The sequence below is a fragment of the Dysidea avara genome, chromosome 3 (genome assembly GCF_963678975.1).
Source record: "Dysidea avara chromosome 3, odDysAvar1.4, whole genome shotgun sequence".
Taxonomy (NCBI): Eukaryota; Metazoa; Porifera; class Demospongiae; order Dictyoceratida; family Dysideidae; genus Dysidea; species Dysidea avara.
Window position 1 is genome coordinate 47,249,647 of NC_089274.1, and position 288,358 is coordinate 47,538,004.

The window sequence follows — 288,358 nt, forward strand, 5'->3', positions numbered from 1 at the left end:
GGTCACCCCTCACTAAAGTCCTAGAACAGCCAGTATCCAATACAATGTCATTAACAAACTGACCTCCAACCAATCCCTCACAGCAAAACGGCTGCCTGGCTGGTTTCCTTCAACACATACACAGTAGCTAATAGTAGGCATTCCAGTATCCGAGATTTTTAAATTAAAAAATTCTCCGTATATTCCCCAATAGAACCCTGGCACAAAATAATAACTCACGTTTAACTTGGGATTGCCCCGTAGTGCGAGCTCCAATGAAGATGAAAATTGCTATGGGGTTTGTCCACACGCTGATAATCATGAAAATCTTAGTTTTGTCATGTGCGTTACATATAAGTAAGTTTTATGTTGTTTTGTAATCTTTTCATGCCTTGTAATATATGTAGAATACTTTAAAACTTTTAAAAACGTACTGTCGGATGGAAGGTAGTCACTGGTTGCTTACTTTAAAGTGCGTGGTTACTTCGCTCGGGTTAGCGATTTTCAGCTCCAGAACAATTTTCTGATGGTTGTGTCATCAGCTCAAAAATACAAACTACTTCAAAGTCAGCATAACAATGCCGTAATTGAAACCACAACTCCACCTTAGGTATTGTTGCATCATTGTGGCACCTCCACTTCAGTTGTTTACCTTTATAAGTTGTTAACTTGATGTTTTTTACTTACTTGAGATAGTCACTTGCCTATGGATATGCACCACTGTGTTGAGAAGTGTGCAGTAGGTGAAACGTATTTGCTCACCACAAAGCATGCAAAAATCAATAAGATCTGAAGTTACTCTCATTACATGTACAAATTTGCAGCTAGAAGCAACTGCAGTTTCAAGACAGTCCAAATTGCTAGATGGCTTCCTGATTCAATTGTGCCATTTTTCCCTTTAAAATGTATGGGAGCCCTGGAGAAAAAATGTACCTTTTTTCAGTTTTTAGGCACTGTACATGCCAAAGTAGCTAATTCCAACCAACAAACTATATATTTCTGAGATCAGCAATCTATGCTCTATCTATTAAGCATATAAAAATCCATTTTTCCAAAATTTAAAAATCAGCTGGAATGCCTACTAATAGATTTCCTTGTCTCACAGAAGAAAGCATCACTTGGGCATTGCCTTGAAGTATGCCCACGACCACCACAATTATAACACATTAACGGCTTTTCATCTTTCTTCAGTCTCTTCTCTACCTTAACTACATCTTCTCCCTTCAAGGAAGTAGAAGAACTCACCTTCTTACCACCACCACTACTGCAGTCCTTCGCCATGTGTCCCAACTGACCACAGGAATAATAGTCCCTCTGTATTCCTCTCCTGGCACTAGTCTTCAGAGCCGGTGTCCACAACTCCGTCTTACGAGCCTGTCGGTAGTTCTCTGCCAGTCTACCCGCATCTTCACTAGTTCTAGGCTTCCTTTCCTTCACCCAGACCCTTACTTCCTCTGGTAGCACTTCCACAAACTGCTCCGGCCTTCACTAACGCATCCATTACATCTTGCCTGTTTGGACAGTCCTTCATCCATTTCTCTGCCAGATCTCTGACTCTTATAACCAGTTCCACCAGTGTGTCATTCTCCAGTGGCTTCACTGTACGACATCGACGCCGGTAGGTCTCCTCATTGATATCATATTGCTGAAAAAATGGCCGCCTTCGCCCTGTCATAGTCTCTAGCGTCAGCATCAGTCATTGCTGCGTAGGCCAGATGTGCTTTCCCAGTCAGTTGAGGTGCCAGAATAGCCACACACTTGTCTCTGTCCACCCCATGAGCCTCAACTACTCTCTCAAAGGTCGTCAGGAAAGCTTTGATATTGTCACCTTCAGTTAGCTTCGTCAATTTCAGTGACTCTGGCCCTACTTCAACTCGACATGGCCTTCCCTCTGTAAGCCCTCTAATGAGTTCTTCATACCTCTGTCCTCAGCTCGCTCTTGTGCATGTCGTCTCTTCTCTTCCTCTTGCTCTTCCTTCCAGGCCTTCAGCAACTCTGCCACTCTGGATGATAGTGTTTTCCAGAGCATAGCATACACCACACAGGTCTCTCCTGTCAACTGCAACGGGAGAAATATCCCACTCCTGTCACCAGCTGTGAAAGCCTGGCCACGACAGCTGAGAGGGTGCACGAGCTCGAGGTAGTTCACTGGATAGGTTGACAGTACCCCATTCAACATTTGAGGGCAAATAGAAGGCACATACTGAAATTGCAACAGCTTATTTATACAAAAATTAAAGGAATGTTCTGGAAAAGGCCAGATACAGAAAAATTAAGTGCCACAAAAATCATTAAAACAAATAACAATGTTCAGATCAGGTGACCCCTTTGGATGGCTTCTGGTGGCCTGTTCAATCATGTTTTTCCGAGTCTGCTCTCTCACACTGTAACATTGTTGCAGAAGTAAAGAGCAATAATGTGTAATATAACAATTACCAAGTAACTTGCAATTGCCCAACTCTGGAGAAGTCATTTAGCTTATTTCTTCACAACTTTAATTTCATCATAACATCATGACATATATCACTCTGTACACCTAGCCAACCATGCTTACATTGGTTCTTCACATTCCCTGTGAAGCTTATTAATCGAGTTTATGAACTTGTTTATCACATTTTATAGTTTGTGATAAAGTCACAAATTACCAGAAAAACAAACTCCCTGAAATACCCTTGGTGTTTACAATACGCACTTTATATTCTAACTCTACCCTGGTCACCTCAGGTTATTAAATACTAACACACCTATCATTACATGTGCCAACTATTACAAATGCAAAAATCATGCATGCATTCCACTTATCATAAGAAGCGCCAAAATAGAGCATGACATCTGTGACTTGTAACAAAGTAGCCCACTAACATCCTTGTTTACAACAACAGTTATCACAACCACACATATTTACATGTGCTTTGAGGTTGTTTATTGAAGTAATTTATGGTTAACCATGAGGGTGGGTTTGACCAGTCACATGACTCCTTGGTCAGCAACCAATCATACTACTGCTCTACATAAAGAACTCAAGTTATGTCCTAACATAATGGGGAAAGAGTTGCAGGAGGTACATACACTATGTACTTCACAGGTAGCATTAAAACTGGATTGAGCCATGGCAGTGGCCTACTGCATCGTACAGGATGTGATTCAGACCTTATACTAGTAAACTACACCCTACCTCAATCTATTCACAAAATAAATGCCTCAGCTTATCAACAGTTCTCTATCACCAGTAAAGGTATTAATTTGATTAAAGGTTAAGCGTGTTTACACAGACAAGTTGAGATTCTTTTCTCTATAGATGTGTATAATAACTATATAAACTGTTGATGGCTCTCCTCTAGCTCTCCCATCCACTAGTGAGCTCAAAGTTGCATGGTTATCTCATTTAGTCAATTACTATCAAAAACACAACACAGTTGACTGAACCAATACCTTGTACAGTTACTCCTCAGCATAATACACATGTATCCCCTACATCTAACCATGTCTAGTGTAAAAATTTGTTCATTGACATGTATTATGTTGTACACATGTTAACAGCCTACTCCTGTCCCACCACAAAAGGTTGTACTGGGTTTGCTTTTCATGCATCTACTAGAACAGCTATCTTCAAATTTCAGCACTAATTTTTTTTTTTAATTGTTTCCTTATGTACTACATAATAAGTATAAATTATGGTCCTTTTAAATGTGTCCGTAATCTCAGTATGTTGACAACTACCAGTACACAAGAAACAAGTCACCACCACTTTATTATATTATAAAGGGCTGCAGCTGCAACACAGCTAATGGCCCATTAAAAAGTTATACACAACAAATTGTTTTCCCAGCCTAGTAACATGATGAACAAAACATCAGGATGATCTAGAACCAGCTGTGTGAATTGAAAATCCGTTTATTGACAAGGTAGCTAAAGGAATGTATCCTCAATTAGTGTAGCACCTGAGACCCTCTAATTGAAATAATCATTCTCTTAATATCAGAGTATATACTAAACTCGTGACAACAAGGTACCTCTACAATACCAATTAGATTTGATCAATATTGCAGAGATAATTGCTTGAGTTATGTATATACAGAGGGATTTTTATATCTTATGTCCATTTTGTTTACTGCCAGGCTGAGAAAACAATTTGTTTCATGTGGCATTTTAATGGGCCATCATGTTGCAGCTGCAGGCTTTGTACTAGTCCAATACTAGATCCAGCCTTTAAACTTGTTTTCCATGTAAACCTCGATGTAAACAAATAGTTTTGTTGTCAAGGTCCAAAAAGTAGGGTTCCAAAGGACTTTTTACATGCCTCCCCTTCTAAAATCACTTAGTACACGTGCTACAAACCCCATAAGAAATTTGGTGCTTTTATCAAAAAGTGAACGGTTTTGTGGCTTAGGCGTTGGACTAAATACTCAGCTAGTAGCTACACATGCTACTAGCCGCTTTTATCAAAAATGAACAGTTTGACGGCTTGGAACAATTAACGGCCCAGTTCACTGAATCGAATCCCAGAGATTAAATGATCAATCAATAACTGAGATAGTAGCTACAGTATTATGATCACATACCTGCAAGGTACAAGACGGGAGTTCTCCAGAAACTATCGAACACAACCTCGAGTCCCTTAGTGAACCACACAATCCGGTAGAGTAGGTTAATTACTGCAGCTTCAGTCGCGTGAGGCTTTATAACTAATTCAGTGTCTTCAGCCGCAAGCACTCTATTAACGCGAGCCCGAGGTGTTCGCGCTATATTGCACGAGGAATCAGAAGCATTTTTCGCCTTTACATGCACTTTAATCGAAAGGGGTGCAAAGGATCTATATGTGTCACCCATGAGGAATGGGAATGAGTGAAAATCTAGTTGGATGTGCCACATAGTACGGTCAGTGGCGGATCTAGATGGCCGGGTTTCTGGGGTTTGGACAGAAACCTCCTTTTAAATTTTAATAGCTCAGTGGCAGTCTAAATACATAAACATTGTTGTACTGATAGCAAACAACTATATGCCACTGTAGCATGCATGCAGTTGTACTTAACTAACACCATTCATAGCTATTAAACCCTCAGCAACACTTCACTTTTCATCTCCCACTGCATTAAAAACGATCGAACTGAATACTCTAATAGAGCAGTCAAGTAACTACTCTAATAGAGCGATCAAAGCCACAGCTTATAGTTACCATCTTTGCCCTATAGTTAGCTATAGTATTTAGAGTTTAAAGCATTGGATTTATTGTAATTGCTAACTACAAGTAGCCCAAAATCCAATTTCAGAGCTTCTAAAATCTCAAAAATTTCTGGGGAAATGTTATCAGATTCCTCATTCAGCTATACCAACTTTCAGAAACTCCCTTTTAAAAATCCTAGATCCGCCACTGCATAGCCGCAAAATGAAACACTATAGAGATACTCCTAGAGCAGTCATGCAGCCAATACCTACTCTCATAGGGCAGTCATACCTATAACTTATACTATTATAGCAATATTAACGCACAGAAGGTTGAGGTGAGAGCAAAAGGCACTGAAAAGCCTATATACTGAGGGGATTAGGGGTAGCTATCACCTCAGTATACAAAAAAATACAAGATACAAAAACTGGAGGCCATTTGCACAACGTTAACTTTAATTTGCAGGGACCATGCATACACTTTATTATATGGTACATCTGCTGTAGTGTCTGTGTGATTAATTTCCTGCACCCTCACATGCAGCTTCCAGTCACTTAACAGCTATTATAATTTGTGATCACTCAACATGTAGACCCAACCTTTCAGTATAGAACTAGAGTTGACATTACTGAGCAACTGACTTTACTGAAAATCATTAAGCCAATGAGAAAGTTGGTAGTATTTTCAGTGAAGGGCTATGCAGATCTAGCTATGCCACATTGATTTCTAGCTACCTCAGAAGAGATCCATGAGTTTTGTCTGAAGTTGATTCAAACCAAGAGAAATTGGCTTGTTGCTTAAACCATGTAAATGTTTTTCGGTATTATAATTATGATGGTTCAAAGTTTTTGTCACATGACATTTCAGTCGGTTCCTCCTGGTAGGTGCAACTAAGTCAATTGTTGAGGGTCCAACTAAAGCTTTTAGGGAAGCTGATAATAAAAAAATAGTATCAGTACTAGTCCTTTTCACCAAGGTTGCAACTGGTAAGGCAATGGTTTGATAGATTCACTACCCTTCTGGGCAAAATTGATACCGTAATTTTCGTAGTAAAATAATTTTCGTATGTAAAATTGTACGAAAATTTCTTACACTTAAATAAGATCGAACTACTCTAATAGAGCAGTCATTCACGTAAATTATAATTATTTTACACGAAATTTTTTTTTTTGCACGAAAATAAACTGAATTACGGTACATGTGTTAGGCCACTCCAAATAAATTCTCTGTTTTCCGTCCACCGCCCGCATCTAGTTACTGTCAGCTCTAAATATTCCATTATTCCGTGTTCTTCCATTATTTTCCGGTTATTCTTGCATACTGACAGGCTCAGTAAAAGCCATCTTGAAAACTAGTATAGTGCCCAGCCGGGCTCGCGCTAATGCGCGCAAACACCGTCTGGTGACAATGCTCGAGTTTCTTGGGCCCGGAAGTGCGATCCAGCCAAAATATTGGCTGGCCAATCAGAATCGACGAGTTGCATAATCACATGAATGTATTGAAAGTAGACGAAAAAGCAGACTATTTAAAGCCATTTTATCAGAAGTTACTCACCTAGGTTGTTCAAAATGTTTGTTGTCAAGTTGTTTTTTCCTATCTCACCTTATGAATCGTGACTCGATGTTTCACCAGAAATGAAACGCTTCCTCTACTAATACAATGAATGAAGAGATCGCATCTAGTAAACGCCCAATTTTGAGTTTTACCTTATTCCTAGTCATTTTCGAATGGTTTTTCACTGTTTTAAAACGATTATGCAACTCCTCGATTCTGATTGGCCAGCCAATATTTTGGCTGGATAGCACTTCCGGGCCCAAGAAACTCGAGCATTGTCACCAGACGGTGTGTTTGCGCATTAGCGCGAGCCAGGCTGGGAACGAGACTACTTGAAAACAGGGTAAGTTCACGTGTCAGCAGTGCTATCAAGTCGGCACAATATTCACGTTTGTGCTATTTTTGCAACTTAAAAGGGAAGGAACAAGCTTAAGCATGCTTTTGTGCAGCTTTTTATGGTTGTGCCAGGCAAATAATGGCTTGAAAAGATTCCAATCTGATGATGAAATAATGGAAATGGACCGCCCGCCCGCATGCAAATATGCTTGAGTCCAGGACGGGAAACAGAGAATTTATTTGGAGTGGCCTTAATCGGCATAATGATCGTCATTCATTTCGCTGCGTATAAACATTTCTGTTGTACTTTCTAAGTGTAATTGTTGTTATATTGTTTTTGTGTAACGTTGCATGTGTTTGAGTAGTTGCTTTTGTACTTTGGACGGTACCTTGTACAGGCTCGCCTTTTGTACTGTTTCTTCCCTTGTGGTAAATTGATACTAATAACGACCAGAATACAAAGTGTGGATTTATCGGAATTACATTCTTTCTATTATTCGTTTTCATCTTGCCAGAGGTTGTGTTGGTCCATCTGCTATCACTAAGATTTTTTTTTCGTTACTTTGGCCCCTTTTCTGTTACACCTTTTCAGCTATAAGCCACTAAGTCTAAGTCGCTCCTTGAAATTAGGTTAGGTAATCTTAAGGCTGCAGCACATGTTGCTGCAGACCTTCAGTGCTGGTCACTGTAAAGCATTAATACAATACAATACAAGATGGAGAATTTGGCAACCAAATACCTTAAACAGTACAGTGGCTCCATTTACCTCGAAGTGCTACCAGAGTCATCCTGTACTACCATATCCTGGAGTGTGCTCTCCCAGTATATTTCCTTAACAGTAAAACATTGCAAGCTAAGCCTTTTGGCCAATGTTACACAACCATCTGATCCATTGCATCAAGAATTAGCTCTACAACTTGACATTGGTTCTGGATTGCTTCAGATTAATGATAATCATCATGAAATTCTTATATACCTTGCCAGGAAGCAGTTAGTTGCCATCCCCTCTGCTAAGACTATTACAGCTCAGTGTACTATAAGCTTGAGTCCCTGAGTGTACAGTGTAAACTTAAAGATGCAACCGGCATCAAGCCATTTGGTAACTGACTTTTACTTGGTTTTCATCCTGGCCAACTATCATTCATATTGTGTGCCTCCTCTGATACTCTTCCAACTCCTATGAGTTAACATCGTTGGCAAATTCAAGCTAGTTTTGTTTGTCGCCTTTGTAAATCCCCCGACCTACAACTGCACATATATAATTTATTTTGAATGGCTGTTCTATGGCACTTCAACAAGGCAGATAGACCTACCAGCATGGTGACGTTCTGATGTGTTTGTTGTCAGATATTCAGTTATACTGTGGAGATGCTGTAGTTTATGCTGATATCAATGGTTACAGAGCTACTATTGCCCCTTTCCTTTGGCTACTATCCCACCATCTATAGTAACCAAATTTATCATCCTGACATTGTTATTTACAATGAGCAACTTCATAAGACTCAACTGCCGGAGCTAACATGCCCATTCAACAAAACTGAAATGAAGCCAAATATCACTTTCTTCAATAGTTTTTGTTTGTAAAAAAAACTGCCATTCAACACCATTCAACACCTACAAGCCGCTCGTGAACGTAAATCTAGCAAACCTGAATATCAATTATTAATTTCAGAGCTGGGTGGTACAGTACTCTATATTAAACAATTGAAATTGGCTGCTTGAACCATTTTCTTTCTCCCTAAAACAGAGCTCTGCAAGCTACAATTGAACAATCTGTAGCAACTTGTAACAGCGTTGAAACCGGGTCGGGTCAACCGGGTCACATTTTCTTGGATCACGTGAGAAACGAAATTGATCGTTTGACGACGTGGAACCTATAAACGCTAGTCGCGTAGCTCTTTCATGAGCCACGCCCACTTATCTCGTTACAAACATACGCTCAGCCACGCCCATTTATTAGTAAGTGCAGTCTGTAGCATGAAACTGTGTCCGTTTCTGTCAGCAAGCTTACGTGGAGCCACGCCCACTAATCGATTAATGTATGAGTTGAATATAGTCTTGGTCTAGTCTTGCAGCAGGATATTAAGTACTTTTGTGAGCCACACCCATTTTAATATATTGGGAAATTGCAATACTAAGTATGTATGAAGCCACACCCAATTGCTGTCTGTAAACTCACAGTAGCTATGTGGAACCAAACCCACTGACTGATTTTAAATTCTAAACTTACCGGCTTAGTTATCACATAACTACTCGTTTACTCAACACGAATCGAACGCTCAAAACGTAGTCTCGCTTGCTCGCTCGAGAATACCCGAAACATAGCTCTTATCGCGCGCCTCGGCTTAATTTAATCCGGGTCAATCCGGGTCACATCCGGATTGCTATCCGGGTCAGTGGGTCATCCGGGTCAGCAGTAGTGACCCGGTTTCAACGCTGACTTGTAAATCCACCTTGAGCAAAGCTGCTCAGAAAGCTATCTCTTCATCGCAACATATATTTTTAGCATATGATTGTCCTGAATGGAACACTTCATTTAGTTAGTCATTCTTAATGTTTATATGTTAGTCTTGTATGTTATGGTTTATTTTGTACTCTCCCTTGCCATATTTGTACTGTATATTTTGCAAGTATAGTCACATGTGTCTGAGGTATTTGTAATTGTGTATTTTGAACATCTTAAAAAAATAATCATGTTATGGAGAGAAGGTTCTATTCAGTTCAATTTCAGAACATATAACATGCAGTTATTTATTAAACAACAACATGAAGTTTCTGCAGGTCTTCATAAAGTTGTTCTCCAAAAGACAGTGGTTTACCCAGTATAGTAGCTTCATTAGCTACCATCTTATCTTCATCTGACCAATGTAACAACAACCTGTCTGATTTTAGTAACATCCTTACTAAAGCTTCAGAAGATGGTCGAGCTTTGGGATGCAGGGATCACTCCGCCATCCAAATACTATATCTATGCAAAGCATAAAACTTTAGCGCTTGGCGCGCTGCGCGCGCCAAGCGCTAAAGTTTTATGCTTTGCATAGATATAGTATTTGGAAGTTGGAATTAATGAATTCCAATTTGCAAAGTTTATATTTTTAAGTGCTTCCAGCTTTTAATGCGATGGTTACGGTGGTTGCTGTGGCTTATAGGCGATAATTGAAGCCATTGTATACAGACCTTACTGTAAGATTTTCTAGGTTTTCTGTGTGGGTATTGTTTAAAGGAAGCATGCTAAATGCATTATCTACATTACACAGCTACAAGATACAGGCTTTGAGCTGCAGCACTAGCTCCTGCTAAACGTCGAACTATCCTAATAGAACAGTCAGTACAATTATTCATAAAAATGAAGTCATTGTGATTAATGATTTGGCTATAGCTATAACCACAAAATAATATGTTTGGAAGCATGATCATGAAGGCTTGCAATTGCAAGATGTGAAGACAGAGACTAATCATCTAATCAGCGCTACATTGCTTGCAGTAGCCCAACACTTGCAGCTTCCTGTCAGGATAACTATGCAATTTAAGCGAGGTGGTTTTCAGTGTACATGTAGGACTGTTCAATTTATTGGACCATGTCTTCTCACTGACCAAAGATATATACTGCTGCTCCTGTGTCAAGTTCCATCACTAGGTGATTGCCATTCAGTTATTAAACAGGCACTTTGTAGCTTTCAGGAACTGTTGATGAGACTGAATGTACGTGGATTATGTCGGCAGTGGAATCTTCATCTGAAGGCTCAGTGTTCAGCGGTCGGAGGTCATCATTGTTAATGTGATCCACTCCATCCATTGCATTTGCCAGACTTTGTTTCTGAGGACTCTTTCTTATGACTGTTGTGACTCTGCTGTGTCCTCCTCTTTCCAGGAGCTTTGCTTCTGCCAGCTTTAGCAATGTGGTCTGTGCGAAAGCGCTTGCAATTGTTGCAAACCAACTAAACTACTCCTCGCCATTTGTTACATTTTAAGTTAACGAACAAGATGTATGAATAGATAGTTAACACAGAGCCATAACATGTACAAATTCTAAATATTATATTACAAGCACACATACAGAATATATTGTAAATCAGTTACACACACTTACATCAATAGAAGATTACATCATATGCAATTACAACATTTAAATGTATACAATCACATTGACTATCCTAATGTGTGTGTTACTTTAATTTTAGTTGTCAGTGAAAATCTGGTTTTCCATCTTTTAAACCTAAATGTTAAGATCAGAATACACATAAAACTTGTTTTATGTTGCTTACCCACATACCAGTTGGTCAGATGTAAGGCATAACTACTTGTGGTGTCTCCTCTTCATTGACCTCTCCTTCTCTTATTGACCCCTGCCTCGCACTTGCCTTTTATTTGTCACTTGACATACTAGCAGAGAGTTGATGACGAATAGCGGGCATGTCATCCTACAAATGTTTCAGCAGAGTGACTTTGACTGTTCGTCTAGAGTATTTATGATAGCAAGTGTTTCACAAAATTAATAGTCACTGTATGTGTTACCTCCTTTTTATCCATACTGCTGTCCTGAGATCGACACCATAACCATGAAAATCTTGTTTGAACTTTCTTTGGGCATAAGGTTCTTGTACAAACTAAATGCAGTAAAGACATTACCACAAAGTGCATACTGACACAATGCTATAACATACCGATGGAAGTGGTTGTTGAAATAGTAAAATAGATTGGTGTAGCCAAATGCCAACTGTAATACCTAACACGAAACAGAATTTTTCATACTGTATGTGGCAAGATGTTATACATACATAATATAAAGAACTTCGTGTGGGAGGATCATGCTCATGCACATTACGGGATACTAAGTATTGCAAGATCTAGAGGCTCCCTGCTATCAGACACCCTGCTATCAGACATCCAGAATGTACCCAGGTATCTTGGGATACTAAGTATTATAGGATCTAGAAGCTTCCCACTATCAGACATCCTGGGATGTACTCAGGTATCTCGGCATACTTAGTATTGTAGGATCTAGTGGATCCATGCTATGAGACGTCCTGGGATATACTCAGGTATCTCGGGATACTAAGTATAATGACTTCAGACACACTGATATGAATATTTAAAGTATCCTTTTAGAACTTCATGAGGTGACAAAGTTGCACTAGTTCAAAAGCAGCTCTCAAGATGCATGCTCAACCTCCTCTGGTCCCAGGTCATTGACCATCCCTTCATATTCCCATGCTCACCTGAGCGGTGACCTTCAACTCCTTCACTTTAGTTTAAAAGTATTAGTGTAACTCCTTCACAAAAGTGCACTCTTGTAAGATAGGGTATAGCTACTGTAGATAATGTATATAGGTTTCATCACTTTTGCAGGATTTTATCACTAAAAGCTTGATATATCGGTCATTATGTGATGTATAAGGGTCATTTGTCAATTTAAATATAATGTACCTTGAATAACACCTTCTATGAAATTTTTGAGCCTGGTGGGTGGGTCCTCGCGAAAATAGGTTTTACGTCAATTTTTACAGTAATTCCCCTTTGAAGCATTGTTTTCATGTTTAAATGGTGTGAGATGTCGTAAATGTCACAAAGGAGCTTTAAAATGTGTAACAGAACATGTGGGTGTGTCTTGTGGTCAGAATATGGACTTGAAATTGGGAGCAGATTTCACAGCTATTATTTCCGACTGGATATCAGTTCTGATGTTTGAAACTTATTTAATGGGTAAAGGTACTGTGTGTCTACGCATGCGTGAAAAATTGTGGTCAAGGAGGAGTTTCATTTTGAGATATCGATTTCCGTAAAAATTGCTAGATCTTCCATTCTATCAAGTTACCTTTCAATAGAACACTCCCACAACACATCAAATATGTACACCATACACCGACCAACTACCTGACAACATGTTACTATGTGGTTCTGGTCACAAAACATAACCATCGGCATTTCCAAGTACTGCAAGTACTGATGTTCTATTTGGTTATGAGCAGAGCAGAACTTGGTCTCCTGTCCACCTTATTTGGATGCTATGGGAAGCCATATGAGGCAACTACACAATTTTTTTACAACTTTCACATATATATACAGAAACGAATGTTGTGTGGTGCACTTAATGATAGCTTAATTTACCCAAGCATATTGTATGTTACAAAGGTATGTTTCTTATGTGAAGTCATATAGTTTCATTTGATTAACCATCGTGATTATTATATATACAAGTAGATCGATCACTATTAAGTATTATAATGCACATCGTACTGTTTTTTTTTTTAATCACTTAATATTATAAGAAGTACGTACGAATGTATTATGCATCACTACACTATTATGTCACAATATTGATAATGAACAGATCTGGTGATGACAAACTTGGCACGACCACTGCATCAATACACCTCCATCGAAGAGACACTACTTCAAAGTTATTTAGTGTGCAACGGATTAGGTAAAACAAGTAAGTGTAAAAGAGGGACTCACTATGTACGATAGCACATCCACTCAATAGCACACTCAATCATTGTGTCATGGAGAAGTGGTAGATACAAAAAAGGCTTGGTTGATACCAACATTTCGTTGCTACGTATATGGAATACGTTCAGAAGCAACGACATGCTTGTAACAAGCAACCCTAAGTGATGAATCTCATCTGTAAGTAAAAGAGATATAAATAATATAGTCCACTGGAGTGTATGCATGTGTGTGTTGTGTGTGTGTAGATATGTGTGCGCATGTGTGTAGTGTGTGTGTGCATGCGTGAATGTAGTGTGGTATGTGTAGTGCATGTGTGTGTGTGTGTGTGTGTGTGTGTGTGTGTGTGTGTGTGTGTGTGTGTGTGTGTGTGTGTGTGTGTGTGTGTAGTGTGTATGTGTACATGTACATGTATAGTGTACGTGTGTGTAATATGTGTGTCTTTCTAGTTGGGTGTGTGTTATGTGCGTGTGATGTGGTGTGGTGTGTGTTGGGTCATGTAAGTGTGTATACAGTATGTATGCATGAATTTGTGTCTGTAGTATGTGTACATGCAAGTGTCTCTAGATATTAATGTGTACCAAAAATTAAATTTTACAATAGCTCATACACTGTATTCTAACATGTATGTTATATGTTACAATAATATATGTACCTTTCAATATAGTTGCTGCTTGAAATCATTGTAGCACTGTCAGACATACACATATTTATCAGATAATTTTTTTTTACAGCAATGAATCTGTAATAAGGAGTGACAAAGCCACGTGAAATCCTGACACACAATAACACAATAGTGTGATATAGTGAGGGGAAGGGCATCACGACACACAATAACATAGTGAGGGTAGGGGCATCACAACACACAATATTACAATAGTGTAACATAGTAAGGGGAGGGGCATCACAACACACAGTAATACAGTAGTGTAACATAGTGAGGGTAGGGGCATCACAACACATAATAATACAATATTGTAACATAGTGAGGGTAGGGGCATCACGACACACAATAATACAATAGTGTAACATAGTGAGGGCAGGGGCATCACGACACACAATAATACAATAGTGTAACATAGTGAGGGTAGGGGCATCACGACACACAATAATACAATAGTGTAACATAGTGAGGGCAGGGGCATCACGACACACAATAATACAATAGTGTAACATAGTGAGGGTAGGGGCATCACGACACACAATAATACAATAGTGTAACATAGTGAGGGTAGGGGCATCACGACAGACAATAATACAATGGTGTAACATAGTGAGGGTAGGGGCATCACAAAACACAATAATACAATAGTATAACATAGTGAGGGCAGGGGCATCATGACACACAATAATACAATATTGTAACATAGTGAGGGTAGGGGCATCACGACACACAATAATACAATAGTGTAACATAGTGAGGGTAGGGGCATCACGACACACAATAATACAATAGTGTAACATAGTGAGGGCAGGGGCATCACAACACAAAATAATACAATAGTGTAACATAGTGAGGGTAGGGGCATCACAAAACACAATAATACAATAGTATAACATAGTGAGGGCAGGGGCATCATGACACACAATAATACAATAGTGTAACATAGTGAGGGCAGGGGCATCACGACACACAATAATACAATAGTGTAACATAGTGAGGGTAGGGGCATCACGACACACAATAATACAATAGTGTAACATAGTGAGGGCGGGGGCATCACGACACACAATAATACAATAGTGTAACATAGTGAGGGTAGGGGCATCACGACACACAATAATACAATAGTGTAACATAGTGAGGGTAGGGGCATCACGACAGACAATAATACAATGGTGTAACATAGTGAGGGTAGGGGCATCACGACACATAATAATACAATAGTATAACATAGTGAGGGCAGGGGCATCATGACACACAATAATACAATAGTGTAACATAGTGAGGGCAGGGGCATCATGACACACAATAATACAATATTGTAACATAGTGAGGGTAGGGGCATCACGACACACAATAATACAATAGTGTAACATAGTGAGGGCAGGGGCATCACAACACAAAATAATACAATAGTGTAACATAGTGAGGGTAGGGGCATCACAAAACACAATAATACAATAGTATAACATAGTGAGGGCAGGGGCATCATGACACACAATAATACAATAGTGTAACATAGTGAGGGCAGGGGCATCACGACACACAATAATACAATAGTGTAACATAGTGAGGGTAGGGGCATCACGACACACAATAATACAATAGTGTAACATAGTGAGGGCGGGGGCATCACGACACACAATAATACAATAGTGTAACATAGTGAGGGTAGGGGCATCACGACACACAATAATACAATAGTGTAACATAGTGAGGGCAGGGGCATCATGACACACAATAATACAATATTGTAACATAGTGAGGGTAGGGGCATCACGACACACAATAATACAATAGTGTAACATAGTGAGGGCAGGGGCATCACGACACACAATAATACAATAGTGTAACATAGTGAGGGTAGGGGCATCACGACACACAATAATACAATAGTGTAACATAGTGAGGGTAGGGGCATCACGACAGACAATAATACAATGGTGTAACATAGTGAGGGTAGGGGCATCACAAAACACAATAATACAATAGTATAACATAGTGAGGGCAGGGGCATCATGACACACAATAATACAATAGTGTAACATAGTGAGGGCAGGGGCATCATGACACACAATAATACAATATTGTAACATAGTGAGGGTAGGGGCATCACGACACACAATAATACAATAGTGTAACATAGTGAGGGCAGGGGCATCACGACACACAATAATACAATAGTGTAACATAGTGAGGGTAGGGGCATCACGACACACAATAATACAATAGTGTAACATAGTGAGGGTAGGGGCATCACGACAGACAATAATACAATGGTGTAACATAGTGAGGGTAGGGGCATCACAAAACACAATAATACAATAGTATAACATAGTGAGGGCAGGGGCATCATGACACACAATAATACAATATTGTAACATAGTGAGGGTAGGGGCATCACGACACACAATAATACAATAGTGTAACATAGTGAGGGTAGGGGCATCACGACACACAATAATACAATAGTGTAACATAGTGAGGGCAGGGGCATCACAACACAAAATAATACAATAGTGTAACATAGTGAGGGTAGGGGCATCACAAAACACAATAATACAATAGTGTAACATAGTGAGGGCAGGGGCATCACAACACAAAATAATACAATAGTGTAACATAGTGAGGGTAGGGGCATCACAAAACACAATAATACAATAGTATAACATAGTGAGGGCAGGGGCATCATGACACACAATAATACAATAGTGTAACATAGTGAGGGCAGGGGCATCACGACACACAATAATACAATAGTGTAACATAGTGAGGGTAGGGGCATCACGACACACAATAATACAATAGTGTAACATAGTGAGGGTAGGGGCATCACGACAGACAATAATACAATGGTGTAACATAGTGAGGGTAGGGGCATCACAAAACACAATAATACAATAGTATAACATAGTGAGGGCAGGGGCATCACAACACACAATAATACAATATTGTAACATAGTGAGGGTAGGGGCATCACGACACACAATAATACAATAGTGTAACATAGTGAGGGCAGGGGCATCACAACACAAAATAATACAATAGTGTAACATAGTGAGGGTAGGGGCATCACAACACACAAAAGTACAATAGCGTAACATAGTGAGGGGAGGGGCATCACGACGCACAATAATACAATAGCGTAACATAGTGAGGGGAGGGGTATCATAGCTTCACAACTTAGGGGTGGGAGACATATACACAAAATCATATGGTACTACTGTGTTTTATTGAGTACTTTATGGTTGCATGCATGTCCACTAGGCCAAGCCGTAGAAAATTTCTATGATGTATTATGTGGCCATTGCAAAGTGGCATTAATTTAGTGCAGTGTGAAACGTGTCTATTTTAACAAGTAGTGTTACATAAAAAATCTGACTGGTTATTGGCAAACCATATATCGTCCGCATTTTTGCATATCGCTATCAGATCGTCACCAAAACAGACATGTTTAAGTGCAACAAATAATGTTTGCAAATGCATTTTCTGCAATGCAATTATCTTTGGCTGATTGCAAAATTCTAGCTTCACTTTGATTTTCGCCTTGACCAAGGATGAACACTAGAGTACAGGATATATTGGAGTGCCACCTTGATATAGGCCTGTCAAGGCTAAAATTAATTTATTGCTAAAGCTATAGAACTTTGTTACGATCAAGGGTGTAGGCAGTGGGGGGTTCGGATGAACCCCCCTTTCAGAAGCAGAATTTCTTAAAAATTAAAAATCACACCAAATCTTACAGCCCTGTAGCTCTCCGGTAGCTATTTGCCCACTGGTGCTCCTTTGTACTACTCTTGAGGGTCACATCACATTAATGCTGAACCATATCTATTGCATCACATGATCAATTGTGTACGTGATGCATGGTTGAAATGGCGTTAGTGAAATGGCGAAGGACTGTTCTATGGTTTATTACAAGGCAGAACTTGAGTGGTCGTGTTATACATGTGTCAGGTTAGCACAAACTGTGAATTGTTGATGTATATTTACCTGATGAATGATTTGTTTATTTGGTAAATGTTGTGGGCACATGATGTCTCCAACATACTGGAGTACAAGCCATGTCTGAAGTTATTGACCATCAACAGCTGGATCAGCTGAGAGCTGAGAATAATGTTTAGCTGGAAAAAAGTATTGCCAACTAAGGGACTCGAGTGTGGAGGGCTTCCGTGCACTAGGAAATTGAAGTTGGCTGTCAGTATGCTGTCTGGAAGTAAAGATAAGTTAGTTTTACAATAGGGTCATTCCATACCAAATCAACAAAAAAAAAACCGGACCCCTTTCAATTTTCATGAAATTTGGCACAAACGTGGCCCCTTTCAAGAAACTTTCTCACACCAAAATCTGGCTCATTTCATAGGTCTCCCTTTAAGTTATGACCACTCAAAGTTTCTGCTGAAAATTTTATTTTGCTTACATGTCTTCAATAAAATGACCATAACTTTGCTTGTGATTGATGTAGAAACATCTGGTTTAGATTTTTGAAATGCTTATTAAATTCACTTTCAGGTGATATATAATGTTTTATAATTGCTCGAAGGAAAAAGTCGAACCACAAAAATGTAGCTTTTTCCTTTGATCTTAATTTTCAAAAATATATATTCTTTGATTAAATTTATTTTTGGTTTACATGTTGCTTTAATACCCATCATTCACCACTGTGAGTTTAAAGTTGGGACCAATAGTAGATCATGAGTTATAAGTGTTAATGTGTAGCCTTGTAATCACTGCTGTTTGTATGGTATTTTTTGGTGTAATTTCCAATACCAATTGCAAGTTACCTTATATTAGTATGTCAAAAATCATTTTATGCATTAAAATAGTTAGGGTTTGTATTGACAAGGGCTCACTACACTGAAACCATACTAACAGAGCCACTTTTAAAGCTAAGAAAGTTGGAGCAATAATAAGGCTGCCTAATAAAAGAATCACTGATTATGTTATTGCTGTAAGTTCAGTGTCCTATAAAATAGAGGTGGTCTTATTATAGAGGTAGCTATATTTATAAAGGATTTACTGTATAACTAATGATATTCCAATGTATTCTTTCAATTTTACTTACTGTACAATAATATTCGGCCACAGATTATGATGATAGTTTCCAATCTTATACGCGTGTATAATGGATGCAAACGACAGTTATTCATACATATGTACATGTAAAGTGGAATCGAAATGTCATGTCTTAGTGATATCCAAAGCTTCGTGGTCTTAATACCTAGATAGCTGCTTCGTATAGTTGCATTAGAGTAGAAATATTCTATTTTAAGCTGGCCTTTATAAAATGGTGGCATTTAAGGTAGCTGCTAAGATATGTTACACTGTATATCACTCTGAATCATACTCTGAAAGTGAATGCCTACTACTGCATGGCCACTTTAAAGGCCACCTTTATATGTTTGAACCTATAAATAATGCCTTTGCTGGAAAAATGTACACTTCTAAAACCACAATGCATTGTCTTACTCTTCAAATTAAAAATTTGATGGAATAGAGTGGAAAGTGGCCACCTGTATAGAAAGGCCACCACTCCAATAAGGCCAATTTTAAATTGTTACTGTACACTTATGCAAATGTATTAAGCAGCTACCTGCACATTAAGGCCCATAAATTTTGGCCCTAAGGTAACTGGCTTAAACTCCATACATCAACTGTATCATGGTATAAATAGCAATGTAGCTCATAATTTGATTCTGTAATTGAGAATCATAGAGTCATAGAAATGTTCCATAGAAATTACATTGTAGAAAGGTTCACTACAGCAATTGCACACTGATACATATCTATAGCTTTAAGTGAAATACATCAACAATCGATTAAAGAAAGGGTCAAGGCAACTAACTTCAAAGTTAAATCAAAGTGTTATAGTAAACGTTAAGACTGAAACTGGTGTATATTGCATGACAGTCTCTACAATCATTCACATGGAAACTTGATACATTGATATCAGTACACAATTGAATTTTTGAAGGTATAAGTTGAAAAGACTGTTAATACTACATCAGTCGTTCATTACTACTTGTTAGAAAAGCTCTAGTAGATTACAATATTGAAACATTCATGCCTGTGTGACTGCAGCTACATAACATTGTTTTATTTGTAAGTGTTTCAAATTACAGTGGAACTTGTCTTAGCAGCCACCTGTAATGAAAGGCCACCTTTCTATAAAGGGCCAACTTTAAATTGTTCAAGTAAGAGATTTGTGCACATCAAACTATATAAATAGCCACTACATTATTAAGGCCAAAAAAAATTGGCCTTACTGGCTTAGACAGTTTCCACTATAGCTACATTTGTGTATCAAAATACGTACTTGCATATCAACAATCAGCATTAAATGCTAACAGTAGCAGTAGCAGTTACTGTAGCTAGTGAAAATGTCAAGTTCAATATTTCACTACTATACAATAGACTTGGTGTCATAATCAGAAACAATATATACAAGCTTGATAAGGGGTAAATTACTTGAGTATATGTATTTAATTACAAGCTTTTACTGGGTTTTCTTACAAAACATAAACAAATTAACTTTACTTACAAACCAACAATGTATAAAATAATTGTGACGTACTATTATATAAAGTTACTTGCAATTGGTATTGCATCTTAGCGTATTTGAACCATACAAACAGCAGTGATTACAAGGCTACACATTAACACTTATAACTCATGATTTACTATTGGTCCCAACTTTAAACTCACAGTGATGAATGGTAGGTATTAGAGCAACATGTAAACCAAAAATAAATTTAATTAAAGAATATATATTTTAGAAAATTAAGATCAAAGGAAAAGGCTACATTTTTGTGGTTTGACCTTTTCCTTTGAGCAATTATAACACATTATATATCACCTGAAAGAGAATTTAATAAGCATTTCAAAACTCTAAACCAGATGTTTCTACGTCAATCACAAGCAAAGTTATGGCCATTTTATTGAAGACATGTAAGCAATATAAAATTTTCAGCAGAAACTTTAAGTGGTCATAACTTAAAGGGAGGCCTATGAAATGAGCCAAATTTTGGTGTGAGAAAGTTTCTTGAAATGGTCCATTTTTGTGCCAAATTTCACGAAAATCAAAAAGGGGTCCGGATTTTTTTTTGTTGATTTGGTATGGAATGACCCAATAGGCTTATAGTTTCTATAGCTGCATAAACAGCAGTGTGTAGGTTTTAGCTAGTTAGATGCACAAACAGCACCTTTTAATGTTACTGCCTAAGGGCATATTTTGTGTATGCACTATTTTAGTAACATGGTCTAGGGGAAGCACCCAGGCCTTCCTCTTAAGACATTCCACTTTAAATCCGAACCTCCTTCAAAAAAATCCTGGCTACGCCCCTGATGATGCTTACAATAAAACCTAATAGTACACATTTAAACAGTATGCTTAGTAAGGACAAGCTCTCAGCTCAAAAGTTATATACAATTATTGATACATTTAGAACAATTTAAATGTACTTTACAAAAATGTACTAAATTTAAGAGTCAAGCGCAACTTTTAGTGAAAGTCAGAAGTCAAAGCATATTTTTTGAGGTTGACCACTTTGACTGAGTATGAACATAGGAGTACAGGATATGTTGGTGTGGCACCCCCTCACTGTTTATATATATATAACTAGGCACTAAGGTGTTTTAGTGTTACGAAAACACTCTCCAACAAATCTGTGTGACACTATCTTTCAAGTTAAGCGCAAGAGTGCTGTCTTAAAACATCATATTGCATCTTAGCTACCTGTCACTTGATGCAGTGATTATTCAAACATTTATAAGTATTCTCCACTAATTTGCAGTGGTGTTTTAGTAGATCAAAATATCAAGGTAGTGTTACTTGTAATATTGTAGAATGAATAGACCGTATTCCAAATGATGTCACACGGATTTTCTATTTGGGGGATTCTTATATTTTCGAGTATTATCACCAATGGCGATCGAGATTTCAAAGATTGATATAGAAGCTAACAAACTAGATATCGAGGCGAAATTACCAGGTTTGGTTATTACAGCAAAGAAACAATAGTTTTTCTTCTAAACTTTGAAAACCAGCTGAAAATTTTTAACCTGGCATTAGAGAATAGATTTTATACCCTTATAATTGTACCTGTTAGTTTTAGGTCAATATCTTCTTCCAGGGTTGAACAGCGATTTGAATATTATTAAGCCCCATTGGAACTCTCACTCGAAATTGTTAGAATACCCCAAATAGCTACAGCCATTTTATTTTGTGACGTCATTTGGAATACGGTCTATTGTGGCACTGTTCAAGTGTGATGGTACAGCATTTAATCAAGAAAAAATTTCCTGACCTTATACTTTATGTATAATTGACACATTTAATTCAGCAGGTGGCTACATTAGGCAGGTCACAATTGACATTCTTCATAAGAATGGTCAGCTAGACATATTCTGGGACCATCACATAGTGTTATGTGCCATCCCTCCCCATTGTTAAATAGACTACCGACTACCCAGCTTGCCAGTGCTAGGACAGCCGTGTATCATCCCCATACCTTTCGCGTTCCAGTCAAAATGTAGCACGCGCTTCTTTTCTCCCGTTAGCATACGCAAATACATGTCTTATCACCATTCGCCACTATATACTCCTCTGACAGCAACCTCTCGTCCACTGTTGTCACAAAGTACACCCCAATGTAAGCGCCTGGCATGAAAAAAGGGCGGATTGTCGTTTGATAAAACATTTTAAATCGATCGATGGAACAAAAATAAGATGGCGTTGAGAGAATGCTGAAACTTTACTAAGGAAAAGCCAGTCGTGTTTCATTGTCAGCTGAAAGTAAATCACCGATAAACACCTCTGCTGTGATAATGATTTGTTTAAACCCAGACTCGAATAGATTTGACGTCACCAGGTGGATCTACCAGCAACTTCAAGCCAAAATGGTATGTTTTTTTTAAAATTCATAGCCAGGTGTTAACCCCTCGTAATCGCTACACTTTATGCAGAAGTATGGTATATACGGTGTGCTTTAGGTCCTACACCCAGACCCAAAGGTGTAACCCTCGCGTATGGAAAGTTCCCCAATGGGTGCCTATACTTTGGCCATCGATTTTTTTAAATAGCTCATGACCTAGGATTTCCGGTAGCGCCCTCTGCAGGGTAATTCGATCGGATTCAGTAGCCCTATCAGCCATATGGTTAAGCAAATGCAGTTTATCTGATGCCTGTCACAGCACGTAGGCTATTTATACCTTGTGTGCAGTAGCTAATAGACCTCTACTAGACCTCAAACCATACTCATATCAAAACTCGTGTCAAATTAACCCATACATTACAATTTTCCGTAAAATATTATTATGCGTAAAATCAATGTACAGCAGCCTATGGAGATAAGTTAGTTTTAAGTTACATTATTCATCATAACTCTGGTTCTGAAGGCGGTATCAAAATTGTTCGGCCGCCATTACACACGCATAACACTCCTCTATCCGATGATAACAAAATTTATTCGAAGCTAAAGTGTTTACAGCTTGCAAATTTACAACAAATGATGGTAAGTAGCAACTTACGCAATACAAAATCCATTGGAGAGCAAATCACGAATTTCGCGTTCTAATTAAATAGCGGCATAACGCCATCACCATGGCGATTACGAATTTTGTTCGGCCGGAATCGGATAGAGCAATTCATAAGGAAATGAATGATATCAAGTTTTATGGTATTCGATCGTGTCTAGTGCTTGCAATTATTGAATATACAAAATGATGTAAAATGTATGGAGTTTGTATTGGAGAAATTGAAAAAGTGATCCATCCATCCTGAGACCTTTGAAAAAATCAGTGTTTAATCAGTCCATTTCATGATCTAAGGGCAGAAAACAAACAAAGGACACTGTTAATGTACAATATTGCTGATAAAATGATTATTGGCTGTAAATTTGATTTAGTCATTTTTGCCATTCTGACTTTACAAATCCCAATAGCATGTTTTGATATGTTTCAAATACAATACACATTATGCTCCTTCTTTGTTCAACCTGTAACATTCTTTGTTAGTTACTGGATTTGACACTTAAGTATGCTTAGCTATATATTCCGGCACAGTATAGAAACTTGTGGTTAGTGGGTACTAGAAGAAAGAACTAAACTGGCAAGCAGCCATATAGTTCTTAATTACCTAGCTAAACCTCTATGTCAGAGTAGCTAGCTAACTACGTGTCAAATCTAGTATCTAATAAAGAATGCTACAGGTCGAACAAAGAAGGAGCATAATGTGTATTGTATTTGAAAGTATGGTTTGAGGTCTAGTAGAGGTAGCTAGTAGCTACTGCACACAAGGTATAAATAGCCTACGTGCTGTGACAGGCATCAGATAAACTGCATTTGCGTAACCATATGGCTGATAGGGCTACTCAATCTGATCGAATTACCCTGCAGAAGGGAGAACAGCAAGCTGATGTGTTCATGCATCAAGTGACTACTGAAAATCTCCGCCGCTTGTTTCAGGTTAGCTATAGCTAGCTAACAGAGGGACGTGGATCTACCTTGCAGGATTGCTATGGCTAGCTATATCATAGCTATACGTACAGTGTATAATGGTGTTTTTTATTTTTTATATATATTTTTTGTTTTAAACTAGCTATAGCTAAGTACTTCATAGATTGCATTTTTTTCCTTTCACATACAGGTTGACCCTTCAGTCGTCTTCTTGAAGGACAGTATTGACGAATCGATGTATTTTCCAAGTGAGAATGGGACCTTTAACCTGTCTCAAGAAGGTGTGATGCCCTTTTCAACTCTACTGGTGGAAGGCAGGAACTTGACAGAGGGCCGTACCAGGACCCCAACTGGGACCCCATCTTCCCATGTCCAGTCTTTAAACAGCAGCAACAGCAGTATACCCGGGACCAATCCACCTGTACATGTACTTGCATCGTCCACTCCCTACCAGGGGTCATCTAACTCTATGTTCAGATCGGTGGTGGCAAGGCGTCCTCCACCATCTTCCACTGTGAAACTGGTGCAAGCCAAGCTAACAAAGAACGGCAGGACAATAAGGTTTCATGATAAAGCCCAGATATTTGTGAATATCACAGAATCTACAGCTCACACTGAGTTTATATTGGCTGCGATACAACAAAAGTGGGGATCGGATCACGTTATTGTGACAAATAATGGCCTAAAAATTGAAAATTCATCTGCCACTCAAGGTAGCTAGCTGTATGTAAAAGCAATGTGCATATACTGTACACAGTAACAATACAGGACTTGTGGTTTACCGTATGTATAACTTTATCATTTTCAGGGTTAGCTTTCTGGACGGCACCCAGAAGGAAATTATATGCCATGACACAGAGGGATCTCAATATGATTCAAGATGATGCTGACGATGACATTGACGAAGAGCTGGCACCTCGTGCTGCCAAAAGGATCAAAAATGAACTGAGGGATATGAGGGATGAGTTTAGAGGCTTAAGATCAATCATTGAAAGGACATTGCCAATCTCATTAAGGGACAAATTGAAAGATATATTAAAATGTTGTATATGTCAGGTGGTCCCGATAAGGCCACCGATGGTTGTATCAATGTGCTGCAAGTCAATCGTAGGATGTGAACAATGTGTTCAGCAGTTGCTGGCAACCAGTCGTTCAGCAAATTGCCCGCTGTGCAGGGACACGGACTTTGAGACTGTCAAAGTTCTCGGTCTTGATGGCTTGATTACTGCTGTAAGCAGTTACTTAGAAGATGAGACTGACACTGCTGGAGATGAGAGTTGACCAAAGTTAAACTGTATAGCTAGCTAGTAGTTTGTTGTAACCTTCTTCATTATTATAATTACAGGTATATTTCACTTGAATTAATATTTGTTATTGTAGTCATTGTAGCTATCTAGCTACATTGCTCATATTATTTATTATTTGTATTGTAAGTGATCACATGCAATCTTTAAATTGACATTAAATTTAAAACAAACAAGTTGAAAGTCAAGGAGAGGATGGGGATGGGGTTTAGAGAAACTAAAATAAAACTAGATGATATCTGGCTGTATATGACTGTTGACATGAAAGTGCTTATAATACAGGTTACGTAGCAACGCGCATGATCAACCAAGTCTCACGATCACGTGACAAATTCAAAATTATAGCGGTTTTCACGAGTGATCCGGCATGACTGGAGAAGAAGCAGTGAAGATTTGCAACAGACATGGACCATGGGCTATGAAATACACTAGTAAGTGTTCCGTATTCTACAGTATATGCATATACATGCACGCATGTTCCCAAGCTACGTAGCTAGCTAACCAACCAGGACTGAAGGCTGCAGAGCTCAGTTGCCGTGTCATGTGTATCTATAGCTAGCTAGCTAAGTACAAATGTGAATTTATTTGTCAAATCCCCTAGTGTCAAGGGAGAAAGGCTACGTAAAGTAAAAAACAAGTGGAAAAAAAATTTTAGATGGAAGACATTCAAAACAATTAGACCAGACCTCAAACAATGGAAGTGACCAGTGCTAATTATAACCAGTGCTACCACATTGGCTTCTAAAATAAATTGCCAGAACAACAACAACAACAACAAAAAACCACTCCTTTTTCTATTATGCAATCCATGTGGTACATAAATATAACTTCTATTGTTCAACCAACCATTGTACCATTTAACCAGTGTGGTTTTGTTTCATTTGGGATTACCATATGTGTGCATCGAACCACTGGACTGAACTATACTATGACCACCCTTCTATTTCCATTCTGCAATCCATGTGGTACATATATATTTTATTTAATTTCGATTGTTTAACAATTGCAGTGTGATTGTGCCATGTATCATGTGTGTGTGTGTGTGTGTGTGCGTGCAAGTACGGCAAACATGTGGAGAGTGTGTGAAAAAGGGGGGGGGGGGGGGGGGGAATCATGACTAGCACAAGTAAAGTACCGGTGGAGGAGAGGGATATATAGTTTGTGCAGTACATCAAAAGGTGCATACAACCACTTTATGGCTATAATTATATGATCGTTTTACAATCATATCGCTTCATACGTCCAAACAATTTCAAATCTAGCCAGGCTTGTAGTCAGTGTAGCTATACGGCCAGACCATATGACAATTATATGATATTTTTATTAATTAATTTAAAAATAATTTTCCTTTGTCTTCCCCAGCATATCATCTGCTATATAGTTATTAGCCAGTTGATTTATTTTTGTTTATTCATTTTTTTGTTTAAAAAAAAAAATTATCGATTTGACAGTTATGGTACAGCTACAAGCTAACAATACATGCAGTTGATATATAGATGGCTAGATTGTGGTGTAGATGAAATGTACAAGTCGTGCATGTTGTCTCAGTCGAAATTAAAGCAGGCAGGATACTTTTTTTTTTTAGATGGAAGACATGCAAAACAATTAGACCAAGCCTCAAACAATGGAAGTGACCAGTGCTAATTATAACCATTGCTACCACATTGGCTTCTAAATTAAACAGCCAGACACACACACAAAAAAAACCACTCCTTTTTCTATTATGCAATCCATGTGGTACATAAATATAACTTCTATTGTTCAACCAACCATTGTACCATTTAACCAGTGTGGTTTTGTTTCATTTGGGATTACCATATGTGTGCATCGAACCACTGGACTGAACTATACTATGACCACCCTTCTATTTCCATTCTGCAATCCATGTGGTACATATATATTTTATTTAATTTCGATTGTTTAACAATTGCAGTGTGATTGTGCCATGTATCATGTGTGTGTGTGTGTGTGTGTGTGTGTGTGTGTGTGTGTGTGTGTGTGTGTGTGCATGCGTGCGTGTGTGTGTATGTGTGTGTGTGTGTGTGTGCATGTGTGTGTGTGTGTGTGTGTGTGTGTGTGTGTGTGTGTGTGTGTGTGTGTGTGTGTGTGTGTGTGTATCATGATCATGTAGCTGCTAGACAAATAATAGGGGCACATGACACCTCACTAGCCAATATGACTATAACCCTGGGCATTGGGGAGGAGGCATTGGTAGTTTATGTAACATGACCCAGGCACTCAGTATTCCCAGAGTGCCTTTGCACTGATACTCTATAGCACCATGTAACTATAGATTCCCTGTAGACATAATTAAACATTACATTATATTTGTTTTATTCTTCTAGATGAATTAACAATATTACTTTATTTTTTTTATAGATAGCTAATTAACCATAAGATTACAACCTGCTCATGGATTGCTTTACATTGTATCAAGAGAAAATTAAAGTGTAGCTGTACAGAAGGAGACCAAAGTGAGTAGTAGTGATTAGCATACGAGCTGTGTTTTATTTGCTTATGCTTGCTGTTGTTACAGGCTACTGGCCTAAAACACATGGATACAATTAACTCACATGGATGCAATTAACTGTAGTTATAATTATATATAGCTAATGATGTTAAAAATATTACCATTTTTTTGTTGTGTGTGTATGTGTACATATGTGTGTGTACAGATGTATACAGTTTCACTGTAGCTACATAAGAAGCTAATTGAAGTGTATTTTTTGTTGCACCTATAAATGTCAAGCCCCACCCCCAGTAGGGTGGATATAGTGGGGATTTGATGAAGTGGAAAGTCAAATTCCCCTACCTAGCTGGGACGAATTATATAATTATTAGATCAAATCCCACATATAGTCCCATGCACCATGTGACGAAGGGGATTTGACACAAAAAAGTACTTGTGCTGCCCAACCCCCACATATCAAAGCTGTGGGTGTATGTGTACATTACACCCACAGCTTTGATATGTGGGGGAATACTGAGTGCCTGGGTCATGTTACATAAACTACCAATGCCTCCTCCCCAATGCCCAGGGTTATAGTCATATTGGCTAGTGAGGTGTCCGGTCTATCAAAAATCTTTCTGCTATCCTTTAAAAGGAAATCTCCAACATCTTACAATATCGGCACCTCCCAGATTTCTTGTGTTGATACATACAAAGATCTAGGAATTATGTTATCAAGCGACCTGTCATGGGATGCTCACTATAACCACATTATCTCCAAATCCTATCAGGTACTTGGACTTCTAAGAAGATCTTTCTCCCTACAAAATTATGTCCAAGCCAAATCTCGACTATATACCTCTCTTGTTAGATCCCAATTTTTCTACTGCTCGGTCATCTGGAAACCCCACCTAATTAAGCACATTCAGCAACTCGAACGTGTTCAGAGGCGTGCAACTAAATACATTCTAAATGATTACTCTACTGACTACAAGTCTCGTCTTATTAATCTCCATATGCTACCCCTGATGTACATTCTTGATGTAAATGATGTGATGTTCTTTCTTAAAAATCTCCACAACCCCCACAATGGATTTGACATCAATAATTTCATTAAATTTGCAACTGGTCACACACGTCTAGCTTCTGGAAACAAGCTACTCCAAACAAGATCACCTGACAATTCCACTAGTAACTTTTATTTTAACCGGCTTCCTCGCATCTGGAATGCCCTTCCCATTATCAACTACCAGGACAATCCACTCAAGATAAAGGCCAAACTTTTAGATTATCTGTGGAATCATTTCACTGCCAATTTCACCTCCAACAACACCTGCTCTTTTTCATTTCTATGTCCATGCTCAAAGTGTTCAAAGATCCCTCACCAACCTAACTTCAACTCCCTTTAACTGTTAACTTCCCCCCCTTTTAAGTAATCTTAGACTAGTAAGTAAACTTTGTAGCTAATCACTGCTACAATTTAGCTTCCGGCCACTGACACAGGATGTCAGTGGACCATCAGTGTGCTGCCATATGTCCCAATTGTATCATACCAACATCTGCAACTTGTATGTATGTAGGTATATGTACACTGTAAAGTTTATTATTATTATTATTATTATTATCCCGTACTGGCTTGGTGGGAGTGGGGTTGACATTGATAGGTCAGTGCATGATTACGTGATTCAGTACTGATGTAGCAAGTATTGAAATGCTCAGTGCAGGCCTCCAGTAGCAATATAATTATACTAACTGCAATTAGCTACTTAGCTCTATTGTTATGTGAAGATTAGATCTTATCTAGCTAGCTATCATTGCTTGTTAATTAATCTCAACTAGAGGGGATGCGCTAATTATAATGTACAGATAGTTAGGCCAATGAAACTTGATTACTATAGTTTCTCGCTCAGATTTTTGAAATTTTGATGCGGGCGGGCGGTTTTTATTCATTATTCATTATTGCCTACTCAGGGTGTGCTGAGATCAGAAACCTTCATATTGTCACTAAAGTGTTGTAAAATTGCATGGATAACACTTCTCATTTGAATAAAAAGAATATTAGTACTCCTGGCATGCCTATAATAAAGTGACTTCTTTATTAGAGTAAAAGTGACTGCTCTATTAGAGTATTTCGATCTAAATTGCCAATAATGAAATTCCATGCGGGTGCTAGTGAAGGGATGTGGGCGGTGACGCGAAACTGCTAATCAAGTTTCATTGGCCTTAGTTAGCCTCAGGGCCAGCCGCTTACATTTATTGTATAGACGCGAGAGGCGCAGTTCAACAATAGCTAATTGGTTGGCACCATGCAAATAAGTAGCTACAGGTATATAGCCTCGAATATATAGCCATGGCTGGGATACGCTTGCTGGATGAGTTGGAAGAGTTCATAAGGGAGAAAATAGAGAAGGAGCGATGGACCCACAAACGTATGAGTCTTCACCTGCAATACAAATATCCTAGCAGGAAAGGACTGAGTGTTCGCTCATTGGAGAGGTTTGTATACATATAGCTAGCTAAGTAGCTTGGTACATGAACCTACTGTATATAGCTACAAACAGCTGCAAGCCCGTTGCAGAGTCAGAACTGTATTATATATATAGTTACTTACAGTTGCAAAAAGAGCTCACTAGTGCTGCATACGTAGGTAATAGCTATGGGTATATAACTATAGATAATATAACTAGCTATATAAAGGGTCCGTGCTGCTGCATTCAGTTTTCAACAATAATTAATTGCATCATGTTTGATTGAGACGGGCTAACAAGCTAGATTACCGCGTAAGTAGCTAGTAATTTTTTTTCACCTACTTGTCCACATGTGTTTGTGTAGCTTGTATGTATACATGCATGCATGCTCTACAGTGAATATCACCAGTCTAGCCCCACATTGAAGCGCAAACATTAGGTACTATATTGTATACCAGACCAGACGATCACCATTATTATGATCATGAATAGTCTAACTAATACATGCACTGATTCCAATTATTACTGGCTAAGTAATTTAAGACTGAGAATCATATATGTGTAGTAATTCACTACCAGTTTATTTAATAGTATAGCTACATTGCTATATAATGCATGGCAAAATTTTAGAGACTCAAATGTAGGCTTCATTCAATGTACACTGTAGCTATATATAGGGTTTGCATATATGTTTATGAATAATCAGCATACAAAAGTAATATAGTCCTTAGATTGGTTCATCCTATATATAGGTTCTGCCGTGAAAGGAACATTCACAAAACAAGCCGGCTGACAAAACCTGAGTTAGATGAGGTCGTAGCCGCTGCTGTCAGTGAGGTACAACATGATATAACCATTTATTTAAAACCATACTATGTGTTATATACATATAGGTGGGTCCTGTGTATGGACGCAGAACATTTACAGGGGTATTGGCATCAAGGGGAATCAGAACAGGAGAAAAGAGAGTTGGCGAATCATTGAGATATGTCTCACCTGTGTACTGCCATGCCCGTACAAACTCCACTGCCAGGATGACAAATCCTACAACATACAGGGCAGATTATTTTGGTCACAAACTACACATCGACCAAAATGAAAAAAATGTTATGTTTGGTGTGACCCACATATGTGCAGTGGATGGCTTTAGCCGGAAAATTGTGGCATTTAGCACTATGCCTATTAAAAACAACAGTGTGATTTATGATACAGTGTACAGGTACTTCATTACTTGTAGCAACTACACTAGCACTGCATTACTACCCACACATTCATCCATAACGTTAACAGTGATTATTAAAATTCTATGAAGTATTGTTAGAATCACATTTCTTTTAATTATTAGCATTTGAATTGTTTAGGCAAACCATATGCCAGTATGGTATGTGGGATCAGATCAGGGTTGACCATGGAAGGGAGTGGTATCTTATGTTGTACATCCAAGAACACCTGGCAGGATATAGACGAAACCCTTCTGGACCACCTCACCTGCAGACATCCTCTACTCAAGTGAGATTGTATTTGTCACATTATCATGATGTAACAAGAATAACCTATAGTGGACTACTGATGTTTAGCAGCAGCTATTGTAGTTGGATAAGCAGGGTAAACCCCCAAATTAAAAAACAAAACAATATATTAATGCTGACTAGATGACATTCTAAAACAATGATATAAGAGTGGGACACACATACAATAACTGTTGTTTCATTTCATGTGATGTTCATACTGATTTGCTTTGGTGTCTTGTAATAGAATCATGTGATCGAAAGGATATGGGTAGAGGTCAACGGAAGGGTCAACTACCCCATAAAGGCCGCTCTAATAGAAATGCAAGAAAATGGCGATTTCAACCTGGAAGACAATCACATTAAACATTGCGTCTCCTGGTACACTTTACACGTCAGCCAAGTTGGGACTACAATGTTTGTGACAGCCTGGAACGAGCATCGCATATCAGGTATATTTCACTATAGATAGCTAGCTACTTTATGAAATTTTTATCACCGTTACTTTAGGTACAAACAAAGGCATCCCGAATGTGATGATGGCACGAAATAATCAGACCAAGCAAATTGATAACACTCTGGTTCCAGCAGCAGATGAAGCTGTTAGAATGTACAAAGAAAACGGAGGACATATAACTATATTCAATGAGTTTGGACAAGACCCTTTAAGAGGAAGACAAGAGTTAATAACCATTAGAAAGGAACGATTTGCTGAGCAATGGCCAAGCTTTGGCAATATTTTTCATTCACTTGTAAATGGTGACAATACAATGTTCCATGATGGACTGCTATGTTTTATTAATATAAGCATGCAACTAACAGCACAGCTGTGAGAGAGTTTTACATGCAATTGTATTTTATTGTTAACTTTATTTACTTCATTTCTATTTATCTGTTGCTAAGATATATCATGTTATGGTTATTGACACTTGTATTTTGCATGTTTGATGCTTGCATAAATGGTTTCTTCTCTGTATAGTAGGCTAGTTATCAGTTTTTTTTTGCATAAAAACAACACTTGAAGTGATATACCAATATTCTGTTGTAGAGATTAAACCTCAAAATAATGTTGGTGAAGAGCATAACAAAGTTTCCACAATAAATCCTATTACTTCTGGGTTCCCAACTATACAACATTATGGTGTATAATTTCATTTATATAATGAGAAGTTACTGTACAAGACTTAGAATTGAGCATAAAAGTACAAATTTAATTTAATTATCGCTTAAACTGTTCTTATAAATGGGAGGGATGTTTATGATACTGTATTGCCGCTTGATTTGGTAACTGGCTATTCCACGTAAGAATGGTTGAAAGAGAGAATCAATATTAATATTTGTATCAGTCTATAGCCTGGTAGCTGGCTAAATGAATCTGCATGAATGGCGTCGAGAGATGTTATTATGGTTTAATGGTAAATTGTGCTGACTATATGCAAGTATATGGATGATTCTGTACAACATTATCAGTTTCATCTTATCTCTTCTTCAATATAAAATGGGCCAAATGCAATCTAGCTGTTGTAAGATGCTTGTAACACACTCGTATATCTAGTAGCAGTTAACAGTAAACCTAGCTGATCTTCTCTGGATATTATTTAGATAGTCTGGTGACCAGACAGTGCTGGTGTACTCTAAAGTCTGTTGTGGGAGTGGGTGGAGGGTGTGTACTGATTTTAAGCAATATGAGATGAGCTATTGTCACAGTTACATTTAAATGTGTTGTGAATTGATTGACGGTTGATAGCTAACTGCTAAAGCATAACCCCTGCTGTGAACTCACCAACATTGACAAAATAACAAATTGTATATACAGTGTAGAACGCGACAAAATAAATATTGTATTGGAATGATTTTATTGGAGTGGTTGGGGGCATATTAAATAAAGGTATAGGCACATATATATGGGATATTTTGTTATAGTGTGCGCCCCCTTTTTTTATTACATGAACATCAGACCATCCATCTGTGCATGTCTGTCACTCTGTTATGTAATGTGTTTATCTTCACTATTAAGGGGGAGGCTATAGCTAGTGATTTGAAATGACAAATCCTTGGATATCAAACTCTAGTTTAGATCTAGAAGAGCTAAAGTGAAAACTACCTTCGTGAATGTGAGAATATGTATTTACGCATAATATTGCCTATACACTATAGGGAATATTGTTGCTAATGGGGTATGCAAAACTTGTCCAACATTAACGTACAGTAGTATGTTAAAGCAGCATGCCATGACTATACATGGATTTTAAAGAACAGTATACACAGGCATATAATTAATTTTTTTTTGGAAAGTTTGGGGTTTTAACAGCTTGACCACAAACCACACCAACATAACATACATAAAGTGGAATGCAGAGGGTAATGATGATACACTCAATAACACATGCAGCTAATGGATTTGCCAGTAAAGTGTGGGAATTAATTCAGCTAGGGTGACACGAGTGATGTGATTCATAATCTGATCAACAAGCCTCCATGCAATTCCTCACTGCATGCAGTCTGCAGTTACAAGGACGTATTAAGACACTTGGTACTTGGTAGCTGCCCGCTGTACAGTGCACTGCTATAGCAGAGTTCTATGATTCCTCCTGAAGCAGTGACAAATTGGTAGTTCCACAAAAGTTGCGATGTCTACTCTTCCTCCACAAACTGCGACCACAAGGACGTATTAAGACACACTCACACACACACACACATACTGATTGTTACCGAACAAATGTCACAGAAATTAACATCTAGTGATAATTGTATTAAAAGTGACATCATCTGTAAGAATGTTGTATTAGAGAGTATATACCTGTATTTACCTTAATGGAGTATACGTATATGTGGAGTACCAAACTAACGTATGTATATAACGTATAGTGAACATAACGTATAGTGAACATAACGTATAGTGAAATACTATAATTGTGATGGTGACAACCCACAGCCTTAATAGTAATGCCTGCAGGAGTGATCTTAATTGAAACTGTACGTGTGCTTTATAATGACATGAATATGGTTATGCAGGGCTGTGTGATTAATACATACATATGTACAATACAATAGTGATATTGACGTTATTCACACCTTTAAAAACTTTAGATAAATATTGACCCCCTGTACATGTGATTTAATAAATTTGACGTCCGCCATATATGGGGTTTTAAGGAGGGAATCATGAACTGCCAACATCCAACTGCAAGGTGTACATGCATAATTCAAAGACGATTGCTGGTCCAATATCACAACAATGTCATTTTATTAAGTTCTGTGATTACAAGTGTATGAACGACATTACCCTGCTTGCAGCATCATGTAAGAACGACACAGAGCATATCAATGAATCATGTGAAAGTACATACAATATGAATACGTTTACAAATGTGTGTGCATCTATGATTTTCATTGTTCATGTTCTAATTACAGAGTTCCTACAACTAGTATTGCAAATGTTGAGTGTAGTTTGGTTACATTGTGCATACTATTACATGGAGCTTGTAAAGTTTAACACGGTTTGTATATACATGGTGGGCCGGGAAAAAAATTACATAAAAGTGCTGATATCTACATTCTTGTAAACATTAAATGGCATTCTAAATTATCACCTGTTGTTAGAACTATTTAGGAATCAATGCTTCTTATCAAACTGCATGCATGGTTCCATTCATACTTAAACAACACACCCCAGTGTGTTTCTATGGACTATACGCGTCTGCCTTTAATTCTGGTGTACTATATATATGGAAGCATATAATGGACGGTAATGATTTACCATCTGTCATTACCTTACAATTGCATCTAATTGCAGAAGATACAGAGTACTTCAGACAAATTAATTCTCTGGGTGCATGGTGTGGAGATTTGGTTGGTTTTTTTACACCCCTTCTGAGATATTTGTCCCTTTTCACTTAAAGTGATTTAGCTCTAAGATTTTCACTTAGGCGCCTGGGCTATGGGTAAATACTTCGTACAGGCTCTACCTTCTGTGTACTCCCTCCAGAAAACAAAATTTGTTTGTTAGTATACTTTACATTGGCCAGCACTGAAGGTCTGACTGCAAAATATTCTACATCCTTAGCTACATAACGTAACCTAAACTGTACTTGGGACACTGAACTACTTTTAGACCGAAAATAACTGGGAAAACAATGGACGATTGGTATTATAAAAATAACAATAGAACACTGTGCACTTGGGGCCCACTACTCAGGGGATTAGGTTATAAAAAAAGAATAATTATAGAAATGCATTTAATCTTTGCATCTTTATTAGAATTTAGTAGGCCTAACAGGCTTCGAATCCATATCTCATCATCTCAAAAGTAGCCGTGACCCATACTTATACAGAGCCTAGTTCAATTATTGTAGACAAAATAATAGAATAGAGAGAGTTAGATTAGCAAGTATTTGTCATCATCAGCACTTCGGCAGGGGTTCTGTACTGTCCATTCAGCTATCTCTTCAAGTCCTCTTATCATTGCCACATTCATAGATACAATTTTGCCTTCTATAGTGATTTAAGGATGTTCAGGATGTTCGTATGGTCCATGGATTATACCAACAGTTGGTCATACAATGTGATAATTACATCCGTGAATAGTTTATAAAAAGTCATAGTCCCTAACTTATACATGTAGCTACTTTAATATAATAATATATGTTAAAAAATGAATGACCTGTTGGATTGTTCTTGGTCTCCATTGTACGATATGGAAGTCAAGCTGGTCTTCATCCCAGAATTCGGAATGAATAAGTTACTGTGTTCAAATGAGGTGACGGACTTGTCTTGGTCCAAGGAATGTCCCAAGAATATCACTTGCTTTTACTAGAAACTTTTATCACTTGTATCCTACATACTACCAAAATACTACTTCAATTTCTTTACTTTCTTTATATAGCTATATGGTGAGTGTTCTATTAGGATACTATGCATGCTTGACTGTTGCAATTGGGTAAATAGGGTGACTGATTGTCAGTGTATTTCAAGTGGACCTTACACAACTGATCTGTACATCATTACATGGAGTGGGGTTTCTCTGTGTCTCTTTATTCTTACCAGTCACCAATGCCAAGGAGATGAGGTCAACTTGTGATTGTGCTGCGTAAGCATTAATTGATTATCAAAAGATGTGGTCATCTTGCTCCTAGCTGGTTGATACAAGATTCACAAGTTCTGATGCATACTGCGTGTGCATAAATAATGTAGTGGCAATCTTAATATTGAACACAGTAAGGCTTTGTTACCGAAGCTAAATATTCAGCATTATAAATATATATATGCAGGGCTGGAAGGTATATCCCACAGGCAGAATACGGTGACCATATACTGTGTTGTTTAAATTCTAGCCTTGTTGTGATCATATAGAGGCTTGTAGATAAAAATTTTGTAAGATGCTTCTATGGTGTAGTTTTAAGGGGATGTCCATTTGGAAGGGGGGTGGTGGGGTGTTACTTTAGGGAGTCACTACTATACAGTACACTGAGACCTCATTTAGTGACCACTTCTGCAATTAGATCATGCAAGTTATAGTTAAATCATTAAACTCAGTGACTGGTCATTTACGAATATACCGACTGTTCTATTAGGGTAGTTCGATCTTTAGCAAGGGCTACCTGTATAATATAGATATATAATGTAGATAATACATTTAGCATGCTTCCTTAAAGCAATAGCCACAAGGAAACCATATCGTAGAGAGTAAATCTTACAGTAATGTCTGTATACAATGGCTTCAATTATCGCCTATAAGCCACAGCAACCACCGTAACCATCGCATTAAAAGCTGGAAGCACTTAAAAATATAAACTTTGCAAATTGGAATTCATTAATTCCAACTTCCAAATACTATATCTATGCAAAGCATAAAACTTTAGCGCTTGGCGCGCGCAGCGCGCCAAACGCTAAAGTTTTATGCTTTGCATAGATATAGTATTTGGATGGCGGAAAGATCCCTGCATCCTTTGGGATCAGGATTCCTGTCAAACATCAATTCATATACTATCCATCATTGATCAGTAAGGTAACTAACCAACATTGTACCATGATATGATAGATCTCCCTAGGACAACCTGGAGGTGGTGGCAGTCTATAACCATCCATCATCTTCTCTAGATACTGTAATACATATTGGAGAAAGGAATTAAAAGTTTGGTGATCTTTTGCTCACAGCATGGTTTGTAATGTAATAAATTTTAGTTTAACTACTCAATCACATACACATGGATTGTTACTACATTTTTATTTGTTTTCATTGGTTCTGACCTGAGTAACATTTATTTCCTCAAATGGTCTATGTCCAATACTCCATATCTCATACAGTACACACCCATAGCTCCAAACATCACTTTGGACTGAATACTTGCGAAAATACAATGCCTATAAGTTATACACAAATTTGCATAACTTTGACTATGGTCAGCACAGATTGATGACATTGTACCTCAGGGGCTGTCCACTTCACTGGTACCTTCCCTCCTGATGTATAGTAGTTGTCACCAGTCACATCTCGTGCCATCTCAAAGTCAGCAATCTGACATGATAGCATTACGCAAAGAATTAATAGATTAAGTAAATATACACCTATAATATGTACTTAACCCTATACCATGCATAGGCTTTAGCTAATAGGCATATGAGCTTAAGATATTACTTGAATAGTATACTTGTTAAGAGCATATCATACAGTACAATAGTAACTGTATAGTAGGGACTGCAAAGGAGTAGGCGTGGCCCACGGAATAATATCACCCAAAAACAGCCTCAATTTTCCCTGACGACGATGAGGCAGTATTGGTTAGGCCACTCCAACAAAATTCCTTGTTTCCCATTTCATTGACCTTAAAAATACATGCGGGCGGGCGGTTCATTATTCATTATAGATATTTCCACTAATTTTCCAAATTATTAACTAACTTACAGGTAAGAATACAGTAGAAATATTTAAACTATAAGAACCTTAACCATGAAAAGCTAGCTAAAAGGGCTTTCTGAATGCTAAACTAGTTACTGTTTTGCTGCCTATGCAGTCACAGGATAAATAATGAATATTGACAGCAATAATGAAAGACCATGCGGGAAGAGAATCTGCATGCGGGTGGGAAATGGGAAACAATGAATTTTCTAGGAGTGGCCTTAGGTAAAACTAAGCCCAAAAAAGTGTTCAGATCGACCCGAAACGCTTTCAACAAGTTGCTACGGAATTTTACAAAATTATTTATTTAATGGAATTTTCTACTGACTGACTGAGTAACTGACTGACTGATACTTTCAGACAAGTGTAACTCGATAACGGCTAAGGCTACAGGCTTAATTTTTCCACTGTTCGATGTCGCTTCGGCCTGACTGGTGCCTTTTGGCATACCACAGTATGTACAATGCATTCTTCATGGACTTACCAGTGTCCTCCTTTGTGTCCCATTCATCTTTGCTGACAGCGAAAAGTGTAGATTTTGTGGTAGCATGTGATGGCTTCCCTTCGTAACGGAAATCGTCCGTATTTTTCGTAGTGGCTATTTTGATTGCAGAGGAGCTTTTCGAACAGTTCTTGATTTGTACTGCTATGTAACGGGTTGAACATAGCAGACAACAAAGTGTAATGGATACTTCACTTTTCAGACGATAATTAATATAACTGGGGAGCGCGGCACCATTTATTTCGGTGTGCATGGATTGCAGAGGTGCTCTTCTTGATCCAAAATGCTGCATAATGGGTTGAACATAGTTGACAACGAAGCGTAATGGATACTTCACTTTTCAGACGATAACTAACATAGCTGGGGCACGCGGTGCCATTCAGATGCGGTATAGTCTGGTGCCGCCGACCCTATTTAGGCGTTTATAAGCACCCTGAAAAGTGCCTAAATAGGGTTGGCGGTGCCAGACTAGATGCGGTATGAGTGGGTTCACCAGTCATAATAATTATTTACAAAAAAAAAAGTTAACAAATAAGTACACAGAAAAATTTGGAATTTTCAACTAGAGTAGGGACCATACCACATTGATAAAAAGTACTGAAACAAGTTGGAGTATAGTGCACGATATTAAATCACAAGCAGTAAACAATAAGAAGTGTTTTATCCCTACTGTGCATTTCCATTATGCCCAAAGTCTTGAGCACAGTAGGGATATAACACTTCTTATTGTTTTACTGTGATTTAACATCGTGCACTAAACTCCAACTTGTTTCAGTACTTTTTATCGATGTGCTATGGTCCCTACTCTAGTTGAAAATTCCAAATTTTTCTGTGTACTTGTACTTATAGAGATGACTACTAGGGACTTCTGTTGGGAGAGCATTATTTATTTTTATTATTATTATTATATACTAGGCCCGGGCACATACAACCAAGTACAATCACCAACGGGACAACCTACCAATAAGGCAGTGCATGACCATGCAGTACAGTGTGTGTGTGTGTGTGTGTGTGTGTGTGTGTGTGTGTGTGTGTGTGTGTGTGTGTGTGTGTGTGTGTGTGTGTGTGTGTGTGTGTGTGTGTGTGTTGGCACATAAATGCAATTATAATCAGATGCTAGCTTAAGCTTTGGGTATAATCAAGACTACAGCCACGTGCACTCTAATATAATTATATACATATATAGCAGGTCCTCAGAATTCATACTTAATTAAGTCTAGAATATTAATTTATGTATCTGTACACAATTTGTGTCCTCCTCGTGTGATACCAGTTGTTTAAATGAGGATGGATCATGGTGATGGATTAAGACATGGCTGGAGTTGCCAAGGGCAGACTACAGTGATATCTGGGACAAAAGAAGCCGAGTATTTCCACTATGTGTCACACGCAACCATTATCTTACCAGTGGTGTAGCCAGGAAAAAATTTTTACTGAGGCAAAGTTTATAATTGAGAAGGTCTGCTTCTGACTCAACTGATTCACAGATACTTTCAAGAATAGGTGGTGCAGCATTTGGAGGTTGACTATCTGGTTGGATGGCAGAAAGCGTTTCAAAAGACTTAGTGTTTTTCTATGTGTCATAAGTAATCCTCCAACTTAGTTAATGCTACAGTTTACCATGCTACAATTATTTAGATTAGTTTAATTGCACTCAACACAACTTACTCTGGAGATATTTTAATGCAATGGAGGTCATAATCATGCACACTAAACTTTTTATTGATCTAATGTGATGTTTAAGTGAAAGATTATCTTTTTCATGTGATGCTTAACTGCATGTGCTAAGCATGTCAAGCTAGGGAGTCTGGGGGCATTCTCCCTCAAGGAAAGTTTTAAAAACATAGCTATGCTTTGAAATGGCATGTGGAGGTTTTTTTATTGTAACTGATATTAATGCATGATATGCATGATCAATTAGCTCAGTGCAATGCCATGCAGTTGACTAATTGGAACTTTTGAAAAGACCATTAACATAAATGTAAATGATTTAGACCAAGCAGTGTAATGAGAATGGTGGCTATAATCTGTAAACTGAATGCTCTATTAGAGTATATTACGATGACTGCTCTATTAGAGTAACTCAATCTTTTTACAAATTCAAGTAGCTGTAAAGTGGTCCAGCACCGTATCACCATGGGTTCTAGCTCTGCTTAGTACTACAGCCATAGATTCTATTATGTGTGGTACAGTAATGCTGTCTAGTGACGTTTTGAGTAAAAAAATCTGGGGTGCCAAAACTCAGGCCTGCTCAGCCTGTTGTTGAGCATTTTTACCGAGGCAGCTTCCTCGGTTGCCTCAATGGTAGCTACGCCACTGCTTAATCATCCGTTTAGTTACATTTTTAAGTATGAGTTGGGCCGATATGTCAAAAAACGGTCAGATGGTGTCTTGGATACATTACTAGATGAAATAAAATGTGTAGCAGATCGCTGTGAAAGGTGGCAGTGCCTTCAAAGGAATACTTATGGATATGACACATCATCAGTGGTGTGCAGACACTGAATGGCAGCTACAGTAGTGCCGGATTGGCACTTCACAGCAACAGGAGATAATATTTTATTTATTGTTACTGGGTAGTACAAACACAGTGCAAACAAACAATGTAAACAGTACTACAAATGAAAACATATAGTCTACCTCTGTTAATAATCCACCTGAACGTGATGCATGTACTGGCAGCTGGCATGACACTTGGGATGGCTTACAGTAGCACCTGGCACTTGTCTGAACACTTAGAAAACAAAGATCTGGGCACAAACAATTAGTAGACAAGTTAGTAGTAGGTCGCTCATGGTTGCTAATCTTCTCCTGGCCTTTGGAATCATGGGCGTGGTGTTGGGTGTTATATAGAATTACATGTTCATTCAAGTCCTCAGCACGAACAGGCATAATTATTATACGTTTGTGCCTTTGTTCACCGGCAAGCCGAACCCCAGTTAGTGCAAGTTCATAGGCCTTGTAGTTTTGCCAAACATTAATTAATTTATTTCATTATTATTATTTATGATGTAATTTTAACTGCATTTTGTATTATTCTTAGTACTTGGTTGTAGTACTTGGTTGTATAACATATACCAATGTGACAACCTAACCATAGGGTATGTATAAGCAATGCCATAGCCAGCACTCAGAGCAGTGGGTGTGCTGGCAGAAATGATACGCATGCATACACAGCAAAGAGTTTAATTGACGTCAGAAAATCACAATAATAAAATCAGTGTAGCTTATACAAAAAATGAGTGAACTATAGTGGCATTAACTGATTTGTATATATGATAGATGTGAGATATCTCTGAAGGTGACTCAATCAAAAGTAAGGCCACTATGCATGAAAAGGTGGTGAAGGCCAGCACAATCAGCATATGATCCCAATATGGCACAGACTAAAGGAAACTGGTAGCTAATTGCCAGTACATCAGTGGTGTGGCTGACATGTATACACTGTGTGTATACACAACATTCTGAGCCGTAGATGACATACTGGAGATAAACATTAAAGCAGTAGTGTATGCAGCAATGTATTATTGGCAACATTGATGGTGGAAAATCATTTTGTTAGCAAGCCAGGTGAAGGATAAAGCTGTCCTGCAGCAACTTGGGACTCACTGTGCCACCTGGAAACAATTGTAAAACAAAGAGACACCAGTCATGAACAATCATAATAAACTCTGTTGTAACTAGAAGCCACCGGTATGTGCCAGTAGTGTTGCATTGACACAGTGATCACAGTCTATAATATTAATGCATTCACGTTACACAACATATAGTAGATAGTTACACATTAATTGTATATGCAACAATGCATCTTATAGATCATAGACCATTGGCAACTGCAGAAAATAATTCCAGCTAGCAAGCCAGGTGAAGTACAAAGCACAGTAAAAATGTACAAAACATTGAACCAAGTACATGCACCAACTTTGCAACCTACCCATTGGGCATGTATAAACAGTGCCATAGCCAGCACTCAGAGCAGTGTGTATGCCTATGGAAATGATACGTATGCATACGTACACAGGCAAGGGAGTTTAACTGGCATCAGAAAATCACAATACTAAAAATAATTAATGCAACTTGCACAAAAAAAGTTTAGCTATCAGAGTTGGGGATAACGTGTTACAAATGTAACATGTTACGTAATAATATTATTACTTTTACAGTAACGAGTAATATAACGCGTTACATGACAAAGTAGTGAGTAATATATAATGGATATTACATCCGGAAATTGTAACGAATGAAACGTGTTACTTCCTTTTAAGGTGCATTGTATCCAGGCACGTGATTGATTGCATTTTGGGTCCAGACAAGACTGGAGATAGCATTATAGGCATGGACAAAGAATGATAGTTTATGGGGAGTGCCCTTGAGGCCAAGATACACAAAGTATGCATTTGTGGCTGAACTACACCAGAGAAACATGTGTCTCGCTCGTGTCACTTGTAGTTGTAGGCTGGTAGTTTGTATTTAGAAGATTGGACTTACTTTATAGTTTGTAACGAACAAATGTAATATGTAATATTATTACTAGTTACAGCCCTCAGAGTAGCGAGTAATATGTAATTTGGTACTTTTTTCGGTAAGTAATATGTAATTGTAGCACGCTACATCACGTAAAAGTAACAAGTAATGTGTAACTAGTTACATTTTTAGTGTAACGACCCCAACTCTGTTAGCTATAGTGGTATAATTGTTTGTTTATATTGTAGGTGTGATGTGTCTCTGAAGATTAGTCAGTAATGAAGCGACACAACAAGGTGGTGAAGGCACAACTGGAAAATGCTCCCAATCAAGCCAATATGGCACAATAGACTCTGTTGTAACTAGAGGCCACTGGTGATGTGCCAGTAAATCAACTAAAGTGGCCTCTGGCTCTCCTGCAATCACTCGCAGACGTTCACTAATCTTCTCCTTACGAATTCTGAAATTAAAGCATGGGTATGATACTGGGCGTTATATAGAATTATGCATATGTTAAAGTCATCAGTACAAACACGCATAATTATTATACGGTTGTGTCTTCGTTCACAGGTGAATCTATCCCCGGTTAGTTTATGTATCTAGGCCTCATAATTTATTATTATTATTATTTATGATGTAATTTTAACCACATTTCTTATTATCTTTAGTACTTGGTTGTATAATAAGCTACCATTATTGTGAAACTTTACTCAGTGCAGGTTATACACAGATGTAAAGTCCAACAAGATTACATAATTAGTTTTGGCAGTTACTATTAAAGTAATTATCTAAATTATGTTTAAAATTATCTAGTGTGTCACAGTCAATCATGGTGCTGGGTAATTTGTTCCAGATAGGGATTGTTCTTGGGATGAAGGATTATTTGCAAGGGTTTTTTTCTACAGGACAACTGGATCAGTTTGCAGTGGTGGTGGCCTCTCATTGATGTTGTTATTGGTGGTAGAGTATGTTGGTGGTATGGGATTTCTGCAAGATTGCAAACATTTTGTAAAACATGTGTAAGCTAGCTTTTGTTCTATGGACTTCTAAGATCTTGGAATAAGGATGTTACACTGTGTATAAGATTGTAGACATGACATACACTGTACATATCGAGCAGCACTCTGTGAATTTCTCAAGATTGCTTATAAGATATCATTGCCAAGGTGACCAGACAGTGCAGGCATTATTTGTGCCCACCATAGTTTTTTCAAGTGTTTTTTCAGTGAAATGCTTGTTTCAGTAAAATTATCACTATTACAAGTGATAGTATCAGTTGGTGTGCCTAGTAAGGCATTGAGTGTAGTGTGATACTTCTGACAGATTTATGGCTTCCATTCTTTAAACTATTTCTAAACAAGCAGGGATCTAAATGAACCACTTCTCAGCTCGCAACACAAGTTTATAACTATATGCACATCACACTGTATGTACCTTGCAAACACAATCATAAGATAGCAAAATATTTCTTGCAGCTAAATCTCTGTGTACAAAAAGTTTTCGAGACAAGTATTCCAATCCTTCTGCAACTTGTCGGCAATAGCTCAGTAGTTCATGACTCATCTCAGGAACAGCACTAAATCAAAGATAATACACCAAGATCATTTTTCTGCTTAGCTAGTTACTTTTATATTTACGTATTACATATATAAGCTTACTTTAATGGAAATTCTTGTAAATGATTCTGCAGGTCTCCCTTAGCCATATACTCCAGTACAATCATCATGTTCTCCTCTTCAGTCACTACTCCATGTAACTGTACTACATTGTTGTGTTGAAACTGACCCATAATGGCTGCCTCCCTCAGAAACTTCACCCTGTCTGACTCTGAACATTTTGAATTGAGTGTCTTCACTGCAACTTGTATAGGATCAGCAGAACCATCAGTCCATGTGCCCAAATGGACTACTCCAAATTCACCTGATCCAATCACATCAAACAATCTATGTGAGGTCTAGTAATTAAGGTATTGTACATATGGATAGACCTACTTTATCTGATGTGGCCTAAGCTTGGTAATTTTTCCACCTTTAAACCAATTGTAAATTTTGTCTTCTTCACAGCCTGGATCCTCATATAATGGCTCATCAGTGCTAAAAACTGGTTGGCTAATAGTTTTAGTACTGCGATCAGACAAGTGACTTGAGTCATCATTAATTAATGGAGATGGCTCCATCTTAACATTTGGCAATGACTCTTCATTGTTTGAACTACACAATGATGATGTTGTGGCAGTACTTTCCTGCAGTGTTGACTGATACCAAGATTTTAACTTCTTACAACGATCACTTGTGTTAGCTTCAGAGAGTGTAAACATTTCAACTGTCTCATAATCACTGCTGTTGTGTGGCTATACAAAGTGCAGCAGATATTACTTTACATACACATCAAAGTAGATATACCTGGTTAAGTGCAGTAGCTTGTAGTGGTTCAGTGTCATACTTGATTACTACTGCTCCTCTGAACAAAGACTCATCAAAATAATAATCATTTTCATTATTTTCCATTTCTGTAATACATGTATGCCCAGTTTTACAAATACTGAAATAATATAGCTATAGTCTGCATGACATATATAGCAGTGTTGATAATCCTTTCACATAGTTGCATGTGTACCAAGTCACATGGTGTATGTGTGGTCAAAACAGCTGGCACACCACACCAGCAACAGGAACAACAAAAACAGTATTTGTACTAAGCACACCTTTCTTGAATTATAACACAACAAATATATATGTCAGACCCCATATTTATGTTTGAACAAAGCTGCCTTAAATATTTGTGACACACTAGCCCTCACAATTCAGCTTGATTTTTTTCCTTTTATATTCTTTTTGCATACAGTACAAAACTATTATAATACAAATGCATAGCTTGACCATCTGAATATTTGGTGTACATTAAGGACATATTACAATAAAGTACAATTATTTGCATCAAGAGTAATTTTATTATTTACTCTTGTTTGCATAGTAATTCACAATTTTTGTTATATCTACAGGGTAAAACACTTATGAGAATTGGTCTATATACATAGGTTGTTCATGGTAGCTAAAAACTTTTACGGTTTAGAAGAATTACTGGAATAATGAACCCCTAATAGTATACAGGGAATCACGCTATTGAGTACTGGTTAAATGCAGTCAGATCATCCCATGGATATCAGAGAGTGGGAACTTGCCTGTATAGACCTGTTTCCTCATTCTACCTACAGTGTTTTGGTAATACGTTTTTAACTTCCTGCTACACAGGCTTTCAACAAGGCATAATCTAATTCTATTTTTCATTGTACATGTCTTGTATGTTTGGTTCTGTCACTATGTTTTGTAGTTGTAACTGTGTAATTATATGACTGTTTGTTTGTAATATTGCACTAGGAAGAATGGCTGTGCCGATTAATATCATTTTTGTTACTTTTTTTAAAGCAATGAAAGTTCTAGAACATTCCATGTGAGTTGTATTAAAAGTACAAAAAGTGCTAGCTCCATTATGCTGCTACAAAATTCAATGTAGTAAATGATTATAGACTGAAACAAATACAATATTGTAGCCTTCATCATTGTTTCTATAATATTACAGAGAAGAAAGGTGATTAAAAGCAGCCTCAAAGTTGGCCATATATAGGGGCTTGTAAAATATAAAATGAATGTCTCCAAGATAAACAAAAAGAGTGTGGTATCCATAAACCAGAGTGAAAAATTGTGAAATCAAATGTTGTGACCTAGAAGAAATGACGCATGTAATGGTGTTAATGCCAATAATGACATAGAAGGCGATTACTGAGATTATCATCATTATAGCCCTTTCTTGGACACCACCTTTACTTCACAACTTTAGCTTTTTTGAAAGCCACATTGTTTGTACACAGCTTAGACTGTGTTTTGCAACAGATAGCATATAGTTTTAACAATAAGAATTAGAGGTGTACCGATAATCGGATCGGCTACAATATCGGCCACCGATATGGCATTTTAAAACCAATATCGGTATTGGTACAGAACAGCGGAGGACCGATATCGCTACCGATATTTATACAGCAGCAATAGTTTGTACATAAATGGATTATGCATTGGTTTTCTACGTTATTCATGTGGCTCATTAGTGCCAGTGGCTTATTGTTCACTCTGCAACAAGCGCTACGCTACGAGGAGCCATATAAATACACACGATTCTAGTGTTTGTTGCTGCAAAGCCTATCACAGTCTTTACAAATGAAGCAGTTATAGAGTACCTTTGTAATAAAAGAAGGGTCAGAGTAACTAAAGAAACTTGCTGTACAAGCCATTAGAATTCGCAGTAATGCAGAAATATCCGTTTTAGGTTCATGGGAGTGTACATAAAAACGTTTGTGGGTGCCTAATTGTCTGGATTACACAATAGAAACCCAAGCAGTGTACCACCACAGGCAGAGTATAGCAATGAATACATGTACATGTTGTTGTAGGGTAGGTAAAAAAATGTACACTTAAAATATTAATACAAATATCGGATTGACTATCGGTTATCGGCTTCTTTGGTTGCATCAATATCGGATATTGGTACATGCCAAAAACCCATATCGGTACACCTCTAATAAGAATACAATAATTATAATCACATGTGCATAAGCACACTCAATGTAAGTCTTTATGTGGAAAGTAGAAAAGTAGACAAGAAGCAAAATGGCCTTTATCAACTACACAATATCTACCAACTATACATTACCAGGCTGACAGTAAAAGATACACTCTAGTTTCAACTGTTAAATTGTCATGTATTAAACATGATAACGTTTTTGGATGAACAAAACTCAAGTACTCTTACAATGCACCTTTTGGCTATTACTTTTAGTATATAGTATATACTCAATTTAGTACACTGTTATACTTTTAGCTTCACAACTAAAACTGTATAAACTACATAAGTGAGATTTTAATAACTAGACTGAGATGGCTTTGACCTATCCAATTAATTATAAGTTAAACTAAAAAATGTTATTATGTAACTAATAATTATAAATTTTGAGATTTTTAGTATCAAAATGCAAGAAAAGTGGATGCGATAGGCTAGGGATCATTATTTGCTACCTGTCTCTGTATTGCCCAGAAGATGAGTGGAAGATGATGAGTTTTTTCTTCTTCTATACACCACAACTGCACACACTATCACTACAATTAGTATCAGTAACAATATGAGGACACCTCCTACTACTGCTCCTACTAATGAGATTGAAACATCACTACCAGCTGGTGTAGTTTGAGTTGTTGTAATTGATAATGCAATGGTGGTAGGACCGAGAGATAACATTGGGGTGAAAGTGTCCATAATATTAGATGCTACTAGAGTTTGGCTACTTTGTTGTGCCGTAGGCAATATTAATGCAGTAGTTGATGTAACAATCACAGTAGAAGATGGTAATGATGTTGATGACAACAATTTTGGTCTCGTTGGTGTAGTTTGTGTAATTTGTTGAACTGAAGAATAAACTGATTCAGTAATTACAGTAGAAAATGATGACAGTTGTACTGTTGACAACAATGTCATTAATGAGAATGATGATGATACCAGAACAGAGCCTGATGGAAATGGCTTACGTGATGTTGATGGAAACACTGTCATGGATGGCATTGATGATGATGAAGTTGTTAATGGTGAGAAAAATGATGTTTGTGATGATAAAAAAATAGTGAGTGATGGTGAATGTACATGTATAAAAGATGACAACATCATTGATGATGATGATGATGATGTTACCAATGATGATGATGATGTTACCAATGATGATGACAACGTCAGTGATGGTAGATGAGTTGACATAATGGTGGTATTAAGTCTATTACTGGTAGTAGTGGTAGTAGTAGTAGTAGTAATATTACTAGTAATAATACTTGTTGTCATTTTCATTGTGGAAGTGATGATTGTAGAGGTGATACTGTTACTAGTGTTTCTATTACTAATGGTAGCAGTTGAAACAGTTGAAGTAGAAACAATACTACCTACATAAACAGGTACAATACATATTTGTGGTTACATGTGGAGGGAAGTACAAATACTGTATGATAATAGCCACCAATAGCATTATAGGTACTGGGTATGCATAAGCCACACATAATGTTACTCACTTTATAATATCTACTGATGGTGATGTCATCAAGGATGATGATGTCAATGATGGTAGATGAGTGGTACTTGATATAATAGGTTTACTACTGGTAGTGATAATACTTGCTGTCATTTTCATCGTGGAAGTGATGATTGTAGAGGTGACGCTGTTACTAGTGTTCCTGTTACTAATGGTAGTAGTTGAAACAGTTGAAGTAGAAACAATACTACCTACATAAACAGGTACAATACATATTTGTGGTTATATGTACAGATAATGTGAGGGAGGTACAAATTACAATTACTGTTAGTAGTCACCAATAGGTATACAAGCCACAGATAATGTTACTCACTTATAATAGCTACAATGGCCACTTGAAAATGTTTTTGATTTACTCCACTTCCAGTTGGATCAATAATACTGTGATTACCTGCCACACTGTATGTAAGTTTATTGTCATCTGTAGTCACAGTAGTTAATATTAGTGAGTTTTTAGTAATGTACAAGCCAATAGTATCATTTATATGAACACTAAATTGTTCATCAGCAGGGAGATCGTATGGGGCACAGATGATACTCAAATCACTTGATCCAGCTTGTGGCACATAATTCACAGTACTAACATGTACAAGTGTATAATTATTATTCACATTCCACCTCCACACACTAGGATAAAATGTCACTGATGGAACATTCACAATCTGATAACAAAACTGCCACCCAACCACAACTCCATCACATGGAATCCTGTAGGATGGTATAATATAAGTTGTGGATTGGTCCACTATTGATCCATTATGAAAACTCAGTGATCCTGTATCCCTGCATGTTTGAGCACTAACAAGTACTACACCTGTTAGATGAAACACACCTCATTAATTGTCAATAACATTAGCTACCAAATACTGGTGAGCTATATTTAAACAGCCAAAATCTCATTATGATAACCACACCAAAACTACTACACAATACAGTTTAAAATTGGTGCAGCCTGCAATCATGCCTTCTCAGTAAAGAATAATTTTATTGAACGATTCATAGCAGTGGCCATCAACTACCTGAAGCCTAATTGCTTACCTTATGAAGCTCTTCAAGTTTATTATGCAATCAGATATAACACAACACCCTTATATGTACATGCAGCCAAATTTGCAAAAGGTACTTTCACACATTGCACAAAGTGGTTTGAAGTAATTAATTTCCCTAAGACTAAAGTTATTTACGATGGGAGGAGCTAATCATATAGGTACCTGTTTGGTACAGTATAGTAATACCACTCAAAATTTGGACACTTCTTAAGGTATTATATCCACACGAAAATGGCCAAGCTGTGAAAACAATGGTGCGGCCTTAAAAAGCCTGGGTGAAAAAAGTTGTGAAATCAAAGGTAGCGGCCAAGAAATGGCTGAAATGACGTTAATACCGATAAATTTTAATAATGCACACAGCTATTATTAAAATTTATTAGCCTTAACATCACTGCAGCCATTTCTTAGCCATCACCTTTGATTTCACAACTTTTCTCACCCAGGCTTTTTAAAGCCGCATCATTTTTCATAGCTTAACTATTTTTGTGTGGATTTCACTTCTTTTTGTACTTTATAAGGCCACAAAACCAGCTAACCTATGGCTGACTTTGAGGTTTGTTTTTACTCACATTTCTTCTTTTCTATGCAGATTATTTAAGACAGACTTCTAAATGTATTGTATTGCATGATTACTCCAATATTTGGTAATATTATTGTAATACTATAATAGAGTGCACATTTTTTTAGTACTTCTAATAGAACATATTTAGAATGTTCTAGAACAATCTAGTACTTCTATTGGTAGATCTATAAAATTACAAAAGTTTATTTATAAGCAGATTTAAACTAGAATTTTCATTTATAAAGCAGAAATTAATCAGCCAAGATAGCAGTGGTTCAGTGGTTAAGGATGTGAGTGTTAGGTGTGGAGGTTTCTGGTTCAAACTCTGGTAAGTTTTTTTTCAAAAGTTTTTGTGCACTTTTTACACTGCGGTGACTGCTCTATCAGAGTATCTTGATGCCACAATTTTACATTTGTTTGATTTTTGCTTTATAACTTTGTAGCTGTTACTCTATTGCTATTCAAACTATCAAAAGGCACTGCTACAATGATCAGTCTATGTACACACCAGCTTTCAAGTTATTCCCATACTCGGTTTACCCTATAGCCGTGACAGAATTTTACTTTTTTTTACATAAATAAATGCTCAGAACACCCTGAATATTTATCGTATTCACAGCAAGCTTAGTAAGTGACTTCACCTTTATACACTCTTTATTTGTCGCAAAGATCGAGACAATCAAATCACACATTTACGCTTTATAGCAATTTTTGCAAAGTGTGCAAAAATAAACTGAAGCCCCCATAGCCTCCATACGGCATAAGAAGAGAAATTAAAATGAAATTTTGTATGCCCATATCTCGCAAATGGCTGTTGAGAATTTAATCAAATTTGCTGTGTGGCCTACTTTACCTGGGGGACAGCTATAATCCAAAAATGGTGTGCTTTGGAGAAGGGGCCATGGATGGAGCTATGCACATGTGAAAATGCTGTTTTCTTCTTCCTGTCAATATACTCATGGTGTGGCGCGCAGGCTTTCTTGGCCACACAACACGTACACTACCGTGTGTCTTGATCTGGTATATCAAGACCACTATGTCATGTAGATAAGAAAACTGGTGTGCCACAAGCATACTGACAGGAAGTAAGGAAACTTGATTTCACACTTATGTACATAGCTAGCTCCATGCTCCCTTCTCAAATTGGAATCATTTTTGTACTGCAAACGCCCTCCACCATCATACAAAATTTGAGCAAGATTGCCTAATGCAATCATGAAATACAACCCATCAAATTTAAACTTACTTTATCTCATTTAGAGGGCTTAGGGGAGTTTAGATTATTATTTTCACACACCTCACAACAACTATTATAAAATACAAATACTTATGTGCGCTTTAAAGACATATTGCAGTGAAATAGGGTACCACGTTTAGTGTAAATCTGATAAACAGTCATAGAGCTATGGATGATTATTTGCATTAAAAAGGCTGACATTTTACAGGGTAAAATACTTATGTAAAATGGGGTATGCATATATATATAATTATACCACTTTCACACTCCACTTCAAAGGGAAGAGAAGGTGTATAAGTGGTATAATAGCACTGCTATCAGTGCTCAGGAATGCATTAACAAGAATAGGAGGTAGTATATACAAGCTATATCCCTCCTAGGAGGGATATAACTTGTATATACTATTTCCATTTCTTGTAAATGCATTCCAAGCATTCCCAGAAATTGTCTGATTTCTTTGATGAAACCTTGTGATCTCCTGTGCTTTGATATAGTGACACTTCACAGGATCAATAGTGGGTTTTAGTTTTGTAAAGTGAACCAAAGCATAGATCACGGACTTTGGGAAGAAGATAGTTCGTTGTTTTACTGAATGAAGAAGGTCACAGGTTAGTTTATATTGCTGTTTTGATTGCATTGATGTGGCGATGTCCATGCAGACACTGGGAGTAATGCTAATTGATTTGGCCATTAGTGTTAGCTAACATTTTCACTACTTTAGTTTATTCATGGCTAGTAAAGTAAGTATTTTAGTGCACTTGAATCATCTTTATATTGCTGTTTTGACACCTGGTGTGATGTCACACATGCGTAGCACAGGAAAAGGCATACTCAAATTATACATAAATATTCTACAATAGGTTTATTGCTCTGTAGAATTATTGCTGAATTGAACAGATTATGGCTGAAGAATTATACATACTAGATTATTCCTGTTATTATAGTTTGTTCAATTTGGCATTAATTTTACAGAGCAACTAAACATATTGTAGAATTGTGTGTATTATTCTACTGTAACTTTACTTGTGTAGTGACTGGGCATGGTGCTTAATTCACTAGGCCATTATAGCACTGTAAACATATTCACTGCTTCAGTTTATTCATGGCTAGTATAATATAGTGCACTTAAGCTTCATTGTGAGTTGTTCAGCTCGCATTTGGGCTTCCTGTGTTTAATTGTGTACCCACAACCGAAGCAATCTGCACGCTCGTAGTGTCGATACACTTACATTCGGCCTCTCAGTAGCGTCTTGTCATTGCTCTTACGACATTATCCACAATCAAAATTCACATGGTCCCATATAAATATACTCACATTAAGCATTCCTGCAGTTTCCCACACTTGCAGGTGAGTCACCCAAGTGGAATATATTAGTTGTAACATGTATATACGCACTCATGCTCATGCGTATATTTCAGGCAAATCACTCGTGCCCATGTTACAACTACTACATATTATGTTAACCACCATAGCTCAAAACTTTTGTAGATTAAAGGAATCACATTGGCAGTTATAGAGTTACAAGGCAAAAACCAAACAACTGTAAATTGCAGGGTTGAGATACTCTAATAAAACAGGCACTACACAGTAAAATAAGTGCATGAAAATGCTGAAAAATTTACCTGCCTTCAAACCATACTAAACACTCAGATCCTTAACCACTGAGCCCCTGCTATCACAGATGTTCATGTTACTTAATTACTAATTTGTAACCAAAAATCTACTTAATAGTAAAAGTTTTATAATGCTATAGATCTACCAATGAAAAATCTGGATTGTTCTAGAACATTCTGTGTGTTCTATTAGAAGTACTCGAAAATGTGCACTCTATTAGAGTATTATAAAAGTTTGTAACGAAATAAACTCTGAAATACTATTTTAACATCAAATCAGAGCCGATATAGCCATTTTGGTATCAATTGATATTGATAGATTCAAGACCTACTTGTACCAATCGTCATCATCATAGTCATCATAATAAGTGCTATGCTAGCAAAACTTGTGATACAACAGGTTTGAAAACGTATTCTAGCACAAAGGGCACATTACCAGATTTACTTGGCTAAACACTGCACCTTCAATAGTAGTTGTGCAATGATTGATGTTGAAAATAAGGGCTGCTACATTGTTTTTGAGCATCAAGTGATGGTCAAATTCGAATAGTTGTCATCTCGATTTTAGAACTAAGGTAATAAATGGCACGATGTTTAACACAGTATTTGCTTTGTTAAAAGTTTAGCAACTGCAACTAGTCATGTTTGCATGAAAAATCAAGATACTCATATAACAGTCACTGCCAATAAAATATCCTAGTAACAGGGCCGCCCAGAGAAATTAAGGGGCCCAGGGCAAAGAGTTAAAGTGGGGCCCTTCACCCAAGTTGTAAGGTGAAGACCAAAAAAAAAAAAAAAAAAAAAAAAAGGTCACAACCTGCTGGCAATGACAATAACTACCCTTCACCAACCATATCTCCTTATCTATAAGCTTGCTACACTGCTCCTCTGAAGAATACTGTGACTGCTCTATTAGAGTATTTAGATCTGACTGCTCTATTAGAGTATATCGATCTTTTAAACAGGTATTCAGGGGGCCCTTCATGGGGCCTCCTGGGGCCCCTTTCAGGCTGGGGCCCGAGGCAAAATGCCCCAGTTGCCCCCCCCCCCCCTGTGGGCGGCCCTGCCTAGTAATACAATCATGCAAACCTAATTTGGAATTTACTTTGTTATCAAACACTAAATACAAGCACCTTTATATAGTGAACAAGCACAAAACTTATTTGGTTATTGCATTGGATTGGTAGATATTTTTCTCCATTGCTACTTTGTTTTTAGCACAGAAAAATTTGGAATTTTCAACTAGAGTAGGGACCATAGCACATCGATAAAAAGTACTGAAACAAGCTGGAGTAGTGCACGACATTAAACCACAGTAAAACAATAAGAAGTGTTATATCCCTACTGTGCATTTCCATTATGGTATCTTGAACACAGTAGGGATATAACACTTCTTATTGTTTTACTGTGATTTAATATCATGCACTACTCCAGCTGGTTTCGGTACTTTTTATCGATGTGCTATGGTCCCTACTCTAGTTGAAAATTCTAAATTTTTTCTGTGTAGTTGTCTGTTAACTTTTTTTTGTAAATAATTATTATGACTGGTGAACCTACGCATACTGCATCTGAAATGGTGCCACGCCCCCCAGCTATATCAATTATCATCTGAAAAGTAAAGTATCCATTGCACTTCGTTGTTGGCTATGTTCAATCCGTTACACAGCAGTACGAATCAAGAACTGTTCAATAAGCACCTCTGTAATCAAAATAGCCACTATGAAAAATACGGATGATTTTTGTTAATACAAAGGGAAGCCATCATGTGCTACCGCCAAATCGACACTTTTTGCTGTCAGCAAAGATGAATGGGACACAAAGGAGGACACTGGTAAGTCCATGAAGAATGCATTGTACATACTGCGGTATGCCAAAAGGCACCTCTCGGGCCAAAGCAATGCTGAACAGTAAAAAAATCAAACCCATAGCCTTAGCCGCTAACAAGTTACGGTTGTCTGAAGGTATCAGTCAGTCAGTCGGTCGGTCGGTCGGTCGGTCGGTCGGTCGGTCGGTCGGTCGGTCGGTCGGTCGGTCAGTCAGTCACTAGAAAATTCTGTTAAATAAATATTTTAAAAATTCCGTAGCAACTTGTTGAAAGCGTTTCGGGTCAATCTGAAAGCTTGTTTGGGCCTAACCAATACTGCCTCATTGTCCTCAGGGAAAATTGAGGCTGGTTTCTGGGTGATGTTATTTCATGGGCCACGTCTACTCCTTTGTGGTCCCTACTATATAGTACTATCATACTGTATGATATGATCATTATTTTATTTGTAGATAAGGAGAAATTGTGTAAAAACAAGTCTCAAAGCCAGTTTATGGTTAGGTTTGGGATATTTAAAATAAAAAGAAGTGAAATCTATGCAAAACAGCTAAGCTGCATAAGAAATGGCCACCACCTTTGATTTTACAACTTTTTCACCCAGGCTGCACCCTTTTATACAGATTGGCTGTTGTTTTCAAGGGTAGTGCTGAATAGTTAACAATGTCAAAAAGTTACAGAGGATAAAAACTTGAGGTACAGTAATAACAAACCAGCACTATATGATAAGATGTTTGTATATTTATAGGTTGCACACACAATAATTGAGGTTAACTTTCACTGTTTATTGTCTTTGTAGAGGTGAGTGCTTGTTCACATGACAATGCATGAAGCCAGCCTACAACCAGTCAGTTTATTTTAATTGTTGATGACAAAAATTATTAGCACATAAAGCCAATTGTTGTGCTACACAAACTTACACCTTGCACTGTCAGCAAAATAAAATGGGACATGAAGAAGTACAAAAGATAAGTCCATGATGTCATATTGTATGTACTGTGGCAAAGGCACCTGTCAAGCTGAAGCAATGTGATATTCTATAGTGAAAAGACATAATTGTGTAAATATACGTAAATCGTAGTTAACTTTGCTTGCTGCTTTTCCCAAGCTCTGAGCAGAGATCTGGCCTACTTGGGGATGGCTGAATGTGGCTGGCTGTACAGTCTGTGGGGTTGGTTACCAACCTGGGCTGCAAATTTCTTATTTTTTAGCCATTTGTGAACCCTGAATAACAAATAACTTGGCTTATCTCTACATGTTTCTATTTCATTTTGTAAGCAACCTTTGCCCTCTCCGTCACCTCCCAGCTCTCCATGAAGATCAACTAATGTGGTCAACCTCATCATCTAAAATGGTGGGAAACTTGGGTGTTAGCTACTTGTAAGTGGATACTCTTGAAGTAGCAAATTAGTGTAAAATATGCAGAAATGTTGGTACACATAACCTCAACCATCAGCAAGCTACAACACTTAAATTTGATACTTGGGAACAGGAGTTAAGACCACTTTTTCACAGAGACAGTCACATAATTTCAATACTGTAACTTCTCACACCAATACACTGCATAGTCTTATATCATACAATACAAAACAACTAGTCTACATACCTGTTAATATAATATGCAGATGAATCAGAATAGTAGTAATTGACATCACTCAGATCTATAACATTAAGATAGCATATATTTAAACGTTTGCTCAAAATTCCAGATCTGTTTTGCGGAGGGCTGTACACATACACTAATAGGTACATTAGCTATAGAATCACATTTTAGTACAGATTGTTCAGTGTTTATGATGTAATAGTGTAGTGTCATATGTAGTACACAAGTACAAGGATTTTAAGTTCGATTTGGGAAAAAAAGAAATAAAAAGTAATGAAACAAGGGAGGTCGCCTACACCTGAAGATATAGTAGTGAACATTTAATCCCTAACTCAGTCTTGGATTTCATTGTATTTGTTTGTTTACCTTTTTTATGACTGGTGAACCCATACCTACTGTATTAGAAGAAAGAATAAAGTCAGCAGGGGTGGATTTAGGGGCTAAGGGGGCTGTAACCCCCCCCCCACCACTTCCCTTTCTTTTCTATATTAGTCTATGTGTACTTATTTCAGGAACTATGCATCACTACCAACACAAATGATGTCTATGTAACTATACCTATTGTTCACTCTGTTCCAGGACAGTATAGCTTACTTTTCCTCAAGAGTGCTTCTAAAAACATGTTTCGATTGTGGGTTACATCTCCAGTTACAAAAACTTTAATTGTGGGTTTTGCTTTATTCAAAATATTATTAGCAGTATTTTTGATTAGTGTGGTTTTTATATTTTAAAAGTGTTAGTTGGTTTAATTGTTATCAGCTTCAGTATAATATGTAGCTACCAAGTTATCCATTTAGCAAACTGTAGTCTTGGTAATTTACAGTCTCATAAGGTAGCTATAGCATATTCACCCACTTTAATCTATGAATGTAAATCTGTATCATTTATCTTATGATATTACCCCATGCTGTGGGTTATGGTGCTGACATTTGTAGCTAGCTATAGATCAGTCTTCATAACCCAGAAGATCTAGTAATAAGTTGACTATCACAACAGCAAATTCAGAAAGCCTATAAATGCAAATATAGTTGTACTTTGCTAAGGATTGCCAGTGGACTAGCTAATAGCTACTAGTATCCTTCACTGCATTTTACTTTTCAGTACATTTTATACGTAGGTGTTAAGGCTAACAAAGTGTCACTGGGCTAAGGAGCATGCATACTAATTGTGACGTTCAACGCCACTACTACTTAGCTATACATGTTTCTGCCTCACGATTTAGCTGATTAGACTGAGCATGGCTAAGAGGAGCTGATGCATTATGGCATATAGCTAGCTATATCTAAATGCTTGGTAACTACAAATGAAAAGATTATCATGCATGCATGCATGCATGATAGCTACTCAATGCATATTGCAATCAGTCTTGATTTAATGGAAAAGTAAAATTTAATGATATAAACTGAAATTCCATTATTTTCTACTGAAAAACTGCTAAAACATTCTCAGATTCACCTTTAGAGGGCTTAATTTTCAAAATTTCCTGGGCATCCCCAGACCCCCCTAGATTGGCATGCTTCACATGCTAGTGAGCTTCACACACTAATCTAGTCATTATTCCAAATAGCTAATTTGACGATGGATACTACATAAATCTTACCACTGGAGAAGTCTTGGTATCTTTTAATGTATGGCTAGTTACCTATGTCCCTGTCCAGCTTAGCCCCCCCCTTTCAAAAAGTCCTAGATCCGCCCCTGGTCAGGTTTATTGCTTTCATCTGAACACATGCCCCCAACTATCAATTACTGAAATAGCAGCCATAACGTGATGAAGGTATTGTGAGGCTGGTTTCTGGTCAATATTTTTTGTGAAAAAGTGCAATCCTCCATGATCACTAATATACAGACTGTATGATATCATGGTTAAATAAAATTGAACCATTTGCAGGGGCGGATCTAGGGGGGTTTCTGAGGTTTCCAGAAACTGGTTAAGTGTATTCAGGTAATCAAAATTATATTTTACAGTGATTTGTAATGGTACAAAAGTTAGATCAAAATACTCTAATAGAGCAGTCAACCACTCTAATAGAACAGCCACATTTTGTATTTCTCTTAAGAACAGTAAGTAGCTAACTAGCTACTTTATTTACCTGTGCCAACACAGTAAAAAAATAGTGTTAAAATCTGAAAATCTTCCTGGGGGCATGCCCCAAGACCCCCAGAACAACATCCATGTCTGCTGTATGCTTCAAATGTCAAATTTGCTCTGTCCCTTAACTCTTTAGTCTACACCTGATACTGTACCAGAAAAAAGCACAATTAAGCAGCCTACATTATACCTAACATAATTATATTTTTAAACTGTCAATATTGCTACCAGTTTTAATTTCAAATGACACAATTTTCTGGAAAATCTTGCCCCCATACCCCTCTAGGTTTAAATTTGCGTATAGCAAAAGTTTGGAAACCAGTCACCAAGATTCCTTGGGCCAACCTTGATTTGCTCACAGTCTATAATCATACAGTATGATTGTACCGTATATTATTAGGGATCATGGAGGTTTGCACCTTCTCACAAAAATAATATATTATATAGACTGGAAATCAGCCTCACAATACCTTCACACACATTCAGATAAAATAAGCTTGGCACCATTCATTCTTCTAGTGCGGTATGTGCGGGTTCACTAGTCATAATATTCTTACAAAAAATTAATAGTAAACAAACAAGTACAAGGAATTTTAAGTTCGATTAGGAATTAAGAATATTTAGGGATCAAAGAAATAAAAAATGGTGAAACAAGGGAGGTTGCCTACACCTGAAGATGTACTAGTGGACATTAATGACTAATTCAGTCATGGGTATAGACTGAAGTAGGGATTAAATATGTCCACTAGTATACCTTCAGATGTAGGTGACCTCCTTTGTTTCACTACTTTTAGAACTTAAAATTCCTAATTTTTCCTTTGACTTGTATAAATACAGTTCACAAACTTATAATAAGCACCCCTTTGAATAAACTGTCCTAGTATGTAAGACTGAGTGGATGGACAATGTGTTGAAATTCTGGACAGGTATACAACCTCTGGTTTTTTTGTGACAGTATATGCAGGGCCGCCCAGAGAAATTAAGGGGCCCAGGGCAAAGAGTTAAAGTGGGGCCCTTCACCCAAGTTGTAAGGTGAAGACCAAAAAAAAAAAAAAGGTCACAACCTGCTGGCAATGACAATAACTACCCATCACCAACCATATCTCCTTATCTATAAGCTTGCTACACTGCTCCTCTGAAGAATACTGTGACTGCTCTATTAGAGTATTTAGATCTGACTGCTCTATTAGGGTATATCGATGTTTTAAACAGGTATTCAGGAGGCCCTTCATGGGGCCTCCTGGAGCCCCTTCATGGGGCCTCCTGGGGCCCCTTTCAGGCTGGGGCCCGGGGCAAAATGCCCCAGTTGCCCCCCCCCTGTGGGCGACCCTGAGTATATGGAAGGCGTTTATGTGGTGAATACCATTCCTAATGAGCTATTATGGACATAATGGTTCGATAATAGATTAATTTTGTAGTAAGGTATTATTACACATAAGAATAGCTGGTTGCCCTTAGCAACCTGAAGTTTACATTTTTTGTAAGTGTCAGTGTCTACATAACTTCTTCAATTTTTAAAGGATAGCATACCAGGGGCAGATCCAGGAGCCAGCAAGGGGAGGGGCACAAACAGGCTAAGTGGTTGGGGAGATCCAGATTCTCTTGCTAGTTGTGCATTTTTGAAGCAGCAAACAATCACCTTTTAGTAGTGCCTTACTGATGATTTTTGCCATTTTGGCCTTTGAAGATGGTTGTGAAGTATTAAAAGCTGTTAAAAGGCTCCAAACATCTTAAACAACAGCAACACGATAATTAATTTTAGAGGCGCTTAGTACGCACGAAGGTGCTGGGTAACAATTTAACAGTTAGTTTGACATTAGTTTGCTTCGGTTTCAGGTGAAACTGTAATAAGTACTAGTAAAATGTGCATATTTTCATGACTTGTATAGCTAAACTGATCTTGGCCTGACATAAAGTTTAGTATTTTAATCACAAGTATGGCTGACTCTTCCACAAGGTGAGATGGGGGGGGGCATTTGGGACAAATGCCCCATCCTGGATCCGCCATTGCATACGTATATAGGTCATGAGATTTGACATTTTTAAGTTGGTACATAGTTTTCCCATACACTATGTATGTATGTGAGGAGCAACAGTTGCCCCTTCTGGGTAATCACATTATAGACAATGTATGGAAAATCAAAAATTCAAAAATACTTATAGCAACATTATTTGTAGGTGTGAATGACAAAATGTGACCAGTTGAACAAAAACCGATCATTTCTATTGAAATAACCAGGCAAAATTACATGTGCTACATAAAAGTTCAAAAATATTTTATTGCTTCGAAACAAAGCTAAAATTAATAAAACCTACATATGTACCATCGGCTTTGTCTGTTCAGTAAAAAAAGTTTTTATTTCATCAATAGGTACATGAATTATGGGTGCTAATGGGCTGTGTGTTAGAAATTAAGTTTACTACTATCATTTCATTGTTGGAATGGCCTTCTTCTTTGTCCACAAGGAAGAGTACAGGAAAAGTACTATATCTTGATGGATTTTCTTCATGGTAAACAGGTTAAGACAAGTCCCATCTATGTAGCTTGTTTCAGTCATGAGTTATGATTACACCTGTAATATATTTACTGGATCATTGATGTACAAATCACATTTATTGCTATTCCAACTGTCAAGCGCTTTAACTGCAAGGCTATTTATCATAAAAAGCTGAAACTTTACTCCTTTGTTACTATATAACAAACAGAGAAACTGCAAAAATGGAATTTGAGAAACTGCAAAAACGGATTTTTTTTTTGCTCAGCCAGTCTCAAATCATCTTTCCAAGTTTTAAATGGATAGTGTTTATAAAGGTCATCAGATTTGACATGTTTAAATTTCATACAGTTGTCTTCAAAATGTTATATCTTATGATGTTATCCTTTTAAAAATCGGAGAAGTTACCTAGCAGATTGACACCTACAAATAATGTAAAATTCAGGTTGGCAGGGGAAACAGTTAAGTAACAGTTAATGTTTCCTTATTATGAAATTTGTCCATTAAAAAAACATTATATTGGCCTCTTAGGGTACTGAAAATAGCAAATTCCTTGTCTGCTTATACATATACAAAAATGAAGCTTACTGAGAAGTTATTTCTGTACAGAGAGAACACAATAAATCTCAACAAGATACATAATTCTGTCAATGTAATTATAGCAATTGGACATATGGTTTTATAGAAGTAGCATAACTTCAACTTGTTATTAAGAATCACATCAATAATTTTATCAATTCAAGTTGATAATTTTAGCATTTAGTTTCTCACTTTCAATTGCATGCATAATCCTAGGATAAAACTTGTTTACCAAAAAACAAAAACAATGTCTAAAATTTGTCACTGCTTATAACAGCTCATAACAAAGATATAGCCTCCAATTCACACTTTTAAAAAAGCACTAATGAAGTTTGAATGACGTAAATGGTAAACAGTGAGTGGTAGGTCCATTCAATGACAGCTTGTTGTTTATTGTACTAGATAATCAGAAACTAAGTGTGTACATGTTTGAAAGGAAAAACATTGTCCAGCATTCTTGTTGTAACAAGTATAAGAAAAAATTAGGAATTTTAAATTAGAGTAGGGAAAGTGTATAGTGCTGCAATAAAAAGTACTGAAACAAGTTGGATTGGAGTAGTACACAATGTCCAAATGCTGTAAAACTGAATATCCTTACTGTGCAAATTACTAATTTTTTCTTATACTTGTTTGTGAACGTTTATTGCAAGCTCATGACCACTAAATAGCCTGCTTTTCACAAAACCAGTCACAATATTTGATCACAGCACGATATACTAGATTCTGACCCATACAATAACAACTGATTAGTGGGCGTGGCTCTACATAAGTCTGCAGACAATAATGGACCTGGATTCATGCATACATACAGACTGATAAATGGGTGTGGCTCCATATACCTAGACAGTAATTTACATAAGTGGTTGTGGCTCACGAATGAAGCAGGGCTATGCTATGATGTGTTAATATATGTCCACATTGTTACACTAATTAATTTAACACGTGATCCAATCCCGGATAATCTGGATGACCCAACTTGGTTGTAATGCTGTTACTAAACTATATTTATTGATTTACACGTGGCTAGTTCACCACGAGTTTCTCTCACTGATTGATATAAACTACCAACTTCGAAAACCACTGAGGCACATATATTCAAATAGTTTGATGCAATATACACCCATAGATGGAAGCCCTACTTTAGTCTATCACGGATTGCACATCTGTTGTCAGCAGAATTTCAGTTTTGGAAAATCAAAAACTAGCCAATCAAATTTCTTGATATCACGAGATCTAGATATCACAAGATCTACTGAGCTTTGGCAGCAAAATGTCTGGAGATGACATGTGCACAACAGTGACTTCGTGTTGGACTGTCAGTGCCCCAAGTAAGGTGATTGTAAATGCAGTGAACCACGACAGTTCGAGAAACAAAGTGACGTCAAGTGAAAGTGGGATGGCGGTATCCTCGAATATGAATTTGGTGCCAGGAAAGTCTTCAACTACTAGTAGGGCGTCTGCTACTTCTGTACAGGTTTTGCCACAAGATACTGTGTTAGCCAAGATACTGTGTCAGCATTGCAATTATATTAGTAGTCAGCTACTGCAAGCTTCTAGAAGTCAACCCTCTGGTGTATCACACAGTGTAGTATCTATACCAGACACAGCCATCACACTTGCTAGTCGCAGCAGTTCTAATTCACCAGGTACTACAGTTACCGGTAGTGTGTCTCGTGGTACACAAAATCAGTCTTTGAATTTTAATGTCAAAATATTTAATCCTGTTAAGAAGAATACATTTTGATGGAAGTCAGAAAAGACTCTATTGCAACATCAGCATTGCTAAGGAAAGAAATGATCCAACAGTTTGGAGTAAATGTTTCTACAGAACTTGATTTTACAATTGAGTATATTACAAGTGGGTGCAAACTGACCATCTGCTTTTCAGCAGACAAGGAGGAAGTGCAGAAGAGTGGGACAAAATGAGATAATGTCACCCACTGGTGTTATGGACCCAAGCATAAGAACGATTCCGATGAGAGTGACAGAGATGAAGGTACAAGTAGATCATCCAGCAAAAAGAAGCGCCAAAGGATAACAGCACTTAAAGAGAAAAGTAAGAGGATTGAGTCAACAGTATCATCTCTATAAGAAAAAATATGGTAACAAATTTACAAGAATTCAGTACAGATTATGGGGAGAAATTATTGACGTTGGGACTCATAAGTATGCACAGAGGAACCTGTCTATAATGGTCACCTTGGGACCAGATATATCTGGCCTTTATATACAGGTGGATGTTATAGAGAAAACCTGTATAAGGTGGTCAGCAGCATTTTAGTGGCTATGGCCGTTATAAATGAGTGATTATTATTAAGAGGCTCACGCCAACCGCAATGCAGTAATATTTTAGTACAGAAAGGACAAGGTGAGCTTGTTATGAATGTTGGTTATAGCTATTGAATACGTTTAAGCAATGAAGCCTGATAGGTTATATAGTATTCATTGAAAGGCAGGAAGCATGATAATTGTGCATTAATTGAAATGGTGCCGTGGTGCCAGACAGTTGGCTTAACAAGCCACCATAAAAGGTAGCGACCGCTATATGAAGGAGAAAGTTATGTATACAGTGATTCATAGGCGAATTCTTGGTTGGCCGTTATACGTGTTAGACAGGTGACCGCTTAATGCAGACAACAATGCATACATTTGTATGGGAAAATATTTGGGACCTCGTATCCATGGCCGTTATGCAGAGGTGACCGCTTAATCCAGGTGACCGTAACACAGGTTCCACTGTTTTTAAATATGATGTTTTTAACTATGCACTCAACAGGTCTCTGGATGAGCCCCCTGGTATACCAGCCTTCTCTGGTAGGCAGAAGCCACCAAGTTCTGTTCAAGTTCTTACTACTGCCATGTCAAAAATGGCAAAGAACATAGCGTCGATTAGTGCTATGGTCCAACAAACCTGATTTAGTAGTACCGGGTGATGTCACTACATCCATTTCACCTGTGAAGGTGGCAAATTTGAGGGCCAGCTATTTACAGCAACTCAGAGACCTGTATCAGTTGTTTGACTGTGGTGCTATTACACAGTCAGAGTTTGCTGATCAAAAGAAACCCATCTTGGAACAACTAACAAAATTGAAACCTATGTGAACGAACATGTGTTGGGATACTTTAAAACTGTTTGTGATTTAGGAAACAAATCAAGTAGCTAACAAAGTTTCTTCTGTTGTCATGTTGTAATGTGAACCTTTACAAAATCTAACATTGATGCATATAATTTGTGTGTGTGTGTGTGTGTGTGTGTGTGTGTGTGTGTGTGTGTGTGTGTGTGTGTGTGTGTGTGTGTGTGTGTGTGTGTGTGTGTGTGTGTGTGTGTGTGTGTGTGTGTGTGTGTGTGTGTGTGTGTGTGTGTGTGTGTGTGTGTGTGTGTGTGTGTGTGTGTGTGTGTGTGTGTGTGTGTGTGTGTGTGTGTGTGTGTGTGTGTGTGTGTGTGTGTGTGTGTGTGTGTGTGTGTGTGTGTGTGTGTGTGTGTGTGTGTGTGTGTGTGTGTGTGTGTGTGTGTGTGTGTGTGTGTGTGTGTGTGTGTGTGTGCATTTCCTTTATTTGACATTGAATATGACTACATGAGAGACACTGGAATGCCCACAATTACTCCCACTAAGTACTGTCAACAATGTTATTATATATAGACTACATGGCTAGGCTTTCAGCTGGCTTGATTTTTGACTTGGCTGTATACCTATCATTATGAGTTATTATAGTTGTTTATATCTGCCATTAATAACAAGCTCTGTACCACTGCATGAATAACCATTGCAAACAATGACATAAGGAGATTGTCCTTTTTCAAATGAAAAATTGTAGCTATTGGTCTAGGGATCTTCAGAAGCTACAGTAGATGTATACTGGTATAGGGTTAAGTTAAACTCAGTACATGAATTCTTCCTGGTTCAAATACAAACTAGAGAGGCTCCACCATCGCAAACATTTTAGATACTAATAGCCCACAACATAATAGTTGAGACTAAAACGGCTCCACTTAACAGCTACCTCTTTAGTAAGACCACCCTATTATTAGGTCCCAAACATTGCTAAAATATGTAAGACTACTTTGTTACCTGTAAAGTGGTAAGTGGGTGTGCATCTGGTTTAAAAACTGACAATAATATACACTTCATATAAGTTTTCTGTATGTTATGTAGTAAACTTCTGACAACCAGTGCATCTGTAATCAGACATATCCAGCATACTTAATGTACTCTCTACAGTTTGCAGTTGTGGTTGACTGAAATGCCATAAGTAATATACTCGGTATCGAAAGTGACATTTCCAGCAATAAGTTATTTGCTTGTATATATACTGTTTTACTAAAAACAGATTCAATAGGATTCAAGTCTGGTGAATAAAGTGGTAAAAATCTGACCAATGCTCCCACACCACAGATAGCATTCACAGTAGCATCAATATGATAAATGAAACATTGTCCATCACAACAATTGAATTTGGATTGCTTTTATTGAATGGACTTAGGATAGGAAGTAGCTGAGTATACAAAAAATCCAAAAATACTTCTCTATTAACAGTGTCTTCTGTGATGTATATGTCTTGCACGCCATCCACAGATAGAATACCAACAGCAGAATAATGTATCCCTCTGAGCTGAAGCTGGTGATCATGAGGAGGCAAACCTCTGATTCCATATCCATAATGGCGTAATGTGTTCCTGCGATCACAGCCCGTTTCATCCATCCACAGAATTATGGCTGGATCAAATGCTGCCATTTCAGCAATGAACTCTGCACGGAGAAACTCTGACTGTTGCAAAGCTACATGTGTGATTTTCTGGTGACTAAGATCCATTTTCTTGATTGTGCAGCAGATGGTTGACATATCAACTAAACTTCCTCCTTTTTGCATTTCAACCTGCAGTTCTCTTAGATATATACCAGGGTTGGATAATATGAGGTCAACCAACAGATATTTATCAGTTTCACTGAGCTTTGAACAGCAACCATTACACCTTACAGATTTCTCTGCCTGACCAGTAACACGAAACCCCTCTGCATAAGACACTTTTGGGCTTGATTTTACCCAACCAATACTGTCATGTTGTTGTGAGGAAAAATCAAGGCAGGTTTTTGGGTTATATTATATTATGGGCCACGCCCACACCTTCCCTGTCCCTACTATACAGCATTATTGTACTGTATGATAGATAGACTACAGAACAATCTTGGAGCACCAAATATTAATGGTGCTAAGAAATGAACTTGCAATGTAAAGATTAGACTAAACACCAGCAAAAGAAGACTCACCTGCATTGTATTGGGTCATGTTGTCTAACATACAGAATGATAACATTTTATTACTGGGAAGCCTGGGATACTGACAACAATTCTTCAGTAGAAGAATCACCCCGGTCACTCTGTGCAAGTGTCATGTGGTGTTGTCAAGATCTGCATGATGTTTGACCCAACTACTGCCTATAAATCTGTACCAACCCTAGCTATACTAAAAATATTCTTATGTAATCTGGCTGTAGACCATAGCTATAGAGTTTTATTGGCTATTGCAGTGTAGATTACCTATGTACATATGATACAAGTAATAGATCCAGTTTGGTTACTGCTGTAACATCATTAAATCGTGGATATATTGATATTCTGTACAGAGTGAATGATTGCTTGTGGAGCATGTGGTCACTTGACAATCTATAAAAAAGCAATTTGTTATTTAGTTCTCCCATTTACCAACAGGAAAACTTTGTACAAAAACAATTCATGATGAAAATGTTAATCATGACTGAGGTATGTTTTGGAACCACTTTTGGTAATTTTAATATGCCTAAGTTACTATTTCTGGAATCAAGTAATTACCATAATTAACAACTTCTTAACTATGGTACTGCCCAAGCGCAATGTTGCACTCGCTTGCACACGCAACTTTGCTTGAAGTTTAAAAAATCATTAATTAAGAGGCATGGCTACTGTTTCGCTTGCGAGACAATGTGGCAGCTGTTTCGTTCACGAGAATTGTGAGCGATACAGCTGCCACGCCCCTTAATTAGTGATTTTTAAAATCTCGAACACAGTTGCACGTGTGAGCAAGTGCGACATTATGCTTGGGCAGTATCGTATTACCAAAATTGGCAACAATCATTAGAAGTCACCATATTGCCAAATTTGGCAACCCAAAGATCTACTTCAATTGTCACTAATTTAAGCAACTCAAATGTGGCCTTGCCAATTTAGAAGCATGTGCACTTTTATATATAGACCTTTTGTTGATTGTGGGTTAAAGTTTCTACTTTTGGCAATAATTTATATGGAAGTACTTTTGCTTTGGTTTCTTCACAGTTCATTGTATCTAACCCAAACCTTACACCTACCCTATACTAACAAATTTTCTAACACTACTAGTAGTTTTCCTAATTCTAACAACAAATCTCCTAACTAACTGTAATGGAAAATTTCCTAAGTACTAATTTCCTACTAGCAATTTCCTAGCTATAATAATGAATTTCCTAACCCTACTAGTAAATTTGCTAACTCTGCTAACAAATTTTTTTTAATGTTAATAGTTCATTAACACATTTCTACCACTACTACTGCAGATTTCCTAATCCATTCATGCAACAGAAGATCCAGTACTGCAAACTAATACCCACAATTTTACACTTGTTTGGTTTTCGCTTTATAACTTTGTCACTGCAACTCATTGCTATTCAAACTATCAAAAGGCACTGCTACGATGATCAGCCTCTCTACACACCAATATTCGTAGCAGTGCCTTTTGATAGATTGAATAGCAATAGAGTTATAATCATATTCCTCAGATTCACAGCAAACTTGGTAGGCGAATCCAACGTTACACACTCTTCATTTGTGCCAAAGATTGAGGCAATCAAGTTACACATTTGCATTTTTTATAGCAATTTGTGCAAAGTGTGCGAAAAGAAATTGAAGCCCCTGTATGGCATAAGAAGAAAAAAACGAAGAAATCATAACAAAATTTTGAATACCCATATTTTGCAAATGGCTGTTGCGAACTTAATCAAATTTGCTGTGTAGCATACCCTATCTGGTGGACAGCTATAATGCAAAAAACCGCGTGCTTTGGAGAAGGGGCCATGGAGCTATGCACGCGTGAAAAAGCTGTTTTCTTTCTTCCTGTCAATATACTCATGGTGTGGTGTGCCGACTTTCTTGGCCACACAACACACCTTGATTCCAAAATTAGCCAAATTAATACTTTCCAAAATTGATATTTAATTGGTATCAATTGGCACACTGAAATTGCCAAATGTGGCAACTCGGTATACCTGCATGACCACATGCACTTCCATTAAAGTCAGCGTGCCACACTGTGAGTACGTATATTTGCAGGAAGAAAGAAAACGTGATTTTCACATACACAGCTCTGTGCTCCTTTCTCAAATTGGAATCATTTTTGTACTACTGCAAATATCCTCCACCTTCATCACCCTACAAACAAAATATGAGCAAGATTGCCTAACACAATGGTGAAATACGAACCCTCAAAATTCAGCTTAATTTCTTTGTTTTTTTCTCTTCATTAGAAAATGGTATGCATAATATGCTTTGATCTTTGGAGGATAATGAGGTTTTTAAAATCCACTAAGAGACCTGCTAGCAGAAAAGACCTCAAGCATCACAAATCTCACTTTCGATCATTGATTTGCAATGCTCCCCCCAAGCATAATCAGGCTGATAGCCTGCAGTGGGTGACCAGTCACCCAGGCCAACATGTGGTTAACCACTCTATTCATTTTATAGGCATACCTAAAAGAATTTGATTATGGGAGATACAATCTAACGTTGTATGTACGTTTGTCACGATGAATGGAGAAGTCCAAAAATATCACTGAAAATTCTGTTTAGCGCCCATCTGTTTCTAGAGTATTTTATGACTGTTTTTGTCGTCTATTAAACTATGGATGGACTTTACCAAGACCTAACTAGGTAGGCTTCCTTGTAGAACATTATTTTTCGTTACGTGTAATGTGGGTGTGGTCCATATTAGAAACTGTGCCTGTTCTTCATGCTACTGTGGCACCACTGAAGGCACAACTTGTGACAACTCGTTCCCATCGTATAAATCCACACAAAGTTGCTTCTTCGACACACGTGTTCTTTACACTGCTGTGACGCCATAGGCACTGGCTACCGCTAACCCGGCTCGACATTATTGATCACTGCCGTTTCCCAGCTGTGTCAGATCCAATTAGTCTAACTTGTGAAAGGAAACGGTGCAAGCTTCGATTTTTTTCAACACTTCAACAAAAACATGTTCAGTATTCCGTGATTATTTTAACATTACATGACGATTTCAGTACGACATATAACCCAATCCCACAATGACTCCACCTATATGCCCATATATAATGCATACATTTTCTAAGTCGGTTAGAGACCACGCCCTTGGATCTTCGTACTAGGTCTCTAACCTACACTGAGGGGGCATAGATTACTCCTGTCATACACTTTACAAAAAACATTATAACATGCAAATGTGTACCTCAATTTTCTTGAACTTTAAGAACTTATTGCAGGAAAAATCATGCACTAAATCTGATAAATAGTCATAGAGCTACCAATGATTGTTTGCTTTAAAAAGGTTATTGTCAAGCCTACAGGATAAACCACTTATGGGAATGGCATAAAGTTGGAATGTGCATAGGTTATCCACCAAAGCTCAAAACTTTTGCGATTTAGAAGAAATCGATAGCCAGAGTAGGTGTGACCAGTGAGGCCACCACTTTTTGGCTGAAATATATGCAAAAACATAAAACTGAAAGTAGTGAATACGCAATACTTGGCATTTATTTAATGGCAACAGGTGACAGAAACAACACTTACTTAACCTGTCTTTAACTCAGAATAGCTTTAAATGTTTAGCTTTCGCTTTGTTTCTTTCTGTAGCTACTCTCCTAACAGTTATCTCTTAATTAACACTCAAATGGTAAGGTGTAATTATTATGGAGGTGCTTTTTGATCAGTGACCCAGTCCAATTTTATTAAGCCATCATTATTAAATTCCTTGTTTCCTGTTACTGCCCGCATCAATTTTTAGGTACCTGCACCAAATTTTAATTATTATCAAGTGAATGCACTATTATGATGGAAGGGACAAAGTTTTGAGGTAAATGCACTAGCTGTACATACGTATAAACATAACAGAAGAGTGGAAGTCCCTCCACTATGGCTGCATGGGTATACAATTCTGACAGCCTTCAAATCAAGATACTCTAATAGAGCAGTCAGAAACTGAGTCAAGTGTATAACTAATAATCAATAATCATCTTCTGCCCACATCAGGTTTTGTTTCATTGGGTGATAGGGAACAAGCAATATAACAATGATGGCCTTATTGAACACTTGCCAGGTAGCTTGCTAACAGTAGCGCCTTGCACATCAAGACACACGGTAGTGTGTCATGTGGTCAAGAAAGCCAGCACGCCACACAGTGAGTATATTGACAGGAAGAAAGAAAACAGCATTTTCACACCTACATAGCTCCATGGCCCCTTCTCAAAGCACACCATTTTTTTGCATTATAGGTGTCCCCGCCAGGTAGAGTGGGCCACACAGCAAATTTGATTAAATTCGCACCAGCCATTTACGAGATATGGCCATTCAAAGTTTTGTTTTAATTACTTTGTTTTTTTACTCTTCTTAAGCTGTAGGGGGCTATGGGGACTTCGATTTATTTTTGCACACTTTGCAAAAATTGCTATAAAATGCAAATGTGTAACTTGAATGCTTCGATCTTTGACAGAAATGAAGAGCGTATAAAGGTGCATTTACGTATCAGATGTCCTAGGAGTTATGAGCATTTATTCACGTAAAAAAAGATCGAACTTCTGTCACAGCTATAGGGTAAACCGAGTTGGGAATAACTTGAAAATTGGTGTGTAGATAGGCTGATAATCGTAGCAGTGCCTTTTGATAGTTTAATAGCAATAGAATTACAGCTATGAAGCTACAATACAAAAACCAAACAAATGTAAAATTTCGGGATCAAGATACTCTAATGAGCAGTCACCGCAAGGAAAAACAGGTGCACAAAAATTGTCAAAAAAGAAAAAAACCTACCAGGGTTCGAACCAGGGACCTCCACAACTAACACCTGCATCCTTAACCACTGAGCCACTGCTATCTTGGCTGATCACCTCACTTAATTTCTGCTTTATAAATGAAAATTCTGCTTATAGTAAATGTTTATAATTTTCATAGATCTACCAATAGAAGTACTAGATTGTTCTAGAACATTCTGTGTATGTTCTAATAAAAATCCTCAAAAAATGTGCACTCTATTAGAGTAGTACAATAATATGATCTACCAATGAAAGTTCTATATTGTTCTAGAACATTCTATGTTTGTTCTATTAACAATGTGCACAGTATTAAAATAATATTACCAAATATTGAAGTAAAGCAATGCAATAGATTTACCAATAGAAGCACTAGATTGTTCTAGAACATTCTATGTATGTTCTATTAGAAGTCCTCAAAAAATGTGCACTCTATTAGAGTAGTACAATAATATGATCTACCAATGAAAGTTTTATATTGTTCTAGAACATTCTATGTTTGTTCTATTAACAATGTGCACAGTATTAAAATAATATTACCAAATATTGAAGTAAAGCAATGCAATACATTTACCAATAGAAGTACTAGATTGTTCTAGAACATTCTATGTATGTTCTATTAGAAGTTCTCAAAAAAATGTGCACTCTATTAGAGTATTACAATAATATTGCCAAATATTGAACTAAGGCCATAATTATTAGTTTCTCATCCTCCTGTACTCAAAATAGCAGTGTGGGAGGGTGGATTTTTATTTTATTTTTTACTAATTAGATAGCTGAATTAGCTAGCTAAAATGACTCAAAATGCAATTTTCTTAGAGACTGGGATGAGAAACTGGCCTAAAGCATGCATTTATAAAGTCTGTCTTCGGTAATCATCATTGTGTCTGTATAGTAAGAAGAAATGTGAGTAAAAACAAAAAAGCCAGCCATAGACAAAAAGAAGTGAAACCCACACAAAAACAGCCAAGCTGTGAAAAAATGGTGTGGCTTCAAAAGTTAGCATTAACATCGCTGCCACCTTTGATTTTACAACTTTTTCACCCAGGATTTTTAAAGTTGCACCATTTTTTCACAGCTTGGCTGTTTTTGTGCAGGTAATTATCCCAAATAGCATCTCAAAAATCACATTTTTTAATGAGGTCATGCCCTCAGACCCTCCTAGACTGACTTTCTGACTCCCCTGGATAGCATTAATATCCAGTGAAGCGAATAGGTCTGCGTCAAATATGCCAGCATAATAAAAAAAGCATAGTACACTGGAATGCTATGCCAGCATAATGTTAGCATATTAGGTGGATATTTCAAACTATGGAGCTTAATTCCTTGAAATAGATCGATACTCCCTAGTAGAGCAGTCAGTAGAAAATGCAAACTGCAATAGAGCACTCAAATGCAGTTCCTTAGATCAATACTCTCTAATAGAACAGTCACTTTGTAGTGAAATATTCTAATAGAGCATTCATGGATTAAAATGTTCCAAGCTTATGGTAAGAAATGTAGTTAACCTAGGAGCATAATGGGGGGAGGGAACTGAAGAGCATAATAGGTAAGAATTTTGGGAAATTCCTGAAAGCATTTTGGGAAAAATTTTGAGCATATTTGACTCAGGCCTAGAAGGGAATGATAAGATTAGTGAGTCCTCCAATCAACTCAGTGAGTTCTTACAGTTTTCCAGAGGAACAGTTCAGTAATGCATCTCTTCAACCCATAATACTTTATTAAAGAGATGAAAGTTTATCAACAGACACTAGCTCTGCTAGAAAGATGGTTGCCGAGTCCTCACTGTACACATTGGCTGATGGGACATCATTCATCTTGTGATCTCAAAGAAAGGGTTGAACTAATTCAACCTTCACACCTCTTAATAGTCTAAAAGACAGATTTATATCCATACCAGAATGTCCCAGCATCCTTACAAACCTTCTCAGTACAATGCGCTGCTTTCTTAACTGCTAAACAAGTCTTAACACCTAGAACAATGTTTGGTTGCATAATTTTACATCATAGGCTTATGACACGTGACCAACCTCCTCTGATCTTGCCCCACCCTGGAGCTTTTGATGGCGGCAGTTTGCTGAACCAAAAATTTATTTTAATAGATTAATAAAATCCCCTATAGAAACCCCTCTATCGAGGTGGGGACATAGTGGGGTTTTGACAAACTTCTTAGCCCCAGTACTGGAGAATTTGACACTAGACTTTGTCAAATCTTCTGTATTCCCGGGGGGTGGGGCATGACATTGATAGGTGCATGTGCATAATACTATTCTCCTACTGTACAGTAGCTACAAAGTTTAATCTTCTCATAGCAAGGAAAACATAGGTATTTTATAGCACACACAAAGTGTACTTTGATCCGAAACGTATTTCCTGATTGAAAGTTGGGCAACCGTCGGGAAATCCCCTAACCTATGACTATTCGTTATCATGATCACAGTGATTTTAGCATAATTAACGGGGTTATACGTGTAGTACATTAGGCATAGTCACATATAGTACCTTGATATCTAGTTGCTCGGTAGAAATCGGAAGTATTCCAGGTTAATATAGTTGTGGTCGGTCAGATCGTTGGACATGAGTTGACTGAACGGATCCGAACTGAGCACTGCTAAGTTGATTGCGCGACTCTGTGACTAGCTACGAAACATTTATTGAACTAACATCTCATGAAGGCAAATTTGATCGCTGCTTTGTCTCTGTCTGATCGAGTCACTATTGCATTGTATTTGATCACGTGAGCACACTGTCAAAGTTTATATGGAAAGTGAAACTCTAAGAGTTAAATATAGCACTCATCAAAATTGAGTTATGCAACAAGTTATCAGCAACTAGAGAAGAAATCAATATATTAATAAGGCTGCAGCACACGTTGCTGCATGTCAGCATACCTTCAGTGCTGGTCACTGTAAACTGTTAATAATATGGGCCACCCCCCATAAGCCTTACCTTGATGTACAATTCTACCTGTTCAATTATCATGACCAAAGCTATGTAGCTATGGAGGCCAAGCAGGCAAGCACGTTGTGTATTCACATATTTACTCCCATTTTGCTAAATATAATCTTCTGTGTGATCAACAACATGGATTTAGACAAGGTTGCTCATGTGAAACTCAGCTACTATTGACAATCAGTGACTTTGCTGAAAGCTTAAATAACAATGATCAAACCGATGTCGTACTACTAGATTCTTCAAAAGCATTCGACAAAGTGTCCCATCAACACCTGTTCCATAAACTCCACCATTACAGTATCCGAGGTAATTTACTTGACTGGATTAAAGACTTTGTACTGCAGAGATCTCAGTGTGTGGTGGTTGAAGGTCAACAAAGCCACTTAACAGCAGTTACCTCTGGTGTACCTCAAGGTACTGTCCTTGCTCCACTTTTGTTTCTCTGTTTCATAAATGATTTACCAAATAACATATCATCCAAAATCAAGTTATACGCTGACGATGTGTTACTTTATGCCACCATTCGCACAGAACAGGACTGCAATCAGTTGCAGAAGGATTTAGACTCACTGGGAAAATGGGCAGACGATTGGAAAATGGTGTTTAACCCACAAAAAAGCGAATTTCTTAGGATAGCTAACAAGAAACACACAATACTAGCTCAGTATAATATTCAAAATAAACCAATCAAGGAAGTCAACCATGCCAAATACTTGGGTGTAACAATAAGCCAAAATCTATCCTGGTCAGAACACATAAAACAAATAACTTCCGAGGCTAACAGAACTATAGGTTTTCTTCAGTGTAACCTCCACGATTGTACACCAACAATTAAAGATAGGCTGTACAAAGCAATGGTTAAGCCAATTATAGAGTATGCAACTGTTGTCTGGGTACCTCATACTAAGAGGGATATTGATATGATTGAGAGAACACAATGACAAGCAGCTAGATTTGTGACCAGCAACTACTCCCGTTACGCTAGTGTCACACAAATGCTTACAGACCTTAATTGACGTACACTTGCACGATGCAGAGATGAACTGAAAGCCATAATGATGTTTAAAATAATTAACCACCTTGTTGATATCCCAGCAAATCCATTTCTGACACCCATAACCACTGTACATGGTACCAGAGGTCATAATATGAGATTTATGCAACCAATGACACAGATTGATTCTTATATGTACTCCTTTTTCCCTTCGGCAATCAAAATCTGGAATGATCTACCCCAAAATGTGATTGACTCCAATGATATTGATCAGTTCAAACAAATTTAAAACTAGCAATTATTTAATTTGTATACTTGTATGTATGTTGTGACCTGTGCACTATACTCTAGTAGAGGTCTGCACAGTATTACCAATAATAATAATAATAATAAGTACACTTCATATTCTTGTCAAAAATTATTAAAGCCACATAGTAACTGATATATCCGTATAGAGGGAAACTTTTGCGGGGGAAAACTTTGGCGATTCGCTACACATTCGCCAAAGTTTAACCCGCCAATTACTAGTAGCGCCTGAGAATAGCATCTATATAGCTACAGATTAAGTTTGAATCCGCCAAAGTTTAGCTTGCTATTCGCCAAAGTTTACCCCCGCCAAAGTTTCCCTCTATACGGTACATGATTCATGTGCACAAGCTATAACATCATTAGGGGCCATACAATTTCCATCATTTGGAAACTGTAAGGCTTGCAGCACTTCAATACAAGAGTCCACTAAGGTAAATGCCTTACTTTATTCTTACTTTAATTAATTAACTGTATTATGCTTAGCTTGAAAAAATACTAGCTGTGAGATGGCAGGCACCTAGGCAGCAAAATGCAAGTTTCTGCACAATACGCAAAATGCCAGAACGGAAACTTGAGTTTTCTTCATTTTTGATTGAGCATTTAATATATTTTATTTAGTAAACAATATTTTCAACATAGCTACAATTGTAGCTAACCACAAAGATTCACAAAAGCAGTTTTATTAATTACGTTACAACATGAAGTTTCTGCAGGTCTTCATAAAGTTGTTCTCCAAAAGACAGTGGTTTACCCAGTATAGTAGCTTCACTAGCTACCATCTTATCTTCATCTGACCAATGTAACAACAACCTGTCTGATTTTAGTAACATTCTTACTAAAGCTTCAGAAGATGGTCTAGCTTTGGGATCAGGATGCCTGTCAAACAACAATTCATATATTTTCCATCATTGATCAGTAAGGTAACTAACCAACATTGTATCATGATATGATAGATCTCCCTAGGACAACCTGGAGGTGGTGGAAGTCTATAACCATCCATTATCTTCTCTAGACACTGCAAGTGGTACAGAATTATATTAGTAAAAAATTGGAGGAAACGTTTGGTGACCTTTCACTCACTGGTTTGTAATGTAATGAATGAGAATTTTACAATACAATTTAACTACTCAATCACATATACACAAGTACACAAAAATTTTTGGAATTTTCAACTAGAGTAGGGACCATAGCATATCGATAAAAGTACTGAAACAAGTTGGAGTAGTGCATGATATTAAATCACAGTAAAACAATAAGAAGTGCTATATCCCTACTGTGCTCAAGATACCATAACGGAAATCCACAGTAGGGATATAACACTTCTTATTGTTTAATGTGATTTAATGTCATGCATACTCCAGCTTGTTTCAGTACTGTTTATCAATGTGCTATATATATGGTCCCTACTCTAGTTGAAAATTTCATTTATTGTGTATATACTTGTTTGTTAACTTTTTTTGTAAAATAAAATTATTTATGACTGGTGAACCCACGCATACTACATCAAAAGAAATGGAAAATGAAAAATACGGATAATTTCCATTATGAAGGGAAGCCATCACGTGCTACCGCCAAATTCACAACACAAAATACAATTAATTGTTAAAGTAATACACACACAAAGAAATACACTACAAATAATTAGCTATTCAGGTTCTAAACTGTTAGAGTAGGCCAAGTCAGTTGCTGGATCATGCAAATTCTGATGTCTACGATGGTGAGACCTTGACCCACGTAAACACATTATGGCAGAACGAAGTAAGGAATAAGACAATTACACCTGATTCAAAATAGTGTCTAAACGACATCTTTCGCTGTCTCACTGCTTGAAGTATCTTAGTTTACTACAGTGGTATATCCCCAGTATATGGAACAGTTAATTGTTTGTTATTTTAGTAGTTTTTCAGTAAACCCGCATTCACTGATGTTTTACTGAGAGTTTAAAACTTAGTAAAATAATTATGTTCCATATACTTAAGTTTACTGACACTTTACTATCAGTATAACTACAGTAAGGCATCTTAACATTAGTAAACTAAGAACCTTCAAGCAGTGTCTATGAATGGGACACAAAGGAAGACACTGATTAGTCCATGAAGAATGCATTGTATGCACTGCTGTGTGCCAAAAGGCACCCCTCAGGCGGAAGTGATGTCAAACAGTGAAAAAATCAAGCCCGTAGTCTTAGCCATTATCAAGTTACACTTGTCTGAAAGAATCAGTCAGGCAGTTGGTCAGTAGAAAATTCCATTTAATAATTTTTAAAAAATCCATAGCAACTTATTGAAAGTGTTTCGGGTCAATCTGAAAGCTTGTTTTTGGCTTAGTTTTACCTAACCAATACTCCTCATCATCATCAGGGAAAATGAGGCTGGTTTTTGGGTAATGTTTTTTGTGGGCCACGCCTACACCTTTGTGGTCCCTACTTACCTGGATATGTAATTAATATTATGTTACTACAGTTTTTATTTGTTTTCATTGATTCAGACCTGAGTAACATTTATTTCCTCAAATGGTTTATGTCCAATACTCCATATCTCATACAATACACATCCATAGCTCCAAACATCACTTTGGACTGAATATTTGTGAAAATACAATGCCTATAAGTTATAACACAAATTTGCATAAATTTCATTGTGATCAGCACCGATTGATGACATTATACCTCAGGAGCTGTCCACTTCACTGGTACCTTCCCTCCTGATGTGTAGTAGTTGTCACCAGTTACATCTCGTGCCATCTCAAAATCAGCAATCTGACATGATAACATCATGTAGAGAATAGATTAAGTAATCATAAGTATATGTTACTGGATCTGCGAAAAGGGGTCTTGTAGCCTTTCCAATTGCATGTACTTGGCAATCCATAACTTGACTTGTGAGTATGGTACTAACTTGACATTTGATCACTTTACTCTCCTAACATACCACTATTTCTGAAGACAATAGGTTAAACACATGGTGAGTTATGACTCATCAAACTTGGAAAGATTATTATAATAAGACCCCTTTTTGCAGATATATGCTTATAATCCTAAATTCATTGATAGAAACATTAATCCTATACCATAGACTTTGGCTAATAGGCATGCATGCTTATAATTTTATGATAATGAACAGTTAGTATACTTGTTGAGAACATATGCTTAGAGATGACCATGAGGGACTTCTGTTGGGAGAGCGTTATTCTGTGCCCACTGCAATGTTTTGTGATTATACCGCTTATCAGTGAAATACTTCATTTCAGTCCACTTATCACTACTACAGATAGTATCAGTTGATGTGCCTGATGAGGCATTGAGTGTAGTGTGATACCTTCGACACTTTATGGCTTCCATTATATGTAGCATAATACTTGGAGAAGCAGTTTAAACTATGTGCTTAAACAGGTATCTAATACTTAACAGGTAATATAAACTTATTAACCACGTATGTCTAATAACCAGAGTCTATGATATACAAACAATGGTGTATCAACACAAGTAAAACTATGCATATCATATGTACCTTGCAAACATAATCATTTGATAGCAAAATATTTCTTGCAGCTAAATCTTTGTGTACAAAGAGTTTTCGAGACAGGTATTCCAATCCTTCTACAACTTGTCGGCAATAGCTCAGTAGTTCATGACCCATCTCAGGAACAGCACTAAATTAAAGATAAATACACCAAGCAGAGGTGTAGAGAAGGGATCTGCAAGGGCTTCAGGAAATTTCACTTAGATTCCTAAGTTTTCAGCAAGAATTAACACACTAAGTTTGGCAGCACAAAAGTGATCAAGTAACATCATAATTATATACAGTACAGCACAACAATATAAAACTTGCATTCATCTGGATATACAAACAGGACATGAACCCTCTTGAAAGTTGCTATATATTTGAAAGATTGAGATACTCTAATAGAGCATTCATATATAAATATCAATGTGAGGAGGAACTCTATATACAACCATTTTGTAAATGTTGTAGAGTGCTGAATTTCAGGTAAGGGGTATCCCTAGACTAGTTGTAGCATTATAAAAATTAACGAGGGTGATGTAAAACTGAGTATGCGCTTATAATATACTGCTATAGTGTGCAGTTTTGATCATGCATGGGAATAGAATAATCTGTTGAGTTTTGGACCATTACAATATTCAGAGTCTCTCAGTGCTTGCATGGGATCTATTCCCCCAGACTCCCACTACTACTAAACTTAGTGATGCTGTTGGAAACCCCTCTGGAAAAATCCTGGCTACGTCACTTCCAAAATTATCTATCTGCTTAGCTAGCTACTTTAATGTTTGCGTACGTTATAAAGTTTACTTTAATGGAAATTCTTGTAAATGATTCTGCAGGTCTCCCCTAGCCATATACTCCAGTACAATCATCATGTTCTCCTCTTTAGTCACTACTCCATGTAACTGTACTACATTGTTGTGTTGAAACTGACCCATAATGGCTGCCTCCCTCAGAAATGTCACCCTGTCTGACTCTGAACTTTCTGAATTGAGTGTCTTCACTGCTACTTGTATAGGATCAGCAGAACCATCAGTCCATGTGCCCAAATGGACTACTCCAAATTCACCAGATCCAATTGTATCATACAATCTATGTGAGGTCTAATCCCTAAGTTATACATATAAATAGACCTACTTTATCTGATGTGGCCTAAGCTTGGAAATTTTTCTGCCTTTAAACCAATTGTAAATTTCATCTTCCTCACAGCCTGGATCCTCATACAATGGCTCATCAGTACTAAAAACTGTAGTTTTAGCATTTCCATCAGACATGTGACCTGAGTCATCAGTTATTAATGGTGATCGTTCTGTGTTGACAATATCTGGCAATGACTCATCTTTGTTGTTTGAACTACACAATGATGATGTTTTGGCAGCACTTTCCTGCAGTGTTGACTGATACCAAGATTTTAACTTCTTACAACGATCACTTGTGTTAGCTTCAGAGAGTGTAAACATTTCAACTGTCTCATAATCACCTCTACTGTGTGGCTATACAAAGTGCAGCAAATATTATTCACATACACATCAAGTAGATAATATACCTGGTTTAGTGCAGTAGCTTGTAGTGATTCTGTGTCATACTTGATGGCAACTGTTCCTCTCAACAAAGACTCATCAAAATAATAATCATTTTCATTTTCTGTAATTACATGCATGCCCAATTTTAGACATATAGACTGACATGGCAATGTTTAGTTATATACCACATCACACGGTGTATTGTGTGGTCAAGACAGCTGGCATGCTACACTAGTGACAGGAAAAACGAAAACACATTTTCAAGTATTTGTACTAAGCATACCCTTCTTAAATTAGAACAACTTTCACAATACAAATTAATACTCTCTGACTCCAAATTCCATATCTACAAAACTGCCTTAAATGTTTGTGTCTTTTCTTTTATAATTCTTTTTGCATACACTATACAAAACTATGCAAAAATGCATATCCTGACTGTCTAAAAATGTGGTGCACATTAAGGACATGTTAGCATAGTAATTGTCATATCTACGGGGTAAAAATTGGCCCGTATACAGGTTGTTCATGGTAGCTCAAAACTTTTATGGTTTAGAAGAGTTATTGGAGTAACGAACTCCTAATAATATACAGGGAATCATGCTATTGAGTATTGGTTAAATGCAGTGAAGATCCCATGCACAGATATCAGAGTGTGTGGCTGCTTGGGAACTTGCCTGTAGACTATATTTATGGATCAAGCCACTACCTAAAGGTAATATCTATGGAGCAGCTGACAAAACCAAACATACAAGACATGCACAAAAACTGGAAGTACATTTACTAATCATAAAGCAACAGGCATTGGCTGGGAAGTGAAAATATTTTTATGTTCTTGTAGTTGTAACTATATGTAATTAATTAATTAATTGTTTGTTTGTAATATTGTACTCTGATGCAAGGAAGAATTGGCTATGCTAATTATTTTTTTCTTATAAGCAATGGAAGTTCTAGAACATTTCATGTGAGTTGTATTAGAGGTACAAAAAGCGTTCACTCTGTTATACTGCTACAAAATTCAAAGTAGTAAACGATTAAAAAAATAAATACAATATTGTAGCCTTCATCGTCATGCCTCTAGAGAAGAAGAAAGACGACTAAAAGCGGCCTCAAAGTTAGGCATATAAAATAGCTTGTAAATGTAAAACAAATCATCCATGAATGCTAAAATAGCATAAAACCAGAATTTAAAAAATATGAAATCAAATGTGGTGGTCTAGTAGAAATGATGCATGCAATGATGTCAATGCCAATAATGAGACAGAAGGCTGTGATTATTGAAATTATCATCATTACAACCATTTGTGTTTTGTTATAGATAGCATATTATAGTTCTATCAACAACAGTAAGAATACAATTATAATCACATGCATGTAGACACCTAATGTAAGTGTCTTTATGTGCATTAGGAAAGTAGACAAGGAGCAGAATGGCTTTTAAATATAGAAATATAGACACTACCAGGGCCATAAAAGTGAGAGCAAAAGTACCTTTTGGCTTAGTAAACTAAACTAATACTAACTTAGTACACTATTGTATTTTTAGTTGCACAACTACAGCTGTATAAACTAAGTGAGATTTAATAAAACCTAAATCAAGGCACTAATAACTAGACTGAGATGGCTTTGACACTCCAATTCTATTTATAAAAGTAAAAATTTAAAGTAGTATCAAATGCAAGAAAAGGACATTATTTGCTACCTGTCTCTGTATTGCTCAGAAGATTAGTGGAAGATGATGAGTTTTTTCTTCTTCTATACACCACAACTACACACACTATCACTACAGTTAGTATCATGAGGACACTTCCTCCTACTACTGTTCCCACTACAGTACCAGTATTGACTGAACCATCACTACCAGCTGGTGTTGTACGAGTTGTCGTAGTTGGTAATGTACTGGTGATATGACTGAGAGATAGCATCAGAGAGGAGGTGTCAATAATAAAGAAAATTTCTGATTCTGTAGGTGCTACTAGAGTTAGGCTACTTTGTGGTGTTGTAGGCAATATTAATGCAGTAGTTGATCTAATAATCATAGTAGAGTATGGCAATGAAATTGATGACAACAATTTTACTATTGATGGTCTCTTTGTTGCAGTTTGTGGTACTAAAGAATAAACTGGTTTAGTATTTGCAGTAGAAAATGATGACAGTCGTACTGTTGACAACAATGCCACCAAGGAGAACGATGATGATATCAGAGCAAAGCTTGATGGAAAAGGTTTACGTGATGTTGATGGAAACACTGTTATGGATGGCATTGATGATGATGATGATGTTACCAAGAATGATGATGACAATGTCAGTGATGGTAAGTGAGTTGTACTTGATATAATAGTACTTTTGCTGGTAGTTTTAACACTTGTTATTATTTTCATTGTGGAAGTGATGATTGTAGAGGTGACACTGTTACTAGTGTTTCTATTACTAATGGTAGTAGTTGAAACAGTTGAAGTAGAAACAATACTACCTACATAAACAGGTACAATACATATTTTTGTGGTTACATGTGGAGGGAAGTACAAATACTGTATGATAATAGCCACCAATAGCATTATAGGTACTGGGTATGCATAAGCCACACATAATGTTACTCACTTATAATATCTACTGATGGTGATGTCATCAAGGATGATGATGTCAATGATGGTAGATGAGTGGTACTTGATACAATAGGTTTACTACTGGTAGTGATAATACTTGTTGTCATTTTCATTGTGGAAGTGATGATTGTAGAGGTGACACTGTTACTAGTGTTCCTGTTACTAATGGTAGTAGTTGAAACAGTTGAAGTAGAAACAATACTACCTACATAAACAGGTACAATACATATTTGTGGTTACATGTACAGATAATGTGAGGGAAGTAGAAATTACAATTACTGTTAGTAACCACCAATAGGTATACAAGCTACAGATAATGTTACTCACTTATAATAGCTACAATGGCCACTTGAAAATGTCTTTGGTTTACTCCACTTCCAGTTGGATCAATAATACTGTGATTACCTGCCACACTGTATGTAAGTTTACTGTCACCTGTAGTCACAGTAGTTAATATTAGTGAGTTAGTGGTAGTGTATAAGCCAATAACATCATTTATATGAACACTAAATTGTTCATCAGCAGGGAGTTTGTATTGGGCACAGATGCTACTCAAACCACTTGATCCAGCTTGTGGCACATAATTCACAGTACTAACATGTACAAGTGTATAATAATTATTCACATTCCACCTCCACACACTAGGATAAAATGTCACTGATGGAACATTCACAATCTGATAACAAAATTCCCACCCAACCACAACTCCATCACATGGAATCCTGTATGATGGTATAATATAAGTTGTGGATTGGTCCACTATTGATCCTTCTTGAAAACTCAGTGATCCTGTATCCCTGCATGTTTGAGCACTAACAAGTACTACACCTGTTAGATGAAACACACCTCATTAATTGATTATCAATAATGTTAGCTACCATTACAAATACACACAACCTGTTTATTTTTTCAATAGCTAGAATCTCATCATGATAACCCACACCAAAACTACTACACAATATAGTTTTAAAATAGGTAAAACCTGCAAGAACAAACATAATGATTTCTAACTAACAAGCACACTTTACTCTATAGTGAAATTTATTTCTCGATTGATTTCTTCTAGATTTGTTCTATTGCATAAATGTGTTAGTGTCTACCATGCCTTGTCCAAAATAAAAAAAAGCATTACTAAATTGCTTTTACATTGTTTTCAGCTGTTTCTACAATGTACATATAATGAAGTCTTGATTGTCATGTAATAGTTTTCACCTGGAACAGTTTGCATTATAAAATTAATATTCTGAATCAGTTGCCCATGAAGACTGAGTCCAATTGAATGAATTGAAATGGGACTCCTTTAAAGGTGTCCACTTGAACTCAGGTGCATCATGCTGCAAACCATAAAAAAGAGTTTGCAGTGAAGATAAAATTATATGATGTGATTGATTTGTGACACCATGACACTAGGGGAATGGGAGCTGGAGCTGGGTGACAGAACAACATGGAAAGTGTCTAGATGTTACTAAATATTATGGCGTTTCCACACAGTTAATAATTCAGTTTAATACACTTGTGCATAAGCCTCAAATATGCAAACTCATGAAACAGAATTTTCTTGACACCTTGCAGCAGTTTAAAAATATAATGCAAAACTCATGGAACAGAGTTTTCTGCAGTAAATATCACAGGTGAAAAAGTGAGAGCTATCTCAAACTATCCCAACAGTGTACGTAAGAATACAAGATCTGGTCCCAGATCGATTTACTCTAATAAAACAGTCAAATAAAGTACATGTAGCTATACTCTACTGTTATAGAACAATAATAATTTTCAAGATAATCTGTTGTCATATTATTAATCTACTAACCTCCAGCATTTAAGAGCTAAAGTTAGACTGCTAGTTATGGCCAAAATACTGACTTTAGGCATAGGGAATATATAATCTTTCCTTCAGATGTTGAGACCACCATTCAAACTGATGACTTTAAACTCTGATGGTTAGAATTACAACCCTTGAAATGACAACTAATTTATCCTCACCCCCCCCCTTCCCACGAGGTCTTCATACTGAGAAATTAGTATACTGTACTTTCATGTTATTTTACAATTAGAGCACTGACTGTTGCACAATTATTAACCAACTCAATATTACTAGCTACTATGCAACAATAATTATCATCACTCTCGTCTCAGTACAGAATAATTTATCATCAAACAGTTCACAGCAGTGGCCATCAACAGCAGTGCTATGAAACCATATTGATCACAATACAAAGCCCTTCAAGTTTATTATGTAATCTGACTTATATAATACAACACCCACATATCTACATGAGACCTGATTTGTGAAAAGGTACTTCTTACACATTGTGCAATATGGATTATATTGATTTGTAGCATTTAATCAATCATAGCTTGCCAAAGGCTATAAAGCTGTGACCACCAAATGAGTGGAGCCAATCACAGACATCTACTGTATTATTGGAGGTAAATAATACTACTCAAATTCAGGCACGTTTCATAGGTTTCTTTCAATCTAGTATAAAGTATCAAGACACACAGTAGTGTGTTGTGCGGCCAAGAAAGCCAATGTGCTACACTGTGAGAATAGGAAGAAGAAAACACATTAATTTTTTTCTCGCATGCATAGCTCCATGGTCCTTTCTCAAAAAGCAAACAATTTTTGCATTATACATATAGCTGCCCTCTACCTGGCATCCCAAATGAAGGAGAGAAAAAAGTAAGAAATTAATTGCATAAGGTACATTTTGCTTAAAGTTGGTATGTGCCTTCTTCGTCTTTTTGCACACTTTACAAAAGCCAATATAAAATGCACATGCTTCATTAAACTGCCATGAAATGTGGCATACATTTACATATTGAGGTGAATTCATGTACCAAGTCTGGTGTGAATTTGATAAATATTCATGGAATTATTTGCACAATAAAGACTTATATTTTGTCATTCCTGCAGTGTAAAATCAGTCTGTGTATATATAGATCATAGCTCAAACCTATCATAGTTTAAAAACTGACTACTATAGAGCTAGAAATACCAATTAACAGTGTAGAATCACAGGTCAAAATACTCTAATAGAGCAGTCACCGAGTAGCAAAAAGTTGTCCAGAGTTCAAAACAGGAACCTCCATACCTACCTACCCAAGCCTTCACCCACTGAATTGCTGTAGTCAGCTGGTCATTTCACTTAATTTCTAGGTCTAACAATAGAATATCTTTATTGTTCTAGAACATTCTCTATTGTTACAGAAATGTGCACTCTGTTGGAGTGATATATACAAAAATTAGTAACAGATGGTCAAACCAAATCTGCAATATAATACTATGTAACTTCTGCTTTCCATAACATCATTGTGCTTGTAAATAACAAGAAATTGGATAAAAACAAGTCCCAAAGCCAGATTATGGCTAACATTTGGGTATTTGAAATACAAAAAAAAAATGAAATCCATGCAAAACAGCTAAGCTGGTACAGCCTTCAAAAGTCTGGGCAATAAAAGTTGTGAAATCAAAGGTAGAAGCTGAGAAATGGCTATTGATGCAATCAGTTTTACACATTATTAAATTCATTGGCATTAATATCATTGCAGCTATTTCTTGGCCGCCACCTTTGATTCACAACTTTTTCATCCAGGATTTTGAAGGTTGCACCTTTTTTACAGCTTAGCTTTTTTCATGGATTGATAGTACAGGTGGAATGGTGAGTGGGCAACTTATAGGAGCAAGAAATTGAAGGAAAGGCAAGTGAAGTTGTTTGAGGCTAGTAGACGCTCTCTGTGTACTGGGAGCACTCGTGACAGCCCCACATGAGCATCCAACCAACTGCTGCTAGACCATACAAACTGTTCCAACAAAACCAGAGTGGTACATGTCAGGTCCCTAAGATAATTACATGTAGATTTACTTGTGATCATAAAAGCTTTTTTGTGTGGCAAGGCACCTTTTTGAAAATCTGGTCACATATGCAATGAATACATGCATGTTCCATTAAAAATAGAATCCTCAAATTATAATCTTAATATGTCTCTACTAATCAATGATTGCAAATGACATACAACACTCCTCCTACTACTAACCAAGTATGTACCAATTGATAGCTATTACTCATATATACCTAATTTTGGTGGTAAAATGTCAAAGAGTATGAGATAATATGCAAACCTTCTTTCTTTATTTGTATATTTTAAACATTGTATGAGCGGAAAGGAAATAATGGCATGCTATGCTTTTATTTATTGCTATAACTTCAAAACAGTTCATAATGATACATTGTATGTGCTGCAGCATGCCAAAAAGCACCTGTCAAGATGATATTTAACAGTGAAAAATCAAGACAGTAACCTTTATCATTATTGAGTTGTACTTCCTTGAAGGAATCAGTCAGATAGTCAGTCATTAGAAAATTTTAATCAATAAGAAACTAAAATTGTATGATACACCACCAACTTTCACTGTCTAAAATCAGAATTAAATGGGTATACTTTGGTCCGCTTCTTTTCCAAAGTTCTACAGTAGGAGATCTGGATGTAGTCATACCATAGGCATAGCAATAGGAGGTTATGGGGGATAGAGCTCCCCTGCTATTATTTGAGAGGGGGTTTACCCTCCTCTTTTAGAGATTGATATACTCTAATAGAGCAGTCATGTAATTAATAAAGCAAAGTTTAGTCAAAATTGTTATGAAATTTAATTTCAAAAGGCTAATTTTTCAAACATTTCCTGTGGGGGCATGCCCCCAGACTCCTAGAAAGTGCATGTTCTGCATGCTGAGTAAGCTTTACACATTGTATAAATTACATCAACCAGTCACCACTCTGCTTTATAGCCACTAAAATTTTGTTGCTACGCCTCTGAATCATATACACATAACCTGAACCATTGGTGAGCTACAACATTTAAAACTGACACTTGGGAATACCAGTATTTCACAGAGACAGTCACATATTTAGTCTTTGAGCAGGCTGTAGGGGTCCTACAGACCTTCAGCACTTGTGCTGTAAAGCATTAATAAATAAACTAGTGTCCATTTGGTTCTACTTGGGGTACTTAGAGATAATGAGTTACTTTCTAGAATTCCTATGGATATGATTACATGAAAATAACAAGGAGAAAATATCCTGACCACCTGGTAGACTCCTGTAAGCATTCGAGCGTAAATCGGATGGCTGCAGGTTCGAGGCCACCTAGGTCCAGTCATGGATTTTTTCTCCTTCCTCCAACTTTTCAAACACACCTTAAGTAGCTAAAGTCTTTGAGCAGGCTGTAGGACCAGGTGTCCTACAGACCTTCAGCACTTGTGTTGTAAAGCATTAATAAAATAAAAAATTTAAAAAATAAAATAAAATATTCAATACTGTAACTTCTCATACCAATACACTGTAGAGCCTTAAACCATACAATACAAAATAAGTAGTCTACATACCTGTTAATATAATATGTAGATGAATCAAAAAAGTAGCAATTGACATCACTCAGATCTATAATATTATTAGACATTAAAACAAGTATACTAAAATATTAAACATTCACTCAATATTTTAGATCTGTTTTGCAGAGACAAACATATAGCTGTAGACATGCATCAATATGTATTAACTATATAATCACATTTTAGTACAGATTGTTGTTTATGATATAATAGTGTAATATCAAAGTACACAATTACAAGGAAAAATTAGGAAAATTAAGTTCGATTTGGGATTAAAGAAATAAAAAGTAGTGATCGCCTACACCTGAGATATACTAGTGGACATTTATTCCCTAACTCAGTCTCGTAATTGTTGTTTTAATTGGGCCGCATGACACACTACTGTGTGTCTTGATATTATTATGACAGGTGAACCCACACCTACTGCCTTAGAAGAAAAAATAGAGTCAGGTTTATTGCTTTTATCTGAATGCTTGCTCCAACTATTAATTACTGAAATAGCAGCTATTACACTTCATTTTCAGCTATGTACATTCATGAATCATGCATTGTATGTACTGCGGTATGTATGCCAAAGGCACCTGAGGATTGAAGTAACATTGAACAGCAAAAAACATCAAGCCTGTATGTAGCCTTAGCTGCTGTCACGCTATGCTTGTCTAAAAGCATCAGTCAGTCAGCCAGTCGGTAGAAAAATCCACTGATTATTATTTGTAAAAGTTTTGAAGCAACCTACTGGAAAAGTTTCAGGTCATACTGAAGGCACTTTTGGGCTTGGTTATATCTAACCAATATTTCCAAGGCACCATGAAGGTACCAATGAGCCTGGTTTCTGGTCAATATTTTTTGTGAGAAAGTGCAAACCTCCATGATCCCTAATATACAGTACTACCATACTGTATGATATCATAGTTAAATAAAATTGAAGTGATTCATTAGCACAGTCACAGTCTATAATCATACAGTATATGTATAATAAGGATTATGGAGGTTTGCACTTTCTCACAAAACTTACAATAGTACCTTGGCAGTATTGGCTAGATATAGCCAAACCCAAAAGTGCCTTTAATATGACCTGAAATGTTTCCAACAGGTTGCTACAAAACTGTTTAAAAACTTATTTAGTGGAATTTTCTACTAACTGACTGTCTGATGCCTTTAAACAAGCAAAACTCAACAACAGCTAAGACTACAGACTTCATTGTTTCACTGTTCAATGATGCTTCAGCCTGGCAGGTGCTTTTTGGCTTACTGCAGTACATACAATGCATGCTTTGTGGACTTACCTATGTCCTCCCTTTGTGTCCCATTTATCATTGCTGATGACATGCCAAATGTAGGGACTTTCCCACAGGGCTATGTTGCAAAACCATCATTCATATCTCTTGTTTCACTGATTTTTATCACTTGGATCCCTACTTTATTTTAAATTAGAGCAATCTCAAACCTTTCTAACAAGCTTTTTTATGATGACTGACTGACTAATTGATGCCTCCAGCCAAGCATAATTCTAGCATGGATTAAGCAACGGGCTTGATTTCTTCACTGTTTGACATCGCTTTAGCCCAAGACATGCCTTTTTGCTAACTGCAGCAGCTACAATGCATGCATCATGGAGCTACCCTTGTCCTCCCATTTCTTTCTCTACTATCATGTAGGTGGGACGGCATGGCTTCAGTGTTTTATTTTCCATGTGACTACTGTAGATTGATTGCAGAGGCACTTCTTGTGCTTCATTTGTAACAGGTGGAACATAGCTGGAAAAAAAGCAGAACGGCCATTACACTTCACATTTCAGTAATTGATAATCGAGGCATGTGTTTAGCCATGCAATTAAAATGTGACTGCACGGTGCCATTCGTTCTCCTTTGATGCTGTATGTTGTGATGGTTCACCAGTAATGAATTCTGCTATTACAAAATGTTAACAAAAAGTGAAAGGAAAAATTACGTTTGAGTAGAGATCATAGAAATAAAAGACAATGAAACAAGGGAGGTCATCTACACCTGCAGCTAACACTAGTATAGGTAAGACATGTGGTACTAGGATTCTTCAGTGGACCCAAAGGAAAGGCGGAGCCAAGGTGATTATTATATCACTCCTGAGGGGTGTTTGTCCACTAAAAATCCTAACAATGCGTGTCTTAGTAATTTAGATAATGGCCCCTGTATCTGGTAGTGACCCACAAGTATGCAATTTGTTTGTCAAAGTTTGTGGCTGGGTGTCTTACTGGTACAGGTCTCTTACCACAATAAAAGCCCTGCATCCTTTGCAAATATCAAAGCATTCTCCAAATACCATTGTCTATGACATTTAATCCCTACTTCAGTCATGGCTTTGCTATTGGCAGGCTGAAGTAGGAATTAAATGTCAACTAAGATGACCACTGCTTGAAGGTTCTTAGTTTACTAATTTGTTAAGATGCCTTACTGTAGTTATACTGATAGTAAAGTGTCAGTAAACTTAAGTATATGGAACATAATTATTTTACTAAGTTTTAAACTCTCAGTAAAACATCAGTGAATGCGGGTTTACTGAAAAAACTACTAAAATAACAAACAATTAACTGTTCCATATACTGGGGATATACCACTGTAGTAAACTAAGATACTTCAAGCAGTGGACCTCCCTTATTTCATTTCTATTTAAATGTAAAATATCTAATTTTCCTTACACTTGTATTATGCAAAAAGGCAACCAAATTACTAGCCAATTAGAGTTAAAAAGGAATTAATTAGGTATGAATGTAGAACACGAATCAATGATTAAGGTATAACATTAAAACTTTTTTTGTAATTCTTGGCTGCTCCAGATATCAGCTCTTTCTGCTGCCAGTTACTTTTACTTTCATAGACACACCCTTTTGTACAGCCAAGCTGTTTCTGCATGGAAGATTTCACTTGTTTTTGTGAATCACATGCATTGATATACACTCTGCAAACTTTATAGTAATCTGGCACACATGTCAGCTGCCTTCTGCACACCAGCCAGGCTCTAGGCACTATATCCAGTAGTCAAATAAATTTGCAATTGTGGAGAAGTATCACCCATTCCACAAACAGTAACTTTGGATGATACTACCTGGATACAATTGATATTGTTGCATGAATGTACTGCTTTAAATAATGTAGAAGGATTTCAAATCACCAACTTCACGGAAAATCTGCCAAAATGCCTGGTACCACTTATACTGTTTTCTGATCTAAATAAACAATTACTGTAGTGCTATGATGAAAGCAACAGGAGGGAGTGAGAATAGAGAAGTTAAGAGAACATATACTGAAAAGTTGTTTGCCAAGAATGAGTAACTCCTTATGGAAATAAAAATTGCAAGAACAGCTCACCTCCAAGGAGAGTCTAGAATTGCAGTGAGCATAAAACAGGGCGAAGGAGTTATGGAAGGAGGTGTGTGACTAATATAAGAATTTGACTTGTCTGAATGAGAGAAGGATAATGGGTTAGAATTTTTAAAGCAGCAGTTTGAAGATAAAAAGGTTTGTGCAGTCACCTATTGTTGAAGAGTCCAGTTGAGCCTCTCATGTTCAGTGTCCCTTAACTGCTAATGCTACAACAGTAAAATCTAATAATTCCAGTGCTGCTAGACAACAGTCTAACAACACCTCTCCTGTTGGGCTCCCACATGTTGAATCCTCAAGTGTTACAATGATTACAACTTCTCACATGGTAACTGCATCAGGACACACTAACTTACCTTACACTCGGCCAACAGGAAGTTCAACAGACAGGTACCCACACTAATTACTTTACCTACTGCATCTTCCCTTACAGGAATACCTACTGTCCACCAGCAGGAAATGCAGTTAGCTTGTGGACGCCTCATACGTAATCATTAGCATCTCCACCTTGTGTTAGCTCACTATAGTGACAGCTGTGAGATCTAATCCCTCAGTAATGAAGACAGCTCCTTTGATGGCTGAACCTGTGGTGCAGTGCCAAGGTAAAGTCCTACCTAATGATTTACTCACAGGAGAGAAGGTTGCAGTCCGCTTTGATGACTGGATTCCTGCATTGGAAAGGGCAGCTACTTGGAACAACTGGACAGAAATAAAACACTGATACAGTTAGCTGGTCACATATGAGGTAGAGCATTACGGGAATGGAACCTAATGAGCCAATCCAAATGTGGTACCTACAGAAGTGCTGTAACCGCTTTAAGAAGTTATTTGGACCCTGGCAGCAGCCATGGATTTCAGGCACATTACCTGAGGGAGTCTGAGAATGTTTCTGATCTTAAAAGAAGGCTTGAATATACCTTTCAGATACGTAGCATTTGGTCAAGGCCAAATATCAGCAGAGACTTGTGATGTATATATTGCTTTGTGGAAAATTTCAAGATAGTCTTTCTATTGATCTTGTTAGCAAGGCCCCCACCATTTCAGGGAGCTAGGCCTCCACCATTTCAGATCTTGTTAGCATACAACCATCAAGATCTGAGTATTGCTGCAAAGAATGAAGAAAGGCAATTAGCTGAATTAAAATGAATGACACTGTACACAAGGAGTGAAGCCCCACAACATCAAGTTACTGAGCCAAGTAAATTCTCAACCTACGTAATGAGCTACATTTGTGACAGCCCTTACCACTTAGCCTAAGATTGCCGTGCACCTAAGACTGGAATCAAAGGTGGTAAATCAAGATTGGCTAGTACTAACAGAGAATCTGATAGGCTTTCCAATACATTTTCTGATGTTGTTGAATCCTTATTTCCATCTGCTACACCAACAGAAGCCATTTCCTGTGCTGTATTGACTGAATATACTACTTCAAATTATGTTGAGGTACTTATTGAAGGTATACCGATTTGGGGAATTATAGATACTGGTTCTGACATTCCTATCCTAAGTGGATCTATTTTTCAAAAGCTGGCTAACTTAAGAAAGAGCAGCTAAAACCAGCTGATAGGAAAGCACATACCCTATGGTCACCACCCACTAACGATGAGTTGACAGATTGATTTAAATTTATAATTTGGTAATGAATCTATTTGTTGGACTGTGTATATCAAATTGTATAATGAAGATGATACTCTGTTACTGTCCAAGGATATCTGTTGTAAGCTAAACATTATGAATTACCACCCTGATGTTCAGTCAACCACCAGATTAGTGTCTGCAAACACAGAAGGTAAGGAGAAGCAGAGGTAAAGTCTATATGCTTATCTGCTGACAGCTCAGCCCTTCTTCAAGTAAGAGTTACTGATACAGTGTGCTCTTAAGTTGAAGCCTGATAAGTCTCAGCAGAACACAGTCACAGTGGAAGACTGTGTATTGAAGAATATACTGCATCTATCATTGTATATAATCCTAGTCACTCTACACTGGTCCTAAAATGGGGCACCTATGTTGAAAGAGGTGCTGGAGTAAATATAACTACTGCCCAAGATGACAATAAAAGTTAATAAATCACAATTGGCATGTTTTCAGTGCTTACAAAATAGATCCATTCGTATCACGATGTGTTTGAGAAAATATGATCATGTCTCCTCACATTGCCTTCGATTCAATTGGCCTACCAATTTCCCATCAGATAATGTTTAAATCATCATGTACCATGCATGTATTGCTACTACCATTACAATAACACACATTGTTTACTTTTTAATCTACCCATCATGTTTGGACCCCAATACATGCTGTAAAGACAATCTAATCCAAAACAGCCAAGCTGTAAAAAAAGAGTGCGGCCCTGAGAAAGGCTATAGTGAAAAAAGATGTGAAATCCAAGGTGGCGGCCAAGAAATGGCTGTGATGGTAGGTTAATGGTAAAAATTTTAATAACGACAATTCAGGTGAATTTTGTGCCAAGACCAAGCGGCACCAAATTCACTGAATTGTTGTTATTAAAATTTTTACCATTAACCTACCATCACAGCCATTTCTTGGCCGCCACCTTGGATTTCACATCTTTTTTCACTATAGCCTTTCTCAGGGCCGCACTCTTTTTTTACAGTTTGGCTGTTTTGGATTAGATTTCACTTCTTTTTGTATTTGTATACCCCAAAGCTGGCCTATGGCCAGCTTTAGGGCTTTTTAACCTGTCATTTTTTTCTTTACTACAGGAAGAAGAAAAGATGAAGCAGGGTGATTTCTTTGTAGCTGACTCTGCAAGGTGATCCTTCCAGCTGATCTCTCTACCGGATGACTTGTTTGCAGCTGAACTCTCTACAGGGTGATTTGTTTGTAGCTGAACTCTCTACCAGGTAACTTCTTCTAGCTGATCTTTCTACAGGGTGATTTGTTTGTAGCTGAATTCTCTACAGGGCGATTTGTTTGCAGCTAAACTGCTGAACTCTCTACAATGTAACTTCTTCTAGCTGAACTCTCTACGGGTGGCTTGTTTCTAGCTGATCTCTCTACAGGGTGACTTGTTTCTAGCTGAACTCTCTACAGGGTGATTTGTTTCTAGCTGAACTCTCTACAAGGTAACTTCTTCTAGCTGATCTTTCTACAGGGTGATTTGTTTGTAGCTGAATTCTCTACAGGGCAATTTGTTTGCAGCTAAACTCTCTACATGGTAGTTTCTTTTAGCTGAACTCTCTACAATGTGACTTCTTCTAGCTGAACTCTCTACAGGGTGACTTGTTTCTAGCTGATCTCTCTACAGTGTAACTTGTTTCTAGCTGAACGTTCTACAGGGTGATTTGTTTGTAGCTGAATTCTCTACAAGGTAACTTCTTCTAGCTGATCTTTCTACAGGGTGATTTGTTTGTAGCTGAATTCTCTACAGGGCAATTTGTTTGCAGCTGAACTCTCTACATGGTGTAGCTGAACTCTCTACAATGTAACTTCTTCTAGCTGAACTCTCTACAGGGTGACATGTTTCTAGCTGAACTCTCTACAGGGTGATTTGTTTGTAGCTGAACTCTCTACAAGGTAACTTCTTCTAGATGATCTTTCTACAGGGTGATTTGTTTGTAGCTGAATTCTCTACAAGGTAACTTCTTCTAACTGATCTTTCTACAGGGTGATTTGTTTGTAGCTGAATTCTCTACAGGGCAATTTGTTTGCAGCTAAACTCTCTACATGGTAGTTTCTTTTAGCTGAACTCTCTACAATGTGACTTCTTCTAGCTGAACTCTCTACAGGGTGACTTGTTTCTAGCTGATCTCTCTACAGTGTAACTTGTTTCTAGCTGAACGCTCTACAGGGTGATTTGTTTGTAGCTGAATTCTCTACAAGGTAACTTCTTCTAGCTGATCTTTCTACAGGGTGATTTGTTTGTAGCTGAATTCTCTACAGGGCAATTTGTTTGCAGCTGAACTCTCTACATGGTGTAGCTGAACTCTCTACAATGTAACTTCTTCTAGCTGAACTCTCTACAGGGTGACATGTTTCTAGCTGAACTCTCTACAGGGTGATTTGTTTGTAGCTGAACTCTCTACAAGGTAACTTCTTCTAGATGATCTTTCTATAGGGTGATTTGTTTGTAGCTGAATTCTCTACAGGGCAATTTGTTTGCAGCTGAACTCTCTACATGGTAGTTTCTTTGTAGCTGAACTCTCTACAATGTAACTTCTTCTTGCTGAACTCTCTACAGGGTGACTTTTTTGTAGTTGAACCCTCTACAGGGTGATTTGTTTGTAGCTGAACTCTCTACAAGGTAACTTCTTCTAGCTGATCTTTCTACAGGGTGATGTGTTTGTCTCTACAGGGCAATTTGTTTGCAGCTGAACTCTCTACATGGTAGTTTCTTTGTAGCTGAACTCTCTACAATGTAACTTCTTCTAGCTGAACTCTCTACAGGGTGACTTGTTTCTAGCTGAACTCTCTACAGGGTGACTTGTTTGTAGCTGAACCCTCTACAGGGTGATTTGTTTGTAGCTGAACTCTCTACAAGGTAACTTCTTCTAGCTGATCTTTCTACAAGGTGATTTGTCTGTAGCAGCTGAATTCTCTACAGGGCAATTTGTTTGCAGCTGAACTCTCTACATGGTAGTTTCTTTGTAGCTGAACTCTCTACAATGTAACTTCTTCTAGCTGAACTCTCTACAGGGTGACTTGTTTCTAGCTGATCTCTCTACAGGGTGACTTGTTTCTAGCTGAACTCTCTACAGGGTGATTTGTTTGTAGCTGAACTCTCTACAAGGTAACTTCTTCTAGCTGATCTTTCTACAAGGTGATTTGTCTGTAGCTGAATTCTCTACAGGGCAATTTGTTTGCTGCTGAACTCTCTACATGGTAGTTTCTTTGTAGCTGAACTCTCTACAATGTAACTTCTTCTAGCTGAACTCTCTACAGGGTGACTTGTTTGTAGCTGAATCCTCTACAGGGTGATTTGCTTGTAGCTGAATCCTCTACAGGGTGATTTGCTTGTAGCTGAACTCTCTACAAGGTAACTTCTTCTAGCTGATCTTTCTACAGGGTGATTTGTTTGTAGCTGAATTCTCTACAGGACGATTTGTTTGCTGTTGAACTGTCTACATGGTAGTTTCTTTGTAGCTGAACTCTCTACAATGTAACTTCTTCTAGCTGAACTCTCTACAGGGTGACTTGTTTCTAACTAATCTCTCTACAGGGTGACTTGTTTCTAGCTGAACTCTCTACAGGGTGATTTGTTTGTAGCTGAACTCTCTACAAGGTAACTTCTTCTAGCTGATCTTTCTACAGGGTGATTTGTTTGTAGCTGAATTCTCTACAGGGCAATTTGTTTGCAGCTGAACTCTGTACATGGTAGTTTCTTTGTAGCTGAACTCTCTACAATGTAACTTCTTCTAGCTGAACTCTCTACAGGGTGACTTGTTTCTAGCTGATCTCTCTACAGGGTGACTTGTTTCTAGCTGAACTCTCTACAGGGTGATTTGTTTGTAGCTGAACTCTCTACAAGGTAACTTCTTCTAGCTGATCTTTCTACAAGGTGATTTGTCTGTAGCAGCTGAATTCTCTACAGGGCAATTTGTTTGCAGCTGAACTCTCTACATGGTAGTTTCTTTGTAGCTAAACTCTCTACAATGTAACTTCTTCTAGCTGAACTCTCTACAGGGTGACTTGTTTCTAGCTGATCTCTCTACAGGGTGACTTGTTTCTAGCTGAACTCTCTACAGGGTGATTTGTTTCTAGCTGAACTCTCTACAAGGTAACTTCTTCTAGCTGATCTTTCTACAAGGTGATTTGTCTGTAGCAGCTGAATTCTCTACAGGGCAATTTGTTTGCTGCTGAACTCTCTACATGGTAGTTTCTTTTTAGCTGAACTCTCTACAGGGTGACTTGTTTGTAGCTGAATCCTCTACAGGGTGATTTGCTTGTAGCTGAATCCTCTACAGGGTGATTTGCTTGTAGCTGAACTCTCTACAAGGTAACTTCTTCTAGCTGATATTTCTACAGGGTGATTTGTTTGTAGCTGAATTCTCTACAGGACGATTTGTTTGCTGTTGAACTGTCTACATGGTAGTTTCTTTGTAGCTGAACTCTCTACAATGTAACTTCTTCTAGCTGAACTCTCTACGGGTGACTTGTTCCTAACTGATCTCTCTACAGGGTGACTTGTTTCTAGCTGAACTCTCTACAGGTGATTTGTTTGTAGCTGAACTCTCTACAAGGTAACTTCTTCTAGCTGATCTTTCTACAGGGTGATTTGTTTGTAGCTGAATTCTCTACAGGGCGATTTGTTTGCAGCTGAACTCTCTACATGGTAGTTTCTTTGTAGCTGAACTCTCTACAATGTAACTTCTTCTAGCTGAACTCTCTACAGGATGACTTGTTTCTAGCTGATCTCTCTACAGGGTGATTTGTTCCTAGCTGAACTTTCTACAGGTGATTTGTTTGCAGCTAAACTCTCTTACATGGTGGTTTCTTTATAGCTGAACTCTCTACAATGTAACTTCTTCTAGCTGAACTCTCTACAGGATGACTTGTTTCTAGCTGATCTCTCTACAGGGTGATCTGTTCGTAGCTGAACTCTGTACAGAGTGGTTTGTTTGCAGCTGAACTCTCTTACATGGTGGTTTCTTTGTAGCTGAACTCTCTACAAAGTGACTTGTTCTAGCTGATCTATCTACAGGATGACTTGTTTCTAACTGAACTCTTTACAGTGTGATCTGTTCATAGCGGAACTTTCTACTGGGTGATTTGTTTGCAGCTAAACTCTTTGCATGATTGTTTCTTTGTAACTGAACTCTCTACAAGGTAACTTCTTCTAGCTGATCTCTCTACAGGATGACTTGTTTCTAACTGAACTCTCTACAGTGTGATCTGTTCATAGCGGAACTTTCTACTGGGTGATTTGTTTGCAGCTAAACTCTTTGCATGATTGTTTCTTTGTAACTGAACTCTCTACAATGTGACTTCTTCTAGCTGATCTCTCTACAGGATGACTTGTTTCTAACTGAACTCTCTATAGTGTGATCTGTTCATAGCGGAACTTTCTACTGGGTGATTTGTTTGCAGCTAAACTCTTTGCATGATTGTTTCTTTGTAACTAAACTCTCTACAATGTGACTTCTTCTAGCTGATCTCTCTACAGGATGACTTGTTTCTAACTGAACTCTCTATAGTGTGATCTGTTCATAGTGGAACTTTCTACTGGGTGATTTGTTTGCAGCTAAACTCTCTACATGATGGCTTCTTTGTAGCTGAACTCTCTATGAGGTACCTTCTTCTAGCTGATCTGACTACAGGGTGACATGTTTGTAGCTGAATTCCCTACAGAATAACTTGCATTGACTGCAATGTATACATGCAGCTGAATGCTTTATTAGGGTGACTGTTCTATTAGAGTATCTCGATCTCGCATTTGCTGCACGTAGTTGCCTTTCGAATCATAACTCAGTGGTTTGTAATCCGATTCTTCTGTACTACTGCAAGAACTTTCTATGATGATTATTCCAGCTACATACTGATTTTCAGCTTGTTGCTCTAAGCGGTTTGCCTGGTAGACACGAAAACTAACAGTTTTTTTATTCATAAAAATCGATCGCGTAATTTTGACACAGGTTGGGTTTTGTGTCATATCTCCATGGTCTTTATCTCGATTCCTTTCAAACCACAAAAAGGCACTCCTACAATGGTTGCTCCATCTACATATCAATTTTCAACTGATTCCTCCAAGGCGTTTACCCTGTAGGCGTGACAGACCTTCGACCTTATTTTACGCAAATAATCGGTCATAACTCCGTGAATGTTCATCGGATTCCTACCAAAGTTGGTACGGAGATCCGCCTTAATGAGCCCTTTAAGTGTGCCAAATTTCAGCCCAATCCAAGCACGCATTCGTGTTTTATAGCGAATTTTTCGAAGTGTGCGAAATGAAGAAGATGAAGAAGAAAAAAACGAAGAAATTAAAACGAAATGTTGTTCGCTCGTATCTCGGAAATGGCTGGAGCGATTTTCTTCAAATTTGGTATGTAGATTCCCCTAACTGGGCGGCACGTCTCTAGCAAATTTGGTTCCAATCGGATAAGGGATCACAGAGCTACATAGGTGTGAAAATTGCGTTTTCTTTCTTCCTGTTAATATACTCACGGTGTGGCGCGCCGGCTTCTTGGACCGCACGACACACTATCGTGTGTCTTGATTTTGCCAACCTGATAAATTGCCATCTATCAAGCACCAAGAAGTACTTCCAGTCATCTGCTTCTGCTTAGTAATTACCACTGTCCCAGTGAATTGTAACTATAACTCTTTTCTATTATCCGCAAAAAAAGACTTTTATCTTAAGGAATCGATGTAACTTTTTTGTCATTACCTCCTTTTTTGTGTTTGTTTTTGTGTGATATTGTATGATATTGTTTTTTGTTGTTGTACATATGTGTGCTCCAGTAGGAAAGAATGGCTCTGTTGACTACTGTGAGACAAGTCAAATCAAACTGAAAACATATTAGCATTAGAGACTCAGGCCTACTCCACATATGAGTATGTTTGTTGGCAGAAGAAAGAATTAGGAATACAAGTACAGAGTCCTACTTCCCAATTACTATTACTGAACAAATAAATAAACTACTTTACCACCCTTGAGCAGTACTATAATATATCTTAATTGAAAGATAGATCGGGGAGAGACTAACTTTGTAGAGTTAAATATTGACACTGGTGACTTGACTCCCATAAAACAAACCACTTGACTCCCATATACCATAGGCAAGAAAATGCCACACAGCTAGGAAAGATGCAACAGAGTGGAATAATACAAGAGCCCATGTGCAAGCCCCGTGGTGTTGGTAAAGAAGCTCTTCTTCAATTCTGTGTTGACTGTACAGAGCCCTTAATGAAGTCACAAAGCCAGATGTTTTTCCATTGCCAAGAATAGATGACCTATTGGACATACTGGGCCATTTACTTCAACACACTAGATTTAAAATGTGGATATATATTGACACACCAAAGTGGAACTTCAAGTAGAGAGAAGACAGCATTTATGACTCACTGTAGACTGTATGAGTTGCCTTTTGGGGTCAACAGTGCACCAGCTGTTTTCCAGAGATTGATGCAGTCCTTGCTGAGAGGCCTAATGACAGATGAAAGGGAGGAATTTGTGGATGCTTTTTATTGTTTTCTCCAAATCTTTTATGCTTACTTGCAGCAGGTGTTTAGATGTGCAAACTTTAAACAGAATTTACAGAAGTGTAGATTTTGCTGTTCTGATCCAATTATGCCCAGTTGTGTTCCATTATGTTCCGAATAATGCTCTATTGTGCCTTGATTGCTCTATTAGAGTATCTAATGCATCTGTGAATGTTCTGCTAGGTTTCCACATGCTCTGACTGTTTTGTTCAAGTACATTGATCTTTAACTAGACTTTCCTTCACAAGTAGCTGTAGATTTTTACTGTGTTTGCACACTATCCCATTTATCATGCAAAATATGCTGAGTTGCAGCTTCTCTGATAACCAATGTACAAAAACTGTGCCTATTGTGCTGGCATTATGCTCAATGCTTTGGCTACCTATTATGCCCCAAATTATGCTGTCCCAACTACCTTGAAAGAGCTCAGACAGTTTTCTGATTCAGCATCCAATTACCGAAGATAAAAGGATTTGCCTCAATTGCACAAACATCATTATGCTCTGACAAAGAATACACCACTTCAATGGACTGTAGAATGGGAGTGTGCCTTTGACCAAATGAGGGTATGGTTGATGACCACACCTGTGCTTGCATATCCAATTTTGATCAATGCTCATATTAGAGACTGTACTGATGCCAGTGTTCTAGTATAGAGAGCAATATTGTCTCAGTTTCAATGGATGGAAAATTACACTCAATAGCATAGGCCAGTTGTTCACTTTTTAAATCTGAGAGGAATTATGCAGTTACTGATTTTGAATCTTTGGCTGTTGTTGGATAGTAACTCATTTCCATGATTATCCATATGGTCACCAAGTTACAATCTATACAGATCATGCTGCTGTTTTGGGACTCCCAGTCTTTCAGGAAAGCACGCTTGTTGGTGGAGTAAAACTCATGGCAGCGGTATTGCAAAGTTAGATATTATCATACCTTGTGCAGGGAAGACTAATTCTCATGTTGATGCTTTGTCTAGGTAACCTGTGCAACCACCTACAGAAAACGACACTGTTGAGGAAGTACCAGATAGCATTAATATAAAGGATGGTTATATAAGATTAGTGATGTGTTGTCAAGTCCCCCAACCAACACAGTCAGTTCTTACAGTTTTCCAGAGGAGCAGTTTAGTGGTGCATGTCTTCAGCACATAATACTCTACTATGTGAGCACAAAATCTGTAGAGATGTCCCAAGCAGTGATCCCTACAACATTTACTGAGCAATTAATGGCAGGATATCATTGGGGAAGCCTGGCTAATCAACTTCTCTGGGCCTATAAAAGACAATAACGTGTACATGGTGCTGGAAGAATATGTACCATGATGCTACTAAAAATTTCTCACACAGTGCTCATTGTTAAACGCACTGGGAGAAAGCAAAAAACTGCTGTTGCAACCAATCCCTACACAACACCCATTTCAAATTGTTGAAATAGATACAATGGACCTGCCAATGACACTGATATGTAATGGTATTCCAAGATCTTTTCACAAAGTAGCCAGTGGTCTACCCAACACCTGACCAGAAAGCAGAAGGATGCTTGATTGTTGGTTGAGGAAACAGTACCACCTTGTTCACAGTCCTTTCCTACTCCAGGTGTTTATTGGTATGGCAACAGGAGACTTAGACCTGGATCACCAAATATGCAGAAGAGTTGAACAGATAGCTGCTACAATGAATGAACTGCCAAATTGCAATAATAATAAAGAAAATTTTACTAAGGTACATGGAAGAACATTTTGCAAGACAACAATCAATGTCTAAGAACAACAGAAACCAGGAAACAATCAACAGCTATTACCGACAATAAAGTTCTGAAGGGTGCCAGCACCATTAGTGATTGACCACATGATTTCAGATGAACAATAAACAAATTAGTTAAGGTCACTTATTCATTTTGTATAAATATGGTGATTTTACTACTGTATAGTGAGTTGCTTGAAATTTAATATGAGTTGTTGCTTGTTGTCAAACTGTGAGCAATATTATTAATTACACTTTGAGTTATTACTACCAAATATATCAGTTGTTTGAATCGCAGGTAAAACAGCCCATAAATTTGGGTCATTTGTATACCCATAATTGTAAGATCACTACGCTTATATCACAAAATACAACAACTGCTATCATCCTATCAGCATAACCTCCATTGTTGTTAAGGCAATGTATAAATTGTTCACGATCAACTTATAGAGTTAAACAAACTTATTAGTGAGTCACAATATGGCTTTTGCAATAAACATTTCATTGTTATCCTCCTTGTCTCTACTGTTGATGACTGGGAAACTTGCTTCAAAAGACGCAACTCGAGTAGATCTGTTCATTGCCTCTTGCTATGGCTTTGATTCTGTCCCACATCAGCGACTGTTATTTTGACTCGAGACATTCATGGCAATCTTTTACTCTTCCGATATCAGAGGGTTGTAAATAATGAAAATTTTTCCAAATGTCTACCTGTCAAATCTGGGGTGCCCCAAGGATCAGTTTTAGGTCCCCTGACATTTTTATTGTATGTTAATGAGCTGCATGAAATTATTTCACAGTGACATCAAACTTTTTGCTGATGATATAGCACTTTAAATTTTGTCCCCTTGCGCTCATGAAGTTTTCCAAGATGATCTAACCAAGATATATTATATTTCAGAAGGCTCAGTCTCGCATATCAATGGGGTTTCCTAGAGTTACAGCTAGTTCGTCGATAAATAGAACCGGATACGAAGCACGTGCGCTTCTGCGCATGCGCAAAGAATCCGTATAAATAATTGCCATGCTTTGACACCTCTGGCCTTTTTTCTAGCTCGCTAGTGTTAATCGTTTGTATTATCTACGTTACTCAAGTCACCGTCGCGATGTCCGGAGACGATCAAAACCAGTTCGCTCTACTTCAGAGCTCGTTACGGAGAATGGAGGAACAGCTGTTAACGGTCTGCGCTGATGTGGAGCAGCTGAAGCGTAGCCAACCCCCTGATAGGGAAGCACAGCTCCCTGGGGATCCACAACTACCCGGCACGGTACAAAGTACCTTTTCTACGCCGGTCACCGGTGTCGATGATGACGACGGCATCGTTAGCACGAGGCTGTCTTGGGACGAACAGATGGAGTTGCTCGAGGACGAGCAGAACAGAAGCCCAGTCGACACCACGGGAAATCGCCCAAAGGGTGAAAAACTTCCCCTAACTAAAGTCGAGAAGGAAACGGAAGATTTCCTCCGCGAGGCGTTTACCGCTTTGGATAATGAGGACCGGAAGAGTGTCCGTAAACGATTCATCGTACCGGACACACCCTTTACCATGGCGCCTCACCTCGACAAAGTAATGGCAGCGGAGTGCTCAAAGAGCACAAAGGCCGCTGATCAGGCACACTCCCGGATCCAGGCACTCTTCCTCGACGCAGTCGGGCCACTGAGTTACTGGATGGGATTAACAAGGGCCAAGAGTTGGCCATTGACGACGTGGAGGTTGCGGTAAAGGCTGCACTTAACCTCATGGGAAGTGCCTCCTCTCACTGTACTGCACTGAGGAGAACATCTGTGCTGGAGGAGTACAACAAGGATTTGGTGGCTTTTTCCCAGGGCCCTGACCTTTTTAACTCAGCCACAACAATGCTGTTTGGCCCTTCCTTCCCGGAAAAGGCAGTGGAGCATCTGAAACAGCTTCACACTCTAAGACAAGCTCGAAGTACTCCCAGGAGTGGCACCAGTCAGGGTTTTTCCAAGGCCCCCTCGCAGTACACACAGCGAGGGGGCAGAGCCGGCTATCTACGGAGACGCCAGAACAGCTACCCTTACTCAAGAGGGGGATACAACAACTCACTAGGCAGGGGAGAAACGTCATCTCAACAAACAAAGGGAAAATGACTAGAAGTCAGTACACACACTATTTTACCAACACCAAAAGAATGTGTAAATCATATGATTGCTCACCTCACAAAAAAAGGGTTTGTAAAGCCACAGACAGCACAGCTGTCTCTCAATGTGGCAGGGAGGTTAAGTCAATTCCTGTACAACTGGAAAGTACTAACGACAGACAAGTGGGTACTAGACACTGTGCAGGGGCTTCAAATCCCCTTTCTCAGCCTTCCGGTACAGGAATGCTGTCCAAACCCGCCTATATACTCCAAGGAGCAAAGCCTCTTGATACAGGAGGAGGTAGGGTCCCTTCTAGAGAAGGGAGCAGTGGTAAAAGTACTTAACCCTCAACAACAAGGAAGTTTTTACTCGACTCCCTTCCTTGTTCCCAAGAAGGGAGGTCAGATGAGACCGGTAATCAACCTCAAGAGGTTGAATGAATGGGTGGAGCCCCAGCACTTCAAAATGGAGGGAATGGGGACACTCAAAGAGTTGTTGAGAGTGAACGACTGGATGGTGAAGGTGGATCTCAAAGATGCATACCCAATACACCCAGACCACCAACCTCTCCTACGTTTCCAGGTGGGCCCTGCTCACTTCCAGTTTACATGTCTACCCTTCGGCCTATCTTGTGCACCATGGGTATTTACCAAAGCGATGAAGCCACTCACAATATTCCTTCAGAGTATGGGGGTTCGCATGATCATCTATATAGACGACATTCTATTGATGGCGGAGTCAGTAGACCAAGCAAGACTCCACCTGAACACCCTGGTGCACCTACTGGACGGCCTGGGATTCATTATCAATCAGGCCAAATCAATAACCTCTCCTGCTCAGCAGATAGAGTTTCTGGGTCTCCAGGTAGACTCAACCACATTACACCTAAGTCTGCCAGGAGAGAAGCTTCACCACATAAGGCTGGAGGTGGGGCAGTTATTGCAGAAAGTGCAAGTAACAGCACGATATCTAGCCCAGATAATAGGGAAACTGCATGCAACATCTCAGGCAGTTCTCCCAGCCCCTCTGTTCTACCGATCCCTACAGGGGGACCTACAGAGGGCACTGAACAACAATAATCAGGACTACAATGTAGTACTTTCCCTCTCCCCTCCAGCCCGGGAAGAATTAATGTGGTGGCAGGAGAGGCTTGCCCAATGGAATGGCAAGGCTCTGGTTCGCCAACAGGAAGTTATAGTGATTCAGTCAGATGCATCCCTACATGGTTGGGGAGCTGTGTGCAATGGCACCAGAACTGGGGGGCCTTGGACTCAGGAGGAACAGGGAATGCACATAAACTGCCTGGAGTTGTTGGCAGCAACCCTAGCAGTACAGTCCTTCCTGAAAAATCAAGCAGGAGTATCCATACGGCTGCAACTCGACAATCAAACAGCCGTAGCGTACATCAACAATCTAGGGGGGACAGTCTCTCCCCAGTTGACAAGGCTGGCAAAGGACCTGTGGATGTGGGCACTATCCAGGGATGTCGTCCTGGCTGCCGAACACATTCCAGGGATAACCAACTGTGTGGCAGATGCCGAGTCCAGATCTCAGATGGACCGAACAGACTGGAAACTCCACACCCAGCTGTTCAACCAGATCAACGAGGAATGGGGCCCACTGGAAGTGGACCTGTTTGCCTCTCGTCTGTCCAGTCAACTTCCGAGGTTCTTCAGCTGGAGACCAGACCAACTGGCAGAAGCTACACATGCCTTCAGCCAGAAGTGGAGTCACCTGAAGGGTTATGCAAATCCTCCGTGGTGCCTAGTGGGCAGAGTCCTCAACCACGTGAGGAATCAACAAGCTCAAGTTATTCTTGTAGCTCCAGTTTGGAAGGGGCAGCCATGGTACCCAGCCTTGCTGGAGACGTTGTTCGACTTCCCCAGACAACTCCCTCGCACCCACAACCTTATTCAATGGAAGCCCGACCACAGTCAGTGGGATCTACTGCCCCAGTTGGCCGTGTGGCCTATCTCCGGGAAAAGTTTGGACGTGCAAACCTTTCAAGCAAAGCTAAGGAACTCATCCTCTCATCATGGAGAAGCAAAACATCTCGCTCATACGATTCCCACTTCAAGAAGTGGCTGGGCTGGTGTACTGAACGGGGTTGTGATCCCATTTCAGGACCCGCTTCAGATGTAGCTAACTTCTTGGCTGACTTGCATTCACAAGGTTATCAGACTTCCTCACTGAATGCTTACAGATCAGCAATTTCCAGTGTACATGACAAAGTGGATGATGTGGAGGTAGGAAAGCACCCATTGGTAGCTAGACTTTTGAAAGGGCCTTTCACACAAGACCCCCCCCTTCCTCATTATTCAGGCACTTGGAATGTCCAGGTGGTACTTGATACTGTACAGCAATGGGGTGGTACGAATACGCTATCTTTAAAGTTACTGACATTGAAGTTAGTGATGCTTATGTCATTGACCAGACCATCTCGGTCTGCTGATCTTGTGTCATTGAACATAGATAACTGCCAGTACAAGCCTGAAGGGGCGGTTTTCCTACCCTCTTCTCTGGCTAAACAATCTAGGCAGGGTAAACCCTTGGCAGAGTACTACTTTGCAAGTTTTCCTGGTAACACACAGCTTTGCCCGGTGGAGACCCTACATCAGTATCTTCAGGTTACAGCACCACTAAGGAGGGGACACACCCAACTCTTCTTGGCCATTGTCAAACCACATAACCCAGTGGCTTCATGCACCATTTCACGGTGGTTGAAGGAGGTCCTGAAGATGTCAGGTATTGATGTTACCTTGTTTACAGCACATTCTACTAGAGGTGCCTCTTCTTCTGCTGCTGCCGATTCAGGAGTTACTACTACTGATATTCTAAAGGCAGCTGATTGGAGCACAGAGTCTGTGTTTGGGAAGTTTTACTACAGACCTAGTCGTGATCCTTCTTATGGCCGTGCTGTACTGTCTAGTAGGAGTGGTGAGACCTAACCCATATGGAAGCAAGTATCTTGTGTTACATAATTGCTATTGTTACTTGACTCCACCTTCTTAACATGAGGGTTGTGAGCTACAAACAACACCATTGATATGCGAGACTGAGCCTTCTGAAATATAATTTCCAAATGGCTCAGATCACGCAGTGATTGCATGCTATTTGGGATTATATGAAGAAGGTGAAGTCGAGCATATCAATGGTCCCACCCACCCATGCCCAATCCTACACCTTGCTCGCTGTACAAAGGCCAGAGGTGTCAAAGCATGGCAATTATTTATACGGATTCTTTGCGCATGCGCAGAAGCGCACGTGCTTCGTATCCGGTTCTATTTATCGACGAACTAGCTGTAACTCTAGGAAACCAGGCCTAACACCATTGATATGCTCGACTTCACCTTCTTCATATAATCCCAAATAGCATGTAATCACTGCGTGATCTGAGCCATTTGGTAATAAATGGTGTAAAAAATGGCTATTGAAGTTGAATCCTCTGAAGTGTGAAAGCATTTGTATCTCATACAAGCATTTTCCTCCCTTAAGTAGCTATTTTCTGGGTGGCCTACTGATTCCACTAAAATCAGTAGTCAGATACTTGGGAGTTTTCATCAATTGAAAACTTAAATGGGTAACCATGTAAAGCATTTAGCAGCTAAAGCATCCTGTTCACTGAACTACTTGCGTCACACACTATTTTAATGGTCTCCATCAGTTAAGGCAACCACATACAAAGCTATAGTCAGACTAATTCCAGAGTATACTTCCCAGGTTTGGTGCCTACATTCCACAAAAGATGTGTTTCAACTAGACTTGATCCAGCACTGTGCTACATGTTGGTTGTGCGGTAGTAGATAGAACTCTGCCAGCCATAACTGGTCTAAGCCTTCAGACATTTGCCTACAAGGACTTAATTTGTCATCACTCCAAACCAGAAGATCTTTCTTATCTATCATCCTGGTCCATGATATTCTACACAACAGAGTAGCCATTCTGCTTTCCCGATAATTCAATTTTCTTCCACTATTACTAGATTAGATGAAATGACATTATGCATCCCATCTTTGACTATCATTCCTTATTGCTACTCTTTCTTCATCAACGCTTCCTTTCTATGGAACACTATCCGCATCCTACAGCTATCTAATCCTAATGCATTTTGGACTGCACTTCATCGTTTTCTTTTTGTGTAAAGTTTATATTAAACTGTTCTGTTGTAATTGTTTGTGTTGTGTGTGTATCTTGGCTTTGTATGTTTTGTATGGAGAGCACCTTTGCAGGCATTGTACCCATGTCTTTGGCAAAAATTGATAAAGAGAGAATTATTGATGTAAAAGGCATGAACTATACACTTATAAATAATTGTGATGTGTCCACAGACTCACGCAGCCACATATGGCAAATGCCAAAAATGGGCGTGGTAAGGAAAATTACAATAAAAATTAATTGTTGGTTTATTTTTGATGTTGAGATTGCAATCCCTGCAACTTTGTCAACACCTTGATCAGTTAATCTCCAGTGTGACTTTGAGATTAACTGATCAAGGTGTTGTTATACAGTGTTGTCAATGATGATGGTAAATAGTGTCTATAAATTAAACAATTCAAATTCAGCTTTAGACAAACAGCACCTATTCCACTGTATACTGAGTAGCTACAAAGTTTGATCTTCTTATACCAGGAAAATTCCGAGGAAAATAAAGCTTTATAGCACACATGAAGTGTACTTAGTGCCGAAATGCATTGCCTAATGAATATGCCTAATGGGAACTGTACGTCGGGAAATCCCCTGACCTATAATAATATTCATTGTGGCGTGATAATATTATAGTGATTTAGTATAATTAACGGGGTTACGCGTGTAGTTACATTAGCTATGGTCACATATAGTACCTTGATATCTAGTTGCTCGGTAGAAATCGGAAATATTCCAGTTACGGTCAGATCTTTGAACATGAGTTGACTGAACGGAATTGAGCGGTACGAACTGCTAAGTTGATTGCGCGAAACTGTGACTAGCTGCGAAACGTTTATTGACTGATTTCTGATGGAACTAACATTTTATGAAGGCAAATTTGATCGTTGCTTTGTCTCCCTCTGATCGAGCCACTTGTCACAATCCTGCGATTGTCATTGTGGTTGATCACGTGGGCACACTTTAAATGGAAACTGAAAGTGAAACCTCAAGAGTTAGACCCCAACTATGTGTGGTATTCATCAAAACTGTATTGCTACTAGGTTATGCACTAGTTACAGTCAGCAAGTAGCAGAATCTTATAGGATAGCTAACTTAAGAAATCAATATTAGCCTCATCCCCCCCACCCACTTCCTCCTATAAGCCTTACCTTGATGTACAATTCTACATGTTCAATTATTATGTACATTTATGTCAATAGCTATGTAGTTATGGAGGCCAAGCAGGCAAACACACTTCATATTTTTGTCCAAATAGAGTTGGGCAATAAATCAATATTTCAATATGATTAAGGTATAATAAACACCAAATACCAAGAGTAATTGCAGGATACCGTTGGCATATACATTACATGTGAGCCATTCCAAAGCACTTTATTAATGTCAGACTGATTTGTAACATCAAAGTCAGTGTACTACAGTTTTTCAGTGAATATTGATATCCTAGTTTTACATACCTCCTTGCTTCAGTTTAATGTCCATTATATGTACATATAATCACAAATACCAATTACTAAAAGTATTGAATAACTTCAAATGTTTCATTAATACCATATTGATTCTTAGAAATCTCAATAGCTACTACCCATCACTAGTCAATAATAATTAAAGATACAGTATCAAGTCATAATATCATTAGGGACCAGCTGTACTCATACCTTTTCCATCATTTGGAAACCATAAAGCTTATACAACACTTCAATACAAGAGTTCACTAAGGTAAATGTCTTATCTTACTTTAACTATTTTGTTTAAAATACTAGTTATGAGATAGTAATATACATATGTAGGTGGCAAAATGCAAGTTTCACAAGTACTGGGGGATGCTGTGTGTACACTAGATATCACAGGAACTTCATTTTAATATGCAGCAAACAATAACCACGCAGATACACAAAAGCAGTTTTAGTGATTATGTATCAACGTGAAGTTTCTGCAGGTCTTCATAAAGTTGTTCTCCAAAAGACAGTGGTTTACCCAGTATAGTAGCTTCACTAGCTACCATCTTATCTTCATCTGACCAATGTAACAAAAATCTGTCTGATTTTAGTAACATCCTTACTAAAGCTTCAGAAGATGGTCGAGCTTTGGGATCAGGATGCCTGTCAAACAACAATTCATATACTTTCCATCATTGATCAATATACTTTCCATCATTGATCATTAAGGTAACTAACCAACATTGTATCATGATATGATAGATCTCCCTAGGACAACCTGGAGGTGGTGGAAGCCTGTAGCCAACCATAATCTTCTCCAGATACTGTAATAGTGACAATAATTAACTATCGTAATCAAAATAGCTACAACCTCAGTGCCAGTAAATTCTTCAAATGGTCTATGTCCAATAGTCCATATCTCATACAGTACACACCCGTAGCTCCAAACATCACTTTGGACTGAATACTTGCGAAAGTACAATGCCTATATATATACATATACCTATATCCTAAAGTGTGGAGAGTATTCTAATTGTCACTAACCTCAGGAGCTGTCCACTTTATAGGTATCTGGGATCCTGATGTGATGTAGTAATCTTCAGACACATCTCGTGCCATTCCAAAATCAGCAATCTAACAATATACACAAGTAAAGTTATGGTACACAATGATGCATTTTACTTCATTTGCTTTCATGATTGAAACTGATTACTCAGCTTTCATTGCACAAGCTAGATATTAGCAACAACTGGATTAACTACATAGGTACTCAATTATGAGAAAGTATATTCCCACAATGGAGACTCTGGATTGTAGCAATTAATTTGGGTGGAAAACTGAGCAGAAACTTTAATCCTCTAAGATGCTGTCTGCATAAACATGTATGCTATCATGTAACATGACCTCTAGGGTCTAAGAAAGCATGTAACATTTGCCTTGGTTACACACAGTTATGAAATTTAAACATACTATACATGTACATTATAAGGTTTCAAATGATATATGATAATTCAGTTGAATTTACACCGTGATTATTCTTACAGCCACTACATGCATATATGCAGCAGCTGTTGAGCTACTGTACTTTCTTCATTACCTTGCAAATGTAATCATCTGATAACAATATGTTTCTTGCAGCCAGATCTCTGTGTACAAAATGCTTTTTAGACAAATATTCTAATCCTGATGCAATTTGTCTGCAATAACTCAGTAATTCATGTCCCATCTCAGGAACAACACTAAAAGTTAGAATAATTACAACATGGACAAGATGTTGACGTACATACTTTTGTTGCAAATTAAGCAAATTATTTTGCAGGTCTCCTTTAGGCAAATACTCCAGTACAATCATCATGTTCTCCTCTTCAGTCACTACTCCATGTAGCTGTACTATATTGTTGTGTTGAAACTGACCCATAATGGCTGCTTCCCTCAGAAACTTCACCCTGTTTGACTCTGAACATTTTGAATTGAGTGTCTTCACTGCTACTTGCACAGGATCAGCAGAACCATCAGTCCATGTGCCCAAATTGACTACTCCAAAGTGACCAGAACCCAATACATTATCCACACTATGTGAAAGCATAATTATTGTAACCGTTTAATAAATACGCTCACTTGATGTGATGTGGTTTCATTGTAGTAATATTTCTACATTTTAACCAACTGTAAATGTTGTCTTCCTTGTGGCCTGGGTCCTCATACAATGGCTCCTCATATAGTTGATTGGTGTTCGCACTGTTAGTAGAGTGGTTGTAGTATAAAATATGGCTACTAGTGACCTCATGTGATCGACTTATACTAGCAGAGTCTGTCATTGGTGTATCATATATCTCATTGTCTAGAGATGACGGCTCAACAATTCTACCCAATGTTGAGTAATACTGAGACTTCAGTGTTTTGCATTGATTACTTGTGTGTTTTTCACAAAAAATGAACATTTCAATTGTTTCATAATCTCCTGAACGTTTTGGCTGCGTTATTAACCAACAACAGAAAGTCATCTACGTGTACAATAACATGTTTATATATTACCTGTTTGTGTGCATTTTTTTGTAGATGTTTAGGATTGTCAATAGTTTGAGGTTTAATTGCAACTGCTCCTGGCAAGGCAGACCCAGCATACATGACATTCTTTGCATCAGCATCTATAAACAAATTATGGTTATCACATGAACACCAATAAACCACAAAGTATATTTAGGTTACCCTCAACCTTTAATTATTGCACATCACATGTGTATACAGTGTAACTTTTCTTTTGGACTACCAATTTAATCAGTGAGACCATCATATAACTCAAGTACATACATCCCTAAGATGGTTATTATGAATGTGAGTAGCTATATACCTCCACTCATTAGTTGTGGTCTCATGGGTGATGTACTATTAATAGTCACTATATCACATACACTTATGATATCATTAAACCTTAATGCATGATTAATCCACATACTTACAGTATTCTATTGCATAGGAAGCTGATGTTGATGTTCTCCTTTTGTACACCACAACCACGAACACTAACACTATAATAAGTGCCACTAGTATTGCTACAGCTACTCCAACTGCAGCTCCTATTATTACACTAGTGTTGTTACTATCACTGGTACCACCAGCTGCTCCAGCTGGAGTCATCGAGGTAGATGGTGTAGTGCGATTAATACTGGTAATTAGAACAGACTCAGCAGAAGTACTAACAGTGGATGTAGATATTACTAGTGGCAATGGTGTTGAAGTTGTTGATGTAGTTATCAAATTGAGTAATGTTGATGTAGTTATCAAATTGAGTAATGTTGATGTTGAAGACATTGACGTTGATGTCATTGACATTGTTGTTGATAATACTTGAATTGTACTTGTAGAAGTTGCAGTACTACTAGTGCTACTGGTGGTAATAATAGATGCTGTTTGTAGGATAGCAGTTGTCCTGCTATTTGAAGTAGTAACAGTACTTCCTGTGTACAAATAAATGATTATACAACAGCAATACTATTATTGCTGAGACCTGCAAAAAGATATCCATTAATGCTCTTTGAAATTACCAACAAAAAGTAACAGAATTGTGGAAAATCAATCATATGGGCAAATTTGGATTTCTAACGATTTGCTAGTTTGCTAACATTTAGCAAACTAGCAAATAACACACACTATGATGTAGGAAATGATGATTGCAGACTCACTGTGTGTCTTCATGTAATACTGTCAATGTGGCCCTGCTTTAGTGGCAGTACCACAAATACCCCATAACTTTGTTTGGGTTTTGAATAGAAACACTGCTGGAACTAACATGGATCTCTGGTAAACTGTGAACATGAGCATAATAGTTTGTGTGGAGTTTCTAATGTCTTGGGTTCAATATCAATTTGTCATTTTACGTTGCAGAAAATGATCAACTGTGTGCAGGAAGTGTACCTTGGACAGGATATCCATATAACTTTTGAGCTGGAGAGATCCTTTGAAAATAGTTCACTGTGAATAGAGCTCTGCTGAACTTGTCATCATCAGTAAGCCAATCAGTCCTTGATCCACGTATGATTATTTTCATTGCTTTAACTGTGGCCTCAATTTTTCATGGATATTTTGGAGTGGAGGTTCTATGCTCAAATCCCCATTGTTGCACAAAATCTTGGGAGCTTCTTGAGGTTATTATCCACACAAAAACAGTCAAGTTGTGAAAAAAGGCTGCTGCCTTCAAAGGCCTGGGTGAAAAAGTTGCAAAATCAAATGTGGCAGTCAAGAAATGGCTGAAATGCTACTTAATAATGCTTGTACATTGCATAGTTATTAGCATTGCAGTCATTTCTTGGCCGCCACTGTTTCCACATTTAATTTCACAACTTAGGCCTTTGAAGGCCACACCTTTTTCACACTTTGGCTGTTTTGTATGAATTTTGTATCTTTTTGTGCTCTATATTGTCCCAACCCATGGCTAAAGTCAGCCATAGGCTGGATTTGGAGTTTGTTTGTACCCACATACAAAAATAATGATGATTATTTGAAGATAGAACTTACAATTGCATTGTATTGCATGTTTAATTGGCTTTGATTGATAGAGCACTTTTTTTTGAGGAATTCTAATAAAATACACATAGAATGTCCTAGAATTTCCATTGGTAGATCTACGAGATTATAAACTTTTGCTACTAATTAGATTTTAGCTAGAATTTTTATTTACAAAGCAAAAATTAAGTGAGGTGTACAGCTGTGATAGCAGTGACTTAGTGGTTAAGGATTTGGGTGTTCGGTATGGAGGTACCTAGTTCAAACTCTGGTAAGTTTAAAAATCTATGGTGACTGTTTCTATCAGAGAATCTGGACCCCGTGATTTACAGTTGGTTTTTGCCTCTGTAGCTTCTACTCCTTTGCTTTTCAAACCAACAAAGGGTACTGCTACAATGGCATGCCTATGTACACACACACATGCGCACACACACACACACACACACACACACACACACATGTGCACACACACACACATGTGCACACACACACACATGTGCACACACACACACACACATGTGCGCACACACACACATGTGCACACGCACACACATGTGCACACACACACACACACACACGTGCACACACCAAATTTTAAGGTATTCCCATAAGTCTATAGTCATGACAGAAGTTTGGTCTTTTTTACATGATTAAAAGTTCATAGACTGTGGATATTTATGAGATTCCTTGAAAACTTTATTCATGAAATCTGTAACAAAATTTCAAGGTAATCGAATCACACGTTTGCATTTATAACAGTTTTTGCAAAGTGTGTGAAAAGAATAATCAGGCCCCTGTAGACCCCCTAAAACAAAGAAACAAATGGAACTTTGGCCGCCCTTATCTCATGAATAGGTGAAGCGAATTTAATCAAATTTGCTACCCTACCTATGTTTTAATAAATACATCACTTAACAACTCAATCCTAGAATTAAAGCTTTACAATCATCAAAACAATTGTACTGTAAACCTCACTGTTTTCTTAAGGTAATTAAATAGTTTGCTCAATGGTTCAAATAAGAATTCTTTATTAATATATGTAGTGTATGTAGATTGTGCACATTATGCTTAGCAGTTCTGCTTAATATAATGCTAGCATTATGCTTGATGTTTTCACCATCCTATATTTTATATATTATACATACGTCAGAATTTATGCTGGCTTACGTAGTTAAAGTCTTGTAACCATGTAGCCTACATAGTCTGCAAAATATAGAACTTAGTTTCACTCACTTATTCCTGCTAAAATAGCCAAATGGAAACATCGCTGAGTAACAAATCCATCATCTCCAGTGATAATAATACTGCTTTGATTTCCTTCTGCACTGTAAGCAAGTGTATCATTTGATTCACTGGTAGTCAATATATGTGATCTTGTAGTAGTGTACAAACCAATAGTATCATTTGTAAGAACACTTATTTGTTGATCAGCAGGGAGTGTGTAGTTGTCACAAATGAAAGCAGCACCACCTAACTGTGGCACATAAGTCACAGTACTAGCATGTACAAGTGTATAACGATCATTTCCATTCCACCTCCACACACTAGGATAAAATGTCACTGATGGAACATTTAAAATCTGATAACAAAATTCCCACCCAACCACAACTCCATCACATGGAATCCTGTATGATGGTATAATATAAGTTGTGGCAAAGACAATTAGCGTCCCATCTTGGTAATCCAGTGATCCTGTGTTTCTACATGTTTGAGTAGTAGTGAGAGCTACACCTGTATGAGTTGATAAATAATGCATGTGAAACTTCTATTGTAGTATAATATAAGACGAATTCTAGTACAATATTTTTGCATTCCAAACTCTAGTTTACATGTGGCCTCAGTGGGTCATCAGATGCCTCACTGTGTGTCTTGCCATGCTTACAAGTGCACTTAAATGCTAACATTTAAAAAATTTTATTTTATAATAATTAGTGAAAATACGCACACATAATACATACTCCAGTGTAGTTTGCACTGATTAATTAGTGAATAATCTGAAATTGGTTTATCGGCTAAATTTCAGAAATATCGGTATCAGTAATTATTAGCCAATTAATTTCACTGACCATGATGTCATCATAACAATAAGAAAAAAAATGTTTAAAATGGTAATTTTATATAATATATATATAGGAATTTTGGTAAACATAAACATGGGATCAATTATCAGTATTGGCCATTTCAGTATCAGATAATCAGATAATCAGCAAAATCTCTTATCAGTGCATTACTACTTCAGCGGTAGTGAGATCACAACATACAAACTTATTATACTGGAGTAGTGGGCCAGAATAAAGTTTCTTACAACTAGGCCTACTCACAACAGTATATAGCTGGTTTCCACTGCATTGAACTTGAAACCTGTATCAGGCTAATGCCTTACTGTTGGACTACACCGAGATGAAATTCTTTTTGTCATGCACCTCAAACAATGCTGATTTCATTTTGTAAAAGTGCTTTGTCATGTACGACAAGGACTATTCTTGCCAAGTTAAAGTGGTTATGAGTAGATGAATTGATACATTAATACCATATATGTAGATGAAGCATATAGTTAGTTTGATTATGTATTTACTGTAAGTGGCCAGTGACAAACCTGCTACTCAATGAGTCAGTAGTCAGCTATAATAGCTAACCTGATTGTCGCCCAGCAGGGTTAATCAAACCGCCCCTCATGCTATAGCATATTATTATGATCTCAGTGATAGCTACTAGTAAAGTGCTGATTAGAATTACATGAATGTAGCTACAAGCGTATTAAATTTCACTGACATCTAACTACAAGCAAAATCGAATGAAATGGAATGAAATTTTTCATGCTAACTGCAAAGAAATTGATTTATAGAGTATGAAGATATGAATTAAGCTACTAAATGGGAAAATAAATAAATAATGCATGCAGATATTTAATTACAGAGAATTCTCTATTATTTGTGTAGTCTTGGTAAAATGCATATGGAACGTTTAGTGCATCCTTAACATTTTGAATTAAGAAGCCATATTATAGCAACTTGTAGTGCTTTGAAATTACTAACTGCAAACTTGTACATGTACTGAGAGTAACTTTAGGGTTTGTTTGTCATCGTATGCCTTGTGGTGAGCAAGTATATGTTTCACCTACATACTGCACACTTATCAGGATAATGTGTATACCCATGGCCATAGGCAAGTACTATCTCAAGCAGTTAATTGAAAACTAGCAACTTATAAAGATAAACAATTGGGGAGGTATCAACAGTACCTAAGGTAGTTATTATTATGCTGACTCTATACTTTTGAATTGGTAACACGACCATCAGAAAATTGTTGTGTAGCTGAAAATCACTAACCCAGGCGAAGTAACTACATACTTTAAACTAGTAAGCAGCACTTAAATGTCTTTCATCTGACAGTATTTTTTATTCAAGTAAGGTGTTCAACATAGTAATGCTACTAGTCATAAAAAATGGCACAAAACTTACTTACACAAGTATAAGAGAAAATTAGGAATTTTAAACTTGGGATGCTATGATAGTCGTGACATACGACATGTACAGGGGCGGATCCAGACTTTTAAAAAGGGGGGTTCCACTTTGGAATTATAACTTCAGCCTAGCTGTAAGTTGAAGACCCAATAAAAAAAGGTCATCACCTACTGACAATAGCTGTCCCTCACCAACTACATTTCCTATTTATAACTGTATACATAGCTTGCTACACTACTCCTCAAAAGACTACTGTGACTGATCTATTGGAGTATATCGATTTGAACTGCTCTATTATAGTATCTCGAGTAAGAGAGGCTCTTTCAAAAGGGGGGTTCCATGGAACCCTTTGAATCCCCCCTGGATCCGTCCCTGATGTCGTGACATAAAGTTCCATGATATGATATGACATAGGCTTCTTTATGTTGTGACATAAATATCTCCTAATAATGCACACTTTTCCACTCAATTTGATCAAATTTGATGCAATAAATACTGATCAGAAAAATTGACAAATAAGTATGAGCAATGTTGGTTGTTGAGTCATAGTTAGAGTTGTATCGATTCCCACTTTTTAGGGAAAACCGATATCCGATATATTTTTACCCTGTTTTACCGATAGTTAACCGATACCCGATTGTAGGTCTCTACAATTATACTTGTGCATACTCCATTAAAAGTAGAGCTATATAGTAAAGCCAATTCTGTGAAATTGTACACTTATCTCAATCAAAGTTGCTAGTCAGACAAGTGGGCTAGGGCCTGAACCACCACTGTTTATCTTTGTGGCTACCACAAAACATAAACAAATTACCCAAGTACATACCAGAGCTTTTGACACCAGCCCTCCAGTGGTACTGCAGCTGCTGAAGTTGAATAGACTAAGCCACAGCCCATTACAACCGATTTCTGATTATGGTAAAAACAGCTAATTATCGGCTTCTACCGATTACCGATCCGATTATCGGTACAACTCTAGTCATAGTTAATATTGCTGGTGTTTAAGTTGATATTTTTGCATGTTTGAATCAAAATAGCTATACAGTTTCATAAGTAACAGCTTCAGTTGTGAAACTTTAAAAATTGCTTATGCCGTGACATACGACATGTCGTGACATAAACCTCTATAACATGTGACATAAAATTTCTATGTTATGGCATCCCTATTTTAAACTAGAGTAGGGATCAACTAGAATATAGTGCACCAATAAAAAGTACTGAAACAAGCTTGAGTTGGTATATTATGACAGCAAATTACTTTAACACAAGAAGAAATGAATATCCCCAGTGTGCATTTCAATTAAGGAAACTCCACAGCACAGTATGGATATTTATTTCTTTTTGTGTTACAGTAATAGACAAATTCCACAATAAGGCTTTATAGTGTATAGTAATAACCATTACCCCTAGCAACCTGGATTACCCATGACGTTTAGGTGATAATGTCTAAAGTAACGTCTCCAAATTTTGAAAGGATAGCATATATATGTCATAAGATATGACATTTTGAAATTTGTGGTTTTCCCATACATATCTATGTATGTGAGAGGGCTACAGTTGCCCCTTCTGGACAATCACAAAATTGAGGTATTTCAACGTATGCAAAAACCAAAAATTCAAAAGTACATATATCTCAATTGTACATAATTTGTAGGTGTGAATGTTAACAATAATCGCTCCAAGTTTTAAATGGATAGTGTATATAGGTCATAAGATATCACATTCTTTGAATCCCATGATTTAAGTGATTTCTGAGAAGGGGCAACTGTTGCCCCTCTCATTGACAATGTATGGGAAAATTGCAACTTCAAAATGTCATATCGCATGACTTATATGTGCTATCCTTTTAAAACTTGGAGAGGTGACTTAAGACATCTACAAATAATGTAAATTTTAGGTTGCTAGGGGCATTGGTTGATTTTTTTGTGATTAGAATATTATGTCAATGACTATCATTTAGATATACTGTACAACTAGATAGCTACATCAGTAAATGAAGGCATTTCAGATGGACTCATGCTCTTGAATATATGTGTTAATGGAGACAAATCGAATTAATTGCATAGCAGGACCAACTTATGATGATATTGCTGAATGTTCTATTAGAGTAGTTCGGACTGCTACCTGATGATCAGAAATTTAATCATAGATATCTTCAGTAAACTATTCAGTCCTACCCAGAACTATTCTCCAATGGAATGGCCTATGTATCCCTAACAAACATTTAAACAATTAACAACTCCTACTTTGTAATTGTAACTTAACACTTATTGTAACTTAGTTACTGTAACTTAGCACTGATTTTATCTTAACACTTATTGTAACTTAGCACTTATAGCTTACTGTATCTTAACACTGATTGTAACTTAGTACTTATTGTAACTTAAACTTAGCACTCATGTGTACGTGTACATTAGCATTAGAGCTCTGTTGGGTGATTGCTAATTAATAAATAAAATAATAAATGGGTGACTGCTCTATTAGAGTATCTTGATCTCGTGCACTCCCAGCATTGATTTATGCAGTATTCCATTCTTGCATAACTTTTAGCACAAATCCCAGTAAACCAAGGCAGTGGCATAGCCAGGAAAATTTTTTTTCCGAGGCAAAGTTTATACATTTTTTGACCTAATTGAGAGTGTTCATTATCTGGCTGCATGCCCTGCGAACTACTGATTTTAGGGGTACACAAAATGAATGGAGAAATTTCTACAATGTGCAAAGCACACTCTGAAATGCAAAGCATGAGGGATCTATACAGGGACATACTCCCCCAAACAAATTTTGAAAATTCAGTTTCCTAAGAATGAATTTGGTGTTAAATTTGACAGAAATTTTCAAGTACTGTAAAATGATTACAAAAATAAGTTTTTAATTGCATTTTGATTTGCTGGATAGGGAGAGAAGTATTTTGAAAAGTAACTTTAAAGACAATTAAAATAGATGTAAATGTGGTGCCAAAACTCAGGCTGAATTGTTGGAAAAGTGAGGGGGCACCACCCCTTCACTATTCAAAGTGTGCATGTGTGTGAGGGGGGCAGTTCTACTTTGCTAAGAACAAGTTTTTATCCACCTATCATATGGAACAGTCAGTTGAACTCAAGCACATGAGAAACAAACAATTAACAGTGTTCATAGAATGAAATAGCTACCTTAGTACAACTTATGGTAAAGCAGCGCATTAAGAAATGCAAACGAATAAACCGTGCCAATTAATCCCCGAAATAATCAGCACGTGCCTGTTCTACTTTGCTAAAAATGAGCTGTTATCCTACACCCATTGTCTGAAACAATCAGTTCTGTTGAACTCAAACACACGAGAAACAAACGTACCAGCCGGCACAGAAAGTTGAGCAGCACGTACTAAATAAATTATTAGCAGGAAGCCACTAATGTGCTATTGCAAATAAATGAACACCTTGCATTGTCAGCGAAAAGAACTGGGTACAAAGGAAAGTCCATTATGCATGCATTTTACATACTGCAGTTGGTGAAAAGGCACATCTCAGGATGAAGCGATGTGGAACAGTGAAGAAATCAAGTTCATAGCTATATCCATTGTTGAGTTATGCTTGGCTGAAGGCATCAGTTAGTCAGAATAAAATAGGAAAGTTTTAAAATTACATAGAAACTTTAATGGAAGGGTTTGGGATGGTCTGAAGATAGTGTTGGGCTTGGCTGTGCCTAACCAAAACCACCAGGTTGTCATGATGGAAAATTAAGGCTGGTTTTAGGGTGATATTTTTGGCTGGAAAAGCCCAGTTCTGCATGATCCCTACTACGCAGTACTACCATACTGTATGATACCATACTGTTGATAGATGGAATGCACATGTTAAAAGTTCAATTCCATGATCAACATACACTGTATGGGCAAACTCCATATAAAGTTTTATCTTCAAAAGCTTTTTGTACATCCAAATAAAGTACACTTTCCCATAATAGACATCTAGTATCCAAGATTTTTAAATTGAAAAAATTTTCTGTAGCTAAATTCCTCTATAGAACCCTGGCACAAAATACACATGTTCAACTTGTGATTGTTCCATCATATGAGCTCTTATGATGTACTGTGCTGCATATACATTATATTATTTTACTGTACAAGATGAAGATCAAACAATATGGAATTTCAGGTAACCGTTATAAATGGGAAAAATCTGGTTGACAAGATGTTATGAGTGGCATTCCACTAGGACTTCTTCTCTTCCTTATTTATGTGAATGATTTACTAGAGTTAATCTCAAGTCAAGTATTTTATTTGCTGACAATACTAAGCATATGCGAACTATTTATACTGATAGATCATGAACAGCTTCAAACTGATTCAAACAAGCCGGCTAAATGGTGCAAAGTGTGGCAACTCAATTTCTATGCTTCTAAATGCAAAGTAGTCCACTTTGGTCAAGCCATGCATAGCTAGTTATGGAGGTTACTATCTCAAAGGTGTTCTATCGGGCTTCTCTTAGCCTCAACCCTTAATTACTTAACAGTGATACTGGACTTATAAACATTCCATTCCACTATTCCAGTATACCCTAGTCCCTATAGTCTGTTGCTGCCTGCCCCTTTGCAAAAAGTAAGCCTAGCTACTTTTTGTGGAGGTAAGGTTTCCACTCAAATAGGAAGATGCTTCTTTTTGTTGTTTTTGGTGAGTTTAACTGACCTTTCAGATAAAGCAAGCAAGCACTAATTTATTGTTTGATTGTTTGTAACATTCGATATCAGCATAATTTTAACACAGGTAAATGTCCAAAAGTGACCAAAACTCCCATAATGGCTACATTAGTCCTGTGGAATAGGAATATGCCTTCTTTCATTGTTTCTGGAGATTTTCACACAGACTGACCTATTTGTTTGATAAAGCAAACAAGTGCTAATTTATTATAACGCTATCTATTGCTTTCAATATCAGTGTAGTTTTAACTAGCGCAAATATCCAAAAAGTGGTCACATGACCAACAATCCCATAACAGCTATATATATTGGATGTGCTCGTGCATGCTATAATATACAAGATGTAAATAAGTCTTCATTTAATAGGTAAGAAAATACAATAATTGTGTCTTACCCTAATATACAATGATGTGTGAATAGGCTGTCAAATGTAGCTATGGCTGATAGGATTTTTGGTCATGTGACACATCTATGTGTGTTAAAATTATGTTGATATTCAATGCTACATGCAATATAATAATAAATTAGCACTTGTTTGTATGGTGTGAAAATCTCCAGAAACAAAAGAAGTATCTTCCTATTTTGAGTGGAAACCCTAGTGAAGCCGGCAGGCAGTACCAGACTATTTACTGAGTCTACATTAGGCCTAAATTCTCTGTTTCCCGTCCTGGACTCAAGCATATTTGCATTCGGGCGGTCGGTTCATTTCCATTATTTCATTATAAGACTGGCAGCTTTTCAAGCCATTATGTTCCTGACACAACCAAGAAAAGCTGCATAAAAGCATGCTTAAGTTTATACCTTCCTTTTCAAGTTGCAATAATAGCACAAAATGAAGTTAGTGCTGACTTGAAAGCACTGCTGACACGTGAGCTTGTTGACACTGTTTCAAGATGGCTTTTACTGAGCCTGTCAGTATGCAAGAATAACCAGAAAATATTGGAAGAATACGGGATAATGGAATACGTGACAATGTCTAAATTTTTAGACATTGTCACTCTGGAGTAAGCTTGTCCTTTATGGAAGAGATTGATGTACGGCCTCCCTGAGAAACAGCTGTCCTTCTTGCTACGTGCTGGTTGTGATACTTTGCCAACTCCTATGAACCTGGCTAGGTGGAACATCATTACTAGCCCTAAATGTGCCCTTTGCCTAGCTACCCAGTCCACAACAAACTATATCTTGACTGGATGTCTTGATCAAGGCAGGTATACCTGGAGATATGATTCAGTCCTACAGATTCTCGTTCATGGACTCCAACAGCACTTACCTAGATGACAGTTTTAAACTCTATGCTGACCTTCCAGGATATCTTGCTAGTGTCTGCTCTCCCAGCACTATTCCAACCAATCTTTCCTCCACCCTTAGCAGACCTGATTTGGTTTTAGTTTCCAATAATTCCATCTGTTTGTTTGAACTAACTATTCCCACCAATACCCAGCAACATATTTTGGCTGCTAGAGCTAGGAAGGAAGACCGGTGTAGCTGTTTACAATGCAACCTTCAGCTTTCTGGCTTATCTGTCAATCTTATTTCCATTGAGATTGGTTGTTTAGACCATTTTATACCAGACACAATTGCCCAAGTAACCAATGCTGATGAAGTGGCAAAGAAGACCATAAGATCCCTGTTTGAGCAGGCTGCTTGCATTGCTGTCTCCTGCTCATACAGAATTTTTAATTCTAGAGCCCCCCCGGCCCGGACTGGGATCTATCGGTTTGCCTATAACTGAACTCTTCTGCATGCTATAATTATCATTTTTGTAATTTAATAGTGTAAGTTTTGCCAGGGCTCCTGTACTGCTTGGTACCCCTGAGTCTAGACCCCTGTAATTATGTAGCATTTTGTCTTAACAAAACAAAACGTCTCTCTCTTTATGGAGCTGACAGTAACTAGCTAGATGCGGGCGGTGGACGGCAACAGAAAATTTATTTGGAGTGGCCTTAAATATCGCATCTAGCTACATTGAACACACCTGCTAAAAGAACGTAGAAGTAAATCAGCAGGGCTTTAATCCAAGTCATCCTTCTGACGCGACCTCGTCCGCTTCACTTATCATGAGCTTCACTATAGTACCTGGTAGCTATTACTGATACGACAGGACTTCTCTCGTTGCACAAGCCGGACGAATTTCAGTCTGGTTGCTTTATTAAACAACAAACACAGGTCCAGAGAAAAATACAGCCACACCCATATATTCACTCCGGCAAAATAACAATATACCCTTATTAGGGAGTGTTTATTTTACGGACTGGACCGTCGGACCGGAAGTTCCTGGTTAGCAGGATGTAAGTGTTAATTAGCAGGCCTATTTTACGGACCAGACTGGTTGGATATGTATAGCTACGCGTCATAAGGACCATCGGACTGTTCAGCACACTACTTGAAGTGTTTAGTACAGCTGGCCCATGCACACACGCTTGCATTGAACTGATCAGACATTGGCTCCGACTGGATGATTTGCTTGGTCGTGTGATAACTAGTCCACAGCGGCTAAGACTATAATCAGCTGGCGTACGTCAGTAGCTTGCATGGCTAGACCTGGTTGCGTGATTAGCTATCTTGTGAATGGCACCTTATACCCTTATTTTATATATAAACAGCTGCAGATTTAGTAGCTTGTTCAGAAGATGCTAACAGACTTCAGCTATATTGCAAAAAAAAGTTCATACTAAGCAGCTAGAAAGCTTTTCATATAAAAATTAAAGTCTAATAATGACTGGAGAAAAAAGCTATTGGGCAGAAGCACAGTTTATACAATACCAAGGTACGCGTCTGTCCCAAGCATCTTCAAGAATTGGAGTAGTGCAGGTGTTGCCATGGTACCACTTTTCACATTTTGAGCGACAGATCATATCTGGTTGGCTTGGAATGTCTGGCATTCTACAATCACAATAAATTCTGACTGCTTCACTGTCTTTCCTTTGATTGGAAACATTGAAAAGCTTTGATTTTGAGGACACTCCACTAAATGTCCAGGCATCAGTTGCTGGTCAAAGAGGAATGATCCGGGTTTCTCACCAAGGCATAAAGTAACAGAATAGGCAATGCTAAATATGCCACAGTCATTACTTCCATACTGCTTACGCATGTCTACAAACTTAAGGACAAAACTAGGACTGTTTGTCTGCAGCAAACAAGCCACTTGAGCTCTAACAGAGGAGCTGCTGCACGAAAAGATGCTATCGTAAACGTACACAGTGTCTGGTTGGTCCGTACCCAGGTTACTGACAGTAAGCCAATGATGTCAGTCACTGTCATGAAGAATTTGGATAAAACCAGGTCCATCTATTGAGTAGTTCATTGTAAGTCCATAGAGAGCATCTTGGAAGGAAAAGTGTGGTAATGAAAATTGTTTATGCAGGGTAAACTGGCTGGCATTGATAATACTGCAATTCATCCATGCTCCAGAGGTTATCACTGCCTTGTCAGAATCCATAAGATCTAAGTCTTGTACCCACCATGAACTGGTGTCACGTTCTGGAAAATCAGACTCTTCACATACAGTCAAGTCTATTGCTATCTTGTCTTGTTTTTGGTTACTAGCTTGTCGCTTTGATCTTATTGCTGAGTACAGCTTCTTGGCTTGTGGATTTCCTGTAGTTGAACATTCAATTTCATCTGGGTCTACTCCATCTTGGTTATCTATAGGACAACAGAAGTAATCAATTAATAACCACACTGTAAAACTAACATGCATATGTGTTCTAATTAAACAGCCATGCATGTATTTGATAGAATATACTTATAATTACATTGCCCAACACAAACCTTTGGAACACCTAAAATGTTATGTGCCCAATCACATAGGTCATCAAACCTAGAACTGGGAAAGTTAGTAACAAAATCTAATTCAAATTTGTTACAGTATTTTATTTCAATCCTCCCACACTCTTCTTCCATAAACTTTACTAGCAAATCTGTTTTCAGTAGTGGCCGCTCCTTGTAAAAGTCTGAGTCTCTGAACTTATCAAAATCTCTTCGGTCTGCGGATGATGCTAAAACATAATTTCCAATTCTGGTCAAGTCCACCCTGCCACATTGTTTTCTGGTCTGTAGCCAAGTATGCATATCTAATGTGACATACATCAGAATCTGTCCAGGTTTCAGCTAAAAATAGCTAATGTAATTATAGTGAAGAAATAAATTAAATAAATACCGGTGATTCCATCTCTTGTTCAACCTCATCCATAGAATAGTCTATCTTAGCATAAGGATTAGTTTCTACCCACAGTCTTAGCATCTCAATATGAAAGCATTTATCTTGCAACTCAGGCTCATCAGAATGTCGTTCCATCGTGTTACCTATGTTAGTAAAATAACAGTAATATTAATAACAATTTAAAGTAACTGTTCAACATGTAAGATACCAAGAGAAAGCTCCTCATCTTGATTTCTTGGAATTGGGCTGAAACTATCAGACTTAATGGATTCTACCTCTCTACCTTCTCCTCCAGCTACAGAAATCAATATTAAACCTTTACTGCTTAACCAATCAAAATTTTGAAAATATACCTTTGGGTGTCATACTTGAAACTTTTGGAGTTTTGTTCCGTGTGATTAGAGTTGTTGAGTTGCTAGGGTCAACACTTGATACAGATGGGTCAAGCTGAAAAATGATATATATATATAATTTAATATCAGCTCTTGTTAGTATATAGTTATGCTTACATGATTACTAATGGATGCATTGATTGAGTCTGGAGCAGCAACGATATCAATATCTCCTGGACGAGGCCTCTTGCGTCCAGATGTCTTGTCCTTTCTGGTCCTTGAGTTTCGGCGAAGTTGGGTCAACTTTATTTTCAGTTGAGCATTTCCAACTTCTAAACCAATACTGATCTGTGCTGCTATTATGTGGTAGCAAAGTCCACTTGATGGGCATGAACAGGATTGTTTAGGAAATAAACGCACAACATGTGGAGTGCCAGTTGAACCAAGTACAGTAAAGACACCCAGTTTCTCATTATGGGTTATTTCTCCTCGATCAATTATCGCCCTATAGATATTCATAAATATAAAGATGTAATATTTAATTTCACAGATCAGTATACAACATAATGAACCTTTATAACCATATATCATAAAGGCAGGAATTTCAAAGGACGATAATTTTGTGAATGTGTTTAAAAAGCTAATTTCATTTCCAAAAGCAAGCTTATAGGATTATGTACACTCGATGCAAAATTTTTAATCTTATACAATATAAAATTAACCCTGGATTACTTTTACAAAGTCAACAAAAGCACCTATAGTCTAGTTTACATTAAGTTATAAATGTGACTAGATTTGACAAAACCCGGCTGTGACACACAAAGTAACATTCTGAGATACGGCGATTTTAAGTAAATATTGCATTATAGTTTCCTGGTGTGTTATGCTGCACAAATAAAATTCACAGTGAATACTCGTCCGTTTATTAGCAATAACTGTGTGGATGTATAGATTTCATTTCTACGGAGTTGTTTATCCACTGAAGAAGCCTACCACTCCATCCCTTACCTATATTAATAGTTAGGAGTATTTTACCTTGGTCGTGAATACTGAGTCGACATGGTATCAACTGCTACTGGCTCAACAAGTGGTGTATCATCAACGACTGCTTCTGCACTTGATAATGCTTTTGATCGAATGTTTGCAACTATGGAAGCAGGTGGTATGGCCTTTAAGATCTTAAGTTCATCTATTTCACATTTTAAGCATGAAAAATTAGGCAATAGTGTGTGTATGTGCCAATTCCACAGAACCATCTTTGGATCTCATTATAGTAGTAAACCTGCAGGTAATAGAAGCTAAGGACAGCAGAGTCTACTGGAGCTTCTTTCCATTTTTCAAAATCTTTGAGAACAGCATTGAAGCTTTCTGATTGATTAGACGTCACTCCACTAAATCCATTGTATACACCCAGCGGTTCCAGAATCCATCTTCCAAGGGATGTTGTGACCTAGAATAAAACAAAAGTTTATGTGTGGTACAGTAAAAAAATGCGCTAATATTACTACCCTTACTTGAGGATCGATATATTGGTTGTAGTATTCACGGAAAGGCACACTCCAGTAACCCATTAAACTGTCCAGTTTTGATCTATAGCTCTCTTCATTCGGCTGATGAAACAGATCTCAGAGGTGACAAACATAAACTGAAATCTCAAGAGATTTAGGGTTTTCAGAAGAAATGCCCTTCAAATGGTCTTGTAACCACCTCTTAGCAGCATTTATCACATGATTCCAGCACTTCACCACCTTCACCCCTGGCAAATTGTTCTCAATAGTCTTGCCCAATGCAGTTTCACTGTCCACCACAATCGGTATTGGTGATTGCAATTTCTGCAAGGATGGTAACTGTGTTTTCATATGGCTCAACATAATTTCATGTGCAGATTGGTACTTCCTTTCATGGATAAGGAATGCTGCTGGGATAACTGGACTTGACTGAAACAAGACATGCCGAAACAAAAATGCAGAGACATAAAAATCCCCTAGTTGAAACGTTGCATCGTATGACAATAGGACTGGCTTAGGACAATAGTTTAATGAAATCAAGTTGTCCAGTTGCTGAAAAAGATCTTTGAACCCACATACTACAACCAAATCAGGAAACGTGTCTATTTTTAACACATAGTCTTCAAGGTCTGCAGCCAGTGCATGCAAATTAACTATTGCATCGTGGCTTAATCTGGTTAACTGCCTCTCCTTCGCTTGAGCATTCCTGATTTGTTTTATATTCCTTGGGACCAACACTGGTTGATGAAGACTGGAGCAACTAGCCTTTGAAACCAACTCTTTGTATGCATTTGCAGGTGATTCATTGATTTTACCCTCCTCTAGCAACAAAGATGGGCATGTTCTGTAGTACACTTTTGACTGCTTTGAGTTTCCATGTGGAAACTGAACTGCAATGCTGTGATCACCCAGGTAATGGACCAAAGTTAGATTGTTGGTGTTATCTAACAATGAGTACGCTAAGCGTTTAAAAGACTTGTCTTTACCATGTAGTGTAACACACACATAGTGAACCTTCTTAACAACTGGACCTCCATCAGGAAGTTTCTTTGTGCCATTCTGATACCAGCGATATTGGTCAGATTTCCAGTCCTCTGTGTATGTACAAACCACCATGATAAAGAACATAAAATAGCTAACTGCTATGTACTATTACACTAAGGGCTCTTATGTACGTTCAGCCATTTTCATTAGTCTATCTGGTTAACTACTTTTGGCATGCTATATGTAGCTAGCTAACACATATTTGCTAGTATAGTGACCAGCTAAGCATAAAAAAAGAAAGTTGGCTTGATCTCTACAAGATAAAAGAAAACGTGTTAATTGGATCAGTACTCATTGAAACGCCTATACTGAACAGAAGCTTACTTTCCTGGATCATACTTGTAGGCTTGAAAATATATACCTCCCCTCCCTTAGGCTGAACTGGAGGAAATGAAGTCACACGCGTCTTGACGGCACTATCAGTATCTGGCCCTGGACACGTATCAGCAGAAAGTTTTAACCATCTAATGACTTACTGTATTGGCAAATCTTCATTCTTGTCCACTGCGAAACACACAATCTCGTCCATCTTCGGTCGCCCTCACTCAGCAATCCGAGGAAGCAATTGCTCTTTGGTTGCACGTGGAATGCATAATGTAAAGCACGTGCGCCTGCCATCGGTCTGGTCCGTAAAATAGACTCCTAAACACTTGTATTGCTAATCAGGAACTTCCGGTCCGACGGTCCGGTCTGTAAAATAGACACACCCCACAGTGCAGCCTGCTGGGACACTAGTAAGCCAATCACAATTACATCTGTAACAAGGCAAATTGACTCCTTGGATTCTTAAAAAGAAATCTTCACAGTGCACCATCAGAAATTAAAGAACACGTCTACAAACAATTGCTATTACCATCATTAGAATACTGCTCAACCATCTGGGACCCCTATCATCACACTAGTATTAGTAAACTAGAAATGATTCAACACCGTGCTGCTCGTTTCGTTTTGAACAAACCCTGGCACAGATCTAACCAAAACCATGATAGCATCACAGACATGTTAACCAGTCTTGAATGGCCTACACTTCAAAACAGAAGAGCAATTGCTAGACTCACCTTCCTATTCAAGATTGTCAGGAACTTACTAGCAATACCTGATCATTGCTTACCATCACCAACTCCAGTGTCCTCCACCCATGCTCAACATCCTCTCAAGCTAACTCAATTGCAAACAAGAGTTGATGTGTACAAATACTCCTTCCTCCCTCGAACAATTATTCAATGGAACTCCCTTCAAATTCCTAACGTCGACACAATAGATCTTGAAACATTTAAGAATGCTGTAAGTAATATAATATAATATGTGATTGTAATGCTCATTAGCGTGTTGCTCCTAGTGGGCTTTGCTAATTAACAATAATAGTACAATAATAGTAAGGTTTTCAAAATCTCGATAATTATTAAGAATAAATCAAGGAATGCTGAAATAACCGTCAGCTATCTGTGATCAGAGTTTTTAATAGCTCCACCTCACACATAATTAGGAACGTGTAACATGGGTAAAAATATTTAAAATCAACATTAGACCTAAGGCCCTTATTCGGTGATCATTAGTTTCTCATCCAGCCTTTCTAATTATTATGATGCGGGCGGGAGGGTATTACCATTATGCCATTATTTTATAATATTAACACACTGATGTACAGACCTTGTCCAAATTGTCTTTCTTTCTTACTACAAACATTTCCTTCACCAGCTGATTCTACTTTTCGTGGTCGCCAACTGTTTTTCGACAGTCAACTGAAAGCCTGCTTTGATGAAGTTGATAGAGCACGATTGCAACTGGCACTGCAGCAATTTGCTAAGGAAAACAACAGTTCTCCTGGTGATATATAGCGCATTGTAGCGTTCATCAACAAAAATTATGGCTGTGGACACCAGTTGCCCACAGACCATTAATGCAGGCCTTGCCTGCATTAAAAAGCAGTTAAAATAATTATAACAGTTTGGTATCACGTGTTCTTCCGAGCATGCGCAGAGTAAATAATGGCTTACCATGCGGTAGCTTACAGAAAATTGCATTGTCTTTGCAACTACCGGCCATGCGCGGTTTGAGCATGCGCGTGTTTTGAATAATAAAATGCGTACAGCGAATTGCGGAGTTCTTGCAATGTTTAAATTTAAGCGCATGCGTACAATCGTCAGAATGGCTACTTTAAATAGTCTACAACTTCTCAGTTTTGTTTCTTCTGATGTCCTGAAGAACGGCCACTATCTAAAATAGATGTCTGATTACTTGGAGTGCTCGAAAAGTAAGCAAACTTTAATAATTAATTGTTTTCTTGATCCAAGTGCGCATGCGCTTAAATTTTAATATTGCAAGAACTCCGCAATTCGCTGTACTGCGGTTTTCCAAGTTCTTGCAATGCAAAGCGTCATGCGCTATACAAGCATGTACGTGCGCAGCTGTTCAACAGTGGATTTTCAGTGACAACTACTGACTCACAGGACTTCAAGGATGCCTACGCATACAACTTGACAGCCACAGAATATTACAGGAGTTTTTAAAGAACTGCGCATACTGACACATTATTAGCGCATGACGCTTTCCATTGCAAGAACTTGGAAAACCGCAATACAATACAGGGTTTTGGTATTTGCTAACTAGTGATGATCCTACCATTCCTGGTATACTTGCCGTAAAGGTGTGTATAATTCCGGTTATGCAATGATTTAACTGACGCGGAATTGAACGGCTTCGATACCTGCGTACTGTTACAGAAAATTGCATTGTCTTTGCAACAACCGGCCATGCGCGGTTTGAGCATGCGCGTGTTTTGAATAATAAAACGCGCGCAATACCGGGTATAACAGTACGCAGGTATCGAAGCCGTTCAATTCCGCGTCAGTTAAATCATTGCATAACCGGAATTATACACACCTTTACGGCAAGTATACCAGGAATGGTAGGATCATCACTATAGTTAGCAAATACCAAAACCCTGTATTGTACGTATTTTATTATTCAAAACACGCGCATGCTCAAACCGCGCATGGCCGGTAGTTGCAAAGACAATGCAATTTTCTGTAAGAAGGATGCGGGCGGTGGATGAGAAACTAATAATCACCAAATAGGGGCCTAATAGTCCGGTGCAGTTTGGTACGTACCAGTGGCGGATCCAGGATGGGGCATTTGGGGCAAATGCCCCCCCTTCAAGAAATTGCATACAAGATCGAGATACTCTAACAGAGCAGTCAATTACTCTAATAAAGCAGTCACAATGTTCATGAGGCAGTGTAGCTTACCTATGAAGCTACAAATAGGATTTTATTTTACATAACAGACGTGATATAGTTGGTAAGGATAACTAGCTATTATTGTTGTGACCTTTTTTTTTTTTTTTTGGTCTTCAACTGGTTTTCAGCAAGTTTTTTTGGTCTTCAACTGTTTTTCAGAAAGGTGCCCCCCCCTCTTTCGAAACTCTGGATCCGCCCCTGCGTACCTGTTAAAATCATGATGGCATAAATGGATTTCATCCCCGTTGTCTTGTCTGACTTCATTTCCGAGAATATGAACGCACCTTTGGCTCTCCACAAGACGAATCTCTGATTGTATATACTATTTACCTGATAACGTTAACGGTCGCGAAGAAGAAAATCACACACTCTTTTACTATTATTATTATTATTATATTATTATACAGGGGCGGATCCAGAGTTTCGAAAGAGGGGGGGCACCTTTCTGAAAAACAGTTGAAGACCAAAAAAACTTGCTGAAAACCAGTTGAAGACCAAAAAAAAAAAAAAAAAAAAAAAAAAGGTCACAACAATAATAGCTAGTTATCCTTACCTACTATATCACGTCTGTTATGTAAAATAAAATCCTATTTGTAGCTTCATAGGTAAGCTACACTGCCTCATGAACATTGTGACTGCTTTATTAGAGTAATTGACTGCTCTATTAGAGTATATCGATCTTGTATGCAATTTCTTGAAAGGGGGGGGGGCATTTGCCCCAAATGCCCCATCCTGGATCCGCCACTGATTATACACTCTTTTACTATGATAGGGTCCGCAACGTGAAAAACGAAGTTGCAAGAAACAAATCCCCGACTATCGTAGTATGTTACCCTTAGTGCGGTATTGGTAAAACCGGGAGGGGAGCGGGAGCGGGAGCGGGAGATTGCTTGGTAAAATCAGGAACCGGGAATCGGGAGATCACGTGTCAATCTTTGCTGTCACAAGTAACACACATACGTAGCTAGAGCGCCTGCAGTGCTGTGACGAAGAAACTAATATAAACTAGTAAATTATGAGCTTGAGGGGAAAAATAGCTATAGCTAGATAAAGTTTGCATGATGGCCGTATATTAAAGGCTTTCATTAGAGCTTTATAGTTATTAGCAGTGAATGCATAAAATTGTATTGTGTGGGTTTTTAGCACAGTAATTCACAAAGTGGCTATTTTAGTGGACATAAAATTTCTGAAAGGTAATTTCAGTGAATACATGCAGCAGTTATTTGGCATATTGGATTGTCTTACAATAATGAATGATGAGCAACAGGCCTCCAGTCCTAGCTACATGGTTCTGACCCAGTCTATACTAAAGTTCATGCACCCTACCAATCTAAAATCCATTCAACTAAACGTGATTAGACTTCCCATCAGACTTTGAATGCCAGCAGACTTTCAATGGATAGACTGAAGTACAGTACACCAAGCATAATTATTCTCTGAGTATACAAAACACATTAATAAATCATAAAGTGTTAATTAGCTACAACATACAGTATGTAAAATCAAAGCTGCCTAAAGTAATATGCATATGACCCAGTTTTGTTCTGGAAATCATTAAGTTTAAAAGGTTGAATCCTGTGGCTTCTCATGCCATCATAATATAATGTATGACCATACCAGAAGCAAACTGCAGTAAAATGATTGTCACTACAAACAGTGCAGCCAGCTAGTTGATATCCATGACCATATATAGTTAAAACTTTTGGAATTGTCAATATTGATCTACCAGTCAAGGACTGGATATCAATTGGGATCATCCAAGGCACTCGATTAAGAAATGACGATGCCATTACCTGTGGTACACCACGGCACTCATAAAATGTTTCTCTGTTTCTGCCAGTTAAATTTAATCGGTCAGTAACTGCATGGAGAGATTCATTTGGTGGTTGGCAATGAAATTCTGCACCACAGTAACCAACCATATCTCCAGCTATAGGAAAAATTTCATTAAAGTTATCTAATCCAGAGCTGAAGGAAAACGTAGAAGGGTATTTTGTTACCTCCGTGTTATGATTAGGGCAATGCTCAGAGGTACATTTAAGTTTAATTACCAGTTTCCAGATATGTGTGAACAAGCAAAGACACCTATTATTCTCACCACCAAAACAATCATATTTCAAATTATTCTCCTGAGAAATTGTAAGATTTAATCTTGATTGAAGCAAATGCAAAAATGGTGTTTTTCCTTCATCCAGCTTTCCTTTATTCATCAATACAATTGCTGCTTTGAGAGAGTTCTCAGCTTCACTGTCACCAAAGGTATCCAAGAAAGATTTGTACTGTTTGCAGTGGAGTGACAATATTGTCAGGAAGTTATCAGAAGTGCAAGTGTTGGTGTATTCATTGTGCATCCATGGAAGAGATTCTGGTACAGTACATGCACTGCAAAAAAAAATTGGCATTCCGTTTGGGTATGGTAATGTCACATGCACTCAAACAATACTTATGGAACCAGTTGTCACACTTTGAACAGTTGTACATGTTGAAGTCTCGCTGTGAATTGCCATATAACGCGGCAGATGTTGATCCATCAACCCATGGTGTTTGGCAGTAGCAAAACAGCTGAACCATCTCTTCTGCTTTCCCGCGATAGTCCTTTTTAACTTGTGAAATGCCATTGACTGTTCCAGTATCATCTTGTTGCAATACTGAAAATAACTGTGGCAAACCTTTAACCAAATCAATGCGCAGTTTTCCCAAATCCGTATCCGGTTGTTTGCAAATGTGCAGGAGCAAAACTGCAGTTATAATCTCGGCTTTTGCATTCTCTTTACTGCTTTGCACTCCAACATGAATGGTATTCACAACTCCAATGTTTGAACGAGTGGCAGTTCCTGCATGATAGTAAATTTATGTGTCATAAAAGGTAGGCAAATTTTATATGTCCATGTTGCCTCCTTTATAGGTTTGGTAACATATACATGTTTATTTTAAATTCAGAGAGATTTTAGCCAAGCTTAACTAAAAGGCATAGTGTTGCTTTGAGCAATTACTTTTAAAAGATACGAGTGTAGTAGTGTAATATGATAAAGAGCAAAATGAAGCGCCTCAAGAGCAGAGCAAAATTAGCAGTTTTGCTCTTGAGGTACAGTGCATCCGAGCTATATACAACATATGTGACCGGATTTGCGAAAAGGTACCTTTTTCACACATAAAATTTGACCCATTTTTTCAACTTTCAAACTTTGTAACTTTTGTACCATTGGAAGCACATGTCTGTAATTTTCCATGAGTATGCCTACAGTATGTGCCTACATTTTGATACAAAAAGAAAGTCGATCAGTGCAAGGAGTCAACAGTTATGACATTTTGTTTGCTGGTATGTCAAATGTGTGAAAAGGTACCTTTTCACAAATCCGGTCACATATACACAATGCACATGCACATGCTATAATGTAAACACAAACAAAAGCAATATAGCTATATACCTTATCAATTATACTATGCACATTACACTCAGACGGTCTTTACAATGCAAACTACTATAGCTTATAAATGTGAGTTGATTCACAAGACTTTTTTTGCTCACCTTATCCTTCACATGTGGTGCTGATCTCACAAAAGACTTGGAATTATTCTTACTGTTCCGATGGCTAAATCCTTGATATAAGGTGTCATCCCCAACGTAGTGTAGCATAAAATGTTGCCCGATACCCCAGAACTCAAATCTTCTGAATTGGTTATCACCCTTTTTATCCACAGAATCAAGATCAATGGTACCACTTTTTTTCTTGAATTCACATCCTCCATGTTTGACACTGTAAGATCCTACATGTACCCATCTGTATTGATCGCACCTATAATAATTGCAATGTACAATTTATTTAATTACTGTATGACTCTAGAAATATAGTTATGTAAACTTGTTTTGTTAAACTGAGACAAGCTAGCTATCTAGCTATATTGTAACTATACTCTTTAATATCTAGACCTAACCTTAGCTTTTTCTTCTCTTGTTCCCATTTGTCCGAATCAGGCCCGAGGTTGTAGATATACAAGCTGCCGCCTTTTGGCTGAACAGGAGGATCTACACTAATCTGTAGCTTTCCACTGATAGCTTTCGAGAAGTAATTATGCGCCTCCGCAGATGTCAAGTTATTGACAGCGTCTTCTACTGCAGGAACACATAGCACATCTTCCTCCATTGTGCATGCGCGGCCGCACTATAGCTACGTGCAACTCTATACTTGCAACGCTATACTTGCAAAATCACGCCTGCCGTTCGTAGCAAGTGAGAGATTTAGTTTGCACGTGATTACAAGTGAGATATTTAGGATAAGTCGCACGTGATCTCCCGATTCCCGGTTCCTGATTTTACCAAGCAATCTCCCGCTCCCGCTCCCGCTCCCCTCCCGGTTTTACCAATTCCCCCCTTAGTGCCCCATCACTGCTACCACCCTTGCTTTGGAACTGAGTTCCCTTGTTGGAGCAACACGCAGATTTTAATATCTCACGTGATTGATCTTTATTCCGTGCGCTCCAAAGAAGACGTCCAGAGCTCCCAGATTCTGAATGTGACATCAGGTGTTGTTGGCCTACCAAACCATGTATAGAAGTGAGTAAAACTTTGCCTGTGTTTTCCACGGAGGCTGATTTTCTGCGGATGGGTTGAGAAAATTTTTCGTTCGAGGTACTCTACCAGCCAAGAGAAGCCAATCCTATCACATAAGATGGTAATGAAGTTGGATGTATAAGTGTTCTACATACCAAGTTTGAAAGAACTGCGACCTTTCTAACCATCTGGCTGGCAGAGATGAAATTTTCAGTGCAATGATCTTCAATGATTTTGGTGGGTTGCTCCTTCCTACTGTTACAAACTGTCTTCCTAGGAGCTTTAAATCAGAAGAAGATCCAGAAGAACATCTGAGGTTTCTAAGAAGTGGTCAAATCCTTGACTTAAAGTTAAAAGGCGAGATGGCCATTGCAAGCTACAACTCTAATAGAACATTCACTCTATTAGAACAACCATGACATTTGCCATCTACTATTGATTGTGTTAACTGAACAGCTATAGAAAAGTTATAAAAGTTGCACAGTCATTATAATATTACTGTATAAATAATATAGATACAGATCAAAGGCCTTGTGTATGTATGTATGTATTTATTTATTATTGGTACTGTACAGACCTCCATTAGGGAGAATAAAACAGATACACACAAGAAAATATACATAAGCACAAAGCATACAACATTTTAGTCTATAGCTGGGATGTATGTGCGTGTGTGACTATATGCATGTATGTATGTCAATAATCCTGCATAACCTAGCTAGCAACTTCTTCAATGAATGTTTAGGGCAAAGGCTATAGCTTTAAATCACACTGAAGAACACAACTATAATATAATCTGCAATGTTTGAGGTGCATATTGCACTTTGACATCCTCATGCAGTGTGGTTGGGAGATTTTTGTACAAGTAAAGCAGTCTTCCAGAGATGGCATCCCAGACATCCAGCAATGTACATGATAGAATCACTGCTAGTTTTCACTAATTGTTGACATGTGTAGTTAGTTATATACGCACTTATTTGTAATTGTAGGAGTGCATCTAGCTATAATTTCATTTGGTATATACTTTTAAAAGATACACAGTGTTAATTTATAGCATTAAAATTTCCATTTTGCCATTAGCACTCTCAATCAAGGTGTTAAATCACAAAAGTCTTCTAGGATGGAATTCCAGACCCCTGCGATTTCATGCTAGGACCAGCACACTCGTAGTGTTGCACTTCCCTGTTGCACACTCATCATCTCACTCACATTACTTTGGAAAGCACCAAAACTGAACTGTCCTTGACAGCTGTGAATCTAACGATAGTTCATGGAATGATTGGCAGTATGATTTTAATGCAGGAATAGTAAGGGTGGACGAGACACCTTTATTTAGGGGGGTGAGGGGGATGGGGCCTAGGTTGATGATGCCATGGTCTAGCTGTAAGTTGAAGACCAAAAAAAGGTCACTTCCTGCTGGCAATAGTTGCCCTTCAGCAACTAGATTATATCTCCTTATTTATAACTACATATGTAGCTTGCTACATTGCTCCTCTAATGGTTCTAAGAATACTATGACTGCTCTATTAGAATATCTCATCACAGTTACAGATAATTTTAGGGGGAAACCCCCAATAATTTTTTTTACAGGGACTACAGCTCCCCCTTGCCCTTGACTGGAATAGACTGTTTTACCATAAAGTTGTGTTAACAACTTTCAAGTGTAGCACAATAAGCACATACTAAGCTTGTAAGTATGAGCATAAGTAAGCACATTTATCACTGCAAAGACTCCTTCATAATTAACTCTATAATAACTATCTACATTCAGTAGTTGCATTGTGCTCAAAAAGTAGACAAACTGCCAGATCTTTCATTCCTTATTCCAGCTCCTGCATCCATTTTCCACATTCTATAAAGCTATACAGTGAGGCATACCGTACATTAATCTACCCACATGCTGTAGGTCACTTCTAGGGACCCGCCGATTATGCTCATAATTTTACCTATTATGCTATGTTGCACTGCTCAAAAATTTACCTATTATGCTTAAATATATGCTCAATACTTACCCATTATGCTCAAATTATGCCCAATCATTTATGCTTCAGTTCCCATCCTCTAGTAATAATTTCCAATTTATGGATAAATAATAAGTGGCTGAAGCACAAACTTACTTGTCAAAATTTATATCACAGAAAAGATCGATATACTCTAATAGAACAGTCAGTTATATGATTGTTCTATTAGAGTTACTGACTGTTCTATTAGAGTATATCGATCGTTTTGTGATGATAAGCATGAATTCATACTATTACACAAATATTCTACCTATTATGTGCTCAATGCTTTCAGACACCTATTATGCTCATAATTATGCCAGCATAATCGGCGGGTCCCTAGTCACTTCAAGAACAAATTGTGTGATTAGTCTATTACATTACACACATGTAGTTTACAGTACAATATCCATGGTGCAGACAATAAACAAATCATACATGTGTATGACCATACGCTTAAATAAATAAACATGTTCACCAGTTTCTTATCCATCAATATGCTAAATATTGTGCAAGCTTAAATAGCCAATTATTTCTTTACAAACTAGTTAGCTGAAATGATATCCCAAATGATTTGCATGCTTTTTAGTCTGCTCTAGCCATGTATTTATTAACTTTGATGACAGCTTCTTAATTACAGCTACACTCAACAGTCTTTGGAACAAAAAATCATTGATATGATAAGGGAAACATTGACATAGCTATAGGCAGAGATACAAAATTAATAGATCTAGATGAACAGAAATTTGGTTTCATTAAGGCAGATAACATCGCAGATTGATGAGTATTTTCAAGATAAGTTCATTATTTTGAACGGGTGTTGTTACACAGAGCAGTCCAATGTATATGGATTTGTGACAAGCAGAAATCATTCAAATCAATACAACAGGTTATATGTATTCTTTGGACAATAAAGTACACTAACGTGTTCAAGGAAGTATTCAACCATGCACATCTCCTTACATTTAACTATCAAGTGTTTGCAATTGAATGTAAAAAGTTCCACTTTAATTAGCCCATACATACACAGATTCCATCTGGATGCATGCGCCAGGGCTCTGAGACAGTACTTTAGGTGGCCATTTTAACTTTAAAAATTAAGCAGCTACTAACAGTTGTGATTAATCTTTCGCTACAAGAATTGACCACCAAAACTGGGGGACCATGGCCTTGTGGTTCCCTGCCATATTTTCACTACCTGTGCAAAACATGATAAAGGGACACTGTAAAAACATGTGTAATCTACTGGTCTACTACACCTATAAAGTAATAGACTATACTCCCATTGACAAATAAAACTGTGAAGCTCTGCTTTACCTCTATCTCAGTCATGAATCAATAATTTCACAAACTCATAGGCCATACACACAGCAGCATTAAGGTATTGTGGCTATACCTACATTACTGAGTTGTTATTTGCTTAGGCAGTTGCACGAGATACATAATTATTATTGTTAATTTTTGTATAGAAAACCAGGTATATGTAAAATGTGAGAATACCTGAGCTGGTTCTGCAACAGAGTGCTCCAGCTGATACAAAATGATTACTTCATAGCAAATGAATGGCATGGATTTCAAAATTCAATACTACAGTAGTAGACTCTCCAGCAACTGCATCTTAAGATTTAAATGTCCATAAAATGCACACTTTCCAAGCAATCTGTACAGCTGTTCAATTGACACAATCCAAAAGCAGATGCATGGTAATTGTACACTGAACTACATGGTTTTTCTTATAGGATACTGAATGTTCTATTAGAGTAGTAGCTTCCAATGACCTTTTAACTTTAAAAGTCAAGGATTTGACCACTTCTTAGAAATCTCAGATGTTCTTCTGGATCTTCCCCTGATTTAAAGCTCCTAGGAAGACAGTTTGTAACAGTAGGAAGGAGGCAACCCACCAAAATCATTGCACTGAAAATTTCATCTCTGCCAGCCAGATGGTTAGAAAGGTTGCAGTTCTTTTAAACTTGGTGTGTAGAATACTTATACATCCAACTTCATTAAATATCTTATGTGATAGGATTGACTTCTCTTCTCTTGGCTGGTAGAGCACCTCGAACGAAAATTTTTCTCAACCCATCCGCAGAAAACAGCCTCCGTGGAAAACACAGGCAAAGTTTTACTTACTTCTATACATGGTTTGGTAGGCCAACAACACTTGATATCACACTCAGAATCTGGGAGCTCTGGACGTCTTCTTTGGAGCGCACGGAATAAAGATCAATCACGTGAGATATTAAAATCTGCGTGTTGCTCCAACAAGGGAACTCAGTTCCAAACCAAGGGTGGCATTAGTGATGGGGCACTAAAGGTAACATACTACGATAGTCGGGGATTTGTTTCTTGCAACTTCATTATTCACGTTGCGGACCCTAACTATGAGTGTTACTCTTTATAAAGCACATCAATACAGCCACACCCACTTATTTACAGTATAAATATAATTAATAGTTAGCATAAATTTCAACACATATGTACAAATATATCATTTTGGTACATAAGTATTCTGGAGTATAGTGAAGAGGTGAGTGCTTGTATCAAGTGATGCTCCCAATTTTGTGGATGACTCTTCTGAATCACTGGGTGTCAGTAACGTCACATTCGATTCCTCTAGTGTCCTTGATATTTCACGTGGATTGATACGTTTATTTGGTAGTGGATTCCTGTAACAAAATAATTATAAAGGCATCATAAATTAATCAATTCTTATCAAAACTTCTGTATTATAGGACACCTGTACATACATATGTAGTGAAGTTCTACAGCTCATTTAAATGCTGTAAGTATGTTACTATATATTTGGAGACAACAATGAAATAAAGCAATAATATTTCTTTATGGGATGTTGATAAGGTAATAACATAAATGGATCGATAATATGCTTGATCCATAACAAAGTTATAAATTGCAACTGCAACGGAGAATATAATTTAAGGAAGTTACTATGTTGACTGTTGATGCACCTTTGAAACTAACAAGGCTACAGCAAGACCTGATTCCAGAATACTAATCAAGATCCTTACACAACTCAGTTTTCCTATTTTTACCAACTTCACAAAAATGTGGGAAAGAATGCATGACAAAAATGAAGCACTTTTGAAATGCAATTACTCCCCTGCTATTTGTAGTGTGGCTATGTATACAGTTATGTTGGAATGGACCACTATACACATATACCACCACCTTCATGGAGCTACCTACCTACCTATGTCACTTGGCCAATCAACAGTCAACGTGGGATAAGTAACCACATTACAAACTGGATCACATCAAATGTGTGCACCTCATCCTACAAATTGAATCTCAACAAAACAGCAAGTGGTTCCAACATAATTGTATGCATCACATAAAATCAAATACATCTGTGTGCAGTTTCAGCATCTTGCAGAAGGAATTACAAATATTTGGAAAAGTATTAAACTAAGGTTGAGAGATTATATCGATTATGGGATTATTTCTGAACATCATGACGTTGAGATGTATAATATAAATCCCATTCGAAACAGCTTATAGCTGTAAAAAAATTGTGTATCCAAGTAAAGCAGAGTTAACTGCAACAAAACGTAGTGATATACCAGGGTGTGGCCATGTGTGAGGTGGATAATCAGATAGTATAATTGTAAAAGTATTAAGTGATGCTGCTAGCTTTTATATTATATAATTATACAATGGGCACAAGTGCTCTGCCTGATATAAACGCACGAGCCTGAGGACCATTAGGCCCGAAGGCAAGTGCATTTATACAGGCAGAACACGAGTGCATGTTGTATAACTGTTATGTACCACTCACCTAATAGGTGGGGAGAGTCTCACAAGACAGCTGTAACACTTATAAAGGCCAGGTTTCTAACATTGATTGTGGGTAACCAAGCCGAACGTTGTGATGACGTTCCCTCTACAGTACTGCAGCCACCTGAGATATTGAAAGTTAGTACGTTATGGTTTATATCACTAACCTGCATTCGCTGTTCGACTCTCATCATGTAGTGTTCAGCATGCCAGCGTGATCACTCAGTCACCATATAGACTAAGCGCCAGACTAATCGCCATAGTGATTTTCTTGAGCGAAAAAATGCAGCTAATAGACAATTTAAGTAAACAAAACCAAACCACTAAACGATACTAGTCTAATTCTTACTATTCACACTGGCTAAACTCGAATCTGGTGGCATGACAAAAACTGGTTACCACAATCAAACGTAAAGGTGAGTATTTAATAGTTTTATTGAGTCATTGTCGAAGTGGACTACAGTTTAATTTGGGCTCAGATGGCACCAGATTAGTAAGGTGTATAAGTATGTTTATATATATATGTAGACTAGAGTTGTGGCCACCCGCGTTAGCTTTTTTGATCGCCATTGGCTGCTTGGTAAACATTATACGTATTGGTGATGTTATGGCCCACAATCGACCTTTACATGTCAGGCTATGAAAGAATTCGAGTGATCTGTGAGGTGTCTTTCCACCTTTTAGGTGAGGTGTCGTAGTGGTCTTGGCTGCCGTCACTTATGCAATGCTGCACAAAACCGCAGCCAGTGCAATATCTATATTGCACTGCGGTCGGTGCATTATAACTTATAATGCACTTGTTGCAGTCTGCAAAACTGCAGCCAGTGCATTGTAAGTTATAATGTACTTGCTGCAGTCAGCAAGAGTGCCATATACAAATTATGGCACTGGCGGGGCCTTTGAACTTCCCACACAGAGTGGTACATATCTTCATAAATGCCACTCAAATTTGATTCTCAAAGTGTATAGATTCTCTGATAGTAATAAATAGTTTGAGTTTGGCCGCCTTTCCGTGGCATTGATGAAGATATATCACTCTGGTATATCACTACTTTTTGTTGCAGTTAACCCTGCTTTACTTGAACATGAAATTTTTGTACAACTATAAGCTGTTTTTGGATGGGATTTCAACCATTTTGTTAGAATAAGCAAACTCTAAAACCGTACCAGATCTAGGTGGGTTTCCATGGTTTTGACAGAAACCTCTAAGATTACAGTGACAGAATATTGCTGCATTGACAATTTATCATAGCACTTTTAGTGGCATGCAACTGCAGTCAGCTAACATCCATATTAGCTATTAAACCCTTAGTAACACTTTAATTTCCATCTCACACTGCAATAAACGATCAAGATACTTTAATAGAGCAGTCACAAAGCAGCTCTAATAAAGCAATCAACATTACAGCTAAGTTGCTAGCTACTTACGGACTTTACACAGCACTTGTAGAAACGTGACTGTTCTATTAGAGTGATTGACTGCTCTAATAGAGTGTCTTGATCTACTTCAAGCATTGACTAATTGAAGCAGAGGAACCATGCCACTGCCCATACTACAGTACGAGCCCTTTTGAAGAATTGAAAGATAGAGAAAATAGAGAGTACATCCAGAGGTAGCGGTAATAGAGGGACATGTAATTATCTGTCTTCGATTAATGCCTATAAATGGACATTTATAGTTGATTCCACCACCATATATGGCGGTTACAATGGTCAGTGGGTTAATGAAGACAGTGAGAATACTAACAAGCAAATCATCATTATAAGATACTTGCCATGCCTCTAACAAATCACTGCCTTATTTTTTTTCAACTACTCAACCTTCTTCAGAGAGAATAACAGTATAGTTGTCATGTCCTTACCAACACCGTATCATCAGTTGATATATAGCTCTGGAACAACCAGGAGGTGGTGGGAGTCTGTATCCTCTAGTCACTTTGTTCATGTACTATATTTGTTAACAGAATGTCAATACAAATAATAATACTCCACTACACCTCTTTTGCACTGCAATCTTCAAATGGCTTGTGACCCAAACTCCATATCTCATACATTACACATCCAAAACTCCACACATCACTTTGTGTTGAGTACTTCTTGTAGAATATTGCCTACATGAAAAAAATTTCAAACAGCTGATGCACATAAAAATCTAACAATAGTACAAGTTAGAATACACCTTGTATGCTGTATACATACAGTATGGACTTTTAAAACCTTTTGCACTAAGGAAACTGCACTGTCATTTTTAACCTTCTTCCTACTACCTATTTACATACGAATGCTATTTATACACTGTAAAAAAATGGTGTGGTCTTAAAAATCCTGGGTGAAAAAAGTTGTGAAATCAAAAGTGGCGGCCAAAAAATGGCTACAATGATAATAAATTTTAACAATGGCTGTGTGCATTGTTAGCATTAACATTATTGCAGCCATTTCTTGACTGCCACATTTGATTTCACAACTTTTTTCACCCAGGCACCATCTTTTCACAGCTTGGCTGTTTCTGAGTTGTATGGTATATGTAGCTGGATATAAGTTACAATAGTTTTGGGGTTTGTGGAGTGGCGTGGTAGGGCTAAAAGACTGGCAAGTGGCAAGTATTAGTGCGAGATATGTAGAACGATGGAACTAGAGTGAAGATGGTTCACCATGGTGACTGCTGGGACTGATTTCCAGAGTGAAAATCATCATAGACTGTTTCTTGACATTTGTTTAGACCATTGCATTGGTATAGTGTTACTTGTGTAAAGGATTAACACATTTTATTGTAAGATTTGCAAGTGTAAGTACTGTACTAGTGTGTTGTTTGTAATAGCATTCCCATACTTGCTCCTTTTGCAGTTGTTGGGATGTCACAAATCAGTCTGAGTGGTTCTGCTACAGAATGATAAGGTAATTATCACTGGGTTATAACTAACTTATTGCCTACAGAAGCAAAGCTGTCCTGTCTAACTGTATGGCAGTTATCACTCAGCGCAGCAATTTGACACTCCCTGCACTGCAGTGGAGACTGTGGGAGCATATTTACCTAGTTGAAACAAAATTGTGGCAAGATTGAATCTAGAAACAATTTGAGATAAGTGACTGAGATCTGGAACTAGAAAATAGCAAACAAACTTACAGTGACGTACAAGCCAATTCTTTATTGTTTTATAACATTTTAAGGTATTTTTTTAATATCAATAGTGGACTGTGAAAATCACCAAAACTATAAAATGCACAGCTCGTGTATGTAATTCTGTGGTGCAGCTAGTTATTATTCTGACTTTTACATCTAGCCAAATCACCAACTAGTCAAAAGTCATTTACAACTAACTTTTTGGCCACAACCAACCCCTTTTTAAGCCCCTTCCGCACTGGGATTTAAGGGTATATATACCACTTTAGCATGGACATTCAGAGATGCTGCTCAGGATCGCATATTTACCAGGCAATACCTAGATATTACCTGGGCAATATCATGGGAATGTGGTTTGCTCATGGTTTTGATGCACAACCAGTTCAAACTCTTTGACTCGCTTTATTGAATGACATGGAGCATTTTATTGTGGGTTTTAGTTTACACATTAGGCAAGGCTCAGTGTAGTTGTTAAGTTTAGATTATTTAACAGTAACTAAACTATATTACGCTAAGGCACACATAGTATACTTTGACGTTTATTCATTAATGAGGTATATAAAATCCAATAGATACCCAGGGTAGGTATCTAAACTGGTTAAATACCCATGACAATTTTTTGTCACGTGATTTGCTGGATTGCAGTCACAATAGCCATCAGAAATCATTGCTAGAGTGTAAAGAAAGAATCACTGGACCAAAAAGATGATCATATTCATCTAGGAAGCCTACCAGTGAGTTAGCATTAATTCGATCAGTCCTCGGTGATTATTGTGCCATTCCTCAGGTCTCTAAAATAGACTATAAATAGATTTCTAAATACCTGGATTTGTGCGATAACCTATACATCTAAGATGAATGATCTGTAAAACAATTGCTTGGATGATGCGTGGATATGTATTTCTACCCTCTGCATGAGGGTGTGTCAGCCATTGAGCAGACCATAAACATGAAGAATATGACAACTAGGTGAGTAACTTATACTCCCAAGTGCTTAACTTAATGTATTAACTTACTTACTGTCACAATAGCGCTTACTGCCACAATAGCAAAGGTTTAATGTAGTACACAATCCCACAATCAAAATTTTCTGGCATGTGTTGAAACATAATGACGTAGGAATAACATTCTGAGAGCTATTTTCCCACACTATTGAAACCACAATCGATCATCAGATGCTAGTGTATAAAACAAATGGGCTGTAGTTCTTTCACCTATCAGGTGAGTGTGCCCTGAGTAACATATGTCACTTATACCACGACTGTGTCGTGATTTTGCTGATATATACACCCTTACCCCTCGGGCCTGCGGCCCTTGGGGTTCAGGTGTATATATCAGCAAAATCCCTTGCAGCTGTGGTATAACTATTACATACATTGTGTTTATATTAGTGCTATGTACTATTGATACAAGTACGGTAGTACTGTATATTAGGGATCATGAAGGTTTGGGTTTTCCTAGCCAGAAAATTCACCCCAAAACCAGCTTCACAACTCCATCCTGGCACCTTGGCAGTATTGGTTAGGTATAACTAAGCCCAAAAGTGCTTTCAGTACGATCCTAAAGGTTTCCTGTTATGAAATTTAAAAAACAATTATTCAATGGAATTTTCTACTGCCTGCCTGCCTGCCTGCCTGCCTGCCTGCCTGCCTGCCTGCCTGCCTGCCTGCCTGCCTACCTGCCTGCCTGCCTGCCTGCCTTCAGGCAAGCATAACTCAATAACAGCTACGGCTATGGGCTTGATGTTTTCACTGTTCGACGTCGCTTTGTCCCGAGATGCGCCTTTTGGCATACCACAGTACATACAATGCACGCATCATGGACTTACTTTTGTCCTCCTTTGTGTCCCATTTCTTTTTGCTGACAGCTCAAGGTGTCTATTTGCGGTAGCGTGATGCATGGCTTCCCTACAGTACGTTTGTAAATGGGAATCGTCCGTTTTTTCCGTGGTGACTAGATTGATTGCAAAGACGATTGTAACACTGTTCTTCGTTGGTAACGCTGTAACAGGCTGAAAATAGCTGAAAGTGAAGCGTGATACATCACACAGTGACCTTGGTATTCTTTTTGACAGCCAGTTAAAATTTCATGAGCACACTGCTCAAGTCACCACCAAAGCCAACCGAGTACTTGGATTGATTAAAAATCTTTTAATTATCTTGACCCTATCATGCTAACACAATTGCTCAGTACATTAGTTCGACCCATGTTAGAATATAACAATGCTATCTGGGGACCTCATTATACCCTTGATCAGAGAAAGATAGAGATGGTGCAACGAAGAGCTACCCGTCTTCTCCCACAACTACAGGATAAACCCTATTCTGAGAGGTAGACATTATTATCATTACCATCACTCCAATACAGATGTCTGAGAGGTGACCTAATTTTCCTTTATAAAATTCTTAATACAACTTCAACAGAGATTTTACTAATTTATATACTTTCTCAAATACCACCCACACCAGGGGGCATCAGTTCAAGCTGTTTAAGGAACGGTCAAGATTGTTGTGTAGATCAAATTACTTTATTAATAGGATCACCAATGATTGGAATAGCTTACCTTCTTACGTTGTAAATAGTACTTCAATTACGTAATCCTTTTTAATTGTTGTTAGACAGTTATTTCCTAGATTCAAGATTTATTTTTGTATAATACTTTGCATTGATCGGGTATACAGGCTATGCCTTTACCCGTATTTAATCATAATCATAATAATCATAATCATAATAATCATAATCATAATAATCATAATCATAATCATAATAATAATGGTGGCTGCATTTTCAAGGCAGTAATTGATAGTTGGGGCATGTGAATCGTTTCTCGTGGTGACTGGATTGTTGCAGAGGCACTTCTTCTACTGTTGTTTTTGTTTGTAGCACTTTGTAATGGGCTGAACATAGCTGAAAGCGAAGCGTAATGGCCACTGTGATTTCGAAGGAAGTATTTGATTTTCTTGGGGCGTGCGCCACTCAGACGAAAACATTTATTCTGGTGCCATTCTTTCTTTTGATGTGGTACGCGTGAGTTCACCAGTCATAATAATGTTACAAAAAAAGTAAAAAAAACAAGTTAAAGGAAAAATTAGGAATTTTAAGTTCGATTAGGGGATATAGACTGAATTAGGGATTAAATGTTCACTAGTATATCTGCAGGTGTAGGTGACTTTCCTTGTTTTCCTACTTTTTTTTGTATGATCCCTAATCAAACTTAAAATTCCTAATTTTTCCTTTAACTTGTTGCTATAATGGCAAGACTGGGAGTGGCTAGAAAATGAAAACTAAAATAATATCATTAGTATACATCATGCAGTTCTCTCAGATGAGATCTTTCTATCACCAGTAATTCCTTTTCAGTACAGTGTTGGGACAGTTACTTTGTAAAAGTAACTAGTTACATATTACAGTGGAACCTCTTAACAAACTCCCTGAATTAAGGACACAATAGAAAAAACCTCCATAATAAGGACAAAAATTTTGGTCCCAACAGGTCTGGTTAATACATCTTTTACCTCTGAAAGAGGAAAACCTCTACATTACAGCAAAAAGTGGCCAAAAATTCTGGGTCCCAAAATGTCTGTAATAGAGAGGTTCCACTGTACATATTACTTGCTACAGAACTATTTAGTTACAGTTACATATTAATCAAAAAATAAAGTAATTATAATAATATTACATATTATATTACTTTGTGTCCACAGCCTTAAGCTGTCACGTGTGAAACTACCACTTTATCACATGACATGGTTTTGTTGTTGGGCAACGTACAAATCTTGGTTATAAGTAAGAAGCTGGTGAATAAGCTTCATTCAGTAGGCTTCATTACTTCGTTGTGGCTAGGCGTTGCTCAGTGGATTACTAACAAGGTTAGTAACTTCGTTACTTGTAGTAATAATATTATGTAATATTAGGCTGGTTACAGTAACTATACTATTTGGGTAATGCATTACATTTGTAAGTAAAGTAACTTGAGTTATATTACTTGTTTTAATAGCATATTTCGTTATATTACTTAGTTACCACAAAAGTAATAATATTACATAACGCGTTACTCCCAACACTGTTCAGTATTACTCCAACAGTTTAATTGAAAAGTGCTCATATGTACTTTTTACAGTAGTATCTGCAAATTCTTATAGGCAGTCCCTACAACAGGTAAGTTAACAGAATATCAGTAAAGTCCACAAAGTTCAGTTTGAGGTTTGACCACCTGTAACAATATAGCTACCAACTGTACTTATAAAACTTCAATACCTAATAAAGTAAATACAATGATGAATGACAGCTATGACAGTAAAAAAACTTAACAATTCTCATGACAGCTTAGTGGCACCATCATAATACCATAACTAGCAGTCGATTAAGTTGACTGATAATCAATGTAGTTTGTGAAAATTATACAAAACAAAAAGCTTATTGTATGCCATAAAAGAGGCTGGAACACTAGTGATAAATGCAACTGGACTAGTACTGCTAACATGTGTTGGTACACAACCTATACCCCAAAAATAGGAGCCATGTTAGCAGAGTAAGTAAAATTCTATGGGAACAGAAAGTGGGAACAGGAATAATCACCTCATAAAGGTAATAGTAGATTATACTTGTTTGAAGTACTGCTACATGTTTCCATTTAAAACAATCAAAACACTCTAATAGAACAGCTACTGTGCACTAAAACACTCTAATAGAGCAGTCAAGAATATTTACCATCCTACTAGGGTCCTGCAAGGTGAGTAAACTACTCAGCACAGAATATATATGCTCCTTTGAAACTGTAAATTGTAGCCTCAAGATAACAAGTCATATCATAGGGAATGTGGTGTTCTTGTCAGGCTGAAATTGTTCCAATGAGCAATGAAGAGGATAAAGAAACTTGGAACAGTCAAGGAGCCTCTCATGAGCCACCCCAGCCTGACAAATGTACTGCTGCACACTCCATCATATGACTTCTTATCCTGAGGCTGGAGAGGTGCAACTTCCCAAACTAATATACAGGCTCTGTCAGCTATCATATCATAGAATAGCCTGCCAAAATGCTACCACTAACAACCATCATAGAAACATTCTCTGCAATAATAATTTACCTTTACAGAAGACTCACAATGTATCTAGCATCAACAACAAGAAAACCTTTTCAAAAAACAAATACTTAATTTTAAAAATCTTCAAAACCCAAAATTTGTTTGTGTCTGCCTGACCATAGTCGCAAGGCTAACAACACATTGTACAGCCACCAAATTACGCCACAGTATGTGACTACAATTACGACAGTGGAGCAAATTATCCAATTGAAGTCACAACAGTACCTTTACTCCTTATTGGGATGCTTCACTCATAGAGAATACATTGTAACAATACCTCATACAAGCTATTGTAGAAAGGAAACTCTCACAGAATGCTGTAGTGAACACACCAGTGTGGATATCATACATGCTTGTCTAACTGCATCTATATAAAGTTATTGAGTGTGACAACCATGTCTATAGTGATCAAACACAGCATGTATTATAATGTAGGGATCCAAGTGATAAAAGTAGTGAAACGAGATATGAATGGCAGTAATACAAACATTTTTCAGGGGGAAAATCCCTACTTGCATATTGATCAAAGTAATTATGATAGCATGCCAACGCAGTACGTAGCTTTGCAGTAATGCCATCAATGATATCTCTTGATTCACTACGTTTCTATCACTACTTCATTTTAAAATAATACTTTTTAGGGCTTACTAGGTGTTTTGATCATTTTAGCAGGAGGACCCTACAATGCTTTAAACAAGCATGTTGGTGTAAAATCCACCCTGTATCATACAGTATGATAGTATTGTATAGTTGGGACTACAAGGAAGTATGCGTGGCCCACAAAATAATATCACCCAAAAAAACAGCCTCAATTTCCCCTGACGACGATGAGGCAGTATTGGTTAGGCCCAAACAAGCTTTTAGACAAGTTGCTACAGAATTTTAAAAAAAAATTATTTAACGGAATTAAAAAAAATTATTTAACAGAATTTTCTAGTGACTGAAGTAACTGACTGATTCCTTCAGACAAGCGTAACTCGATAATGGCTAAGGCTACAGGCTTGATCTTTTTTACTGTTTGATATTGCTTTGGCCCGACAGGTGCCTTTTGGCATACCACAGTAGACTTACCAGTGTCCTCCTTTGTGTCCCATTGTTTGCTGACAGCAAAAAGTGTTGATTTGGCGATAGCACATAATGGCTTCCCTTTGTAACGGAAATCGTCCGTATTTGTCATAGCAGCTATTTTGATAACAGAGGTGCTTTTCAAACAGTTCTTGATTCATACTGCTGTGTAACAGTTTGAACGTAACCGACAACGAAGCATAATGGATACTTCACTTTTCAGACGATAATTGATATAATTGGGGCGTGCGGCACCATTTCTTTTGGTATGTGTGGATTGCAGGGGTGCTTTTTGAACAGTTCTTGATTCGAAATGCTGCGTAACGGATTGAACAAAGCTGACAACGAAGCATAATGGATACTTCACTTTTCAGATGATAATTGGGATGCGTGGTGCCATTTCAGATCGGTATGCGTGGGTTCACCAGTCATAATAAGTATTTACAAAAAAAGTTTACATACAAGTACACTGAAAAATTTGGAATTTTCAACTAGAGTAGGGACCATAGCACATCAACATGAGCACAGTAACGATATACCACTTCTTATTGTTTTACTGTGATTTAATATCGTGCACTACTCCAGCTTGTTTCAGTACTTTTTATTGATGTGCTATGGTCCCTACTCTAGTTGAAAATTTTAAATTTTTCTGTGTACTTGTATTAACACAATGACCTTTACTGCTCATTGTTCTCATTCCCACTTTCTGTTCCTGTCCCATATTCTACCCACCCACAGGGGTGGATCCAGACTTATGGAAAGGGGGGGGTCAAAAATGAACTGAGGCACTACATTGTCTCTGGTTTGATAAGGTGAGACCAAAAAAAAAAAAAAAGGTCACAGCCAGCTAACAATAGCTGCTCACCTCACCAACCACGCATTTATAGCTGATAAAGTACATAAAAATCCTTAAATAGCTCACTACACACTGTTCTAGTACTGTCACTGCTTTATTAGAGTGACTGCTCTATTAGAGTATCTTGATCTTGGTATACTAAAAATTTTTGGAGGGGGGTCAGGAGCCCCCTTTGACCCCCCCCCCCCCCCCCCCCCCCTATATCCGCCCCTGACCCATGTTGACAAATACGTGCATGTTACCTGTACTAGGCTTCAATCCATTATCAAAAATAATTTAAAGAATTGTCTTGTTTATGCTACATGTAATAATTGTAAAACAGGCATGAGGGCTTTGCCTGATATGTATACCCGACTGCCCAAGGGCTGCAGGCCCGAGGGCAGAGGGCACACATATCAGGCAAAGCCTGAATACCCCGTGTTACAGCTAATATGTAACACTTATTAGGCTGATAGCCTGTACAGGGCGATCAATTACCCGAGCTAATATGAGTGCAGCTACTGGATGTATTATATATGCATACCTAAAATTTTCGATTATGGGTCAGCAGCTAGTATGTTCTGGTCGTCCGGCTACGATGAATGGACATATCCTAAGAATATCATGGAAAATTTCGGTTACGCGAGTTTAATCTTTTAATCAGTGCTATTGAATCGTTTATGGAAAAGTATGGAGTTCACTAAAGGCCTAGATAGGTAAACTTCCTGGTAAAGTGGTTACTCTGTGCAGAGTGGTAACTTCGTGATGGGGGCGTGTCTGTATTCAAAAACGTGTGGAAACGATTGGTGCTAGTTCTCACCTTAGCCCAACATTTTTCAACTCGTAGGATGGCGAGGATAACAAAACACTCTCCATCTGAGTGGTTTTCATGGCGAAATCCAAGTTGTGCATCCTAATCACGTGAGTATTAATCAATCCCTACAATCAATTTTAGCGTCGACATCTATATAATCAGTGCCAAGTTGTAGCCCGGCCTACATTTCGTATGTAGCCCAGCTAGCTGGGCTACATATGAAATATAGCCTGGGCAGCTTCTTTGATCTGAGGTGTGAAAGTGTTACATTTAATAGTTATACCATGGCTGTGATGGATTTGCTGATATATACACCCAAAGCCTGAGGGCTGCGGGTGTATAATATCAGCAAATACCAAGCAGCCGTGGTATAAGTGATATATATTAAGCCAACTAACTTTGCTATTGGGACAGTAAGTTAAGTACTTAGGACCATAAGTTACTAACCTATTTCAACGTAGCAGTAGTAGCTTTGCTGTTCCGTGGTCTGTTCAAAGGCTGATACGCGGTGGGTAGAAATATGCATCCACAATTGCCCAAACAATTATTTTGTGCCTTCATTATCCTTTAGTAATAACCAACTAGTCTATCTTAGCAAATATACTGAGCTTAGCAACCACTACAAAAATGAGTCCCACAATACAAAGCTCTATGTCGCTCACTATAACGAGTCAAAGTGCATCGATTCTTTGAACTGCTGGGTATCAAAGTCATTGGCAAACCGCTTTCCCATGATATTGCCCGGGCAATATGTGGGTTAAACACTGAGCGGCGCCTTTGAATGCCCATGCTAAAGTGGTATATATACATAAAAACACTGGTATCTCAGCCACTTGACTTGCACTTCATTTTATGCATAGCACTTGAGGCAATGTTTTTACTTTACAAATTGATTGGATTTTGAATAAGATACATTCACACACTCACTTCAGGAGCAGTCCACTTTAATGGTATCTTCCCTCCTGTGGACACATAGTACGTGTCATCTGATACATCTCGTGCCATCCCAAAATCAGCAATCTGTAGAAATTAGCAATAAATTAATGCAAATGAATTAAACTACCACATTAAATATTGTTTTCCACCTAAAACAATGTTCAAGTCACTCATCATTCATCTTACATTTTTTTTATTTAGTGGACTTTTCTGCTGACCGACTAACTAACTTAGTAATGTCTTCAAACAAGCGTAACTCGACAACAACTATATATAGCCACGCAGTTGATTTTTTCACTGCTAGACATTGTGTCAGCCTGACAGGTGCATTTTGGCATACCACAGTAAATGCAATGTATGCATCATTTTGTTTGTGTAGTTAGCAAAAAGTGTCAATTTACAGTAGCGCATTATGGCTTTCCAGTGGCTTTGCTGACTAGCTAATATAGTTATCATCCGTATTTTCTGTTGTGGCTGGATTGATTGCAGAAACACTTCTCGTATTGAAATGCTGTGTAATGGACTGAACAAACACACACCCCTGCAGCTGAACACAAAGCGCTTCACTTACACGTGGGGCACATGTATGAATTTTATGGTATGTCTAGCATCATTCTTCAAAGGTGAAGATTGCCGTGTGATTGTGTTACAAATGTAATGTACTAGTATTTTAAAAAATTGTAAATTTAAAAATGAAGTAGGGATCTATACAACAAAAAGTAGTGAAACTAGAGATGAATACTGGTATTACAACATAGCTCAGTGGGAAAGTCCCTACTTTAGCATTGAGCTATTAAAGTAGGGACTTTCCCACTGAGTTATGCTGTAATACTATCATTTATCTCGTTTCACTACTTTTTTGTTGCATAGATCCTAATTCATTTTTAAATTTACATATTTAAAAATACTAGTTTGTTTAGTTTTTTGTTGTAGCACAGCCAGCTACAATGTAACTTGCGACTGTTCTATTAGAATATCATGCATGACTGTTGTATTAGAGTATATCTAGAGTCAACCAAGTGTGTAGCTAGCTAGACCAATAAGGGGTGAGGTCATTTTGTTTGCTGTTAAGTAACCAGCTAGTCTATTAAGAGGTGTGGTCTCCGTACTCTATTGCTATTAGTCTACCTAGATCTTTAATTGATAGGCGTGATCATGAACCTATCACAAACAGGATTCCAGTCGCGAACTTGCATATATCTAGTCTTATAGTAGCGCCAGGACTGAAGCGCTTCTGAAATCCAGCTCTGAAATAATTCCGTGGTGTATATATACGTATGTTGCTGAAAGAAAGTGTTGATAAAGAAAATTAATGGACGCCTCGATATGGTTTCGTGGGATGAAGAAGACAAGCAGCCTGATTGAATATAAAGAGGCGCAGAGGACTTACACTCATCATAACCCCAAAAAGGCACATCCCGCTGGTGAGTTTACTATTGTGGCACAAATGGTGGCTGTGTGCTGCTTCGTTTGGCCTCTAGCCTTGCGACTGTGGTCAGTAAGTGAAGCAGTGAGGCAGGAGTGAGACTAAAAAGAGTTTTGGCGATTTTTAAAATTCTATATCTGGCCACCTGTAAGTGTTTTGTTATATTTAATGCTGTTTTATATATCATATGGACTACAGTGGAACCTCTCTTAACAAGCTCCCCGAATTAAGGACACAATAGAAACAACTTCCATAATAAGGACAAAAATGTTGGTCCCAACAGGTCTGGTTAATACATCTTTTACCTCTGAAAGAGAAAACCTCTATATTACAGCAAAAAGTGGCCTGGGTCCCAAAATGTTCGTAATAGAGAGGGTACACTGTAGTACTATTCCATAAAAGTGATTTTCGCTGTGTAAAATATCTCTAGGATGATTTGTAAAGGCGGACTTTTGGGCTGTACAAAATTTTCAGGGTGATCCCTACTTAAATGTTACTACTGTACCATTTGATACAGAATTACAAGATTATAGTACAATAGGAATACAACTTGTAAATGGTCATAAAGAAAGTTCCGCATCAAATGTGCTATAGTAATACAATAACTGTTATTATCATTGTTTTGAGCAATAAACAATCCACGGCATACCTTACACACATCATCACTTGCTACTAGTATGTTTCTAGCAGCCAGGTCTCTGTGTACGAACAGTTTTGAAGTAAGATAAACAAGTCCTAATGATATTTGTCTACAAAATCTCAACAAGTCATGTTTCTTCTCTCCACAAGTTTCAGGAGGTGTCCTGTGTGCATACCATTAAATAAACTTGTTGTTGATATGATGTAACTCCCTTACATATTTTTTAAATTAATTAAAAATTCTCGCAGATCTCCTTTAGGCATGTACTCCAATATGATCATTGTATTGTCTTTCTTAGTTGCTACTCCATAAAGTCTCACTATGTGGTTGTCCTTGAACTGACCCATAATGGCTGCCTCCCTTAGAAATCTCACCCTCTCTGACTTTGACCATTTTGGATGGAGTACTTTTGCTGCTACTTGTATAGGATCAGCAGAACCATCAGTCCATGTGCCCAAATGGACTACTCCAAATTCACCTGATCCAAGTTGTTGTGACATCCTAAAAGTAGTCATTAACGAACAGAATGTTATAGTACTGTATAGTAGGGATCACGAATATTGTGTTTCTCTGTCCAAATAATCAGCCTCACTTTTCTTCATGATGGCTTGGGCATATCAAACCTAAACATGCCTTCAGAGCGACAGTCCATAGTAATTGTTTTTTTACAGTGGCTAACTAGCTGACCAGCTGACCAACCGACCGACCGACCGACTGACCAACTGATGCCTTCAGCTAAGCATAACTGACTTTGGATAAAGCTATGAGCTTGATTTTACTCATTGTTTGACATTGCTTAAGCCTTTTTGCCGACCACAGCAGCTACAATGCATACATTATGGACTTATGTTCATCCTCTTTGTATTCATTTCTTTCTCCACTTCTGCATAGGTGCTGATTTGTGGTGGCTTTTATCACAAGAATCATCCATAATTTCCATAGTGCAGGGTCTTGCCCAGGAATTCCTGAGTGGTGACCTCTAAAGTTACTGTGAACTGATATGCTGTGAACATTTGTGTGTTATATTTGAGTACATTGCATGTACATCAGTGATATATGTAAGAATTGTACTGGTCTCTTTGATCTACTGCCGACCAGTATGAGCCCAACCCTGATAGTGAGTGGATTGATTTTAAAGGTGTTTCTTGTACTGTTCTTCATGTGCAATGCTACCTAACAGGCAGAACATAACCGAAAACAATGCAGAATGGCTACAGTAGAACCTCTCTTAACAAACCTCCTGAGTTAATAAGGACACTATAGAGATACCTCCATAATAAGGACAATGATTTTGGTCCCAACAGGTCTAACTACATAGATATTCATCTCTAAAACAGGAAAACCTCTAACAACACATTCATTACTAGTGAACTAACGTATACTACATCAAAGGAAGGAATGGTCGTGCAAGTGAACGTGTGTCCTGACTATCACTTACAGATAAGAGAAGTACAGTGCTCTCTATGTACAAACCTCCACGATCTCTAATACACAGTACTAGCATAATGTATGATATGCAGTGTGAATAGTTACTGTAGTTAACCACTGATCCTAACCCATTGCAATGTGATACACATTAAACTGATATAAGAAGTTTTAACCTTACTACCATTCATCTTGCTAGGAAATAGTAAACACTATCACTCACTTTACAGTATTTGCAGATATAATGCGAAACTTTTTACTCTCAAAATAAGCATAAATAGCCTCTTCTGAATGTCCTGGATCTGAGTAATAATCATCATCTCCACTTGGTGAGCCTGACACTCTTGTGTCATCATATGTAGTAGAGTGTGCTGAAATATCTTCCAATGCATTTGAGTGCTGCACAGTGTCATATAGAATATCAGAGTAAGCTCGTTGTGCAGATGAATACTCGTCAGGGTGTTCAACAACCTCATAATCATTGCTGGCCAGTTTTGGACGATCTGTAGGCGAGGTCTCACCTGGAATCAAATATTCATAAGGTTTGCTATTAACACCACAATCAGGGTCATTGGGATAATCATATTCTGGCTTTGCGTTCCGCTAATTGTGATAAAAGAATGAAACATTACAAGCACAATTCTTATTACCTTGTCATGGCCTACTTGTTTGATCACTGATTGTTCAGGGTAGTCAACTGTTGAATATTGGTGGCTACTATCAGTGATTGGCTCACAGCCCAACCCATGATTTGCTAAACTAAATGTCACTGTAATGTACATATATGGTATCGTATACATACACAGTTAAGGAATTTACTTGGGGGAATGTTAAGTTTTCCCTTCTTTCTTTTCCTGTACCACAGTAAGATTATGATGAGTAAGAAGACAATGACACAGACAACAACTCCTAATATACAACCCACAATAATGCCAGCAACAGCAGAGGATGATGAGCCACTTTCATTGTCAACAGTGTTTGTTGTTGTAGTCACGGACATTGTTGAAGTGGTGGACATACCTAGTGTTGACATACTTGATGTTGAAATGGTATTCATATCTGGCATTGACAAAACTGAAGCAGTGGGCACAGATAGTGTCAAAGCAGTAGACATAACTGATGACTGTGTAGCAGCACCACCTGGTGTTGGAGTCATAGACATAGCCACCGCCGAAGTGGTAGCCATAACCAGTGTTGAAGTGATAGACATAACTGATGATGAAGTTGTAGCCATGACTGGTGTTGAAGTGGTAGACATAACCGATGATGAAGTTGTAGCCATAACTGGTGTTGAAGTTGTAGCCATAACTGGTGTTGAAGTGGTAGACATAACTGGTGTTGAAGTGGTAGACATAACTGGTGTCAAAGTGGTAGACATAACTGGTGTTGTAGTGGATGATGTACCAGGTACTAAGTTAAAGTCAACATATTACTCATGTCAACCACAGATTGATAGCAAAGATTATTGTACTACCAGACCCAACAAAACAACAAACTATAAAGCCATAAAGCACATTAACACGCTATTGGGGGTCAAACATATTATCTGTATACAAGTAGTGTTGCCTATTATGTATATTAATTGGCAAGCACTACACTATACATGAATGTATTAGTTGGTGCACATGCTCTACTGATTGTTCACTCATGTCTTGTAGAGTTTTATTACAAACATAACAACTGGGGTATTAGGTTAATCATATTAATGTATAGCTCAAAAGTTTGGCAGGAGGAAAGTTTGGCAGGAGGAAAGTTTGGCGAGTGAGTGGTGTTTCGGCAAACTACAATCCACCAAATTGCGTGTCCAACACAAATCTGTGTTAGCTACTAAGAAATTTTCCCTTTGCCAAAATCATATTGTGGCAAATTCATCAAAGTTTCTCCTGGCTACATGGTAATCTGTGGAATTGTAAACATGGAGGTTAACTGATAACCTTTAAACCGAATGCTAATATACATTATCCACCAGCAAGGACAATCAGTGAACCATGTAAGTTGCACTAACTTTAATAAACATTACATTTAGCTTTTCAGGACAGGGAAATATCCAGGTGGGGGTCATAAACCCTGGGAAACTTCCCTGAAATTTTGCTTACTGCTCAGAACATTGAGACTTCGGGCTTTCCAATTAGGTTTCACGGACACAATACCTGCAAGTCATGCAAAGGTGTCTCATATGTACCTACACAAATTACTGTTTTAGTAGTGAGAAACTGGAAATGATCAAAACAATCTAATAAAGCAGTCAGGCGATAAGTACTATTTAGACATAACCATCCCTCGAATGCAATGGGACTACATCTTTATAAAATTCTGTGTACACATCCGAGAGTGGCAAGCACACCTATCAGAACAAATGTGCTGCTTTCCTGACTGTGGAAACATTAGAAAACACTGGTGATTCAATAGTCACAAATTACTTTTGTAGTTCCGTTAGTCACTATTGGACTGTACGGTGATTTTTACAGATGAAAATGGTGACAAATCTAGTACAGAAAATGTAAAGAGTGTGTAAATAAAGATTGCAGTACTATCACAAATGTTTAAAAGGGGATGTCACCTAGGCACACGTTGTAGATCAATCTGTAATCATGGTCAAAGTCTTGACTGGGAAAACGTCACCTTGACCTGTGACTTGAAGTGTTTATCAGTGCTTGACCTGTGACTTAAGTGTTTCTTCTCATTTCGACTGCTGCCCTCTTTTCCAATGCGCGCTTGTGCTTGTAACTTAATTTCTTAGAGTGTGTTACCAACAGCTGTGCAAGAAACATCACTACAATCACAATGAAAGGTCTGCTGTAGCTTTGTAGCACCTTGTTGGAAATTCTTATATCTTGAGATTAGCATATAATTCCATAAACTTAGTGTTAAATACATATACTTTTTGATTGTGGGGTTTGAACTCTTAATCTAATCTTGACTTTGACACACTGTAGAGCAATTTTGTGGCCTTCACCATTGACTTTGAGTTTGACTGTGGTTGCACATCTACAGCAAGGGCCTGTGTGATAGCCCCTTAAAATAGGAAAATATCAGCAGATGTAACCTGGATGCCCATTTGGCTTAGTGTACACACACAAGTCACTTCCATATTAAATAATTATAAAGAATGTGCATCCAAAAATAAGACAAACTTTTAGAACTTTAAAATACCAGAATGACAAAGGTTTAGTGCATTCTTTAGAATACACATATCATACAGAGGACAGGAGTCATTTCTAAATGTAATTGATAATCAAGTACAAAACTTCCACTGCTGCTACAACTAATTTTGCATGCTATATAACTTTAGGAGGATGAAAGTATAATAAGTGCTGTGAAATACAATTCATGTTAACTACATTCTTGTGATTCTAAGGTGGGTGGACAGCAATGGAATGGTGGTCATGGGGTTCATCACTCTAACCTTCTTAGCGGTTTTAAATTGTTGTTTGAGAGTTGTAGTGTCTTGTGTTTATCCTGACTTAAATGCATGAGATTGCCGTTAGTACTTAACTGCAATCTTTGTATTTGAGAACTCCTAAGCATCACTACTACACTTTTCAGTACAAACTCATTGTGCTCATATGCATGCTCCTTGGGACTAACATTGTGACCACATGTAGAACATATTACACATGTAAATACTAAAAAGATGACAAGTCCTACTAACTTACCAAGGTGTACTCTAATAGCAATGTTGTAGTTGGCATCATTGGAACTTCTACCAACAACACTGTTTTGATTACCAGTAACTTGATAAGTTGTTATTTGACTGTTATCAAGAGTACGTAACAACAGTACATTAATATTAGAATACAATCCCACAACTGATCCTGATGGTGCAGTGAACTGTTCTGTTACTGGGAGGGTGTAGTTCTGACATGAAAATGTACTACCAACACTAGGATTGAATGTGACTGTGTTTGATTGGATGAGTGAATAAGTAGTACCTCCAGTCCTCTCCCAAATACCAGGATTAAATGTCACTGATGAAACAGCACCTAGTATCTGATAACAGAACTCCCAGGTAGTCACAATTCCTTCACACTGAACTGTATATCCAGTTAGTATGTATGTTTGACTTGTTCCAATAGGCCCTCCCCCAGTCTGAAAGACTGACCCAACACTATTAGGTACTGTACACACTTGACCATTGACTGCTACACAAATAATATACAACACATGAATAATGTTCATTAAAATGTTTCACTAACCATATGCTAATAGGTGAAGGGAAGCTACGCAATGGGCCAAACTTCTCAATTCTAAATAAAGTACAACATTTACACACAAATAAGTATGTACAATAGACACTTAGCAATTTGACTTGTGCCCTCTGTACTATAGAATTAAAAAATGAGTCATAAATGACCATTGTGTCAGGCGTATTCAATGTAGGTGTATAATATGTTCTATTTTTTAAAGAAACTCTGCATGTCTGTGCTTCATTTGCGGGCCGTGCGTGCGTGCAAGTGGGTGCATGTGCGTGTGCGTGTGCATGCATGTGTGTATGTGTGTGCGTGCATGTGTGTTGGTTGTGTCTGTGTGCATGTCTCTGTGCATGTGCATGTCTCTCTGTGTGTATGCACATACATGTATATGCATGTGTGCGTGCGTGCATGTGTGTGTCTGTGTGTATGCCTCTGCGTGGCGAACCCCAGGCAACACAGTGTTTTTACTGGCTAAACCGACTTGAGCTTGCGAGATTGGGTTTCTGTGTCAAACCCAGGACGTCATTAGATAGCATCACTTGGCACTCGCCAAGCTTGTACCCCTGCTGAGGTGCTGCAAGTCTTCCAGGGTTATCATCTACAAAATTGTGCACAAAGAGCAAAAACAGCTGTTATAACAGCTAGCACGTGGAACATACGTTCAATGGTGGTGGAACGTATGCATCAATGTGTGTGCGTGTGTGTGTGTGTGTGTGTGTGTGTGTGTGTGTGTGTGTGTGTGTGTGTGTGTGTGTGTGTGCAAGTCTCTGTGTGTATGTGCATGTGTGAGCATGCATGTTTACGTGTGTATGTGCACGTGCATGTGTATACATGTCTGTGTGTGTATACCACAGTAATCAGAAAGTTCCAGGTTCGATGCTCAGATATACCCAGTTGCTGTTGTTTCTTTGATTACTCAGTCTACCAAGCTGTTAGAAGGGGACCCGGTGACCTGGTATCAACTGGGGAGGTTGCCCACACAGCTGTAAAATCAATGGGTGCCTAGAGTTAACCAGGAAAGTACTGGCAGGAGGATTTGCCTGTCCTGACTCGTACCTATGTAGTTATGTACCTTGTCTTTTATTGCACATGTTTTGGAGGACTTATCATCAGGCTCACCTAGAATAGGATTTCCTTTGGAAGTTACTCTGTACTCTACCAGATACACCACAGAATATATAAGTCAGCAAAATTAAAATGCTGAAGTTTAACTGTCATACTATATAAGTAGCTGATACGTAGTTACAGCTTGGCAAAATTGACAGGTCAATTAGCATATTATATTCAGCAGGGCAATAGCTACTACAAATTCCCAATAATTGATCATAAAAGTTGAACGTAACCTTTTCTGATTTTGGTCAAGTGTGCCTTTTCATGCAACCTTATTCTCTCACTGCATGCATAGCTCTTCATGCTACACCCCTTTCATCTCGCTGTGTAGTGCATATCCACCTTTTCCAAAACACTCTTTTATAGTGTTTATGTAAGATTATTGGCTCAGAAGACAAGTGGTATGTACAGTTCCACAGAGCCAATAAATTATGCTTTAGTAATGATCACAGAAAGAGGTGTACACCTTCAAACATATCAAATGAGAGATTAAATGTAGGGACAAAATTTCAGATGAGCACTAAAATTTTTGATTAATAAATGACTGGGAATTTTCTTAGTGAAAATGTTAGTCCTAAACTAAGACTGAAATTTCCCTAAGAGGTGGTAGCTGAGTGGTAAAGATCCCGGACTAGTGTCGGCCACAGACCAGGAATCTGTAAATAGTCTTTCTACATTTTTTTGGCTGATCAGTGTCAATGGCATGGCATTAAATTGTGTAAGTTATTCCCTACCCCATCCTTCTTGTGTGGCTCTAACTAACTGAGAACTTGATACATTTACTAAGTGTGCATTTTGCTGTACTATCAAACCGTCTTACTGTAGGGCCTTACGAGGAAAACAGAACACTTAGTTGCATATAACTCCCAGTATGGGCTAAGCAGAGGATTATAGGGGAAATATAACTGGCAAAATATCCCACAGGTATGGGGAGCATTTGCCACTGCAATAATTTTATCTTTCCATTGTGGGAGGAGCTTGCAAAGCGAAAAAAAGGTGAGGAACAAAGCCTAGTTATTTGGAAAGGAAAATAGAGTTTGATGACCTGAATGTCAGAACAAAGAGAGCATCATACTCAAGTTGTGTCTGTTTTTATTGTAATTAATTAAGGCTGGCAGAAGTAATTACTGCCAGACCCTCACCACATTTACTTTCATACGTACTACACTGTATATGCATTTAGTCTTTTTGTATGCTGTGCTGTAAAGCTTTTGATAATGATAACAATAATGTACCCAATGGTAATGGTTTCATGTCAATTTACAGGTAGCAGCACTATTCCAACAGGGGAATGTTAGTGGGATATTTGCTCATAAAATTGTCAAATCCCCACCCTTCGTACTACTGGGGGAGTAGGGCCTTAACATTGATAGGTACACTACCTGGTCAGACTATTAAAGTACCATCCAAACTGCTGATCACTTCTTACAGACCAGATATTGTGGTCTATAATTCTGAAGAATCCACTGTTACAGCTTTACTAGAGCTGACTTATCCCTTGGACTCTGAACGTCACATTGAAGCAGCTAGATCTAGGAAGCAAAATAAGACAGAGTACTTACTACTTGCAGAATTTGATCGTTTGAGGATCAACAACTATTACAACAGTTGAAATTAGTGTGCTAGGACACAATCAGCCCAGCTGTATTTGGCATTTCAAGAGTTTTGTTGACTTCACTCAGCCTTCAGTCACCACCAAGTCTGCTGTTCAGCAGACTTTTGACGATGCAGCTAAGACGTGCATATCCTGTTCACAGAAAATTTTCTTGGCCAGGACTGAATTGCAGTGAGTGGACAGCGTAGTTTAATATGTATAATGTATTTTCGTATGTAGTTTAGGGTGTTCTTTTTTTTGTTTAACCTTGCCGTGCCCTCACAGATCTCTTTAATCCAGTACTACGGTCTAAAATATATCATTGAATAATCTATGGCTAGACCCCGTATTGGCATTAGCAATCTGTGCACACATACCGTTAGCTCGAGCGATTGTGGTAAATCAAATTCCACGCCCGGCGTGGTCCTTACGTGATTTGAAGATACACAGTATACATGTACTCCTGTCATGAATTATACATAGTTTACACATACTTAAAGAACTGCAGTACATCAGTAGCTCAGGTCTGGCTCTGTATTCGGCCCGGTGTTCACGACTGAAATTTAGCGCCAATGGGCGCTTGGAAGCTGACAAAGAAAATTGATCACGTTGGTGACACACAATCAACGCGCAGTGCTAAATCTTTTTTGAGTTGATATTGTCGAATAGCTGTAGTAGCCTTCAGAGTAGCCTTTACCAGAAGGTATGTTACAAACCAATTATGGCAACTATAGACCTGCTCAGAAATTGCCAAAAAATGGCAATTACTGGCAACCAACAGTTTCCACCTGAAATGGACAAACCATATCCAACATGTTACCTGTAAAGCAAACTCAGCCAATGCTCTTTTGCGACGTAATATTAGCTCTTGCACTCAACAAACTAAGAAGCTGTGTTATCTAGCAATGGTACGTCCTATATTAGAGTATGCATCAACTGTCTGGTCTCCAGACACTAACAGTAGCATCTACAAGTTAGAAATGGTCCAACAAAGAGCTGCAAGGTTTATTACAAACACTTATTCACCCTGGGCTAGTGTAACTGAGATACTAGATCACCTGAATCTACCAACTCTTGAACAGCGACGGAACAATTTGAAGCTAGTTATGATGTATAAAATGGTGCATAGACAAGTTCACATCGATAATGGAACCTATTTAATCCCAACAGCAAGCCAAACACGAGGTCACGATCAACGATTTTTGCAGCCACACTCCAGAATTGATTCTTACCTTTACTCTTATTATCCCTCTACAATTAAATTATGGAATAACCTATCTAGCAGTACTGTGGAATCACCTACCTTAAGCACATTTAAACAATGTATTAATTATAGCTAAGTACAATCACTATAATTTATTCTTAATTTAATCTGTTGTACTATATACTCCATATGGAGGTTTCTGTACAGTAATTACATAACCAAGTAATAAGAATAATACTTTTTTTCGTCAAAATACGTCATAAATAATTAAATAATGTACGGCTAAACCACTGCACATAAAAATATGCACTAACCGGTAATGAAATAAGTAATACACGAAGGGAAAAACTAAAAATGGATTCATCTCTACTTGCTGTAATTACGAAGTTTACCATTCCAAATAACGCTGTCCAATAAATAAACAAAATAACTTTGCGGTAAGAGTCCCTAGCAACGAACTCGTACAACCGGTTTGAAAAACGGGTTGTAGCTTATAGCATAGATAATAGACATCTATGCTTATAGCAACCGACTAGTTCATATGCGCTGCGCGTTTAACCGGACATTAGATACTACTTGCAGTTGAGAAGCTCAGTGAGAAGACACTTCGAGTTAAAGGAATTGTTAGTTGATGGATGAACAGAATGCCACACATTGAGATTTAGTGGGCGTGTCACGTGCGTAAGGAACTCGGCCAATTAAAACCAAAGCCAAGTGTAATTTTACTCGTCCAGTTAGGACAGCGACTGAAGGAGCAGGGAGAAACGACACAAGAAGGTTTACAGCTGAAAAAGTGTTGTAAGTTGGGTAGGAAAGGGTCCAAGAGAACATATAAGAGGAATGTCAAGCATATTGGATATTTAAGTAGAGCAATATATTAAAAGTAAAAAGATATTTTGATAGCTAGAGCAGCTTATTTGTTTGTTCCTTGCTTCACTACATAATGTGAAAAGTGATTTTCCAATGATATCACTTTTTTATTTCCAGTAAAGTTGATCCGCACTTTTGACTGTATCTCTAGCATTGAAGGCAGAAAAAGTCTGTAATGAATTTCAACATGTTTACCCCTTCATTTTATTGGTCATCACATTGTGTATTGCACACAGTTTTATTGACTGTAGAAACTAGTCTGACTTTCTATAGAGTAAGGGTCTGGTCACTGTGACATTCAAAATTTGTGGTGTAACACTTTTAAAACTGGTAATGCTGCCTAATCCATATGGAAAAAAATCTTGGTTATGTTAATCCATATGGAAAGAAATCTTGGTTATGTTAATCCATATGGAAAGAATCTTTGGTTTTCTTTGGTTTGTAGCTGTTTGCTGATGTTTTTCGAGAACTACTCACTTTATGTGGCTGTTGGATGTACCATCCTTGCTGACATCAGTGATGTACACAGGAAATTTGAAAAGGGGTTTCCAATACAGCTAAGTGACTGTTATATTAGAATAGTTTGTATTGTCTGACTGCTTTATTAGAGTATCTCGATCTTTTCACCAAAATCATAATTCAGAACAATGCTATAAGTGTTGCTATCATGTGAAAAACTGTTATTTAACTAAGATAAAAGTTTAAAATGTGTCCTGTTCCATGACAGATTCCAGATTCTGGAACCCTGAAGTTTCAATTTCTTAATGTTTCAAGTACAGTGTAAAATCCAAAGGGGTTTCCTGAAACCCCTGGAAACTCCCCTCCATATGCCCCTCCTAACATTATTGCGACATCACTGTTTAATGACACCTCTAAAGTTAACAGACCCTCTCTCTATGTAGAGGGGCAGACTAGATAGAAACACTATTAACATCTGTAACATTAACCATGCTAAATTTCTAGGCCAACTGTTGGTGTTTCTTTTTCAGGTACTCATAAGTTAGACTCTAAATTGATGAATGTTCTATGAAAATCAAATAGTAGATTCTAAAGAATTTTTTGACATTTGATTCTAAAAAAAATTGACATCTGTTTTTCATTTCAACACTGTTGTGCAGTGGCATAGCCAGACTTTGCCATGTCTGGGCACTGGGTGGGCAAGTCATATTCAGCCATGCAACACACATACACATGCCCATCTTCATATGGACATCAATACAACATTTCAAAGAGTAGTGTATGCATTATGTAACACTACTGTATGCAAAATGACTAATATAACCTTGAGAACCCTAACTAGCTATTGGCCTGCTTAACCCATATATACATCTGAATGTGTCTTTATATAGTTTATACCTGACTATAGGAAGAAACTTGAAAGCATGAGGTGTTTTTAATGCTCTTTATCCAATTACACATGATAAATATGCTCTGCCACTAGACTAGAAACAAAGAAACAATGTTGATTGAACAAGTTGACCACACCATTTGAACTACTACTAAGTAGTATCCACATTACTAGATGGGTGCTAATGTCTCAAATAACTTCCTCTATTCTCTGATCAGAGCTTGGACCACACCAAATGTTACATAACTGTAAACTGTCCAACCCACTACTGGTTGTTTGAGCTGTGTTATTTATTCTTGTATGATAGTTAAGTACACTAGACCCTCAGTTATCCAATCCTCATTTATCTGTATCCTCGTTTATCCACAATTGGTAACGACTGCTTTATTAGAGTATTTTGAGTGCAAATGTATGTCTATTAGAGTATTTCAACAGTGTTCTGGATATAAATGTATAGACTTCAGTTTTACAGATTTATCTGAACACTTTTACCATTGTCTGAGACACATCGTGTTTCAGATAACCAAGGGTCCACTGTAACTTCATCATATTTGACTGGTTAATAGCCGCGGCTCTTACAATAGCTGCCCCCAGATAGTGGCCACTCTACAGCCTAGAATTATTGTCATAAGAGTTGCCCTCGGATAAGAGCCACATCTAGTATCTGAATATGTTGGTACAAGTGTTGATAAGACATGTTTGGAGCAGAAACCAGGCAAAGGAGTTGTATTAAGCCAGGAAATAACGTTTTTGAGAGAAGTTTAAATAAGTGATACCGTTGAAGGATGGTTGAACAAGGTCAGTAACTTGTGAATCCATACAGACACCATGAGCTGCTACCACACAAGCCCATAGTAGCCGTCTTCACATAGCAGCCACAGGGTTTTCTTTGTTGAAATTTGTAGTAGCCTCAGCTGTAACTGGTCAAATGTAGTATTTGTTTTAACAACTAAATATTCCATGATTGCTGAATTGCAGCATGTGCGGTTTCTTTTACATTCAACAGAGCAGTCACTCTAATACAGCAGGGAGACAGAAGTAGTTGCTACTTGTTAATAGCCAACCTCATGTTGGGTGTAGTGTTAAAAAAATTCTGGATAGTATGTTTCCTGCTTTTCTGTAAAGTTTCCCTAATAGAGCAGTCACCCTTATTGTCTTAGGGGTAGGGGTGGGGTGCATGGCCTACTAAGAAGCACACTAAGGTATGCCTTCCGTATATTACCAAGCTTTAGTATTTATGTATAGCTAGGCCCTAAAGTCTATCAGTTCTTCTGAATTTAATTGCATTGGAATTAGCAGCAATGAGAAGGTGTGTACACTGGAGAAATGATTGTCAGCTCACTTATTGTACAGTACGATAGTACTGATATCGTACTGTATAGTAGAGACCACAAAGGCATGGGTTTGGCCCATCCAAAAACCATCCTCATTTTTCCCAAACGATGATGTGGCAGTATTGTTTAGGTAAAACTAAGCCCAAACAAGCCTTCAGATTGACCCAACATGTTTCATACAAGTTGCTACGGAATTTGAAAAAAAAATATTAACAGAATATCTACTCTTCTACTCTCTGTGTGTCTGCATGCATATGTGCATATGGTGTAGTGAGTGGTGATGCTCCGCTTGTGATTAATTCAGAGTAAACCAATTACTAGTAACTGTTAGTTACTCTGATGTAAAACTTAGACCAACAAATAAATGGTAGTTTACTCTGAAGTAAATCTCGGGGTAAACTATGCTATATACATAGTGTCCCACCCGTTAGTTTACTGTTACATTTCTTACAGGGTAAAATGGTATATCAGTCTTATTCCTGTGGTGAAATGACATACAGTGCTAGCTCCCTTGATTATCTGAACACTTGGTTATCCGAACAGCAGAATTGAGTTCTCTTTTGTATGTTCTATTAGAGTATTTGAGCTCTGTATACAAATGTATGGGGTTTGATTATCTGAACATGGCTTGGTCCCAAGGGGGTTGGATAATACTGTATTACCCTGTGATTAATGACCATGTGGAATAACACAGTTACTTTGTTTATGTGAAATGGTAGCGTGAAACAGCCCTTGAATAGCCGTACTTCTATCCATTCACTAACTAGAATAAAATCCATTGGTAAAAATGATGTTGTGTTGTTTAAGTTGTGCTACTCATTCTTGTACAGTAGTTGAGTAATTTCATCAGTCAGTCAGACTTTTTTTATTCAGAATAATATGTCCCAGAGAGGTTCCCTATACTATACATGTAACTGTATTTGTTGGATATCAAATGTGGGAATAAGCAGTTTCATATATTCTTATTTTGTAGCAAGATAAATAAATGGAATACCTGTCTCAAGTTACTATTAATGGATAAAGATAAACACTTGAAAAATATTTATGTATATTGTCAACTGTTACGTGCTTTTATGTTGTTATCAAACCATATTTTTAGTGTATATCATCAGAATTCCACTTAAACTAATGTTAGGTCATTAAGTGGGTGTTTTTCTTTGTGTTTTTTGGTCTTGAAAAAATCTACCCTATTTGCAAGTTAAAAGTTGCTCTTATGGTGTTGCAAACTGACACTACATCTACATTCTTGTGGCATAATCAGGGCTATGGGGACAAGGTAGAGAGCTAGACCACCATCAATTGTGACACAAGCAGCTAATGCAATAGGACTTTGACTATCCAAACCCTTGATTATTCACTCTTTATTAGTGACTGCTGTATTGGAGAATTTCTTCATTAGGTGAATGTTCTATTAGAGTAAGTGTATGTTCCATTAGAGTAGTTGAACGGAACTCTGTATACATTTAAACTGGCACACAAGTGTTTGGATAATGGAGGTCCTACTGTACTTATTATGCATCACAGTTAAACAAAGCAGCCACAGGTTGTTTAATACGTTAACAAATTTACTTGGTTATGTGTGACCCGGTCCTAGATAAATAATAATAATAATAATTTCCAAAATAGGCAATTTCTGTTTTTGCTTTGAGCAACCACAAGATGGTGTTCAAAGCTACCAGTTCTGGCAATAAGTATACTACTCCTTTTATAAAGGATGATGAGCTAATTGATTGTGGGATTTAGTTTGCCAAAAATGGCAATTTATATAATTGCTACATCTAGCAACAAAAAATTCCAGTTTTGGCAACTTTTGTGATGCTCACAATTTCCATTTTGGGCAATTTCTGCAATTGTTATAATATTATATTATGTATTAATGAAAGCACATCATACAATATAGTAGGACTGTATATTAGGAATCATAAAAATTTGCACCTTTTCACAAAAAAATAATATGACCAGAAATCAGCTTCACAATCCCTTCATGGCACCTTGGCAGTATTGGTTAGGTAGAATCAAACCGAAAAGTGTCTTCAGAGTGACTAAAATCACTTCAAATAAGAAGTTGATGCTTTAAGAAGATATATGCTTATTATCACAGCGAAACTGGTAGTCTATGACGACCTTGTCCTTGTACGTATAACATACCGTCGTGGATTGGTTACGAGTGGATACAGCGTTCGTATCAGATTTCGTATCATCAGTCGTCTTGCTTCGTCGTGGGACCATTTCTTGGAGACGGAATTCTGTCTGGCACCGTAACAGTAGCTCTCTATCAACACCCAGTACCTCCGTCGCGGTAGTATCAAAGCATCCTTTGCCGTATCAGCAGTCCTCTATTAACACTCAGCAACACCGTCGCAGTAGTATCAAAGCATGCTGAACTTCGTCCCAGTAAAACTAGATCCCGTAAAACTAGCCATTTTCCGTATAGGTATATTAAATTTTCCGTATACTAGATATTACATTTTCCGTGCATTAAAAAGAAATAAAATGTTAGTCTGAATCTTCAAATATGGCAACCACCGGATCAGCCAAATCAACTTGGTGTACCTAGAAATATGCACCAAATAACCACTTATTTCAACAGCAAAAAATTTACTTACAAGATTTGGAGGTGTTGCATACTGACCCTAAGGAAAAATAAATAATTTAGCATATACATATAATTTTGTACAATGTCTCAAATAGCGGGCTGGATGTTTCTTTCAAGCTACTGCTAAATTCACCCAAACCGCTAGCATAAGTGGAAAATGGTTACAAAGGTACTACAATAAGGATTAACAACACGGTTGTGGCTACACTTGTACAAGGCACGTCCCATAGGCCAACTTATGATGCATATTTGTGGGCTATCAACTGCCTTCATAGTTGTAAGGTTTCCAATACCATGCAGGACGCCCAGCCACTACACCTTACTAGGTGTTCAATTTCATAAGGAAGAAAGGAGCCAAGTCCTAGCGGCTTGCTTCAATTCCTTCATGAGTTATGATGGATTACACGTTACCTTCTGTGGCTTATTTTTCACATACTGTAGACATGTACAAATTCATTATTTCACTCTATTGCTGTTTTCTAAAACTAAGGCTAAAACTTTGGACATCCCAGGCCATCGGTTTTTCTCTATATATAACCAAGAAGTTATTATAAAAAGTTTCAGAAAATTGCAAAACTAGCTGTGCTTTTGGTCACATATCAATAATGTATGGATGTAGCCAAGCTTTTACCACACAAACTCAATCTTAACATTTCAAGCAAAACGCCTTAGATTTGCTGTTGTATTGCCAAAGTATCAATCAACAAACTTTCTTCTCAAACGTTAACATGATGGTAGTGTATAAAGCAATCCCATTGAAATAACCCAATATTCAGTATGCAATGCTTATTATTTACAGTAATGACAAATTATACACAAACAACTCACCTGCTGTGATGGCAATGATTCTTCCTAGTGCTACAAAATCAATAATATGTAAATGTAAGCCTAATCGACAATTTGACACTTACGTTAATGCAATGATCATTGTTATCTGGTCGTTGACTGAACTGTAATACAACCAGTTAAGGTACATCACACGGAAGATTTTGTAGGTTAATTTACCTGAAGATAGTACTGGTCTTGTGGAGGCTGTATGTTGCGAGCATAGTACGGTGAAGGTGAATAGCCCTTTGCAATGTGTAGCTAAACTAAACATATGAACTTTTATACTGTACACACATACATCTGAATAATCATCTTGCGGCAGAGGATAGTGTGTGAGGCTCTGAAAATAGATAATAGCCATCAGAAGAGGTTTTTGCTATGTCATACGTAGTACGTACCTCAGAATCATAAGCTGCGTGCATCTGATCATGACCTGTACCACCACTAGCAACAGCTGGATCTTCAACCTGTAGTGGTCAAAATAAAATCACAAATGATACAGCTTAGCTGTGTACACACCTGTTCCACTTCAGTATAGGAGGATTGCAACTGGTGACCATTTTGTGGTGCATCATGATAAGCAGTTGTTACCTAAAATGTATCATCTGTTACACTATACTAATTATAAGTTAACACATAGTAGGACTTATTGACCGTGCTCTCACTGCCCAAGCTGGAGCTCCCCTCGGGGCCTCACACACTAGTGGAGTAGACACTACTCTGGGCTTCTTCAATACACTTTTCACTGTCCACCTTTGATCCAGCTCTTGAATGAAGTCTTCTAGTTCTATCAGGGAGACCATAAAATCAGCCTTGTTGTAAGAAATACCATTCATGTAATGTAACTAACCAGTAGATCGCCACGATGGTGAATGTGTTCTGTAAGAGCCTTCACCGTCATCACTCTCTTCAGTCATATAGGCTGGTATGATTTCTCTCCATCTTTTCTTTTCTTCTTTCGTCGCGCATAGCTTCTTGCGACGATCATACAACTGTTTCCACAATATTGAAATTTATTGATGCACCCAAAGAAAACTAACCGCTTTCTGCCTGCTCCTCACTTTGGTGTTCCTGTCATTGGCTTCTTTAATAGCCACCCTGTCAGGCCTCACATCAGTAACTAGCTTTCGTCTACGGGATTCGTAGTAACGATGAACTGCCTCTAATATTAATAACCAACATCTATATATGTAAATAAAATATGTAATGTGTACTACGTTACATGACTCAAACAATATATACCAGTATGCCTTGCAAATCCCAGATTTTAAACAAAAAAACTATATGTACATGTTCCATCAATTTTTAAAGTATATACAGCAGGAGTTGCTAAAAGCTGACCAATTTAGTAATATGTAAATAAAGGGTCTAAGTACCTCATTAGCGACAAAACTTTAAAGCATACTATGCGTACCGTAGTCTCAATTAGGTGTAGTCTCATGAAGGTACAAATATCACCTGGTGACATTGCTCTTACTTCAATGCAGCCAAAATGTTGGCTGGTCAATCATAATTATAACCCCAATCATTCAGAAAATCACGATGCAGAATTTACTTAAAACAACCTTGAATTATAGAGGAAGATGATTTATTTTAAAACTTCAGTGCTGGTCACTGTAAATTTCTTTTGAAATATTTGAGCCAAAATTCTGCAGTTCTCAAGTGCAATGAAAAGACGACTTGAGTCACTTGACAATGAACAATTAGGTGAGAAAAGGCAAAATATGGAATAATGGAACGGCAGAATTACAGAATAAGCAAAACTTTGAATATCCCTACAAGGCGAAGATGAGACAACACTAAAACTATGCTCAGCAATTCTCAGGACGATCTTGAAATAGAATCACTCTAAAGTAGAAAAGTACCAATACTGACATTACGTAGTATCACTGCCTATATTACTGGTATCGGTACCAGATCCATATTGGCAATACATACTAAGGAGTGAAGACTTACCACATTTCCTACATTTTCAACCATCATTAAATAAGTTTCTAGTAGCAAATAACTTACAGTAGTTATGCAAACAAACTAATACCTTGTTACCGGGGCTCTTTTTAAACTATTGGCGCACACACACACACACACACACACACACACACACACACACACACACACACACACACACACTCCATGTGTATTCTAATAAATGCTCCACGTCACGTGGTGCTTAAAGTGCAGTTAGGTACAAAAACTTCAGTTCTTTCTGCTGTACTAGCTAATATCAGCTATCGCTCTAAGTTAATAGCCCTAATTTATTGCAGACACCTTTCTATTAACAGGTGAAAGTTAAAGCAGGATTTAACCTTCATATTTTTTTTTTATTTGCTTAGAGATGGATGACTAACAGTTGAGGAAGATGATTAAGTAGAATAATTATTGAAAACACAGAATACGGCAAAATGCAATAGCAGAGTTGCAGAAAAGTGAAATTTGAAATCTACCGAATCCGATCTGGCTTTATATGCTCTTCACCTCATATAATCACAAACACAAGACAACAATAGAGCAATGCTCAGCGATTTGAAGGGCAGTCTTTAACGAATCGAATAATGCTAGTAGCAAATTATCGAATAGTTATTTCAGCACTATTTCAAATGCACTTCACCATAATTTGCCACTAAAATTTAAGTTCTCTTTGCTGTACTAGCTAATACCAGCTATCACTCAACATTACCTGCCCCAATTTATTAGTGTACACCGTCTTCTACGAATATAATCTCTCAAACCCTAAAGCCACCGGGCTGCTCTTCATTTTCGTTTGCGTAAGTACGGGTCACGCCCACTTTTAGAACGGCGAGATACGCATCTACTGGGAGCCTATGAGGCCTACTACGGCATTTTTCAGTTGTAGAACACCTGAACAGCCCACTAGGAAAGCCAATTTCGAAGCCTGTGGAGAGTTGCTGCGCCGGTTTTAAACCTCGGAAAAGAAACCACCTTCAAGCCAAAGCTCACCAGTGCGGTGGTTCACTAAAGGCTTTGTTTAGCCTTAACTTGTTGTGGATAAGCTGTTTTTACCACTGAGCTAATGGTTTGCTCACGTGGGTGCGTACAGACAAACATACATAGGTACACACACACGTTTTTCGGGAAACAAGTTCAGTAAACCAGACGCGCGCCCACAGCCGGCCTTCGGCTGGCTGTGGGCGTGCGCCTGGTTTAATTACATCAATATTTGTTGTCATTTGCTATTTCGTACCTTTCTTCTAAATCAAAATCAGCATCGAATTCTTCATATAGCTTCTTAACATCTCCCTACAAATATGATCAGTTAGCCATGATAACGGTTGCAGAAGTATCAATCCAACACAAGGTAAATAAACAAATGAAAGTTTATTAATCCACCTGCACATGGCAATGCAATCAAGTAAGATGCAGCAACTAATACTTAAGCACTTACATAAAAGCTTCTCTAATATTAACTGTTAATGAATACTGTAGTACTTACACTCAAATTGGTATCGAGACGTTCATCATTAGAGCTAGCAAGTGCTTCGTCTGGTGTGGTACCTTCCTGACCGGCAGACTGTAAGTTTGCTATCTCTTCTCTCATTGACTCAACTTCTTCTTTTAAGGCTTCTACGGTCATCCTCAATGCCTGATTGTCCATGGCAAACTTTGATAGTGCTTCCTGCTGACTTTGCATCATAGCAGCCATCTGGTCAAGTTTCCCCTCAATTGCTGAGGTCACAGGTTCACTATGCTGCTCTTGTCTAGATCTCGCATAGAATCCAACCAAATGACTGTTCCTATTATCCACACCTAGTGGTACCCAAGTAACACACAGAATAAATTTGGCCTGTTGCCTTCTCACCTCGAGTCCTTGAAGTAATTTGTTGCTCTAATCTTTGAGGTGTGCCACGGTTGGCATCCATATCTATTGGAGAAGTAGTGATATGCAGAAATTAAGTCTGCGACTTCTCACCTCGGCCTTGTGGAGTCTGTGATTGAAAGCTGTGATCTGGTCCCTGAGGTGTGCCACGGTTGGCATCCATACCTAGATATAAGTAGTGATAATATTGTGTAGAAATTATGTGTGCTGACTTCTTACCTCGGCCTTGTGGAGTCTGTGATTGAATGGTCTGACCTGGATCCTGAAGTGTGCCACAGTTGGCATCCATACCTGTATATAAAGTAGTGATATGTAGAAATTACATGTGCTGACTTCTTACCTCGGCCTTGTGGAGTCTGTGATTGAAAGCTGTGATCTGGTCCCTGAGGTGTGCCACGGTTGGCATCCATACCTAAATATAAGTAGTGATAATATTGTGTAGAAATTATGTGTGCTGACTTCTTACCTCGGCCTTGTGGAGTCCGTGATTGACTGGTCCGACCTGGATCCTGAGGTGTGCCACGGTTGGCATCCATACCTGTATATGAAGTAGTGATATGTAGAAATCATGTGTGCTGACTGCTTACCTCGGCCTTGTGGAGTCCGTGATTGAATGGTCCGACCTGGATCCTGAGGTGTGCCACGGTTGGCATCCATACCTGTACATGAAGTAGTGATATGTAGAAATTATGTGTGCTGACTTCTTACCTCGGCCTTGTGGAGTCTGTGATTGAACGGTCCGACCTGAACCCTGAGGTGTGCCATGGTTGGCATCCATACCTGTATATGAAGTAGTGATATGTAGAAATTATGTGTGCTGACTTCTTACCTCGGCCTTGTGGAGTTCGTGATTGAATGGTCCGACCTGAACCCTGAGGTGTGCCACGGTTGGCATCCATACCTGTATATGAAGCAGTGATATGTAGAAATTATGTGTGCTGACTTCTTACCTCGAGTATTGTAATGGGTCATTGTGTTAATTAATCAAAATGCTCGAAGAATTGACCACTGGGATTTCTGATTCCACTCTCTAGGACTAGCCAATTTCCGAGCTGGTTGGACTGTACAGCTGGCTGTTTTAGCGGTTCAAACAACTCAAGTTGTATAAATTTTCTTTGATGGCGCTTATTTCTTGTCATCCCTCTCCAATTTTCTTTCTACAACCAATTTCACGCTCACACATAACTCACGCTCACACATAACTCACGCTCACACATAACTCACGTTAGATATCTCAACAAAGTCCTCTTCGTTTCCATTTTCGGGGAATTCCAGAAGTTCTCTACTTGCGTCCTCCTCGAGATCCGAGTCTTCTGTATGCATTAACTTGTGCCGATAATACGTAGACTTGGACACTTCTTTGTGGCAGTGATCACAAAACTGTCGCTTTCTATTTCGCTTGACTCCTAGCTAGGCTTTGTGAAGACAAAGTTGTCTCGGCCATTTTATTATCGTGTCAAACCGTAATAGTTACGGATTCTTATACGATTGGCGTATCCAATGTATCACGAAATTTATTTCGTATCCGTACGTCTAGCTCGTCTCGAGAAATGGCAGGTTTCAAGTACGGAAATCGTGTCAACTCGTAACTATTAGTGAGTTTCGCTGTGATACCACATAATAGTCTATTCACCTACACAGCTAGGTTGCAATCAGTAATCTCTTCAGGCAATCAGTTTCAACTGCCCTCCAAATTTGAAGAAAATCAACTAAAGCATGTGTGAGTTATAGTGATTTTTCTAAAGTGTTGCGAAAAGAAGAATAGCAAAAAATGAATGAATATTTATGCGGGTAAGAAGTAAGTTTGTGTTGTAGGTGGCAAATTGCCATTTTTGGCAAAAAGATTACTTTTGAAAGTAAACATAGCTACTAGCCTACCAAAAGTATTTAAAGTAATAAGGCATTGTGACTGTACTAGATTGCAGCAACCTGACTGATATTTAGGGACCCGCCGATTATGCTCATAATTTTACCTATTATGCTATGCTGCACTGCTCAAAAATTTACCTATTATGCTAAAATTTATGCTCAATACTTACCTATTATGCTCAAATTATGCCCAATTATTTAGGCCTCAGTTCTCATGCTCTGCTAATAATTTCATAAATAATGAGTGGCTGAAGCACAAACCTGCTTGTCAAAATGCATATCACAGAAAAGATCGATATACTCTAATAGAACAGTCAGCTATGTGATTGTTCTATTAGAGTTATTGACTGTTCTATTAGAGTATATTGATCTTCTGTGATAGCTATTTTTATAAGCAAGAATTTGTACTGTTACAAAATATTCTACCTATTATGCTACCATTATGCTCAATGCTTTCAGGTACCTATTATGCTCATAATTATGCCAGCATAATCAGCGGGTCCCTACTGATATTAAAAAGAACAATAGTTATCCCTTAAAATAAGTTCTGTATTTATTTTATACATGGTTAAATGCCACAGTGTTCATTACCTTAGTTGTCAAATTGATGTGGCGATTATTCAAAATCTACCACTACTCATAAAAGTTCGTTTAAGTTTTTAAAATTGATTGTGGAACCACTCAAGTGCAGCTACTATTGAAGTTGAGGTATCTAACCTAGTAAATAAGATATATGTACATTTCATCGGTAGCTTGTTGATTACACACATATTTTAAGCAGTTAAAATCTACGAATAACTGAACAATAATATATAAAAGTACAACTCGATGGCAATGGCAATTGAGTTAGTAGCTTCAATGGCAATTCTGTGGAAGTGCCAAGTCATGATGAGGAGGAAGTTGAAGAAGAGTGGGAGAGAAGACAACAAATAGAGGCTACTATATCTCCTATATCATCAGACAATGAAGAGAAGGTTGATGATGAAATTGTATAAGAAGAAAACAACAACTGGCGATGTAAGGAATTTACACCCTTGACCAAGCGTAGGCGTAAAAAGGTCATTAAGAAGCAGATGTGATATGGACAATCTTAACACTTCTACATTGTAGAAACTGACTAACTTGCATTTACTAAATCAACCCATTTATTGCATATTATAATTAAAGTGGGATAACACTTAAGCACCATCTAGTTATTCAAAGCAATGCCAGTTTTAGAACAGTTTCAGTTTTGGCAACCTTTGTCCAGCTTGAAAAGTGTCTAATAGCCATGATAATTCTGTGTAGTTAAGAACTTGCCAATTTGGTCACAAAAACTTCCAACTTTGCATTGCATAAAAAGTGATATGTTTAGTTGCCAGAAATAGCTAAATTGCCAAAATGACAATTTCTTACAACCAAAAGTTGCCAAGTTTGGCAACTTTTGAACTGCTCACTAATTTCTCAGCATCAAAAAGTTGCTACTTCTGGTAACTTTTGGCAAACTAAATCCCACAATCAGTGTGTTTATCATCCTTTATAAGTAAAAATACAATTACTGCCAGATTTGGTAGCTTTGGAGCACCATTTATTATGGTTGCTAGTTGCCAATTTTGGAAACTTTTAGTTTTGGAAACTTTTGAACTGCTCATAAATGCCATAGATGGCAATTATGGGCAACTAGGAACTTGCCAGAATTGGCTCTGCTGCCCAAACTTTTTTGAGCCATCAAAAGTTGCCAAAAAGGGCTACTTTTGGTTGCCAGAAATTGCCACATTTGGTAATTTCTGAACAGTCTATTAGTTTCCAAAATTAGATCTGTAACATACCTGTTATCAGGGGCTGCAACAATCAAATAAATTGAATGGAAAACGCATGGTTCTTGGATTCATTAGGGGAAGTGCTGTAAAGAAATGCTGGTGGTGCTTTATATTACACAGTACTAAACATATATCAAAGTCAGTCATCATGTACAGTAGCAGTTATCAGATCTAGAGTTAGCAAACACCAGTGTATTACTTTGTTTCCTTATATTTTTACTATTGAATGTACTTTGTACTATACAGTTTTGAGATATACAACTATAGGCAGTGTACAGTGTGCTGCATGTGGTCAACAATAGTATGGCTTCTGATTAAATCATATGTGACCGGATGTGCAAAAAGGGGTCTTCCACACACATCCAATTTGCCAACTTTGACGATCCATAACTTCAGATTATAATTAGGGCTATTGATCATGACTTGAAATTTGGTCAGAAGTGAGCAGCAACATAGTAAAGATAGCTGAATAGATGGTGAAAATTTCAGGTTAATATGTTACTTGAACACTAAGTTATGGTCTCCCCCAAGTTTACGGAATTGATCATGAATGTATGTGAAAGATCTGGCCCCTTTTCACAAATCCAGTCACATATATTTTGGCATGCACACTTGTGCAGCTATAATTATGTGATTACAGTAAGTCAAGTACACGGTGGCAGTACACAACAACATTATTATTGCTCTGGTTACTTAGTCTGGTATTATACTGTGGTTAAAATTAATATAGGTAATGATAAAGGGTTTCCAAATGAACATGTTACCATGAATAGATTGGATACTTATTAACACATTGGTTACCCTTGCAGAGAATAAGTCAGTCTACAAGAAGCAAATTTGCTTGAGAATGTTATCATTGTAATAATTGAAGGGGTCAGCATCACTGAAATGTTATCTAACCTTAATTGGCCCACCTTAGCCAGATGCAGGAATGAACAGAAGGCTACAATGTTATTTAAAATTATATCTCACCAAATCGATATTAATGCTGATGATTTCCTTTTTCCTAATCCTAACCTACATCACATAACATACTGAACCCCATCGCATATGCTTTCAACATACTATTAGCTATGTTGAACCCCATTGCATATGTTATGTTGAGATGCCCGATGAGTATGTTATTTTGGCCATGATAAGAGATTTTTAACCCCAATGACTAGAATTGACTGTTATAAATTTTCTTTTTTCCCCCTCTGCAATCAATATTTGGAATTCCTTACCCCAACACGTGATTGATTTAACAGAGATATGGTCTTGTGTATAGTAAATATTGTATAATTATATAAGTTTGTTTTTCTTTTGTAATTGACAGTAGCAATTGTACCCTTTTTTGTGCACCATACTCTTTTGAGGTCTGCACAACAATCAATAATAATAAAAGGGGGGTAACCCATATTTTGAGATTTGCCATTTCGTAAAAACAAAAATGCTTGGTTAGGTATGTTAATAATGTTTCCACAAAATTTAACAACAGGATTTAAAAGTTCAAGTCACAACCAAATTTTAAATTTACATTAGTCTACGGCAATTCAGAAATGTCTGATTTTTATTTAACGCCCACTATACAATTTTATTTTTCAAATGTGGATTACCCCTTTTTTTTCATTGATCCCTTCAATTATGCAATTAAAAATAGGTCATGGATGTGAAGAAAGACATGCATAGGAAGGAAAGTTATGCCCAAAAAGTACTTACATTTTGCTCTATCCCTATGAAAAATATATAGCTAAGCTGAACAAAATGGCATAGCTATTTCAGTTATATAATACTTTTATTGGTTCCTTTTGACTTCATATTTTCCAGTGGACCTATATATATACTTCTTCCAAATTAATTTTTAAGGCTTCTTTTGTGGTTGGGGGAGTTTCCTAAGGTGGTGTTTAGCTATAGGTGTGTGTTCTATTAGGATTTTGGCAAAAAGCATATATGTGACTGAATTTGACAAAACAAGGCTTCGACGCACAAAGCTTCGTTAGGAGATATGGCGATTTTAAGTAATCGTTGTGTAATAACTTCCCAGTGCCTACAGCTGTGCAAACACAATTTGCACCAAGTATACATCTATTTACTAGCTATCACTGAGTGGGTGTATACATTTCTGATACCCAAAATTAGCCCTGTTGCTCTCCATGGCCCTCAAATCACTCCAAATTGACTGAGAACACTATTGGCGACCTCTCTGTGAAGTCCCAGCTCACTACACACCATTATCACAAAGCCATGGCCATTCAATGGCACCAATCTCCCACTCGTGGCTTTGACAGGGTTGGAAGAAAGCTGCCACAGAAACCAGACTTGCCAGTCCTGAAGGAAGTACAGTGAGGAATATGACAGTGTATCAGGCCAGCAATCCATTTCTGGTAAAAACGTAAGTTTGATTTTGTGTGTGTGGAAGCCTTGTTATGTGAAATCCGGTCACATATAGGCAATCTTCTATATATTATGAACCACTGCTGTGGTTCATGATAATAGATATGTAGTCTAATATGATAATGTCAAAGACTCAAAGAAAATTCCATCTGTAACCAGTTAATGAGATTAACCTGAAGCACACATTACATAGTGTAAGCAGGTAGTTACACATGCAACACTACACATTATACATGTGAGGCATAGACACACAACAAACACACATGTACATACATTTTCTACTATAGCATGAATGTCGAATGGTTTGACAGTTATTCCACTTATTCACCTCTTTGATATGATCATTATAATAATGGATTAGGAAATTTATATAGTACTTCATAATTGTGAACATGACATGTGCAAAGAATATTATTATTGATAGCTATAGGTGAAACAATCATCTGTTATGCACTTCCAGTGCTAGTACATTACCAACCTCTGTACATTACCAACCCCTATTCAGACAAGCTTCTACTATTCACCTCCCATACAGCTTATGTTTCAAGAAGACAAGTAAAAAACATCACAGTTCCAAGGAACAACTGACAGGCTACCCATATATGTAAATCCTCACTGATAGTAAAGTATAAATTAGAGTATAAGTCAAATAACATAACTACAGGGAAAATGTACAAATTCATACTTATTACACTTATTTTGGTATATAAGCATTCTGAAGGTCAGTATAGAGTTGACTGTTTGTTTCAAGAGATGCTCCCAATTTTGTGGACAACTCTTCTGAATCATTGGGTGCAATAGAACTGGGTAGTAATGTTCTGTCTGACTTCTGTAGAGTCCTTGATAATTCAGATGGATCAATACGTTTATTTGGCACTGGATTCCTGTAATGGAAGGAAGTGGTTGAATATATACAAATGGCACATTTCACTCACTAACTCTCAGTGTTGTACTATAATATAAATTATTATGAAACGACACATTTGTGTACATAGTCAAGGGCATAGCCAGAGGGGGTTCGGATGGTTCTGCAGCTATCATTTTAACTTTTAAGTACTGAATGATTGATACTTTATTACATTATGAGTACACCTTGGCCATATTTGTTGGACCTACTTGAAATAACTACTATAATGAGGTGATTTTATTAGAGGTGGTCTTATTATACAGGTGGTCTTATTATACAGGTGGTCTTATTATACAGGTGGTCTTATTACAAAGGAGGTCTTTGTTAAGAGGTACCTGTTAATATGAAGTTTTGACCAATGTTAGTTTTTCAGTTTCAGTTTTCCATTTCAGCTGTTTCCAATATCCCATTTTGAAGTACAAATATTTGGACTACAACTCATTGTTGTGCCTTGATAGCTGCTTTTAAACAGGAAAAGTAGTGTTGATTAGTACAAACAAGCCGATCACACCTCCCTCTATGGCTGTTACTAGCCATTTAAATGTCCGTGCCTTGCCAATGTTACAGGCGTGTAATTGCTGCGTTTCGTATTGCCTCAGGGCATGATCTGTATTGGATATGAACGTGGCACTACAGCCAATCAAATTTCAGTATCAAACTTGCTGTAGTCTAATAAATGTTAAAGAATGTCAAAATATTTGGTTACCAAAAACCAATATTTGACTCCCAGTCCTAGTTTAATACAGGGTCTACACAGCCTTCATCTTTTATGCAAATTTTTAGCATCTAAACATTTTACTTACGTACATGGGTATGGAATGATGTATGTACCAATCAGCTAACTGATAAACTTGAGTAGCAACACTTACCAACACTGGATCATCAACTTGTAAATAGATCTAGGACAACCAGGAGGTGGTGGTAGTCTGTATCCAGTAGTGATCTTGTCCACATACTGTGTTATTAGAATTTAATATAAATGAAAACATTGCTTACATTACCTCTCTCCCACTGTAATCTTCAAATGGCTTGTGACCCAAACTCCATATCTCATACATTACACATCCAATACTCCACACATCACTTTGTGTTGAGTACTTCTTATAGAATATTGCCTACAGTGGTATTTGTAAACAAATGAATCTGAATAGAAGGCAATGTACACTCTGTATTCAGTATAGAGAGTATAACAATCTCAACATCTGACTGACAACATTACCTAGCTATTACTCATGAGTCGGGGCAGATGATACTAGTATTTTACGATACTTACATAGCTGAAGGAATGCATGCAAGGGAAAAATAACGTGAGTGTTGTAGAGAACAATGGTGTAATTAACTTCCTATACATGCATTCCTGTAATGACTTCACAGCTTTAGGATTGTCTTCATCTTCATTGCTAGTGCAATGCAATCTGCAAACTCAATTGTCACAACTGGCTCACAATCTCAACAAGAAGCCATGACGCCACAGTCATTTGAAACCAAGAACATGCACCACAAATCAATACCATACACTACTACAGTATATAGACAACAGTATGTTCTAGACAACAGAATGTTCTATTACTTTAATACAGTGCCTACAAGTTGTTAGGTAAACCTACACAAATACTAAGAGGTTGTGTACCCTGCAGGGGCAGAAACAGTACTCCAAAGTGGGGGTAGAGGGTAGAACAAGTCATTGGAGTGGCTGTCAGTTAGTAAAAATCACTAACTGTACCTTAGTGTGCTTATTCACACTAGCAGAGGGCATGCTCTCTCAGAAATATTTTGAAATTTGAATGCTTTGAGATTGAACATGAGAGCATTTTCAGTGGTATATGTGCACTTGAATAGGATACTCCTATAACATTATGTCAATGACTATCATTAAGATACTGTGCAAGTAGATACATTGGTAAATAAAAGCATTTCAAATAAACTCACATATTTGATTATGTATAGGTACCAACGTTGAAACCGGGTCACTACTGCTGACCCGGATGACCCACTGACCCGGATTTGACCCGGATTAATTAAAGCCGAGACGTGTTTCGGCTAGTCTCGAGTGAGCGAACGAGTCTACATTTTGAGCGTTCGATTCGTGTTGAGTAAATATTGCAACTTCAGCCTAGCTGTAGGTTGAAGACAAAAAAAAAAAAAAAAAAAAAAAAGGTCTTCACCTACTGACAATAGCTACCCTCGCGTATGTTGGTAATGTGATAAGTGGGCGTGGCTCACGAAAGAGCTACACGATAGCGTTTAGAAGTTTCCACGTCGTCAAATGAACAATTTCGTTTCTCACGTGATCCAATCTGGGTCAGACCCGGATAAATTGTAAACCGGGTCAGACCCGGATGACCCAGAGAAAATGTGACCCGGATGACCCAACCCGGTTTCAACGCTGATAGGTACATCTGCTAATGGAGACAGTATAACAATAAAATTTTATACAATAGTTGCTGTACTTTAGCCACTGGGTACTTTAAAAAGTGAAAGCGTATTTCCTTTTCACTCTTCAAAAGTGGGGGAAGTTGCCTCTCTGCCCCTCCCCCTCCTATTTCTCCACTACCGGTATCCTGTACAATGCTTCATACTCATTGAGATAGTATGACCACCTTATCATTGTACTTGGAAACAATTTAAATTCATGCATAATCCAGAGTATTTACTGGAAAACATATGTATATATGAGTAGAAGGAAATTTAAGATTAGGGATTAAAGAATAAAATAAAGTAGTGATACTAGAGAGCTGTCTATACCTGCAGATATACTAGTGGACATTTAATCCCTAAGTATAGACTGAATTAGGGATTAAATGTCCACTAGTAATCTACAAGTGTAGCAACCTCTCTTGCTTCATTACTTTTTTTTAGTGTTGCACCGATATGAGATTTTGCCGATATTCCAATAACCGATATTGAATAATGTTTTCAAGCCGATAAATGTAGCCGATCCGATATAGCAGATCATATCTATTTTGTAGTAATTTTTACTAGAAATTAAATTGTGAAGTACCAATTTAGCTTGTTCATAGCAGCAGCATTGCTACAACAACAGCTGACAGTACACTGAAGCAGTAATAACAACATTCGTTATGTAAGAAATGCATTTGTAAACATCATTTGGTGTACATGATCATGTATTTCTAAACACATACACATATCTGTATCTGCTGCTTTTTTCAGTGTGGTGCCGATCCAATACCGATATACAAAAAACAAGCCGATATATGGTTTTTCCGATAACTGATCCGACTATGGTGCAACGCTACTTTTTTTTGCTATTCCCTTGTTTCACTACTTTTTTCTTTGATCCCTAAAATTTCACATAGTTATGATTTGCATACTGCATCAAAAGAAAGAATGGTACCACGTATGCTATAAAATTTATTTTGCATATGAACGCATGCCCCCAACAATCAATTACTGAAAAGTGCAGTGGCCATTATGTTTTGTCTTCAGCTATGTTCCGCCTGTAACGAATGAAGAACAATATGAGAAGTGTCTCTGCAATCAATATGGAAATACGGACAATAATCATAACAGCTACCACCACAGCCACAGGGAAGCCATATTGCACTACCACTAACATCTTGCTTGTCAACAAAAAGAACTGGGACACAGAAGACAAAGGAAGTCCATGATGCGTGTATTGTACATACTGCAGTTGGCAAAAAGGTACATCTCAGGACAAAGTGACATTAAACAGTGAAAAAACTAAGCCCGTATCTCTATGCATTGTCAAGTTGCTGGTCTGAAGGCATCGGTTAATTAGTTAGTCAGTTAGTAGAAATTTTTATTCCATAGAGAAACTTGTGGAAAGATTTGGTTATATGTAGTAATGATAGCACTAGAAACGTGTTGCTATGAAGGAATTTTTGGGCTTGGTTATGCTTAACCAATACCACAAACTATTTTGAAGGAAAACCGAGGCTGTTTTTCACATGATTAAGAACAAGAAAGCCCAAAACCCCATGATTCCTAATATACAGTAAGATAATGATATGTAATCCATATACTGATAGTCCTTCAAAACTATATTCACTACACTTACCTCAGGAGCAGTCCACACTACAGGTATCTTCCCTCCTGTAGACATGTAGTAGGTGTCATCAGACACATCACGTGCCATTCCAAAATCAGCAATCTGTAGATAAATAACACTATTTAAGGCATAAAAATGCTGAAATACATGTTTGTTATATACTAAAGCAATTTATTTCTCTAGTAGTATTGTTCAAGCACTGGTTTGTAATTATTCAACTTCTTCTACATTTAAAATCATAATTTCTATTTTTAGTCCAGAATTAGTAAAGGTCTTAATTTCAGTCAAAGTTCTAGTGCTATCATATATTACATATACCTCAATATCATTATATAAACAAAGCACCGTGAATTGAGTTGCTTTGGCCAATCCATGCAATTACTAAAGCGTGAGGAACACAACTCATGTCATGAAAACTAATTAAATAGTGACACAATCAGATGCTGCTCTTGATTGCTACATATAGTAGTAAGAAAGTACCTGTTGTTACCATATCAAGACACACGGTAGTGTGTCGTGCGGCCCAAGAAGCCGGCGCGCCACACCCGTGAGTATATTGACAGGAAGAACGAAAACGTCATTTTCACACCTTTATCTCGGTGATCACTTATCTGATTGGAACCAAATTTGCTACACAGTTGCCCGCCAGCCAAGGGAGTCTACATTCCAAATTTGAAGGAAATCGCTTCAGCCATTTCTGAGATACGAGCTTCCAAAGTTTCGTTTTTTTTTCTTCGTTTTTTTTTTTCTTCTTCGTCTTTTCGCACACTTGCAAAAATTGCTATAACAAGCAAACGCGTACTCCGATCACCTTGAAATTTGGCACACAGAAAGGGAGTCCAAAGGCGAATGCTAGCATCAAATTTGGTACAAATCCGATGAATGGTTCAGGAGTTATGACCGATTATTCGCGTAAAACAAGATCGATTTGTTGTCACGCCTACAGGGTAAACCGCTTCATGGAATGAGTTGAAAATTGCTATGTAGATGGAGTAACCATCGTAGGAGTGCCTTTTGGTGGTTTGAAAGGAATCGAGATAAAGACCACGGAGATATGATACAAAACCCAACCTGTGTCACAATTACGCGATCGATTTTTATGAATAAAAAAGTATTAGTTTTCACGCCTACTAGGCAAACCGCTTAGAGCAATGAGCTGAAAATCGGTGTATAGCTGGAATAATCTTCATAGAAATTCCTTGCAGTAGTACAGAAGAATCGGAGTACAAACCACTGAGTTATGATTCGAAAGCCAACTCCGTGTAGCAAATGCCAGATCGAGATACTCTAATAGAACAGTCACCCTAATAGAGCATTCGGCTAATTTATTTACTCCATTATAGAATTTTATTACATCACAAGTTATTCTGTAGGGAGTTCAGCTGCAAACAGTTAATCTTATAGACAGTTCAGCAAGAAGACAGTCACCATGTGGAGAGTTAAGCAAATATATCACTATAGAGATTCAGAACATTACAAGTCACACTGAAGAAAGTTCAGCTATAAACAAGTCATGCACTGTGTAGAGAATTCAGCTACAGTTAAGTCACTCTCTAGAGAATTCAGTTACACAGAATTCAGCTACACACAAGTCACTGTGGAGAGAGTTCAGCTACAAACAAATTACCCTTTAGAGTGATCAGCTACAAACAAAACTCTATGCAGGGTGTTCAGCTGCAACAAATCAACCTTTAGAGCGATCAGCAATGAACAAATCAACACAAATCTACCTGTAGAGAGATCAGCTAGAAACAAATCACCCTGAAGAGAGTTCAGCTACAAAAAATCACCCTGTAGAGACATCAGCTAGAAACTAGACACAATGTAAGGAATTCAGCTACAAGCAATCACCCTGTAGAGAGTTCAGCTAAAACAAATCAAGCTGCAGAGAGATCAGCTACAAACAAATCACCTTAATAGAGTTCAGCTACAAACAGATTACCTGTAGAGAGATCGGCTACAAACAAATCAACCTGCAGAGACACAAATCAACTTGTAGAGAGATCAACTACAAACAAATCACCCTGTAGAGAGATCAGCTAGAAACTACACACAATGTAAGGAGTCCAGCTACAAAAAAATCACCCTGTAGAGAGTTCAGCTAAAACAAATCAACCTGCAGAGAGATCAGCTACAAACAAATCACCCTGTAGAGAGATCAGCTAGAAACTAGACACAATGTAAGGAGTTCAGCTACAAGCAAATCACCCTGTAGAGAGTTCAGCTACAAACAAACCAACCTGTAGAGCGATCAGCTAGAAACAAATTACCCTGAAGAGAGGTCAGCTACAAAAAATCACCCTGTAGAGATATCAGCTAGAAACAAATCACCCTGAAGAGAGGTCAGCTACAAAAAATCACCTTGTAGAGAGATCAGCTAGAAACAAATCACCCTGAAGAGAGGTCAGCTACAAAAAATCACCCTGTAGAGATATCAGCTAGAAACAAATCACCCTGAAGAGAGGTCAGCTACAAAAAAAATCACCCTGTAGAGAGATCAGCTAGAAACAAATCACCCTGAAGAGAGGTCAGCTACAAACAAAACACTTTGCAGAGAATTCAGCTACAAACAAATCAGCTTGTAGAGAGATCAGTTACACACAAATCAACCTGTAGAGAGATAAGCTAGAAACAAATCACCCTGTAGAGAGTTCAGCTACAAGCAAAACACCCTGTAGAGAGTTCAGCAACAAAGAAACCACCATGTAGAGAGTTCAGCTGCAAACAAATCACCTTATAGAGAGTTCAGCTACATGCAAATCACCCTTTAGTGAGTTCAGCTACAAACAAATCAACCTGCAGTGAGATCACCTACAAAAAAGCACCTTGTACAGAGTTCAGCTACAAACAAATTACCCTGTAGAGAGATCGGCTACAAACAAATCAACCAGTAGAAAGATCAGCTACACACAAATCAACTTGTAGAGAGATCAGCTACAAACAAATCACCCTGTAGAGAGATCAGCTAGAAACTAGACACAATGTAAGGAGTTCAGCTACAAGTAAATCACCCTGTAGAGAGTTCAGCTAAAACAAATCAACCGGCAGAGAGATCAGCTACAAATAAATCACTTTATAGACAGTTCAGCTACAAACAAATTACCTTGTAGAGAGATCGGCTGCAAATTAATCAACCTGCAGAGAGATCAGCTACACACAAATCAACTTGTAGAGAGATCAGCTACAAACAAATCACCCTGTAGAGAGATCAGCTAGAAACTAGATACAATGCAAGGAGTTCAGCTACAAGCAAAATCACCCTTTAGTGAGTTCAGCTACAAACAAATCAACCTGCAGTGAGATCACCCACAAAAACGCACTTGTACAGAGTTCAGTTACAAACAAATCACCCTGTAGAGAGATCAGGTAGAAGAATTCACCTTGTAGAGAGTTCAGCAACAAAGAAACCACCATGTAGAGAGTTCAGCTGCAAACAAATCACCCAGTAGAAAGATCAGCTAGAATAAGTCACCTTGTAGAGTATTCAGTTACAAAGAAACCATCATGTAGATAGTTCAGCTGCAAACAAATCACTCTGTAGAGAGTTCAGCTACAAAGAAACCGCCATGTAGAGAGTTCAGCCTCATACAAACCACCTTGTAGAGAATTCAACTACAACAAATCACCCTGTAGAGAAGACGTTACCTTGTAGAGAGTTCCGCTACAAAGAAACCATCATGTAGAGAGTTCAGCTGCAAACAAATCACCCTGCAGAGAGTTCAGCTACAAAAAAATCACCCTGTAGAGAGTTCAGCTAGACGAATTCACCTTATAGAGAGTTCAGCTACAAAGAAACCATCATATAGAGAGTTCGGCTACAAAGACACCACCATGTAGAGAGTTTAGCTGCAAACAAATCACCTGTAGAGAGTTCAGCTAGAAACAAAATACCCTGTAGAGAGACCAGCTAGAAGAGGTTACCTTGTAGAGAGTTTAGCTACAAAGAAACCATCCTGTATATAGTTCAGCTACATTTCAAGTCACCCAGTAGAGAGATCAGCTGCAAAAAAATATCCTGTGGGGAATAATGGGCATGTAATGAATATATGTATATAATTTGTATAATTACTAATAAAATCAAAAATAATTGAAGTACTAAAATTCTTCTTTAAGTTCTTTTCTTCTTCCTGTAGTAAAGAAAAAAACACATGGGTTAAAAAAGCCCCAAAGCCAGCCATAGGCCGGCTTTGCAGAATACAAATACAAAAAGAAGTGATGTCTAATCAAAAACAGCCAAGCTGTAAAAAAAGGTGCGGCCCCCAAAAAGGCCATGGTGAAGAAAGATGTGAAATCCAAGGTGGCGGCCAAGAAATGGCTGTGATGGTAGGTTAATGGTTACATTTTAATAACGACAATTCAGGTGAATTTTGTGCCGCTTGGTCTTGGCACCAAATTCACCTGAATTGTTGTTATTAAAATGTAACCATTAACCTACCATCACAGCCATTTCTTGGCCGCCACCTTGGATTTCACATCTTTTTTCACCATGGCCTTTTTGGGGGCCGCACCTTTTTTTACAGCTTGGCTGTTTTTGATTAGATTTGTATAGCTCCCCAAAATAGACCATCAAGACACAGCTGCTATGATAGTGCAACTCATGTACTGGGCTTGAATGTTCTTTATAATAATTTAAAGCATCGCCTTATAGAGGAACTTTCAAAAAACTCAAGACACACGTATATTGTGAATTGCCACAAAATCTATGAGATTTATCAGAAATCATGTAAAAATATTAGTTACACTTTAGGTCTTTGGGTGGGTAGAAGAAATTGGTACAACTTCAGTAATGTTGGTTAGAGATTATTTAGAGACAAAGTGAAGCTTGGAAGTCATTCAGTATTGTAAACGAAGATCATCGGGTGGTATAGGTTGAAGTAGTGATATTCAACCTTCAGGGCTGTATAGTCTTCTTCAACAACCAATACTTACTTTCAACAAGTCATCACTAAGCGAAATTTCGTTCCTGGATGCTTGCGCTTCTAAATAAAGTTTAATTCAACTTATTTCGTTTTGTAATTACAAAGTTATTGTATTTCAGAGTCAAAAATACATTAAAATTTAGGCTTCGGATAATTAGAGACAAAATGTATTACAGTAATGGCACTAACTAGTTGTTTCAGTATGATGGTGTTTCCGCGACATTACAGCTGGATTTGAGGGGCCTTCATGATTTCGCAGGTTTTCAATAGTGCTGATTTCAATATCTGACAAGCGTACAAGCCACAAATGCAAGGTATGGTTAGTATAGCAGGCGTGTATAATCTATTTTACTGCCTTTATGCAATATAATGCAACATTTTCTCATGTACACACTTCAGATGAGTGTATTAAGTTGTTTTTAATATATTTGTAACGTAGTTGAGCCGAGCAATGTGCATACTAGCTCTGCAATCCAGTTTATGTGCTTTGTAGTGTCACCGAATGGATGGAATATCAGCTGTGTGATGAGATAGGGCTGTATGCTGAAGTGATACAATAGATTTTAATGGAAATTATTGAGCTAAATGGGATTACTGAAGGCATTACCCTGAAATTAAGCTAATGTTTCAGAAGCAGCAATTTTCCCTGTTGTAAGTTTGATACATGGTTGAAAGCACTATGTCCAACTTCTTACCTGTAGATAAGTTAAGAACGGTTTTAGTGGCTTATACGAACAATTTGAGTCAGTCTAGTTTTATTTAAAATGTAGAAATCACTAGCTAATTTTCTCTTCGGTGCAATTTTTCTTATGTAAAATGGGCCTAATTTTTAATGACATTGTAATAGTTGTAACTTCACTATACAATACAGTATTGATCTGAAATTTTCAGTAGAAGTTGCATGTTAGTAGTGCTTTGTATGGGATGTGTCATATGTGCTAATTGAGAGGTGTCAGTTTTTTGTAGGACATCACTAGTTGAAGATAACTCGATATGTAAGTGAGTTTTATCAATAAGAAGTTTTTTAGTAAATTGCCAACCATGCTAATTTAGATATACACACATTCTCACTACCATGTATGGTTGGTTATTGATCAGTTAAGAAACATGTGGTTTGAAAGGTTAAGTGTTTAACACACCTTACACACATCATCACTTGATACTAGTATATTCCTAGCAGCCAGGTCTCTGTGTACAAACAGTTTTGAAGCAAGATAACTGAATCCTGATGATATTTGTCTGCAGAAGCTTAACAGGTCATGTTTCAAGTCTCCATAAGACTCAGGGGGTGTCCTGTGTGCTCACCATTGAAAAACAATATCAGATAATAAATATCAACTACTCACGTATTTCTTAAATCAATCAAAAATTCGTGAAGGTCTCCTTTAGGCATATATTCTAATATAATCATTGTACTCTCCTTTTCAGTCACTACTCCATACAACTCCACTATGTGGTTGTTCTTGAACTGACCCATAATGGCTGCCTCTCTCAGAAACTTCACCCTGTCTGACTCTGAACATTTTGAATTGAGTGTCTTCACTGCTACTTGTATAGGATCAGCAGAACCATCAGTCCATGTGCCCAAATGGACCACTCCAAATTCACCAGATCCAAGCTTTTGTAATGTCCTGGAAATACGTAAGGGAAATTTTTGCTACCAATGAATCTCTACTACTAAGACATGGGTACTTACCTTACAGTATTTGCAGAGATACTACGAAACCTTTTACTTTCAAAATAAGCATAAATAGCTTCCTCTGAATGTCCTGGATCTGAGTAAATTGCCTCTTCATCTCCAGTGTTCATCGAGGCTGATACCTCATAAGTAGTAGAATATGATAGTGTAGTATCAGGTACAGTTGAGTACTCATGAAGAGTATTAGAATAAGTACGCTGAGCAGATGAGAAGGCATCAGGATTTTGAAGACTGTCATAATCATTACTAGCCAGTTTAGGACGATCTCTAGTTAAGGTATCTGGTGGATTTGAATAATAAAATGATGATTCAGCAGGTTTGTCTGCTTTGCTATAATCAGAATCACTAGGGATATCATAGTCTGGCTGAATGTTCTATTAAGTGTGGTATGACAATGTCAATGTCACACACATTATTGTTTACCTTGTACAATACAGAACCATTGTCTACATGATTGATCACTGAATATTGGTTGTTAATTGTTGAATGTTGTTTGGCGTTCTCAGTTATCGCCTCACAATCCCTTCTGTGATTGTCTAATTGATAAGTATCTGAAATGAAACAAGCTAATGATTTACACACATATACAGTATAAGACGTTTACTACCTGGTGGAATGGTCAACTTTCCTTTCTTTTGTTTCCTGTACCACAGTAGGATTATGATGAGTAAGAAGATGACTACAAAAATGATAACTCCTATCACACAGCCAGCAATAATCCCAATAACACCAGTAGATGATGAGCTATCACCATCACTACCAGCACCTCTAGTAGCATTAACATTACTAGTAGTTAGAATTATTGCTGAAGTGGCAAGTATACGCATACTTGATGTTGAAATGGTAGGTGTATTCAGTGTAAGCACAGAAGTGTTAGCCATAACTGATGTTGTAGTGGTAGCCATAACTGGTACTGAAGTATTAGCCATAACTGATGTTGAAGTATTAGCCATAACTGATGTTATAGGCATAACTGATGTAAAAGTGTTAGCCATAACTGATGTTGTAATGGTAGACATAACTGGTACTGAAGTGTTAGCCATAACTGATGTTGAAGTGTTAGACATAACTGGTGTTGAAGTGGTAGTCATAACTGATGTTGAAGTGTTAGACATAACTGGTGTTGAAGTGGTAGCCATAACTTGTGTTGAAGTGTTAGCCATAACTGATGTTGTAGTGGTAGACATAACTGGTACTGAAGTGTTAGCCATGACTGATGTTGAAGTGTTAGACATAACTGGTGTTGAAGTGGTAGCCATAACTGGTGTTGAAGTGTTAGCCATAACTGATGTTGTAGTGGTAGACATAACTGGTACTGAAGTGTTAGCCATGACTGATGTTGAAGTGTTAGACATAACTGGTGTTGAAGTGGTAGCCATAACTGGTGTTGAAGTGGTAGCCATAACTGGTGTTGAAGTGTTAGACATAACTGATGTTGTAGTGGTAGGCATAACTGGTGTTGAAGTGGTAGCCATAACAGTAGGAGATACTGACATCATGGAGGAAGATGTGTTAACAGTATTGATATCTACATTAAATAAAATTTATTATAATATTATGTGAAACACTTGATACAAACTAGATTCAAATATACAAAATCCCAAAAGGTGAATACTAAGGAAAATAGTAACCATGTTATAGTGGTAATATCATAAACTGTGAATCATCATTATCATGTAAGTATGTACAAAACAGAGCTCATATAGAAGTACTTTTCAGGGAGAAATTTCCACTGATTTACAACTATTGGCAAAAAATTTCTACTCAAAATATTTATTTGGTCACAATCACTCAATCATTGTTTAAACGAGTATTTGGAATTTTCAACTAGAGTAGGGACCATAGCACATCGATAAAAAGTACTGAAACAAGCTGGAGTAGAGCATGATATTAAATCACAGTAAAACAATAAGAAGTGATATATCCCTACTGTGCTCAAGATACGTACTAATGGAAATGCACAGTAGGGATATAACACTTCTTATTGTTTTACTGTAATTTAATATCGTGCACTACTCCAGCTTGTTTCAGTACTTTTTACCGATGTGCTATGGCCCCTGCTCTAATTGAAAATTTCATTATTTTTGAAATAGTTGTTTGTCAACTTTTTGCAAATAATATTATTATGATTGGTGAACCCATGCATACTGCATTTGAAATGGCACCTCACGCCCCAGCTATATCATCTGAAAAGTGAAGTTTCCATTACGCTTTGTTGTCAGCTACGTTCAACCCATTACACAGCAGTACAAATCAAGAACTGCTCGAAAATGACGAAAAGCACCTCGGCAACCCACGCATACTGAAAGAAAGGGTTGGTACCATGTGCCCCAGTTATATAAATTATTATCTGAAAGTGAAGTATCCATTACACTTCGTTGTTGGCTATGTTCAACCCATAACACAGCAGTATGAATCAAAAACTGTTCGAAAAGCCCATCTGCAATCAAAACAGCCGCTATTAAAAACACGGACAATTTCCGTTATGAAGGGAAGCCATCATGTGCTATCGCCAAATCGACACTTTTTGCTGTCAGCAAAGATGAGTGGAACACAAAGGAGGACACTGGTAAGTCCATGACGAATGCACTGTATGTACTGCGGTATGCCAAAAGGTACCTCTCAGGCCAAAGCAACGACGAACAGCGAAAAAATCAAGCCCGTAGCCTTAGCCGTTATCGAGTTATGCTTGTCTGAAGGCATCAGTCAGTCAGTCAGTCAGTCAGTCAGTCAGTCAGTTACTCAGTCAGTCAGTCAGTAGAAAATTCTGTTAAATAAATTATTTTTAAAATTCCGTAGCAACATGTTGAAAGCGTTTCGGGTTGATCTGAAAGCTTGCTTGGGCTTAGTTTTACCTAACCAATACTGCCTCATCGTTGTCTGGGAAAATTGAGGCTGTTTTTCGGGTGATGTTATTTTGTGGGCCATGCCTACTCCTTTGTGGTCCCTACTATTGTAGTGTATGATATGTTAATTGAAAGAAAGAAGATTGTGATAGTTTAATGCCTAGAATCTTAGTTAAAAAGTATATTAAAAAATTTTATAGAGCTTTGTGTGGGCGAGATCAAAGGAAAAAGTGTACTTTAAATTTCATAAAGTATACTCTCAGTCGGCCAACTGCTTCATCGACCACAAAGAGTGCTTTATTGCACCGCAAAGAGTGCTTTATTCGTTCAATAAAGCACTCTTTGCGGTGCAATAAAGCACTCTTTGTGGGCAATAAAGCACAGTTGCCCACATGCCTTAGTGTAGGCTAATAGCCTACGGGGCTCGCGCCAGTACGACTAATCACCCAAGCCGGTGAAGGCTGATAGCCTCGCCGCGCTGAGTGATCAATCACCCCAGCCAATACGAGTTCCACCACTGGATTGCTTTTATAGACATACCTAAATGCTTCGATGATGGGTGGGAGAAGGTAACGTTGCTGTTACGTTTGTTAATGTAAACGGACAAGTCCTGGAGATATCACGGAAATACTTCACCATGTGACTCGCAATAGAATCGATTGTGGGTTGCGAGCAAAACCTACCAAAAGACGCGATGAACGTCTACTATGCCAAACTATGGTGAAATACGCGTGAGTTACTTTGTTAAACTAGTTTGTGTGCGTTCGGGCTGCTAATAGTTCGTGTAACGCTTGTTATTTACGAGTCCTAGTGTATGGTGAAGCTACACGACTAGAAAGCGCCTCGTACTTTATTTTTCATATAGCACTCGCGGCTATACTTTAACATATACATAAATTTAAAAATAAAGTAGAAATTCAAGCGATAAAAAGTAGTGAAACAAGAGAAGAACGATGGTAGCTATTACAGCATAGCTCGGTGGGGAATCCCTACTTTGGCATGATATAGCCATTATTTTGTGTTCAATGCCAAAGTAGGAATTTCCCACAAAGCTATGCTGTAATAGCTACCATCGTTCTTCTCTTGTTTCACTACTTTTATCGCTTGGATTCCTACTTTATTTTTAAATTTATAATTTATAACATACCAGTTTGTTTAGTTTTTTGTTAAGGCATACAGCTAGCTATAAACATGTGACTGTTCTGTTAGGGCGATTGCTGTGATAGAGTATCTCGAGTCAGCCTGCAAAGATGTGTGCTTGCCCAAAAGGGTGTGTGGTTTCGATCGATTATAGACTATCTCGAGTCAGCCTTCCAAATTGATGTTGTGTGGTCACTGAAATACAGCTTGTGCAAAAGGGGTGTGTCATCGTGGTTTCAATCAATAGATCAATAATGTATAGAATGAAGAATGGGCATGATCTTGTGACCTATCGTGAAGCGATCTAGTACCAGTACCTCCGTACAGTACCCTCTGTCATAGATTATATCAGTAAGGAATATAATCTATTCCTCTGTACAGTAGCATAGTCTAAGTGCCTTAAATAATCTTGTGGTGTCTATTATGCTGCTTAAAAAAGTGTTGATATGGAAATTAATGCCTTGATATGGCTTCGTTGGATGAGGAAGAAGACAAGTAGCCCTGATTGAAGATAAAAGAAAAGACAAGGTGCAGAGGGCACACACTCATCGGAACCCCAAAAGGCACATCCCACTGGTGAGTTTGTTATTGTGGTATAAAATGGTGGCCGTGCACTGCTTTGTTTGGCCTCTAGGCTTGCGATTGTAGTCAGTCAGTCGGTCAGTCGGTCGGTCGGTCGGTCAGTCGGTCAGGCAGTCAGTCTAAAATTCAAAGTTTTGGCGATTTTTAAAACTCTGTATCTGGCCACCTGTAAGCATTTTGTTGTATTTAATGCTGTTTTATGTATTATATGGACTAGTACTATTCTGTAAAGGTGATTTTGTCTCGTAAAATATCTCTAGGATGATTTTTAAAGGCGGGATTTTGGGCAGCACACGAAAATTTCACATGGATTCCTACTTAAACAGTACAACCGTACCGTTTGATAGAATTGTTACTGTTAATAATGCTACTGGATACTGCACAAGGAATATCATCATAGAAAAACTAGGCTCAAATATGAGGAAGACTGCATGGGCCAGCTAGCTGTCATCACATCATCTATATCATTGCCAAAGGCTAGGTAACTAGCTATCTTACATAATAAAGTGCCAACAACCCAATTGCAGTATTCCAATCTCTTTGTAAATGCGGTACCCTTGTAGAAACTACCACACGTCTTCACTACAAACAAGCAACATCCACCCTCAAAAATTGGGCACAGGTTGGTTAGTAAAAAAAATCGTCTTGAAACTTTGGATTATGATCCATGTAACCTTTAAACCAGTTAATGTTGTGTTACTTCTAAAACCAAGTGCCCATGCAGTTAATACTTTTTCTTTCTAGCTAAATCAACATACCGTTAACTGTGCCAGATAATTGTTGATTATTGCATTTTGTAATTCATGAATTATTTTGTAATTACTTTGCTATGCCACTACTAAGGAAGCGCAATACTCTAACTACAAATCACGCACAGAAGTATCTACTCAACTGTTTTATAGTTTGTGTATCATGTTTTCTGACACAAATTGTTAAGAGAAAGCCTTGAGGATACCCTTAATTTTCATCCATGTAAGCACGGGACATGCCCTCTTTCACCTTATTCTTGGTAGCTTATGAGGCTAGACATTCCATTTTTGGCTCATAAAGCCCATTGTGAAAGGCATTCATAAAGCATTTAGCAATTCGCATTACCCATATTTCAAAATGGCACAAATCAACCACCTTAAACTAAAGCTTACCTGCCTGGAAGCTTAATACAGATGCTATATAGCTTTCATTTCTCACATAAAGGCTGCTTTTACATAATTATGATAGCTTACAAAGCTTGATCACATGGGTGTGGTAAGACAAACAAATATACAAACACACAAATCAGGTACATGCACACAGTTGGTCTTTTCCCGGCTGTGGGCATGCGCCTGGTTTAAAAACCGCTATACAGCAGTCTCTACAGATTCTGCTGCATGCCTCTATATAGTACAGTTCTATTTACCATTTTTGATGGGTTGTATTTAGTGTGAACAATAATGGAGTTAGTTTGAGCATATTTAACCTTTTGTAAGACAAGGTGAATGAATGTGGAATTATAGCTATGAATTGGCTATGTCAGCTTGTGGTTGGTAAATAGAAGTAGTTAAGAAGACCTCGATGAATTGCCATGTATTCAGCTGCAGGTTTTAGCTACAGGTAGGTTATATAGTGCAACTCAAAAAGGCGATTGTTGCTATGTAACACTTCAGTATGGAAATATATTAATTGATCAACATGAACATTGTTGTACAGTAAGACCCTTCCACAATTTTTATCAAAGAGTCAAATTCCTTATTCCCAGCTGATTAGTAGTGAATAAACAAAAATACTGAAATTTGAAGTTTTATAAATTCTTTAATGAAATTCCACAGCATTCAAATCCTGATAGTAGGTGTTTGTTGTCAATGAAGTGGACAACAGGTGCATCCAGTCACTGGACCGACGGGACTGGACTACTGGACTTTATTTTAATATCCAGGCTTAACCACAGTTTAGGAAATCAACATGAATTTTACTTTGAAACTTATGTGACAGAACACTAGACTGCTTGCACGAGGTCACACTTGAAAATGCATATATACTTCTACAATCATGTGCACATATTTATATTAGAACAGTTAAATAGCTAAATTATATTGTTACACTTCCCTGTCCTGAGGGGTCATGTCTACATGATAATCTTGTCCTTTATCTGTCGACTTTGGCAAGGAGTGACTAGAGTTTCCTCTTCTACAAATAAAAGGAATCTTAGGTTCATAGAAAAAAGTAGAGAAACAAGGGAAGTCACCTACCACTACAGATATACTAGTGGACATTTAAGGCCTTTTCACATTTGATGTGCATTCAATCCAGATATGACTGCAGTAAGGCTCAAAGTAGATCGAAAGTGCATTAATCCAATTCACACTACAAATTATGCAAGGTGAATTCATTACGCAATTGGATATCACGTGCACATGGTAATTAACAACATGGCAATGTTATATATGCTACAAGTGTTCGCGTACTTTCTCTTCTTTAAATTATTGCAGCTGTGATGGAAGCAGCTGTGATGGAAGAACAAGTTAGACCACAGGTCTACTGGGAAGCTGCCAAGGCTAGACTGTTTGGGGATGAATGGTGGTATGCACTTGCGAAGGACCAAGCAAACTTTTCTATTGCTGTAATTGGAGCTCCATCCACACATTAATAAGCAAGCGACAAAATTCCACTTGCCTGTGTCAGTAAACAAACAGGTTGCTGTCACTATTTGAAGACTTGCCACTAATGTGGAGTATCGGACCATCTCTGAATTGTTTGGTTTAGGCATTTCCACTGTTTGTACCACTAACTACACATGCCATTGCACAACATCTGCTACCAAAACATGTTGCAATACCATCAGAAGATCGCCTGCTGGAAGTAATTAGGGAGTTTGAAAATCTGTGGGTATTTCCACAAGTAGTGGGTGCTATAGATGGAACACACATCCCCATTCTCAAACTAGATTATAACCCATCTGATTACAATAATCGGAAAGACTACTATTCCATACTAATGCAGGCTGTTGTGGACTCAAAGGGTATGTTTATTGATGTGAACATTGGTTGGCCTGGAAAACTACATGATGCCAGGGTTTTGGTGAATTCCACATTTTATTAAAGGGCAAACACAGGCACACTATTACCAGACTGGAAAAGAATTATAGGTGATGTTGTTTGTACCACTGATCATTCTATGGAATCCAGCTTATCCATTACTCCCATGGATGATGAAACCATACCCTGATACTGGTAATCTGACAGCTCAACAGTAGCACTACAATTACTACCAAAGTAGAGCATGTATGGTAGTTGAAAATGCAATTGGTCGGCTGAAGGGAAAATGGCGATGTTAGTTGAAGAGGATGGACTACTATGATGTTAAACATACCACCAATGTAGTAGCTTCTTGTGTAGTGTTGCACAACATTTGTGAACTGCAGGGCGATGTATGTCAACCAGACTGGATCCACCACCACGATTCCTCAGGCACCACAGTAGCAGCAGTATCTGTGGCTTCACGCTCAGGCACTATGGCTAATATTATACGCAATGCATTGAGGGATTATATATATCAAAATCAGTGACAAACAATCTACATGCATAGATCTAATTGCATTTAGCATCTCAGACAAAAATTAATTGTTATCATCAATGTCATCTGTTTGGAATGTGTTTTGTAACAATGGATAACTAGGTGTAGTAGGAATAAACACTGAAACGGACGTAGAAGTACAACTGGTGGTTGCTAAGACAAAACTAGGGGGAGTAACCAGGGGACACAAATAATTACTGCTATAAGGGTGTGTGGCATATGGGGGCATGGAGTATGGTGCATGTGCATGCATGTAGCCTGGAACCATCATACTACTCAGCTGGCCTATGAACATGGAAAACATGCTCATCATTCTTTCTTCATGTTTATCTTCCCTTTCTCTTCACTCCTTCTCTCTCTGTTCCTCAGCCAACTGCCACTCTTTTTCTTGCTGTTTTCCCGCTTCATAACCTCTTCTTCTTGCTTCATAGCCTCTTCTTCTTGCTTCATAGCCTCTTCTTCTAGTTTAACAAAATTTTCTAAAACCTCTGATGTGTCTGCTCTCTTGTGTTTCTTTCCAGATAAAAAAGAGCCAGGATATTCAGTCTCATAATTAAAAAAAAAAACTAACCTCGTGTTTTGTCCTGGCTTACTGCATGTTTAGTGGGTGGGTTTGCTGAAAGCAACAGGTTCTGAGCAACTTGCAACTGATCAATGTACCTTGTGCATTGCTAGTGGATGAATGAGTAGTCCCAGTAGAGTTGTCAATGTGCTCACAATCAGCTGCAGCATCAGTGTCATCATTGATCTTACTGCTGCTGCCAGACTGGTCAGCTGATGACACTGTGCTGGAAGTTTCCAGTGGATCATTTTCAAAGTTTCCAGTGGATCATTTTCAAAGTTTCTAGTGGATCATTTTCAAAGTTTCCAGTGGATCATTTTCATCCAATTCTGTAGAACTTTCTTAATATAAATTATACAGAAGATGCTGACCTCCTAGCAATTCGTCACATGCTTGCACCCCAGTTGAGTTCTCCATAACAACAATGGGACGAGAGGCGGCCCTGCTACCAAGAATTGCATCAATCTGATCAAAGTATATGAAGATCGTCCAATTGTTTCTTGTCTGGTTGTTTTTATCCTTTACCTGCATTGTATACTAATACAAGGATCCTTCTCATGAACAAGTACACACCTTAAAATATTTCGCAGTAAGGTTTTTAATCTTTGTGCGGTATCATAATTAAATCCTTGCTCACGCATACTGGCTGAAATTTTTTCGTATATGGCCTTGTTTTTTGAAACACCATCTAGCTTTTCCTCGACACTGTGTTCACCCAATAGTGCGATTAACGCATGAGTAGCTTCAACAATCCAGCCTGCCACCATTACACGTGTTGCGTGAATCGTAAGAAGTGATCACCTGACTACTAGCGCCGCTTTACTAATTGAGCGAATGCGAACTGAGTCTGGCCAATTCACCTCTGCAAGTAGATTGACTTGAAGCCGGATTGAATGCATATTGCAATTTATCCAAATCAGGTGTGAAATGGTTGAATCTGGATTCACTCCAGATTTGAGTGTAGTGTGAAAAGGCCTTAAATCCCTACTTGAGTCTATAGTAGAATGGATTAGTGCAAAAAAATGGGTATTTCGTGCACTTTGTGATATTATAAAATTTTCCACACAGATAGTACTCCTGATGACGTTTATTTTTTGATATAGTGCCACTGCAGATTCTACCTTTACAGTTGTCTTTGCATTAAAAATTCATCACTTTTGTCTTTATCTCCCTGAGGCATTATCACACTGTTAAACCATGCTTTCAAATTAAAGGTGTTGTTCAAACAAACAATATGACTTTTATTTGAAGTGAATAGCTAGCTCTACTACTACAAAGTTATGATTACTTTTATTACACATAAAATTTGCTGAAGTTATTTGCCCTTGGGATCTAAAGCAGCAAACTTCATAGAATTTCATGGCGAATATAAATCACAGGAGGTTGGATGCGCTCTAAGTGTAGCGCTACCTAAATATATTACTCTTAATTGCATTGTTTTACTTGATAATTCACATGACCCTCAATAGTCACAATACAAAATTGAAAAATAATGGGGTTCATTAGATAATCAGAACGTACTTCATGTAAGCTTCAAAGCTGTGTACTTTGTTTTGTAAAAATTGCTTGAATTCTGGGTGAAATTAATAAGTCGCAGTTTGGAGTATACGACTTCACCAGACTTGACACATATGTAACACAGAACAATGATGATCCACTGCAATAAACTGAGATTGGCTTATTACCCACCTCAACAAACCGATTTATGTGTAATTTGTTTTAGTGGCGCTTAGAGCAAGGTAAAGACAATAATAAAGAATTTTCAATGGCTGCAAAGGTCATCAAAGGTCAAATTTGTGATGGCACTATATCAATGTTGTTATATCAATGTGGTTATATGTGGTCAGATTTGCTGTGATTGTGGGATATTTTTATATCATTACTTTTGTGTGCAGGTGGCTCAGGAGTTGAGGACAATTGAGACTGCATCTACACTTAACAACTGAGCCAATGAAGACTGTACACTTAACAAATGGGTCAATGAAGGCTGTGCATCTAGACTTGCTTCCAGTTCTTCTGTTGTTGGAGTTGTTGACAAAGCTTCATAAACTAGCTATATTTTATTATATTAAAATAAAATTGGCATGGTGTGTATAAATTACTTGCTTACCGCTTGTCGCTGATACTTTTCAGCAGCTGGTCTGGGTGGTGGAGCTAGTACTGAATTGGCAGATACTTCCGTGCACAGGTTGTGGAAAGATTGTTGGGACAGCATCAGGTTTTAATCGCTTCTTTATTGGCAATCCTATTTCTCGTGATACCGTGATCCTTCGATAGCAAAGCATTCAGGCTCAAAATGCTTAGAACAGAGCAGTGAGGTGGGTGTCAGGCCATCCCAATCCTTTCTCTGGCGTTTCACAGCCCTAATCTATTTAGATCGAATGCCTTCATCACAGGGCAAACCATGAAGGCTACTATACCCTATTCCACTGACAGTGTTGCAATCAGCAGCTAGACACTTTCTTGGCATTACTGGAGAGCAGATGCATCTATGTAAGAATTGAACAAAGAATACGTTACCATAGGTAAAGAGAGCATTATTATAAAGTGTTGCACACCCATGATTTAGATCATGATGTGACGTATATAGATGCTACTTACAGAATAAAACCACAACTTCATAGATCGTGAGCTGCTAGCTATATAATGAAAGCTATGTTAAAATAACATACACCACTCTTCATTGTTATCAAGAATAGTGTTGTTATCAATAAGGAGTGTTTTAAGCAAAAACAAATTTTCCATTGAAGATGACCTTTAGTATTCAGCTAAAATCTCTACTTTGGCATTTTAAATTAATAATTTTTAGTTTGTTAACACTGTATAATGAGTGGAACATTATAATGTAAAAGCAGAAAATTTGATGGGAAAATTATTCGGCAAATTTAACAATATGCTTTAATGAATTTAAATTTGATGTTTCACTTGCTCGTATGGACCCGCCATGTATCAAATACTTCAGGGCATATGTATGTATTGCTAAAAATTTCAATGATGGTGTCCCAAGCAATAGCTATGGTAGCTTGAGTGACAACTTCCAAGAATTATAGTTGAGAAGTTACCATGAGCACATAGCATCATGATCACCAAGATCCAATGGTTGTGGTTTGTTTGGATGTTTGATCAACCTGTTTGGATGCTGTCAAACATACAGGTTTGAGGATAGTGGCTGCATATATAATGTTAGACGAACATGTTGTTCTATGCAGTAGTCTTCGCTTTCCAGACTTTCAAACACAGTGAACGACTTTGAGTAGTGCTTATCTATTTATAAGCACATGTGTAGAGGATAGTCTAGCACGCTACGAGTACCAAACACTATATACTGTTGTACACATGCTATAGAAATCCAATGCACACTCACAGAGATTCAGCTGGCACGCCACAAATTAGCTTTGCAAGCCAGGACCTTAGTAGGTACAAGCACCTGTGCCTTATACTGAAAGCTGGGGGTTCCTGGATCTGGTGTATGACAGTAAACTAGAGTGGATCTCTACAATTACAGAACTACATTAGATTTCTAGAGTACTTGTACAGTAGTACATCGTCTATAATACTTGTAGCGTGCTAACCAATCATCCGTACAAGTGCTTATAAATGGATAAGCCCTACGCGAAGACCATGTCTGGGTCTAGAAATGAAGACTACTGTAGAGAACGATGTTAGGTACTGTTGTATAGATGTAGAATAGATGTAGAAGTGTATTTTGAAAATGTCTGTGTCCACGTCCGTGTTGGCCCATATCCACCTTTTCCAACTACCTGTGGGATAGGGCCTGAACCATCATTGTTTATCTTTGTGGTTACCACAAAACATAAACAAATTACCCACGTACATACCAGAGCCTTTGACACTAGCCCTCCAGTGGTACTGCAGCTGCTGAACTGCATAGACTAATAATCTGCTGGCCACAGCCCATTACAACTGATGATTTCTGACTGTGCTAAAAACAGCTAATTATTGGCTTCTACAACTATCGGTCTATTAGATACCTGTAAGTAGCAAGTGAAATTCAAGTATTTCACCTTGCTGTTGTCTAAATATCACAATTACGCTGGTTCAATGAGATATATGTGTATATCTCGTTAAGGCAGTGAATATATTGCACAATTAGGTGTACATATATCACATTAATTTTATTCATGGATATAATTTATTCACTTAAATCATCATTACCAAGTCACACTTCGGTGTCCTGTGTCTTGATGTTACATATAGCATGTTAAAAGATTGAGCTATTGGCAGGGGGGGGGGGGAGGGATACGACACCTCTACATATCACGCAACCCTTCAGCTACCAAATCACAAAACAAATCTTGAGCAAGTTTGCCCATGCAAATAATTAAGATTGCTTGAAAACTAGTCCTGAAAACATATTTCTAAACAATACAAGCTCTCAGTGATATGATACTAGTATTGTCCTTCAGAACCCAACAATAACCTCACAAATCATACTACGGCTATCACATGTGAAGTTTCAAATCAAGCTTCATATCACAAATCCAATTTCAAATCACAAATCAACTTTAAAATCACATACAGATTGCAAAGGTGTTGCACCCCTCAGCCATTGGTGGTGAAGTGGTTCACACGAGTGACTGTAATATCAAACGGTATGGTCATACCGTTTAAGTAGGAATCCATGTGAAATTTTTGCGCACTGCCCAAAATCGCGCCTTTAAAAATCATCCTAGAGATATCTTACGAGACGAAAATCACCTTTTAAAAATCGCCAAAACTTTGAATTTTAGACTGCCTGCCTGACTGTCTGATTACAGTCGCAAGCCTAGAGGCCAAATGAAGCAGTGCACGGCCACCATTTTGCGCAACAATAACAAACTCACCAGTGGGATGTGCCTTTTGGGGTTCCGACGAGTGTGTGCCCTCTGCGCCTTGTCTTTCTTTTATCTTCAATCAGGCTGCTTGTCTTCTTCATCCAACCAAACCAAATCGAGGCATAAATTTTCCGTATCAACACTTTCTTAAGCAGCATAATAGATGCCACAAGATTATTTAAGACGCATAGACTATGGTACTGTACAGAGGAATAGATTATATTCCTTACTGATATAATCTATGACGGAGGGTACTATATGGAGGTACTGGTACTAGCTAGATAGCTTCACGATAGGTCACAAGATCACGCCCATTCTTCATTGTACGCATTATAATCTATCGGTTGAAACCACGATGACACACCCCTTTTGTACTAGTTGCATTTCAGTGACCACATACCTTCAATTTGGAAGGCTGATTCGACATACTCTATAATCGATCGAAACCACGCCCCTTTTAGGAAAGCGCACATCTTGCAGGCTGCCTCGAGATACTCTAACACAGCAGTCACCCTAATAGAACAGTCGCATGTTTATAGCTAGCTGTATGCCTTAACAAAAAAACTAAACAAACTAGTATATTAAAAATTATAAATTTAAAAATAAAGTAGGAATCCAAGCGATAAAAAGTAGTGAAACAAGAGAAGAATGATGGTAGCTATTACAGCATAGCTGGGTGGGAAATTCCTACTTTGGCATTGAACACAAAATAATGGCTATACCATGCCAAAGTAGGGATTTCCCACTGAGCTATGCTGTAATAGCTACCATCATTCTTCTCTTGTTTCACTACTTTTTATCGCTTGGATTCCTACTTTATTTTTAAATTTATAATTTTTAATATACTAGGTATTCATGGCTATAACTTACTTGTATAGTGAATACCTGGCAGTATAACATCATCATTATCAAGTCACGTTTTGATGTCCTGTGTCTCCTTGCGGCTCACTGTATAAACTCACAATTGAACTTTTTGTATGGTTGTGTCATTGTGTGTACGTTTGAACTCTTAACACAGCAACACTTTGTCATTATTCTTACGTTGTTTCCAGTGCCCACTATCGAAATCACATAGCCCAATATAAATACATTTGGCTTCTTGGCTGCACGACACACTACTGTGAGTCTTGATACCATGGTACTAGTGTGTATAAACCAGGCAAAGCACAGTGCTCATGGTATGACTAATATGTGCCACGTGGGATAATCACTTAAACATGTGGTAAAATGCTTGCATGTGGTGCGCAACACTGTGAGTATATTGACAGGAAAAAAAGAAAGCACGATTTTCGTACCTCCGTAGCTCTGTGCTGCCTTTACGAAACAAGACGATTTTGGCTGTGGACACGTCTGCCAACATCAGTACTACACATACCAAATTTGAGCAAAATTGCTTCAAGTGTTCCCAAGATATGCGACTTCAAAAGTTGGCTTAGTTTCTTTGTTTTAGTATTTTTCTTCTAATTTTTCTTCCTTTTTGCATACTTACAAAAACTGCCATAAAATGCAAACACCATATCTGATTGTCTTGAAATTTGATATACAGAAGGTGGGTATAAAGGCGCATCTTGGTATCAAGTTTGGTTGAAATACAAAGCTCAGTGAAGGAGTTATTAGCGATTATTCACGAAAAATAACACCAATATGTTGTCATGCCTACAGGGTAAACTGCTTATGGGAAGAAGCTGAAAATCATTGGGTGAATAGGTTATAACTATTGAACCTCAAACCTTTTGTGGTTTGAAAGAAATCAAGCTAAACACCACGAAGATACAACAAAAAAAAACTAACAGTGTGTAACAATTATGCAATCGACTAAATGTAATGCCTACCAGATAAACAGCTTGGAGTAATGCTTTGAAAATCGCTGTACAGATGGAGAAATCATCTTAGAAAGGCTCTTCAATGGTGTAGAAGAATCAGACTTAAAGTCACAGAGTTATAACATAAAATCCAACTTGGAGTAGCAAGTGAGAGATCGAGATACTCTAATAGAGGAGTCATCCTAATAGAGCAGTCACCCTGAAGAGAGATCAGCTAAATACAAGTTACCCTATAGAGATCAGCTTCACCCAGTATATGTGCTGGAAACAAATTACCATGTAGAGAGATAGTTAGGAACAAGTCACCCAGTAGAGAGTTCAGCTAGAAACAAGTCACCCTGTAGAGAGATTAGCTACAAATAAATCACCCTGTAGAGAGATCAGCTAGAAACAAGTCACCCAGTAGATGGTTCAGCTAGAAACAAGTTACACTGTAGAGAGATCAAATCACTCTGTAGAAAGATCAGCTGGAAACAAGTCACCCTGTAGAGATATCAGCTAGAAACAAGTTACCCTATGGAGAATCAGCTACAAACAAATCACCCTGTAGAAATATGTGCTGGAAACAAATCACCATGTAGAGAGATCAGTTAGGAACAAGTCAACCTGTAGAGAGATCAGCTACAAACAAATCACCATGTAGTGAGATTAGCTAGAAACAAGTCACCCAGTAGAGATATCAGCTAGAAACAAGTTACCCTATAGAGAATCAGCTACAAACAAATCACCCTGTAGAAATATGTGCTGGAAACAAATCACCATGTAGAGAGTTCAGCTAGAAACAAGTCAACCTGTAGAGAGATCAGCTACAAACAAATCACCATGTAGAGAGTTAAGCTAGAAACAAGTCACCTTGTAGAGAGAGATCAGCTATAAACAAATCATTGTGTAGAGAGATCAGCTAGAAACAAGTCACCCGCTAGAGATATCAGCTAGATACAAGTTACCCTATAGAGATCAGCTACAAACAAATCACCCAGTAGAAATATGTACAGGAAACAAATCACCATGTGGAGAGTGCAGCTAGCACTCTGTAAAGAGTTCAGCTACAAACAATGATAGTTTCAGCTACAGTTCAGTTATGTAAGAAGTCACCTTATTAACTACAGTATGTGATAATCATTCAGTGTTAACCATTTGGCCCCTAAAGCCAATATTTTGGCTTTGGTTCTTAAAAACGAAAGTAATTTTACGAAAAATACGCGTTTTGACATAAATTTGGGCTCCGGTTACTCCATGTAGGAACAACCTATTCCTCTGTGGTTTGTGTTAAACTACTCACGAAGTATAGATTTACAACATTATATAACTTTTACTAACCTTCTTTATTCCATCTCTCCTTTATGACATTATGACAGGTAGTATCGTAGCAATTATCATCTTAAAAACGGCCGAAAATTCTTTCAAACGCATATCGGCCTTACTTCACACTCAATCGTGCTACAATGTTTGGATAAAGCTTAGGGTATCACCCATTAACTGCAGAGTAGCATGGTCCAAACTGTATTCATAGGATATTTCGTTTACGAGATATGTGCATTTGAACGCATGCGTGTAACAAAGCCAATATATTGGCTTTTGCATTTAACGGAACACTTTTCTTTATTAACATAGGGGCTAAAGGGTTAATTAATTAATTAAATATACAAATGTTTAATCAGACAAAAAGCTATACACAAGTTACTTCTTTTGTTCCACAATTCCTGCAGTGAAGAAAAAAAACAAGTTAAAGGGAAGCACCAAAACCAGTTTATGGTTGGCTTTGTGGCTTGAAATACAGAAAGAAGTGATATCTAAACCAAAACAGCCAAGCTGTAAAAAAAGAGTGCGACCCCCAAAAAGGCCAGGATGAAGATGTGAAATCCAAGGTGGCAGCCAAGAAATGGCTGTGATGGTAGGTTAATGGCAAACATTTTAATCACAACAATTCAGGTGAATTTACGCTGCCTCCTCCACTACGATTCGGCACCAAATTCACCTGAATTGTTGTAATTAAAATTTTTGCCATTAACCTACTGTCACAGCCATTTCTTGGCTGCCACCTTGGATTTCACATCTTCACCCTGGCCTTTTAGGGGGTTGTACTCTTTTTTCACAGCTTCGCTGTTTTGGTTTAGATAGCTATAACATAGCCAAATCTTTTCATATATTATAATTGGAGGTTATAGTCATATAGGTCTTCATAATAGTATAATAATTGAATGAGTCTTGTTGCTCTTCTAGGAAATATTATGTCCAATACTACATGGTGGCCAAGTATATCTGAGCTGCTCTAGCTACAGTAGCTATCTGGCATGCGGGAGTAAGTCCTCCTTTCCTTTCTCCACTACCAACCACACAAGTGTTGATTGGGGGCAACGAGTTGTGGCTTCAGTGCTTTATTTTCTGTAGTGACTGGAATGATTGCACAGACATTTCACGTACTGTTCTCCATTTTTAATGAAGCTGTATAATGGTGGAACATAGGTGAATATGAAACAGATTGACCACTTCGTGCTTTGGTAATTGTTAGTTGGGGTGCATGTTCAGTCACAATTAATTTCATATAATGTGTCTAGTGCCATTCTTTCCTTTGATACATTGTTTACCAGTATTGCATCATGTTATTGCAAATAAAAGTACAGCCATGACTAAAGTAGGAATAAATGTCAACTAGTATACTCATATGCTTACACTTAGGGAAGCTTAGAAATGACAACCAAGTACCACACCACTCAAGCACAAAGTTTAAATCCCGTTGCAACAAGTCAGTATCAACAGGTGAGGTGATAGGATGATATAATTTGGTATCATCAGCAAACAGACCTGAGAAACTTAGTAAAGCATCTGGCAAGTCATTAATGTATATGATGAAAAGGGTAGGTCCTAAAACACTTCCTTGTGGAACTCCACTAATTACTTTAGTCCAGTCAGAATAAGACCCACGAACTGAGAATCTCTGTTTTCTGTTTGACAAACATAATCCTTACTCAAATGTAAAATTTCTAATTTTTACTTGCATTTGTAATTATATTACCAATTAAACACATATACAGAGATGGAAACACCACCTAACTTACCAAGGTGTGCTCTAATAGCAATGTTGTAGTTGGCATCAATGGAACTTCTGCCAACAACACTGCTTTGATTACCAGTAACTCGATAGGTTGTTATTTCACTGTCATTAGTAGTACGTAACAACAGTACTTTAAGATTAGAATACAATCCCACAACTGATCCTGATGGTGCAGTGAACTGTTCTGTTACTGGGAGGGTGTAGTTCTGACATGAAAATGTACTACCAACACTAGGAGTGAACATGACTGTGTTTGATTGGATGAGTGAATAAGTAGTACCTCCAGTCCTCTCCCAAATACCAGGATTAAATGTCACTGATACATCTAGTACCTGATAACAGAACTCCCAGGTAGTCACAATTCCTTCACACTGAACTGTATATCCAGTTAGTATGTATGTTGCATCTTGATCAATAGCAGCTGCCCCAGTCTGAAACACTGATCCAACAGTCTCAGGAGATGTACACACTTGACCACTATCTGCTACACAGATAAGTAATATATGCAATGTTCAGTAATATGGCTTCACTAACCACATATTGAAAGTTGGATGGTAACTGCATAAACAATTAAATTTCTCAGTGCTACATAATACATATTGCATACATATAAATTAATACACATAATATACCAGCAGTACTAGCTACCATACATAAATGGCTACAGCTGCTTACTGTTGCCTAAAAATGTTGTATTTTGCCAGAAATTATGTGTATTGCAAATAAAAAAGTGCTAATCCACTATTTATAGGTGCACCATATTTATTTTGAAGCTGCGGTATTGAAATTTGAATACACAGTATTAAGTTATCATTATAGCTAGCTTGCTACAGTGACTATTACATCATTTTTTGGGCCAATGAAGTGGTATGCATCCCAAAAATCAGAATGTGGTAGCAGGTGCTTGTAATGTGGCAACCTCAGGGTGTGGCTTGCTAAACCATGAGAAATCAAACACCAAAAGCTGGGTTAAAAACAATCCCACACTGGTATTTTGATATACTGGTTATCTAAGACTGTTACAGTATGATACCAGTTATGTTAATTTATCATGATAAACAGTTATTACCAGTATATCACTGAGGACTATTTGAAGCATATTTATGCACAATTGTTTCAAAGAAATTTTTATGAATTTAGTAAAAACTGTAAAACAAATAAGTGTTTGTTTGTGAGTAAAGTTTTGTTGCATGGTACATTGTATGGACCACAAATAATTACAAGCACATGATCATTCAAGTTACCTTATAAGAACTTCTTGAACACTGTGTGTTGTGGTATTAGCCACTTCCTGACCAGTTCCTCATACATTACTGGTTCATATATATATATATATTACATTATGTGGTGTGTGGGTACTATACTATGAATATAATAGTCAGCTAAAAGGTATATTACATTTGTTGATGCATTTCAAGATGTATTGCATGTTCTGTATCAACGTTGAAACCGGGTCACTACTGCTGACCCGGATGACCCACTGACCCGGATGTGACCCGGATTGATTAAAGCCGAGACGTGTTTCGGCTAGTCTCGAGCGAGCAAACGAGTCTACATTTTCAGCGTTCGATTCGTGTTGAGTAAATATTGCAACTTCAGCCTAGCTATAGGTTGAAGACCAAAAAAAAAAAAAAAAAAAAAAAAAGGTCTTCACCTACTGACAATAGCTACCCCTCACCATAGATACCCTCAATTTCGTGCTACATACTACACTTACTAACAAATGAGCGTGGCTGAGCGTATGTTGGTAATGCGATAAGTGGGCGTGGCTCACGAAAGAGCTACGCAATAGCGTTTATAAGTTTCCACGTCGTCAAACGAACAATTTCGTTTCTCACGTGATCCAATCCGGGTCAGACCCGGATAAATTGTAAACCGGGTCAGACCCGGATGACCCGGAGAAAATGTGACCCGGATGACCCGACCCGGTTTCAACGCTGTTCTGTATACATGTATAGTATCCATGTGCTCATCACATAAGAGTTTGAGTGGGACATTTCCTATTTTGGGAGAACTTATCCTATAGCCCATGCCTGTTCATCTATGTCTGACTATACCATATACATCCATGTTAAAGCCAGACTGCTCAATTACACACTGGGTACTATCCCAAACTATAGGGATTGTATAAATGATGGGGTGCTGCAAACTAGGTTATAATTCTTCAGATAACCAAAGCCCTTTCATTTATATACAGACCCCCGTTCAAATACTCTAATAAAACATACATATCTTAAACAAAATACTCTGATAGAGCAGTCATTTATACTGTTTGGATAACTAAGTGTTTGGATAATAGAGGTTTAGATAATTAAGGGAGTACTGTAATGCAACTATTCAGATTTTAGTGCTCAGATAGTAAAATTGGTATTCTAGTACTTGTTAAGATTATCAACTCACCTGATGCAACTCATCAACTCATCATAAGTATGATTTAAAATATTTCACCTACCCTTGAATAATGCAGTGTATGTATCATCACTGCTACTTGGAAAGGTTATAAACTATTTATGGTTTGTTGTAAAACATGTCACAAGGATGGCTAAAAGTATCTATTATTCATGAGTACTTGACCGTTAATATTACAGAGTTTTCTAAAGCTATCAAAACTCCTTTATAATTATTAATCTCCATGCCTTAGTGTCACCTGTGTGTCAATAAAGTATTAAACACTTATAGATAAATATAGGGCAAGAGGTTAGCTTTATTTGCCGTTAGTTTGAGTACCGTATAACGGGTTAAATTTGTAGGGGAAATTTTCAAAGAACAGCTGATAAAATAAATTTCGAAAGTTCAATTTTTATTGCTCTATCATCATGCTTAGTGCCACTAAAATTATTTTTGTAAGTGCACATTAAATTAAGTGACGACAGTGACCACGTGTAGCGATACAATCAAAATTGAGACATTCATTAGGTGTTATTGTACTGGGACTGCTCCACTATAGGAAAGGTGGTTTAGCCAATGGGAAACAAGTAATTTTCACTGTCGATTTGCTGTGGGCGTGGCTGTTGCAGCACTGATCATAGCATCAACAAAAGCAAAGGTGTTGGCCTACTAAGTACGGAAAGAGATATCATGTATTCATTCTGTATTTCTTCTACCCAGGATGATAAGGTGTGGAGTTCTGTTTAATAGTGGACAGAATTTGGCCGACCTGGCACAAGGCAGCTTTATATTTGAAGAGTTAAATTTTCATAAAAGCCATGTTCTTCAAATAATTCGAAAATTAAACTCATTCAAAAATAACCTGCTATACGATATCAGCAAGAGTTAATAATATTATTAACTCTTGATATCAGTTATGCACAATCAACAGTTAAGGCTAGGGATACACTGTAGTTAGGAGAGAGCAACAGAGTAATAGTAATGGTGGTGAGGCCGCTAATGAACAGGCTATGGAGATTAACTATGCATTCATTTTTTTCTCTTTCAAACAGTAAAACATTCACATAGACTATCCTTGATGATCATGGCACACAGCAATTCTATGTAACAGTATTTGTATATAGAATTATCATTATTAATGAGCACTATTTGTCGTGTTAACTATAATGACCATTTTCATGTTTTTTTGTTGTGTTACCTGACTACCTTACACACTGAGAGGATACACCATACAGAAGCCGCCCAACAAACAATTAGCTAATTAACTAATTAGCTTACATATTTTGCAATTCACTAATTACTTTGTACATTGCTATGCACACCATAATGCAAACAAACCACTATGAAGTATGACCACTATAAAGTATGCACAGAAATATTGTTTTGTTTTTCTTTCATTCATGTGTGAAGGGGACACGTACCCTTTTAGATCAAAGGGATGCACTAATCCTGGTAGCTTACACAACTTGCTACATAGTGCTGCTACTGTAGTTTTCTAGGCATTACTGCCATGCACCTCAGAGCCAAAGCTACTCTACCACATGGCAGGAAATTTTGATGAAAGGAAAAGTTGATGAATCCACATACATTTCATCAGCTAAGTATTCACAAAAATCAAGACATCATTAGATCTAAATATGTACTTTTAGGATCATATAATTTGACAAATTCAACAGGTTCATCAAATTGTCAACTTTTTTTGTTAAAAATTCCTGTTGTAATGGTATATGGAAGTTTCATTTAGCATTTTTTTTTCTCACATGCTGAACTGCCTTTACCATTTAATGGTTTTGCTAATGTGGGTGTGTATGGACAAACAGATTGATAGGTACACACAAATAGTTATTTCAGAAAACCAGGCATACATCCACAGCCAGCCAGAAGAGGAAGGGTAAGTGATATGAAAGGCAGAGATGCCAACTTCTCAACAATTTTAGGAGTAAGACCTCAAACACTACCAGCAATGTGGACTAGACTCAAGTGCAGCTCCATGATTTTTGGTAGTGAAGACCAAAACAAAACAAAAAAAAAAAGGTCGCTGCATGCTCAAAGTACATAAATAAGCAGAGGGCTGTCCAATCTTAAGCACAGGGCTAATGATGAAGCAGATTAGGCGTGAGAACTAAGCTGAAAGAGTGAGAAACAGAGGGTTAAGTGTGATATTACTAGCCAAAGAGTGAGACTCACGCCTAATGCGTGAGAGTTGGCATGCCTGGAAAGGTAATATCACATGACAAGTCTTGTGTGAAGCACATTACAGAAACTCAATCAAAATAGCAAACCTTTTCCCCGTGCGTAGGGTCCGCAATCCGAAAAATCAACTTTCACAAATCAATCCCCCTACCATTGTGGGATGTTCATTGTAGTATCCCATTGCTAGATCCACCATGAAACCGGAGGCACGATTGTTGTCTTCACAGAACTATCGATTTTAGTATTTCGTGAGATGCAAAAATTATTTTTAAAATTTCGTGCTCCACACAAAGAACAGGATAGAACTTGCTGCTTAGCTAGGTATTATCTAGAGTTAATGTAGTTAAAAAGTACGCACAGTAATAAGCAAATGATTCACTGGGTTCCCGGCACAGGGTTGCTTTCTCTCAAAAAGCAGAAAACAAAACATGAATTTTCAAATTCGAACTGCCCTACCAGCCAAGATAAGAAAAGCCAACTCTTCCTCATAGTAATGTGATAAGGTTGGATGCATAGTCTGTCTATACTGTTAGTCTGGAAAGGATCTGAGACTTCTCACCATCTGGGTGAAGAACGTCAAATTTTTCGTGTGTTGTTTCAAGGGATTCTCTCAATGGTACCAAAGTGCTTTCCAGTACTTCTGATGCCACACTGGTCACTTAATTTTGTTTAGAATGATGATAAATGATGGATCAAAACGTTTGGTAGTAGTAGCAGTTGGTGTTTCTGTGATTTCATATGATGCAGTATACCAGCAGCTCACCAGGAGCTCCACCCAGCTCAAATCAAAAATGAAAGATTTTGTGCATTTTTCGGTTTGTTTTGGGGTGTTTTGGTGATGTAGGGTGATCTAGTGAAGATTTGAAGCTGCTGTGGAGCGTGAGAGGTGAAGTCAAATTTGGACGATTTTGCTGCCTCCCTTGATTCATAGCTTAGAGCGAGGCGTGGAAGCTGTGGATGAAACAATAATTGACAACCACTATTACCAAACGTTCAGGGACATCTTTTGCCATAGTTTTAGTCTATAATTGATGATTGTTGTGGCTGCAGAAGCACTGGAAATGATTAGAAAGCGCAACACAATTCTTTGATAGTGCAGAAAATTTTGACACTTGTCACCCAGATGGTGAGAAGTCTCAGATCTTTTCCAAACTAACAGCATAGACAGACTATGCACCCAACCGTATCGAAACACTATGAGGAATAGTTGGCTTCTCTTGCCCTGGGTGGTAGGGCAGTTTGAATTCGAAACTTCATATTTCTTTGTCTGTTTTTTCAAAAAAGCAACCCTGTGCCGGACACCCAGCTAATCATTTACTTATTTCTGTACGTAGTTTTCAACTACAACAACTCTGGATACGATTTGGCTAAGTGGCAAGTTTCATCCAGTCCTTTGTGTGGAGCACGAAATTTTAAAAATAAATCTTGCATCTTGTGAGATACTGAAAATGATATTTCTGTGAAGACAACAATCGTACCTCCGGTTTCATGGTGGATCAAGCAATGGGATACTACAATGAACATCCCACAATGGTAGGGGGATTGATTTGTAGAAGTTGATTTTTCGGATTGCGGACCCTACCGTGCTGTGCATGTTACTGCCAGCACTACAATGATTCTTGCATCCTATGCATGGTGGCCTTACCCAATCAACCGCAATCCCAACCATATAACCACTGGTCTCTACAACCAACTGCAAACTGCTTTCTTTTGTCATAGGATTGGGCTGCGCCTTTCTCAAAGAAAAGAAAATGGATTACAATAGTTCCCGTCATCGTAGTGGAGATGAACACAAACCCTTACAATTATTCACACATACCTAAACAACAGCAGCACATCGTTCAGGCAACTAGATTCACACGAGGTCTCTTCCCGTCTGTATATCTATGGTACATAATACAAAAGGGAAAATGCTCACGTGTGCACTAGTTGAGGTTGATAAATAACGCGCAGGGGCTTATATTTTCCCACATCACCGCGTTCAACAGCTCAAGACACCAGGCGGTTCACGCGTTATCATCAGGTAATTATCTGGCTTTAAAGGCATGCTATATTCAGGTAATACCTGACAACTGGTAGCGCGCCCCAGTATAACTTACTCATTGTAGAGGTTATTCGTATACTTAGTATACGTCGGATGCTGAAATGTGCCATATACTAGTAACGGATTGTGGCTGCCGGCTCTCGGCCCGGGCTACTGATCTTGTAAGGATGTGAGACTGATGTAAACACGAATAACTTAATAAATACGTTCCTGGATGGGTAGCTACCAAGTTTCCAGACGGGTATAGTGGCGTTACCTGTAAGGAGTGATATCCTGGTTACAGCATCAATCTAGCATTCGAAGCGCAACGGCATGACCTCGCTGTGGACGTACACGTGTTCACTGCTATTCTATTTAACTAACAGCACACGTGAGCATACATACAGAACCCACAATACAACATCATACAATACTACATAGTCAGTCAATCACTGTTCGTGACATCCTCCGGGGGGGCACGTAAGGAATTCACCCACTCTCTTATCCGTTCTTGCCCTCTCCTAGCTGCTTCACGAGTTGGTCTCCTCAATGTTGCAGGGCGGTTCTCATTCTGGGTATCCGAAGTCTCCACCTTGGGTGGCTTAGCTGTTTCTTCAGTAGCTGTCACTTCAAGAGGATACAAACGTGCAATAGGACGATTTGTCCTTCCAGTTGCCGTACGGATGTTTGCGGAACGAATCAAACCATCTTTTCCCTTATTTACAGACTCAATGACCGCTAGTTTCCAATTCACTCTTGCTGAGTCATCGTGAACCAATACAACGTCACCAACATTGATTTGTTGCTCATTGTTACCAGTGGTCTTATGCGTTTCTCTTAGAGCGGTCAGATATTCATGTCTCCATCTACTCCAGAAGTGTTTGATGATGACTGCATGTACTCTCGCTCTGTGTCTGACCTGTGATGCATCTCCAAAATTGGGGTCAGTGATCTCATCATCCTCAGTTGTAACGTGCGGCAGAGTAGTGATTCTCCTACCGTGGAGCAGGTGAGATGGTGTAATTGGTTCTGGGTCACCAACATCTGGAGATGAGTAAGTGAGGGGGCGGTCGTTCAGCAGTGCTTCCACTTCCACAACAATAGTTTGTAGGCTCTCCATGGTGGCATGTGTTCTGCCTAGAGTTTTCCTTAAGGTGGACTTTGTGAGGCCAATTAGTCGCTCCCAAAAGCCACCGAACCAGGGAGCACGCTTCGGGATAAACTGCCACTGAGTACCTCTGTGGGCAAGTGCTTCTGTTAGATCAGCAGATAAGAACAGACTCTTAAGTTCCTCCGCCGCAGCTAAGTAGGTAGAGCCATTGTCTGATATGAGAAACTTGGGAACAGATCGGCGGCCAACAAACCTTCGAAAGGCCAGCAGAAAACTCTCCACGCTGAGATCAGAGACAATCTCTAGATGGATTGCCCGTGACACTGCACAAGTAAAAAGGCAGAGATAGACCTTGCATTCACCCTCTGAAGTTCTGACATATAGGGCACCAGTGAAGTCGACTCCAGTTACAGCAAAGGGATCTGTGGGGCTGACTCGTGACTTCACTAGTGGGGGAGGATCAGGGATGGTGTATGGTTTTCCAGTCATCTTTCTGCATACAACACATTTTCTAATGATAGATTTGATTCTTTGGCGGCCAGCTGGAATCCAATAGGTTTGTCTCAAGGCTGTAAGGGTCGAATTAACTCCACTGTGAAATTGAACTGAGTGGGCATTCTTGATGATAAGAACTGTAAGAGGATGACGTGATGGTAGAAGATATGGGAATCTAGCCAATTCTGACAGTGGTGCATTGTGAATGCGTCCTCCACAGCGTAGTAGATTGTTACTGTCTAGAAATATTCTTAGTTGGCGTACAAGTGGTGAGCGATTGCCACGAGATTGCAAGTTCTGTATTTCATCTGAAAACAAGGTATGTTGTACACTGTGTAACCATTTCAGGTTTGCTGCTTTAAGCTCTAGGGCTGACAGTGGTCCAACTGTTTGTGACGAGATGGGTTGTCTACAATTATGTATAAATCGGAGCACGTAGGCTGTAACAGACAGAAGCTTTGAGAGGCTATTAAACCTTGAAATATCAATATGGCCGAGAATACCGACTGGTGCAGTGACTAAGGTGGTGGTTTCTTGCACTACTTCTAGCTCTTCATCTGTAGTCTGGATGTGTAGAACGTCAGACTGTTGCCATGTTGGCCATTGTGTTGGTGAGGAAAGCCATTTTGGGCCATGCTTCCACTGCATTGAGGAGTTGAGAACATCATATGTTATGCCTCTTGTGAGTAGATCGGCAGGGTTGTCAGCCGATGGGCAGTATCTCCATGTGGTTGAAATGGAGCGTATCTCATTCACACGATGACTGACAAAAGGTTTTAGACTCTTCTTACTATGGATCCACGAGAGGACAATCTGGCTGTCAGACCAAAGGCAGACAGAGAAACTGGTGTTAAGTGATGTCAAAATGTATGAGCATAGTCGTGCAGCTGTCACAGCTGCCATCAACTCAAGTCTTGGTAATGAATGTGTCTTGATGGGTGCAACTCTGGCCTTCGACATCACGATGTGTGAACTGGATCCAAATTGGAAGTATGCGGCTGCGCCATATGCTCTTGGGCTGGCATCTGCAAAGACGTGTAGAGTTGCTTCAGCATCATGTAATGTAGTGATGCACCTTCGAGGGTATGGCAATGTCGTAGCATGGATTATATCACTAGCAATGGCATTCCAAACTGCATAGAGTTCCTCATCAAGATCACTGTCCCATTCGTGATGTTGTTGCCACAGTTGTTGTATGAATAACTTGGCAGAGATGGTCACTGGAGTGATGAGTCCCAATGGGTCAAAAATGCTAGACGTGCACTTCAGGATAGCACGTTTTGTCTTAGCAGAAGTGAAATTGACAGTTTCTGGCTTGGGTGATGGGTAGATGAGGTCCAACTGTGCATCCCATACTAAACCAAGGACCTTCACTGGATTGCTGGTTTCCATTACATTGTGTTCCCTTGCTACACTCATCAGATGTCTACTATTGGAAGTCCAAGATCGCAGGTTGAAGTTGGCATTGTTCAATAGCGTCCTGGACTCCAGGAAATACTTCATAGCACCTTGTTCAGTGTGACAGCCAGATACCACATTATCCACGTACAAGTTGTGCAAGACGTCATGAGATACTTCTGAGTCCTTCTCTGACAGGTGATAGGTGATTGCGGCATGCAGCATAAATGGAGAGCAGGTGGCTCCAAAAAGTACAACTCTAAACCTGTACGTGATAAAGGGGCTACTTGCATCAGATGGATCTGATAGCCACAAAAAACGTGTAACATCTCTGTCTGACTGGTCTAGGTGGACATGTAAGAAGGCCTTCTCTATGTCAGATGAGAAGGCAAACTCATGTTGACGAAATCTGAGGAGAATAGTACAGAGGTCCATCAGAAAGGGAGGTCCAGGATCAAGGCAATCGTTCAAGCTGGGAGAAAGAGATGATTGCTTGCAGCTACAGTCATATACAATCCTGATTGGTGTGGTAGAGGACTCCTTTTTGACAGGATGGTGTGGAATGTAATGTGTAGTTGTGGCTGTATGTTCAAGGTTATTGACTACCCTCTCAATGAACCCCCTCCTTTCCTGATCCTCAATGATGGTGTTATACATTCTCAGGAGATTGGGTGTCTTCGCTAGTCTGTAAGCCATTGATCTGGTTCGTCTAGCACATATGGCATAATTGGAGGGGAGAGGTGGGTGATCTTTCTTCCACGGAAACTTAAGAGTGTAGGAGCCGTCCATCTGCTTAGTCACTTTAGTGTTCAGATAATTCCTTAAAAACTCTGCATCTGAATTCTGTGTAGTAGTAGTTCCCATAGACTCTACTTTCCAGAAAGTATTGTAGTCTGTGTCCTCTGTGATACATGAGAGACTTGAAATTTGGACGCATGATGTACTGACAGACTGAGGGAGGGGTAGTGGTCCTGACAGGAGGTAACCCAGTCTGGACTCCACAGCCGTTGGGCCATCACCACGAACCACCGCGTCCTGAATGAAGCGCCAGTAAAAGTCTGCTCCGATGAGTACAGAGATATCAAAGTTTTCATCATTTGTCACTGGATGAGCTAATGGTAAGTGTTGTAAGTACGAGAGCTGGTTCAAGTGAGTACGTACAGAGTTTCGTACTGGAGCAGCCAGTTTGGGAATGATTAAGACACTCACTAATATTTTAGTGTCGTTCAGTGTATGGACAAATATGGGTGCTACTGCTAGACTCTTAACGGCAGACACTTGAGCACCGAAGGAGGAAACAGATATATTCTCATGACCAGTTGGTTGGAGTTGAAGTTCATCAGCAAGGTCCTGCGTGATGAAGGAACGCTGAGCACCTTCGTCGAAGAGAATATGACCTTCTACTGTGAGGGATCCACTTGATACATCAGCAATGGCAGTCTTCAGTAAACAAACACTTGTGTGCAACGCTGATAGTGATGCAGTGGTCACTGCTGTTTGTAGCTGTTCAGTTGTGGTCGTAGCATTAGCTGTCTGACTTTGCTGTGACATACTCTTGGGAGTCACATCTTTGTGTGGAATTGAAGGTGGCTTGTCAGCTGTTGTGAAGGCATGGCATAAACTGGTATGATGTTTTCTGTGGCAATCCTTACAAGTGAACTTCGAAGTGCACTGGGACACCTTATGACGTGCGAGACAGTTGTAGCAGAGGTTGGCATTTTTGACGATAGCCAGGCGTTCTTTATGACATGTAATTGTAGTACACGATCCAGGTTTATGTGCACCCTTACAAAAAATACAGCTGGGACTCTTTCTGGGCCTTTCCTGAGATGCTCCTCGGTTGTAATTGGCACCAGTGTGAAAGGAGCTTGTAGTTGGCAAGGAGCTAGCATGAGAATTGTGTCTACGACCAGATTGTTGGCCTGCTTCAAAAATCCTTATCTCTTTTAGAATACTGGCCAGCAGCTCATCAATAGTCCATTGCGAATCATAATGGTCTCGTGCCATGTGTATCTTCGTTTCAGGTGCTAGTTTATTCAGGATCACAGATGTTAATAGAGCACCATATGTCTCCGGGGGCTGATCAAGTGCAGATAATGCTCTCATATTGATGTTGATCGTGTTGTAAAATGACTGTAGGCTGGTTAGATTGTGTGAAGGAGCGGAAATGTTCAGCAGGGCATCCATATGTGCATTAACCAGCTTGAAGTTTTGGCCATATTTCTCCTTTAGAAGTTCAACTGAATGTCCGTAGTTGATGTCTGATAGTGGGAAGCCATTAATGACGTCAGCTGCATCCCCTTGCAGTTGAGAACGTAAGTAGTTGAGTTTCTGTACACCTGAGAGATGTGGGTTACAGTCAACCGCAGCAGAGAAACTGTCCCAAAATGTCTGCCAGTCCAAAGAGTTACCGCTGAATGTCGGTAAAGAGAGTTTGGGAAGTCTACTGTGACTGTAGTGAGTACTGTCTGTACGTGCAATCTCATCCCTATTGTGTGTAGTGGAAACAGAATGTACTGGCTTCTTAACTACTTCTGGTTCATGTGTAAGGGTGTTTACAGCGGCACTAATTAATTCACGAGACTCACGTGATTGTGATTCCTCAGCAGTTCCACGTGGGGCTGGTGGAGGCTGACTGGCTCGCTTGACGAACTCCTCAAGAAATGTGATGTGCACCTCCAGTGTAGTCAAGTACGTGTCGGCGTCACAAATTTCTGTTTCCAGCTCCGTTTCTTCTTCAATGGTTGCCACGATCGTATCATCTAACCTTTCAATCTGGCCTCTCTTCGCCGTTAGTTGTGTGGCAGTTGTGGCGGCTAATAATCTTCGGGATTCTGGGGTTGAGTTGAGGTTTACGGTCTTAAGCTCAGCGGAAAGAACGTCGTCCACCTTTGTCAGGAGTTTAGTCACACTTCCCTTGAGTCCACGTCGTTTCGCTCGGAGGCGTTGCGCTTCATCCATACTGACGAATTTCGATCACAGCACCAAATGACGGGTATAGTGGCGTTACCTGTAAGGAGTGATATCCTGGTTACAGCACCAAATGACGGGTATAGTGGCGTTACCTGTAAGGAGTGATATCCTGGTTACAGCATCAATCTAGCATTCGAAGCGCAACGGCATGACCTCGCTGTGGACGTACACGTGTTCACTGCTATTCTATTTAACTAACAGCACACGTGAGCATACATACAGAACCCACAATACAACATCATACAATACTACATAGTCAGTCAATCACTGTTCGTGACATTCCTGCTTGAGTCCTGGTGAGTGAAATGATTGCCGGCCCATGTACATGATGTGTCCTATTTTGATGCACTTGACATCCTCATTTTCTGAGGTTTGTGCATAACTAAATAGTAGTGAGTCAGGACTTGAATAGGCTTTCATTTTGGAGATAATACACTTATCAATGTTTCCCCACTACTATGAACACGGGCAGAAGTGGGGATAAGTGGAGATCACATTAAAAGTTCTAATCTCCACTACCTGGTGGTCTTGCTATCCCCTACTATTCCCGTGGTCTTCGGTCTTCATGCTTGGCTTGGAACTACATCACTCAACATATCTTTTAACATACATGATCTAGTAGACAGCACGTGAGCCTTGCATGCAAAAGAGATAGAACTTAATGTGAGAATAAATCTCAGTGTTGAAAGTAAAGACTGAGAGCGATAAAGCTCAACAAGATATCACCTGTGGTTAAATGCCCCACTACCTGGGGCAAGGTTGGCGGCTGATTCCCCCACCTCTACTCGTGTTTATAGTAGTGGTACAAAGCATTGATAGGTGCATTATTCCTATGTACTGATTCAATCCTCAGTACACCAATTGCAAGGATTAGTCTGCATAAACCTTATCTCCATGACCAGTAAGTTCCCTGCGGTATTACAATGCTGTGATCAGTATGTGGTTGTGTATTTAAGATACTGTGGAATTGCTGACCGTTAGCTATACAAGGGGGTGGTACTCCAAAGTATTGTGTACTATGACTATGCCTATGATCTTCATTCTTGGTCAAAGTGCAAAATAATAGGCCTTGACATTAAAAGGACGCTTAACTAGTCAAAATCTCATAATTAGTTAAATTCTCATAAAACTCACATTCACATTGTTTTTCTAACACATATGTGACTTTATAGTTGTCCTGTGAGCTACTACAAAAATTCCTTTGACATTGATTTCGACCTAGGATGAAGATCACACTACACAATAGATTGTAGTGTCACTCATCTGTGAGTTGCAGCACTCTTAAATTTGTACATGAGATTAACTGTACCTTGTGCACAAACAAGTATCTTCAATAGCAGGCCTTCATCTAGTCGGGGGGGGGCAAAGGAAGGTTTTGTTTTATGAGAGTGGGGGAGGGCAGTAGTGTACAGATCCATGTGCGCATTTAGGTCTGGGGACATGCTCACCAGAAATGTTTGTATTTTAGACTCTTGGAATGCTTTTGGTACATCCTCAGGTACCTGAGAATAACATGCCGCTGTGTTTTGTTGCTCCTGGTGCATTCTCAAGTATCTGCGAATAACTTGACAGTTGATTTTTGCATTTTAGGTTCATTCTCAGGTACATGCTGCTCTAGGAATTTTTTTGTATTTTAGACTTTCTAGGATTACTTTTGATACATTCTAAGGCACTTTGATTTAAACTATTGAAGGGGGGGCTGTGGGACAGTTTGTCAAGGTGGGGGGCAGGGGTGGATCCATGAGTGGCAAGGAGAGGGTCACAAACAAGCTAAGTAAGATGCTAGGTAACAGTTTTATTTATTTATTGTATATTATCCACCTAATTAAGGACCCACTACTGTAAGTCTGTGTAGCAGCTCATTTGACTTTGATTTAAGGTGAGTTTGTAATAAATGGTCATGATATGCATACAGTGTACTTCTTGAGTGATCACTTGATTTTGGCCTGAGAAAGTTTAGCAATTCTGAATCAATTAAAAGATATATGACTCCTCCACAAAGGGAAGGAGAAGGGTGCATTTTGTCCCAAATGCCCCATGCATTGGTTGTGGGGATGAGGGTCTCTCTAGTACTAAACTTTTGGACCTTACTAGCTTAAAATCCTTCTATTCAGAATTAGGTACAAGCTACCAAAACCTTATTATTTTGTATGAAATTATAAATTTTCGTTTTCAAAATTAGTCGTTTACATGTAATTCTGTAGTTACATCAATAAACAATAAAACAACCATAGACAACTATATCTATGATTGCAAAGTTGCATAGACTAAAGTGTGTGGTCAAAGTGGATATTAATAGTAAATATTATCCCCCATATGTAGCATATACCTTTTGAAGATGGTGATGTATGTGAAAACAGGACATGTGAGCACGTATATTGGCCTACATTTTTGTACTTTCATCACTCTTTACATTATACATATTATTCTATTCTAGTAATAAGATATGACCTGTTGTGTGATGGTGTGTAGTTTGTGCCCATGTGCCTTATTTTTGCATCTGGGGTACAGTCACATATACAAATAAAATTACTTGTACAAAAACATAGTAAGTATATATAGAGGCATGTTATTCAATTATGTTATTCAATTTAAGGAGTCTAGGGTGGTGATTTTGAAGTGGTATTGTAGCATGGAAAAGGATTGTTGATAATTTATTATATATTGAAATTTTGTGAGTATTACAGTCCCAGCGCTACATCTGACATTTTCTACAAGTGGAAATTTCCTTCAAAAGTTTCTATACATGCAATAGACCCTGGTAATGAATAGGAGTCATATTCCTTGCTTGACATAGAGAACTTGTGCCATGTAAATTAATATCCATCACCTTCCAAATTACATGTTAACAGTCCACTGTGCCATGTAATCTGTATAAAATTGTACATATTATATTGATGTGACCTACATTTCTAGCATACTATAGATGCACAATGAAATGTCTGCTGATGCTTGAACTTTGAAACATCTTCTTGGAGATCCTTACATCTTGTGAGCTATATAATTCTGTAAACTTGATTCCAGTTACGTATAGTTTGGGCCTAAAACTCTGTTTCATTGATCATTGACCCACTATTTTATAGCCTTGACCATTGATGCATTCGCAATGCAAGTGGACAACTTAAAAATATATCATCATTGGGCTGCACAGTTTGTTACTAATAATACGTACATGGTAAAAAAATAGAACTAATAGTTAGGCACTAAGACCAAGGGAGAACATAGTCTGGCAGCGCCCTTCCCTTCACTTTTAGAGTAAGGGTCTGGTAACCGTTGTATACGGTATTTGTGCTACCAGAATTCAAATGTGGTTTCAAATTGCGCGTGACGTAATGATTTACCTGTTTTCAGGCTGTTGTAACTCGGCAAAGAAAGCACAAAACTTAATACTTCTCAACGTAGGTCTACAGCGTGTATATCTCGGAGTCTCGCTCGGAGAGTATCAGCTGCTTTCCAACTATCCCGAATTCAGTAACTATGGTTATTGTGTTATTCATGATGCAAACTACACGTTTTATGTCACAAATACTTATTTAAACTGGATATTGCAATTTGATTGGCTCTACCACTATAGTGGTAGTAGCACAAGTACCCTATACTACGGTTACTAGACCCTTACTCTAAAAGTGAAGGGGCGGGCGCTGCCAGACTAGGGAGAACAAAGTAATTCAGTAATATCATAGACTAGAGGCAGTAGCATCCCAAGTGCAGTATAACAGTGCTACTGAAGGACTACTAGATTAGCAGTTTGTCTTTGTGTTGTAATAGTTTATCATGTACAAAATTGCTTGAGGGCATGCATGTGACTAAGTGGGCATGTGAAAGTGATAAGTGATTTAGTAAACCTCTAAATGAGTATGATGTTGTCTAAAATAATACTAAACCAGCTTGGCCAGGCGACCTGAAAGGAGGCCTGCATGTGTAATGGTCAGATGACCTGACCAATTCAAATATAACTGACACAACATTGTAACTTATCATAGAAGATGTGCCCAAACACCTTAAAGAGCAGTGATACTGTGTCAAAAATGTGTTGTTGAGTCCTGCTGTGCTAGAAGCAATTTAAAGTTCAGCTCTATTATCTATGGCTGTTCAGTCATTTGTTGTATAATCAGTATAAATAACTGTCTACACTATGTTGCTAGTAAGCAGTGTTGGGCAAGTTACTTTGTAAAAGTAACTAGTTACATATTACATATTACTTGCAACTGAACTATTTAGTTACAGTTACATATTACCCATAAAATAAAGTAACTGTAATAATATTACATATTATATTACTTTGTGTCCACAGCCTTAAGCTGTCACGTGTGAAACTACCACCTTATCACGTGACATGATTGCGTTGTTGGACAATATGCAAATTTTGGTTATAAGTAAGAAGCTGGTGAATAAGCTTCATTCAGTAGACTTCGTTACTTTGTTGTGGCTAGGCGTTACTCAGGGATAACTAACGAGATTAGTAACTTCGTTACTTGTAGTAATAATATTACGTAATATTAGACTCGTTACAGTAACTATATTACTTAGGTAACGCGTTACATTTGTAAGTAAAGTAGCTTGCGTTATATTACCTGTTTTTATAGCGTATTTCGTTATATTACTTTGTTACCACAAAAGTAATAATATTACGTAACGCGTTACATAAGTAACGCGTTACTCCCAACACTGCTAGTAAGGAAGCATTATAGTGAGAACAATAATTGTTACTGAACTTATGACGCCTGTCACACATGGTACTTCTATCAGCCAGTAGCTGATGATGTTAAACACACTACAGTACGTGCTGTCAATGATTGTGAACAGCACAGAAGTTATTCAATAAGTAGCAACCACGCAATAATGCTTTTAAATACTACCAACAGCAAATATAAAAATATACATGATGCCCTGCAGCTGTGGGATGAATCAAAATTGTTAACATAAATAGGTAAACATGGCTATAATTCTGCATGTGTAAAGTAGCGGCTCCTACACTTTTGTTTTTTTTAGTCAACAAAAATAAGTCTACTTTCAGTTAGTGTGTGCATTCTGCTGAAATCCTTATTGTGGGCCTGATAACACAACATCTGTTGGTGATGTGGCTTCCCTATGGTGAATTTGTAGACAAGACAAGGTGAGGGGATTTTCTCACCTTGCTTTTGTTGTAATTAATTGTGGTTCCAACAGCTCCAGGTTTGCACACCTGACCTAAATGACTAAACAGTTGAAGTTAATTTGGTTGTCATCATTTGTGATCATGTGCCATATGCTATACATTTGGGGTTGCGTATTGGAGGATGAATTAGCAGAACTGTACATTCCATGGTTACTGTACACATACAAATTTCAAGGGACATAATTTTCATGGATTTTGCAGTTGCTTTGCTTTCCGCGACATTTTCATCCTTGAAAATTAATGATTATCAAGGTTAGTTCTATGCTTTCTAATAGATAACCTTAGTGAGAAATGACTGATCCTCAAAATAAAACCACGAAAATCCTGAAATTCATCGATCCCGAAAATTACATACTGTACCTAAAAAATTTGTACATATATGGTGGTATATTCTATGGTCATTCGCTTTAAGAAAAGTGCTGTATCCAAACAATGAAACATCCAGACTCTTTGCCTTAGAACATTTAGAAACCACCTAAAATCAATATACTGTATTATACACAAACAGGTAGAATGTACCCACAAACACGAACCTGTCTTTCATGTCAAATGATACGTACAGTAAATTTAGATCACAGCAGATCATTAGCTAGTTTAAATCAGGTGTTTAAGTAACTTGCCATGCACAAATGCTGTATACATCACTGTCAAAGTAGTACCAGTCTTTAATAAATAGCATGATGGTATAAACTCAGGTTACTACAAAATTATGTTGCCTCATATAAGCATAATGAACAGGAGATGTATGCAAATTGTGTGTAAAATCATCAATTCTAAAAACCAATTTCATAAACATGTTATAGAGAAATCTATTAGATAGCCCCCATGCAGTGCTCATTTATTTATTATGAGCCACTTGATCAGCCCTGCCCCATGGTTTTTCTTGTAAGCTGCTTCTCTCCCCAAGCTCACGAGTGATATAGCACAAATATCCTGTTACTTAAACGTACTGATTTTCCAGATCAGTTTATGGGTGAAGTTGGGACCTCCCAACTGTCCACATTAACAGGTTTCCACGTAACAAATCATTTTGTTGTTTGATTATCAACTAGCAGTGGAACCTGTTAATAATGTTAATAATAGACACTTAATCATATGTGGACACCTGTAAAATCCAGAGTCTGGACATTTAGTAATGGTCTCAAAGTATCCCTTAGCATATAAATCGACCATGATAAAGAGGAAGCTTTGAACCATCTTTATTGCAATGTTATACTACACCATATTAATTCTAAAAGAAAGCTAAACTAATATAGCACCATTGCTTACTTTTGCTTAGCTTTTTGTTGTGTAAGAAACATATTTATGTTATAAAATATTTTCCAGTTTTTCTTCCACAACGTACTACAATATTTATACCTTCAATCTTTCTACACAAATTGTAATCATTGATATACCACTAGCCAGTATAATAACACAATATTGTAGTTGTATACAAATGTTGGTATCATGAAAATCATAATAAGTTGTAATTTCAAGCTAAAAAACAAAGAGCATTTTTTAGAAATTTATCAGGTATGGATGGTTTACTGGTACATAGGTAGGTGCAGTCAAGCCCAAATATCCCATCAAAAAGTTTTAATGCACTACGTACAAGTATCTCAAAGACTTTCACAGGACTAGTAACCTGTAGAAGGTTGTACCATGTCTCGCAGGTGAAGGTATGGGCACCTGAAGTCCCATATGGACCTTCACCCACTATGTGATACATGGACAGTTGGCATTTACTTCCCCAGTGACACCAGGCTGCAAGGTCCCCATTGAACAGCTGAATAGACTGGAGTAATGTAAGTAAAGTTTCTTGCTCAAGGAAACACCAAAATATCAATTGGTGTAACCAGACATCGAACCTATAGAACCTTAATTTTCCATTATCAGGCTGATGCTCTAGCCACTTGGCCTGGTATTACACACACGCACACACACACACACACGCACACGCACATGCACACACACACACACCACACCATACACACACACACACACACACACACACACACACACACACACACACACACACACACACACACACACACACACACACACACACACTTGCTCACTCTATTTAACAGGCATGCAGGTAAGGCTCTACATATTAGTGAAAAACTACGCACATTTGGTGAGTTTAAACTATTAATTATGCACTCATACTGTTGAATAGACAAGACTACAGTTTGTATGTGCCTCTAATATGCAAGACCGAGAATGTGGTGTACATGTATATCGCTAATGATGCTTAATGGTTGAAAAGGTACTTGAGCAAACTTAATGTGAGTCCAGTAGTCCATTCTAGTAATCCAGCCCAGTACTCTAGTGCAGTAATCCAAAAGTCCAGTCAAGTGAATGGGTATACATCCATAAACTTTATGTTTGCTTGTTGTAAGATCTACATGACAAGTACTGAGTATCATTACAAATATCAAAAGCAAATGCTGAGTTGGGAGTTGTAGTTAATTGGTGTGACTACAGTTGCACCATATAGGAATTAGACCACAACTCCACAGTAATTTGTGTACACGTGGCCACAATAAACTAGTCATCTTGCTATCCCAAACTCTGTGAGAAATGTATATACTCAAGAATTAAAACATACTATCTTTTGGAGTACCTAGTCTGATGTATATGATATTATCTGCATGGAGGCACTTCTTATATAAACAGACTTTATTTCCATTTTAGGATGTGTAAGACAGTCATCGGCCAGCATATGCCATTTGTTCACCAAGTGAAATTAGCTGGCATACATATAACCTGAAACTTTTGTGAAAATATATTGAAGTAATAGCTTGTGTATAGGGGTAGAAATATTAACTAATCCTTTATATCCCATGCAACTTACTTTTTGTAAAATTAGCTAACTATAAATTAGGTTATAACTAGTTAGTTTCATGTCCTTGTTTGTTACCATTTCACCCAGGGGAAGAATATACTGTATGCAATGGAAATGGAAAACGGAAAAAAGTCAAATCTTCATGACATGTATATTAGGGTAAAACTCTTACTTAGTGGCCACCTCCCAAAAACAGCCTCATTACAAAAACCACTTCTGTACAAGGTCATAAGATGACAAAGGCACACTTATATCCAAGGACATTACAGTGACTACCTCCTTACAATAACCACCTCTTTACAAAGACCACTTCTTAAGATTTTATAGCTAAGCTACAAACATGTATTGTATGTATGACTTATTCACTAACTCACCTAGAAAATGATAGGTACTTATGGTCATCTTTTGAGACTGCATTTTCTTTGATACAGTTATAGTTTACAACACTTTATGAGAATATCCATTACAAACCAACCAACTGATTTATGGTACAGATGGTCTGATCAGACCAAAATATGGAGGATGATATTGACCTTACCATGGGGTCATAAAGAGGAGATACACCATTAATTTTCTGGGGTGTACATATTTTACACATTATAGTAAAGGTCCTGGAGTATACCTGGCTATAGTATTGGGTTGGGATTATGATGAATATATGTAATTGTATACAAATTCATTATTACGTTCGGTTTTTGTAAAGAGGTGGTCATTATAGGTCATTAAGTATGCCTTTGGCATCTTCTAGACCTAATTGCAATGTGGTCTTTGTAACAAGGTGGTCTTTGTAACGAGGTGGTCTTTGTACAGAGATGGTCTTTGTAATGATGTGGTCTTTGAGAGGTGGCAACTAAGCAAGAGTTTTACCCTAGTGTATACATGTAAATGAAGATTTGACCTTTTCCGATTTCTATTTTCTGTTTCCGGTTTCCATTTCCACTGCTTCCAATTCCCCAGGTAGGTGTTTGGTTTTAATGCATGATTACTAGATACTATGTAACCATTGTTGTAACATAGTTACAGTACAGAGAAAAGTAGCTATATAGTTATCCCAACGGACTGCATATATAGACAACTCATAATTTTAAAATCCTGCGTGATGTTTCTATTCTGAAAGTCAAATGTTATACAAAATGTCCTGTACTGTGCATGTACGTCTGTACATGTATTGTGTTCATATGTAGTAACTGCATGTCTATATTCAATTTATTCATGGTGGTGGATGTTAGTGACCCACATGATTTTATTTAATAGATTAAAGTGACATGATGGGATTTCAACAGTTTAGTGATGCAGGCCATTGATGCTTGTTTTACATAGGTAAGCTATAGTTTATATACAGTGCAGTTGAGTATGCCATTAAGTATAACTAACAGGTCATTCTAAGGAGACATGGAAAGGAACTCTTACTGCAGCACTGCATCAAACAGCAATACAGCAGTTACGATGTTGCATATTTAAACATTCTGTGTATACATATTCAGTGTACATGTGATAGAAGTGTATTTATATTGATGCAAATTAAACCAATAATGCCGTAGTTGTACTTTTTCAAATATAATAGATCTGTTATGCTGTAATATACTGGCACAACAGTGTGGGCAGATAATATTATGTGTGTTTTATACGAGTGATTGCAAGTTCAACAGCATGTACTGTGTACAAGTATATCATGCACTGTAAAACATAATATGCAGAGTACTAGTGTATAGTACATATGGTTATAACCTTAGTGTAATCACTTAAGTGTATATAGTATTATTTTATCATAAGGTATTAAGCATTATAATTACTATACATGCATGCGTTCTGCAATTGCATCATTGGCAGATCTTTACTGTATTATATTGTTATCGATCGATGGTGAACTTCATAATATTAATAATACGTATCTTAAACACAACATTGTAACACTGATGCATGCACAAGTGTGTAATTGTATATTGTAGTAACCGTGCATGCATGGGTTTATTGCTGCATATGTATGTGCCTATATAATTATATATATATAGCTTTATAACCTATATAACTCTTTACATGTACTGTTGCAAGCATGGTTACAGTAGTTGCAAACTATAATGCATTGTTATACGAACTGTAATATTATAATTATGGTCTACATACAATTATTATTATTATATATCTGTTAAAGAAATCAATGGTTATAATTACAAAAGAGTCCATATGTGTCTGGGGATCTGTGCCATTATGTATTTTAGCTTAAACTTTCTAATAAAACAATCGTTTTGTTGATTGCTTGTATCACTTCATGTATGATATTGATGGAGTCTATCCAGGTATGTAAATCAAAACATGCATATATAGAAAGAGTAAACAAAGTTAAATTAAATATTATACAATTGAAGAAATTTAATGTGCTTGAGTCTATTCTATCGCAATCAGGTCGGTGACATGCATACTGGTCTATATATTATTATCTAGCTATCATATCAGTTTACAATGAGTCATCCATCTCTTCAGCCTAAGTATGCAAAGAGTATGCTGCTAGGGGGAGGTGGTTAATTGTATACTTTTAATGAAATAAAAGTAATAACCAAAAATGTAAGATTAAAAAAATGCTTTGGACCAGTTGGTTAATAATCCATACATGCTCCTATATAAACTACTGGCCTTATACTGAAACTGAAAGGCCAGGATACAGATAGTACGTGTATACGTAATTATTTGTATTATAATTGTATATGCATTTAAATGATGATACTTCCCTTGAGATTATCCATACCTAGATCTGTTATAGTTAGCTATAATGTATTTAATTTTAAGAATAGCGTAATTTTCAAGAGTAGTTGTGTGCATAATTGTGCACATCTTCAACATTATTTCAGCAATCTTTGTGAAAGAGTTACAAAGAACACTATTTGTGACTGGATTTATGAAAAAGGGTCTTCCACACATCCAATTCCATAAACTTGGGAGACCATTCCTTAGTGTTCAAGTAACATAATTATTATCCTGAAACTTTCACCATATATTCAGCTATGTTGGTGCTCATTTCTGACCAAATTTCAAGTCAATAGCTCTTTCCATTCTAAAGATATGAATTGCCAAAAATGGCAAACTGGATGTGTGTGGAAGAGTAGGAAGACCCCCCTTTTGTAAATCCGGTCACATTTGTACATTTGGTATGTGGTTAGTAGATTGCTTGCAACAATCACATCATTCCACCTTTCCATAGTCACAACAATGCCACATACTACCACTGACTACACATGCATGGCACTTTTATGCTGACACAAGTAGAAAGGTCATCAGTGATATCAGTTGAAATTCATCATACCAGGTCTCCAAACAAGCCTTAGGCCTGGATCTCCAGTAAGCACATACACTGCCTTTGAATCCTTACTGTGTACACATAAACATAATGTACTGACTTATGACTAATGTGAGGAATAAAACAATCACAATGGAAAATTTAATGTATACATGATGTGTAAACAGTTTACAATAACACAATACAGACACAACATTCACACTGTAAATGTCAAAGTAGCACTATAATTGTTCTCAGATGTATACAGCAACGTTGAATCACCATTTTCTGTTTCTCCTATAAGTAGAAATATACGTATATCTGTAACCACTGCATGTATGTAGCTTACCTAGCTCAATACGTATAAGCATCTTGTCTTTGCAGTCCCATCAGAATAATTTTACGTCTAATGTAGAAACAAACAGATCTTATACACTGTACATGCAAAGTGAAATATGCATGTAGCAAAATACACAGTACCGTTACAGTAAACTTTAAATGTTGAAAATATTAAGTCATCTAAACCTTCAATGAAAAATCCCTTTACTGTTAAATTAGTTTGACAAGCAGAGTACTGTAGTAGTAAAAAAAACAATTTCAACGAAAAGTGAACCCATGTTTGCATAGAAGAGATGTAGCCACCACACATACACCTACTGCCTAATTTTACTTGGCAGCTGGATCTGAGATGTATTGACAGACATTGACATGAATGACTCACTCAGCAGCCACCTCCTTAACCACCTCTCTGTATGTAGTGGCCACCTCCTTAACCACTTCTCTATACTGGCCACCTCAAGTAGTTTCCAAACACAGCAAAGGTGTACTACATGATATGTTTCTAAAGCAAATTCTTTAGCCAGTAAACGGTTCATTACAAAGCATTTTTGTGATGGGTGTGTCCACCCACCATTCTAGTTAAAGTGCTTCGCAGCACACAAGGAAAGCCCCATTCATTGCTCTCAGAGATCAGCCATCCTCATTCAAGTTATCACAATGAGAATGAAGGTTGAAACTTTTCACACTTGTTTACAAGCATGATGTGGACAGGCAAACATACAATCATACTACACAGAAACAAGTGGTTTTCCTATATCCAATTTCAGGAAACCAGGTTCATGCCCACAGCTGGCCTACAGCTTAACAGCGCATCGGGTTAGAGTTACTACACAAACTTTAATAAAATATTTTACAGAGGAATTAATTTTATTGCTATGTATGATAACTGCTTTGTAGAAATCAATGATCGAATTTCATAGCTTGCAGGCAAATGCCAGATAGTGACAGGGGACTGATACACATTGTTAATTTTATATATGTCATACCTGATGACTGATACCTTCATTCATTTTCCTTACTCACACTCACTGAAGTACCACAATCCACCTACATAAACCACAGCATGTTATGAGCTGTAACACACTGACTAGTGTATATATATATATCTGGCTACACTGCCATTAAATAGATTACTGCATGTCAAACAGCTTACCACGCCTTCAGGCACAATATAACATGCTCAAAATCTAGGTTTATCCAATTGCTATGCATTGTTCACGTGCAGTGATTTAACGAGCACGATTATTTTGTCACATGAGGACACATAGTTGCCATGGCGTCAGTGTTATCGCAAGAAAACCAGCCGCTTTTGCCAAGCCTACAGCAGTGAACACACTTTCTATTAGACTCTATTTAGGCTGTTTTGGGTGGGTAATAAATCTCATATACTCCACCTTGTTTAATATACTCCACGCCTTCAGGCACAATATAACATATGCTCAAAATCTAGGTTTATCCAATCGCTATGCATTGTTCATGTGCATGATTAAGCAAGCACAATTATTTTGTCACGTGATGATGCATAGTAGCCATGGCGCTAGTATTATTGCAAGAAAACCAGCCGCTTTTGCCGAACCTACAACAGAAACAGCCGTGAAATGAATAATAGTCTAAATAGAGTTAGAAAAGGCCCTCAGTAGCACCATTGCTTCACTCGTGCGCTACACCCCGGGGCATTCAGGTTTATAAATTTCATTGACTCCGCATTGTGCCCGTGTAACTGCTTTAGACTCCATTTAACATTACTCAGATTACTTACCTCATCCACAGCTGTTTCTGCTGTAGGCTTGGCAAAAGTGGCTGGTTTTATTGTGATAATACTAGCACCATGGCAACTATGCGTCCTCATGTGACAAAATAATCTATTTAGAGTGTAACGTGAAATAGAGCCTAAAGCAGTTATACGGGCACAATATGGAGTCTATGAAATTTATAAACCCTCAGGCCCATAGTAGCACCCTCGCTTTGCTCGTGCACTACAACCTGGGACTTCGGGTTTATAAATTTCATAGAATCCACATTGTGCCCGTATAACTATTATTTAGGGCCCAACTTAAACAAGTATGACAAAACACCTACAAGGACTTGTAAGTGATTACAGTTCAGTATGGATTATAGGGTAATTGCCCGTGAAATCAGCACCATCATAAAGAATTAATGCTAATTGCATTCTTGAATTTTTAAATTATGGAAAGAATGTTTTAATGGAGTATGAAGGATTATAATTAAGACTCCCTTGGCAGTCCTCACTTTGTTATTAGCAGTGCTGTCTTCTCTGGTGACTGCTTATCCTCCATTTCATACTTGAAATTATTTATCACATGACAAAGCTTCCAATAGACCCAGCTTTGACAAAAAGTAAAAACTACACTCACACCTTCACAGGGATTCACAGGGAAATATTTTATGGTAATTTTATGCATTGATACTCATATCCTACATGCATTCATGTCAGCAACAATTTATTTGCTGGCAACGAAAAAAAACAGTTATTGTAATGTACTCAACAAAATAAAGGCTATAGAACTATTATATATTATATATATATACATGCCTGCAAAAGTAGTTTGTTCTTAGCTGTGCTTGTGCTAACACAAATCACACAGCTGTCCCAATCTTCATCCGATTGAAACTATCATCACCATACATACATATGGTAATGCCTGGCCTTAAATAAAGGCCAGAGGAAAGCTACAGTCACTCATGAGAATGACAACGAATGAACCGGCTGACCATTAACTTATAAGTGAATGAGCATAATGCATCTCATGGACTAGACCCATGGACTCACTGACGGACAGGGCTTGAAACAGGAAATGTTGGAGACTGTTTTCACGAATACTATATACGCACTAATATTTTCAAAAGATGATGCTAGAAATCTTAGTTAGGGTACAAAGTTGCCATCGATTTAAACTACAACCATAACAAATGCACTTGTAGCTAAAAGTACCTACTGCCACGGGGCGTAGGCAGGGGAGTTCAGACGAACCCCTCTTTCAGAGGCAGAATTTTTAAAAATCATACCAAGTCTTACAGCCCTGGAGCTCTCTGGTAGCTACTTACCCCACCGGCTCCTCTGTATTACTCTTGAGGGTCACATCACATTAATGCCGAACCATTGCAAATTTTATCTATTACATCACGTGATCAATTGCGCACGTGATGCATGGTTGAAATGGTGTGAGTGAAATGGTGAAGGACTGTGTTGAGACATATTACAAGGCAGCTGCTGCTAAACTTGAGTGGTTGTGTTATACATGTGTCAGGTTAGAACAAACTGTGAATTGTTGATGCATATTTAACTGAAGAATGGTTTGTTTATTTTGTTACATGTTGTGGGCACGTGATGTCTCGAACATATAGGAGTACAAGCCAAGACCATCAACAGGAGGACTGGCAGAGAATAATGTATGCCTGGAAAGAAATATTGCCAACTGCTAAGGGACTTGAGTGTGGAGGGCTTCCATGTGCTATGAAATTGAAGTTGGCTGTCAGTATGCTGTCTGGAAGTGAAGATTAGTTAGTTTTACAATTGGTTTATAGTTTCATAAGCTGCATAAACAGCAGTGTGTAGTTTTTAGTTAGTTAGATGCACAAACCACACCTTTCGATGTTACTGCTTAAGGGCACATTTTATGTATACTTCATTTTCGTTCAAACATAGTCTAGGGGAAGCACCCAGGCCTTCCCCTTAAGGCATTCCACTTTAACTCCAAACCCCTTCAAAAAAATCCTGGCTACGCCCCTAATTGCTCCATCACCAAAGCTAAAAACTACTATTATACCAAGTGCTGTAGTAATGAAGAAACCAGATATACAAATTTATGAATACTACAGCATTACTGTATTGTCTAATCAAATACTCCATGCATGACTTTTTGAAGATTAAATAGCAAAAATTTAATATGTATTGCAAGAACTATGTAGATACCGTATGGATTATGTGTAAAGCTCAGTCTATGTGTCCTGTCATCCAGTTTGTAAGCAAAATACACCACACCAAGTGAATGAGTGAGTAGGGTGACAACAGCTGATGCATGAGGATTGGGGTCACCAGTGTACCCCTCAGCTGAGCACCTTATCGTGGTTTGATTTGAAAATTATATTGGGCTTACTCCATTGCTAGGAATCCTACCCAAACACAAAAGAAAAATATAGCCACTACATACATAAACAACCCATAGCAGAAAAATCTCAAAATGTAACGAATAATTATTCTATGGCAGAACTATTGTTATGCATATCAGACAAGCAATGGACTGGACCTAATGGGAATAATGTGCACTTTGTGGATAGTGAGTATAGGGTTGGGAGGTTTTTAGGTATTAGTAGTTAAAAAGGTATTTTTCAGATACCAAAGTGATTTTCTAAAAATACCGAATACCGAATTTGATGTAGTAATTAATTTTTGGTGGTTTAGTGATAACCATACGTACATGAAGTCAAGCCTCATACAACCATAATTACGCTGTGGACAAGCACAGAGCTTTGAGTGCATGTTGAAGTATTCACAATGGTTTTTACTTTTTGGGATACTTCAAAACTTACTTTGTGGCACAATATTATTGTTGTTTCATTTGTTTCTTTTTAAAAAATGTGGGTATAAGTGCAAATCATAGCTTACCCAAGTTTAAAAGGTATTTAGTGATACCGAAGTATTTCTCCTAATACCGTACCGTTCTTCAAAAATGCAATACCGCCCATCCCTAGGTGAGTATATACAATGCACAAATTGATTTGATTATTCTAATTACTTACTTCAAATACACACACACACACACACACACACACACACACACACACACACACACACACACACACACTACAGAAAAAAAAAGAAGGTCACCAGCAGCTAAGCAAAACACAGCAACCAAGTGAAACACAGCTGTTGCTCCCCAGCGAATTAGCACTGGGAAGCCTCAGTTACTTGAGTTTGGTGCAGGAAAATCCTCTTGGTGCAGCACTCGTAAGCCACACAAGGATTGCCCAAGTCTCACAGAGAGAAGTCACAGAACCTGAAGTTCCACAATGACCCCTACACCCCTAAGAGAGACAACGACAGTTGGGTATTAGCTTCCCCAGAAAACACCAGGTACCCATTAATGTTATAGCTGCTTCCCCAGTTGACACAAGGTCACCAGGTCTTCATTTTACAGCCGAGTATTCAGGAGCAATATGGGTAAAGATTTTTGTTTAAGAAAGCAACAACAACAACAACAACAACACCAACTTAGCATAACCGGGCATGACCCTTTTGATTAACAGGATGATGTTCTAGCCACTTGGCTATTCTGCCTCTCTCTCTCTCTAATGCACACACATACACGCAGTGAACCAGCACTGGAACACCTGTACATTACCCAGGTGATATGAGTCAACACCAGCAAATATCCTGAGACAGGACCAGTTACTCACAGGAGACTGTATCACGTCTCACAGGTGAAGGTATGGACATCCAAAGTCCCATTCACCCACTCTGCGATACATGGACAGTTGGCATTTACGTATACCTCCCTGGTTTATACCAGGTGGCCATTGATGTAACAGCAGGGTGGACACTAGACACACAGACACACACTACACACCTGTACTATCTGCTTTGTCAGTAGATAAGGTTGGGTTCAAAGGCTAACCTGTGCCAATAGTAGCAAATACAATGAATAACACATTATAATCTCACTTGAAATTATATATTATACATGTAAGCATGGACGCAGTTGTACACTCTGTAAGTATGATATTAAAGTTTAAAATTTCTGAAATGAATTTTAATGAATTGAGGTAATGCCAGGGTCTACTGTTACTCTCCAATACAAGGCAAACTGAGAGGCTACATTTTTTTTGATGTGTGCCAGACACATGACAATAAATGATGCTCTGCCTAAAATAGTGGTATACCAAGCAGAAAGTTACATAGCTGCATTACACAGCTACGAATATATACTTTCAAAACCGTATGCATGGTGTAGTCCTTGTAAAAGTGAACTCTAGTGGCTAACACTTTGCATATTGAGTTTGTGTGTGCATGTGTGTGTGTGGTTGGCGCATGCAGTGTGAAAGGTGGTCATTGGGTTGAGTCAGTTTCGTCTAACACGTACAATATCTCTTTTTTGTGATCAAAAAGTATCTGCTATACACTCTATTGCCTATTGTACCTGTAGTACCATGAAATTGCTCTGCTAAAAGGATAAATTAATATGCATGAATTTCTTGCCTACGTCATGATATACAGCAATAGAGGAAGCACTAAAATAGTTCTGGAAATGTGGCTTGTGATTTAACATTGAACGATCAAGGTAATTTAAACATTATTAATGACAAGCAGCCTTCAGACGCTAGCGAACCCAACTCAGTAGTTGAAATAAAAAATGAGTAACAATTCAAGAGTCAATAGTTTACTAACAGTATCATGATGGGACAGAACCACGACATTTTCTACAGGCCTGAACATTTACATCAATAATAATGTGGTGTTTCCATAATGTTTTAATGAAATCATGACTGCTGCATTGCATGGTGTTGCACAGGCATGGACTGCAGGCGGAGCTGCGACTGTAGTTAACGTCTAGTGCCTTTCCCATGGTCAGAGTTTAAGTCACTCCTTTCATCTGTGGTATCACAACATGTTTGCTAGTTCATGCAAGTACGGTGGGACAGGAAAATCCAAGGGAACATCATGAGACCTAGTCTCGTGCGTGCGACACCTATCTATGATCAGGCATATTGCAGGGTATGGATACAGTCGAGGATACAGCGTAGCTAGAGCATAGATAGTATCTATGCGTAGAGTAAGACGACACACTGCCTTAGGCCATTTACAACACACAAGCACTTTGAATTCACACTAAACTCACAATAAACTTCCAATCTCACTAAACTCCGATACATCCGGAGAGACAGTCAAGGCGCTACTCCTGACACCCGCATCCTTCAATATGGTAATAATAGCAGCGCTACCCAAACGTGCGACTATACACGGTGATACTATTCAGGTATTACCTGATATAACACGTGACTTTTCCTCAGATAACTACCTGAATATATTACGAGAATCGGGTGAAGACACAGTCTTCAGTTTTTAGCACAGGCGCTTTTTAGATGAATTTCATAATTAAACCGTTGCCCCTAGCAACCTGGATTTTACATTATTTTGTAGGTGCGAATGTCAAAAGTAACATCTCCAATTTTTAAATGGATAGCATTTATAGGTCATGAAATATGACATTTTAAAGTTTGCATACATTATCTATGGGAGGGGGTAACAGTTGCCCCTTCTGGGAAATCACATGGATAATGTATAGGAAAACCACAAATTTCAAAATGTCATATCTCATGATCTATATACTCTATCATTTAAAATTTGGAGAGGTTAATTGTGAGATTCACACCTACAAATAATGTTCAGTTGAGAAATGACATTAATTGAATTTGCTGTTTTCCCCACAAATGATTTATGTGAATGCCCAGAAGGGGCAACTGTTGTCCCCTCTCATAAAAAATGTATAGAAACTGAAAACGACAAACTTTAAAATGTTATATCTCATGACCTATATATCCTTTTAAAATTTGAAGATGTTACTATAGACATTTACCCCTACAAATGTTGTAAAATTCAGGTTGCTAGGGGTAATGCAACTTTTGTTATTATGAAATTCAACCATTGGCCAAGGGGTTTGTTACCCGGTTGAGCTGACAATACGTAGCTTCATAGATAAAGAGTTCCATAACTTGATACTACTTGGAAAAAAAGAATTCCAGCAAGAATTAATGCTTATTCAAATTCTTTTTTTCCAAGTAGTATCAAGTTATAGAACTCTCTAACAAATGATGATGTATATAGTTCTGATCTCAGCCAATTTAAGCAAAGGATAACAGGACTGCTCTTATAATTTTGTAATGTAACCACTTTGTGCATATATGCTCCTTGTGAGGTCCGCACAATAACAATAATAAATAAATACCTGACATAGCAGCCAACAAATCAGTTGTCTGTAATTCCTTACAGTAATTAGCATGACTCACTGCATGTTCAACTATAGTTTTGTTGCAGCAATGAGCCATAGCTACTACATCTTGCAATAACCCAAAAGATTCCTCCATGGCCCACCCAATTATTATAATAGTAGTCAAAATTATTACTTACCGTTGATTTTCACCACTTGCCAAAGATGTGCACATGTATGCTTCACAATAATTTTGACACAGTAATCTTTAAACAGCTGGCTGTAGCTAGGACCAGATGTCTACAGATCTAGACCATCAGCACTTGTGCTGTAAAAGCTTACAAATATTAATTCACTCATAGCTATGGACTTGAATTGTAATAATAAAAAGAACACCAATGTTTTGAATTCACACACAATGTTATATGTGCATACTTTACAGACATAGTATTCATGCAACTAGCAGCAACACATGGTAGCTGCATGAACAACTTTGATTATGTTGACAAATAGGTATTCTGAAGATGTGACTACTTGCATCAAGAGATGCTCCTAATTTTGTGGACAACTCTTCTCAGTGGCAGATTTAGGGGTGGGTCAAGGGGGCTCTTGACCCCTTGACTTATAGCTGCAAATAACTACCACCAGTCTCTGACATATAAATGATGTACTCCCAAGACTTCCAATGGGCAGCCTAAATGCAAATTAAAGCCCACAATTAAACATATTTGAGTTTTGCATAAATGACATAGCCAGCTGTGCATAGCGCTGTATAATATTAAATAAATTTCTTTAACATGAACAGTAGCTTTCGGTTGTATAAACTTGTGCACACCAAAATCTGTTATTATAAACCTTTCAATATTCAGAGTGTGTCAGCATTTTCAAGAGAGCTGCATTGAGTGCATTCTAAGATCCTGTCTAGTGACTACACCAATGTATTTGAGTGCACAAAAGTGTGTACTGTGCAGAGCTGCTGAACAAGCCATAATATAACAATAATAGTTCACCAGGAGGGTAGCTGGAAACCCTGGCCCATCAACAGTTGCACACTATATAAACATCAAAATCTATATAACCTATATATTTCCCATTATGCTTGCATTATGGTCCTAGGTTAACAACATTTCTTTACAATTATCTTGGAATATTTTAATCACTGAATGCTCTATTAGAGTATTTCATTACACGGTGACTGTTCTATTAGAGAGTATTGGTCTAAGGAGCTATATACAATGCCTTTGCTCTTTTGCAGTTTACAGTTTTTGCTGACTGTTCTAGAGAGTATCATTTTCATGGAAATAAGCTTCATAGTTTGAAATATCCACCTAATATGCTAGCACCATGCTGGCATCACTATGCTTTTTTATTAAGACTTTACAGCATGAGTGCTGCAGGTCGGTAGGACACCTGGTCCTACAGCCTGTTTAAAGTTGTTACAAAACGTGTGTTTGAAAAGGTTGAGAATGGAGAAAAAATCCATGACTGGACCTGGGCAGCCTTGAACCTGCAGCCATCCGATTAATGCTCAAACATAAAACTTATAAACAATTATAGCTGTTGAGTAAACTCAAAATATATATCACTGTCATGTGTACAGCAACTTAGCTTCTCCATTATACTGTAGGGATGTCAACGGATTTTAAAAATTTAATGCATGTTCCAGTGAATCTAGCCACAGAATTCTGTAGAGCTAAAAAAGTGTTGCAGATTGATATAATTATAAGGTTTGCCACATTTGGTTTTGTGATAGCCAGTAATTGGCAAATAAACAAATAGGCAGTTCTCCAGATTTTTCCATTGAGCACCATTAGTAGCCATATGCACGGCACACAACAACACAGGTGACGTATGGGTGATTATATGATGCATTCTCAATTGTGCAGCATTGTCAGGAAACTAACACAGGCATTTAAATTACATCTTACACTGACTGAAAATCACCCTATCAATAAACTGGAACAGTAATATTAACACTACTCAATGTGGTAATCGACAAAACTAGCCTGCTGTCATCTTCCACACAATTTCTAGGGAGGAATCTAACATATATTGGAGTTCACACATACACCTAGCTACTCTGAAACTCACCAAAAGAACACTTCCTTAATTGACAAGGTCATCAGTATGAAATTAAAGTGAAAAATCTAGTTCCTAAACTGTCTGTAAAACACACAATATATTGTACCACTTTTTAATGAATTTATGGGAGAAGAAATTCAGTAATTTTTGTGGGGCTTTGACATCCCTATAATTATAGGAACATATAAATATACTATTACATAAAACAATTCATGTCACTTTGAACACACTCGCTTTAACACGTACAGTCCATACTACTGGTATCTTCCCTCCTGTGGACACATAATAGGTGTCATCTGATACACCACGAGCCATCCAAAAATCAGCAATCTGTCAAGATCATTTATCTTTATCCTTATCCTCATGAAAAAACGTTAACAACAAAAATCCACCAATTATGAGCATAATTTCAGGAATATAGGTAGTTAAAAATTTATATTACAATTCATGAATTTCTTACTTGCAGTGTAATGGGGGAATAGATACTCTTAACCAACAGTGTTAGAGTCACCACTTAGCAATTAAAATAAACATGGCAGAATTTGTCCTACAGATCAGATTGATCAGACATTTTCATCTCTTAGTTTATCATAACGGCTACATACAATAAAATCCATGCTTATTATACCTGATAGGACGTATTCATGCAAGGTTAAGTGTATCTACTGTAACTTTAATTTCAAACTCCCAACACTTCAAATATACAACATCATTAAATAATTCATTATACTATAACACTGACAGTATAATTATCATATTAACACTCAAGGTTATTGATCTTAATATTATTATTATCTGCAAAAGATACCCTAACCTTTTCCAAGCTAAGCAAGACAATTTTTGACTATCATACATAAAAAGATTCAATATTTGTGACCAGGCCTGTGACAATAGGGCATGTGGGCACAAACTACACCCCATCACTCTACAAGTCATATCTCGGTACTAGAAAAGTATATTTCCATTCTGTAACTTGCATCATGATGCCACTTAAATGCTTACCAAGAAATGAAAATTGCAATACCATAGCATAATGGTACAAAATGTTATGAGTGATGAAAGTATGACAAAGTAGGCAAAAATTTGTGACCAGGCCTGTGACAATAGGGCATGTGGGCACAAACTACACCCCATCACTCTACAAGTCATATCTCGGTACTAGAAAAGTATATTTCCATTCTGTAACTTGCATCATGATGCCACTTAAATGCTTACCAAGAAATGAAAATTGCAATACCATAGCATAATGGTACAAAATGTTATGAGTGATGAAAGTATGACAAAGTAGGCAAAAATCATGTGCCCACATGCCCTATTATCGCAGGCCCAGTCACATTTGTTGCCAATATTTTGTTTTGCTGAAATTCAACAACAAAGGTTCTACACTGCACAAAAATACACTTAAATCAAGACACACGGTAGTGTGTCGTGCGGCCCAAGAAGCCGGCGCGTAACACCCGTGAGTATATTGACAGGAAGAAAGAAAACGCAATTTTCGCACCTCCGTAGCTCTGTGCTTCCTTGATGAAACAAGACGATTTTTGCTGTGGACATGCCCCCCAACTGCAGCACTCCACATTCCAAATTTGAGCGAAATCGCTTCGCGCGTTCCCGAGATATGCGACTTCAAAAATTGGCTCAGTTTCTTCGTTTTTTTTTTCTTCTTCTTCTTCTTCTTCTTCTTCTTCTTATTTTTCTTTTTCTTGTCGCACACTTACAAAAACTGCTATAAAACTCGCACGCCATATCCGATTGCCTTGAAATTTGGCACACAGAAGGGGGATATAAAGGCGCATCTCGGTACCAACTTTGGCTGGAATACGATAAACAGGCAAAGAGTTATGAGCGATTATTCACGAAAATTAACACCAATATGTTGTCACGCCTACAGGGTAAACCGCGTATGGGAAGAAGCTGAAAATCGGTGGGTGAATAGGTTAACTATTGAACCTCAAACCTTTTGTGGTTTGAAAGAAATCGAGCTAAAAACCAGGAAGATACAACGAAAAAACCAACAGTGTGTAACAATTACGCAATCGAGATTAGCTAATAAAAAACGACTGCTTGCCACGCCTACCAGGTAAACCGCTTGGGGTAATGCTTTGAAAATCGCTGTACAGATGGAGTTATCATCTTAGAAAGGCTCTTCAATGGTGTAGAAGAATCAGACTTAAAACCACGGAGTTATAACACGAAATCCAACTTAGTGTAGCAAGTGTGAGATCGAGATACTCTAATAGAGCAGTCATCCTAATAGAGCAGTCATCCTAATAGAGCAGTCACCCGAAGAGAATTCAAGAGATCAGCTAGAAACAAGTAACCTGTATAGAGATCAGCTACAAACAAGCCACCCTGTAGAGAGATCAGCCACAAACAATTCACCCTGTAGAGAGATCAGCTAGAAGAAGTTACCTTGTAGGGAATTCATGCAACTATAGAAAGAGATAATTCAGCTAGAAGAAATCACCTTGTAGAGTTCAGCTACAAAGAAACCACAATGTAGAGAGTTCAGATACAAAGAAACCACCATGTAGAGAATTCGTTTACAAACAAGTCACCCTATAGAAAGATCAGCTAGAAGAAGTTACCTCGTAGAGAGTTCAGTTACAAAGAAACCACCATGTAGAGAATTCATTTACAAACTAGTGACCCTGTAGAGACATCAGCTAGAAGAAGTTACCTTGTAAAGAGTTCAGCTACATAGAAACCATTCTGTAAAGAGCTCAGCTACAAACAAATCACCCTGTAGAGAGATCAGCTAGAAGAAGTTACCTTGTTGATAGTTCAGCTACAAAGAAACCATCATGTAGAGAGTTCAGCTACAAACAAATCTACCTGTAGAGAGATCAGCTAGAAGAAGTTACCTTGTAGAGAGTTCAGCTTCAAACAAATCACCCTGTAGAAAGATCAGCTAGAAGAGGTCACCTTGTAGAGAGTTCAGTTACAAAAAAACCACCATGTAGAGAGCTCAACTACAAACTAGTGACATTGTAGAGACATCAGCTAGAAGAAGTTACCTTGTAGAGAGTTCAGCTACAAAGAAACCATTCTTTAAAGAGCTCAGCTGCAAACAAACCACCTGTACAGAATTCAGCTACAAATAAATCACCCTGTAGAAAGATGAGCTAGAAAAAGTTACCTTGTAGAGAGTTCAGTTACAAAGAAACCACCATGTAGAGAATTCAGCTACAAACTAGTGACCCTGTAAAGACATCAGCTAGAAGAAGTTACCTTGAGAGAGTTCAACTACAAAGAAACCATCATGTAGAGAGTTCAGCTACAAACAAATCTACCTGTAGAGAGATCAGCTAGAAGAAGTTACCTTGTAGAGAGTTCAGCTTCAAACAAATCACCCTGTAGAAAGATCAGCTAGAAGAGGTCACCTTGTAGAGAGTTCAGTTACAAAAAAACCACCATGTAGAGAGCTCAACTACAAACTAGTGACATTGTAGAGACATCAGCTAGAAGAAGTTACCTTGTAGAGAGTTCAGCTACAAAGAAACCATTCTTTAAAGAGCTCAGCTGCAAACAAACCACCTGTACAGAATTCAGCTACAAATAAATCACCCTGTAGAAAGATGAGCTAGAAAAAGTTACCTTGTAGAGAGTTTAGTTACAAAGAAACCACCATGTAGAGAATTCAGCTACAAACTAGTGACCCTGTAAAGACATCAGCTAGAAGAAGTTACCTTGAGAGAGTTCAGCTACAAAGAAACCATTATTTAAAGAGCTCAGCTGCAAACAAATCACCTATACAGAATTCAGCTACAAACAAATCACCATGTAGAGAGATCAGCTAGAAGAAGTTAACTTGTAGAGAGTTCAGCTACAAAGAAACCATCATTTAGAGAGTTCAGCTTCAAACAAATCACCTGTAGAGAGTTCAGCTACAAAAAAATCTCCCTGTAGAGAGATCAGCTAGAAGAAGTTACCTTGTAGATCGTTCAGCTACAAACAAATCACCCTGTAGAGAGATCAGCTAGAAGAAGTTACCTTGTAGAGAGTTCAGCAACAAAGAAACCACTATGTAGAGAGTTCAGCTGCAAAGAAATCACCCTGTATAAAATTCTGCCACGAACAAATTGCCCTGTAGAAAGATCAGTGAGAAGAAGTTACCTTGTAGATAGTTCAGCTACCAACAAATCACCATGTAGAGAGATCAGCTAGAAGAAGTTAACTTGTAGAGAGTTCAGCTACAAAGAAACCATCATTTAGAGAGTTCAGTTTCAAACAAATCACCTGTAGAGAGTTCAGCTACAAACAAATCTCCCTGTAGAGAGATCAGCTAGAAGAAGTTACCTTGTAGATCGTTCAGCTACGAACAAGTCACCCTGTAGAGAGATCAGCTAGAAGAAGTTACCTTGTAGAGAGTTCAGCTACAAAGAAAACACCATGTAGAGAGTTCAGCTGCAAAGAAATCACCCTGTAGAAAATTGTAGAGAGTTCAACTAGAGTTCAATTGTATCAATTGTAGAGAGTTCACGGTAGTGTGTCGTGCGGCCCAAGAAGCCGGCGCGTAACACCCGTGAGTATATTGACAGGAAGAAAGAAAACGCAATTTTCGCACCTCCGTAGCTCTGTGCTTCCTTGATGAAACAAGACGATTTTTGCTGTGGACATGCCCCCCAACTGCAGCACTCCACATTCCAAATTTGAGCGAAATCGCTTCGCGCGTTCCCGAGATATGCGACTTCAAAAATTGGCTCAGTTTCTTCGTTTTTTTTTTCTTCTTCTTCTTCTTCTTCTTCTTCTTCTTATTTTTCTTTTTCTTGTCGCACACTTACAAAAACTGCTATAAAACTCGCACGCCATATCCGATTGCCTTGAAATTTGGCACACAGAAGGGGGATATAAAGGCGCATCTCGGTACCAACTTTGGCTGGAATACGATAAACAGGCAAAGAGTTATGAGCGATTATTCACGAAAATTAACACCAATATGTTGTCACGCCTACAGGGTAAACCGCGTATGGGAAGAAGCTGAAAATCGGTGGGTGAATAGGTTAACTATTGAACCTCAAACCTTTTGTGGTTTGAAAGAAATCGAGCTAAAAACCAGGAAGATACAACGAAAAAACCAACAGTGTGTAACAATTACGCAATCGAGATTAGCTAATAAAAAACGACTGCTTGCCACGCCTACCAGGTAAACCGCTTGGGGTAATGCTTTGAAAATCGCTGTACAGATGGAGTTATCATCTTAGAAAGGCTCTTCAATGGTGTAGAAGAATCAGACTTAAAACCACGGAGTTATAACACGAAATCCAACTTAGTGTAGCAAGTGTGAGATCGAGATACTCTAATAGAGCAGTCATCCTAATAGAGCAGTCATCCTAATAGAGCAGTCACCCGAAGAGAATTCAAGAGATCAGCTAGAAACAAGTAACCTGTATAGAGATCAGCTACAAACAAGCCACCCTGTAGAGAGATCAGCCACAAACAATTCACCCTGTAGAGAGATCAGCTAGAAGAAGTTACCTTGTAGGGAATTCATGCAACTATAGAAAGAGATAATTCAGCTAGAAGAAATCACCTTGTAGAGTTCAGCTACAAAGAAACCACAATGTAGAGAGTTCAGATACAAAGAAACCACCATGTAGAGAATTCGTTTACAAACAAGTCACCCTATAGAAAGATCAGCTAGAAGAAGTTACCTCGTAGAGAGTTCAGTTACAAAGAAACCACCATGTAGAGAATTCATTTACAAACTAGTGACCCTGTAGAGACATCAGCTAGAAGAAGTTACCTTGTAAAGAGTTCAGCTACATAGAAACCATTCTGTAAAGAGCTCAGCTACAAACAAATCACCCTGTAGAGAGATCAGCTAGAAGAAGTTACCTTGTTGATAGTTCAGCTACAAAGAAACCATCATGTAGAGAGTTCAGCTACAAACAAATCTCCCTGTAGAGAGATCAGCTAGAAGAAGTTACCTTGTAGAGAGTTCAGCTTCAAACAAATCACCCTGTAGAAAGATCAGCTACAAACAAATCTCCCTGTAGAGAGATTAGCTAGAAGTTATCTTGTAGAGAGTTCAGCTACAAAGAAACCATCATGTAGAGAGTTCAGCTACAAACAAATCTCCCTGTAGAGAGATCAGCTAGAAGAAGTTACCTTGTAGAGAGTTCAGCTTCAAACAAATCACCCTGTAGAAAGATCAGCTAGAAGAGGTCACCTTGTAGAGAGTTCAGTTACAAAAAAACCACCATGTAGAGAGCTCAGCTACAAACCAGTGACCTTGTAGAGACTTCAGCTAGAAGAAGTTACCTTGTAGATAGTTCAGCTACAAAGAAACCATTCTTTAAAGAGCTCAGCTGCAAACAAATCACCTGTAAAGAATTCAGCTACAAATAAATCACCCTGTAGAAAGATGAGCTAGAAAAAGTTACCTTGTAGAGAGTTCAGTTACAAAGAAACCACCATGTAGAGAATTCAGCTACAAACTAGTGACCCTGTAAAGACATCAGCTAGAAGAAGTTACCTTGAGAGAGTTCAGCTACAAAGAAACCATTATTTAAAGAGCTCAGCTGCAAACAAATCACCTATATAGAATTCAGCTACAAACAAATCACCATGTAGAGAGATCAGCTAGAAGAAGTTAACTTGTAGAGAGTTCAGCTACAAACAAATCACCCTGTATAGAGATCAGCTAGAAGAAGTTACCTTGTAGAGAGTTCAGCTACAAAGAAACCACCATGTAGAGAGTTCAGCTGCAAAGAAATCACCCTGTATAAAATTCTGCCACGAACAAATTGCCCTGTAGAAAGATCAGTTAGAAGAAGTTACCTTGTAGAGAGTTCAGCTACAAAGAAACCATTCTGTAAACAGCTCAGCTGCAAACAAATCACCTGTACAGAATTCAGCTACAAACAAATCACCCTGTAGAGAGATCAACTAGAAGAAATTACTTTGTAGAGAGTTCAGCTACAAAGAAACCACCATGTAGAGAGTTCAGCTGCAAACAAATCACCCTGTAGAAAATACAGCCACAAACAAATTGCCCTGTAGAAAGATCAGTTAGATGAAGTTACCTTTTAGAGAGTTCAGCTACAAAGAAACCACCCTGTAGAGAGATCAGCTAGAAGAAGTTACCTTGTAGAGAGTTCAGCTTCAAACAAATCACCCTGTAGAAAGATCAGCTACAAACAAATCTCCCTGTAGAGAGATTAGCTAGAAGTTATCTTGTAGAGAGTTCAGCTACAAAGAAACCATCATGTAGAGAGTTCAGCTACAAACAAATCTCCCTGTAGAGAGATCAGCTAGAAGAAGTTACCTTGTAGAGAGTTCAGCTTCAAACAAATCACCCTGTAGAAAGATCAGCTAGAAGAGGTCACCTTGTAGAGAGTTCAGTTACAAAAAAACCACCATGTAGAGAGCTCAGCTACAAACCAGTGACCTTGTAGAGACTTCAGCTAGAAGAAGTTACCTTGTAGATAGTTCAGCTACAAAGAAACCATTCTTTAAAGAGCTCAGCTGCAAACAAATCACCTGTAAAGAATTCAGCTACAAATAAATCACCCTGTAGAAAGATGAGCTAGAAAAAGTTACCTTGTAGAGAGTTCAGTTACAAAGAAACCACCATGTAGAGAATTCAGCTACAAACTAGTGACCCTGTAAAGACATCAGCTAGAAGAAGTTACCTTGAGAGAGTTCAGCTACAAAGAAACCATTATTTAAAGAGCTCAGCTGCAAACAAATCACCTATATAGAATTCAGCTACAAACAAATCACCATGTAGAGAGATCAGCTAGAAGAAGTTAACTTGTAGAGAGTTCAGCTACAAACAAATCACCCTGTATAGAGATCAGCTAGAAGAAGTTACCTTGTAGAGAGTTCAGCTACAAAGAAACCACCATGTAGAGAGTTCAGCTGCAAAGAAATCACCCTGTATAAAATTCTGCCACGAACAAATTGCCCTGTAGAAAGATCAGTTAGAAGAAGTTACCTTGTAGAGAGTTCAGCTACAAAGAAACCATTCTGTAAACAGCTCAGCTGCAAACAAATCACCTGTACAGAATTCAGCTACAAACAAATCACCCTGTAGAGAGATCAACTAGAAGAAATTACTTTGTAGAGAGTTCAGCTACAAAGAAACCACCATGTAGAGAGTTCAGCTGCAAACAAATCACCCTGTAGAAAATACAGCCACAAACAAATTGCCCTGTAGAAAGATCAGTTAGATGAAGTTACCTTTTAGAGAGTTCAGCTACAAAGAAACCACCCTGTAGAGAGATCAGCTAGAAGAAGTTACCTTGTAGATCGTTCAGCTACAAACAAATCACCCTGTAGAGAGATCAGCTAGAAGAAGTTACCTTGTAGAGAGTTCAGCTACAAAGAAACCACCATGTAGAGAGTTCAGCTGCAAAGAAATCACCCTGTAGAAAATTCTGCCACAAACAAATTGCCCTGTATAGAGAGATCAGTTAGAAGAAGTTACCTTTTAGAGAGTTCAGCTACAAAGAAACCATTCTGTAAAGAGCTCAGCTGCAAACAAATCACCTGTACAGAATTCAGCTACAAACAAATCACCCTGTAGAGAGATCAGCTAGAAGAAATTACCTTGTAGAGAGTGAAGCTACAAACAAATCACCCTATTGAAAAATCAGCTTGTAGAAGTCACCTTGTAGAAAGTTCAGTTACAAAGAAACCATTCTGTAAAGAGCTCAGCTGCAAACAAATCACCCTGTATGAGAGATCAGCTAGAAGAAGTTAACTTGTAGAGAGTTCAGCTACAAAGAAACTATCATTTAGAAAGTTCAGCTTCAAACAAATCACCTGTAGAGAGTTCAGCTACAAACAAATCTCCCTGTAGAGAGATCAGCTAGAAGAAGTTACCTTGTAGAGAGTGAAGCTACAAACAAATCACCCTATTGAAAAATCAGCTAGAAGAAGTCACCTTGTAGAAAGTTCAGTTACAAAGAAACCACCATGTAGAGAGTTCAGCTACAAACTAGCCACCTTGTAGAGACATCAGCTAGAAAAGTTACCTTGTAGAGAGTTCAGCTACAAAGAAACCATTCTGTAAAGAGCTCAGCTGCAAACAAATCACCTGTACAGAATTCAGCTACAAACAAATCACCCTGTAGAGAGATCAGCTAGAAGAAGTTAACTTGTAGAGAGTTCAGCTACAAAGAAACCATCATTTAGAAAGTTCAGCTTCAAACAAATCACCTGTAGAGAGTTCAGCTACAAACAAATCTCCCTGTAGAGAGATCAGCTAGAAGAAGTTACCTTGTAGAGAGTGAAGCTACAAACAAATCACCCTATTGAAAAATCAGCTAGAAGAAGTCACCTTGTAGAAAGTTCAGTTACAAAGAAACCACCATGTAGAGAGTTCAGCTACAAACTAGCCACCTTGTAGAGACATCAGCTAGAAAAGTTACCTTGTAGAGAGTTCAGCTACAAAGAAACCACCCTGTAGAGAGATCAGCTAGAAGAAGTTACCTTGTAGATCGTTCAGCTACAAACAAATCACCCTGTAGAGAGATCAGCTAGAAGAAGTTACCTTGTAGAGAGTTCAGCTACAAAGAAACCACCATGTAGAGAGTTCAGCTGCAAAGAAATCACCCTGTAGAAAATTCTGCCACAAACAAATTGCCCTGTATAGAGAGATCAGTTAGAAGAAGTTACCTTTTAGAGAGTTCAGCTACAAAGAAACCATTCTGTAAAGAGCTCAGCTGCAAACAAATCACCTGTACAGAATTCAGCTACAAACAAATCACCCTGTAGAGAGATCAGCTAGAAGAAATTACCTTGTAGATAGTTCAGCTACAAACAAATCACGCTGTAGAAAGATCAGTTAGAAGAAGTTACTTTGTAGAGAGTTCAGCTACAAAGAAACCATTCTGTAAAGAGCTCAGCTGCAAACAAATCACCTGTACAGAATTCAGCTACAAACAAATCACCCTGTAGAGAGATCAGCTAGAAGAAATTACATTGTAGATAGTTCAGCTACAAACAAATCACGCTGTAGAAAGATCAGTTAGAAGAAGTTACTTTGTAGAGAGTTCAGCTACAAAGAAACCATTCTGTAAAGAGCTCAGCTGCAAACAAATCACCTGTACAGAATTCAGCTACAAACAAATCACCCTGTAGAGAGATCAGCTAGAAGAAATTACATTGTAGATAGTTCAGCTACAAACAAATCACGCTGTAGAAAGATCAGTTAGAAGAAGTTACTTTGTAGAGAGTTCAGCTACAAAGAAACCATTTTGTAAAGAGCTCAGCTGCAAACAAATCACCTGTACAGAATTCAGCTACGAACAAATCACCCTGTAGAGAGATCAGCTAGAAGAAGTTACCTTGTAGATAGTTCAGCTACAAACAAATCTCCCTGTAGAGAGATCAGCTAGAAGAAATTATCTTGTAGAGAGTTCAGCTACAAAGAAATCATCATGTGGAGAGTTCAGCTGCAAAGAAATCACCACTGCCCAAATTTCAAGGCAATAGCTCTTTCCATTCTGAAGTTATCAATTGTCAAAGTTGGCAAATTGGATGTGTATGGAAGGCCCCTTTTCGCAAATCCGGTCCCATATGTATTATATATATAATTTGTACATTTACTGATAAAATATTTAAAGTACATCTACTTCATCTTTTCTTCTTCCTGTAGTAAAGAAAAAAAACATAGGTTAAAAAAGTCCCAAAGCTGGCCATAGGCCGGCTTTGGGGTATACAAATACAAAAAGAAATGAAATCTAATCCAAAACAGCCAAGCTGTAAAAACAGTGTGCGGCCCTCAGAAAGGCTATGGTGAAAAAAGATGTGAAATCCAAGGTGGCGGCCAAGAAATGGCTGTGATGGTAGGTTAATGGTAAAAATTTTAATAACGACAATTCAGGTGAATTTTTGTGCCGCTTCACAAAATTTACCTGAATTGTCATTATTAAAATTTTTACCATTAACCTACCATCACAGCCATTTCTTGGCCGCCACCTTGGATTTCACATCTTTTTTCACCATAGCCTTTCTGAGGGCCGCACACTGTTTTTACAGCTTGGCTGTTTTGGATTAGGCGCGCAACCCCGTGAGTATATTGACAGGAAGAAAGAAAACGCAATTTTCGCACCTCCGTAGCTCTGTGCTGCCTTGATGAAACAAGACAAATTTTGCTGTGTACATTCCCTCCAACTTCAGTACTCCACATTCCAAATTTGAGCGAAATCGCTTCAGGCATTCCTGAGATATGCGACTTCAAAAATTGGCTTAGTTTCTTCGTTTTTTTTTCTTCTTATTTTTCTTCCTCTTTTCGCACACTTACAAAAACTGCTATAAAACGCGAACGCGTTATCCGATTGTCTTGAAATTTGGCGCACAGAAGGGGGATATAAAGGCGCATCTCTGTACCAACTTTGGCTGGAATACCATAAACAGGCAAAGAGTTATGAGCGATTATGCACAAAAAATAACACCAATATGTTGTCACGCCTACAGGGTAAACCGCGTATGGGAAGAAGCTGAAAATCGGTGGGTGAATAGGTTAACTATTGAACCTCAAACCTTTTGTGGTTTGAAAGACATCGAGCTAAAAACCAGGAAGATACAGCGAAAAAATCAACAGTGTGTAACAATTACGCAATCGAGATTAGCTAATTTTTATTATTATTATTATTATTATTATGCTTGCCACGCCTACCAGATAAACCACTTGGGGCAATGCTTTGAAAATCGCTGTACAGATGGAGTTATCATCTTAGAAAGGCTCTTCAATGGTGTAGAAGAATCAGACTTAAAGCCACGGAGTTATAACACGAAATCCAACTTGGTGTAGCAAGTGCGAGATCGAGATACTCTAATAGAGCAGTCATCCTAATAGAGCAGTCACCCTGAACAGAATTCAAGAGATCAGTTAGAAATAAGTAACCTGTATAGAGATCAGCTACAAACAAATCACCCTGTAGAGAGTTCAGCTACAAACAATTCACCCTGTTCAGACATCAGTTAGAAGAAGTTTTCTTGTAGAGAGTTCAGTTACAAACAAATCACCCTGTTGAAAGATCAGCTAGAAGATGTCACCTTATAGATAGTTCAGTTACAAAGAAACCACCATGTAGAGAATTCAGCTACAAACTAGTGACCCTGTAGATACATCAGCTAGAAGAAGTTACCTTGTGGAGAGTTCAGCTACAAAGAAACCATTCTGTAAAGAGCTCAGCTGCAAACAAATCACCTATACAGAATTCAGCTACAAACAAATCACCCTGTAGAGAGATCAGCTAGAAGAAGTTACCTTGTAGATAGTTCAGCTACAAACAAATCATCCTGTAGAGAGATCAGCTAGAAGAAGTTACCTTGTAGATAGTTCGGCTACAAACAATTCACCCTGTACAGAGCTCAGTTAAAAGAGGTTTCCTTGTATAGAGTTCAGCTACAGACAAATCACCCTGTAGAGAGATCAGTTAGAAGAAGTTACCTTGTAGATCGTTCAGCTACAAACAATTCACCCTGTAAAGAGATCAGCTAGAAGAAGTTACCTTGTAGAGAGTTCAGCTACAAAGAAACCATCATGTAGAGAATTCAGCCGCAAACAAATCATGTATAGAGAGTTCAGCTACAAACAAATCTCCCTGTAGAGAGATCAGCTAGAAGAAGTTTCCTTGTAGAGAGTTCTGCTACAAACAAATCACCCTGTAGAAAGATCAGCTAGAAGAAATCACCTTGTAGAGAGTTCAGCTTCAAAGAAACAATCATGTGAGAGTTCAGGTACAAACAAATTGTCCTGTAGAGAGATCAGCTAGAAGAAGTTACCTTGTAGAGAGTTCAGCTACAAAGAAACCATCATGTAGATAGTTCAGGTACAAACAAATCACCCTGTAGAAAGATCAGCTATAGAAGAAATCACCTTGTAGAGAGTTCAGCTACAAAGAAACTATCATGTAGAGAGTTCAACTACAAACAAATCACCCTGTAGAAAGATCAGCTATAGAAGAAATCACCTTGTAGAGAGTTCAGCTACAAAGAAACCATCATGTAGAGAGTTCAGCTACAAACAAATCGGCCTGTAGAGAGATCAGCTAGAAGAAATTACCTTGTAGAGAGTTCAGCTACAAAGAAACCATCATGTAGAGAGTTCAGCTGCAAACAAATCACCTGTAGAGAGTTAAGCTACAAACAAATCTCCCTGTAGAGAGAGATCAGCTAGAAGAAGTCACCTTGCAGGGAGTTCAGTTACAAAGAAATAAACCATGTAGAGAGTTCAGCTGCAAACAAATCACCTGTAGAGAGTTCAGCTAGAAACAAGTCACCCTGTAGAGAGATCAGCTAGAAACAAGTCACCTTGTAGAGAGTTCAGCTAGAAGAAGTCACATTGTAGAGCTACATAGAAACTACCATGTAGAGTTCAGCTGCAAACAAATCACCCTGTAGAGAACTCAGCTACAAACAAATCGCCCTGTAGAAAGATTAGCTAGAAGAAGTTACCTTATAGGGAGTTCAGCTATGAACAGATCACACTGTAGAAAGTTCAGCTACAAACAAATCACCCTGTAGAGAGTTCAGTTACAAAGAAACCACCATGTAGAGAGTTCCGCTGCAAAAAAAATCAATCACTCTGTTGAGAGTTCAGCTAGAAGAAGTCACCTTGTAGAGAGTTAAGCTGCAAATAAATCACCCTGTAGAGAATTCAGCTACAAACAAATCACCCTGTAGAAAGATCAGTTAGAAGAAGTTACCTTGTAGAGAGTTCAGCTACAACGAAACCACCATGTAGAGAGTTCAGCTACAAACAAATCACCTGTAGAGAGTTCAGCTAGAAACAAGTCACCCTGTAGAGAGATCAGCTAGAAACAAGTCACCTTGTAGAGAGTTCAGCTAGAAGAAGTCACGTTGTAGAGAGTTCAGCTACAAAGAAACCACCATTTAGAGAGTTCAGCTGCAAACAAATCACCCAGTAGAAAGTTCAGCTATGAACAGATCACCCTGTTGAGAGTTCAGTTAGAAACAAGGAATCCTGTAGAGAGATCACCTAGAAGTATCGCCTTGTAGAGAGTTCAGCTACAAACAAATCACCTGTAGAGAGTTCAGCTACAAACAAATCACCCTGTAGAGAGATCAGCTAGAAGTAGTCACCTTGTAGAGGGTTCAGCTATAAAGAAACCACCATGTAGAGAATTCAGCTGCAAACAAACACCCTGTAGAGAACTCAGCTACAAACAAATCGCCCTGTAGAAAGATCAGCTAGAAGAAGTTACCTTGTAGGGATTTCAGCTACAAACAAATCACCCTGTAGAGAGTTCAGTTACAAAGAAACCATTCTGTAAACAGCTCAGCTGCAAACAAATCACTTGTACAGAATTCAGCTACAAACAAATCACCCTGTAGAGAGATCAGCTAGAAGAAATTACCTTGTAGATAGTTCAGCTACAAACAAATCACCCTGTAGAAAGATCAGTTAGAAGAAGTTACCTTGGAGAAAGTTCAGCTACAAAGAAACCATTTTGTAAAGAGCTCAGCTGCAAACAAATCACCTGTACAGAATTCAACTACGAACAAATCACCCTGTAGAGAGATCAGCTATAAGAAGTTACCTTGTAGATAGTTCAGCTACAAACAAATCTCCCTGTAGAGAGATCAGCTAGAAGAAATTACCTTGTAGAGAGGTCAGCTACAAAGAAACCACCATGTAGAGAGTTCAGCTGCAAAGAAATCACCCTGTAAAAAATTCTGCCAGAAACAAATTGCCCTGTAGAAAGATCAGTTAGAAGAAGTTACCTTTTAGAGAGTTCAGCTACAAAGAAACCATTCTGTAAAGAGCTCAGCTGCAAACAAATCACCTATACAGAATTCAGCTACAAACACATCACCCTGTAGAGAGATCAGCTAGAAGAAGTTACCTTGTAGATCGTTCAGCTACAAACAATTCACCCTGTAGAGAGAGCAATTAGAAGAAGTCACCTTGTAGATTGTTCAGTTACAAAGAAACCACCATGGAGATTTCTGTAATCAATATAATATTATGTGACCGGATTTGCGAAAAGGGGTCTTCCACACACATCCAATTCTGTAACCGTTGGAGACCATAACTCAGTGTTCAAGTAATATATTAACCTGAAAATTTCACCATGTATTCAGCTATAGTGGTGCTCACTACTGTCCAAAATTCAAGGCAATAGCTCTTTCCAATCTGAAGTTATCAATTGTCAAAGTTGGCAAATTGGATGTGTGTGGAAGACCCCTTTTTGCAAATCCGGTCACATATGTATTATACAGTATATATAATTTATACATTTACTGATAAAATATTTAAAGTACATCTACTTCATCTTTTCTTCTTCCTGTAGTAAAGAAAAAAACATAGGTTAAAAAAAAAGTCCCAAAGCTGGCCATAGGCCGGCTTTGGGGTATACAAATACAAAAAGAAATGAAATCTAATCCAAAACAGCCAAGCTGTAAAAAAAGTGTGTGGCCCTCAGAAAGGCTATGGTGAAAAAAGATGTGAAATCCAAGGTGGCGGCCAAGAAATGGCTGTGATGGTAGGTTAATGGTAAAAATTTTAATAATGACAATTTAGGTAAATTTTGTGAAGTGGCACAAAAATTCACCTGAATTGTCGTTATTAAAATTTTTACCATTAACCTACCATCACAGCCATTTCTTGGCCGCCACCTTGGATTTCACATCTTTTTTCACCATAGCCTTTCTGAGGGCCGCACACTTTTTTTACAGCTTGGCTGTTTTGGATTAGATTATTATTATTATTAACGCTTTACAGTGACCAGCACTGAAGGTCTACAGCAACATGTGCTGCAGCCTTAGGATTACCTAACCTAACTTCAAGGACTTAGACTTAATGACTTATAGTTGGAAAGGTGTAACAAAAAAGGGGCCAAAGTAAGGAAAAAAAATCCCTCCAACCCCAGGATTCGAACTGCAGGTCACCCAATGTCTAGTCGGAGCCACACTCAGTCTTCCTCCAGGAGGGATGGATTTTCTTCCTTAAACCTAAAGTATTTATTATTAACACTTTACAGTGACCAGCACTGAAGGTCTACAGCAACATGTGCTGCAGCCTTAGGATTACCTAACCTAACTTCAAGGACTTAGACTTAATGACTTATAGTTGGAAAGGTGTAACAGAAAAGGGGCCAAAGTAAGGAAAAAAAATCCCTCCAACCCCAGGATTCGAACTGCAGGTCACCCAATGTCTTTAAACAGCAGTCATAATGGTAGAGTGTTCAGACTATCAAATTTCATTGCATGTAAAGTGGAAAGTGACTGTCATCAGGGGCGGAGGAAGTAGTTGATATGAGGGGGTTGGGCTGACCCACACTTATGGAAATAATCTACATTGTCTCAGGTTTGGTAAGGCGAGACCAAAAAAAAAAAGGTCACAGCCAGCTGAGAATAGCTGCCCTCCTCACCAGCTACGCATTTATAGCTGATAAACTACATAAAATCCTTACATAGCTCACTACACACTGCTCTAATACTGTGACTGCTTTATTAGAGTGACTGCTCTATTAGAGTATCTCGATCTTTATCGCGGTTTTTGACAGCCCCACGATTATTCAGTTCGGCGTGATATCATTCTGAAGAGGGGAGCCCCCCCCCCCCCCCCCCCCCCCTTTCTGCCGCCTATGACTGCCATTAAATGTTAAACAGACTTTGGAATGGAAGTGTTGGATAAAACAAGTGCTTGGAGTTAAGACTAAGTTACATACAGCAGTGTACATATCTCCTCAGCAAACAAACAAAATTGGCCTGACACACCATAGAGGAGGTTTTGTTATTATTGTTCACATGGTAAACAATGAGCAGTTAGGCACTTACTTTATACATGTATGATTGAACGCCTGAAGAGAGAGAAGTTAATAGGAGGAACTTGCTATGCGAAAAAAAGAAGGGGAGCAGAACTGCAGAACCTAGTTATTACGAAAGGAAAAATTGTTTCAAAACGAGTATGATGACCTGAATGTCAGAAGTAGTAAAAAAAAAATAACAAAATAAAAAAAAATAAAAAATAATAAAAAAATAAATAAAAAAGAAATAAAAATAAAAAAAGAAAAAAAAAGAAAAAAGAAAAAAAATGTCAGAAGTAGTATGCTTCACACTCAAGTTGAGCCTGTTTTTTTATTGTAATTAATTAAGGCTGGCAGAAGTACTTTCTGCCAGACCCTCAGCACATTTGTGTTGGGGGTCTCAAATTTTTATGGAATCATTTTCTAGCTAACTTTGACAATTCACCCTGTTGTTTCCATTACCTCTGTCCCTGTTCCCATTGTTCCAAGAATCCTGTATCTAACAATTTTAACCACTTGTAACTAAGTTAGGCCTGAGCCTATTATGCTTTTGAAATTGCCTATTATGCTTTTGAGCATTGCTCCAGAATTTCCCCTATTATGCTCCAATTATGCCCAGTTGTGTTCCATTATGCTCCAAATAAAATTGTGTCTTGACTGCTCTATTAGATCTAGAGTACCAAATGCATCTGTGAACGTTCTATTAGAATAATTTTATTTCATTATGCGGTGACTGTTCTATTAGAGTATATCGATCTTTAACTAATCTTTTTCACAACGTAGCTGTAAATCTGATTTTTACCATGTTTGCACACTATCCCATCCTGCATCATGCAAGTTTCAGCTTCTCTAGATAACCAATGCACAAAAATTTTGCCTATATAATATGCTGGCATTATGCTGATGCTTTTAAATTTGGTTACCTATTATGCCCCAAATTATGCTGGCATAATCGGCGCAGGCCTAAACTAAGTATGTAGATGTTAGTGTATAGTTATTTTTTAATGTATGTTAGGCTATCAGTGTAGGTCACTGGCAGACCCCCAGAATTATTATTCTGTAAAGCATTATTATTATTATTATTTTTGTACCTATTTTTGTATGTCGATTTAGTCTCGTGTGTTGTGCTGTAAAGTCTACCATAAATAAATAATAAAGTATCTTACTGGTGGATAACACCTCAGAAGGAGAGTGACACTACTACTCTATACTTAAATCTTTTTCCTTGGCCAAAGTGGTAAAGTCAATAAGTCTTGACCCTGACTTTCTATCAGGCTTGTTGTAATTACCAACCAAAAATAATCAGTACAATTACAATTACTTTTAAAAGCCAATCTAATGATCACAATTACAAATACTTCAGTATGTAAAATAATGATTAACAATTACTTTTTAATTACTACTGTATTAACTTCACTTCACTAAGTATGTTTGAAAAGTAGGAGAAAGAAGAAAAAATCCATGACTGGACCTGGGCAGCCTTGAACCTGCAGCCATCTGATTAACGCTCGAACGCTTACAGGAGTCTGCCAGGTGGTCAGGATATTTTCTTCTTACTATTTTCATGTATTTGCAGTGTGTATCCATAGGAACCGACTTATTATCTCTAAGTACCCCAAGTGGGACCAAATAGACATTGTTTTATTATGATTAAAGTACTTGGTAAAGGCAGAACCTGTATACCAGAAGGCCTTACAAAGGCCTAAGATGTTTATATTAACTTCACTGTACATTGGGGTACAACAATAACATATAATTCTCCAGCATTAATCTTTAGGTAGCTATATTAACTGTTCAATTTTTTTGGTAATAGTCTACATCTATTTGGCCTGAGAATATTGCCACTATGGCTGAATGCACACTCAATTGGTGCAGATGTTGCTGAAACTCCCAGCATATTCTTTGCTATTGTACTTAAAATGGGGGTATTCATTTGCTTTTATTTTCCAAAAATTTTAAAGGGTTTTCATCCTTTGTAAAATCTGTGTTATCTAGGTACGTTTTAAATTCTTTCTCTACTATTGAACCTTCTAAAAACCATCCACTGCATGTGTTTGAGGTATCAGCCAAACAATTTTCTTTTCTTAGTTGGGGGGGCTCTACTGATTCTACTTCTTTTCCACTTGTTTCTTCTACTGTAGATGTATGATAAGCATTGTCAGAAATCATTGTCTACATATATAGTCACTAGTCAAGTTATGGGGTAGTACTGTTATAATTAGCATAACTTTGATTACTTGCATTGAATTACATAATGATTATTGACTGAACAGCTAATTACAATTACCATTACTTTTATGATCAGCGAGCAATTACAATTACAATTACTTGAAAATTGCTATTGATTAGTAATTAATTACAATTACAACAAGCCTGCTTTCTACTATATTGTTGACTGAATTCTAATGTATTTACATTAATCAATCATGGAATACTAGAGGTGCACTGATATTCTGATAATAAATATTATCAAGCCGATAAACAAACCCAATCTGATATGGTAGCATGGACATTTTCTCTAACAATTTGCTCTCTAAATTTAGTTAATAAGTGAGTACAGTGATAGAGTGGGATTGAAAATCAACAGCTGACACTACATAAATATGTGCTACTAGGATATTACTAGAGCATGAGTGCTAATAAATAGATGTTTATGTATATCTGTATCTGCTGCTTTTTATTTACCGATCGATACTGATATGCATAAACAAGGCTGGTATGGCCCATAACCAATCTGATTATCTGTGCACCTCTATGGAATACACTTAATACTTCTCTGACCTATTGTTTACAGCATGCACTTTGTGTTTCTTACTTACTATCATTAAGTCTTGATTTAAAATACAAATTCTGTAAAACACATATTTTTGAGGCTTAAATGGCATGGCTGAGGCAGCTCCTATCAGAAATTTGGTATTGAATTAGCTTTAAAAATAAAACTATTTTGACAGTTGTGTACACATTAAGTGACTAAATACTGTAAAGTTGAATTATACTTGCAAATATCATAATGGGCATTACTAAATGTCATCATCTTTCATGCATCTATGATTAATATGACAGATCTGCACTCAGTACATGTCACAAGATGTTCTAGTTACCTTCTATGTTTTCCTATACCTCCTATCCTTCTCACAGTTACCTCCTATGTTTTCTCTTCCTGACCTCCTTCAAAAAGTGAGGAAGAGAACACACCATGCACACTTGTGAGAAGTTTCTCAAGCAACAACTGACAATACTACATAAACGTACCCCGATATATAGCCACACTCATTTACATGTATTTAAAATACAAATCCACAAGGATGCATACAATACTTTACTAACATACATACATCTACTGAGTATAGTTCATATGTACGTATTACAATTACTCTGGCAAATAAGCATTCTGAAGGTCAGCATAGATGTGACTACTCGTGTCAAGAGATGCTCCCAATGTTGTGGACAACTCTTCTGAGTCATTGGGTGCCATTTTACTGGGCAGTAATGTCCTGTCTGATTTCTGTAGTGTCCTTGATATTTCAGATGGATCAATGCGTTTATTTGGTATTGGATTCCTAAAATAAGACAAAGCAGCTGAAAGTTATACAGACATCATCCACTACAATCATCCTAGTCGGAAGTGTTGTACTTGTGACACATACATGTACTACACATGGTGGAAAATGTTAGCGCTGTAATTATACAATCATCACAAACAGGCCTGATTAATACTGTACCTCACATATAAAAATGGTTTATGCCAGTGTCAGCAATAAATACACAAGTATGGTAGTACTTTAAATTGGGATTATAAAAACTATAGCACTTCCAGACAAATATCAAGACACACGGTAGTGTGTCGTGCGGCCCAAGAAGCCGGCGCGCCACACCGTGAGTATATTGACAGGAAGAACGAAAACGTCATTTTCACACCTTTGTATCTCGGTGATCACTTATCTGATTGGAACCAAATTTGCTACACAGTTGCCCGCCAGCCAAGGGAGTCTACATTCCAAATTTGAAGGAAATCGCTCCAGCAATTTCCGAGATACGAGCTGCCAAAGTTTCGTTTTTTTTTCTTTGTTTTTTTTTTCTTCTTCGTCTTTTCGCACACTTGCAAAAATTGCTATAACAAGCAAACGCGTACTCCGATCGCCTTGAAATTTGGCACACAGAAAGGGAGTCCAAAGGCGAATCCTAGCATCAACTTTGGTGCAAATCCGATGAATGGTTCAGGAGTTATGACCGATTATTCGCGTAAAACAAGATCGATTTGTTGTCACGCCTACAGGGTAAACCGCTTCATGGAATGAGTTGAAAATTGCTATGTAGATGGAGTAACCATCGTAGGAGTGCCTTTTGGTGGTTTGAAAGGAATCGAGATAAAGACCACGGAGATATGACACAAAACCCAACCTGTGTCACAATTACGCGATCGATTTTTATGAATAAAAAAGTATTAGTTTTCACGCCTACTAGGCAAACCGCTTAGAGCAATGAGCTGAAAATCGGTGTATAGCTGGAATAATCTTCATAGAAAGTCCTTGCAGTAGTACAGAAGAATCGGATTACAAACCACTGAGTTATGATTCGAAAGCCAACTCCGTGTAGCAAATGCGAGATCGAGATACTCTAATAGAACAGTCACCCTAATAGAACATTCGGTTAATTTATTTACTCCATTATAGAATTTTATTACATCACAAGTTATTCTGTAGGGAGTTCAGCTGCAAACAGTTAATCTTATAGACAGTTCAGCAAGAAGACAGTCACCATGTGGAGAGTTAAGCAAATATACCACTATAGAGATTCAGAACATTACAAGTCACACTGAAGAAAGTTCAGTTATAAACAAGTCATGCACTGTGTAGAGAATTCAGCTACAATTAAGTCATTCTCTAGAGAATTCAGTTACACAGAATTCTGCTACACACAAGTCACTGTGGAGAGAGTTCAGCTACAAACAAATTACCCTTTAGAGTGATCAGCTACAAACAAAAACACTTTGCAGGGTGTTCAACTGCAACAAATCAATTACCTTTAGAGCGATCAGCAATGAACAAATCAACACAAATCTACCTGTAGAGAGATCAGCTAGAAACAAATCACCCTGAAGAGAGTTCAGCTACAAAAAATCACCCTGTAGAGACATCAGCTAGAAACTAGACACAATGTAAGGAATTCAGCTACAAGCAATCACCCTGTAGAGAGTTCAGCTAAAACAAATCAACCTGCAGAGAGATCAGCTACAAACAAATCACCTTATAGAGAGTTCAGCTACAAACAGATTACCTGTAGAGAGATCGGCTACAAACAAATCAACCTGCAGAGAGGTCATCTATATACACACAAATCAACTTGTAGAGAGATCAGCTACAAACAAATCACCCTGTAGAGAGATCAGCTAGAAACAAATCACCCTGAAGAGAGGTCAGCTACAAAAAATCACCCTGTAGAGAGATCAGCTACAAACAAATTGCCCTGTAGAGAGATCGGCTACAAACAAATCAACCTGCAGAGAGATCAGCTACACACAAATCAACTTGTAGAGAGTTCAGCTACAAACAAATTACCCTGTAGAGAGATCGGCTACAAACAAATCAACCTGCAGAGAGATCAACTACAAACAAATCACCTTATAGAGAGTTCAGCTACAAACAAATCTCCCTGTAGAGAGATCAGCTAGAAGAAGTTACCTTGTAGAGAGTTCAGCTTCAAACAAATCACCCTGTAGAAAGATCAGCTAGAAGAGGTCACCTTGTAGAGAGTTCAGTTACAAAAAAACCACCATGTAGAGAGCTCAGCTACAAACTAGTGACCTTGTCGAGACATCAGCTAGAAGAAGTTACCTTGTAGAGAGTTCAGCTACAAAGAAACCATTCTTTAAAGAGCTCAGCTGCAAACAAACCACCTGTACAGAATTCAGCTACAAATAAATCACCCTGTAGAAAGATGAGCTAGAAAAAGTTACCTTGTAGAGAGTTCAGTTACAAAGAAACCACCATGTAGAGAATTCAGCTACAAACTAGTGACCCTGTAAAGACATCAGCTAGAAGAAGTTACCTTGAGAGAGTTCAACTACAAAGAAACCATCATGTAGAGAGTTCAGCTACAAACAAATCTACCTGTAGAGAGATCAGCTAGAAGAAGTTACCTTGTAGAGAGTTCAGCTTCAAACAAATCACCCTGTAGAAAGATCAGCTAGAAGAGGTCACCTTGTAGAGAGTTCAGTTACAAAAAAACCACCATGTAGAGAGCTCAACTACAAACTAGTGACATTGTAGAGACATCAGCTAGAAGAAGTTACCTTGTAGAGAGTTCAGCTACAAAGAAACCATTCTTTAAAGAGCTCAGCTGCAAACAAACCACCTGTACAGAATTCAGCTACAAATAAATCACCCTGTAGAAAGATGAGCTAGAAAAAGTTACCTTGTAGAGAGTTTAGTTACAAAGAAACCACCATGTAGAGAATTCAGCTACAAACTAGTGACCCTGTAAAGACATCAGCTAGAAGAAGTTACCTTGAGAGAGTTCAACTACAAAGAAACCATCATGTAGAGAGTTCAGCTACAAACAAATCTACCTGTAGAGAGATCAGCTAGAAGAAGTTACCTTGTAGAGAGTTCAGCTTCAAACAAATCACCCTGTAGAAAGATCAGCTAGAAGAGGTCACCTTGTAGAGAGTTCAGTTACAAAAAAACCACCATGTAGAGAGCTCAACTACAAACTAGTGACATTGTAGAGACATCAGCTAGAAGAAGTTACCTTGTAGAGAGTTCAGCTACAAAGAAACCATTCTTTAAAGAGCTCAGCTGCAAACAAACCACCTGTACAGAATTCAGCTACAAATAAATCACCCTGTAGAAAGATGAGCTAGAAAAAGTTACCTTGTAGAGAGTTTAGTTACAAAGAAACCACCATGTAGAGAATTCAGCTACAAACTAGTGACCCTGTAAAGACATCAGCTAGAAGAAGTTACCTTGAGAGAGTTCAGCTACAAAGAAACCATTATTTAAAGAGCTCAGCTGCAAACAAATCACCTATACAGAATTCAGCTACAAACAAATCACCATGTAGAGAGATCAGCTAGAAGAAGTTAACTTGTAGAGAGTTCAGCTACAAAGAAACCATCATTTAGAGAGTTCAGCTTCAAACAAATCACCTGTAGAGAGTTCAGCTACAAAAAAATCTCCCTGTAGAGAGATCAGCTAGAAGAAGTTACCTTGTAGATCGTTCAGCTACAAACAAATCACCCTGTAGAGAGATCAGCTAGAAGAAGTTACCTTGTAGAGAGTTCAGCAACAAAGAAACCACTATGTAGAGAGTTCAGCTGCAAAGAAATCACCCTGTATAAAATTCTGCCACGAACAAATTGCCCTGTAGAAAGATCAGTGAGAAGAAGTTACCTTGTAGATAGTTCAGCTACCAACAAATCACCATGTAGAGAGATCAGCTAGAAGAAGTTAACTTGTAGAGAGTTCAGCTACAAAGAAACCATCATTTAGAGAGTTCAGTTTCAAACAAATCACCTGTAGAGAGTTCAGCTACAAACAAATCTCCCTGTAGAGAGATCAGCTAGAAGAAGTTACCTTGTAGATCGTTCAGCTACGAACAAGTCACCCTGTAGAGAGATCAGCTAGAAGAAGTTACCTTGTAGAGAGTTCAGCTACAAAGAAAACACCATGTAGAGAGTTCAGCTGCAAAGAAATCACCCTGTAGAAAATTCTGCCAGAAACAAATTGCCCCGTAGAAAGATCAGTTAGAAGAAGTTACCTTGTAGAGAGTTCAGCTACAAAGAAACCATTCTGTAAAGAGCTCAGCTGCAAACAAATCACCTGTACAGAATTCAGCTACAAACAAATCACCCTGCAGAGAGATCAGCTAGAAGAAGTTAACTTGTAGAGAGTTCAGCTACAAAGAAACCATCATTTAGAAAGTTCGGTTACAAACAAATCTCCCTGTAGAGAGATCAGCTAGAAGAAGTTACCTTGTAGAGAGTGAAGCTACAAACAAATCACCCTATTGAAAGATCAGCTAGAAGAAGTCACCTTGTAGAAAGTTCTGTTACAAAGAAACCACCATGTAGAGAGTTCAGCTACAAACTAGCTACCTTGTAGAGACATCAGCTAGAAAAGTTACCTTGTAGAGAGTTCAGCTACAAAGAAACCATTCTGTAAAGAGCTCAGCTGCAAACAAATCACCTGCACAGAATTCAGCTACGAACAAATCATCCTGTAGAGAAATCAGCTAGAAGAAGTTACCTTGTAGATAGTTCAGCTACAAACAAATCACCCTGTAGAGAGATCAGTTAGAAGAAATTACCTTGTAGAGTGTTCAGCTACAAAGAAACCATCATGTAGAGAGTTCAGCTGCAAAGAAATCACCCTGTAGAAAATTCTGCCAGAAACAAATTGCCCTGTAGAAAGATCAGTTAGAAGAAGTTACCTTTTAGAGAGTTCAGCTACAAAGAAACCACCTGTACAGAATTCAGCTACAAACAAATCACCTGTACAGAATTCAGCTACATACAAATCACCTGTAGAGAGTTCAGCTACAAACAAATCTCCCTGTAGAGAGATCAGCTAGAAGAAGTTACTTTGTAGATAGTTCAGCTACAAACAAATCACCCTGTAGAAAGATCAGTTAGAAGAAGTTACTTTGTAGAGAGTTCAGCTACAAAGAAACCATTTTGTAAAGAGCTCAGCTGCAAACAAATCACCTGTAAAGAATTCAGCTACAAACAAATCACCCTGTAGAGAGATCAGCTAGAAGAAGTTACCTTGTAGATAGTTCAGCTACAAAAAATCTCCCTGTAGAGAGATCAGCTAGAAGAAATTACCTTGTAGAGAGTTCAGCTACAAAGAAACTATCATGTAGAGAGTTCAGCTGCAAAGAAATCACCACTGTCCAAATTTCAAGGCAATAGCTCTTTCCAATCTGAAGTTATCAATTGTCAAAGTTGGCAAATTGGATGTGTGTGGAAGACCCCTTTTCGCAAATCTGATCACATATGTATTATATATATAATTTGTACATTTACTGATAAAATATTTAAAGTACATCTACTTCATCTTTTCGTCTTCCTGTAGTAAAGAAAAAAACGTAGGTTAAAAAAGTCCCAAAGCTGGCCATAGGCCGGCTTTGGGGTATACAAATACAAAAAGAAATGAAATCTAATCCAAAACAGCCAAGCTGTAAAAAAAGTGTGCGGCCCTCAGAAAGGCTATGGTGAAAAAAGATGTGAAATCCAAGGTGGCGGCCAAGAAATGGCTGTGATGGTAGGTTAATGGTAAAAATTTTAATAACGACAATTCAGGTGAATTTTTGTGCCGCTTCACAAAATTTACCTGAATTGTCATTATTAAAATTTTTACCATTAACCTACCATCACAGCCATTTCTTGGCCGCCACCTTGGATTTCACATCTTTTTTCACCATAGCCTTTCTGAGGGCCGCACACTTTTTTTACAGCTTGGCTGTTTTGGATTAGATATATATACAAGTATACAAAAAAATTTGGAATTTTCAACTAGCATAGCACATTGATAAAAAGTACTGAAACAAGCTGGAGTAGTGAATCATTGTAAAACAATAAGAAGCGTTATATCCCTACTGTGCTCTTCCTTGTGGTATCTTGAGCACAGTAGGGATATAACACTTTTTATTGTTTTACGGAAAAATTTGGTATTTATGTTTGACTAGGGATCATAGAAATCAAAAATAGTGAAGCAAGGGAAGTCACCTACATACATCTAAAGATATACTAGTGGACATACATAGGATTAAATGTAAACTAGTATATTTGCAGGTGTGTAGTAACTTAGTGTATATGTGTGTGACAAGCTACTATGGCCTTTTTGGAATGTATTGCCAAGAGTTAATACTAATTGGCATTGCACTTAGCTAAATTACGTTTCTAAACCAATTCAGCAATTTGGGTGAACAATTTTTCTGTTAACTTTGCAGGATGTGGATAAACTGATAGGTACGTAGGTGTTCCACAGGACAGTTTTTCTAGTGTCTCTCTCCTGTCTTTTGCCACAAAGTACTGCACCAGTCTCTTGATGTAGGAGACCCAGTCCACTCAATAAAGTTGAATTCGCCAAACAGACTGTCTTGTTTCACCATAGAGTCTTGTCACCAATGTATGTAATATTCTGGCAAGCCAGCCATCACATGCACAGCTGTCACATAGAAAGTCAAATCACTGTTAACAACACAGGAGTACAACTGAGGTAACAAGCAAATACAGGTATTTACAGCAACAAAATAAACTACAACAGATGATAATGGTTATAAGTCAGCAGACAACTGTAATAAAAACATTCAATTTTATATCCCAGTGGTATATATATTCATATATACCACTTCACTGTGGGTGTTCAAAGGTGCCGCTCAGGGTTTAACTCGCATATTGCCCGGGCAATATCATGGGAAAGTGGTTTTCCAATGACTTTGATACCTAGCCAGTTTAAAGAAATGTTGCGCTTTGACTAGTTATATTGAGCAACATAGAGCTTTGGACTCATTTTTGTAGTGGTTGCTAAGCTGAGTATATTTGCTAAGATAGACTAGTTGGATGTTAGTAAAGGATAATGAAGGCACAAAATAATTGTTTGGGCAATCATGGATGCGTATTTCTACCCACCGCGTATCAGCCTTTGAACAGACCATGAACAGCAAAGCTACTACTGCTACATTGAAATAGGTTAGTAACTTACAGTCCTAAGTACTTAACTTAATATAATACTTACTGTCCAAATAGCGAAGCTAGCTGGCTTAACTTGATACAAAAATGAGAACAATATAAATTCCATCCCACAATCGCAAGTTTTCTAACATTGCATGTTGAAGCATAGAACGTATTAATGACGTTTTGATATATGGATAACGTTCTGATGGCTATTAGCTCACACTATTGAAACCACGATCGATCTTCAGATGCTACTGTATAAAACAAATGGGATGAGTTCTCGTTATTTCTTTCACCTATTAGGTGAGTGTGCCCCAAGTGATATTGGTATCTGCTGATATATACACCCGCAGCCCGAGTCAGGCTTTGGGTGTATATATCAGCAAATCCCTCGCAGCCGTGGTATAACTATTAAAGATACATTATAAATTTCAATGGAATTGCACTACAGACAATAAAGCACTGAAGTATGGCAGTCAGGTAATCAGTCAGTTTGCATATAAACAAACATTTATAGAAACTTGTTGGAAGAGTTTAAGGTCACTCTGAAGACATTTATAGGTGTTATGCCTAAACAATATTGCCAAGCTGTTATAAAGTGAGGCTGGATATTTTTGGGCAAGAAAGCTCAAACCTTCGTAATCCCTACTATGTTGTACTACCATACTGTATGATACTTAATCAATTGTTAATATGAACAACAGCAATATCTTACCAACACTGGATCATCAACTTATAAATAGATTTGGGACAACCAGGAGGTGGTGGGAGTCTGTATCCAGCAATTATCTTGTTTACATACTATATGGAAACAAAAGTTCAAATAAAATGCTGACTAATGCTATCCTACCTCTCTCCCATCATAATCCTCAAATGGCTTATGACCCAAACTCCATATCTCATACATTACACATCCAAAACTCCACACATCACTTTGTGTTGAGTACTTCTTGTAGAATATTGCCTACAGTGACATTCATAAATAACTGAACCTACAGCCATACAAATGTTAGAAAAATCAAAGTGTACATCTTACATGTACACTGTACAGAACTTTAGCACATGATTATACAAAGCAGTGTCACTTTTATGTTGTAGCTACTATTTGTCATAGTATAAGTGATATTAGTCTTGTATGACATCGCTAGAGATATGAGAGAAGGTCAATGCTAATACCAGTGTAGCAGCTGGCTAGAAGCCATCAGCAGACATCATGAAGTCATGCTACAAGTGACAATAGACTATTAATTGCACACACCTTTTCATGCCATAGGTAAACAACATCTGTTCATTGTCTTCGCTTTTGTATAAATGTTTTACATGTTCACATTGTCATCAGTGGTTGTCCAAGTCATCATAAGAACATGCAACCTTCACCTTCAGCTGATCCTTCAAGGCCTCGATGTTCGTTACCTACATTGGTAACCCTGACGTGCGCTACTACTGCTGAGTACTGACTACCAACCAAGGACATCAACTTTATGGCTCTGTTCTGTTAGCTACTGCTGGATCACACGGTGTCATCACACAGAACCTCTGCAGAAAATGACTCACTGTTCGTAGCAGCTATGTTCTCAACAACACCGCAACACGTCCTGCAAGCTAATGGTCACAGAGCATCCACTTCATCACCTAACGTGCGACTACAGTGTCATGACTCACTGACGCTCTTCCACATCTCTCAACTGCTATCGTTGTCAACCAATTCAAATTCATCACCCCCATGTCTCCTTACTGACTGTCATTGCAGTTTGCCATCATTCAACGTCATCGTCACTACAACTCGTCAACGCTCTCAATCTACATCATCATTGCTGCAAATCATCGACTCCAAGCAACACACAACTACGTCATCACCGCCTCTGCAACATCGATACATCATCCATCAACTCTCAACGGGTCACCACCACCTTCAACATCGCTTCATCTAGCTACACCAACATTTTGACCGTCACTGTTCAATTACTACCTCCCACATGCTGGTCTTCTCATCACAGACTGTAGGACCACCCCCTGAAGGATCACCACCACCGGTACCACACCCAACGTGTGTTAAACCATCATCAACATCCCCCATCACAGCAACCATTTACACTTTCCCAGCCCCACCCCATTCTACTATCTACAGCTAACTTCACGTCCAGCATGCAAGTCACATGCACTGCAACTTCATTGTTGTGCATCGTGCCACGGAAGTCCATGCTATCATTCACCAAGCTGTTCACTGGGAGGGGAGTACTGTAGTAGCTGGCTAGAAGCCATCAACAAACATCATGAAGCCATGCTACAAGTGACAATAGACTATTAATTGCACACACCTTTTCATGCCATAGGTAAACAACATCTGTTCATTGTCTTTGCTTTTGTATAAATGTTTTACATGTTCACATTGTCATCAGTGGTTGTCCAAGTCATCATAAGAACATGCAACCTTCACCTTCACCCGATCCTTCAAGGCCTCAATGCTTGTTACCTACACCAGTAAGATCACCATTAATGATATTGCTACTGCACATCAGTATAGTACAGTTAGTGGATTCTTGAATGGATATCAGATATTTGTTATCTAAACAGCTTGATTATCCAATGTAAAAATGACTGTTCAGTTACAAGATTTCACTGCTGTATGATGTTTAATACACTTTGATGTACAGTGGACCTTTTTATCAATGCACTGTGGATAATTAGCTTAAGTTAATTTCCTGGCAAAAAGTTCACGACTGCACAGTGAAACAGGTTAAGCAGTGGGAGGAAATTCAGAAGTGAAACTCACACAGTGGTGTTTGAAGCACAATAACAAGTGCATTGTCTAATTATGCCAGAATGTCCCCTGTAAAAGAAGCTGAAATTTAGATAGTTCTGGACTGGAGTATTGGACTGGATTACTGAACTCGACTACAGGTTCTTTATTTGTTTGTTTGTTTTCATGCCTATTTAACCACAGAGTTGTTATACAAATCAACACTATTCACCATGTGGCATAAAACTTACACATTTTAAAACAAAAATTCCATTAAAACTTCAGTGTGTCAACAATTACCAAAAAGCTATACACTCACTTCAGGAGCAGTCCACTTCACTGGTATCTTCCCTCCTGTGGACATGTAGTAGGTATCATCAGATACGTCACGTGCCATCCCAAAATCAGCAATCTGTAATGACATAAATTCCTTAAACAAATGCAAAATGGATTACAAGTATTTAAATTAAAGCAAATGAATGCCACTTGCACAGATTAACTGTAGTTCTAGAACTTATTTTAGTACCTATCATTATTGTCGCAGTTTATGACTGATAGCAAAGATTATTGAAGAACGTCTCTACAGTGATCATTTAGCTAAGCAGACCATTCAAAAACTTTCTTGATTTTATAACCTAAGTAGGTCTGCACATACATACAGTGCAATTTCATTTCTTAAATTTATGCCTCACTCAGTAAAACAATGTGTGGTTTGTATGAGTTACAATATGTATTCACACACCTTACACACATCATCACTTGATACTAGTATATTCCTAGCAGCCAGGTCTCTGTGTACAAACTGTTTGTTAGCAAGGTAGCTCAGTCCTGATGATATCTGTCTGCAGAAGCTCAAGAGATCATGTTTCAACTCCCCACAAGTTTCAGGAGGTGTCCTGTCATTGGTCATTGAAAAACTATCTACACAATAGATAGAGGTCCCTTACGTATTTTTTAACTCAATCAAAAATTCTCGAAGATCTCCCTTAAGCATGTATTCCAACACAATCATAGTTTTCTCTTTTTCAGTCACTACTCCATACAACTCCACTATGTGGTTGTTCTTAAACTGACCCATAATGGCTGCCTCCCTCAGAAACTTCACCCTGTCTGACTCTGAACATTCTGAATTGAGTGTCTTCACTGCTACTTGTATAGGATCAGCAGAACCATCAGTCCATGTGCCCAAATGGACTACTCCAAATTCACCAGATCCAAGTTTTTGTAACATGCTGAAAATCATCATCATTAAGTATGGTAGTACTTTTGAATAGGTGTATGCATGTAGTAGGGTTGAAACGAATATCTCAAGTGGCACTTCGAAGCTTCTTGGAAGACAACTACCGAAGCTTCGAAGCTTCTTGCAATTGAGTATACTGTTATATTGTAACAATGTATGCATATATTCAATTACAGGACTTCTGGAGTCTGCAGGATGCAAGTTTATTTAAGAGTATTACTAGTACTGTATGTCATAGCTACAAACAGAAGTTTTTATGACAACTGCATCAGTATAGTCATATAAGTATAATATGAATACACTTAATAGTTTAATAGGAATACTGTAGTTAATACAAAAGAGTTAATATATAAAAAACAGTTGAATAGTTTATACAAAAACACTTGACGAAAGAACAGTTTGAATAGTTCACACAAAACAGTAAATTATATAAGTTGAATAGTTAATGTATTTATAACTTGGATAAGTTTTTGTTCAAAAAAATTAATGCATCAACATTTTTTGGTTTTAAATTACTTCTTAACTTAGTGACTGTCAAACCTGCTATAGAGAATACTCTTTCTGAAGAGGTGGTAGTAGCTGGTACGCACAGTAGTCGTCTAGCCACATATGACACAACTTTAAAGCGACCAGCATTCAATTGCCACCATACGAGTGGATTGTCTCGTCTAGGTGGAGGAGGTTCAGTCAAATACTTTTCCAACTCTGAGCTGAGGGAGGGTTCTGCCACTGCTGCTTCCTCACCAAGGAGTTTGTCTAAAGCAGTCAATCTCTTTGGTCGCTTTACATCAGATGGAGAAGGCTCATGTGAAGTTTGTGAACCATGCTCATGCTCTTCATATACTTTATACATCTCCATCAGCTCTATGATTCCTTTCTTTAGGGAGTCTTGTTCACTTTCTGTGTATCTACCCAAGGTGAGATTTTTAAATCTAGGGTCAATGATAGCTGTCAATAACATTGGGTGTGCAGCATGAAGAGAATTGAGTTCAAACCTCTCAAAGATCTCTGATGATACAATTTCTTTGAATTGCTTGATTACACCAGAATCTGATACGTCTGGCACTAGCTGGTCAATGATACCATGTAATATTGGAAACGCAGCTGACATTGACACATTCTCCTCATAACTCAAAAAAGTTGTTGCTGTACTAAAGTTTTCTAAAACCTCTACTAATTCTTCGACTAGTTTCCATTGCTCAGATTTTAAATCCAAGTACCTGTCACTGGGTTTTGTTACCTTACTATCCGAAAGAACAGCAGTTACAGGCCACCGGAGTTTCAACAGGCGATCTAACATCTCATATGTTGAGTTCCATCGAGTGACACAACTGTTGATTAATTTTTTACCAGGCATGTTCATTTCAATTTGTTTCTGTTTAAGAGCTTCAGAAGCTACCACACTGTGGTGAAAGTGTGTAACTATCTTTTTCGCAGCAGCAAGTAGCCTGTCAATGGAGTTAATTTTAAACCCAGCTAGAATACAGAGTTGAAGGCAGTGAGCAGTACAATGTAAGTTCTGCCAATTTAGTTCATTATGCAAAATTTCCATGGCAGCCTTCATGTTGGAACCCTGGTCATGACTAACCATCCTGACAGTATCCAAAATCTCCCATTCTCCCACCATTTCTTTCAACTTTTGTGCGATGTTTATCCCTGTGTGCCGCTCTGGGAAAGGTAAGGTTTCCAATACAAAAGCTTGTAGCACCCAGTTGTTATCAATGTAATGTGCTGTTACAATGATGTAACTTTCTGTAGCGATGCTTGTCCATAAATCTGTAGTTAACGATATAAACACTGCTTCCTCACGTAGCTTTTCTTTCAGATGGTTTTTGTAAGTTGCGTGTTTAAGGTTGATATCAGCGGTAAATTGTTTTCTGCTTGGTAAGACATACCCCGGCTCCAAGAACTTCATCAAGTTACGAAAACCATCACATTCAACAGTTCGAATGGGGCGTAGGTCTTGAACAATCATATTAGTCACTCGGTCGCTTATATTCTTTGCACGTGCTTCACTGCATTTTGCAGGTCTTACAAATCCATCAAGGGTAGACGTCTTCCTGTTCTCTGTCATGGTCATCTCATTGTCTGGACAGTAAAGCGTCGAGTGCTTCGATGCGAGGTGATTCCGGAGGTTTGTTGTACCACCTAAATAGGCGAATTCTTTCTTACAAATAGTGCATACGGCTTTCCTACGGTCGTGAAGTTTCGTGTAAAACTTCCACACATCCGAGACTATTTTATTTCCAACTGCACCGTCCTTATCGTCTGACGCCATTTTTTTCCTAAACAAAAGGATGCATTGTGTGCAGTGCGCATGCGTATATATAAGCGTGCGAATATTCGAATGGGCATTGGCAGATCCGAAGCCTCTATCAGCTTCGAAGCTTCGGATTATTCGAATACTTCGTCTCAACCCTAGCATGTAGTAACAATGTAAAGGAGGTTCTCACTATTAACTATGGACTTACACTCATCCTAATACAATAATTATTTAATCCTTGCTTTGGTTATATATACACATGTCAGTATAGCAATAGTCTAACTAGTTTGGCTAGTTGACTAAAGCTGTTTCTTGTACATGTTTGAAATCACAAGGCTTTATTAGCTTGCTTTTTTTACTTTGGTTATTGGCCAATACATAGTGGTCCATTGGGATGTAGATATCAAACAGACAACAAGACTACCCGTACTTGCACAAATATACTGAGACAATTTGCATATATCACATAGTACTGTAGAGTCAGATTGGTAAGTGCATGTGTCTATTAAGTACATATTATTTGCTAAGCGCATACACATTTCTTGTGATTAACCATGGATGATAAGCGCACATGGCCAAACGTGACTACAAAGCTACACACGGGAAGAAAAGCTGACAGTACAGAAAAATTAATGTCTCCTTGAGTGTTTACATCTCCCTTGAGGTCTCCCTTTACTATGTATACAGCAAATCAGCCATCTGGATAGCGATATTCTCGTTCATCACGAAGGATTTCACTCAGAAATGGAGTCAAATATCCTTATACACTGGTGTGGTGACTATATATAGCACAAACTATTAACTACTCCATTACAATGTAGTAATTTTATAAGTGCATACATTTAACAACCCGACTGACCCTACAATCAAATCCAAGTGCCCATGTTACAGCTAATGTGTAACACTTCCATTTCAGGCATTTCAGGTGAGTAATCACCCATGCCTGTAACCACTGGATTCGTTTTATATGCATTCTGAAAGATCTGATTATGGCTAGGTAGCAAGTAATGTTATAGTAGTTACATTTCTTATAAGAATGGATGAGTCTTAAGGACACCACAGAAAAGTTGAGTTGGATGAACTCAGGGAATTTGCAAGTGGTTTAATGCAATCGCGTTGATTAAAACGCATACTAAAGACCTAAAGGGCTACGTAAGCATCGTGGTTAACTCAGGTTGTCTGTAATGTGGGTTAGGTCCAGTATTTGAAAACATGTTGAAATGCTTACCTTTAACTAATATTTCCCAACTTGTAGAATGGCAAGGATAGGGCGGTACCACAATACCTCACCCACATCAAGGTTTTGCTTCTTTGATAAAAGTGGCTTGCTCTTTTGAAGTGTAACCACTTTCCCGGGATACACTTCAATGTACACTGGTGTACATTTAGCTGTATCCCCGTAAAGAGGTATACATGGCAAATGTATCCTCTGGAATTCCTTTGATCTGAGGTATGAAAGTGTTACATCTATCACATGTATTTAGCCTTCAAAATATTATCGCATAGGCAATATCAAGAGCAAATAATGGAAGAGAGAGTATCCAACTCTAATATACTGCATCGAAAATGAGCACGTCAAGTAGAGCCGCCTTGTCAAAGTAAGTGCTAAGTGAGCCAATCAACATCTGGCCAGGGTAGACAGGTCGCGCCCGAAAAATTATAAGCGCCCAGTTCATAATTAAACGGCGCCCGTGCGTCACAAAAATGGCGTCGAAGAAAGTGAGCACGAGGGCGTGCAAGTCTGCAAGCAACTCCGGTTCATCACTGTGTTTGGCAAAAACATGTAAAAGGAAAAGGCCAGCAAGACGGTCTCCAACTAGCGTCAGTGATGAAGAGACCTGTGAAGAAATTACAGATCCCGGACCAGCCCTAGATCGTCCCAAGCGAAAGTCTAGGAAGTCAACAAGTGGTGATGGAGATGTACCGCTAGTGAAGAAACAGCGAAAATCTAAAGTAATGAATAAAAAGGACCGGGATAGTTTGAAAGCTTCAATAATTTCTCTTGACCCATCGATATTTCATGGAATTATCGCTGACAAATTTAAAGCAGAGCAAACCTTACCTGAAAGGTTAAAATCCTTTGCTAGCAACTTTTAGAGAATTTCAAATTATTGAATGAGATCATCGTATTCCATCGTCATTACTTTGCTGCACTTTACACATACTGTAAGAAAGGCCCAGATCCCTTTCTGCAGTTTCAATTTCAATGGTACGACCACTGCAGTGCCCTTCTTTTAAGTAAGCAACATTCTATATCAGAAATTGGCCTGGAAGAGTTGTCTAGTGCTCCCATACATATAGCAAGAGGTAAGTAGCTAAGCTTTTGTGAAGCAAGTGGTGTGCCAGTTCCAGAGAGTAACCCAGTGATGATTCTAGTATCTTCAGCAATTTATGATTTTTTGCTAGAGTATTCTACAAACTTTCAGAATACAATACACCAGGCAGAAGCACACTCCATCCCAATGACTACAGAACCAGATACAGATGATGTATACTATCGTTTTGGAGGTGCTGCAATTTGTGATATGCTTCACCTTCGATACAAGCAGCTCAAAAGTTGCTCAGACGACAAACGAGACAGGCTATCACAAGAAATTTCACTATTGCAAACAATTAACTGTAAAGACAAAACAAGTATTCCTGGATACCTGTGTTATCGTGACCGTGGATTTATGTACTTTCCAGACAAGGTGTTTCTTCCTTTGTTGCGGGAAATTGACAGTGTTGTTAAGCTTATTGTTAATTTTAATGGCCTGAAGCAAGAAGGAGATAACTTGATTAAGGTTTAAAACTTGTATATTGTATTTTCTATCCTTTAGACATTTGTTTACTTTATATTTCTTTATCCTTATAGGCTGCACATGAAAGACTCAAACAGAATGATGAACATCACCTGCAATTGTTTCAAGCAGCTCTAGCAATGAAATTGCCAAACATCAAGACTTATACTGAAGCTGCTATAATAAACGTTTTTAGTGTTTTTGTTCGGAAAGTTTGTAACACCCGCATACAAGAGTTTTTATCTGCTACAAAGCAAGAGTTAGCAACCAAAAAAGGGCTAGCTTCAACTGTAGATGTGAACTTACGAACAACTCTTTTAGCATACCACACCAAATTAGAATCCCAATTAGCCTCAGATTCAGTTTAGTAATTTATGGACACATAATTACAGTATGTATGAAATAATTTGACTATGTGTGCTTGTTGTATTGTGTTTTGTGTAATGGCAGTTCAGCAAACTTTAAGTGCTCATCTCTGTAACTTGAGCCACTGTGGTGATCAGTAGTGCACTGCTTTATCAAATGTGCTGCCCTTGAAGTTGAATAGTTCACAGAGTCCAGTTTCCCTCCTGCACTGTATTTTTACTGGCTGAAAAGACTTTCAACAGCAGATCCTGATAGCCGTAGTGGAGAGACAAAGTAAGTAGGATAAGTGGTAAGAAACCACTGGCAAAAGGCTCTGAACCCATACATGTCTATCCGAAGCAGATCCCATGCTATTGCAAAACGGGTAAAACGTACATGTTAAAAGACCAGCATAGATTTTAGTATGTGAAGAGTAAATATTCACACAACCAAAAATTGGCCTGGTATGTACTTACTTTGCCAAGACAGAAATGACCTTTGTGTTGCAGATGTATGAGGATACTTGGCATCTATCAAGAAAAAGTCAAATAACCTTAAATTTTATGTATACAAACTTATGTAGCACTTTACCTTCATCAAGGAGAGACCTCAACCAATCTGAAAAATACTGGTATCCTTTGGAGATATTCTTCAAGACATGGGAATCCATGCTTCTTATCCGATCATGAGAAAGAAATCCTTCTTCAAACAAAAGGTTGCATGCTTCTAAATATGCTAATGTTTCGGATGCAGTACGGGAGTCTGTAGGTGGAGGGTCTTGGTTGATGTACCAAATTAACTCTCCCAACACTTGTTCTTGCTGTAGCAACAACTCAATAACATTTATCTATTTTAAATAGAGCACCATTACCTGCATGATCTTAGCAGGCAATACATTTAGCTTAGTCCAGGAGTCTCTTAAGCAATGTGCTTCTTTCAGTCGTGGCACCATTCTTGCCTGTCCATTGCTGACTCTACCCAGCTCACGCTTGTACAAATCTGCAATGGATATCCATCCAAAAATGACAGAGCTTTTTCCACACTGGAACTGCTTTGTGCCTTTATCTTTTGATGAAAAAAGTGCATTTATCATATTCTTAAGCTGCAAAACATGTAAGTGTAACGTATGACATTACGCATAACACTTACCTGGTGGGATGGACAAATCATCCAAAAGATCTTGCTGGGAGGATTGAAAGGGTTC

The 288,358-nt window shown here is 38.1% G+C and overlaps 14 protein-coding genes and 6 long non-coding RNA genes across 50 annotated transcripts in view; 4 read left to right on the forward strand and 16 right to left on the reverse strand.

The window, feature by feature from the left end:
* Positions 1–9,654: 9,654 nt before the first annotated feature.
* LOC136248571 (uncharacterized) lies at positions 9,655–76,132 on the reverse strand. Its single transcript, XM_066040339.1, has 16 exons — positions 75,929–76,132; positions 58,201–58,255; positions 57,877–57,940; positions 50,627–51,127; positions 50,294–50,504; positions 50,219–50,223; positions 49,259–50,167; positions 46,595–46,701; positions 46,184–46,542; positions 45,851–46,135; positions 45,627–45,768; positions 38,756–38,845; positions 38,578–38,691; positions 38,345–38,430; positions 38,275–38,291; positions 9,655–9,960 (listed from the first exon to the last, which is right to left on the reverse strand). Exons 3-16 carry the CDS (start codon positions 57,938–57,940, stop codon positions 9,788–9,790), a joined length of 3,063 nt encoding a protein of 1,020 aa, XP_065896411.1. The 5' UTR covers positions 58,201–58,255; positions 75,929–76,132; the 3' UTR covers positions 9,655–9,787.
* LOC136251349 (uncharacterized) lies at positions 10,999–12,289 on the reverse strand. 2 transcript variants are annotated; one of them, XR_010699028.1, is made up of 5 exons: positions 12,253–12,289; positions 11,698–11,759; positions 11,549–11,640; positions 11,307–11,491; positions 10,999–11,249 (listed from the first exon to the last, which is right to left on the reverse strand). It is a non-coding gene; the product is annotated as an uncharacterized lncRNA (long non-coding RNA). The 2 variants fall into 2 exon arrangements; XR_010699027.1 differs by having other exon boundaries at positions 11,299–11,491.
* Positions 13,268–22,816, reverse strand: LOC136251357 (uncharacterized). Its single transcript, XR_010699045.1, has 3 exons — positions 22,655–22,816; positions 14,136–14,222; positions 13,268–13,658 (listed from the first exon to the last, which is right to left on the reverse strand). It is a non-coding gene; the product is annotated as an uncharacterized lncRNA (long non-coding RNA).
* Positions 13,349–25,954, forward strand: LOC136251345 (uncharacterized). Of its 5 annotated transcripts, none has more exons than XM_066043785.1 (4): positions 13,349–13,466; positions 13,518–13,660; positions 24,790–25,312; positions 25,408–25,954. In XM_066043785.1, the coding sequence occupies exons 3-4, from the start codon at positions 24,835–24,837 to the stop codon at positions 25,878–25,880; spliced, it is 951 nt and encodes a 316-aa protein (XP_065899857.1). In that variant the 5' UTR covers positions 13,349–13,466; positions 13,518–13,660; positions 24,790–24,834; the 3' UTR covers positions 25,881–25,954. The 5 variants fall into 5 exon arrangements, with proteins under 5 accessions (XP_065899857.1, XP_065899858.1, XP_065899856.1 ...); XM_066043786.1 differs by having other exon boundaries at positions 13,360–13,457; XM_066043784.1 differs by lacking the exons at positions 13,349–13,466; positions 13,518–13,660 and adding an exon at positions 17,289–18,370.
* On the forward strand, positions 26,230–28,593 carry LOC136251358 (uncharacterized). The gene is made up of 3 exons (XR_010699046.1): positions 26,230–26,334; positions 28,283–28,377; positions 28,440–28,593. It is a non-coding gene; the product is annotated as an uncharacterized lncRNA (long non-coding RNA).
* LOC136251622 (uncharacterized) lies at positions 30,703–33,161 on the forward strand. The gene is made up of 6 exons (XM_066044079.1): positions 30,703–30,848; positions 31,573–31,657; positions 31,714–32,039; positions 32,182–32,329; positions 32,576–32,780; positions 32,839–33,161. Exons 1-6 carry the CDS (start codon positions 30,703–30,705, stop codon positions 33,159–33,161), a joined length of 1,233 nt encoding a protein of 410 aa, XP_065900151.1.
* On the reverse strand, positions 67,762–68,646 carry LOC136248572 (uncharacterized). The gene is made up of 2 exons (XM_066040341.1): positions 68,628–68,646; positions 67,762–68,372 (listed from the first exon to the last, which is right to left on the reverse strand). Exons 1-2 carry the CDS (start codon positions 68,644–68,646, stop codon positions 67,762–67,764), a joined length of 630 nt encoding a protein of 209 aa, XP_065896413.1.
* A 2,143-nt stretch (positions 76,133–78,275) lies between the features above and the next one.
* Positions 78,276–112,148, reverse strand: LOC136251326 (uncharacterized). The gene is made up of 13 exons (XM_066043763.1): positions 111,909–112,148; positions 90,698–90,752; positions 85,641–86,141; positions 85,309–85,518; positions 84,410–85,180; positions 82,734–82,831; positions 82,325–82,680; positions 81,995–82,279; positions 81,194–81,335; positions 80,353–80,442; positions 80,174–80,287; positions 78,614–78,699; positions 78,276–78,560 (listed from the first exon to the last, which is right to left on the reverse strand). The coding sequence occupies exons 2-13, from the start codon at positions 90,741–90,743 to the stop codon at positions 78,371–78,373; spliced, it is 2,889 nt and encodes a 962-aa protein (XP_065899835.1). The 5' UTR covers positions 90,744–90,752; positions 111,909–112,148; the 3' UTR covers positions 78,276–78,370.
* Positions 112,149–113,026: 878 nt separating this feature from the next.
* On the reverse strand, positions 113,027–127,483 carry LOC136251329 (uncharacterized). Of its 2 annotated transcripts, XM_066043770.1 has the most exons (11): positions 127,269–127,480; positions 118,386–118,883; positions 115,610–116,107; positions 115,185–115,297; positions 114,768–115,123; positions 114,437–114,721; positions 114,247–114,388; positions 113,694–113,783; positions 113,521–113,634; positions 113,388–113,473; positions 113,027–113,312 (listed from the first exon to the last, which is right to left on the reverse strand). In XM_066043770.1, exons 1-11 carry the CDS (start codon positions 127,315–127,317, stop codon positions 113,123–113,125), a joined length of 2,421 nt encoding a protein of 806 aa, XP_065899842.1. In that variant the 5' UTR covers positions 127,318–127,480; the 3' UTR covers positions 113,027–113,122. The 2 variants fall into 2 exon arrangements, with proteins under 2 accessions (XP_065899842.1, XP_065899841.1); XM_066043769.1 differs by having other exon boundaries at positions 114,247–114,721; positions 127,269–127,483.
* Positions 127,484–128,215: 732 nt separating this feature from the next.
* On the reverse strand, positions 128,216–131,358 carry LOC136248573 (uncharacterized). Its single transcript, XM_066040342.1, has 9 exons — positions 131,302–131,358; positions 131,070–131,237; positions 130,823–130,956; positions 129,965–130,292; positions 129,824–129,902; positions 129,664–129,750; positions 129,453–129,598; positions 129,184–129,403; positions 128,216–128,938 (listed from the first exon to the last, which is right to left on the reverse strand). The coding sequence occupies exons 1-9, from the start codon at positions 131,356–131,358 to the stop codon at positions 128,541–128,543; spliced, it is 1,617 nt and encodes a 538-aa protein (XP_065896414.1). The 3' UTR covers positions 128,216–128,540.
* Positions 131,075–132,411, reverse strand: LOC136248574 (uncharacterized). Its single transcript, XM_066040343.1, has 2 exons — positions 131,302–132,411; positions 131,075–131,237 (listed from the first exon to the last, which is right to left on the reverse strand). Exon 1 carries the CDS (start codon positions 132,409–132,411, stop codon positions 131,413–131,415), a length of 999 nt encoding a protein of 332 aa, XP_065896415.1. The 3' UTR covers positions 131,075–131,237; positions 131,302–131,412.
* A 12,157-nt stretch (positions 132,412–144,568) lies between these two features.
* On the reverse strand, positions 144,569–168,782 carry LOC136251328 (uncharacterized). Of its 4 annotated transcripts, none has more exons than XM_066043766.1 (12): positions 168,660–168,782; positions 165,465–165,515; positions 164,925–165,407; positions 162,088–162,678; positions 161,919–162,037; positions 161,492–161,871; positions 160,060–160,344; positions 159,853–160,006; positions 157,769–157,861; positions 147,920–148,033; positions 147,785–147,870; positions 144,569–144,796 (listed from the first exon to the last, which is right to left on the reverse strand). In XM_066043766.1, exons 1-12 carry the CDS (start codon positions 168,676–168,678, stop codon positions 144,619–144,621), a joined length of 2,553 nt encoding a protein of 850 aa, XP_065899838.1. In that variant the 5' UTR covers positions 168,679–168,782; the 3' UTR covers positions 144,569–144,618. The 4 variants fall into 4 exon arrangements, with proteins under 4 accessions (XP_065899838.1, XP_065899839.1, XP_065899837.1 ...); XM_066043767.1 differs by having other exon boundaries at positions 161,934–162,037; positions 164,925–165,410; XM_066043765.1 differs by having other exon boundaries at positions 164,925–165,410.
* A 6,561-nt stretch (positions 168,783–175,343) lies between these two features.
* Positions 175,344–181,776, reverse strand: LOC136251338 (uncharacterized). Of its 14 annotated transcripts, none has more exons than XR_010699013.1 (23): positions 181,405–181,776; positions 181,131–181,337; positions 181,010–181,081; positions 180,889–180,960; positions 180,768–180,839; positions 180,647–180,718; positions 180,521–180,592; positions 180,400–180,471; positions 180,274–180,345; positions 180,163–180,225; positions 179,797–180,110; positions 179,548–179,603; positions 177,407–177,527; positions 177,196–177,337; positions 177,011–177,132; positions 176,865–176,936; positions 176,744–176,812; positions 176,644–176,685; positions 176,523–176,588; positions 176,429–176,467; positions 176,346–176,375; positions 175,528–175,554; positions 175,344–175,474 (listed from the first exon to the last, which is right to left on the reverse strand). XR_010699013.1 is itself a non-coding variant. In XM_066043778.1 (22 exons), the coding sequence occupies exons 2-21, from the start codon at positions 181,150–181,152 to the stop codon at positions 176,370–176,372; spliced, it is 1,659 nt and encodes a 552-aa protein (XP_065899850.1). In that variant the 5' UTR covers positions 181,153–181,337; positions 181,405–181,771; the 3' UTR covers positions 175,344–175,474; positions 176,346–176,369. The 14 variants fall into 14 exon arrangements, 1 of the variants encoding a protein (XP_065899850.1); XR_010699012.1 differs by having other exon boundaries at positions 177,386–177,527; positions 181,405–181,771; XR_010699017.1 differs by lacking the exon at positions 180,889–180,960 and having other exon boundaries at positions 177,386–177,527; positions 181,405–181,771.
* Positions 181,777–186,837: 5,061 nt separating this feature from the next.
* Positions 186,838–198,662, reverse strand: LOC136251336 (ephrin type-B receptor 1-B-like). Its single transcript, XM_066043776.1, has 9 exons — positions 198,384–198,662; positions 198,200–198,327; positions 197,774–198,150; positions 197,424–197,708; positions 197,217–197,370; positions 191,168–191,260; positions 188,130–188,243; positions 187,998–188,083; positions 186,838–187,105 (listed from the first exon to the last, which is right to left on the reverse strand). Exons 1-9 carry the CDS (start codon positions 198,655–198,657, stop codon positions 186,916–186,918), a joined length of 1,701 nt encoding a protein of 566 aa, XP_065899848.1. The 5' UTR covers positions 198,658–198,662; the 3' UTR covers positions 186,838–186,915.
* Positions 198,663–223,052: 24,390 nt separating this feature from the next.
* LOC136251318 (uncharacterized) lies at positions 223,053–229,023 on the reverse strand. The gene is made up of 2 exons (XM_066043750.1): positions 228,842–229,023; positions 223,053–228,786 (listed from the first exon to the last, which is right to left on the reverse strand). Exon 2 carries the CDS (start codon positions 228,735–228,737, stop codon positions 223,218–223,220), a length of 5,520 nt encoding a protein of 1,839 aa, XP_065899822.1. The 5' UTR covers positions 228,738–228,786; positions 228,842–229,023; the 3' UTR covers positions 223,053–223,217.
* Positions 229,024–229,153: 130 nt separating this feature from the next.
* LOC136251356 (uncharacterized) lies at positions 229,154–238,263 on the forward strand. Of its 2 annotated transcripts, none has more exons than XR_010699044.1 (3): positions 229,154–230,014; positions 230,580–230,628; positions 237,992–238,263. It is a non-coding gene; the product is annotated as an uncharacterized lncRNA (long non-coding RNA). The 2 variants fall into 2 exon arrangements; XR_010699043.1 differs by lacking the exon at positions 229,154–230,014 and adding an exon at positions 231,072–231,114 and having other exon boundaries at positions 230,496–230,628.
* Positions 238,264–240,141: 1,878 nt separating this feature from the next.
* LOC136251350 (uncharacterized) lies at positions 240,142–247,376 on the reverse strand. 8 transcript variants are annotated; one of them, XR_010699032.1, is made up of 6 exons: positions 247,350–247,376; positions 247,205–247,278; positions 245,936–245,983; positions 241,334–241,394; positions 240,358–240,414; positions 240,142–240,305 (listed from the first exon to the last, which is right to left on the reverse strand). It is a non-coding gene; the product is annotated as an uncharacterized lncRNA (long non-coding RNA). The 8 variants fall into 8 exon arrangements; XR_010699034.1 differs by lacking the exon at positions 247,350–247,376 and adding an exon at positions 242,598–242,693 and having other exon boundaries at positions 247,205–247,343; XR_010699030.1 differs by lacking the exon at positions 247,350–247,376 and having other exon boundaries at positions 247,205–247,343.
* Positions 247,377–270,381: 23,005 nt separating this feature from the next.
* The window catches only part of LOC136251340 (ephrin type-A receptor 4a-like), a 23,334-nt gene continuing 5,357 nt past the window's right edge, over positions 270,382–288,358 (reverse strand). The window contains exons 4-9 of the mRNA XM_066043779.1: positions 281,474–281,758; positions 281,269–281,422; positions 280,846–280,938; positions 278,637–278,750; positions 278,502–278,587; positions 270,382–270,668 (exon numbers count right to left, since the gene is read on the reverse strand). Of these exons, the coding sequence (XP_065899851.1) occupies positions 270,479–270,668; positions 278,502–278,587; positions 278,637–278,750; positions 280,846–280,938; positions 281,269–281,422; positions 281,474–281,758 (922 nt within the window). The 3' untranslated portion in view covers positions 270,382–270,478. The remainder of the gene's footprint in view (positions 270,669–278,501; positions 278,588–278,636; positions 278,751–280,845; positions 280,939–281,268; positions 281,423–281,473; positions 281,759–288,358) is intronic.
* On the reverse strand, positions 287,001–287,883 carry LOC136251360 (uncharacterized). The gene is made up of 3 exons (XR_010699049.1): positions 287,746–287,883; positions 287,631–287,684; positions 287,001–287,525 (listed from the first exon to the last, which is right to left on the reverse strand). It is a non-coding gene; the product is annotated as an uncharacterized lncRNA (long non-coding RNA).
* The window catches only part of LOC136251623 (uncharacterized), a 2,366-nt gene continuing 2,009 nt past the window's right edge, over positions 288,002–288,358 (reverse strand). Inside the window, exons 3-4 of the mRNA XM_066044080.1 lie at positions 288,304–288,358; positions 288,002–288,256 (exon numbers count right to left, since the gene is read on the reverse strand). The exon at positions 288,304–288,358 is cut by the window's right edge and continues 649 nt beyond it. Coding sequence (XP_065900152.1) covers positions 288,002–288,256; positions 288,304–288,358 — 310 coding nt within the window. The remainder of the gene's footprint in view (positions 288,257–288,303) is intronic.

Bases quoted from the DNA above. Each gene is read 5' to 3' on its own strand.
- LOC136251345 (XM_066043783.1), top strand. From the start codon at position 22,971: ATGATTTGTTTAAACCCAGACTCGAATAGATTTGACGTCACCAGGTGG. The intron at 23,046-24,789 runs GTATGTTTTTTT...TTTCACATACAG, and splicing joins AGCAACTTCAAGCCAAAATG to GTTGACCCTTCAGTCGTCTT. The intron at 25,313-25,407 runs GTAGCTAGCTGT...TATCATTTTCAG, and splicing joins AAATTCATCTGCCACTCAAG to GGTTAGCTTTCTGGACGGCA.
- LOC136251622 (XM_066044079.1), top strand. From the start codon at position 30,703: ATGGCTGGGATACGCTTGCTGGATGAGTTGGAAGAGTTCATAAGGGAG. The intron at 30,849-31,572 runs GTTTGTATACAT...TCCTATATATAG, and splicing joins AGTGTTCGCTCATTGGAGAG to GTTCTGCCGTGAAAGGAACA. The intron at 31,658-31,713 runs GTACAACATGAT...ATATACATATAG, and splicing joins TAGCCGCTGCTGTCAGTGAG to GTGGGTCCTGTGTATGGACG.
- LOC136248571 (XM_066040339.1), bottom strand. From the start codon at position 57,940: ATGATGAGGTTGACCACATTAGTTGATCTTCATGGAGAGCTGGGAGGT. The intron at 38,692-38,755 runs GTACAATGTCAT...TATAACTTATAG, and splicing joins TGAAGTGGACAGCCCCTGAG to GCATTGTATTTTCGCAAGTA. The intron at 38,431-38,577 runs GTCAGAACCAAT...TATGTATTACAG, and splicing joins AGGAAATAAATGTTACTCAG to TATCTAGAGAAGATGATGGA.
- LOC136251326 (XM_066043763.1), bottom strand. From the start codon at position 90,743: ATGTCAATTGCTACTTTTTTGATTCATCTACATATTATATTAACAG. The intron at 78,700-80,173 runs GTCTGAATCAAT...TACCACTTGCAG, and splicing joins AGGAAATAAATGTTACTCAG to TGTCTAGAGAAGATAATGGA. The intron at 78,561-78,613 runs GTTAGTTACCTT...GTTGTTTGACAG, and splicing joins CATATCATGATACAATGTTG to GCATCCTGATCCCAAAGCTA.
- LOC136251329 (XM_066043769.1), bottom strand. From the start codon at position 127,317: ATGACTTGGATTAAAGCCCTGCTGATTTACTTCTACGTTCTTTTAGCA. The intron at 115,124-115,184 runs GTAATATATAAA...TTAATAACGCAG, and splicing joins AAAAAAATGCACACAAACAG to CCAAAACGTTCAGGAGATTA. The intron at 113,474-113,520 runs GTTGTAGCTATT...TCACTATTACAG, and splicing joins AAGAATTTACTGGCACTGAG to TATCTGGAGAAGATTATGGT.
- LOC136248573 (XM_066040342.1), bottom strand. From the start codon at position 131,358: ATGGGTTACTGGAGTGTGCCTTTCCGTGAATACTACAACCAATATATC. The intron at 129,599-129,663 runs GTATCTTACATG...TTACTAACATAG, and splicing joins AGATGAGGAGCTTTCTCTTG to GTAACACGATGGAACGACAT. The intron at 129,404-129,452 runs GTATTTATTTAA...AGCTATTTTTAG, and splicing joins AACAAGAGATGGAATCACCG to CTGAAACCTGGACAGATTCT.
- LOC136248574 (XM_066040343.1), bottom strand. From the start codon at position 132,411: ATGGTGGTTTGTACATACACAGAGGACTGGAAATCTGACCAATATCGC.
- LOC136251328 (XM_066043765.1), bottom strand. The intron at 147,871-147,919 runs GTGTAGTGGAGT...TAACAAATATAG, and splicing joins AAGATTGCAGTGCAAAAGAG to TACATGAACAAAGTGACTAG. The intron at 144,797-147,784 runs GTAAGGACATGA...ATTTTGTTACAG, and splicing joins CAACTGATGATACGGTGTTG to GAATCCACTACCAAATAAAC.
- LOC136251338 (XM_066043778.1), bottom strand. From the start codon at position 181,152: ATGACCCATTACAATACTCGAG. The intron at 180,226-180,273 runs GTGAGAAGTCGC...CTTCTCCAATAG, and splicing joins ACAGACTCCACAAGGCCGAG to ATATGGATGCCAACCGTGGC. The intron at 177,338-177,385 runs GTTAGTTTTCTT...TTGTGGAAACAG, and splicing joins TGAGGAGCAGGCAGAAAGCG to TTGTATGATCGTCGCAAGAA.
- LOC136251336 (XM_066043776.1), bottom strand. From the start codon at position 198,657: ATGGCTAACACTTCTGTGCTTACACTGAATACACCTACCATTTCAACA. The intron at 198,328-198,383 runs GTAGTAAACGTC...GTTTCATTTCAG, and splicing joins AAAGTTGACCATTCCACCAG to ATACTTATCAATTAGACAAT. The intron at 191,261-197,216 runs GTGTGTTAAACA...ATTTATCTACAG, and splicing joins CAAGTGATGATGTGTGTAAG to ATTGCTGATTTTGGAATGGC.
- LOC136251318 (XM_066043750.1), bottom strand. From the start codon at position 228,737: ATGGATGAAGCGCAACGCCTCCGAGCGAAACGACGTGGACTCAAGGGA.